At 47.5% G+C, this 246918-nt stretch overlaps 6 protein-coding genes and 1 pseudogene across 15 annotated transcripts in view; 2 read left to right on the top strand and 5 right to left on the bottom strand.

The window, feature by feature from the left end:
- Positions 1 to 11776: 11776 nt before the first annotated feature.
- On the bottom strand, positions 11777 to 27452 carry LOC144162762 (uncharacterized). The gene is made up of 4 exons (XM_077693408.1): positions 27312 to 27452; positions 21933 to 22136; positions 18986 to 19128; positions 11777 to 15210 (listed from the first exon to the last, which is right to left on the bottom strand). Exons 2-4 carry the CDS (start codon positions 22069 to 22071, stop codon positions 15046 to 15048), a joined length of 447 nt encoding a protein of 148 aa, XP_077549534.1. The 5' UTR covers positions 22072 to 22136; positions 27312 to 27452; the 3' UTR covers positions 11777 to 15045.
- A 15219-nt stretch (positions 27453 to 42671) lies between these two features.
- On the bottom strand, positions 42672 to 113226 carry LOC144162764 (uncharacterized). Of its 3 annotated transcripts, none has more exons than XM_077693412.1 (4): positions 112047 to 113226; positions 48832 to 49005; positions 46543 to 46673; positions 42672 to 43206 (listed from the first exon to the last, which is right to left on the bottom strand). In XM_077693412.1, exons 2-4 carry the CDS (start codon positions 48977 to 48979, stop codon positions 42979 to 42981), a joined length of 507 nt encoding a protein of 168 aa, XP_077549538.1. In that variant the 5' UTR covers positions 48980 to 49005; positions 112047 to 113226; the 3' UTR covers positions 42672 to 42978. The 3 variants fall into 3 exon arrangements, with proteins under 3 accessions (XP_077549538.1, XP_077549540.1, XP_077549539.1); XM_077693414.1 differs by lacking the exon at positions 112047 to 113226 and adding an exon at positions 69095 to 69292; XM_077693413.1 differs by lacking the exon at positions 112047 to 113226 and adding an exon at positions 56441 to 56725.
- On the top strand, positions 60403 to 212504 carry LOC144162765 (uncharacterized). Of its 4 annotated transcripts, XM_077693417.1 has the most exons (6): positions 60403 to 61222; positions 190610 to 190739; positions 192553 to 192646; positions 204020 to 204121; positions 207131 to 207270; positions 209533 to 212504. In XM_077693417.1, the coding sequence occupies exons 3-6, from the start codon at positions 192634 to 192636 to the stop codon at positions 209695 to 209697; spliced, it is 420 nt and encodes a 139-aa protein (XP_077549543.1). In that variant the 5' UTR covers positions 60403 to 61222; positions 190610 to 190739; positions 192553 to 192633; the 3' UTR covers positions 209698 to 212504. The 4 variants fall into 4 exon arrangements, 3 of the variants coding, with proteins under 3 accessions (XP_077549543.1, XP_077549541.1, XP_077549542.1); XM_077693416.1 differs by lacking the exon at positions 60403 to 61222 and having other exon boundaries at positions 189816 to 190739; XR_013320762.1 differs by lacking the exons at positions 60403 to 61222; positions 192553 to 192646 and having other exon boundaries at positions 189801 to 190739.
- Positions 71086 to 87580, bottom strand: LOC144162766 (uncharacterized). The gene is made up of 4 exons (XM_077693418.1): positions 87523 to 87580; positions 83848 to 84009; positions 77928 to 78058; positions 71086 to 72171 (listed from the first exon to the last, which is right to left on the bottom strand). Exons 1-4 carry the CDS (start codon positions 87563 to 87565, stop codon positions 72133 to 72135), a joined length of 375 nt encoding a protein of 124 aa, XP_077549544.1. The 5' UTR covers positions 87566 to 87580; the 3' UTR covers positions 71086 to 72132.
- Positions 128549 to 154641, bottom strand: LOC144162763 (uncharacterized). Of its 2 annotated transcripts, none has more exons than XM_077693409.1 (4): positions 154518 to 154641; positions 138820 to 138993; positions 134227 to 134354; positions 128549 to 129001 (listed from the first exon to the last, which is right to left on the bottom strand). In XM_077693409.1, exons 1-4 carry the CDS (start codon positions 154558 to 154560, stop codon positions 128819 to 128821), a joined length of 528 nt encoding a protein of 175 aa, XP_077549535.1. In that variant the 5' UTR covers positions 154561 to 154641; the 3' UTR covers positions 128549 to 128818. The 2 variants fall into 2 exon arrangements, with proteins under 2 accessions (XP_077549535.1, XP_077549536.1); XM_077693410.1 differs by lacking the exon at positions 154518 to 154641 and adding an exon at positions 145252 to 145379.
- LOC144161991 (uncharacterized) lies at positions 168728 to 170122 on the top strand (annotated as a pseudogene).
- A 24568-nt stretch (positions 212505 to 237072) lies between the features above and the next one.
- Positions 237073 to 246918, bottom strand: part of LOC144162767 (uncharacterized) — a 17695-nt gene continuing 7849 nt past the window's right edge. For 2 of the 4 annotated variants that reach the window (XM_077693419.1, XM_077693420.1), the window contains exons 2-4: positions 244271 to 244432; positions 241373 to 241503; positions 237073 to 238970 (exon numbers count right to left, since the gene is read on the bottom strand). In XM_077693419.1, coding sequence (XP_077549545.1) covers positions 238794 to 238970; positions 241373 to 241503; positions 244271 to 244403 — 441 coding nt within the window. In that variant the 5' untranslated portion in view covers positions 244404 to 244432 and the 3' untranslated portion in view covers positions 237073 to 238793. The remainder of the gene's footprint in view (positions 238971 to 241372; positions 241504 to 244270; positions 244433 to 246918) is intronic. The other 2 variants (XM_077693421.1, XM_077693422.1) reach the window with 1 other exon arrangement.

A 246918-nucleotide genomic window follows, 5' to 3' on the forward strand; every position in this document is an offset into this window, starting at 1 on the left:
AGCATGGTGCCGATTAGCGCGTGCTCCTTCCCGTGTAGAGTGATAGACGATATGCTAACGCACTTGTTATGTTTCTTGATAAAAAAGGCCTCGAGCAGCTCCCTGACAATCTGATCATTATGCCTGTACAGCATCATAGTCTCGTCAAACAAAGGGTGATACCCACACTTTTTACAATGCGCAGGAAGATTGGCGCTTGTTGAATTTGTTATCGTGCACGACGCATGCTCCCTCAGACGGACGTGTAGACAGCGTCCACTCTGGCCTACATACACAGACGTGCATGATAAAGGAATTCTGTAAACGACGCCAATCGCACAACGAACAAAAGGCTGCGCATGGGTGACGACACACGTGTTCTGCCCTTTTATCGGGCGATTCTCTTTATTAACCATGCGGCAGAGATTGCCCACTTTTGCTTTTGCAGAGAACAACACCCCTACGCCGTATTGGCACCCCACGTTTTTCGAACCGTGCGCCATTTTTGGACGTACGGCTCGATTTTATGGTATATATGTTTTATAATTTTATGCATAAAAATCATGTATAATACACACATGATTTCAAGTATGCATGCATGCATGCATGCATGCATGTATGTATGTATGTATGTATGCATGTATGTATGTATGTATGTATGTATGTATGTATGTATGTATGTATGTATGTATGTATGTATGTATGTATGTATGTATGTATGTATGTATGTATGTATGTATGTATGTATGTATGTATGTATGTATGTATGTATGTATGTATGTATGTATGTATGTATGTATGTATGTATGTATGTATGTATGTATGTATGTATGTATGTATGTATGTATGTATGTATGTATGTATGTATGTATGTATGTATGTATGTATGTATGTATGTATGTATGTATGTATGTATGTATGTATGTATGTATGTATGTATGTATGTATGTATGTATGTATGTATGTATGTATGTATGTATGTATGTATGTATGTATGTATGTATGTATGTATGTATGTATGTATGTATGTATGTATGTATGTATGTATGTATGTATGTATGTATGTATGTATGTATGTATGTATGTATGTATGTATTTCCTTCGATTCAGCCACACGGCCAAAACTCAACAAAATTCCTGAACGACAATTTTCTATAAGCAATACTTTTCCAAACCGCCAAATCTGCAAACACACTTCATACTTGTCAAAATGTTGAGAAAAAGAAAACATTAGGCATATGTGAGTCAAAACATCAACACTAGACTTGTATTTGCAACGTTTTTTTAATTAAACATACACGGCTGCTTGACTTTCAAATGCAATTGTATGCGTTGGAAGCAATGTTTTGACCCTAAAACACCAAAAACGCTAGCGCGCGTGCCTAGGCCGCGTGGCGGCATACCGAGAAGTCAAACAGAAACGAAAGGGTCCAGGAGATGCCGTGCGAGTTGTGGAACGCGGAAAAATTGGATTGACTTCAGGCAACCTTCACCTTGTTTATCGTGGGATGAGGGAAGGGAAAGGGAAGAGCATGAGATGCGGGAGGTGGAGAGAAAAAAGGCAGTCACGTGACAGGGTTGGGAAAGGACAATCATTTTTCGACGAAATTTGCACTGAAGCGAGCGGATACCCAGTTAAATTATTAACGCGAAAGGGTTTTATTCCGGGATACGCATGTATTTGAGTGACGTCATATCCGTCACGGAAATGACGCTAGTACAACGAAGCAAGCGGCCTCTAAAGGGTCGCTTGCTTTCGTACTTAAGAGTACGTTATACCAGAGTCCTTCAATGCTTCTCTGGTCATGAAACTCCCGGCCAAGTTTCGCTCGGGGACAAAGGCGACCGCGAGGGGCGCCAACGCAGATCGGAGGACATCGGGCGGCCGCCTCTGCTCTGTAGCAAGACCGGCAGTCAGGAACACAGTAGCAGCATGCCCATTCGCACCAAATTTTTTCGCCACTCACAAAATGATAGTCCATTTGAGCGGCCCACGACACGTAGAGCGAGAACGCACTACTGATAAGGCGGCCAGCGTTTGTTTTATCTTACACCGTGGTCCGTTCCCTGCCAAATGCGCTCTGACCACGCCCCCGGCTGCCCTCCGATCAACCCCAGCGCCGCAGCGCGGCCTCCCTAGGCAGCGTACGAAGCTCTCCCATAGCGTGACGGCGAAGTTTCATGACCAGAAAGGCATTGAAGGACTCTTGTTATACTTAGGGTTGTTCGTTTTCGGGTTTTATATTTTAACACCATAACACCACAGTGTTTTATGCCGGGAAACACCAAGATTTTATTGACGTCATATCCGTCGCGGAAATGACGCCAGCCGAAGCGACCCGCCAGCAGGACGCCGCTCGCCAAGCACGCCCACAAGATATCCACCGACCCGCAAATCATGCTCAGCTGCAGATTTCGCTGCACATTTCCCTTTCGTGTTTTACCGATTGCTATGGTAGAGGAGTCAACCACAATTTTTTTATCGGGTTGACGAAGACTAACAAATTATTTTATTTATCATTCCTTTTTCGAGAAAGTTGAGAGAAGCGCGAAAGCTAAAGTGCGTCCAACCTATCGACCTTCAACCTTCAAAGTCCCAAATCTAGGACGAAGAACGAAACAAATGGACGAATGTTCGCACACTAAGTAAAAGCGTCTGCGAACGGCCTTAGTGTACCGATACGCGGTGTATGAGAAGACAGAGGCATAATATTGTACTCCTTCGTGATGGATGCGCACTTTCGTATCTAGGACCTTTCCTTTTGCACGATTTTTAAGTAACTGTTTTTGACACAATAGAAGCTTGGTTTTACGCACGCGCCGTGCGTCGGAGATCTTATCAGAGTTTTTCGGTCGACCAACCGGTCTATGGGGAAATGCATTCGTTTTTTGACAGGATGCCATCGCTTCCACTAAGGAAGCTTTCGGTCTAAAAAAACATTCACGTTGCCTTAAATTTTAGATTTGGTACCATTTAAGTACGTTTAAATAAAAGCCATTGTTTATGCCAACCTTTATTTTTCCTTAACAAACCCATTAGATTGTGCATGTTGCCATTTTGAACATGTTTTTCATACAACACAGCACGCAAATGGTCAACAAAATCGATAGCTGGGCTAGTTGGAATCCGTCCATCCTAAACAGCGCTTAACAACACAACGACGAGGAAGAGGGGACTTGTGTCGTCTTGTTTCCCCTTTTCCTCGTCGTTGTGTTGTTAAGCGCTGTTTAGGATGGACGAAAATGGTCTCCAATATCGCTCACTAGAACGTACGAAAATTCCAAGTGGCTGAAACGCCGGCTCCGCCACATGGTTTGCAGTTAGACCTACGATATCTGTCTCAGTGAAAATTGCGTGGTAGAATGGAGGTCGACACTAAACAAGAGTACCAGCATGCCGGCGCTTTTGATGGCTCTGGAGAATTTTCAACGGCCAACAAATGTTAGCACAAAATCGCCGAAGGTACAGCTAAGCTTAACGCAGTGGTGTACAAAGTTCCCGAGGAATACAAATACTAAGGCAGCTCGCTGACTTCACGGGTGCACTAAAAAATGAAGCGGGCCACTGCTGCAGGGATATGCACTGCCCAACGCAATGGGAGCCCTTCGCATATTTAATCCTGCCTAAATATCGAACTAATTACGGTAAGCAAACGGCCCATTTCTTTGCATACACAATTTCTGATGCACTTCCCAAGAAAATTACCGAACTGACAACGCTGCATTCTTTCAAAAGTTCTTTGAAATGCCATCTCCTCAAGCAGAATTCATAACTTTTTGTAATGTCTATGTATTGACAAGGATACGATTAGCAATCAGTATTAAAAAAGTTACTCAAATTATGCACTCCGCTCTCTGCTCATTTTTCTTCGAAATTAGTATTATGACAATGACTTATTACAGCGTTTACATTCTTTCTTTGTTTTACATATGTAGTAATTGATTCTCTTGTTTCATTGTTTCAATTTTTCTAGATATTTGTTCTTCAATGTTTTTATTATATTTATATTTATGTTCACTGGCATTTTATGAAGCATAACGTCTACAATCTTGCTAACGATAGCGTACTGTCTAGATATTTATGCTAGAAACAACCTATTCATCGAATCTCCTGTTTGCTGCACTTTGTAAAACCACGTATGTCAACCTTTATAGGAGGTCCCGTTGCAGTCTGTGACTTTGGGACCTCTTTCTGTATATCCTAACCATGCACTCAAGATTCTTTTTATAATAAAATCTTTTTACTTGACTTGACTTGACTTGACTTGACTTCAAAAATTCGGAAATGATTGAGTATACTACCAAGGGTGGTGGCAGAGTACTCTTTATACTTAATTTACCACAGTAGGTCGCTCTCACTAGGCACACTTTTTGGTAGGATCCATGTTTTGAAAGCATGCCCTTTCACGGTTATGAGCCGAAACAAGAGTAATGATGCCCATTTTTGATGTTATACATCAAGGCTGGCATAAACAATGTCCCTTTGGGGACAAAATGGTAGCTGAACAAGTAAAAAAAAAGACAGAGAATTAAAGGAAAAGACAATATAAAAGAAAAGTAAGAAACAAAAAAAGACACAAAAATAAGAAAAACGAAAAGAAAAAAAAATGTTTCTCATTTATTTACCTCTCAGGCCTTGGGAACAAGTACTGAAAATTGCATGTTCTGAACAGCAGCTTGAATCTCCCGCCAAAAGTATAAACATGACTCACGCGATGGTTTAGGTGTTGGAGGGCATTTCGGCGCCATTGTCTCGCTCTCTTGCGGTGCAGGGGTGGTTAACCTGTGTCTGACCAAGAGCTGTTGCCTTGGCAACTGCCCTTCGGTTTCCACCATGGCCTTCGCCAAAACGCAAGCGATGAGCGCCAGGAGGACAGGCAGCCTTAGCTTGAGAGACATAATGCTGGAAAATAGCATGAAGTTTGTATATGGCAACAGCGTGCCAAATGTGTGCAGAGGGAATGCTACGGGCTCTTTTCATGACAAAATGAAAAATCTTCCACCCACGCCTGTTCTTGCTTTCATGGATAGCTATACTTGTCATTGCTGTTTACTGGTGTGTACTGAAACGGCCACGATTTATACTTTTTGGTGCAGATAGTAGCTGCTGCGTTTTTGGGTTTTGTTGAACGTTTTTTTTTTTTTGTTTTACACGAAAAAGTGACCTTCTACGAAGCTGCCTTCCGCGAGGTTGTGACTGAAATTCCGTGCGCCTCACTGGTCGCATCGTCAAGGAATCGTAAGCACTCCCCCGAGAGCTAGTGTAAAGGGACCCTGCAACACTTTTTTCAACTTTTTTAAAATGAAAAATGCTTGCAGAACGTGGTCACCCAACACACCCAGCACTTATATTAGTGGTCGTAAAGTACCTCAGCCAAAAATTACTGCTCTATGCACATCAGATAACTTGTAAACTCGCTCAAAAGGTTTCTCTCTTGCGCAGTCTTGGCGTTCTTCGACCGCTCGAATTACGTCATTGAGGCCATGCAGCGGCTGTTCGTCGGTTTTCTTTCAGTTGCAGCAATGAGCGCTTTTCGATAGCAACTTTAGAAATAAAACCACAAAAACGAAGCAGGAACGGAAGGCGTATCTGCTGCGACGAGGAAATCCCGCAGTGCCGCTCCGTGCTGGCGATAACTATAGCTTTCGCAGTGCTTCAAGACGCGAAGGAAAGAGTGAAATCGTTTATATAAAGTATTGCAGGGTCCCTAAAACACTCTGTAGCCCTCAGTATGATGTCGATATCTTACAAAACGTAGCACGCAATTTAGCAGCTAAGGCGACTCCACCATTACACTTAATTCCATTTACTTGTTGTAATTATTAGGCCCACAGTGAAGTTCTAAACGTTACAGAATTCCCAGCTGCTGTCAATATATGACCATCTACGGTAGGAGTGTGGATACAGAAAATGGCTGTAACACTTGTTTCGCCAAATTATTATAAAAACAATTACCCGAAGATTGGCCGTTAACACGAATCTACCCTCGCACCAAGTTTAATTTAGTTTTCTGAATTACGTAGTTCACGGTGAAGTTATAAATATTCCGGAATTCTTCTCTGCTGTCAATCTACATGGCCGTCGACAGATGGAATACGGTTACATAAAACGGTTGTAACTCGTGTTTAACCAAGACTATCCCGAAAAAAAAATGATAACAATTAGCCGGTAACACGTATCCAACTTGACGCCGAGTTTCATCTGCTTTTCCTAAATCCATAGTTCACATTGAATTTGTTTATATTGCGGTAATTCGGGACTGCTATGCTGTATGGTGCTTTACATGGTGCTCTACAGGAGAGATACAGACGGCCCCTTGTTTGTCCGAATGAATAACGCTCTCTTGCGTACAAGTTTCGCTGAACCAATAAACTTGAAAGTAAGCTCCATCGCAAATTACAAACAACGTATTTTTCCCTGCACTTCCTGGACTGCGGCCAGCTCCTGCTGTCATGCTTCCCCACGTAGTGGAAGGGAAGTGATTTTTTTGAAATTTTATTTAAACTGGTTTCACATTTTTTTATATTAGTTCTCTCTAAGTACTACATTGTTCTTCATTAGTTTTCTACTGTTCTCTATTAGTTCACCATAGTTCTATATTAGTTCTCTCCGCACGGTAAGAAACCTCAGGGGTTGTAAACTAACGCGTAGCGCTGTCCACAGTGGTGCTCCTAGCAGAGCAGTAATACTCCTGCTTTGATTTCAGTTGGCACACTGCGAGCTGATTACTATTTTAGTTCCTACCTTCAATTCTGAATAAAAATGAGGATCGCGAACGGCAGCATGATAAAATACGTGATGAAGCTGTCACTCGAACGACAACCCTCCCTACATGGTGATCTAGGCAAAGCTTTTGCCAACAATATAGCCGAAAAAATAATTCTTTAGCCATGAATCGTTCACTCTTGATGCCCCTTTTTCCTTTAACAATGATAAATCTGTCTCAATGTTCCTCCTTGTAACTCTCCCTCTCCTCCGATACCTTATAAATAAATGCATACGCCATACTCGCGTCTAACGGGATACCAAGAGCCTTCGAACGAGGAAGTAAACCAAAACGGAGATCCTGAGCTCACTTACCCCAGTTGGTCTGTTGGTCGCGCAACTGTCGAACTTCCCAGCACCCCCGGGGCTTGGCCGAGCGCGTCTTAACAACTTATCAACTCCGTGCGATTTCCGAAATCTATGCACTTTGCTCGGCTCCGCCAACGCTTGGGAACTTTCTATCTGCTTTGTATGTTCGGACTTTTGTATCCACGGGACAGGCGCGAGTTCGCGACATCGGCTGGTACCTCGCGACGTTGTTTGGTGAAAGTGCGGCGTATGGTTTTGTCTGTGCGGCGGAAGTTTTGGTTGAAAATGCCCAGGTACAGCCGAATATGCACTCCTGAACTCACTGAAATTTCATCAAGATTCAAATGTGCATGCGAGTCTGTTTTCACTGAGAGGCTTTTGAAGCGGCTTGTTGTAATTTCAACTTCTCTGATAGAAAACGTAAATTGTGTGGTTGTAATTTTAAACTAATGCATCATTCCGAGAGGACTTACAATTAGCTCAAATGAATTCGAACAGATGTTTCATCACGCGTAAGTTTGAACTACAGAAAATGCACTGCGCGTGTTCTTGCATAGGAAAATTTAGGGGCCATACCGCAAAACCGAAAAAGATAATTCCCGGGACATCTCCACTAACGTGAAACCTGGGGAGAGGCGACGCATGCAGTGTATAAGTGTATTCTTGGCGCCTTGGCATTTTCGCCGATGGATATGAAACCGTTGAGGGGGTAGAGGTATACAGCTTTGTTGTAAAAGTCTCCTGTCTTTGAAGCACGAAGTGTCCGAGTGCGAGGCGTTGGAAACGAGTGTTCGGTGTTTTTTAGCATGCGCTACGAAGCGTTTCAGCGAGAGGCGTAAACCAGTGTCCCGGTGCGTTTTGTTCGCGTTACGTTCTACCGGGAGCAGTAAACGGCTGTCCCGGTGTTTTACTACCGTGACTACATGAGGCGACGGCTAGGACGACGACGTAAGACGCCAGCAGCCCGATCTCCTAAGGAACTTCACCCCTAAAATATGATCGGCTCTGACTAGCTGTGGTGAGTCCGTGCAGAACAAAAGTCTGAGAGAGCAAAACGCGGTGCAGAAGTTTTGGCGCGCTCGGCGTGCAAGGTGCGTATGTTTTAGTGCGAATCTCTTTGGCGGACGTCGGTGTGGTGAGCCGCGTTGTCGGCGTAACCGAGTAAACGATGGCAAGACCGACGAGTGAAAGAAAATGCGAACGATGAAGCAAAACAAAGGAAGAGAGTGTCGCGAAATTGTGAGAAAAGGGCGCGAAATTGTGAGAAAAGGGCGGTTCTTCGTGGCAGCGCGAGCGAGCACTTTCCGAAAGTGCGCGGTGGCGAAGGAAGGGGGGGGGGGGGGCGCAGTATGCTGTGCCCGCACGAGACACTCGTCTGCGCGACGAGACACTCGTCTGCGCGACGCTGGCGAAAACGTGAGGAAGTCAACCAAGAACAGAGGAAGTTAACTGCATGGGCGTGACGATGGTGTGCGTTCCCTGCCTAAGACGCGGGTCGCGGACCCTTCCTGAGACGCACTTCTCGCCGCTGACGCAGAGGCTCAAGATCGCTCCCGTTGAGAGAGCCCACGAGTGAATGCTGCCTGAGCGCACTGCTGCTGCGCCCAAATATCGCATTAGGGAGTATCGTAATCGCCAGCCAATTTTTTCGGGGGAGAACAGTTGGTAAAGGAAGTGGACGAGGCGGGTGGAACGCATAGGTGACGCGTCTCAATACGTTGGTTTAAACCTTGCCACGTGCGTTTTTTCCCCTCACTTACCGACGAAGCGGCGGCCACTTCTGAAAGATACCAACGTGAACTGAGTTAAGACGTCAAGCCATTTCGCCTTTGGTTGAACACTCCAGTGCCGCAATAGGTCAACTCTCCGTGGAATGGTGCTCCGATTGCGAAGAAAACTTCACCAACAGGAAAAGCCCGGACATGTCTCTCTTCCAGACATCTGGTATAGCGGTAGTCGTGTATTTTCCTATTATTCTCCTACGGGGTTGCCCGTCTCGTAGCACTTATTAGATGCAAAGCATCTCTTGCTCTCGTCTCTGTCGTCCGTCGTCCATCCGTCGTCTGTCCGCACCTCTCCCCCTCTCCCCACCAGCTGTGCGATTGCGCGCGCTTCTCCTCCTCTCCCTCTTTCCACGCCATCTGTGCGATAGCGCGCGCGCTGCTCCTCCCCTCCCCCTCTCCACTCCAGCTGTGCGATAGCGCGCGCGCTACTCATCACCGAAGCTGCGCAATAAGCACGCATGCGCGTCTCCTTTCTCATCTCCTCTTCTCCACTCCATCTGCTCTATATAATAAACCCGGTCCGTGCGCCGCTCCCTCAGTTGCTGCTTCGGTGTAGTCACGCTGCGCCGTCCGGATTTCTGTCATTTTCCGTTATTTAGATACCCAATCTCGTGAACGTTTCGGAACCTCCGAGATGCTTTGCATCAACTCAGGGATCCCTCGCGGGAAGGTGGTGTCATTTTTTTCTATGTCCCGATTATAGCCCCGAGTGTGCCGGTACTCATGACTGTGCATTCGTGGACACGTATTTGCAGTTCATACAAATAAGTATCAGCACTCGTGAGTAAAGATCTAAGTTGTCTTGAAAATTTGTGTGGCGTGAAAAAACAGGTCTTTTCACGTTTTTTATAGAAACATATACAGGATCGAAAAGAGACTATTCCGCGCCGCTCAATAAAATCTCGACATACTTCGTAAGGCAAACGCCTTGGATATCTCATCAAACGCAAAAAGTGACCGCAGTTGCTGGCGACTACACGATTACGGTCGCTGTAGAAATAAAATAAGTAAACAAAATATAAATGGAAGCTTATTTGGGTTCGGATGGGACTGGAAGCAGAGTCTCCAGAGGCGCAGCCAAGTGTGGTACCGTGCACCGTGTCATGGCACTGCATGCCGTTCCAGGTACCGTGCCAGGATGGAGCAAGGATTATCCGGATACGTGCCACATGACAGGTGAACGTGACTGCACCGCAACCACAATGCAGTTGTGTAGAAATCTTCGATAATCGCTGAATTTCTCCTTCGAATCACTTGAGAGATTTAGGTGTCCGGTAAATTTTTCCGGTAATACTGAAAATAATATAGTTGCTACACGCTGCATCACAAAAGTCACAGCAGAGCTTCCACTCCCAAAATCGGCGCACAATTTCACGTCAAGGCATTGATTTCAGAAGGCGCTTAATTTCCTCCCTGCAGATTATTTCCATCAAGATAAATTGCCCGGGAGAAGCTTTGTTTGTTTTTCGATTTATTCCGGTTGAAAAAAAAAAAACGAGAAAACACGTGTTCTTCTTTAGAGTTTTTGATTTCTTTAACCACTTACATCTGCTCTAACTCTTCTGATGACGAACACCAGAGTGAGCCTGTACAAATGGGTAAATGTTCATGACGGCGTACCTGCTTTGACCTACTTCCAACATTAAAGTTGCCGACGACAGCTATACACCTGTGTATCCTTCTTGTCTCAGCCGTGCAAAATTGCCGATGCATGTTGGTGTCGATGTTTGTTAACTACGAGCATTTTAGGGGTCCGGCTTGTCGCAGCTCGTCAAAGGTCACGGTATTTAGCCAGCGCAGTCACGCGGAGTCACGTACTTAAACAGAGGCTTCGAAAAGTTCACCGCTTCTCATCTCAAGATCGAACCTGGGTCCTGTTGTGCCGGAGCGTCCAGCCCAAATCCGTTGCAACGGGCGACGCGCCGACAGCGAAGCCAATGCGCGCCACGACCAAACCGCCCGCGGCAGGCATGCCCAAACTTGCAGGCGCCGCAGAGTTGCTTCTCCTTTTCTCTTCTGTACGGCTGGGCCGAATCATGCCTCGGATGAACGGCCCGTGGCTGACACGCAGCTACATGCCTGGATGTAGCGGCTTTGGATGACGTAATCGCTTCATCTCCATTCGTCGGATTCAAACTTCGGCCAGCGAGAGTCCTGATTGGAGTGATTCAAACCGCTTGTGGCTGCATCGGACTCCCGGTGGTATAAGACCAGCCCGGAACCACAGCGAGTGAAGCACTTTTCAGAGGCACCGAGTGGAGACGTGCTGTCGCCTTTGTGTGAGCCATGTAGGGCTTTGGTTACCCTTGACATACTCTACATAAGTGTTGCTTCAATTTTTCGTCACCTCGAGAAGTTCATCGCTCTGCTCTGCGCCGCGGCGATTGCGGACGGAGCGTAGCAATTTCGCTACACCGGTGACTGCACTCGGATGGCCAGTCGCAACAGTCCCTCCCGTTACGAAGCCGATGTCAATCCCATTACGTCACAGACTCATGTTACTTTCATGCAAAGTCTTGGGGGTGATCTTTTGGGTGAGCCGTTGTTGCGGAGGCGGCCATTGCTAGCCACAAATAAGTACACAATAATATAAAAACAATCAAGAACTAACGCGTTCATTACCCCAATTATTGAAAACTCCATCTAGTGTCTATAGTCATTTTCAAGGGCTGCGGTGCCCTCTCTTGACCGCTTTCGGTATCAACGCCAGGCTGATACTAAAACTAGACAATAGAGGGCGCCACAGCCCCTCTAGCAAATAACTGCTCCGCAATTTACAGCTTTCACGTTGAGTTGGATTGCTTTTATTTTTTACTTATCCAGGGGTGATATGAATTGCGTAGATTAGGAACCTGCCACTGGTGTTTATACTACACACCCATCCGCACACTCAACTGCTATGGTATCTAGTTCCAGCATCAGCTATTGTATATGCTGCGCTGCACGTCGGCCACATTGCGTGAGTTTTGGGACTCGAATGAAATGAAACATTCAGGGTCAACACACCTCTCAGTGAGTAAGTTTTGGGTTTCGCCCGGTATGAAAATAACCCGTATGAAAGCGTTGGTCAGTGACCTATGCGGATATGTGCTGTGTGTCAACATTAGACCTAGCGTCATTAAGGGTGTTCGCCCGTGTTACACATAACGTCAAGCAGCCCTAACGTTGAAACTAACGGCGAGCGAGGCAACGTCATACTCATTGTAAAACAAGCTGCGGGCAATTGGCTACATTGTGATACCTTGAAACGCAACGTTAGGCGTGATGGAAGAAACATTCCGACTGAAAGCATAGGAAAAAAAATTACACCATCTTCCCGTAGGGGAACCCCGAGTAGTATGCGAAGCAGCCATAGGGTCGACTGAAGTCCCCATTAGTTTTCAGTTCGTCGTTTACGTTGACGTTAAGCTTCGCGTGCCTTCGTTGTATCAGTAGCTGCTTGACGTAGTTTTAAAGAGTGAATGACACGAGGCGCGTTCGTAGCACATGCCCCCGTCTCGGTTTGCAGCGCAGTGGGAAGAGCTCCACGTACCTCCCGTTGCGGCCAGAAAGTCGTGGAATCGAAACAGGGCGCCGCCTAACTACTTCTTTTTATAGTGGACTGCGCTGACGTCAGCCCAAATGCTGACCGGGATGAGTTCACTCTTTAAATCTTCCAGCGCCCTCTATGAGGAGGCCAAACACGCCAGTAGGGCGTAATGCTTCACGATGGGTCGGTCGGTGGCGCCGGTGCGTCAGAGTGCCGAACGTTTGCCGTGCCCGTGAGTCTGCCGGCCCTACAGCTCCACCATCTCCCAGGGAGTGTATCGCTCCGCTGGTGATCTCCACTCAGGGGCAGGAATGGCCTTAAAGGTTCCCTGAAGGCAAAACACTACATTTTGTTCAATTCGAGAGAACTTGCCCTTGGTAACCACTTAGCTCCATTCAAGCTACGAGATAAGTTTTTTTAACTGAAAAGAAACCTCGCAAGAAATATAGAAAACTTTGAAATTAAGCGCTGCAGTGACGTTATATGAGCAGCAGTGACGTAATATGGGGCACCGCTGCAAGCATAGCAATCAGTGTTCGAACTGCTCGTTAGAATCCTGGTGATAAGATCGATGCGCAAACGATGCAAAACGATACGATGCAATCGCCAAGTCATGTTTCTCGGCGGTGACTTAGATTGGGGGCCGCCAATCGCACAAACAAGACTATGTGACGTCATAGAGGAATCTCCGGAAAGTGGGTGGGGAGTTGCTACTGCTTTATATATCGTATCTATGATTTGTTTGATATTTGTGACAAAACTCGTATAATTGTTATGAGTACACACCAGTCTTTGTAAGGAACACAACTTGTATTTTGTCTTCATGGCCTCTCAATTTTTTAGCTTATACCTCTATTTAATGGGACATTGTAACTTTACCCCACACATTTAGACCGAAAATTGTCGATTATTTCCCTTGATATTATTACAAATGAGTTTCTGTTTTTAAATCTTAAAGTGAGCTGTGAGTCCGCTGACAATGCATAAGAATGTAATACAGTGCCATGGGGAAAATTGGATGTCTCTGTACGCAGACAGTTTTAAAAACTGACATTTAAGAAAAAAACAACTCAGATGAGCGGCCGCTGTAGGCCGCATAAAATGAAATCCCACGCGGGTAATAGTTTAGGCGTTTCTTGAAGGATTACAAACATACCTTTGAAACCACAGCTAGTTCTGCCTGGCTACAATTAATTGTACACATAAATGTGGGTCAGATTAAGCCCTTGTAAGCCTGTCATGAGCAAAAGTTCTGTTTCATGGAGTTTTGAAAAGATTATGCACAAAGTATTATTAGAGATAGGCTACTAGATAATGGCATTCATCCTGTCACTTGCCTTGAAGCGCACGCCAGGGCGCCATTTCTGGCGAGACTGAGCGACTAAAAGCTAGAGAAGCAGCCATTGAACTCTCGCTTAGCCACGCGGTGCTGCAGCTGCGATGCCTCTTCGGAGCGGATCACGTGGCGTGACGTCACACGGGGCGTCACACCGGTGGCTCAAGGTCACAGCGACGCGATGAATGCCATTGCCAGACATTATGCAGGGGAGCTCTCGCCCTAAAAATATTCCAATTAAATCAGTAATAGTTGTAGATGAAAAAGAGGAGACGAAGAAGGAAGAATGCTAAAACAGTGGCGTGCTCGAACAGTCTGCTGCTCTTAGCTGATGACCGCAACTAAGGGCCTGGCAGTAAGCACTCGTCAGGATTTAAATGCCCAAAACAACGAATTTTTTGGGAAACCACACAACGATAAACACTGACGTGGGAAATTCCCTTTGAACATACCAGAGAAACACGCCCAGCTTTAGTGCAACTTCATCCACCTTTTTTTTTTTTTTGCCAAGCCTGGCACTCGTTTTCTAAGCGAACGTTTAGAGACAATATATCTGCTTTGAGCATCTCTTAACGTGCTTCATTAAAAACGCTGAGCATCCAGGCACACCATCGCTATACGCTTCACACTGAAATGTCCACCCAAGATTTCGCTATCGCAAACAATGAATCATCTTCATTGCTTCCCACACACATGCCAGTTTATATAAAAAAAAAACCTATACTTACTTCTGGGTCGAAACGTTGGCCAGTCGGTATACATTAATAATGATAGAACAACGCGAACTTGACGGGAGTAATGAAAGACAACAACACAGGGGCTTGTGACCCGGCTAGTATGGGAAATCACCAATGCGGAATGAAAGCTTGCAAAATGAACCTATTTTTAGAAGCGCTTCTGCTGTTGCCTCCTATTCATTTGGTCACGTTTTCGTTGTTCTATCATTATGAATCTATATCTACTTTATTTTATTACTCAGTCACAGTCAGTGAGCCAAGTGTTTGCTAACTATTCAATTCTCCTTGAGCTCTTCTTTGACCAAGGAACCAAGGAATGCTTGGTTCATCGCGGGATGTCTTTTCCCGGCGGCTACAGGTGCACCCCGCTACGGTACAAAGCAAGAGCTAGAAAAGGCAATTTGACCCGTGTTTTTAGCAGTGGGGGCAGGGAAGGGGTTGTGGAGGGCCACAAGTTCCTGGAACATCTCGACTTATGCCCTGAAAAATGTTCATTGGTGCTGTCCGTGTTCATGCGTCGTGAGTGCTTCCTCTTCCGTTGATTACGCATGGTGAATCTATCGGCAGGGTCTCACACGTGCTACCCTTGTTCCACGCTTGAGTCCTCACGGAATAGGTATGTCTGTCAGAGGCAGGTCGTCAAGGGGAACCTCTGGTGGTGGCTGCTGCGCCCGTGGGTGAGGTGGAGGTGGTGCCTGCGCGTCCTCTTGACCCGGGACAGCACTTTGAAGGCTTGAGTACACAACGTCCTGGTGTGGTTCCTGCGATTTCTTGAAGAGACATAATTTTTCCGTACTTGAAAGAAAAGAAGCATGTTCTGAAATGACATAATAGGTGTTGACTAGAGATATCACGCAAATGTAAGTTATTCGACTTTTCGTTTTCAGGTAAAGAACAAACGGCCCAGTAAGACAAGAAAAAACAGTGGTAAGTGTTAACAATACGAGTTATTTTCTCCTTTTTTGCGTGTGCTCATTCTTTCAGTACAGCTTTTGTCAGCTGAGAATCCTTACTATTGTATCTGTTTTAAAATACTCAATTTCAGTTTAACCTGTCAAATCTTCCAACGAGCCAGAAAATTGATTGCAGGGAATAGAAAAGACATTTAGCGAACGTTGTACGGGCGGCCGGATTGCAGATTGCTGACTGTGTACGAATATTTTTTAAACTGCTGAGCTGTTGTACACGAGGCGTAAGTTCACCGCTGCAGCAAAAAATACCAAGAAAATGCGGAGCACTCGTGAACGCGTCAACGTGGCGACCGCCGAGCGTCCGCGGCACGCGCAGTGGCTTTAGCAAAAAAAAGAGGCAAAAACCACAAAGAACTGGAAAATGACGAGCGCTCGTGAGCGCGGGCCTCGTGGCGACCCCTGAGTCCCCGGCTCTTGCAGCAGCTCTAGCAAAAAAGAAGAAAAACTCCAGCGCTGTTGTATCGCGCTACCGCGCATTTAATGCTTGGCATAAGGAACACGATACTGATGCATATGACGATGACTACTACCACAGTGCAAAGCGACGACGGAACATGTAAATATACAATTCCAAACTTCAAGAAATCGGGCAGCTTCGCTATCGTTCAAGCCTAGGGGGACGTAGTGCGAGCCTCGCCAGTTGAGCTGGTGGAAGCCTACAATGCTGATGATGACTTTAGAGCCACCATTCACCGCGAAGGTGACGACGACCTCTTCAATGCATGTGACGATGGTTACTAGCACCGCAACTATGCAAATACACAACGGTACTGAAACTTAACTGTGTGTCTGGCAATGCTCGCCTTCAACAGCTTCGTTATTCAAGACAGGACGCCGGATACCCAAAAAGCTTGCTGAAACCTGTCTGCGAAACGCTCCTGCAAAGGATAAAGGGTAAAGAGAAGAGACGGCCACCTCAACCCACTGAAGAGGACAGAAGACGGTTGGCAGTGCTGCCATACGTACAGGGGTTTTCTCATGCCATGAAAAACGTGGGAAAGAAACATGGCATCAAGGTCGTATCCTCCGCCCCCAACAAGGCCTACGGCATGTGCCGTCAGGTTAACAGGTGCGCACCGTTGCCACTTTGTGACAAAAAAACACCAGACAAGGTACGCAGATTGCAGCAAAAATGTGGTCTACAAAATTCCCCTGAAGTGCCGGTCCGTCTACATCGGACAAACCGGCCGATGCCTGAACGACAGGGCCCGAGAGCATGCTGCTTCGCTCCAAGCAACTCCTTCCGGCCACCTTGCCACCCACGTTCGAGACTGCCCCTGCGAAGCCTACGTGAACAAAATCGCAGTTATCGGACGGAAGAGAAGTAGAATCGGACGAGAGATAGTTGAAGCATTGGCGATAGACGAAGCTGGAGATGGCTGCGTCAGTGTGCCGTCTGCGGCACTGTCACGTACCGAAAAAGAGTTTCTGCGCAGTGATCTTCGCTAATCATTTAACTGACTGACGTGAACAAGCTTTTTATATTTTTCGTGTTTTTTCGTATGTATATATCTGTGTTTTCTTCAGTAAAATTTCAGTTGACAGTCAGCAGTGTGTCGTGTTACTCCCTCTTCCTTTTGTGTTCGTTTTATTCAAGCTGATTCCCACCGAAGATGTACCAACTAGCACAGACCAGAGCCATTGTGCGCGAGTGCACGCTTTCCCTGAATTTTGTCAGATGCCACCCTGAGCATTTCACGACAAATCTGCCGGAAACAAGTTCTTAGTTGCCCGGCTTTCTAAAGAGAAGCCTCACAACTATGAGAAGTGAAGGAGCTACTCCAGTAGGACAAGTCTAAATAGATAACACCCATTTCAAATACAGTGGTGATGAGATGTCTTACATAGCAGCGTCGACTATTTTGTCTCCTTTTTTTTTCGGCCTTTGCAAAGACATGTACAGAAGGCGTTTGTGACGTCACTTATGATGACGTTCAAACGTTTGGAGCTTCAGCCAACGACAAATCGTGCGAGGATCGAGGGCTTATTTTCTGGCTGGGAAGCCTTCCCGGCAATGCAAAGGCTCAGTGGCGATACGGCGTCGTGGTGCCTAGGACAAGGGTAGCGTGTACCGTTCGCGGCACGGAGTTTGTTTCCCTGGCGGATGCGAAGAACAAAAATGACTCCGGAAGTCGAGTGTGCTTACGTGCGTTGGAGGAGAAAGCCTAGCGATTATCAAAAGTTGCTTTTGATAAAACCGGCCATAACACGGTTTTGTAAAGGTGAACGCTTTGTTTGAAGTGTTTACAAAATTCATTGGGGTATAAATAGTCTTAGAGAGGAGAAAAAGGTGCAGCAAAGTGCACACAAGACACTTATTACACGAAGTTGTCCCTAGAAGCAAGTGAGTGGATATAAGTTTGAACGGTAAGAGGAAGGTACGAGTCAGAGTGAGTTCGCATAAAACAACAGATCACAAATTGATTCAAAGTACAAAGAACACACTAGATATGATACGAATACATTACAGATTGAGGACGAAAAGGGAATGCACAACAAACACAATAAAAAGCAATGGTAACTAGTAGTGGTTGTAGACTCTAAGGAGGGCATTAAGGCAGAAGACAGAGTTCCATTTCAAAACTAGTAAGATCCTACAACGGGACAAGACTCTAGAAACAGTTTAAGGGCAAGAAACAAACACTGTTGCTGACTCGGTGGTGACCATAGTCCGAGGACTTTGGCAAGGTCAAACGGCGTATCGTCTAAAGACATGAGGACACTTAAGGACATGATGATATACATATAAGGCTGCAACGTCAATAAAGAACGTGTCTGAGTGGTGCCGCGGTGGTCGGTGAGCACCCCAAGTGTTCTCAATCGATTCGCAGTCTTCGAATGCAGTGTACATCATATGTCCTAACAAGCCGTATATAGGAGTTTATAATGAGGGATATGAAGGATTATTTATTTCAAATTAAGTCGAAAATAAAAAGAAAGCTTGCACTAACGCGTAAGACTTGAAGGTAGGGAAGCTGTACGCAACCTGCACGACCATCACGACGGTTCAAGTCTACGATTTCAGCCGATTTGCTTCTTCTTTGCTGTCTCAACGACCTTTACTGCATCATTGTTGCTAAAAGTGTAAGCTTCCTTCATTTTTTTACTGAAGTGATAATCATTGGACATCGCCTTGGAGAGACGTAAGCTATGACGAATCTTTCTCGTTCCGAGCAAGTGTTGCCATGATTACGGCGAACAGTGGAGTCTTTCTCGTTCCGAGCAAATTTTGCCATGATTACGGCGAACAGTGGAGTGTTTCTCGTTCCGAGCAAATTTTGCCATGATTACACCGAACAGTGGAGTCTTTCTCGTTCCGAGAAAGTGTTGCCACGATTACGGCGTGCGCTGGAGTTTTCTTTTTTTGCCACTTTTCGCCAATCTCTCTAAGTGGTTATGCTTGGCTTCACAAACGTGCTCTGGGGACGCTGGGTGGTCATCGCGAGGCACGCACACTTGAGCGCTCGGCATTTTCTTGTTTTATTTTTAAACTGCGGTCAGGAAAAACTACTTTGCTAAACAGCTTCGCTTCAAAAAAAAAAAAAAATGCAGTAAGCGTACTTGGCATACCTACCTTTTTGCGCGTGCATGTATCACGCTTGCACAGCCGGCAGCAACCGATGGCCACAGCTATCGCTACGACCGCAAGGATGGCCGCGATGTCGATGAGCACGTGACTGATGATGCGGCGGGCATCGTAATACGTCGCTTTGCTGCCTGAACAGAGCCAACGGAAACGTACGGTGGTCAAATGACACGTTTCGGTAGTATACGGATACGAGAAGAAATAATCAGCGGCACACAAGAATGGTAAGAAGCAAAGAAATTAGTGGTGCCCTCATAGAGAGACTGGTTTTATTATTATCAGATGCGCATGCGCATATACACACGCGACAAGGCACGCGGCCCCACAGACACAGTTGTACACCCAAACACACACAGGCAAAGACGTTTCTTAACCCTTTTCGGTCCGCTGTCGTAGTAAAAGGTAGTAAAATGTTGCCTTTTTACTTCTCGTCACGAAACAGCGCAACGGGTTCCCTGTAACTGCTTTGCGTTGAAAACTGAACCTCGCTTTCGTCTTGGCATTTAATTATTGACGATTGAGCTAAAAAAGGCACGAGTAAAAGCTTTCTGTGCATTTTGTTTTTCCTTTCTTTTTTTTTCTTGGGAGGGGGGGGTGCAGCGAGAAGAGAACGCCTGTAACGCGAAAATTCGAACGTTGGTTATCAGTATTACTTGCAATTAAAAGTTCGCTCGGTGTCCTGCCCTGCAGCGGTGAAAAAGCAGTACTTCAACGAGTACACACCAATATTTTCAGAACTGAATAACCCTCCTTTTGGCCCGAGGTTGTCCAGGAATTGTGGCTCGCCTTTTTCATAAGTATATTGAAAGCGAGGTTTGTGGGAAAATAAAAAAAAAATCCAGAAAGTCACGGCACACACTCTCCACTACGGCACACACTCTCCACATATGTGGGCAACAACGTGCATTATATTGCGTGATTTTTTCTTCTTCTTTAAACTTAGGTCCACCTTAAGAGATTGAGACGTGACAATATTAGGCACTTGGTTATGCGGAGTCAGACACATTTCTGGACGAGGTGATTCCTGACGGGATTTTAAAATGGGATATATGAAAATTACACACGAAATGCCACAGAACAGGGGCAAACTCACGACTGCATAATTTTACCGAGAAATCCCCCCGAAATACTCTTGCGCATCCAGAGATACGTATTTTAAATAATACGTAAAGTTAGAAACACAGTATAAGCAACGACTGTCCAAAAAGAGTATTTATTTTCGAAAAGGTACCGAAAGAATTCGATCACTCAGGCCTTCCGGTGTAAAATACGTCCCCGGTAATGTATGGGCGATCGCGCATGGGTCGTTTGCAGTGTAATTGTTTTTGTTTGTTTCTTATTGCTCAGAAGGCGAGTAAGGAACTATGACGCTTTCTTACGCTTTCTAGACTATTGACTGAAAGCCTCCAGTGCCAATCAGTGTCAGTGCTTCAGCGCTGGGCATACGTGTCTGCTCCAACTTTTCTTCATTCTTTCCTTTCTCTTTTTTGCCTATGTTCCCTTTCCCACGTGCAGGATAGCAAACTAGGCTCTAGCCAGGCTAACGTTCCTGCCTTTCTTCTACATCCTCCTTCCTTCTTTCTTTCGATAAGGACACACTGCAATTTCACACGGGTGTGGCAAATGCACGGGTATGCACAGGTCTTGTCGGTTCTTACCTGTTTCGCGTATTAAACTTTTATCATTTAAATGACCACCACGCCACCTTCAAAAAGCACCCTTTGTCGTTCCCGAAACGGCAGACGACTGCACACATCAATAAGAAAAGTGCAATGTGTCGAAGCAATGTTTGTGACACGTTCCACACGTATAACACGTTTCACCACAACGAAGATGTTTGGTGGAATTAAACCAGCGCATTAACCCGCAACGGCCGCTGATTATTGCGTCTCTAGTGGGAATGCGCAAGCACAAGTAACTATGTCATTGCTTACTGCCAAACAAGTACACATATCGGTTGTTTTATCGTGTGCAGCACCAGTCTTGCGCCGCGCGCAACGTGAACGTGCGGACGACGCGAGCGTGCCATCCACACTAGGAGCGGTTCGTCCCGCCGCCGCCAGGGGCCGACTGTGTTCGATCGAGGCGTAAGCCCCGGAAATGGCGCGAGCAGCGCCAGTGCACTCGCGAGTGGTGAGCAGGGCTCACTGCGCGTGGGGGGCTTGCACTTTTTCGGACTCACACCCACCAGTCTAAAACGATGGCAAGACTCACTCACCACTTACTAATGAGTGCTGAGGGGGAAGGAGGAGGAGCAATCAACGTGTCTCTAAGCAGTCAGCCCTGGGGAAGAGTCCTCATTCCAGGACCCCTTGAGTCCGTCCGGCTTCTTGGGCTCTCTACACCAGTCAGAGCTGGTCGTCAGGGTCCTCGCTGGACAGTGCTTTCTAGTGCTCAGGGGAGGGGAAGGGCAGGGGGGGAAGGTTGGGGTTCTTATCACAGCCTGCTGAGGGGGGACGTGTGATTGTACTCATGGGTGGGCCTGCCGACCTATGCTTTGATGTTCAAGGTTAAATTTCGGGGTTTGTTTCCCAAGTGCGTAAAAGGTCCGGCTGTTCCGGCCCGAATATTTTACCAACTCGAAAAACCGCAACGGCCGGAAAGTTCTTAAAAGGTCCGGACCGGAACGGGCTAAAACCCTTTTTCGAATTGTTTAACGGGCTCCTAACCCCCCTTCCCCTTTATGGCGCGCCTTTGTATTTGCAAGAGGGGCCCACACATAACTAATTGGTTGATTGTAGGGTTTAACACGCCGACGCAACGTAGGCGACGAGGCGCGTCGTAGTGGATGGCTCCGGATTAATTTTGACAACCTGGGGATCTTTAACGTGCGCCAAAACCTCGTAGACACGGGGTTTTTGCCTTTCACCGCGCACATAGCTGTTGCGCGCCAAACTGAATACTGTCGCAGTAACGAAGTTGCAGGTGAACTAACCGGGAAAATCATGGGGCTCCGTTTCCGCAACGTCGTGGTCCTCCAGTTTCTCGGCCCGCTCCGTGCTTGTAACAGCCGACGCCGCAGCCTTCACGAGCAGAGCAAGCGTGAGGCCGGCTGTGGACCATTTCAACGCCATTTCCTCGATGCACAGACACTGCCCTCACATGTGGCACAAGGGCTTCGGGTTGGAGGCAAGACCACCTGGGTGGGAAGGTAGTCTTAGCACTGGATCGGTCGCTGCGCTTAACCGAGTGTATGTACAATAGTTCAGAAAAATGGCAGCATCTGCACTCCTTGGATGATAGCGAGGGTGCGGAGTACGGGGACCCGAAATGACGTCCAAGTTGCGACCCGACCTTTATTCGATTTGAGCCGTGGGTTGCACCTTGATTATTCCCTAAATGAAACGGCAACTCACGGCTCAAATCGAAATTCACTTGATTTTCACTTGATGGGGGTGTGCGCACGGATGGACGCGGACGGACATTGGGAGGTCCTAGGGTACTCCGCACCGTTACAGGTGAGGGAGTAAGCTGTTTGACTCTCAGGTACTAACTCACGGTCGTAGCCAAATGGGTAAGACGACTGACACTAACTCTGACTGGTCTACCAGATACAGGCCCGAATCCTGCCGGTGCCTGTGGTTGTAAATGCTTTTCGTGGTTGTAAATGCTATGCGCACGGACGCGAACGGACATTGTGCGGTCGTAAGGTACTCCGCACCTAAAATGCACACTTATGCTGTAGTCACGTAACTGTGGCTATGCGACGGCCAGAGCATTGCGGGTCGGATTATGCTTCACGAGGGGTGCGTCGGTGGCGTTCCATGGGGGAATGAACCAAAGATGTTTTGAAACAAGCACATAGGCGTATTTTGCGTGCCACCTCCACACAGCCTCTGGAGAAAGTATACAGCACTCAGCCAGGCTAACGCTTGTCACACTACATACGCAGCTTTCTTACCGATCGTCAAATACAGATTCGTCTGGGTGCTCCCACAACTACCCCTGAAACTCACACGCTCACGCGAGGCACGCCACAAGAGGCTATACTCTCGCCCACTCTTTTTAATGTCGCACTTGAGAATATCCCACCGCAACCAGACGAAATCCCTGGGCTCAAGCATGTTATCTGCGCGGATGACGTGGCGCTGTGGAGCACACAAGGAAACCCAGGCGAACATCAAGAAATCATCCAACAAGGTATCAACGTTGTCACAGAATACCTTGACTCTCTTGGTCGGAGATTCTCACCAGAGAAGAGTAAATATATAGTAATTTTGGACGACCAAACAAAAACAGCAGAAGAAACACGACGCCTCATCCAACACGTGATCAATGATCAACCAATACCGCGAAAGCCGCACTTACGCATTCTGGGATTCTACTGGCAACAGAACGGTAGAGCAGACGTATGGGTGCAGCGAACACTACAGCAGATAAATCATATCGCAAACATGTTGAAAAGAATTTCTCACAAGATCGATGGCGTGAAGGAAGCAGAACTCAAGCGCATCAAGAAGCCCTTGTTTATACCAGGATCAGGTACGGGCTTCCATACATGCGTGTCACGGAACATCAATTCCGCCAAATCAACAATCTCTTGAGACGCATAACCAGCATCACACTGGGAGTCCCCAGCTATGCTGCAAGTACTTTTGTTAAAGGCGCCGCCATATTCAACACATTAACTGACCGACTCATCGTGCACCAAGAAGCACAGTCTCATCGTCTTACATCTAAACAAGGTCGTGCCTTGCTAGAGCTTATGGGATACAACACTGCCAACCTACCCGTCATACCACTCACCGCAACACCATGGGAAGCCATCCCATTCATCAAGGGAAAATCCATACCTAAGCATATGAACCCCGAAGAGGACGCCGCACGACGAGCAGCACGCACACGCATGCAGCAACTCACCGATTCACCTTCTTACCATGGTGACGCCAGCTTTACCGCTGGCAAAGTAGTCACTGCAAGCATAGATTCTTGTGGCAACGCAGTCGTTAATCATCACCACGACGTCCCTTCTGTGGCGACAGCGGAAATGCTGGCCATAACGCAAGCCATTACTCAACATGACCACCAATCAGAGAGCATTCTCATTCGCTCTGACTCACAAGCAACCCTGTGGGCTTTCCTTCGCAATGAACTCCCTCCAAATATACGAGCTGTGCTAGCTGAGTATGGACAGCGCCATCCTGAGTCCTGACATCTCAATCACTTTAGAATGGGCCCCAGGACATGCTTCTTCCTTAGGCAATGCTCGCGTCCACGATAAAGCCTCAACGGCCTGGTGTTCCGACACTTCCCAGGCCTGGCCTGAGACCAACTTCCCGGCAGAGGACAGGAAAGAGCGCCATCAGGAACGAAGAGCGTGTATGAAGACACTCCGAATAGGCCGCAGAGAACTCCCCAGACCACCTGATTCTCTTCCGAGGAAGTACATGACACTCCTAAGGCAAGCACAAACACACTCCCTACCAAACGATTGCACTCTGCATGAAATACAGAACAATCCAAGCAGACCGCATTGCCAAGTGTTCGGCTTTATACCTACACTCACCCACACTTACTGGACCTGGAAACACATTTAAAAGGTCAACTTACGGTGTTTGATGGCAACGTATGATTGCCATAGGGCCTATTAAATACCAACCGAATACCCCATGTACCCCTTAAAATGTTGTACACACAGCTCTGTTAAATTCCACTCCACCGCTATACAAATATGCATTTCGAAAAAAAAAAAAAACATTTCGAGAGCGGAGCGTGCTGGGTATGGCAATGGGTCCTGGACTCCTTGTATAGTGTCGCGCTCCCTGCTTAGGAGGTTTCTCTGGCTGGCGCGAAAAAAAACCCAGTCCCCGGTGAAGAAAGAATTCACCGAAAATTAAGAAGGTCGTAGAGCCTCCTTATTTTAATACAGGATGGCTTTTGTTGTCTCTGGATAAGCTTCTACTTCGCAAGGCATTTCTGTTTAGAGGTGAAGCCAATGCAAAGCAAATCATTGTAGTTTTGGTTTTTGTAAGCTAGTTTTTCTACATTGCCTCTTGCGCAGCGGAGCATCGCCCTTTGTGATGGGAGTGACTAGAGAAAACGAATCTAACTCTTGTGTTACCGAACGTTTCCGGTAAGAAATTATGCCGGAATTAGGCGCTAAGACGACTCCAACATTACGCACAAGAAAGAAGCTGAAACTAAACAGAATCCTCTTAAACACAACCCACAGATGCGTTGTTTCAGCTTCACATTACTTAGAACTGGGTGGACGTTTTTTGTGGAAGCAATACTAAGACAGATATAGAAATATGAAGGAGGTAGCGCCTTTCATAAATCATATTTTAGGTGAGAAGCACCTTACGACCTCGGAATGTCCGTCCGCTGGCGTCCGTGCGCAGATCAGTATAAACCGAATATGTGTATCTCAAACCGCCTAAAAGGTTGCAAAACACGGCAAAAAAGCAAAAAACATAACTATCAAAGCTAATTCGGTAAAAAAAAGTTAGAGAGAGAGGGGGGGGAGAGAGGGACAGGTTGAGCAGTTTCGCATGGCTACTGGAGAGCCGGGCTGCGCATGCGCGAGGAGCATAGGATTGGATTCAATTGGATTGGATTAAATTGGATTTGGAGCGGATTGGATTCAAATGAATTTGATTGGATTTGGATTGAATTGGATTGAAATGGATTTGACTGTAATAAATCGAATTGGATTGAATTGGATTGGATTGCAATTGTTTATACGGTACACACGCGTTGTCACTTATTTGCATGCGCGAGTGGGAAATGTCACGGGTTATTTACGGTAAGAACGATCCTCAGTACTTCGCCCACTCGCGATGATTCACTTCGTGGAGATGCGTGAATTCTTTTTTTTTTTTTTTTTTTTTCATGCGGCGAAAGTTTGGCAGATCAGTCGTTAGAGACGGACGCATGGGTTTCCTTGAGTCCACATTTAGAAATGCTTGCGCATTTAAAAGTACTAACTTTCTATTTAATGCGCACGCTGAACACAGCGTGATTCGTGAACGCGTAACATGCTTTGTAGGCTTGGTGTTCGCTGCCGTAGCCTATGATCCGCCGTTTAGCTCGGAACACAGCAGGCGCATCAGTTTTCGCCTTCGCGTTCTAGGATGCAGGAATTCGACGCAAATCTGTCTTGGCTTGTGATATATATTTTTGTTCATTACATTGTTGAAATATTTCTTTCCTAATATACCCAAAATGGTCAAGTCCTCTGCTCAAAGTTTTTAAACAGTTTAGAATTCGTACGTGTCCAGTTCAACATATTGCAATTCCACAAGTTATCTGACAGTTTATTCAATTTGTAGACCAACACGGTGAAATCGAATTTAAATATTATTTGTATTAGCGTCATTAGATATCGTGGTAGTCATGCGTGTAAGCGGTATGACTCATGCTGTTTGTTATCCCTTATTTGTGCTCAGTGGCTAAGGCGTTGCGCTGCTGAGCACGAAGTCACGGGTTTGATTTCCGGCCGCGGCGGCCGCTTTTCTGATAGAGACGAAAGGCAAAAACGCCCGTGCGTACGAGATTTCGGCGCACGTTAAAGATCCCCAGGTGGTCAAAATTATTCCGGAGCCCTCCACTACGGCGCGCCTCATCGCCTGGGTTGCGTCCGCGCGTTAAACCCCACAACAATCAAATATCCCTTAGTTGCTACTTATTTACTGGCACTAACATGACTGGTTCGGTCACACTCAACGAACAATTTCTACGTCACGGAACCTATTCCGCCTACAGGTACTAATCTGCCGCGATTGGTCAGTAGCTAAGGCGCTGTGCTTCTGAGCCAAAAGAGACGAGGTAGATTCAGGGCGTAGGCGGCCTCTTTCTTGATGAAGGCGAAAATGGGAAACGCCACTGTGTCGAGATTTCGGCGTACACTGAAGATCTCCAGGTGGTCAAAATTATTCCGTTTCTCTCCACTCCGGCGGGCCTCACAACCCAGGTATAGTTTCTGCGTGTAACCCGGGCGACGAACTTGAGCACTAGGCTCTAGACTGAGAGCCTCCAGTGTCAATCACTGTCAGTGCCTCTGTGCTGGGCATACGTGTCTGGTCCAACTTTTCCTCTTTTTTTCCTCTCTCTTTTTTGCCCATTTCCCCTTTCCCACGTGCAGGATAGCCAACTAGGCTCTAGCCAGGTTAACTTTCCTGCCTTTCTTCTACATTATTCCTTCCTTCCTCCCCCCACCGAAAAAAAGAGAAAAAGACAGGCATTATAGCCATCAGCTTCCGTATTTACTTTTTCCTGGCTTCCACACATCGCTTAGTCACAAAACAGGGCCTACACCAGCGTAACCAGCGTAAAAAAGTCAGTTCGCACAAAGATTTCGACAACTGAGACTCACGTTTTCCTGGTCGCTTTCCTTTCAGCTCGCATGTGATCCGCGATCTGCTCGCCACAAGAATGCTATCGCCGACCCGGCTACGTAGGCAGTGCGGAGAATGCCTTGCTATCAGTAGGAACCGCTGCCCCGAGGTCGCTGTACAGTTCCAATTGTATTGGAGTGTGCCAACGCACTTTCGGTGGCATTGCATGGGTCAACAGACCCGCATTTTTTTTTAGCGCTGGGCCTCCACGAGGTATTCCAATGGTGCATGAAAAAGTACAGTTAAAATTGAGTAGAGTGCGCTGACCTCTACATGTAAAAACAAAAATATTACGAAACACCTCCTCCCCTCCCCGCCCCCTTTCCGGGTATCCATGAAGGTTTTACAGCGGGGCTGGTTTCCGTAGATTTAACATGTGCGTAGAGAAATTCCCAAGGCCCCATGGGTCTCTGCGTGGCAACGCGTTCCAGCGAACAATGGGATCGTGAGTGTGAGTTCTTTTGTTTGTTTGCTTGTTTGTGTGCTTGCTTTCCTACTTTCGCTTGCCTCGGCACTTGTTTCCAACGCGGAAGGTTTTTCAAAGATTTCCCGCTGAAGAGACTGGCATCGGGCATGTGTACACGCTCGAACCACGCTCTATACCTCATTCAGAGAATTTGCGTGCCTAGTTTTCTTTCCTTCCGCTCTCACGTGGTGGCGCTGATGTCACTGGGTGGCGGGCACGTCGAAACTTCACGCCTAGTTTTCTTTCCTTCTGCCCTTCCATGGTGGCCCTAGCCCTAGTGTCACTGGGTGGCGGGCACGTCGAAATGTCACGCGTGGCTAGTTCGTTCCGGTTACTCATGGCGGCGTCGTCCACGCAAATGCATACAAAACCAGCGTGACAACACAAAAAATTAAAGCCCCTTCTTTTCAAGTGTTCAGAACGTCAGGTGTTCAAAACGTCAAGTGGTCTCCCGTGTGACCTGAGTCAAATTCAAAGTACAAAAACATCCCCCTCGCGAGGGGCACGATCAAACGCAGAGCCTTTCCGCGGGGGGCGCGCCTGCAAGTCGTATGGATTACGTATTGGTTGTTGTTGTTGTAATTGTTGTCTTCCAGCGTAGACATTGTCGATGAAGTCGATGGTGAAACGTGAAACGTGCCGTGAACCCCCTGCCGCGGCTATTACGCAACGTGGAGAGGCTACGACGCAACGTGGCGCGGCTATGACGCAACACAATCCAACACAATCCACTTTAATCCAACCCAATCCAAATCCAAGCCAATCCAATCCAATCCAATCCAATCCAATGCCCTTCGCGAGAGAGTGTTATAGCGCCGAAATCGCGCCACCACATGAACGCGAACCGAACGCGGCGAGAAAGGGTGTTGCGAGCGGAGAGAAGGCGAGGAGGACGCGGGGGAGAGGGCGCACCTGTGGCCGACGGTTGAATTAGTCAAGGATATAAGGCGCGTGCGTAACCTCCCATTCTGTGTCGGCTCCGTGGAGCAGTCGGTACAGTGCCGTGTACCTTGCGTTCCGCCCGCAGAGTCGTGGGATCGAAACCTGGCGCCGGAAGGTATTATTTCTTTATATAGTGTAGGGTGCGTACTACGCAGTGATGCGGACTACGGACGCCAACGCGGGTGACATCGTGAGTTACTAAAATGCTCTGCATTTAAAATCCAAACTGCCCGACCGTGTAGGAATGACGCAATCGGATAGAACATTTGCTTCATAACGCGAGTGACTCAGGTTAGACTCATACCACGGGGACCGTTTTTTTTTCTTTGAGAAACCCGTTGCGTAAACTGGCTTCTCTGCAGTGTGTTTTGAGCGACGAACGGCGCCATCAGTGAAGAATGGGAAGCTTTGCTTTAATACATGTGTGATTTCGTGTCGAAGTATTCACGTACAGCCAGCATAGTGCGGCTTCACATTACGTTTGCTCAAAGCACCATTTGTGTTTGCTACACGGCAACAAGCGACCCACACGGAGAGCTGTACTGCATGCAGTCTATGCACAGTTGAGCATGTACAATGGCTCCACGCACACGGCCGCTAAAAGTGGACGTGCGATTGCTATCAAATACGATAGTCTTTCTTGGGCTTGTAAAGCAGAAATTTTGGTTTGTCTGTATGTCTGTTTGTCTGTCTGTCTGTGACTCGATTCAGTCACCCGGTCAAAGTGAAACTGAACCTGCGCAATAGTCTTATATACCCACAGCCTAATATAAACGCCTACGTCCGGTGTCAATGTTCATACTTGTCAACATTGTTGAACAAGATGAAGCCATTACGCAAATGTAAGGCAGAAAATCAATACGTAAGTGATACTTGCATCGTTCCTTTATTCAAAATTCATGGATGCTTGGTTTTTGCGCTATCAAATGAAATACTGCATCAACTGAGATAACCGTCGCCTGCTGTTGCCCGCGCCAGTATATCTCCTGGTGGAATTTTAAGAAATCGAACGCCCACAACAGCTAAAGGTTCCACTAGATAGGTTTCACGCTCTGCTTGGAATGCATGTGGAGCAGGGCAGCATGCTTCTACAAACATTGTAGTAGGGTGCCTCGATTCACGCGCGTCTCTGCCGTACGGCAGCGCAGGCATCGAGGCACCCGGCCTGGCGCAGTAGAACGCGGTAAAATTTAAATTGACTTGAGCCAACGTCTACCCTGTTATCTTGGGAGGAACGGGACGGGTGAGGAACAGTATGAGAGGTGAGCAGGAAACAGAAGGGAGGCGTCTACATTGCATGGGTTGTAGTCGAATATCGCCTTTCGGCGACATTCGCAACGAAAGGAGCAGATACGCGGCCATTTTTTTACGACACCCTCTTGGCATGCTGTATGTTGCGGGAGCCCGTTGGAACTTATAGAGAAGAAATGACAAAACCAGGTCCAGATGCTTCGCATACATTTCGTTATCGTCCATGCACGCACGTCGTTTCGCCGACGAGCGCGTTTTCAGCAAACTGAGGCGAGCTGCTGACGCGAAAACAAAAGCTTGGGGCGTGCACGACGGTCAGCACTGATGCGACGTCGTCGCGATCAACCGCCCCTTTTGTTCAGAAGGCCTCAGCACTTTTTACCCTCACCTTTTGATACCTATAGCGGTGCATAAATAGTCGTCGAGAGACGCGATACGGTGGCAGTAGTATAAACTTTTGGGAGATTGCATTTTATTCGAAAGCATCAGATTATTATGTTGGTCGAAAGCGAGGCGTTCACGGCACAGAAAATAGCCGACCATTGCTACAGGAAATAACCGACAGACACTACGCAAATAGCCGACTTTTTTCAGAATAACGATCAGTTTGATGATAGCTCAGAATCGCGGCACACTTGTCGGTTGAGAGTTTTAAACAGTGTAACGAATGGAGTGCTAAAGTAAATACGCTAAATTTAGCGCAGGGCGGGATTCTAAACAGGGTCCTCCAGAATTCGAGACGAGTGTGGAACACCTGGACAACGACATCTCGATGATTGCAGGTAACTAAAGGTGGGCGTATTGAATATTCTGAGGCCTTCCACATATAAAAGTGTGCTAGAGTCATGTACTCAGTTCTATATACAGGAGAAACTTTGCGCATGATAATTACACAAGTAGCAATTGAGTGAGTACTAAAGAACCTTAGCGCTAACATGCGGTTGGCCAATACTTTCAGTCATGGTTGTAGTAAGAAAAAGAGGGAGAACATTTTGCAAAAACAAAATGATGATGATGATGATGATGATGATGATGGCAGGATACTTGCTTACCAGTGAACACGCACATCTGTAGCACCACGCCATCACGGTGTGTAGAATGACGGCTTTGTCATTCACGTGACACTCGTTCTACAAGTATAATCGCTGAGGTGCATCTGGCAATTGGCTCTGAACAGTCTACAAAAGCGGCTGCCACACATGGGGGCGCACACTAGATTAGGGTCGAATTGTAGAGCGGATAACACCGGAGTACCCGCTTCACAATTCGACCCTAATGCTTCGACATTCACTGCTTCACAAAGAGTGCTTATGTGTCCTACAATTCCTAATCCCGAGTCGCCGTGCATTGCTTCGGTTTCAGGCTATGCGTTAAGCTTCACGCACACGTCGAACGTTTGTCCATGCCCTTCAGAGATGGCGCCCCACGCGACACCATAATGGCTGCGTCCATGAACTGCAGTATTCATTATTCGGCGGAATAAAGTAATACTTCAATTCACTTTACATTAACGGACGTTGGAACTGCTTGAAATGCTAAAACAAAATAGAAATGTATACCGGCTATACATTATATAGTTTATATTTGCGCCATTGACAGCGCTGGCTTATTGGCCGAGCTAGGCCACTGCCTAATTTTACTGTTATGAAAGCGTATTTTTGTTTTGGCGCACCGAGAGGATACTTCCGTGAAGTGTTTCTGGCAGTCCAGTTTTTATTAGCCCGCTTCACTCTAAATACTCCTCAGGTCGCGCAAAAAAAAAAAAAAACTGTACCAAGACCTTGCATCAACAAGCATGCAACATCAACATCAACAAGCATGCATCAACAAGCATGCAAGCATTACATCAACAAGCATGCAACAATTTTAGCCGGCTTCCTGCTACCCAAGCGTGGGCTAGCAGTTTTATTAATGCAGTGTTTTGTTGTCGGTGATTGTATTGTCAAAGTAAGGCAATAAAGAAAAAAAAAACAAAAGGCTTTTTGGTCGCGTGGTTTGGACCACCAGACATGTTGTTTTGCAATTCGCAAGTTAGATTTCGCGATAGCGCATGTTTCTCTCTTTTTTTAGGTTGATTTATTTGTTTTTGGGCAATGTTTTCTGTAGTGCATGCACCATTTTTACGCTTTAACGCCCATATATCCACCAGCGAGTTCGCAGAACGCGTGCTGACTGACACTGATGCGCTGGCGAGTTCTCGTTGGCATGGTGTTGCCATAAGCACCGACTACTTGAGGGGCACAGTCCTGAATTCGCCGAATCTTGGCCTCGTGCGAACACACCTCCTACGACACAGGCACGAGATAGACAAGCTCTAAAGATAGGGGAAAAGCGCATCACATTTCAGCGCCTGCGGTGACGCGGAGGGCGTTGAGCCACTCCGTATGCCTCGGCTAGTGATTTTTATGATCCCAAGCCGTGCTGGTAGGCTTATATTACGCATTTTACAGCCGACAACATGGCAGAAGCGCGGTATGCCGATTACTGAGGTATCGAGAATGACCATCCCACAATGACGTGCGATGCCAAGGATGTTGTTGTTTCACAGAACCAAAAACGAAACTGGTTTGGATTTTTATTTGGACATCGTCCAATCACGTAGCACCTTGTATTGACGCCACTGCTGTTAGTTGGTGCGGCCGCAACAAACCACGCATGGTTGTTTTTCTTATTTCAGGATTTATAAAATAAATACCGCCTTATTTCCGGTATAAACGATGAAATATGTGTTTATTTGAGCCAATCTAGGCAGTGCAAGCAAAAACAGGAACTTGAGAAATTCTCTTGATGGGCCATGAAGACAAAAAGTTTTGTATTCCAAGTATTTGTTGTTTTATAATGCCACCAGCGCTTTTCCGGTGGGAAACGATGCTTTATTTGCTTTATTCAGTGAGACATTCATGAATTTAAATTAAAGTTTTGATTCTTCGGCCAAATGGTGTGTTTTGTGACGTCTGCGATGACGTAACAAGGACAGGTCTTCAAACGAACGCTAGTGCTCAGTTCAGTCTGCAGCGTACGGCGGAGCCTTGTTTACTGTAGCTTTCCTAGATGGCGCCACGGTAGAACGCCAGACTGCGGTCCACATTTGCTTTGTTTTTGACCGTATTTGTACATGGCTTGGTTTTGTTACGGTAGGGGTAACAAAACATGGGGTATGCTTGACAAACAGGGTCACGTAAGACAATGTTTCTTACGCCAGTCGGCCTGTGTCGTTTGAGACAATCGCAAAGCGCCAGACTGCTATGCAGCTATAACAAGCATAGTGCTCGCACCCCCCAACAGCAGTACGCTCTGGCACTTCTATGCTTACGTGTACTTTCGTAACTTTCATTGTTTCTCACCCCCCCATTCTTAGTGCTATAAAAAGAATATGCATTAAATTTAGCGAAAATAGCTCGTTCTGCCAGCTTATAGGACCTGCCTAACTGGCGTTTGCCTTTGCCGGCCTCAGCCAATTGCATGGCTGTGCGCATTACGTCATATGTTTTAGTGCGGGAAATGAGCTAGGTAGTCGCATGGCCATTCACTTCTTTCATAATTATGTAGCCTATTTGAGCGAAGCTTACGTTAAAAGTAGAGTCAGTATGATACTAACGAGGCAATGTTTCGAATGAACCAAACTCTCGTTTTGCCTGCATGGCCCCTTTAAGGCCCAGCATGACGGCTTCGCAACGTTAGGCCTAGATAGGTGCCTAACAAGGCCGGCTTATCAAGTCTTGCAGTTATGGTAACGGAGAGGAAAAAGAAAGACCCAAAGGGGAAAAAAGGGTGATTATGATGAGACAGCACGTTTGACAATTGGGCTTAGTACAGCATGTTGTTGGGCTAGTTGGTGCAGCATCATGAACGTAGAAAAAACTGCGCGTAAAAGACAGGACCGTGACAAGTAGTCTGCGCTTGTCCTGTCTACTTGTCACGGTCCTGTCTTTTACGCGCAGTTTTTTCTACTTTCATGACAATTGGGCGCTTATGCTTTCGTATTCCCCGCCTGACAATGAGTGTTTTGTTGTATTCCTATTTCTTTTTATCAAGAAGATTCAATTTAATAAACTTCTTTTGCCGAAATGACCACACAATTCCCTGCTTTCTGGCGCTGATTGATCAGAGTTTTTCGATATATAGCAGTTGCAAAACTTCTATTCAGAATCCGGGCGGCGCAGCCCCCCTTCTCCATTGAAACTAATTTTAGGGACCGTAGGGGCAAGCGTACTGGCGCACCCCTAGGGGACAAAAACTAAACTTCGCCAAAATATTATTAAATTTTTTTGCAAAATAAAGCTTGCTTTTCAAATTAGAAAATATTAATTAGTTGAAATTCACATGCGTTCTTGCGGCTTTTCGTTTTATGACCTACGGCAGCAGCCGCAAGCACTTCAGTACTACAACTTTCTGTCGACAGACGACAGGCTAGCCAACTTGCCTGTGCTTGCCTCGGCGCAGGGGGGCAACCGAAGACCGGCTTTTGATACATGGGGCCTATGGTGAGTTTCGCAACTGGTATATACCCAGTAGCTCTGCTGCATGATCTAATGCCCTTAAAATTGCGACTCACGTTTGCTTCTTTCTCCCATTCGGTCAAGCTCCTAGACAGCCACTTTTTAAGTGGCTACAAAACGGGTTTGTTTCGTATCTTCAGTGTGAGCAATCCCGAACAGCGTATAGTACGGCGGTGAATTTGACAGAAAGAATCTGGGGATCACAAGGCCCCGAAAGTGTGGTCATGAAAAAAATGTTTTGGCAACTTGCAGTAACCTGTTATCCCTGGTAAGGTTGAACAGCGCCTGTTGCGACGGATTCAGTCGCAGAACGCGAAGACGAAAGAAACCCCGCAGAAGCGGGAGAATGGACGAAGCAAAGCGCGCGCCGCCGCCGCCGCCGGGGGCTGTCAACTGGGACCACCGGCGGGGTCCGCGCGCGCGCCACATATGGTTCTTGTTTCACCAGGGAACGTGGCCCTCTCTCCCTCGAAAGAAGGGACCGCGGCGGCGGGGAGCGGGGGGCCAGTGGGTTCGTGAAAAGCATGTAAGACGGAACGGTGTAACCTTCTGTACTTCTGTATAAAGAAATCCTGTTGTTTTCCTTTGCACTCGAACGAGTAGTGGTGTTTATTTAACGACAGCGACCGAAAGGATCTACAGATATTCGCTACTACAAAATTTTGGTGCCGAAACCCGGGATCTTGAAAGATGACCGAACTGTGAGTGCATCGGCGAGCAACAGGGATCGACTGCTCCGTTGAACGTGGACGACGATCGACATGGAGCTGCAGAAGAAGAAACGAAAGACTCTGCGGGCTCAAGTAAGTCGACTCATTGGCGAGGCAGAAAAGCTGCTACCGCTGCCTATGCCAAGTGTCGAAGAATTTGAAGTCCTGATCGAACGTCTGCTGCTTGTGGAGGCTCAGCTGAAAGATGTCAACGCGGCAATTGAGCCTTTACTGACCGAGGAAGACGCAGAAGACGAGTTTACTCATGCCATCGAGTACAGTGACAAGATCGTAACCTGCCTGGCGAGACTGAAAGGCAGGGTCAAACGAAGTTGCAACAATAACTCAGGTGGTGGCAACTCCGAACAAGACAGCAACGCAACAAGAACAAGGACAGCAACGGCGGCAAAAGTCAAACTCCCAAAATTGGAGCTTCTCAAATTCAACGGAAACCGAAGGAATTGGCAGCCTTTTTGGGAACAATTCGAGACCTCCATTCATAAAAATGTGGACTTGGTGCCATCAGAAAAGTTCAATTATCTGAGGGCTGCACTGATCGGAGACGGAGCAGCGGCAATTGCGGGTCTGCAGCCAACATCGGAGTGCTACGATGACGCCATCGACATCCTGCAGCAGAGGTTTGGAAACCAGGCGGCGCTCATCCAAGACCACATCGACAGCCTGATGAACCTAACACCGGTCTCGTCACCACGGAACGTCCGAGCACTGCGCCGCATGTACGACAACGTCCAAGCTCACCTCCGAGGCCTGAAGGCGTTGGGTGTGGGAGAGGAGTCGTACTGCGCCATGCTGTATCTCGGCCTACTTCGCGCACTTCCATCCGACCTGAGCCTGGATTACAACAGAAAGGTGACATCGAGGAATGCGGAAGAGGCCAGCTCTGCGGGAACATCGAGCAGCGATACCAGCTCCGAGACTTCAAAAAAACCGGTGCACCTCGGCATGCTGAGCGACCTTTTGAACTTTCTCCGCATCGAGGTAGAGACCCTGGAAAAGTCCATCATCGAGCGACCTGACGGAACTGGTAAGCCTCCATCTCGCTTCCCTACGCATGAACGTGACAAGAAGCCACAGCAGTTTGTGAAGTCACGACAACCATCAGCTGCCGCGCTGCACGGCACAGTTAAAGGGATGGAATGCTTTCTGTGCAACTCAAAAAGGCATGCCACAAAAGACTGCACCGAAGAAATCCCTCTGACAGAGAAGAAACGCATGTTGCAGCAAGGCAGGAGGTGTTTTAGGTGCACAATGCCGCATCATACAGCGAGAATGTGCACGTGCGTACTGAGTTGCGGCAAGTGTCACGGCCGGCACGCTACCAGCATGTGTGACCCGGATTACACTCCGCCTAAACGGATCTCTGACCGATCGGACGACGCGAAAAAAGAGAAGAATCCGAACGAGCCCGTCAGTCTCCAGACTACAGAAAAGGGCAGCGTGAGACCAGCCGTTCTATTGCAAACCGTAACAGCATGGGTTGAGAGTGGCAGGCAGATGAAGTTGGCCAGGCTAATGTTTGACAGCGGCAGCCAACGCACCTTCATAACGGAAAAGCTGTCACGGGAACTCAACTGCAAACTCCTCGGAACGGAGATTCTGGCGGTTGGCGTGTTCGGAGGTGAAAGCAAAGAACGCACCTTTCGGAGGGTTCTGGTAACCTTGAGAAGCCGACTGAACGACAAAAAAATTGAGATCGACGCGCTAGAAACGCCCAAGATCTGTGAGCACGACCTTCTCAGCCCTGATGAAAGCATTCTGATCAAGTTAGATGAGATTGGCCTCTCAGTTGGGGACGATTTGAGTGGACAGAGCGATCGAGACGTTGACTTGCTGCTGGGATCCGACCATTACTGGACTGCGATGACCGGACGGATCCACCGACTGACGGAAAGTTTGACTGCGGTGGAATCCGTATTCGGATGGGCAGTCCAGGGAAGAACGGGGTCACGCACAAGCAGAATGAATTGTTCCCAAGCGATCGTGCTGAAGGCAACGGCGCCAGATCTCGAGTCTTCCTCGCTTCTAAGGAGCTTTTGGGAACTCGAAAGTGTGGTAGTCACCGACGCCTTGGATGACGACCCTCCGGGGGAACATGTTAGGCGAAACTTTGAAGCCAGCATCACTCCGTCGAATGGCAGATACGAAGTTGCCCTCCCTTGGAAGGCTGACGTGAGGCTCGCCGACAACAAGCAGGTGGCGTTAAACAGAATGGAGAACGTGAGGAAGAAACTGCCAAAAAACAAAGGTCTCCTCGAAGAGTACGATCAGGCAATTCGGTTCTATCAGAACAGTGGAATAGCAGAAAGGGTTGATGACGAAGGTAGCGATGATGGAGCAGCGAAGGTGCTGTATTACATGCCCCACCAGGCTGTAGTACGAGAAAACAGCAGCAGCACAAAGCTCAGGATTGTATTTGACGCTTCATCCCACTGTGCAAACTCAAAATCTCTGAACGACAGCTTGGAAAGCGGCCCGAACCTTAATCCGGATCTGGTCGCCTTGCTCCTGAACTTCCGGACACATCCCATAGCTTTGGTCGCGGATGTGGAAAAGGCCTTCTTGCAAATCGGAGTGAAGGAAGAAGATCGTGACGCGCTCCGATTCCTCTGGTACAAAGACCCTCCGCGACCAAATGAACCAATTCCGGAAATCGAGACTTGGCGAATGACGAGGGTGACTTTTGGAACGACTGCAAGTCCGTTCTTGCTGGCCGCTACCCTTCAGCACCATTTCCAAGCTATGGAGAGCGCCTACCCAGGCACTGCACGGACGCTAAGGAAATCGGTGTACGTTGACGATTTGTTGACTGGGGCGGCCAGCGAGGCAGAGGCGAAGCGACTGTATGCCGAAGCGAACGAAATATTCATGCTGGCAGGCATGAGACTCCACAAGTGGGGCTCAAATAGTGCAGCTCTAACAGGAATGTTTGAAGAGAACGGCGGCGTTGAAAGAAACTTGGGCCAAGTAGCGAACGTGCTGAAAGTGCTGGGAATGACTTGGAAACCCAAGCAGGACTGCCTGACCTTTTCTCCGGACCAAGTGGTCGAGTTCGCACAGCGCGGAGGAGAGACAAAACGTTTCGTTCTCCAGACGACAGCGAGATTATACGACCCTCTCGGACTCCTGTCACCATTTGTCGTGAGGGCCAAAATCCTCTTTCAGGAGATCTGGAAACGCAACCTTCGATGGGATGACGTGCTGCCAGAGCAGCTACTGAAGGAATGGATCGCTTGGTGCGATGAGCTTGCGAACCTGAAGGAAATCAGCGTGCCGAGGTATTACGCCACGGAGCTTTTGGGAAACGTGACCCATCGAGCGCTGCACATTTACGCAGATGCCAGCACGGTGGCCTACGGAGCTGTAGTCTACCTCTTAACTATCGACGACACTGGAGCCACAACGACGACACTGCTTCTGGCAAAAGGCCGAGTGGCGCCACTGAAAGAGGTCACCTTGCCCAGGCTTGAGCTGATGGCCGGCTTGATAGCCGCGAGGCTGTATAAGTACGTCAAAACGTGCCTCGACATCGAAGTGAACGAGGTTCACTTTTGGACCGATTCATCGATTACCTTGCATTGGATAACGGGAGACCCGAGCCGATGGAAATTGTTCGTCCGAAACCGCGTGCGAGAAATCCAAAGCCACTCTCTGGGCGCGACATGGCATCACTGCCCTGGGAAGGACAACCCGGCCGACTTGATGACACGAGGTTTGAGGGCATCGAAACTGGTGTCATCGGATCTTTGGTGGAGAGGGCCGGAATGGTTGTCATTGCCGGCGACGGATTGGCCGAAAGAAAAACGCACTGAGCTCCCACAAGACCACCTTGAGGAGCGGCAACAACGGGCTGATGTGTTAGAGATTGCCACGGAGCCATCTGCTGAACTGCTCGACATTTCCAGATTCAGCTCGGCGTCCAAGGTCAACCGAACGACCGCTTGGATTTTCCGCTTCCTCCACAACCTGAAGTCCACGGAAAAAAGATCGGGACCCTTGACCGCGACGGAGATCCAAGCAGCGCGAACACACTGGCTGAGAAAGGCGCAGCAGTCGGCGTTCTCGGCTGACCTCAAATGTGTGACCGAAGGAACCAAGTCTCCACGTGATTCTCCCCTCCGAGACTTCATCACCTTCATCGACGACGAAGGAGTGCTTCGGATCAAGAGCCGCTTTCACTCGGCAAACATGACTTACGACGAGCGAAGCCCCGTCGTCTTGCCCAAACAGCACAGATATTCAACGCTGCTGGCGATCGACGCCCACCGACAGGTTCTGCACGCAGGAGTGAGAGACACCGTCGTCCAGCTTCGTGAGAAATACTGGATTCTGCGAGGCAGAGAACTCGTGAAGAAGGTGGTGCGTGCATGTGTGACGTGTCAGCGTTTCAGTGCTACACCGGGGTGCGCGCCAACGGGACCTCTGCCGAATGATCGGACAACCAGAGCAGATCCGTTCGAAGTGATCGGCACTGACTTTGCGGGCCCACTTTATGTGAGAGACAATGGTGTCACGCGTAAGGCCTATATAGTGCTATTCACCTGTGCGGTTACGCGAGCTGTGCATTTAGAACTGGTACATGACATGACAACTTCTAGTTTTTTGTTAGCTTTCCGCAGATTTGTGTCCCGGAGAGGGCTGTGTCGCGTCGTGTACTCTGACAATGCTTTGACATTCAAGCGCGCCACCAAAGAACTGCTCGAACTGTGGAACGTGTTGCGACATCCAGACGTGATCGACCACTTTTCTAGCGCAGGGATAGAGTGGAAATTCATTGTCGAGCGGGCACCATGGTGGGGAGGCTTTTACGAAAGGCTGGTGCGTTCAGTGAAAGGGGCACTGAAGAAAGTGATCGGGAGGAAAGTTTTGGGCTGGCACGAAGTGGCCACCATTTTGACAGAAGTGGAGGCGGTGATAAATTCCCGTCCCCTCACGTATGTATACAGTGACGTGGGAGAGGGCACCCCCCTCACACCGGCCAGCTTTCTCACTGGGAGGCGGCTAACTACACTGCCGACGGAAGTCGCGCAGCAGCCTGCTTCGACGCCCGAGGCACTCCGCGTGCTCTGGAGGCGCCGAAAACGCCTGTTGAACCAATTCTGGGTGGCATGGGGAGCCGAGTACATGCGAGAGCTAAAATCCGCCTATGCTACCGACAGGAAGGAGTCGCCACCTCCCAGAGTGGGCCAGCTGGTGCTCATTAAGGAACCGGCACCGCGCTTGCTATGGAAGCTTGGAAGGATTGAAAAGGTTTTTGAGGGACGGGATGGTAAAGTGCGCTCGTGCACAGTAAGAGTGCCACGCGGCGTCATGTTAACGCGCCCAATACAGCTCATTTACCCGCTAGAGATGGAATGTGCTTGAGCCCATTCGGTGGGGAGTGTGTTGCGACGGATTCAGTCGCAGAACGCGAAGACGAAAGAAACCCCGCAGGAGCGGGAGAATGGACGAAGCAAAGCGCGCGCCGCCGCCGCCACCGGGGGCTGTCAACTGGGACCACCGGCGGGGTCCGCGCGCGCGCCACATATGGTTCTTGTTTCACCAGGGAACGTGGCCCTCTCTCCCTCGAAAGAAGGGACCGCGGCGGCGGGGAGCGGGGGGCCAGTGGGTTCGTGAAAAGCATGTAAGACGGAACGGTGTAACCTTCTGTACTTCTGTATAAAGAAATCCTGTTGTTTTCCTTTGCACTCGAACGAGTAGTGGTGTTTATTTAACGACAGCGACCGAAAGGATCTACAGATATTCGCTACTACAGCGCCTGTAGGGACGGGGTCCATGTATAAAACCGTTGTTTTTGGGCATATACAATCTACCCAAGACAAAAGTTCGAAAAAGTATTCAACATTCCAACCCGCCGCGGTGGCTCAGTGGCTAAGGCGTTGCGCTGCTGAGCACGAAGTCGCGGGTTCGATTCCCGGCCGCGGCGGCCACTTTTCTGATGGAGGCGAAAAGCAAAAACTCCCGTGTGTACGAGATTTCGGCGCACGTTAAAGATCCCCAGGTGGTCAAAATGAATCCGGAGCCCTCCACTATGGCGCGCCTCATCGCCTGCGTTGCGTCGGCGCGTTAAACCCTACAATCAATCAATCAATCAATCAATCAAAAAGTATTGAACCAGTATATCCGCTGTAATGGAACGCAGTTACCTCATTGGCCTACTTGGTACAGCCTTTAACTGTGCGCATGACAGCATTGAATAACATGGTTTCTAACAGATGATTTACATATATGATAAACGCAGCACATTCGGTGGTTCAACAGTTAAGAAAAAATAGATGTGGTCTGAATATATTGGTCACAAAAATTTCGATGAGCACAGTTTTAGACAAGTTTCCAAGTGGCCGTCAGGTTTGTGCGGCCTTGCGTAGCAACAAGTGCCAAAGGCACCTTGAAGCATTCCTAACAGGCTGAACAAAGTTTACCATCTTTATGTTTAACAGCGGGAAGTTTCTTGTAGGATGTGTCTCGTAGTACGAGTAGCACTTTAGCCCAGCAACCCGTATTGCGTATCTGTGGGTACGAAGCCGATTTTCACGCAGTGAAAGTTTTTATCATTTATTTATTTATTTATTTATTTACTGCATAAACGTTAACAAAAAAAACAATAATGTCAGATCGTGGCAACACCTGCTGTGTGGGAGTTTTCGTAGTTGGGTGGTGGTAATGGTGGCAAAATCCATTTATTTGGGGTCTGACATTATGCCGTGCATTGGCACATTTTGGTGTCGGAGGGTATGGGGAAAGATAAGCTTGGAAGGATAAGGAAAAAGAGACAGGAACGAAAGGAACTCGTGCGAATCATAAGAAGTCAGAAATGCCAGACGATTTCACGAACATTTTCACGGCGGATAGCTATTATGGGGGCTTGCCCTTCGCAGTACCCACTCTGCGAAACTGGATGGAGGAGAAATGCTGGTCTCGTCGAAAGCCTTTTTTTTTTTTTTTGGTACTCAGCAAGCCTAGGGAAGTCCTATTCTTTTCACGTCGATGTGTACTGTGTCATCATGAATACCGCAACGTGCACAATCCCGGTCGTCGAGCGCACCGAGTCATGTCGTTTGGAAATGTGGCGTTCTTTCGGCTCATTTCCTGCCCGGTGCACTACTGTGCGACTTCAGAGACCACTGGTGAGGAATCTAGTGCCTCAATTGCAGTGCGGGCCCTTGTCACCAGGTCTAGCCGGTAAAAGGGTTCTAGCTAGTCGGCCGGGCTGTCCACTACTCGTAACTGGGGTAGAAATAAAGGTTGCCGTGCGAGGTTTGGCGGCATTGCCGTACAATGTGGAGCACGGTATGGGAGCAGAATGGGCAGGTTTCCGTGTATTAGATAGGGTACATGGCGTGTTTATAAAGGGCCGTTGGGGGTAAGAATTTGTCTGCAGCTTGTGGGGAATGGTTGCTTCAGCTCTTGTAAGAGAGGTATGTGGTAGGAAAAAAAAACCAGGCAGCCATGTATAATATGTTATTATTTATTCCTTCGTGCACGAGACGGGGTGAAGAAAGAGACAGAGAGGAAACCTTTATTGAAAGTATTTATAACGTGTAGGAGCACAAGCAAGAAGCCACGTATAGTATAAAATTATTTATTCCATGGTGTAAGTCTGACGTCGTCGATGTTGTGCGTGCAAGCCGATGCGAAGAAAGAGAAGTATGGTCCAACTTAGTGGATGTGTCATGAGTAGAAATTGTTCAAGCACTATAAGGTGAGTACCTCCGTCCTCGTACGTTCTCGCGGCACCACTGTAAAACTTGCTGCGCTGCTAGTACCTTTGGTGCACAGGCGGCCCCTGGTTGGTCGGGTAGGGTGGTGGGTAGGGCTGAGCGTAGGGCGGAACGTAGGGTGGTGCGTAGGGTGGTGAGTAGGGTGGCGCGGAGGCCTGGGGAGGCTGTGTAGGGTGCCCCACCGGTGGCCACTGCTGCAGTCCTACCGGGAACTGTTGCTGCTCGGGTGCGGCCGTGTAGACCACCGTCTGCGTCTCCTGCGTTTCCTTTGGGGACGTGCAGCCGTGAGAAAAATTTTACGGACCATGAAAAGGGCAAGTTTAGATTATTTCTCCTCCGGTAGTATCCCACAAACTGCGGTATGCAGGTGAGATGTTCAATTACTAAAGTATTGCAAAAATACCCCGGGAGGCCGTGCGGCAGAGAAATAACCAGAAATTGCTGCGTCCGTGGTTCTCAAACCTTTTCTCTTGACGGTACATTAGAATTGGGGCCTAGCGTGCGCTTCCTGAAACGTGCTCATACAGGCGCCATGAAGACGAAAGACAACGTGGTTCAATTTGAGTGAACTAGGCTTTTGTGGCGCGCTCAGCTGTATTAGAGTTACGGGAGACCTTGCTTCAATAATAAAAAAAGAACGCCAGAGAGTTTGAAAAAAAAAAACTACACCATCCCTTCACAAAGCAAGTTGAGGGAAGGGCGACAGCTGTTTGACATTAAAACTGCGTCAAAACGTTCGCTACAAGTGCTTCAAACCATCGCTAAAAGTTCGAAGTTTGTCCAATCGATCGTCAAACCTTCAAAGCCCCAAATCGCAAACGAAGAACGAACTCATGCGACAAATTCTCGCGCACTAAGTGAACGCGTCCGCGAACAATCTAAATGTATGCCAACACGTGGTTTATGAGGTGAAGACATACTATTGTACACCTTCTTCACGATCGATGCGTGTATTGTCTCACCTAGAACCGTCACTTTTTCTCGATTTTCAGGTAACTGCTTTGACACAATTGTAGCCCCGTTTTGAAGCACGCGCCGTGTGTCCATAGATATTTTTAGAGCTTTTCGGTCCACTAGGCCTCCCACGGTCTGACGCAACTCTTCTTTGCCGCCTCTGGCTGGGGGTGCATTCACAAATGCTTACTCGTACTTAATAGGAATGGCAGCAAGGGCGGAGTGCGAAACGTGCGGCACATCGGAGACGATACGCCACGTTTTATGCGAGCGCCCACGCTACTCGGCTGAAAGAAAGTAGCTGTCGTCAGCGCTGAGGAACCTGGACTCTCGGCGGCCATTTTCGGAGGAGAAGATTCTGTGCCACTGGCCTTCTCAGTCATCCGCTCAGAAGGCGACTAAGGAACTATTACGTTTTCTACGGGCGACGAACTTGAACACTAGGCTATAGAGTGAGAGCCTCCAGTGTCAATCACTGTCAGTGCCTCAGTGCTGGGCATACTTGTCTGGTCCAACTTTTCCTCTTTTTTTCCTCTCTCTTTTTTGCCCATTTCCCCTTTCCAACGTGCAGGATAGCAAACTAGGCTCCAGCAAGGTTAACTTTCCTGCCTTTCTTCTACATTCTTCCTTCCTTCCTTTCGGTCGACCAACTGATCAATGGTGAAATGCATCAGTTCTCTTACAGGGTGCCATCGGCCCAACTAACAAAGCTTTCGCTTTAAAAATTCAAATTTTGAGCTAGAGTGACGCAATGTGGGGAGCCATGACGCAATCGAGGTCAGCACTAAAAACATTTATCAGTATTGTAACAGCTCGACAGTAGCAAAAGGGAAATTTGGGACAGTTGGTTTGTAATCATGATATAAGTCCCGCCTCTTTCTGCTCCTCGCCTCATTCCCTGCGCTGTTATATCATGCTCGTCAGTATTCAAATGATACAATTAAACGGAAGTAAACGAAACTCGCTCCAACTGCCCAATCTTATTCCTTGGTGGTGGGTTTGATACGCATGAACAAGATTGCCAGAAAGTCACCGGGGAGTCGTCATTGCTTAATGTCTTTTCTTCTATGTCCTAAATGCTTGTTTTGTGAACCAAACCATTATTTCGTCTTCATCGCTTCATTTAGGGGCTCGGAAACAGTTGTTTCTCTTATTTCATGAATGTTGGGATGAATGTGCGCTTTCTCTGACGGTTTCGACGGAAGCCGTGTCAATCGCCGCGTTTAATTACGCTTTCAGGGGCTCCTCCCCTTTCAGAAAACGAAAATATGGGGCCCATTGCTACCTCACGATTACGCCTTAAGAGTTATAAATGTTTACAGGACCCCTTTAGGTGTCTCTCACGTTCGGAAACACTTTTAAATAAAAGCCAGAAAATTCAGTGTAAGCAGCGGAGCAGTGTGTGGGTTACTGGTTAACCGCAAACTCTCGCTCAGAGCGCGTCGTCGCGGCGCTGGTGAAGCGGTCGGTGTGATTGTAGCAAGGCCGGCGTCTTGCGGTTTCGGCCTAGCGGTATTCGGGGTACCGACGGGGATCGCCCTTGCACTTGTTACCGCGGCCCGATCGTCGTCGCTTGTCTACCAGTATCCGAAACCGTTGAGACGAGGGGGATTAGTACCTATGTAGGCTAGGCAGGGTCTCTTGAGTACTCGGGGGACCTGGTGGGTGTTAGCCGGGGGCTGGTTGTGAAAGGGGTCCGGAGATTAGGTGTCGTCACTCCGTCGCAGGTTCTCCCTGTTCTTCGATGTCGGAGCTCAGATGGTTGGAACCTATAGTGGGGTCCGCTGAATTCCAATTGGAACCGTCTGACGCCCATCCTGAGTTTTCAAGCCTATTTTAGGAGTCAGACATCTAAGGATTAGAACAAAAACCTCGCTGTCCCCAGTCCCACCCACTTTCCCATAACCCATTCCTTATTACCACTATCCGCATCCCTCATCCCAACCTCTCCTGCTACCGTCCCAGGGGAGATCAGGGGAGTCTCCCCGGGCCCGCTCTCCTGGCTGTGGTGTCGCTGTGTAGCATTTTTCCCTTTTATTTTCCACTTCGGTGGGTATTTCCTTCTCTTCAAAACTCTAGTTGACCTCGGTCCAGTTTGTTTATTTTTAATTTGCGTCACCCGTGATACGTATGAGGTACGGGTTGGGCTTTTATTTTATATTATAGCCCTTTAGCTTTATGTCTCCTTCCTACGCCTTCCCGCAAATTTCCCGCTATTTTCTCCTTATGAGTGGGCTTCACTGTGTAACACAGAATGTGACAAGGCCAGCTTACAAAGACAACGCTTACACCGACCTCCTTTTAGTCAGCCTCGCTTCTGAATACCAGTCTATTGTTGGGAGGACCTTTTTTTTCGAGGGCAATATGCGCCATCCTGTATCAAATGTAAAGCCTGGAGACGAACAGGTGGCGTAAGTGAAGCAGTCTGAAGGGCTAACGGGTAGACAAAGTGAGGAGGAGGGGAGGAGCTTTTTGTGACGTACGCACGCAAAAAAAAAAAAAAAGAAGAAGAAGACCGGGGGTTTTGGGCATAACGGATCCTCTCTCTTGGACGTTTGACGTAGGAACCGCGCTACTATTGGCTTGTAGAGAGACCTTTGCTGTCACTAGCCGATGTCACAGTGCACCATTAAGAATGCGTCACCCACCTCTTTCTGTGCGCACTCTTTGCAGCAATAGACGCAGCAACTGATGATGAATGTGAGGGCTCCGATCACGCCGGCGACAATGGCAACAATGACACCCTTGGCGAGTCCTTTGATAATGATGGCGCCTGCGCCTGGATACAGCCAAAACAATACATTTGCGACAGTTTTTATCTAGGTTTCCATCCATGCTGCTTGTAGACGCTAAATTCGGGTGAAATATAAACCGGCTGCAAATGGGTGGAGGAATGGCGTGACGTAAGTCAGCGCATGCGCGTGGCCATGAGAGTATCAGCCTATACTTGACGCGCGCTTACAGCACGCATCCCGATACCTTCATGTGCTCCTTGCGGTCATAAACATCCTGGGAAGCGCCAGGTACTATTTTTCCTAGTGCTTTTAGTTTAGTGTTCATACGCCTAAGACACGACTATCTTCTCAAGCGCGTTCAACTGATATATGCAAGAGTAATATTACAAGTAAGCCGAAGTCCAGGCCTGCTGTTCTCTTGCTGAGATATCTGAAGCGCAAATATGCACTAAATGTATGGCTTCGAGGAAATTTTGATTTAGAAAAGAAAATAGCATTTGCTGGAATCGTGGGTTTTTTGTGTTTAAACTTTGTTGAGATGGAGAATTTAGCCGGAACTGTCGCTTGCTCGTGGCGGTAGTAAAATGCATTTATGGTGGAGTCAAACGCCATACTGCCGAAGTTTGGTGCTTAGGAAAGTGTAAACGTGAAGCAAACGCGAAGAAAGTTGCACTTAGTCCCTAACAAACATGGAATGCCCTCGACAGTTGAGATTTTTGTTACTGTTGACACAAGATCACCGGGATCTTGTTCGTAGCTTCGACGTACAGCGTTTATTGCACGCTATACACCACTGTTCACTGGATGCATTGCCTTCATTTCAAATATCGAAATCATAAGTTCTGCGGATCAGATGCTAACTTCAGTTATTGCTTCCGCGTATCAAAGGTTGGAAACCTTGGGAAAATCTGAAGTTATTGACGCGGCAAATGGATTTTTTCTACGTTTGCTAAGACCTTATGCCCTTCCTGCTACACGTCCAGCCAGAAGGATTTATTAGGCAATAATATCGCGTATTTTTGGTGGGTCAGATTCTATTGCCTAATGAATTTTTTGTAGCGTGAGCTACACTGGCCGAGGTTGGGCAGTTTCTCGTGGCTCCTGGGTAGCCGTGCTGCGCTATCGCGAGGAGCAGTGACATCACACGGTGCACAGAACGTTGCTCGCTGCCCGGCGTGTTTCACACACCCCACGCGCCCAGCGTCTTCGCCGGCCTCCGTTCCGCACGTGGCGGCCCAATCCACTTGATAATCATGGGAGGGGTGGCCGGGTCTGGAACCGATTGCTCGTGCGTCGCAGCAACACCGGCGTGTGCCTTGCAACCATCTTAGCTCTGGGCCGATTTGTGACGCTGCGCCGGAGCCGCTTGATAAATATACACGGGTCACATAATGCGTGCAGCGTGTGTGTGTGTCACTGAAGCAGCAGTAAGCATGATAATCAAGCTAATCCTAGACAACCAAGAAAGCTAATATTAACCAGCTGAACCTCAGCTCACGCTACATATATTTCAACCTAGCCGAGCTAAGCCATTGCTATTTTATGTTGTTGTTGTTTGTGGTATGTGTTCGTGTTCACGGCGTAGGGGCCGACAGCACGGGCTACAAAAGCTGTTTTAGTTAATCAGGAAATCACATGACAGCACGAAATTCTTTGAGAGACCCTGCGGTGTGTGACTGTGATGCACGTGGTCATTATTCTTCACTTTCTTTCACCCCCATCATCACCATCACCCGGCTTGTGTACACTGCAGGACGAGGGCCTCTCACAAAGACCTCCAGCCACGGTTAAAGAGTAGTAGCTATGTCCACCCTTTCCCTTAAATTTTGTTAGCTCAACCTTCCACCGAGTCCTCGGTCGACCCCTAAATTAGGGACAACAGGGGGACCATCCGTTTAACGGAGTGGCTGCCAATACACCGTAAACACCTTCTTTATACTTCAACTTTTGCCCATCTGGGGTTGCAATGAGAGTGCGGTGGTTTAGCAGTAGGCTTTGCCCATTTTTCATGGCCTCCGCACTGTTTCAAGCTGAAGGCCAAGCACACTATAAGACCCTTGGAATTCTTTCAGCTAAATGGTTCATTATCTCCTTCAACGGGATCACATCGAGGAATATACACTTGCCCCGTGCGCTTAAAGCTGTGTTGGACAAGTTGTGGCGACAGGATGTTCGTAGAGTGGTGCATCGGGCAGGACTTACCTGCCTTCACTGTATCGAAGTAATCTGATGCTCGGACGTCAGTGGCGTTGAAGTCTAATCTTTCAGGCTTTTCTGTGACTTTGGCCGACGCTACGGCTATAAGAAAAACGGCAGTTGCCAGGAAAGCTGCTAACCGGTAGGACGTCATGGCCTGCTTCTCGGCGGGTCAGGCAGCTGCGCAAAGAAAAGCTTGCTGTTATACAGGGAAGGAGTTGAGTACCGAGATGGCGGCTCTCTCACACTGTCAGGAACGAACTAAGCTTTGTTTACAGATGCCCAAAGTGGTAAAAAAAAACTCCAGATTTGAATTTCAGTCTTAGCGCGGACCAGGATGCGCGAAACACAAACACTGGCCGCGTCGGCCCTTGTTCGGGTGCACACTGCGTCGAAAAAAATTGTCACTACTCGTGCGGTCGTGACTTCAATTTACTGTGCTGCAAATGGAGGCTGGTTTTTAACGTGTAAGTAAGCGCGAAATAAACAAGGACGAACGAAATGATCGGGACACGGCGCGATGAATGGCCAACTCGCCCAAGAAGCAGCTCTGGTTTTTACAACAGTGCTAAATCTATCTACGCAGCGCGTGCAGACGCACGCAGACAGACAGACAGACAGACAGACAGACAGACAGACAGACAGACAGACAGACAGACAGACAGACAGACAGACAGACAGACAGACAGACAGACAGACAGACGTACACCACGGACGACGGACGGATGGACGGACATGTACTTTTGAAGCTTGGTTGAAACTGGCAGTGGTATTTGACGACTACCCGTCACGGCGGCTCAATGGCTAAGGCACTGAGCCGCTGAGCCCAAGTACGGCGGTTCCTTTCGTTGCTTTTAAAGGAAGGCTTTAGTGTCCTCACTGATGCGGTTGAGCGCCAATGCGCCCCGCAGGAAAGCCAACTTTCTCTGACGATGATGATGAATGATCGTGGGGGAACGAAAAAAAAAAACACTTCCCGTGGCTGGAATCGAACCTGGTACGCCGGCGTTATGAAGCCGGCGTCTATCCGATTCCTCCGTTTCGAGTTTTTTTAGATGCGACGGTGAGAGCATCTCTTGTCGGCGGCCCTGCCCTTCCTGCGTGCGTCCGTCGTCGTCGTCGGCGTCCGCACTCTCCTCCGCTCACCCCCTCTCCTCTCCGATAGCGAACACACTCTCGCGAGGGGCATTGGATTGGATTCGATTGGATTGGATTAAAGTGTATTGTGTTGCGTCAAAGCCGTGGCAGACGCACTGGCGCCGGCGCGTGCCCAGGTGAGAGCGAACACTCTCTCTCAACATCTGCGGGTGTGAGCCCAGCGTGCTCTCACTTCGCCGTTGGGCAGCGCTGCACGCGGTGCTGCGCAGAGAGGGGAATAGTGCCTAGGACAGTTACCACCTGTAACAGGGGGAAAAATGTATTTCGGGCGTAGTAAGCTTTAGTGCCTGCCCTAAGCAGTGCTAGTATTAAACCAAGAGTGTAAAACATGGTTATATTAGTCCTTTTTGGTAAGATGACATGTCATCACCCCGCTTCAAAGGGGAAACCAATAGCAATCAATCAATCAAAAAAAGCATGTGCAGTACTCTCTCTCTCTGCGGTCTCCTCTCCTTCGGGCGCGCTGCGCATATAACCGGTGTGCCGCTCTCCGGCGGCCTTTCGGTCGACGGTTGCTCTCCGCTTGCGCTTGAACCCCCTCAGCGTCGCATCACACCAGGGTTCCCGCGAGGGGAGGTGGGCGTAATTTTTTTTTTTGATGCTGGTATTCGACGCAATACAGAAACACAACAGAAAATTATTTACCTGAACAACTCAAGCAACAAGCCACCAACCCATGAGGTCCAATGTTGTCCCTCTAAAATTTCCCAAGTCTAGACACTCTTAGGCAAAAAGGACTAAAATAGGGACTAAAATACAGCCGTTAGTCTTCGCGGGCGACCGTTCATCTTCAAGGGGAGTATCTGCGGCAGAGTACGTGCCGTGTGCATGAATTCGGACTAACTGTTCGTCCCCGCCGATCTATAAGGAGTAACGGGAAGACGAAACGCATGCAGTTATAGTCTCTTTGCTGCGTCGTTAATCCCCTAATGGCGTCGTCGTTGCCCTTTCGCGCATATGTCTGCGAACAGTTTTATATTTCCAAAACACAAGGCATTGCAGTCACTGGGTGCTTTAGATGGTGCCACGCAAGAAAATATTGATGTTAGTTATAAGAAAATCGCCTAGGGTTAGTAGAGCGGCGGGTAATGGCAAGGAGCGGCGAAGCGCGATTGTCATACGCTTCTCGGCGAGGTTATGTTGATACGCTGTGTTGCATACGATTCGGGCGAGATAATAACGGCCAATGAAAGCTTTCAAGCGCCTTAACAGTAACTCAAAAATTAGTGACAATAGCAAAAGTGGATTCCTGAGCGTAATGAATATGTATATGTTTAACAGACTAGAAAAAAACGCATGTTGCTGATGACAACTGCAAAACAAAAATGTTCGTTACAGGTAAGCGTCTCGAAGTTATCTTTTACACTCGGTACATAATTGCCTTGGGCACCAAAGCTATGACAATGCTGCAACTGCTGTAAAACCCGCTTGCATTTCACAGTCGCAATCGTCTAGCGACGCGAATTTGAAGAATTCAGGCTAAGCAACACCAAATTCGCTTTCGCCGATGCAGGAAAATATGGCATGTTTCCTTATTCTGACACTCACACAGACGACCCCTTTCACATACGTTACATAGAGCACTTAACATATGTATCGAACACTAAGAAAGCACTTAGCTTGCGCTAATTTGTGCGGAAACAAGAGTCGTCCGATCGCCCAGCTACCTATCTCAACTAGGCGACAACGAGTTGATTGTTATTTACGAAAAAACTATGGTTGTGAGGCTCTACTTCGAATCGAACTGAGAAATAGTCCCTAAACCTAGCAAAGCGCTAAGCGCAAGGCGCAAAACGCGGTCACGTTCGCTTGCACAGATAGAAATTCGGGCACCAGTTGCAATGGATCTGTTGCGTTATGCACAGAACTACACGCTGTACCCTTGAATATTATCTGCCGCAGGTACAACCCGGCGGCGTGGTACAGCAGATAGCGCGTCGGGTTCCTTGTTTATAATTCCGGGCGTCAGGGGTTCGATCCCTGCCGGTGCTGGCGTTTTTTTCTTTATTCTGTACTCTGAGCAGTTCGTCCTATTGGAGTATCGGAACGGACCATCCGGGTGGGGGACTAACCGTTCATCCCCTCGCAGTTAGTCCCCAAAGGGACTAATGATTGTGGCAGAGGCCGTTAGTCCCCGAAAGGACGAACTTTTAGTCCTTTTTGCCTAAGAGTGTAGTCAAGGGCTACATTTTTGACAGCCACTCAGGAGCGCATGCCTTGCGCTTCTGCCCTTCTACACGTGCTGTGATATGGAATCACGAAAACATTGCCGCGCAGGGCGGGCGTCCACATCACCGTGAAGCCAGACCATGCACGAGCGCCATGTGCTATGCAAGGCCAACAACAAGGGTGCCCCCTCCGCGTTTTGTACAACTAGAAAGCGTATGCCCTTAGGGGATCAGGGGAAGTCTTTATGAAAGGTCCTCTGGAGAACGTTCCACAGTACTACCGCAGCCAAACAATGCAGAAAAACATGTTTTCTGGTTGTTTGCAAAATGAACACGGAGTTCCCCATGGCACAAAAATTCCTCTATCCTGCACCCAGGTTCCAACAGACAAAGTGCCTGTGTGGAATTTGAAGAAAAACGTCTTCGCTCCCGGGTGAACCCCCAATCTTTTGACGCGCTTTAGCCCATTTTGGCCTGTCCCAGCACTGTAATGAGATCTATAAATAGGGAGGAGAAAAACAACATAGCAAATGTCCTTCCTTATACAGTTTTTTGCGGGTCACAGAGGACATGTACCCGCTAGAAAATCGTGCGAATAGGAAACGGGCCGTCATGACTATTTCCTTAAAATACCCATGAACGCTTGCATGCACCATGTCGATGCAACATATTTCGGTATAGCACGCGCCAGCCGTGCTTGCATGGCACTCCGCAAAAAGGGATCGTGAACGTATCGCCAAAACAACAACCGGTTTACCAGCTGTCGCACATACAGGTGTGCCAGCCCCAAGCCACCATCTCGGACTCTCCGAAACAGATTTGTTCCACTGCACCTCTCCCAAGTTGATCCCCAAACCAGCACCGCAAATACCCGGTGATTTTTCTGGACATTGATCTGCGAGCAATGCAGTACCTGCATAATATACCACACCTTCGCCGCAAATAATAAGTTACATGCCGTAGCCCTTGCAAATATTAACAATTTTGCCCCTTCCATTTCTCGCCCTTCTCCCTGAACGCTTGTGTCTGGCTACGCCAGTATGGTCCACTGTCCCTGTAATATTCCAGTTCAACGCCCAAGCTCCCCTCATGAAAATTGATATTGAGTTTTAATAGACCCCCTATTGTGTTTCTATAGTGTCAATAAAAACTCAAAACTCATCGCTTAAACACTGTGCTCGTTAGAAAGTCAACAGACGTTTTATTGCTCAAACTCAACCAACATTTTATGGGCTTCAAGAGACTGAGTTTTAGTACACTACATATTGCGGTTCTATAGAGTGAACCAAAACTACCATCTCAAAAATTGCGGCCAATATAAAATCGATGAACGTTTTATTGCAAAAATGCAACAAGCATTTTTTTGCCTTCAGTATATTGAGTTTTAGCAGATTCTGTATTGCCTTCCAATAGGGTCGACCGAAATCCTAATTTGTGAACTGTTATCATTATACGGGAAATAAACTTGTTATTACGAACCGGCAGCAAGCATCTTATTGCCTTCATTATTCCGAGTTTGAATAGATTCTGTATTGCCATTCTATAGCCCACCCACGGAGGTCCGGTAGTTTATCGGTGCATATATGTGGGATGCTAAGCACCGCCGCATGCTAAGCCTGCACCGCCGCATGATCTGAGATGGCGCTATGGTCGTCCCGTCACTTCATCTTGGGGACGCTAGGGAGCGGTGGTGCCTGGGGTGATGGACATGACCACCGGATAGTGAGAGCCTCTGAAGAGCCCTGCGGTTAAAACTTGCCAGAAAACCCGACTCACGGCAAACAGGATATTACGACTATACTCAATAGCAATTTTAAAGAAAGCTAATTGAGACAAAAATAATAAAAGCTCAACAGAAACTCTATTCAAACTTAGGTCATACCCAGGGGATGTTATGACTGGACACAAAAAGAATTTTACAGAAATAATATTGAGACAAATTTAATAAACCCCCCCCCCCCAGAAACTTTACGCAAACCTAAATTACAAGCAACAGGATGTTACGACCATACTCAATAACAATTTTAGGAAAGCTACTTGAGGTAAATTTAATAAAAACTCATCAAAAATTCTATTCAAACTTTATTCACAAGCAACAGGATTTTACGACTAAACTCAATAAAAATTTTATAGAAAATTGCGATAAGTGTAATAAAAACTCATCAGAAACTTTATTCAAACTTGACCCACACGCAACAGGCTGTTCCGAATATGCTCTCTAAGAATTTTATAGAAAGTTTATTGAAAATGTTTTATAAAAAGCTCTCAAGAATCTCACAAGAAACTACATTCAGAGACGGTAAGATCCATTGACTTGGCGCAATAATTAAAACGCGGTGGCCAATTAGTAATGGAAACTAAATACAAATATTCTATATAATGTTAACAAAGTGGTTATAGGATTCTTTTGAGCAATCTCTATAACAAGTTTATTATATCGCGGTAAACAGCGGGCTAGTACTTCACTGTACCGTAAATTAGGGCTAGTATTTCACTGGGGCGGTGACGCAGCTAACATTAGCAAAGGACGGCGGTGATGATGACCGTTCCCCTGCCGAAATCCTGCAGGCACTTTGCCCAAGTCACCATGCCAAACGTTTTACACTGCACGTGAAAACTACCAACTGAACACTTTTTGTTTCTCCTGACCCACCCCCACAGGACGCGACCTGGCCTGAAAACTACCGCAAAGCAAAGATCCTTAGTCGTCAGCGCCTCCAGGAATCCTCCCCTGTGGGTTTCCTCACACCTCTAAAACGTCTCACCAGAAAAGGAGAAGTTATTGCAAACAAGATATACACAAATACACAAACTGTGCATATACCCCCGACATTCTCTTTAAATGGACCTATCCTCGTACAGCATACACTCCAAAGTGCATATTTTGTGGGGCATCAGTCGTTTCCAATCTTTACCACCTTATCTGGATGTGCTCTGCCTTTTCACAAGGACGATCGGAACTTTTAACACTACACTCCATCCCGTGTGACGAACAGGACCATATTAGCCAAATGCGTGCTAATCCCTCTTTATTAGAGGCAATTGTAGAGTTCTCTCTCCAGAATGGTCTCTAGATTCGTGATTGACTCAGCCCTGTATGGGTCAGTGATTCTGTGACAAGTGCGAACTGACTTTCTAATGGGACAAAAAGTGCAAATGTGTTATCGATTACTTTTATTTTCATATTTTTTCCCTTTCCCACTCTCCCCCATCCCCTTCAGGGTCTTATGACCACCTCCAATAAACAGCCAATCAATCAATCAGTTCATACGAAAAGCAGCAACGTCTTCTGCATAAGCCAAAAGTTTGACTTCTGAATCATGCACTTTGCTTAGGTCGGGTGGAAAACACGGAATTCTGAAGGTGTACTGCATCGTTTGCGTCTCAACGTGGCTTACACCCGAAGCTTCAAGTTCAGAATAGGGTGGAAGGATTCACCACTGTGCCCCACGTGCGCTGTGCGCGATACTACCGAGCACTTGTTGTGTATATTCCCGCGATTTTCCGCTGCGCGAGTTACAGCAGCGAGCTGCCTGTCTCGTGTTCGACGCGGAGCAAGCCTTCAGTTGTGTCACTTTCTTGGACCCTGGGACAACAACAATGACTCATGTTTAGGGACAAAGATTCTTCTGCGTTTTTTGCGAGATTCAGGACTAGACAAAACTTTGTAATTCCTCCATTGTGCGCATGGCTACGTCTGTACGCGTTTGCGTCGTTGTGTACGCTTTGACTCCTTTTTCTTGTTAGGCGCTCTGCGCTTCCTGGGCTCCATTCGCTCAATTTTTTCTTTTCTTTTGCTTAACTTTATTTCGAGTTTTTTCCTTGCACTACATTGCGTGCTGTTTTTATTTAACTTTTGTTTTCTCTCTATTGCTGCTTTCCCGATATCTCACATTCAGTTCACTGCATTGTAATCATCCCCACCTGGCGTAGCAAGCACTGCCGCCAGCAGAGCTGACCTCTCCAGCCCACATTAAAGAGTTCTCTCTCTCTCTCTCTCTCTCTCTCTCTCTCTCTCTCTGAATCATGCAGTCGGAAACCTTCAGTGGCCCTATTTCGGATTATACTCATCAACAGGGCTTTGATGTACAGTAATCCCTCGTGAACTCAAAGCCGTCAAATCCGGGAAAAAATTCGATATAAGCGGTATTTCGAGTTAATGCAAAACGCCGAAAATGTTTGCCCAGGTCACTGTGAAAGAAAAGCCAGTGCTGCCAGGAAAAGCTTCACTGCGCGAGAGAGCTACCGTAGTAGAGGCACAAGAATTCGCAGGGAAAAAAAATTATTACCGAGGATCAAGAAACTGCGTGATGCTCGCCTGTTTCACGTTCGCGTTCGGTCCGAGAAAGGCGTTCTCCAGTGGCTCAACACATCGCATGAACCGTTGGTCACCACCGCTGCATTCGAGCCTGTTGCGGAGCAAGCGCAGCACGTTACGTGTTTCTGTCGTCGTATGCACTTATCGAGGCTCTTCCTCGTCTGCATTGTCATCTGTGTCGTTCACGGCCATCTCAACGATATCGGCGTCCGACAGCATTCCGGTTACGGGCCCGTCCGCCTCTTAGAGCGCATACTCCTCAAAAACGATCTCGCTGTCTTGAGTATCGCTCACGCAGCCAGTTGCCTTGCCCACTTCATTGCACAGCTTATCACAGCCGCTGAATTCTGCGCCAATGTCTTCTTCGATCGATTCCAGGGCGCGTGAAGTGGACTTTGCCTCTGCCCTCCCGGTCAAGATTTCGAGATATCCGCTGTCCCCCCCGAAAAACGTTTCGAGATAAGAGGGTGCAAAGACATAGCACCTATGGGAGGTTAATGCACGGCGAAAAAAAGTTTCGACTTAATCGAGCTTTCGAGATATGCGAGTTCGAGTTAACGAGGGTTTACTGTATATGCGAAACAATAGGGGCTGAGGGGGCCGCCCTGGCGCACCGAACGCTGCGCTTCAATTGGGGCTCCCAACGTTTAGATGCAAAGCATCTCTTGCTCTCGGCTCCGTCGTCCGTCGTCCGTCCATCCACCGGCCCAGGAAGACACCGGCAACAATGCCGCTCCAGGAGCCCTTTGAGGGGAAGCGTGCTCGTCTCGTGCCGGCCCAGGAAGACACCGGCAACATTGACGCTCCAGCATCTCTGGTCGGGGCTATGTGCCTCCCTTGTTGTGGCGCTGTCCACACCCCCACTGCGCATGCACGGCTCATCTCGGGCCGGCCCAGGAAAACACCGGTAACACTGTCGCTCCATGAGCCGTTAAAGAGTAAGACACCACCGGGCGTTCAGCAAGCCGAGCATGCGCAGTGGGGGTGTGGACGGCGCAACAACGACAAGAGAGGGACATAGCCCCGTCGCATCTAATAAAATTACACCATCTTCCCGTAGAGGAACCCTGAGTAGTATGCGAAACAGCCATGGGCTCAACGAAATTTCCCATTTCGTAGTTCCCGTAAGTGAAAAGTGTGGTAGTTACCATGGAAACCAAACTGTAAATATAACGGTAGCTACGTACCTCAACCTAACGGAAACGACGAACTGAAATCTAATGGGCGCTTGAATCGACCCCATGGCTGCTTTGCATACTACTCAGGGTTCCCCTGCGGGAAGATGGTGTAATTTTTTCTTCAGAATCAGCCGCGTAGTGCAATTGCGGTACGCCAGGGCGACGCATTCTTTAATAACGAATCCCACGCTCATACGACCCAAAATACAAAACAATATCTCGTGAGACACACAATTAAACGCTTTTCCCAAGCCGATCTGCTGGACTCTGCCGGCCACCCCCGCATGCAGGGCGTCGCAGCACTCGAGGACGCACCTTGCTTTATCGATATTTCTAAAAATATTGCGAACCTTAAATCCGCATGTGGCCCTAATGTATGTTGGACGAGAGTTCGAAGCATTTGTTCCAGAACTTTCATAAATATTTTGTAGTCGACGTATGTTAATGATATTGGCCGTTACGACGTTTCTCCGCTTAATCTGCCTTGGGAATGAGGGCTGTGTGGGGCATGGAATATGATGGGAGCAGTGATTTAGTACCATACGCTGCATTAAACATCTTTGTTAGCACGGGTACTCATGTGTAGAGATTTCGGAACGCGCCAAAGACCGCCAGGTAATCAAAATTAATTCCGGAGCCCTTCACTACGGCGTGCTCTATAGCCGGGGTGTATGTATTCAATCGGGGTTGGACGGGGGTGTATTCAACCCCAAAGTTTGAACTTGAACATCACGACTGATAGTCAACAAAGGCTTTTCTCAGGGGCGCGCTATCTGAGCTGCGACTGAAGTCCCGCGGTTGTGACCGGGGAACCGCATCCTCGTACAGGTGGGCGTTCATGCACTGTTGTGGCTTTCTCTCAGCGAAAGGACCAACTGGTTCTGATAAATAGCGATTATAAGTTATCAAACGTACTACACTCACTAGTTTAAACCGGTAGAAATGGGAATCACTAAGCTCACTTGCCGAATTGTTTCGGTGTCTGCGCTTGTGTCGCGCGGTGCTGTAGCCACGAGCTAGCACACCAGGATGGTTAGGTTCCGCTGTCTCACCCTTAGAATGACGCTCCTCGCCGTTTTCTTTCTGCCGACGCACGTCCGGGCTACAGCGGCGGCGTCCGCCGCTCTAGCCCGGCTGTGGCAGACGCTGCAGCATTCGCGACGCCGCCCCTACGAATTCTACGTAACGGCGGGCAGAACCTCAGGTTTCACTCTTTGTAGAGCCACTTGTGTGAATTCAAGTGACGTCGCATGGTCGATTGTTGCGGGTATCTTTTAAAGATTGGCTCTACAACCCCCTTCACAGCGTGGATTGGAGCCATTTTTTTCATTCGCTGTTTCTGGTATACCCCCATCTGAGTGCATACGACATATCTCATTTACCCTTCTCGCTATTCCCCTATTGCTAAGCTGATACACCGAAGTAGGTCCCTTATAGACCCAGTACGAAGGCAAGGTGTAGGACAAGATACGTAACTGCAGCTCAACGGAGGCGCCGCAAGACCTCCGGTTATCGCAACGCGTCCTTCGCGGCGAAGAGCCGCTATCTCCTTATCACATACCGCCAGCTGCAAGCCCACTCAAGCCCTTTTAAGTAACTGCTAAAGACAGATCTATCGTGAAGCTTTACTTCCGTTCTAAGAATCCTCCACAGTTTTTTTCTCCCCATCGACGCTTTTACGTTTACCTCGGTCGCAACCTTCCCTGACCGCAGCCAAGTATGCGCAAAGACATTCCCTTCCCCTCAGTTTGCTCGAATTCCTGGTAGTGAGGAGCGTGTGGTGCGGCATTTTCTCGCTTCAAGTGGAGAGTGGGATTACTCCACTCAAGGCGGATAGGGCGTTTGGCAGTGCTAAATTATACCTACCTACAACCCCCTGGTAAGAGGGCTTGCGATTGGTCAACCTGGAAGGAACGCGGCTGTTGGACTTCGTCTTGCTACATCTAGTCGGACAGACAAGGCTACGACAATCTACTCACTTGAACAAGCAAGCTGGTTTCCACGCTGAAAACAGGAAGCTTAGCGGACATGTTCGCTGTTTTCTACGCACCCTTGAGTTGCCAGTGTATGATCTAGAGTATGAAAAAAAAAAATTGGCTTCGTTTCACGCTGTTAAAGTGGTTGGAAAGCATAGCTGGAAACGCCACCCACAACAATTTCCCATGCGACACCACTTGAATTCACACAGGTGGCTCTACAAAGCGTGAAACCAGAGATTCTGCCTGCCCTCACCTTGAATTCACGGGAACGGCGTGCCGAAAGCAAAAGCGTCGGCCTCGGCCTGGCTAGAGCGGCCGATGCCGCCGCTGTAGCCAGGATGCGCGTCCTCAGGAAGAAAACGGCGAGGAGCGTCATTCCAAGGGTGAGACAGCGGAACCTAGCCATCCCGATGCCCCAGCTCGGGGCTATACCACCGCGCGACACAAGCTCGGACATCGAAACAATTCGGCATGTGAGCTTAGTGATTCCCATTTCTAGCGATTTAAACTAGTTAGTTTAGTAAGCATGAGAATTGCAAGAAAGCTGAAAAAACTCTTATAATCGGCATTTATCAAAACCAGTTGCCCCTTCCGCTTCCAGTAATACCTGTTAAAACACAACCGAATTGATATTCACGAGTTTAGAAAACGGAGTCCCATTCATGGCAAGCAGTGTACATAAGTCAGTGTTTGTCTAGCGGCCAGATGTCTGTATGTGGTGCCTACATTTTGGGTTCGTGACCTGCAAGGCAATACGTAACGTATGTTTGCCGTATGACCACTTAATTCCGTCAGGTAGGGGTTACCCAGGAGGTGCGGTCGAACAATTTAATGAAGCCATGCGAAGGAAGTGCGCAATGAAAGCCAAGCTGCGCCAAAACAGGCTCAAAACAACCATCGCTAAAGCAACCGACAAAGCCGGGTCGCGCCGATGTGGGCACGCCACGCAAGGAATGCTGGGTAAATTCGCCGCGCCATTCCCGCTTTGCTCCGTGAGTGATAACCACCCTCACACTCCGAAGCCACGTTGGAAGTTTCTTGTCCCGCAAACCACCGAAAAACCGTTGGCTGGAAGAACTAGAAAGCTTACAAAAGTCTTATAAAAGGGCTATATTGGTGGGGCGACTTTTCTTTCCCTTTTGCTTTCTTAACAAACCGATGGGAGCACACTTTACCCAAGACCTGGAAATATATCTTTGCATGGTGGCCTTGTATAGCACTACCGTGGCTCCTGCGCTATGGCGCTTTTTATGTTGGTTTCCTCCACGTCTCCTCCGTGAAAAAGAGCACTCGGCGGCGGCGGCGGCGGTGGTGGCGACGCTATCACGTGCGATAACTTGCTCCTGTAATTCGCAGGCACCGGCTCTGCCCTCCAGCCACGCTGGAAAAAGGAACTTCAAATCGCCAGCCCTACCATGACAACGACGTTTTTCGTGGCATGCGCTGCGTGACCGCCGATGGTGATTAAGGGACTCAGCAAAGACACCTTTTGCTACCGAAGCCTTCATCGCTGGGGGCGTTTCCTCGCCTGGCATTTCGGCAGCGGCGGCGGCGGCGACACCACCACGTGCGATAACTTGCTCCTGTAATTCGCAGGTTGGTCAAACGCTTTTTTACCTCCTGATGAAAAATTGTCTTTACGCTGTCGCTGCTGCCAAGCGCGTGTGATTTGGATTTGGATCGAGTGTAAGCGTGTGTGTTGCCTTTGCTTCTGCCTAGTTTTAAGATGCCACGTTGTAACACGAATCGTGCCGTGCTTCAGGATGATGGAAATGTCATTGCCTGTAGTGAGTGTGAAGCGTATTATCATGGTGTTGTGTGCTCGGGCATGACTGAAGCAGCTTTTGCCGGGAAGCGAGACAAAGCTAAGAAAACACGGAACTGTGATGCATACAAGTCTAGAAGCGCCAAAATGGGGGCTTGGCGGGGGAGCTAAAAGGGGTTGAGGATTTGAAGACCATGGTCTTTGAAATTAACCGGAAGCTTCCCTGTGTTCTGCCACTAAATGGAAAGGTAGACTGCATAGAGACGTCTATCCAAGGGTTACGCTTTCAAGGTGCGGATTGACGCACAAGATAAAGAAATTGAGGCTGTCAAAGGGCACGTCGACAAACTTGAGAAGGAAGGTAATGCTAACAACCGACGTTGTTTCTCTATACCGGCTGAGCGCACGACCGGGAAAGGCAAGAGGACGGATCATAAGGTTCGCATGGCAGGAACCGAGAGATACCTGGTTGGAGAAAAGGAAGGTTTTGAGGGAACGTCGCGAAGGAATCAGCATTACTCAGAATATGACCAACCGTGCGAGAATTCTGAACCATGCTAAATTCTGAACCATGAGAATTCTGAACCATGCTAAATTCTGAAATTCTGGGAATTCTGAACCATGCTTCTGAACCATGCTAAAGCCTGGGCCGAGGACGAAGGCTATTCCTTTGCGTGGCACTTCAACGGAAGGGTCCTAGTCCGAAAAAGGCCTGGTTATCCCTCCATTATCATAACGTCCGAGGACGACCTGCATGCTCTGAGTACTTGAACAGCGGTTTCTGTGTTCTTTCGTACTCAAACCGAATGGTTCACTTGGGCCAAGTGTCCTTAAACGAGTTAGTTCATAATTTTGGTACAAAAAAAAAAACAGCTACCGTCGCTCTTTTTATTTAACTGCACAGTCTATAAGCAACAAGGTGGACGAACTAGAATGTTTATTTTATAACTTGGAAACTTTTTTTTGATAATGTAATGTGTACAGAAACATGGAAATGTGACGAAAATATCAATTTTGAGTCTATCAACATGAAAACATTTTCTGCGTATAGCTCTACCGGTCGGGGTGGAGGAGTCTCTATCGCGATAGCACATACTTTACACGCAGTGGAAATATCAAAAGCTTGTTGTGTAACAGTAGTTTACGAGATGGTTTGTGTTCAGTTGGACGGCGTCGTAATTGCGGTAATTTATCGTCCCCCTGGCGGTTCAGTGCCACACTTTCTCAGTTTCCTAGATTAACTTTTTTGCTATGTTAATGATAATAACTTTCATGTGGTCCTTTCTGGTGATTTCAACATTAATATGAACGAAAGGAATGCAAAAACGGTGGACTTGGAAAATGTATTGTCTTGCAATGGTTGTAACAACTTTATTACCTCCCTAAGTAGAGTAACCCTGTCTTCGGAAACAATTTTAGACCTGTTAATAATAAACTTTGATGCATTGGTCATTACAACCTGTGTTTTGGCCCACCCATTAAGTTATCGTATGGAAATCTGTTGCAATATTAGGAAAGCATTTCCTCGTGTGTTGGGTGAAGATGATTACCCAAGTTTTCAACCGGTGACGCAGTGATTGTTAGATGCTTTCTGTTTCGAGTTAAGCATACTTCGTTTGCTAGTGTTTTCGAGGCTGCAGATGTTAACACAGCGTATAATAATTTCATTTATTTCTTTTCTCCGGGTGTACAAAAAAACATTTTGTATTAAAAAGTAGGCCCAAACCTTAGAGGTGTAGAAAACCGTGGATGACCTATTACATTCTGAAAAAATAGGTTAGGAAGACCGCCTATATAAGAATTTTATGTTATACGCGAGGACTCGGACCTTCGCGTTTTCAAAAGTTTCCGAAAGGCATTAAATAAGGAGATGAAAAAGTCAAAAGAACGTTGCTATATACGACAGTTTACGTCTTGTTCGCAACATACCGATGTTCTATGGAAAAAAACTTTACTCCCTCTTGGGGCGGGATAGGATGCAAGAACAGCCAAAGGGAATTTTGCATGAAGAACAGACGCATACGGGTGAATCTATGGTGAATATACTGAATAATTACTTTGTATACAGGGATGTTAACACAGTGTCAACCACCTACAAAAGAACATTAGGCCCAGAGAACTGCTGTATACACAGGGATTTTAACACAGTGTCAACCGCCTACAAAATAACATTAGGCCCAGAGGGCTGCTCTACATTGTTCCTACAACCAAGGGACGAAATTAATGTGGGTTTTACATTCTTGAACCTGAAAAATTCTGTAGCATCGATGCGGACGGAGCACAAATAAAGCTTGTTAAATGTGTTATTGATATAATAAGTCCCCCATTACCACATATTTTTAATATCAGCATTTCTAGGGGTGTTTTATCCTCTAATATGCAAATCTCACGTGTTACTGCCTTGTACAAAAAAGGAGATAGGCATAATGTTTCAAATTACCGTCCTATATCCATCCTTCCTGTATTCTCCAAAGGGTTAGAAAAGATAATCTTAAAACGAATAACCTATTTCTGCAAGAAGAATAATATCATAGCTCCCTCACGTTTTTTAAAAGAATAGGTGGACGGAAATGGCGTTGTTGGACCAAAAAGAATATATACTCCGGAAGATTGTACAGAAGAAGGTAACAATGGGCATTTATGTCGATTTTACTCTGATTTTTTATTACAATATTAATTCAATACTCTAAAAAAACTTCGTCACTATGGTAATCGTGGGCTACTTATGGAATTGTTGCAAAGCTATTTCTCTCACAGATACCAGTTCCTTTCAATGAATAATTTTAATTCAGGCAGAAAAAAAAAACAAATTCCAGGGGTCCCGCAGGGAGGTATACTAGGACCACTGCTGTTTATTCTCTATATTAATGACATTGTACATATCTCAACTGAGGAAAAATTTAGTATCTGTGCATATGACACCACAATATTTGTTTCAGCATTTTCTAGTGATGAAATTGTGTCTATAGCTAATAACATTTTGTCAAAACTGGACATTTGGACAACAGAAAATATTAAAAATCAATCCGACAAAAACCAAAGCAATTTTCTATCATTCTAAAGGAAAAGAGGTGTTCCTTAAGACTGACATCTTATTCAGGTCATCAAAAATAGAAGTGGTAAATTCGGTTAAAATACTCGGCGTTTATTTCATGGCAACCATGCACTGCGATGACCAAGTAAATTATCTATTGAAAAGGTTGAGCTGGATTACTGGCATTTTTAACCACACCAGACACCTTGTGCCTGTGACCGTTAAACGTTTGATTTATAATGGTTTATAATGCCTTATTTGCTTCCTACTTAAATTACTGCAATTTAATTTGGGGCACTGGTACCGAAACAAATCTAACAAAACTACTAAATACCCAGAAAAGAGTCCTCAGAATAATTGGAAACAAGCCATATACAGAGCCTACCGCGCAACTATTTAGGAAGTGAAAAATTATGACAGTACATGACATCTATCAATATTGGTTAGCCAGATAGTTATCTACTAGCATTAAAAAGAATAATCCATTATTAACTGAAATAGCTGATTTGCATAATATTGAACTTTCTTACAAAACTAGAAAAGCAGAGAAATTGAAGGTTCCAAAATCTCGAACAAACTATAGAATGCAAATGCTTGAAAATAACCTGCCACGTTGGCTGAATCGGTTTGGTAGCCAGGGAATAGGGCTTACATTGCTGCTAAGCACTGCTTATTTAACTGATTTATACACAGCCTAACACGAAGGTGCCTTTATTACTTCTTGCTGTCATTGCATCTTTATAAAACTGTCTTGTCGTTTATTATTTTCGCGGAACCCCAATATAGTTTTTGCATCGTTTCCTAAGTACTTGTATTTCTTTTTCTATTCCACCCTTCTATAACCTGAACAAGATGTGCCTGTATTTTTTGCAAATTTCTGGAGAAGCATATTATGATTTGTTTGATTTATGTCAATTTCTGAGACTAAAGCATGTAAACTAGTTTAGTGCTTGTATTTGTAAAATTTTCTTAGTTGCAGTTGTAGCTGTGTAAGTGTTCTTTTCATCATTGTTCTCGCGCACTCTTGAATAATTCCTGAAATTGTTCATGCCGGCTATGTGTGCTTGTGATCGGCGCCCGTCATTGCCGCGGGTGGCCAAGGGACCCTCAAGCTGTCGCGGAACGGCTTTTACCCTGGTCACCGCGCACGTTTGTGAAGACAAATAAATAAATAAAGAAAAAGAGAAAGAAAGAAAAGAAAGAAAGAACCTAAAGGTGGCCCTGAAACACCCTCCGCCGACGCATGAATATAAACGAAACAAAGCAATGTATTAGGACACAAGCCCTTGCTAAAGCGATGAATATTAGCTGACAAATTGTACGTAGAAAAATGGCTGCGGCTTATCTCAGCTAACCTTAGATATGCAAAGCGAAGGCTTGGCCTAGTCTGGTTGAGTCTTGGTTTCGCTTGGTTAACCTTTGATTTAGCGGTATTGCCGACCACGCTTCGAAGCCGTTCGGTTCCGTGCAACGCTGACAGGAGGAGGCCGGGCGAACGCGGCGAACGCGGCGAACGCGCCGTTCATTCATGGCGAACGCGCCGTTCTTCTTCGCCGGGCGCGAGACGAGTCACGTGACCCGCCGCGGTGGCTCAGTGGCTAAGGCGTTGCGCTGCTGAGCACGAGGTCGCGGGTTCGATTCCCGGCCGCGGCGGCCGCTTTTCTGATGGAGGCGAAAAGCAAAAACGCCCGTGTGTACGAGATTTCAGCGCACGATAAAGATCCCCAGGTGGTCAAAATTAATCAGGAGCCCTCCACTACGGCGCGCCTCATCGCCTGCGTTGCGTCGGCGCGTTAAACCCCACAATCAATCAATCGAGACGAGTCACGTTGCCCGAAACGACCCAGCACCGCATGCGTGGGAAGCGGAAGGGTGTTCGGCTGCTGGCGCAACGGCAGCGCTACCGCCGCTCTCGTGCTGCGCAGAACGACTGAAAACGTGGCTTTGTGCGCAGCGTCGACCATGGTCCCGGCGAATCACGCGATGCGCTTCGAGGGGTGTGCCGCCGGGGGTGTGTCTGCGGTCGAAAGGTCACCTTGCGCATCCTCCACGAAATCGCTGGACGAAAGTAGCAAAGCTTTGCTTTAAAACCACGCATTTTCGCCGCAGCGCGTTTCCTCCTCTTTTCGCCATTCCACTCGCTGTTGACGGCTCGCGAGCGTTGCCTTCCATGATGCTTCGCTCCTCAGAGGTGACGTCTCCAACCATTTCCGGTAAATTTGCGCTCTGCTGACTGCAGGCTCCGGTGGTTCCTATCGGCGGCACGTCAAAAAGACAGGTTGAAGCGGTGCAGAGCTCTGGATCTTAAATGTACCGGTTAGGATTGATTTACCAAGATCATGCGTGGGATCGTACTTGTCTTGTTCTCTTTCGCGCAGCATGCCACTGTGTATCGACAAAGCGCCGTGTACATGTCACCCAGACGGAACGGGGCCTGGTTTTGCTGTGTTGCGGTAATTCCTGCCGGAGGCATGTCAAAAAGACATTTTAAGCAGCAGACACCCTGTGCACGAAACGCGCCGGTTCGGACTTATTTATAAGTCGCTATGAACAACCTTCCTGGGAAGGCACAGAGCAAACCAGCGGCGCATTCAAGCTGTGTGCACGCGTGTTAATAGAAGCGTGTTCACGAGAAGGGTGGTAATAGAGCAGAAACGGTAACTATAGATGAACACGATATCGTGCAAGCGTGCCACACAGGTGCCGCTACAACCCGCCGACGCTGACCAGCCAACGGTTTGCTCGCTGGAAGTTGGGAAAAAGCACCGTACTATAGCAGGATGTCTGCTTCGTGACGCACATGGAAGAATCGATGGCGAAGATGCGTTTAAATGACGGTGTCCAAAAACACGCACGAAAGGGTGGGAAACGGACGACAAGCTTTATAACGAAAGTGTGCGCTTTCCGCTGCTCGTAAAAAAGCTATACATGGCACAGGTGAAGTTGCACACCCACCCTAATTACTGCACTTCTTAATTTAGTATGCTCAAAACGCATTTAAGGGCCCATTTAAAGCTCGGTCCTGGCTCACAAGCCCGCAACCCGACGTTCCTCGCGCGCCCTTCGTTCACTAACCCAAATGTGGTTTGCGCTCTAAGTGGTCACGCTCGTTCGCTTTGGCGTCGCCATAGGCTGCCTGTCGCTGGTTTTTCCGTGCACCAGTATGGGCATTTCGTCGCCATTATTCCTATTCCTTCCTCCTTTGCGTTTGTGCATCGACTGCACATTGCAATTCACAACACGTACAAGCGGTGACGGTAGCAATGGAGACTGCAGAGCGAAAAAATTGCCATCCTTTCCAAAAGAAAGTTGAGAGAATCGCGAAAATTAAGAGTGCGCCCAACCTTCACTGAAACTGAATCCAGTCGATCGTCAAACCTTTAAAGACCTAAATCGCAAACCAAGCAAACACAAAGCAAACACATCTACGAACGACTTGACTGTACACCGATAAGTGGTTCATAATATAAAGGTATATACTATTGTACTCCTTCTCCATGATCTATGCGTGTATTGTCGATCTAGAACAGTTTCTTTTTCACGATTTTCAAGTAACAGTTTTGACACAATGGAAGCCCGGCTTCACTCACGCAACGTGTCTCCAGAGATCTTATAAGGGCTTTTCGGTCGACCAACCGGTTCATGAGGAAATGAATCAGTTCTTTGGCAAAAGCTCTGTCAGTCCAAGTAACGAAGTAATTTTAATGAAGTAATGTTACGGGACCGGTAGAAGGGACGTGCGATGGCCTCGTTGGTAGGAGCCGGTGGCGAGCCGCGCTTCGACTTCACAGCTCCCTAGCAACGTCAGCATCAGTGCGAAGGCTGCGCCGCCGCAGCCACGCACTACGTAGTCCTCTGTTTTTTCGCTCTGCTGAAGGATGGATGGAGAAAATTTTGGCCGACATACTGCATCTACTGCTCTCGCAAAAATATAGCTTTCCGGTTTTGGAAAGCATTGAAGTCTGTTGTTTTGCGATGATGTTATAGTAACTGCACAGACAGAGCGTGCTGGAGCTTTTAAATATCTATGAAAGGGCTTGCTGCTTCGCAACCTGTTAAGCAAATTTTCTGCGGTGACAGTATGAGAACACATTGTAGGCAGAGTCTCAAAATACCCTGCAATTGGCGGTAAACTTTACGAGTGTTATGAAAATGCATTAAGAAAATTAAAACTATCTAGGGAGACTGTTACAGCAATCTGTTATGATTCTGTTCTAATTTGTAATAGGTGAGTGGTATGCCTTTCAAAATGAAATCTTCTCCAACTATGCATTACAAAAGAGTTTATCAATCATAGGGAGGGGATATCCGTTAGAAATCCACCACTGCCGGGTTCACGTTAATTGAAAGCGAAGAGTCTCATATACGTTTGCCGCACGCAATGGTAGAAAAACGGATACGCTGAAAAGGTTACACTCCGACCATTGAACACATTTCACGTGTAAAGTTTAGTATACCGAAGAAAAGGTGTTCCATAAAGCATAACACGTAGTTCTCGAACTAGACGTACGCGTCAAGGAGCTTACAGCAAGTGAACCGTTGCCCATTCCAACGGTGCATCGCTGCTTTCTTCTGAAAAAAAGCTTCTGATATAAAAATCCTCACCGTCTCACCGAAGCTACCTACTGACGGCTCGGCGAGGCACAACATTTAAAAAGTCCCCACTCACCTGGCAGCGTTCCCTTTAGGAATGAAGGTCTTCGATCAATGGGCCCCCTCATATGGAAATCGAGAGGAGTCTATCGGGTTGCCAGGAGACAGATAAGCTTCTCAAACAGACTGGCTTTATCTGCTCTGATATAGTATATTGTATGACGCAACTGATTTTGCGTCATCGACCGCAAAGATAGCCGGCCTTTCCGCGTAGCAGCCCACCACTTCATCCATCAGCTCGCGTCTCATACGTAATGGGGATAAGACATCCCTCTGGAAATCTTGACATCGCGAGTTTCACTCGCAACTCAGAGGCGGTATTTAAAATCAGAGGAAAATCCTGTCGATTAAGACGTATCAGGGTTTGTGTACAAGATAAAGAACTCTAGTTGAGAACTCTGCAACGGTGACGCATAGTGTAGTTGTAGCCTTTGGGTCGGTGTACGCCGTTATGTACGTGGTTTTGAAACAGCCATGATGCTTCACTCACACAGAAAAGCTTGCGGAATGATCGGACGGGGTTTCTACTACGTCAACCAAAGAGTGCATATTAATTATTTGGCTCAGACCCGTATGCACAGGGTCTGAATTTAAGCACTAGTATGCTTCGTGTGGATGTAGGGTCCGCTGGGGTATACCAGTTCGTAATCGAAAACATTTGAAGGGGATCCCTAAGGCTATTCTGATCAGATGAGATAGCGAAAGTTTGTTTTTTTCTCGTGGGAATTTTCTGCTGAAATTGACCTAACCTACAACCTCAACTTGGTGCTAATGCAGCTACTTTTTCGCTAGAATTATCCAGTCGACATTTAATATTCGATAGATTTATCCAGCCGACATTTCAGAAAAAGCGCCAAAAACAATGACTAAGCAGCGAAATGAATTCGTTACATCAAGGTTAGCCATTACAACGCCTTCGTTACATAGAGCTTGCAAACACATGATTTTCAATGGGGCTGGCAATGGGGAATTGAAATACTTCGTTGAACCCAGGAAATCATGACACCCAGTTTTGACTTTTAATGCATGGGGAACATACCCCAAGCGTATTTCTGCACAGCTAATATTAGAGACAAAAGCTTGCTTCGCGCACAGTTTGTAGTTTGGCACGTTGGTTCACCAGGTACCAGAATTATGTAGACTACAATTTTTATATCTGCACAAATAACTGTTGCGGAATATTTTTACAGAGTTATATTCAAGACGATTTTTTGCTCTATGCGAACAATCACTTTTCTGGAATGGTTTGACAAAGTCTCAGTACGCCCTTCTTTACGCTATCGACCCGCAGTGTACGTTTCGTATACCTCACGGTTTATCGAGGCAAACAGAGTGTGCTATACATCGCCTGCGCCTCAAAGTAGCCTATACAAAAACCTTTCTTAACAAAATCGGTTTGATGGCATCACCTCTGTGTACGCTTTGCGGTGTACGAGAAGACACGGAACACCTGTTCTGCGTTTGTCCACGTTTTAACTCGGCGCGAACGACAGCGCGAAGTTTATGACGGGCGAGAACTGTCAGCGTGGAGGACTTTTTCGGCCCCTGGAACAGCGAAGACAGGGCGGTGCGGGGTTTTAAAGCTCTTGCGCGTTTCCTCAGAGACTCGGGACTCGACTCCAGCCTGTGACTCTCTGTGACTTTTTTTTTTATATGTGTGTTCATGTGTCTGTCTGGTGGAGTTTCTTTCGTTTTTTTTCTTTTTCCTATTTGTATTAGTCATGTAAGCATATCACCCTTATCACATGTTTCGCCAACCATTTGAAGTAGCAAGCCCAGAATTATGCAGGGCTGATCTCATCGGTCTCATTAAAGAATTTTCTCTCTCTCTCTCGCAAGGGTGGGCCTCCCGTGCAAAAATGCCCCAACTCCACCACCACCAAAAGGACGGTTTGATTTATTGATTAACTGGATAAACGTTCATTAGGTGAAGCAAATGAGCAACACCGTGTACCAATGAGAAAAGCAACCACATGAATAAGAAAAGCCCACAGTAAAACAACAATATGTATATACAAGAAGTCAATTGAACCTGATGGTACAGACGCCCGCCCCCCTACCGCCGCGGGGGGTCTTCCTAGAAGGGAAAAGCCAAACCGTCGGTAGCCTACCAGGCTCCGGTCGGCAGGTCTCGCTGGCGAGAAGGCACAGAATTGGTAATTGTTCTGCTCATGTCTTGTTCACTGGTCTCGTTCACTGCTCCTAACTTGTTAATTGATTGATTGATTGATTGATTGATTGATTGATTGATTGATTGATTGATTGATTGATTGATTGATTGATTGATTGATTGATTGATTGATTGATAGGCTTAATTAACGCGCCGACACTACGCAGGCAAAGAGGCGCGCCGTAGTGGAAGACTCCGGAATAATTCCGGAATCTTTAACGTGCGCCGAAATCTCGAACGCACGGGACTTTCGCTTTTCGGCTTTACCAGAAAAGCGGCCGCCGCGGCCGGGAAATGACCGCGTGTCCTCGAGCTCAGCAGCACAACGCCTTAGCCACTGAGCCATCGCGGCAGGGTCATAACTGTGGTTGGGATTAGCGTTATACGTGGAGTTTGTCACAGAATGTACAGGTCGCTGCGTAGAGGATGGGTTACATCATGTACTTGTGGGAAAGTGCCGGGAGAGTAGGAATGCGTCTGTAGCTCGCAGAAAATTTTCTTCAGCTGTTGTAAGATAGGGATGTGGTTGGAAAGAAACGCGCAGCCATGCATCCACTAGAATTTCTTATTCCGCAGTGACAGTCCAACGTCGTCGATAGGGTGTGAACAGACGGAAATAAAGAAAAATACGTTGAGTCTTCGAGGAAGTGCCATGGGTGAGCAATTTCCGGGGCACCTTGCAATCAGCGCCTCCGTACTGGTGTGTACGGAGGCACTCCTCTCAATTCAATGCTTGATACGCGGCTACTGTCTTCGATGTAGAGATGGTCCTTGGTTGGTCAGGTGAGGTGGTGCGAAGGGTGGCGAGTTGGGTGGCACGTCGGCCTGGGAGGCTGTCCCGGGTGCACCGCCGGCGGCCGCTGCTGCACTCCTGCCGGGAACTGCTATGATGACCCAACCGTGTAGATCACCGTTTGCGGCGCCTGCGTACCGTTTGGACGTAGATTAGGATAGGTGCTCTGTAATGCATACGTTTCCCCAAAAGCGCTGTTGAAGGGGACATAAAGATAAGCTTGAAAGAACTTCACTTTGAACGAACTAGTTCTAGATAACTAGCCTTCGGAAAAGACGCTGTTCAAATAAAAAAAACTGAAGAAATATTTAAAGGCTTCCACATTTCGAGCTACAATATGGCCAACAGTGACGTAGAAAAGGCCAGCCCTAAGACATACTTATCAGTATGCGTACCTGCCAGCATTGGATTGATAAAACTGACATAGAAAGCCCACTGTAATCACAAGTCACGTTTCTTGAATTCTAAGGTTTCACGAAATCTCGTCTGGTCGGGTAAAAGGTTCATACTTATGTGGTCACCGACCAAATGTATATAAAAGCGCAAAAAAGAGACGTTTCGGCATCCGTACGGACGCCTTGTTCACTGAGGCTTAGAGGACACGTCATGTTTCTTGACATGTCCTCCGTCAATCAGACAAACGACATTGATTGATTGATTGATTGATTGATTGATTGATTGATTGATTGATTGATTGATTGATTGATTGATTGATTGATTGATTGATTGATTGATTGATTGATTGATTGATTGATTGATTGATTGATTGATTGATTGATTGGAGGGCGTTTAACGGGCCGACGCTTCACAGGCGATGAGGCTTGCCGTAGGGAAGGGCTCCGGATTAATTTCGACCACCTGGGGATCTTGAACGTGCGCCGAAATGTCGAACACACGGGAATTTTTGCTTTTCGCCTCCATTAGAAAAGCGGCCGCCGCGGCCGAGAATGGAACCCACGCCTTCGTGCTCAGTAGCACAACGCCTTCCACTGAGCCACCGCGGCGGGTAGACAAACGACACTGAGTGAAGTCATAAAGACTCCGCCAGAAGGCCTCAGGGGAGTGGCCGCTGCTCCATGGGTTTTTGTTCTTATCCGCATTGCTTGTTTCAAATTTGGAATAAAAGTGGCCTTCCCTGATTGTTTGCTTTAATTGAGTTGAAAGGGCTTGCCGAGGTCTTTTTGTATTTTGGGGTCAAAATATACTTTTTCGTGCCTTTTTGTAGCTCAAGCTACACTATAGCGCTACACTATAGTTTTCCCTATAGCGCTAGAGGTCAGGCCACACCCCCTTCCTATAGCGGCCGGGATATCGTGCTTCCTATTCGCCAATAAAGTTTGTTCAGTCAGACTATAGCGGCCGGCACGGAGAAGCGGTCTGATGGCGGGGAGAGAGAGGCAAGGAAGGAAAAGATACTTTGGTGGGGCCCACGCGCGGGGCGCGGCGGAGGAAGGCGAGGACACCGCTATTGCAGCAATAAGCGCGCGCCCCGACGGAACGTCATGAGACCACGTGTGGCGCAGGACCTTGGGCGATAGAGGAAGACGAACATCCATCTGTGATCCCTCGTACAGCGTCGAGGCTTAAACCACGCCTTGAGGCGACACAGAGGAAAAACGCTTCTGTTGCGTAGAGCTTCGCTACCTCGAAGTTTTACGTATTAGTGTGAGCTTCCTTCATTCTTTTTTTGCTTACGGAATAATTACGCACAGGTCTTTTTATTAAACGAATAGTGCTAGTTTAATGCATGTGTCTATGTTCTGCTTCAAATATGCCTGATGTTTCCTCTTTGGTGAGCAATGTTGAGAAATATGAAGTATTTTACCAGATTTTAAAGTATGAATTTTGTTGCCTATATTAACGTCTCGTTCAAGTATTGTATTATTTTTGGCTGGGTGGCTAAACCGGTTTACCGACTACAACAAACGGACCAAAATTTTCGCATTTAGGCGCCCCCCCCCCCCCCCCGAAGAAAAGAAAAAACTATCGCAGTTAAAGCAAACATGCCTGGGTCGAGATTTGGGTGCCTGCACTGTACAAACAATCCATAATTTTACGGACAAATTACGGCCCAGATGGCCGTGATAAAACAGAGCCTTGTTCCGTTTGATGCAGAACAAAGAAATCACCCGTAATTTAACGGAAGTGTGCTCCGTCCCTCAGTATGCGGATGCTCTCTCCGTTAAGGCTGAACCGCATGGAGCGTTTTTTCACGCGATTCGCGCGCGTCGGCGTTGCGCGTGCGTTTTTTCGACGCCCGCGTCCACGATTCCGCGTCCGCGGCAGCATCTGCCTTGGGTAGATTTTGACGCGCGTCGCGCGCGGCAGTGGGAGGAGCCTGGCGACTAGCGCCAATGGGGAGGCGCGCGCCACATGGCGGTGGTGTCGAAGCGCTCGAGACAGCCGGCTGGCTCCGCCGGGGATGTTTAGGCTTACCACCCCAGCGGATATTGAATGGGCGCTTTCACCAGCGGAGCGGATGATCTTTTGTAGTACCATTTTCACCCATATTATAAGCTCCTTTACCGCACAAGCAACTTCGTGCGTGCCTTGAGCGACATCTTAGAGAGCGCTTAGAAGCGGTCGCTCGAGCTCCCAACACCACTTCGCGGCCGAAGGCGACGCCATGTTGCCGCCGCCCTGCCGCGCCGCGCGCAGCGTGCGGGTGGCTCCGCGGCAGCGTCAGCGCGCCTGTGGCGTGCGCGGCGAGTTTTTGCGAGCAGAAAACGCTCCATGCGGTTTACGCTGTACACGTCAAACGAAATCTTTTTCTGCTTTGCAAAATACGGGCGTTTCCTCTGTATGATGCAGGACAGAAACATATAAGTTTAACAATACCTGCAAGAAATATATTGTCGTGCCGATCGTCGGGAATCGATCGAGAAGCGAAAACTGCGCCCCGACAACATTCGTGGCGTTAATCAATGCGGCTCTGTTTGGTTAGTGTCTAAAGTGTAGTAAACTTAGTGAGGACCATGAGGCCCATACCGCCCAACACGAGCGCTGTATCTTGTCTTTACGACGCTCCGGCGGCGTCGCTGCCCGGGACCTGCAAACTGCACATGCGTGTATGACCGGCACTCTTGTAGAAAATATTGGTCATTTGCGTGGAGAAGCAGAGTTGCGGAACGTAATTTAGTTCTTAAGGAATCAATATCGGCTGAAGTATTTAGCCTAAAGCTTAAAACCAAAGCACACTACTCATGCAGTGCGAAATCTCAGTCGCAGCCAGTCACACACATTTTTGCGAGCGCTTTCTCGAAACAGCGGAGTTGATGGCGAACAACTATTGTGGGGGCTTCGCGGAACCTTTCAAGCTCTATTTAAGAAATCGCACTTCATCAGCCAGGAAACCTGTAAGCCAGCTAGTAAACACCGAATATATGGCACACGCAGTGTGGGCGTCCATGTAGTATACAGGTTGTTCGGCCCAAGTGCAGCGTTCGTGCGGTGGTGCAGTGGTAAAAAAAAAAAAAAATGTGCGGTGGTGCAGTGGTCTCGAGCGTCGCGCCCATTCGATCAACGTCGCTGGTTCGATTCCTCGTCGGAGTTTTTTTTTTCTTTTGTGAAGGTCCTATCAATTACGGAAAGACGTGCTTTTTTGAAACGGAGTGTTTGTTTTGCTACGGCCTTTCCGTACTACGGAATGTCCGTTCTTAAAATTCTTTCGGTTGTCTAAATTACGGAAATGTGTCCGGCAACGTTTTACCAGCAGCTTTCTCCGTAAAACGGGCCATTTTTGTAGAGCGTGATAATGATAGCAGGGTTGTTTAAATTAATCCGGAGTGCGCCTCATAGTCCAGGTGCAGTTTCGGCACTTAAAATATCAAAATTAAATTTTTGTAGCGTGAGCTACACTCGCCGAGGTTGAGCAGTTTCGCGTGGCTCCTGAAGAGCCATGCTGCGCATGCGCGAGGCGCAGTGACGTCTTACGGCGCACAGCTGGAGTGCCAGAACCGCCGCCGCCGCCGCGACTGGATTGGATTTGATAGGATTGGATAGGATTGGATTGGAGTGAATGGGATTGGTTAGGATAAGATTGGATTGGATTAAATTTGATTGAATTGGATTGGATTGAATTGGAAATTGTTTTAGCAGCAGTAAGCGTGATAATCAGCTAATCCTAGACAACCAGGAAACCTAAGAATAACCAGCTGAACCTCAGCTCACGCTACCTATGATAATCAGCTAATCCTAGACAACCAGGAAACCTAAGAATAACTAGCTGAACCTCAGCTCACGCTGCCTATACCCTGCCTACCCTATATCCTATATTTTTTTACTGCCTATTGAAGTCTTCCAAAGGCATAACCCTCAGCGTATATTTGGCCTGGCTTTCTAGCTCGTGATCGACCGCGTGCCTGCCTGACTACAATGTGGAAGCCCCGGGTCGTACTTTTCAGAATTTCGCACTAGTGTTTATGCAGTGGCTGGCCGGGGAAACGCGATCTGAGCATCGCAGCGTATTAGCAGCGGTCACAGTATACGGGACTGCTCAATGTCCGGTGGATTAAGGTGCGCTCCGCCTGATTTTCTGTGCTTCCATGCGTCCCCGAAAGCTTCAGGTAGTTGGTATCGCAGGAATCTCGATGCGTTCTAGTTTTCGAATGGGTTCATCGAAGTGCAAGAGCATTTTCTGAATTCAATGGGTAAGTACCTTAGAACCTCGCTTTGTCCGAGGCTTGGGTGTCCGGGGCTTGCGCATGAGTGAGGAGCATTCGATTAGATTTGGATTGGATTGGATTGAAAAAGATTGGATTGGATTGGATTAAATTGAATTGTATCGAACTGGATTGGATTGGAATTGTATATACTGGACACACGCGTTGTCATTCATTTACATGCGCGAGTGGTCAATGCCAAGGGTTATTTACGGTAAGAACGATCCCCAATGCTTCGCCCACTCGTCATCATTCATTAGGTAGAGATGCGTAAATTTCTTTCACTCTTCTGTGTTTTCCAAGCGCAGGGTCTCGAGGAGGCACGCCGGTCGCCGTAATGATGGTCAAGAGTGACTGCTCCCTTTAACGCAGGTTTCACTTGTGAAACCGGTGGAAGGCCTCGTTTTTTGTTCTGGTTCGTTCTGGTCGGTAGCGTTACGCTAGCTGGGAGGTCATTCGAGGGGTCACAAAGTATGAATGGGGGCGCCAGGCACTAAGCCTAGCTTGGTTGTACTGCTCGAAGTTACGGTGCATGCACGCGATTCGTCTCACGTCGGGACGCGTCACCGCAGTGGCGGATATACGTTCATGAGAAGACGATCAGGCTTTGTAATGGGCGATGCGAGTTCTTGCTCCACGAAAATGAGCTAAAAATAACAGGTGATCATCCAGGTGACAATGGGGTCACGTGACGTTTGTACTTCATCCTATAGGATTGGCTCTTGTTGGAAATCAGCGGAATAGGGTACGTTAATTGGCCGGGCCACCTTACTTCCGAACGGGACGTCTCTTTGGGAGGCGGAGTCTTCGAAATCAAACTGACATGTTTGTTGGTTTGGGGGTGGACCGAATGAGAGCGGATAAGGGCAGACGCCTCGACACCCTCGCCAGTCACAAATGTTCCGATAAGTGCATTTGTGTGTTTTCATTTCAATGTAAACCGTGCAATATTTCTAATCGTATGCCTTGAAATGTAGGCAGTTGTGTGCGCCTCATCACGAACAGTAGACCAGCACCTTGTGGTCTCCCTCAGCCGTTTGCTCTTTCCGACATTCCGTTCCACGGGATTAGCTCATCAAAACAGGTAGAGGCGTTCCGTATATACAGAGTCCACAAAAATCTCCTGTGCTCTTTACGTAGGTACCGCGCGCCTATAAGCTGCTATAATGATACTTGCTGTGACTAGCCCGAATCACGCTGCACGATAAAAAAATGATTCACGAACCTGTTGTGTTTCTTGTACACACCCCTCGCAGCACCGAAGGCAGCAATAGATCACGCAGAGGATGACTACAATTGGGGAGATGGTACTGGCGGCGATGATCCCCGTGGCGAAGCCCGTGGCAGTCTTTGCGCCTGAGAAGAGCAAAATAGGCACATTTTCTTCTGTAGGGACCCAGCACTGCCAAAGGCTTCAAAAAGTATGAAAGCCGAGGCGTATGGACAATCCAGGTATGGCAACAGCAATGGCTGGGGTTTTAGAGAACGATGGCATCGCGAAAGGGATCCACCATACCCAGCTTTCTCGCTCAAAATTTCAACCTCTCGGGAACCTAGAAAAACCACTTTAGGAAAATGATATTCGGCATAAAGCTAGAAGTCAACGTGAATAATAAAACGCTGAAAGAACATTTTAGGTTTCTGAATATTTTTTTGTGTAATTCGCTGTCAAATCTAACTCCCCATGCTATGGGATAGTTCCCATGGCTCAGGAACCCAGTCGCGCAACGTGCGCGACTTGAAACTGTGCACTAAGCAAGTATTCACCCCAAATACTAGCTGTGCAAAAGAACTTTTCATTTCCCTAAAAAATTGCAGAGTAATCACTGTTGAAAGGACTATTATGAGCGGAAAAGCGGCACATGACATTCTCATTTTGCAGCGTGAGCTATGCACTGGCCGAGGTTGAGCAGTTTCGCGTCGCGATTGGAGAGCCGTGCTGCGGATGCGCGAGGAGCAGTGCCATCTCACGGCGCACACCTGGCGCACCGGAGCCGCCGCCACCACCGCGAATGAATTGGATTGGATTGGAAATCGTTTTAGCAGCAGTAAGCATGAAAATCAGCTAATCCTAGAAAACCAGGAAACCTAAGAATAACCAGCTGAACCTCATCTCACGCTACTGTTTATCCTGTCATAGCCGAGCTAAGCAACTGCAAATTTTTTAAAATGTTTTCCATAGCTTTAAAATGTCTCGGGACAGCTTATTGACGGCGAACGTACACAAATGAGCTTGCGACAGTTTATCGTCCTGGTAGGCGTCACTGGCGAGAGGCTTCTGAGCACTTTCCGCGATTCAGCCTTTTCCCTATTCCCGAGTGTTTTTGAGGCGAAGCATCTCAAGGCCGAGGCTTGTCCGGCGTCCGTGCTCACGGCACAGCACCGTGTAAATGGAAACATCTGTGAGCAAAAGGTTCACAAAAGGTTTGCAAGGACAAAATAAAAGGTTCACAAATGGTTAGAGAGAGAGAGAGAGAGAGGGAGAAAGAGAGAGGGAGACGCACAGCACCGTGTAAATCGAAACATCTGTGAACGAAAGGTTCACAAAAGGTTAACAAGAACAAAATAAAAGGTTCACAAAATGTTAGAGAGAGAGAGGCACAGCACCGTGTAAATGCAAACATCTGTGAACAAAAGGTTCACAAAAAGTTTACAAGAACAAAATAAAAGGTTCACAAAAGGTCAGAGAGAGAGAAAGAGAGCGAGATAGAGGGAGATAGAGAGACGCACAGCACCATCTAAATCGAAACATCTGTGAACAAAAGGTTCACAAAAGGTTAACAAGAACAAAAAAAAAGGTTCACAAAAGGTTAGAGAGAGAGAGAGATTCACAAAAGATTAGAGACAGAGAGTGAAAGAGAAAGAGGTTGATCAGTTTCGCGTTGCTCCTGGAGAGCCACGCTATCATGACGAGCAATCATGACGAGTGGGCGAAGCACTGGGGATCGTTCTTACCGTAAATCGCCCGTGACATTGCCCACTAGCGCAGTAAATGAGTGGCAACGCGTGTGAACAGTATATACGATTCCATTCCAGTCCAATGCAATCCAATGCAATTCAATTTAATCCAATTCAATCCATTGCATGAAAATTAAATTCAATTCAATCCAGTCTAATCCGCTCCAATCCATTCCTAATCCGACTCCAATACAGTTCTATCTAATCCAATCCAGTCCAATCCAATGCTCCTCGGGCATGCGCAGCACCCTCTCTCTTTTTAACATTCTGTGAATCTATCTATCTCTCTCTCCAACATTTTGTGAACCTTTTATTTTGTTCTTGTTAACCTTTTGTGAACCTTTTGTTCACAGATGTTTCGATTTACAATGTGCTGTGCGTCTCTCTCTCTCTCTCTCTCTCTCTCTCTCTCTCTCTCTCTCTCTCTCTCTCTCTCTCTCTCTCTCTAACCTTTTGTGAACCTTTTATTTTGTTCTTGTTAACCTTTTGTGAACCTTTTATTTTGTTCTTGGTAACCTTTTGTGAACCTTTTGTTCACAGATTTTTCGATTTAGACGGTGCTGTGCTGTGAGCACGGGCGCCGGACGCCGGACAAGCCTCAGCCTTAAGGTGCTTCGCCCCTAAAAGACACTCGCTTACTAACACGCGAAGATAAAGTCGTTATAATGTCGTTATAAAAACGGCGTCCACACTCGACGTCCTTTTCTCTGAGCCAGACAAGTTGTCAAGATTGTGCGCGCGCACCGACCCACTCTCCAAAAAGAACAAACAGCGCAAAATCCTGCATCGAATAAGTATGTTAGATGTGTTGAAGGTGTTGTTTATCGCCTTCCTCTGAAATGTGGAAAGTCTTACGTGTACCAAAAAGGATGCTGTCTTAATGTTCAGTTGCGTAAAAAGTACTAAAACGCAAATAATGTACGCCGTGCAAGTGAGGGAAACTTGGCTGCCCACGGCAAAGATTGTGAAGATTGTGTTTGTGGTCCATTATTGGGAAACTGTGAAGTGGTTTTCAATTCGAGGGACCAGCGCACCAGGGCAATACTGGAAGCAGTGAATATTCAGATGGTGCAATGACAAGTGTATCAGTGTGCCATCACTGCACCTTTCAGCGAAAGAAATTGAATTTCTTGAGGTTGCTGGCGCACGCGTTGTTGACGGGCGTGTCTAAGTGTGCCACATTTTATCTCGTGTGACTATCACGTGATTTGTTTGTTCATTTCTTTTCTATTTTTCAGTTTTATCTGTTCTTAGTTTGTTTATGAGCGAGCGAGTGTATTTTTTAGGTGCGGAGTACCTTAGGACCGCAAAATGTCCGTCCGCGTCCGTGCGCATAGCATTTACAATCGCAAAAAATCGCACAGGCCCCCGGCAGGATTCGAGCCGGTGTCTGGTAGACCAGACAGAGGTAGTGTCAGCCCGTTGGTTCACGACCGTTTTTTTTCTCTTTATTACCGTTCGTCTCAAAAGAAAAACCACACAGGTTACAGGTTACAGTGATTTCATAACATTCGCCAAATTTGCGATAATACAAGTTTAAATTCTCTTCAGCTGAACAAGGTCATCTAGCATTGGTAACCATTCACGTGGTCACTGAGCGCTCAGTATACCTCACGTATGTCGACCATACTCTCAATAAAATACTCTTTGGCGGGCCGCACATTAGGATCGACATACCTGTCAGCCATCCTTGTGCACCACAAGCTGTGCATGCTGATCAACATAAACATGTCGAATGGCACACCTCCTGTATCCCGTACAGACAGGAAACGGATCCCGAAAGGGTTTATGGACAGGTCCTTTTTAACAGTACGCTGCAGGATGTCCCAGTGAAATTTCAGGCCTGAGCAGTCCAGAAAAATGTGGTCAATAGTTTCCGGCTTTAAGCATATACGGTAGTTAATGTTCCAAAGTATGTATAATCCTTTCTCCTGGAGCCATTGCTTTACAGGAAGCGTTCCACTGTGGACCAGAAAAAATAAACTTTTAACGGACGCGCGCAGGGGGCATTGTCTTTACCCTCTACGACCGTGAGTTAGTACCCGAGAGTAAACGGCCTACTCTCTCGCCTGTAATGGTGCGGAGTACCTTAGGACCTCCCAATGTCTGTCCACGTCCATCAGTGCGCATACCACCATCAAGCGAAAATCAAGCGAAATTCGATTTCAGCCGTGAGTTGCAGTTTCATGTAGGGAATAATCAAGGTGCAACTCACGGTTTAAATCGAATGACGGTCGGGCCGCAAATCGGATGTCACTCGGGGCGCAACTTGGATGTCATTTCGAGTCCCCGTCATCATCCACCCTCGCCATCATGCACGGAGTGGAGATGCTGGCATTTTTTTTAATAAACTTCAGTTGTAGTAGCGTTGTTGTGTGTTGTCTTTTCTAGTCCCTGTGTGTTTTTGCGCTGAAGTGTACACCCAAGAGCAGACGTTTACGGACCACGAAAGCAGAAATTTTGAGTTATTTCTCGGCCGCACGTCAGCCCGGAGTACTATGGGCGGTAGCGTTCATTAGTTCAGTACTTATACGACATCTCGCATGCATTGGATAGTTTGTCGGGCTGCTATAGGAAGGGAAATAATCTAAAATTTCCATTTTCCTGGTCCGCAAACTTTTGATTGCGGCTGTGCATAATGGAATACCAACTAGGTCAGGCAGTTACGTTACTAAAACATATTTCAGTGCGTGCATTACCTTCGTGTGAACTGCCAAAGTAACAGATTGCCTGCATCAGGTGTGAACTCAATCGCTACCGGACTTGAAGGGTTGCAAGAAACGCCAGGGTTACTGACAAGGGGAAAAAGTTTTTTTTAAACGCTGGCTTCGTAGTGTCCTTATTTCTTCCTGGTACTTCGAGCCAAGATTGCCTAGCAGGTATTAAAATTGCGTGTTTATAATCCGGCAGATTGTTTTACCCTTTTGAAACACCAGCAGTCACACCACGGACAATCATACTGATGTATACACTAATGGCTGTGTACTAATGTGTACACATGAGTGCAGACCAATACAGACGTGTGCACCAGCGTCGTCAGCGATACGGATGTGAATCCCTTCGTTTCACCCTAACATCACCGCCTCACTGAGCCACAAGACCTCCAGGAAGGCTGCTGAGCCGACTACACTGTTCGCTGCTTTTATTTTTACTATGAAGCAGACAGCCGATAAACGGGTTGTTTGCATAGGTTATCGGCAAGCGCTCTATTGCTCAGTATTGTTCCAAAAAGAACATTTGGCGTGACAAGTAAACTTCTTACACCCAGCTACAAGCTATACAGTTGCGGCGCAGCGTGGAACTGGAGCTGCTGCCTGTCCATTGCTACAATGCTGACTGTAATGCTGCTGTGGGCCTTGGGGACTCATCATTTCCGCTCACTAGAAAGGAGGTTTGGGCTACTTTGGCATCCTCAACAGTCTGAAAAGCCAGGTGTCTGAGTGGTCTGAAGACAGCAGTACGCAATCTGCATTTAATGGCATCACATTGCCCTTCAGGACGCCATCCGGGCTAAGTTTGTAACGAAGCCATCCTGCAGCTACGGCGATTGATCGTAACCTCCTGAAGGTATTTCTTCTTTAAACTTTGGTTGGCCCTTCTTGTAGTTACCTTATAGGCGATACACCCGGGGAATTCTTACGTGGAATGTGCCGATTCTCAAAGTTCAGGGTTCTTCGACTCACATCCATTGCATCTTTGTGTAGCCCGCTCGAGGTGAGACGTTACCTAGGGGCTGTTTTTGGTCGTGCCCAGGAGGTTACAATATATGTTTTTTTTTGTTTACCTGTGAGCTTATCGCTGGGAGACGTTCCTTGAGGAATATTAATTAATTAATGCGAGACTGTGCGCGTGCAGGTGAAGCACGTGACCATCATTCCACATCTTTTTTTATATTGTATTAATTTCTGGTCATCTGGGGTAGCATTCACAGTGTGGTGGCGTAGCAGTGGCTAGCTTTTAAATGACAATTTTCATGTCCTATGCACTTTTTCACAATAAATTCGAAACACACGATAAAGGCCATGGCATATCCCTCGAAGTTGAAATGGGGACATTTTTGAATGTGATCCCAAAGAAGGATACCTGCGCGACGCATAAAGGCACGTTTGTGCTGCGGCGTTTCAAGCCCTAAAGGGCAAGATGCAGCGAAAGAACAGCCCGAGAGTGGTGCCTCGGGCAAGACTTACCTTCTTTCAGCGTATCGAATACACCTGATGCTCGGACGTCACTGGCGTTGAACTCTAATCTTTGTGGTATTTCTGTGCTGTTGCCAGAAGCTGTGGCTATAAGAACAATCATGAGGCCCAGGGAAGCTGCTAACCGGTAGTACGCCATGGCGGGATAAGTAGCTGGAAAAAAGAAAGCCTGCCGTTGAACTTGGAAGTATCATGGAGGGATCCTCAAAGGAAGCCTCTCCTTCGCTACCAGAAACGAACTCTGATTTCTTTGCGCACGCCCGAAGTGGGGAATAAACTCCGTCCTCTCCTTTCGACGCTTGATAAACATCGTTTTTAAATGCGCACGAGACTTGAATTTCAGCCGCGTGGCTGAGCACGACATGCGAAACTTAAACAACTGCCGTGTCTTTCCTTGCCCTGCTGCAAACAACATCAAAATAAAAATGATACTTGCAGGGGCATAGATTCAATTTGCAGTGCGGCAAATACAGGCCCTTTTTCAAGCCGATGCTAAATCCATCCATGCAAGGCGCGCACGCACGCACGCACGCGGAAGGACCGATGCGCACGTTTGAATCTTGGTGTTACACTGCCAGGGACTCTTCAATACCGATAATTAATGAAGGCGCTTTTCTCAGACGTGCGGTAATTGCGTGGGCATGGCGTCTGCCAGCAATCTGCGGTTTCGACCGGGGAACCGCAGTCTAGTAGGAAGGCGTTCATGTGGTGTTTTGGTTTTCTCTCGTCTGTTTTTCCCCCGGTTTTCCGCCAAAACTTGTTACCGTCACGTCTGCATTACCGCCTAATTTAATTAAGACTTGATGATTGGGTGCGGGTACCGGTATTGTGATAGGTTGGTTTGCCCCAACCGCGCGCAGATGGTTCCGCGACAGCAATGGCGGACTCGCCTGGAACCTAAACATCGTAGAACGATTGCATTGTCGGGTTTAGTTGTTCCAATAGCTACCACTGGGATTTGTGACTGTAGATATGCGCCTCCTAAATTGGTCCTGCAGGTCTCTCAGGAATTGGAGGGCTAATGCACTGAGAGGGGTATTCGGAAGTATGGTGTTGCAGGCTGCTACATTCTAGGTACGCCCCGTTCCTCCACTATGACGTCCGGCGCGTAGATTGAACAACACTGGAACAATTTCTGTTCTATAATTCTGCAACGTCCATTTTGCCGTAGTCGATATAAATATATATATATATATATATATCTATATAGTTAGGAAATGAGGGGCTCGTAAGGAAATACAGAAAGAAATGCGGGCAGTCTAAAACGCCAAAGAAGGCATAGGGGAATGGTTTGATTATATATATATATATATATATATATTTACCGTTAGTGAAATTATTTTTTTTTCATAAAAATTGAAGCGAGAAAGAAAGAAAAACACGCGCCCAGAGTGGGGACCGAACCCACGCCTTTCGATTAGATCTCGAATGCCTTACCAATTCGGCTATCTGGGCGACTGTGTTCTGCTTCACTTTCTGGGGTATTTATATTTACTACAACTGTATCTGACGCTTGAGAGTGGTAGCCAGCGCCACTCAGACTACATGGGGAGAAGGGGACCTTTTTTTCAACCCCCGGGGCGTGACGCGAACGTCTACAGCCTGTCATAAGCGGGTAACTGGCGGGAAACCCTCTTATGCTACCTTGGCATCAAGGCTGCCACAACCGAGGCCCTCGCTAAGCTTTCGCAGGATAATATTTAGGAAATGAGGGGCTCGTTAGGAAATACAGATACAGAAAGAAATGCGGGCAGTCTACAACGCCAAAGAAGGCATAGGGGAATGGTTGGACTATATATATATATATATTGGTAATACCAGAGTCCTTCAATGCTAAAACCGAGGAGTTTGATGTTTTGAGGGGAGAAGAAGAAACAGGGACAGGGGGTGGAGAGCAGCCAGCCCCGCTCGCCGTGGACCTTGCCGGACCTCTTGTATGCGATCATGAGCCTTGGAAGTTGTAATACGTAATGTAAATAAAGTGTACATATTGTACATTTTGAATTTTCTTGGAGTAGACCGTCGTCGGCTATGTTCCGTCGGCCAACGAGCCAGCTATCGTCGTTTCATCGTGTCACCTTTTCGATCATCGGCGTTGGTCACCGATCCACCTTTGAAAGTTAACTTCAGCCTTCTAAATTCGTTCATTCATTCATTCATTCATTCATTCATTCATTCATTCATTCATTCATTCATTCATTCTCGTTTTCTGGCGAATTGATGGCTGCCCAGGTTGTTCAAGACCTTGATTGATTGATTATAGGGTATAACGCGCCGACGCAACACAGGCGATGAGGCGCGCCGTATATAGTGGAGGGCTCCGCGTTAATTTTGACCACCTGGGGATCTTTAACGTGCGCCGAAATCTCGTACACACGGGCGTTTTTGCTTTTCGCCCCCATCAGAAAAGCGACCGCCGCGGCCGGGAATCGATTGTTCAAGACCTCGAGGTAGAGCTCGTCATTGAGGCCTTAAATGCTACCACTTGGCGCTTCGATGGTTCCCTCCCCAACGAGGAGAGCGTTGAGATATTACGGCTGCATCAGACTAGCGTATAAATCCCATCCTTGCAGAATATGCAAGCCAGTGCTGGGCGAGCCATTAATGCCTTGGATTATCGTAACAAATGGAGATTATTCAGTCAGCTCTTCGAGAATGAATTTGTTCGAAAAGTTACCCATTAAGCGTGATCCCTTCAAGTATGTATTCTTTGGCGAGCTCGCAGAAATAGCCGCCTAAAAGTCAACCTAAGCTAGGTGTGCTATTACTTCCTGTGGTCGCATCAGAAAAATGCAAAAAAATTGAGCACATGCTGAGTTCTTATTTACTTGTCTAGAAAACACTAGGAAGGAGTGCGCATCCTATGCTGAATGAAATAGTTTTCTTGTTTTGCATGAATTTTGTTTTAATAACGTTACAATTGCACAGTGCTTGCTCGAGCTTTTTAAGGGCTCTAAAACCGCTTGCTGCTACACAAACTATCAGACGAACGTGCTCCGAGTACCTATTGCATACACGCCACGAAAGTTGCAATCGGTTACAAAACGCCCTATATCTAGGGACAAGCTATTGCAAATATTCCGGCAATCTACAACGAAAACTACGGCTGGCAGCGACAACTATTATTGCAATATATTTCAAGTCTATTCTAAATTGAGATAAAAATGCAGCACAGTTCCCTGGAGCGCCCCTCCAACCGCGCAATACAATTTTTTTAACAACGATAGCCGAGCGCGGGGAGGTTATAAATTCAGAGTTCAGCAAATTCACGCACATGGCAATTGAAGTCTAAGAAGCTCGCATACCTTATACGCCCCCAGCGGTGGACAAAAGGATACATCACAAAGCTCCTGACTTCTCATTGAACACGTTCTATGCCTAAAGTTTCGGATTAGAGACCGACGGATACATCACAAAGCTGCTCTCTTCTAATTAAACACGTGCTATGTCTAAAGTTTAGGATTAGAGAAAAAAGGTTTGCCTATAGATAAGACACCCCTACCTCACCTAGATAAAAATTCTTCAACTTTGTTACATTCGTAGGCCTGTTCCCGTGGCGTATTGCTTTATTTCGATTAAAAATAAGACTTCCAATATTTAAATCGTGACTGCCTCACCAAAGCTACCTATAGTGAGGCGACAACGATAAAAAGAATGTCCACTCACCTGCCTGCGTTCCCTCTGAGAAAAGAGCTCCTTGGTGGGCCATCGCATATATCTACCAAGATGCGTCTATCAGGTTGCCAGGAGACAGATAAGCGTCCAAGGAAGAGTGGCCTCTTACGTGCCGATATATGTTCAATTGAGCAACTGATTTCACGTCCACTGCAAAGATAGCCGGCCTTACCGCGTACCAGCCGATCACTTGTATCAACTCGTGACTCACGCGTATAGAGAATGAGCCGTCTTGCTGGGAATCTTGAGATCCCGATTTTGACTCAACCTCGGAGGTGTTATTTAAAATCAGGGAAGAAATCATGACGACTAAGACGTATGGGATTTCGTGTACAGGTTAAAGAGCTCTTTTTTTTTTGTCTTCTTGAAACGCCGCAATGGTGCCCTATTGGGCAGATATACCCTTTGCGTCGTTCAACCTAGATAATGCACGAGGTTTCGAATAGCCCTGACGCTCCACTCGCATAAAGAAACTCGGACGTCGTTACTACGATAAACAGACACGAAGACATAGGATCCGAATTGAGGCACTGCATTGTGTTGCTGTGAGTGAAACACTTTATTACTCGCCGCGGTGGCTCAGTGGCTAAGGCGTTGCGCTGCTGATCACGAGGTCGCGGGTTCGATTCCCGGCCGCGGCGGCCGCTTTTCTGATGGAGGCAAAAAGCAAAAACGCCCATGTGTACGAGATTTCGGCACAAGTTAAAGATCCCCAGGTGTCAAAATTAATCCGGAGCCCTCCACTACGGCGCGCCTCATCGCCTCCGTTGCGTCCGCGCGTTAAACCCTACAATCAATCAATCAACACTTTATTAAGACGAGAGGCTGAGACCTTGGGGGGGGGGGGGGGGGGGGGGATGAGGGCAAAAGGGTAAGGTCACAGCTCACACAATAAACACAGTTTCACCACTCTTTGGGTCCTATTCACAAAATGCACGTAGTTAGGGGAGGCAGTGGCACCCAAATGCACAGTTCACATTGTAAACAATGCGGTTAACACTGTTGAACGTGCACGATATAGACAGTCCACGCTGTAGAGAACGGGGAAGTCGGTCAAACCACTACACCGAATTTGTAAAGATCGTTCTCAAGGGCGTAATGGGTAATTGTTTTAAGCGTTGTGGGATCGTAATGGACACGACTATTATGCTTCTGTTCAGTCGTGGGTGCGGGACCTATATTTGAAAGGTGAGGGCTGTTACGGCCGAATAAAGGACAAAGTCAGATTAACTGGTAAAGATTTCGTATGTCACCACGACAACAGCGACGGCACCGTCGCACGTCGGATGCTGCTGGGGCAGTCCATTTAAGAATAATTTGAGGAGTGCAAGCTGCTCACGAGTGCAAGCTGCTTGGCGGGCTAGTTGGTGTAGCATCATAAAGCGTTAACAGCGCACAAAGACGACGACACACAAGGAGGAGATGACAGGACAAGCTCTGAACTACAAATGATCTTTTTATTTCGCCATGAAAGACATATACCCCAAGACACATCCAATAAAAAGCCCCAATAAATAGGACATAAACACTTATCTCGTGCCCCGCCTTCTACGCTCGTTGCTCCAGATACTGTTTTTCTTTTTCTGAGAGGGCAATAGATGGCCTGCTGACGCAGTTCTCATCAAGATGGTCAATCTCGAGTGCCTCGATAACCTCTCGCTTTTGCATACACTTTATTCACGAATACTTCCTCCAGATGCGAGGAGGGTTTGAGAGGGGTAAAGACACCAACCGGAGCTTCTAGTTGTAAGCGCTTGCTGCTCTGCTTTTTAGGTGGCAAAGCTGGATTTGCCAGGCTGCTTGAGGCGGCAAATTGATTATTGATTATAGAGGGATTATTGCCTCTCCCTGGCATCGTCGCGTGCCATAGCGTTGCCTTTTGCGCCTGTATTATGTCTAGGAGTCCAAGCAATGCGAATTTTGAAGCCTTCCATTTGTCGGTCTCTTACCATGGTAATCACTTCGGTTGCCGTAGTGTTTGGTGAAAGCGGATGATTCAACTCTCCGGCAGCAACGTTGGAATCCGTAATAACGCGGCATTTTCTTGTAGGGAGATGGACAAAACGATCATAAATTTTCCACGCGGTTCCCAGAATTCCTAGAAGTTATACCCTGTCGTACGAGGCCGTACGTGTTAAAAATGTGCCTGGATTTATTCCCTTCCGCAGGTTCGTGGATGTACAGGAAAAGGTCGTCGTCATCTCATTCAGAGCCGCGTCGGTATAGATGTCAGCTTCGCGGCCTGCCTTCTTATCTGCGAGAGTGCGAAAGTATTCTTCGCGTACGTTTCTTCTATCGCGGGGTATCAGGCACCGATGTAGAATTCCGAGGAAGGGGCGCTCCCACGGAGGGATTGCTAGCGGGGAATCGGGGCTGTGGGAGTCGCTGTTTAGGTGGTTACAATTCTGAAGTCTTTGTCGTTGTGGCGAAGGGTCCATGGGATATTAAAAGCGTAGTTTCATTTCTTCGATGAGATTAGTGAGATGCGGAAGGGGAACTCCTTCGGGGAGAACATCTAACCGGGGGAAGGTAGGCAAACCGGTTACCTTACCCAGAAGGTGCCGATTCATCGGGTGAAGATCACTTACATGGGACGGTCGTAACTCAAAAACCGGGAACTTGTAGGTGAAGCCCCAGTGTTCCACGGCAGGGACGAGCAGGGAACATGCTGCTTGGTGCGCACCGTAATAGTTATTCGATATCCGTGCAACCAGGTGTAAGGTGGAGCGCCAGGTCTTCCTAACTGAGGCTATCCAGCTGTTTTGGGCTATTACAACTACTGACAGGAACGCCCAGCAGTCGAATTGTGCCATTGTGGGATTCGACTGACGCATCCCCCATTTGGGGGAAGACAATTTGTTCCTTATTTTTTTTCACGTGTACCATCGACACTGAGAAGTCCTGTCTTTATTGGCGATAGCTGCAGCTGGAAGTTGGACAGCGTATGGTCGAAGCTCAGGACTGCTGTTTGCAACTCCGTTTCCATTGTTTCTTTTCGAGTTCTAATCTAGTCTCTGAGGAGGCGTAAGATTCTGGAAGATTTCTGAGTTCTGAGATAGTGACATTGTCCTGGCCTGGGCGCTGAGAGAATTCACCCTCGCCAAGGCTGCGTGGTACTCGCTTGTACAGGATAGCTGATCTATTACCGCCTGACGTGGAGAAAGTATAGGTAGTATGCATGGAAAAGTTCAGCTGTCATTTTTTTTTGCTTGGCAACTCTGGCAATGGCGACGGACATGGCCTGAGCGCCACGGACATTGCGCGGCTTGTGCCACTGCGCACGCACGCCGAAGAAAAAATAACACCGGCGTGCTCCGTCCGCTCCGTTTGAATCCCATTCTCAACGGTGGTGTCAACATAGATGTTGTTAATGGCACTCACATTGAAGTCGAGGCATTACTTTGCATTCGGTGAGGTAGAGTTTGGAATGTCAAACCCATATCATGGGCGTAGCACGGACAAGTACCGCCATCCTGTGGAGCCCGACGTAACCACTGGCGGCGCTCTCACATGGTTGCCTGCATGCGTGCCTCGCTTGTGAATAAAAGCTATATATTAGGGCCTCTATGCATTGAGTCCTGTGAGGATCGGACGATGTCGCTGGTTGAGGAAAAAGAACATCGCCTGCCTGCAGCGCCGACTGAGCTCCCAAAATTTGCTTGCACAGGGCCACTGCTTGGGTAGCGGTAGGTGTCTTCCATTTGCCTTGCCAGCTGCGAAAAGGTGTCATATTTGCACTCCGCTCATTTTTTCATTCAAACACGAAGAAAAGTCACTTAAACTGTCCGTTGCAAGGTTAGCCGTATAATTGAATTATTGAATATAAGGTTTAATATGCCGACACTACACAGGCGATTGCGCCGCGCCGTAGCGGAGGGCTCCGGATTAATTGGACCCCCCGGGGATCTTTAACCTGCGCCGAAATGTCTAACACACGTTCATGTGCCTCAGTTGTTATTCTGTTAAAGCGGCTGCGCAGCCTACGCGGTTCTCCCGTCTCTCTGTACTCGCGCAATGCGTCGATGCGCTGACGCCATAGGTTGGCGAGGTGATCTGGCGCCGGGGTGTTCTTATTAACATTAAAGGGTCGGGTGGCCAGCGATTTGGCTTTCTTAATAGTTGGTACGATTTTATCCAGGGGGGTAGCTTCTCAGTACCAAGGAGTCCAAGTCGGAAATGGTTTGTTCATACTCAGCAAGTACACAGCATTCATCCCCTCCCACCAGGAGTCAGGGCGGGACAAAGCTGTCTTACTGGTTCAATGTAACATACCTCGATAACCTATCCTGCGAACTTGCGTAATCAACCCGAAAGGATTCGATAAGCAAATATGCACTGTGTGGGCAGGCAGCATTCTAAGATAACGGAATTTAGGGTCGTGTGTTCGCAGAGCGGGATGCTTTGAAACTGCGGGCTGCCTTCTTTGTGCTAGGGGTGTACTGAGATGGATAGTTTACTACTGAGCTAGACGAGATTATGTGGTTTGGAGGACAGGCACTATTTCCAGTGCCTGGCGTGATTACCTTGTCAAACCCATTCCAAAGGCTGGGAAACCACCGAATCAGCTTCCATACTTCAGGCCCACTTCCCTTACGAGCAACCTTCGCAAAGTGGTTGGATGCATGATTCTTGAGAAGCTCGTTTGGCAGCTTGAAAAAAAAATGCTGCCTTCCTCTAGCACCAAATAGGTTGAATAAAGAGAGCGCCAAAAACACTACACAAAAACGAGGAACCATGAGACAGACGCGCTATGCAGCAACTAGTGCAACAGCATATTTTACTGATGCAACAGATAGGTTGGTGTCATGGGGTAAGCATGCAGGATATTCTCCTCGTGCTGCATCACCTGATCGTCAGTGACCCCTCAGCAGAGCAAACACGTACTGTGGCGGCGGTGGATGTCCGCAAAGCCTCCACTCTATTCTACACAGAACTGTAATGGAAAACGCAGAAGATGGTGGAGTACGTGGTCACATGCTTGCCTTCATTGAAAATTTTCTGTACAATCGAACACAAAGAGTAAAAAGTGGGAGATTACATCGGATCATCCTGCCCAAACAGGATTGGAGAACCCCAGGATGCAGTCCTCTCGCCCACTCTCTTCAATCTTCAAATGGCGCGCATTCCGCCTTTCCTTGAGGATATTACGTCGTTAAATTTTGCCATCTACACTGCTGACATCCCTAGTTGCGCTACAAATATATCACCGGGTGGGCATACAGCTTGGCCTAGACGTCAGGCAGCACTTCACCGTTGATTTTGACAGCAAGCGGAGCTTCTCGTCGCATATCTGGTTCATCACTCGTAGGACTCTTCGATCTCTTGGTGTTCTGTGCCGGATATCGAAGAACCCAATTCTTTTCTTAAGTTCTACACTACTATTTGTCGCCCGCAGCGTGAGTATGCTTCTGCTGTTCGGAATTTCACGAGTAAAACAAACTGTGCGCTCATTCACAGGGTCCAAAATAAGTTTATATCTATGTTTAACCATCGCTTCACCGGTAATAACAACTCTCGATCATCGGCATTGACGCTACCACGATTAATCTCCAAGCGCAATAAGGCGGATCTCCTTTACCTATTCAAACTTACTCACGGCTCAGTGTCCTGTGTAGTCCTGTTAGAACATGTTACACTCTATGTGCCACAGAAATTGGTCAGGAAAACGATGCTTTTCATAATCCGAACTGTCTGCTTGGCTTGTGCCCTCTGTTCTGAATGCAATGTTTGTACAACCGGTACTCTGAATACTTAGATATATTTAATAATTCCCCGACTCTCTTTCGCAAGCATGTCCTTGAGCTTGTCATGTAATAACGTTGCGCTTTTTCATTCTTGTCCTCATGATGTAAGACTAACTTTTGGGCTGCTATTTCGGCGTGAAGCGCTAGCAACACAAACCTTTGTCCATCTTTCGTATTGCTTTTTTTATTTTCTCATACCTTTCAATGTATACATTCCCTTTATGCTGTCCATCTCGAGTGGAAGCCATCTAAGGTCACTCCGTTTTTGTACGGCTTACATTATTCTATCTGCATATTTCTCTCGCCAGCAGGTGCGCATGCGTAACAACCGTTCGCGTGAATTTCCCTATTGCTATATAGGCAGTACAATTTGTATAAATGTGTGTGTTTTTCAAAACGTGTAAATTTTTTTTTTCAGCGTCACCAATGATATTTTCTCTTGCGTGTGTGTGAGATGTGCACACCTTGCGTCACCTGTTTCCTTTTGTTGTGTTTTTTCTCTCGAGCACCAGCAGTCACTCGCTCTCTTCCTGACATAATACGCTTCGACTGATTCTTTCGCCTCCCTGTTCTCGCTTTTGTTCGGTAGTTTTATCTCACTGAGCCGTGGCTCACAACCGCAGGAACGAGAGTGGGCAGGCAGATGTACTCCCTTATCTTTTCCAGCGACAGTCCATGTTCCCTGGCTCTCTTCCTGACGCAACGGCCCGTTTGGCCAACGTAAAACCTTCCGCAAGATTGCGGGATTTCGTACACATCACCGACAGCGCAATCCACATAGCGATTTGAGTGTTTTTTTCCCATATGCCTTCTTCCTGCGTTCTTTCGGCGACCTTTTCCATGTTGTGGGACGCTCTGTGCATGTACGCCATGACACCTGTTTTTTGCGGACGGGAGATACGTTTCAGCTTCTTCTCTCCTTGTATGTGTACGATACTTCTTTCTCGCCCTCTCTTTCCGCAAATGCGTAGCGGAATAAAGTAGTTGAAAGTTAACGCTTCTTTCATCTACTAACGTTCATCGTCCATGTTTTTTGTTGCGCTTCAAATCATGACAACAATCCACGAAATAGCCCACCAAGAAGTTCTTCTCAAGTATGCCAAGCATTGGAAAATTTTAGTGTCAGAGAGTGGGGAGAAAATGGGCTGGGAAGGCAAAAAGAAAGGGCAAAGGAAAGAAACGACATGGTGGGAGTTATAAGAAGTAAGGGCAAGACGACTTCATGAAAATTTTCACGGCGGATAGTTCACAACTAGTGGTGCTTGCTCTTTGCAGCACCCTCTCCACAAAACTGAATGCAGGTGCAATGCTGGCCTCATCCAAAGCCGGTTTTCTGAATTCAGCAAACCTAGGACAGTCCTATTCTAGTAAAGGTGATGTGTACTGTGTCATTACGAACACTGCAACCTGCACAATCTCGGTCGTCGAGCGTACCGAATCGTGTCAATTGGAAACGTGGCGTTCTTGCGGCTTTAAGTCGTATCCAGTGCACTAGTTGCCACTTCAGAGACCACTGGCGAGGAACCCAGTGCCCCAGTGGCAGTGCGGGTCCTTATGACCAGATGTAGCCAGTGAGAGGGTTGTAGCTGGTCTGCCGGGCTGTCCACTGCTCGTCACTGGGGTACAGATTAGGGTTGCCGTGTGCGGTTTGGGAAAATTGTCATGCCATGTTCAGCAGGGTGTGGGAGAAGAATATGCAGGTTTCTGTGTATAGGGTAGATGGCGTGTTAGTAAAGCTTCGTAGCGGCAGGAATTTGTAGCATGAGGAAAATGGTTGCTTCAGCTCTTGTAAGAGAGGGATGTGGTAGGGACAAAATGGAGGCAGCCATGTATAATATAGAATTGTTTATTCCGTCATGCAGAGGATGGGTGACCAAAGAGAGAGATAGGAAACGTTTATTGAAAGCATTTATGGCATGTAGGAGCACAAGCACGAAGCTGCGTATAGTATGGAATTATTTATTCCATGGTGTAAGTCTGGCGTCGTCCATGTTGTGCGTAGAAACCGATGCAAAGAGAAGTATGGTCCAACTTAGTGGATGTGTGATGGTTAGAAAAATGTCCAAGCACTACAAGATGAGTTCCTCCGTCGTCGTGTGTTGTCGCGGCACCACTGTAAAACGCGCTACGCTGCTAGTACCTTTGGTGCACAGGTGGTCCCTGGTTGGCCGGGTAGGGTGGTGGGTAGGGCGGAGCGTAGGGTGACGCGTAGGGTGGTGAGTAAGGTGGCGCATAGGCGTGGGGAGGCTGCGTGGGGTACCCCGCGGGTGGCCCCTGCTGCTGTTCTGCCGGGGACTGCTGCTGCTCTGGAGCACTCGTGTACACCACCGTGGGCGTCTCCTGTGTTCAGTTTGAAAGTACACCCACGTGCAAAAGTGTACGGACCAGGATAGTGCAATTTTAGGTTATTTTTTCTCCGGTAGTGTCTCACAAACTGTGGTCTGCATGTGAAAAGTATGATAGTTAAAGTATTGCAAAAATACCCCACATAATACCCGCACCTGCCTTGCGGCAGAGAAGTAACCCTAAATTGCTGCTTTCGTGGTTCGAAAACTTTTTCTCTTGGCGGTACATTGGAATTGGGTCTTTTGCCTCGCGTGCGCTTCGTAAAAACACTCTTACAGCGGCCACAAACAACTTTGATCAATTTGAAAAAACTAGCCTTTTGTTACCCACTCAGACTTATTACAGCTACGAAAGACCTTGCTTTAAGGAAGAAAAAAACGACAGAAAGTGTGAAAAAATCTTTGCCATTATTCATATAAGAAGTCGAGAAAAGCGCGACAACTATCGGATATCAGAACTGCGTCAAAAGTGCGTCAAAACCTTCGCTAAAAGTTCGTGCAACACTCGCTGAAAGTGTGTCCACTCGATGCCAAACTATCAAAGGCCCAAACCGCAAACGAGCAACAAGCCCACGAAACGAATCTTCGTGCACGAAGTAAACGCATCTACGAACGATCTAAATGTATACCGATAAGTGGTTTATGAAACAATGGTATACCATTTCACTCCTTCTTCATGATCGATGCGTGTATTGTCTTATCTAGAACCGTTATCTTTTCGAGATTTTAAAGTAACCGTTTTTACACATTGGTAGTCCAATTTCACGGACGCGCCGTGTGTCCAGATATCTTTTTACAGCTTTTAGGTCTACCAACTGGTCTATGGGGAAATGCATTAGTTTTTGGCAGAAGGCCCTCGGTCCCACTCAGAAATCTTTCTTTTAAAAATTCAAATTTCGCGCTACTGTGACGTAGTGTGGGTATTAGTGACGCAATATCGGCCAGCACTAAAAACGTAGTTATCAGTATGCCAACTGCACGCAGGCATTCAAGTTATCCGCTAAAACAGAACTAATCCGCCCCACTGCAACCGCCCAGTCATGATTCTTTGGTGGTGGCTTTGGTCCGCAGCCGCCAATCGCACAAACAAGATTGCGTGACATCATGGACACTTCGCCAGAAAGTCACTGAGGAGTCATCACTGCTCCAGCTTTTCCCTTCAATATCCAGGTAGTCTTTTTTAAGTTCGTCGTAATATTCGTTTCATTGTCATCAAGACAAACTTTGTATAGTGAACCAAACTTGTCCTTGTCCTGATGGCCCTTTTTAGGGCCTCGAACACTCTTGCGTCTGAAATTTCTGAAGTTTGCAATGAATTCGTACGTTCTCTCTCGGTTCCAACAGAGGCCGTGTCAATCTTCGCGTTTAATTACGCCTAAATGTTTCAGGGCACCGCACCTTTCACAAAACGAAAATAGAGGCTCAGCGCTACCTAAGAAACCTGCTTTAAAGGAACAGAGAATCGATATTTGTGGATGTCATGCCATCTAGCTCATATTAAAGCTTGCATTTTATATACTTGGGTAATCGCGAGGAATTTAAAAATATACAGGCGGAAATATAGTTAATTTCAGACTGAAACTGCTGGAGTCTAAAAGGTGGCGACACGTAGTGGGTAAACGTGACACTACGTTACGTGTCCCGTAGCCTCCGCCATTTGCTGCCGGCGGCGTGCCGTTGCTCCGGCCAGTAACTACTTCTACCTTTTACCTGCATTGGTGTGCGGTAACGTTTAAATGTAGAGCATTTCTTTAACTCATGATGTCACCCATTCTTGGCGTCCGTAGTTGTCCGCATCGCTCACCTCGACATGTCCTGCTCAGACGTTTCGCTATCGGCGCGATCAACATTCGATAGCGCGCCCAGGCACGTTTCAAGGACACTCTCTCCCCTCTCTCGGACTCAACGTGCGCCGAGGCTGCCAATTTTACTGCTGACGAGCGCTCTCTCGTCAGTAGTTGCCACAAGTGCAACAACATTAACGTAACGCAAACTAATTAACGTCGTGCGCCCCCGGAAATGCTCTGAATTTGATTGTGCCCCTCGCGAGGGGGATGTTTCACTGCGTCGCCATGCGAACAGTTTGCCAAGCTTTAGTTTGAGTTCCGTCTTTTCATAAAACAGTTCACTGGCAAAATTTGCAAGGTAAACGCGTCGAGGGGTGTGTGGCTTAGATCTTTGTTTATGGTGCCTACTTGCGTTCCCGCTGGAGGAACCCCAACAAAAGCGGTGCCTCCCCTCCCACCCCACCTTTTTTATGCTCTGTCGCCACTGACCATCCTGTTATCTAGTACATTCGGGAGCCAAGTGCGCTGCAGGCTGATTGCAACTAGCGTGATGCCCTTCAACGATCATCCCTCTCAGTGGCGACGCAGAGTGAAAAGGCGCTTCTAAATAAACGACCGGCGTCGCTTCTTGATCAAGCATTTCCCATAAGTGTAGGCCACACTCTCAGACGCTCTCGAAGAAGTGCGCATGCGCGCAGCTTACTGAGTTTGCAGCCAGAGGGTGCAGCAAGCGTCGTATTTGCTGTGCGCGCCGTTCGCATTTTTTAATCCCCCCTGCACATTCCCTTACAAATTGTATTCGGCTGACAGGAGCTACGGATGTTTGTTGGCAAGAGGGTGTTCGCCAGACGGTTAATCGCGTAGAATTAAAAAAAATAATAATGTGCCCTCATGCGACACGTTCCAACGATATTGCCACGTCGTAGACACGCTGGTAGATATTTTTTTTATATTGGTGTCCCCTCGATTGCGTCACAGCTTAGGTTGTGTACAGCGAAATTTCAGTTTCTCAGCATTTCTTCGGTTTTTTAGCAGAGGAGCTGTTGTAACTGGTCGTATTTTATTAAACGTCGCACACAATTTGCGTAGGCCGAGTTTTCGTCCTCTGCACCCGCCCGCGCCAGGGAAAACGACCTTAGGCTACACGTGCCGCGGTGCGGCGGAAAACGGCGAAACAGCCTCTTCGCAATTACCATAAAACCCGCGTATAATACTAGGTTTTTTTCCAAATTTCACTATGTAAAATTTGTGCCTCGTATTATATGTGGATCCCAAAGTTTTCAGCCGAAAATTTTCACTTTCGGTTTTGGTTTCAGCGGAGGGTGGGCCATCTTGCGGTGGCGTTAGCTGGCTGCTGCTTCTCTCAGCCGGCGCCATTTTTATTGTTTTGACCACGCGAAGGATCGGCACGTTCACCTCAAGTCTATCGCGATGTCGGGTGCACGAAGGCAGTATTAGGCGGCAATTAAAAGAAAAGTTATTTTATGTGCCGAGACCGTCAGGAATTCCGCCGCAGGACGGCAGTTCGGCGTCACCGAAGGCAGCATTCGCGGGTGGAGAAAGCAACTGGTGCTTGACTGGATAAAGTCTGTGTGGTGTCGGCGGCCTGGAGCACTGTTGGGGTTCCCGTCAGTGCTCGTGTTGGACGCCTTTCGCTTCCACCTGGCCGATTCCGTGAAGAAGTTGTTGCGCGAACCCCGCACCGAAATCATTGTCATTGCAAGAGGAATGACATCCCATCTGCAACCACTAGACGTTTCCATCAACAAGCCTTTCAAAGACTGCATCAGGTCCTGCTACCAAGAGTAGATGAGGTCAGGAGCCCCGTAAGTGACAGCTACCGGATGGCTGACGCGGGCTTCTCCAGCGGTGCTTTGTGGCTGGATCGCGGATGCGTGGGCCAGCATCCCAGAGCAGCTCGTCAGTCGCTCTTTTAAGAAATGCGGCATCTCGAACGCCCTTGATGGCACTGAGGACCACTTTCTGTGGGAAGACATTTCCAACAAGGCAACTTCAGGAGACAGCGGCAGCGAACCTGACGATGACTGAACGGGCTTCGAGAGACAGTGCCAGCGAAATCTGACAATGACTGAAGGGTAACTGCAGTGCAAATAAATGTTTTCTGTGCTCTTTACCTCGTATTATATGCGGATGAAAACTTTTTTTTTCTGATTTTGCTGTCCCCGAATTACACCTCGTATTATACGCGGGTTCGTATTATACGCGCGTTTTTACGGTACGCTCTCTCCGGGTGATTGGAACGGCCGGAGCAACGGCGCGCCGCCGGTAGCCGATTGCGGAGGCCACGCGTGCCCAAACGACTCCGTCGGTTTCGACGAGTCATTCAAAAACGGCACGAAGGAATAGGGCAGGTTGCATGTTATTGTTCTGTTGCCGAGAACAAGTTTTTAAATACCACCTCTTTTCATCTCGCGTGCAGTTAAAAGTGTGTTGTCGCACGGGTGGCTGCCATGGTTGCCAGCATTCTTTTTGGCGAAACTAACACACACACACACACACACACACACACACACACATATATATATATATATTTATACAGTTTGGAAATGAGGGGCTCGTTAGGAAATACTGAAAGAAATGCCGGCAGTCTACAACGCCAAAGAAGGCATACGGGAATGGTTAGCCTATATTTAGCGTTAGTGACGTTACATTTTTTATTATTATTATTAATTACGTGAGAAAGAAAGAAAAACACGCGCCCAAAGTGGGGGGTTTATATATATATATATATATATATATATATATATATATATATATATATATATATATATATATATATATATATATATATATATATATATATATATATATATATATATATATATATATATATATGTATAGGTATAGCAGGAAAATATTTCTTGGACACCGGCAAGTCGTAGCAAAAAAATAAATAAAGACACACGTCGAAAAAAGAAAAGGTTTAACGTTTCGGCCGAGGGACCGGCCTTCGTCAGAACAACAGCAGTGGCTGTAGTCACACAGTATATAAAGGTGATCGTTGCAAGGTCACGTGATGGGATGACAAAGTAAGCAATTCAAATGCAATATACCGAGGCCGCATGCGACAATCTTTTCGGATGAATACAACATAATAAATCCGGCACGTGCAGTATAAGAAATCAGCACTGTCAAGCACACACGCGCACAAAACGTAAGGGGAGAGAGAAGAGGATACGGTCACTGATGCAAGCAACTAAGTTTTCCTGCGCTTTCATTTAAACCACGTGCTATTGTATCGAATTTATATATAAGAAAGGATTCGCGGACTTCCCTGTCATGATGCGTACGGAAGCCAGATTCAAGTATCGTTGCTTTGATATGGTAAAATGAGTGGCCCGCGACATTGGCATGCTTTGATATCGGAAGGTGAGGTAGTGTAGCGATATGAGCCTTGTGGTTGTTGAACCGCTGCCGGAAGGGGGTTTTGGTCTCGCCAACATACTGCATTTTACAGATATCGCATTCAAGTAGATAAACCACGTTGCTCGTGTCGCAAGTATAGTTCCCATTTATCTTTAAACTGAAGTTAGATGCTGTGCTGCTTGCGCTTAAGGATGTAGTCATATGATTGCACACCTTGCAACGCGGTTTGTTGCAAGGGCGGCAGCCAGTAGGCACTTTACGTTTGTTATTGGATGATGTAAGCAGGTCACGTAAATTTTGCGATCTTCTGTACGTTACGCACGGTGGTTCTCGGAATATCGATTTCAATCGCTCGCTCTGTAACATTATGTTATGGTGCTTTTTTAGAACGGCATTTACATTTTGTGCAGGCGCGAAAAATGTGAGAATCAAGTTTGTATTGGAATAAACCGGCTGTCTTGTTTTGCGGCATAAAAGTGCTTTCCGGTCATGGCTATCAGCGCGCTTAATGGCGTCGTCGATAATCTCGGGTGGGTACTTCTGCTTAATTAATGCACTACGGAGTTGGGCACAGTTTGAATTAAAATCAGCCTGTGCGGAACATATTATTTTAAATCGAAGCGCCTGACTATAGGGTATGCTGGTTTTGCAGTGCTTTACATGGTAGCTATTGAAATGTAGGTACTGTTGTTTATCAGTAGGCTTCCTATAAACTTTTGTAGTCAGTTGACCCTCACACAAAGTCAAAGTTACATCCAGAAAGTTCATCGTTTGGTCCGAGTAGGTATGGCTGAAAGAAATGGATGGATGAGCGTTATTAAACTCGTCAATAAAAGATAACAGCTGAGCTTCCCCGTGCTGCCAAATCATGAAGATGTCGTCAATGAACCGCCTGTAGTAGAAAGGTTTGAGCGAACGGCTGGCCAAAAATTCGTTTTCGAGTACACCCATGAAAATATTCGCATAATTAGGGCCGATGGGTGTGTCCATAGAGGTCCCGTTAATTTGAAGGTAATGGATGCCATTTGATTCAAAGTTGTTAAATTCTAGTATCAATTTTAAAAGGGTGACCAAAGTGGAACTGCCAATTACTTTTTCGCAGATCGACTCATTATATGCATGGAATGTTGCCCGTATACCGTCTTCATGCGGGATATTGGTGTAAAGGGATGCTACATCTAAAGTAACCAGTAGTGAATCAGGGGGAACAGAAAGACCGACAATATCTGATAAAAAGTGGTTAGTATCTTTGACATAAGATGGATAAGAAGGAGGAATCTGGCTAATCACTGTATCTACAAATTGGGAGATTAGTTCTGTAACCGTGCCGATGCCGGAAACGATCGGCCGACCGGGGTTTCCTGCCTTATGGATTTTTGGTAGAAGGTCACCCGCGACAGGGCTCAGTGGGATGAGTGATTGCAGGGCGGAAGGCGGAATTTCATGCTTTTCAACAATCCATTATTACGAGGAAAATAACAGACCTGGTTGAAAAGCATGAAATTCCGCCTTCCGCCCTGCAATCACTCATCCCACTGAGCCCTGTCGCGGGTGACCTTCTACCAAAAATCCATAAGACAGGAAACCCCGGTCGGCCGATCGTTTCCGGCATCGGCAGGGTTACAGAACTAATCTCCCAATTTGTAGATACAGTGATTAGCCAGATTCCTCCTTCTTATCCATCTTATGTCAAAGATACTAACCACTTTTTATCAGATATTGTCGGTCTTTCTGTTCCCCCTGATTCACTACTGGTTACTTTAGATGTAGCATCCCTTTACACCAATATCCCGCATGAAGACGGTATACGGGCAACACTCCATGCATATAATGAGTCGATCTGCGAAAAAGTAATTGGCAGTTCCACTTTGGTCACCCTTTTAAAATTGATACTAGAATTTAACAACTTTGAATCCAATGGCATCCATTACCTTCAAATTAACGGGACCTCTATGGGCACACCCATCGGCCCTAATTATGCGAATATTTTCATGGGTGTACTCGAAAACGAATTTTTGGCCAGCAGTTCGCTGAAACCTTTCTACTACAGGCGGTTCATTGACGACATCTTCATGATTTGGTAGCACGGGGAAGCTCAGCTGTTATCTTTTATTGACGAGTTTAATAACGCTCATCCATCCATTTCTTTCAGCCATACCTACTCGGACCAAATGATGAACTTTCTGGATGTAACTTTGACTTTGTGTGAGGGTCAACTGACTACAAAAGTTTATAGGAAGCCTACTGATAAACAACAGTACCTACATTTCAATAGCTACCATGTAAAGCACTGCAAAACCAGCATACCCTATAGTCAGGCGCTTCGATTTAAAATAATATGTTCCGCACAGGCTGATTTTAATTCAATCTGTGCCCAACTCCGTAGTGCATTAATTAAGCAGAAGTAGCCACCCGAGATTATCGACGACGCCATTAAGCGCGCTGATAGCCATGACCGGAAAGCACTTTTATGCCGCAAAACAAGACAGCCGGTTTATTCCAATACAAACTTGATTCTCACATTTTCCGCGCCTTCACAAAATGTAAATGCCGTTCTAAAAAAGCACCATAACATAATGTTACACCGTGCGTAACGTACAGAAGATCGCAAAATTTACGTGACCTGCTTACATCATCCAATAACAAACGTAAAGTGCCTACTGGCTGCCGCCCTTGCAACAAACCGCGTTGCAAGGTGTGCAATCATATGACTACATCCTTAAGCGCAAGCAGCACAGCATCTAACTTCAGTTTAAAGATAAATGGGAACTATACTTGCGACACGAGCAACGTGGTTTATCTACTTGAATGCGATATCTGTAAAATGCAGTATGTTGGCGAGACCAAAACCCCCTTCCGGCAGCGGTTCAACAACCACAAGGCTCATATCGCTACACTACCTCACCTTCCGATATCAAAGCATGCCAATGTCGCGGGCCACTCATTTGACCATATCAAAGCAACGATACTTGAATCTGGCTTCCGTACGCATCATGACAGGGAAGTCCGCGAATCCTTTCTTATATATAAATTCGATACAATATCACGTGGTTTAAATGAAAGCGCAGGAAAACTTAGTTGCTTGCATCATAGACCGTATCCTCTTCTCTCTCCCCTTACGTTTTGTGCGCGTGTGTGCTTGACAGTGCTGATTTCTTATACTGCATGTGCCGGATTTATTATGTTGTATTCATCCGAAAAGATTGTCGCATGCGGCATCAGTATATTGCATTTGAATTGCTTACTTTGTCATCCCATCACGTGACCTTGCAACGATCACATTTATATACTGTGTGACTACAGCCACTGCTGTTATTCTGACGAAGGCCGGTCCCTCGGCCGAAACGTTAAACCTTTTCTTTTTTCGACCTGTGTCTTTATTTATTTTTTTGCTATATATATATATATATATATATATATATATATATATATATATATATATATATATATATATATATATATATATATATATATAAAGTGATGGCAGCGATGGCGTTGAGGTAGAACACCCGCCTCGCGTGCAGAAGGACCGTGGTTCGAATCCCGGTGCCAGACAATTCCCACCGGATTAAAAAAAAAATCCGCGTATTGATGGAATTGCACAAAAGGGGCTTGGGGTGCGGCCTGACCCCGGCGACCATTGCCGGTAATGCACTCCCTTACCAGAGCAGGATTGGCCACCCTGGTGTAGTAACGGCCACAACCTCTCATGAATACGCCAATTAACCCTCGGCCCTCAGTCCCCAGCGCCTGCGAAACAACTGACCACGGCGGCGGTCAGACCTGTGACGCAGCAGAGGGTGCTAAGAATCCCTGGATCCGGACAGGCCGCCAATGGAATCTGAACCTGGCAACGTTTAACGCCCGAACCTTATCTAGCGAAGCAAGTCTCGAGGTGTTGTTCGAGGAATTAGAGGGCATTAAATGGGATGTAATAGGGCTTAGCGAGGTTAGGAGGGCAGGCGAAGCCTTTACGGTGCTGAAGAATGGACACGTCCTATGTTACCGTGGTCTAGAAGACAGAAGAGAACTGGGAGTGGGATTTCTAGTCAATAAAAGCATAGCTGGCAACATAGACGAATACTATAGCAATAACGAAAGGGCAGCAGGTCTTGTAATTAGGCTCAATAAGAGGTACAAGCTCAAGGTGGTGCAGGGCTACGCGCCCACATCCAGCCACGACGACCAAGTAGTGGAACGCTTCTATGAAGATGTGGAATCGGCAATGGCTAAAGTAAAAACGCAGTATACCGTAGTTAGGGGGGACTTCAATGCTAAAGTAGGCAAGAATCAGGCTGGAGACAAGGCAGTTGGGAACTATGGTTTGGGCTGTAGAAATAGCAGGGGGGACCTACTAGTTGAGCTTGCAGAACGGAATAACCTCCTCATAATGAATACCTTCTTCTGTAAACGGGAGAGTCGGAAGTGGACCTGGAGGAGCCCGAATGGGGAGTACAAAAATGAAATAGACTTCATATTATGCGATAACCCTGGCGTCGTGCAGGATGTGGAAGTGCTCGGAAGGGTAAGGTGTAGTGACCACCGTATAGTAAGATCTCGAATTAGGCTAGATTTGAGGAGGGACCGCAACAAGCTAGTAAAAGAAGCCGATAAATGAGCTAACAGTAAGGCGTAAAGTAGAAGAATTCAGGATCGCGCTGCAGATCCGATATACCGCCCTTAACGAGGAAGCCGAGCTTACGACACAGGAAGCCAGCGACAACCTTACACGCATTCTCACGGAGTGTGCAGTAGAAGTCGGGGGCACTATGGCTAGACAGGATACTGGTAAACTTTCTCAGGAGACGAAAGATCTAATCAGGAAACGGCAAACCATGAGAATCTCTACCGCAGCTGACAGAACAGAACTAGCCGTGCTCTCGAAGTAAATCAATAAGCGTAAGACAGCTGACATACGGAAGTATAATATGGAGAGGATCGAATACGCTGTAAAGAACGGAGGTAGCCTGAAAGCAGTGAAGAGACGTCTTGGCGTGGGGAAAAATCAGATGTATGCACTTAAGGATAAGCAAGGCAATGTCATCAGAAATAGGGATAAAATAGTCACAGTGGTCGAGGAGTTCTATAGGGATCTGTACAGTAGCCGGGACATACAGGATAATGCCGAACGAGACAGTAGCTCAGAGGAGATAGACATCCCACCAGTAACGACCGAAGAAGTAAGGAAGGCTTTGAAAGAAATGAAAGGGGCAAAGCACCTGGTGAGGATCAGATAACAGCAGACCTCTTGAAGGATGGGGGAGAAATTGTACTTGAAAAACTGGCAAACCTGTATACGCAAAGCCTAATGACCGCAATGGTACCGGAATCTTGGAAGAACGCGAACATCATCCTAATCCATAAGAAAGGCGACATGAAGGACTTGAAAAATTACAGGCCGATCAGCTTACTGTCAGTCGTCTACAAGGTATTTACCAAGGTAATCGCTAACCGAATCTCTGCAACCTTAGATTTCAGTTAACCTAAAGAACAAGCAGGGTTCCGTAAAGGTTATTCAACAATGGACCATATTCACACGATCAATCAGGTGATAGAGAAGTGCGCTGAGTATACTGAACCCCTATATATAGCCTTCATAGATTATTAGAAAGCATTTGACTCGGTCGAAACCCTAGCAGTCATTCAGGCATTACGGAAACAGGGGGTAGATGAACATTATGTAAGAATACTAGAGGATATCTATAATGGGTCTACAGCTACCATCATCCTCCATAGGGAGAGCAGTAAAATACCTATAAGGAAGGGTGTCAGACAAGGAGACACAATCTCTCCAATGCTATTCACAGCATGCTTACAAGAAGTATTCAGAACGTTGGATTGGGAACAGGTGGGAGTAAGGGTTAATGGAGAATACCTCAGTAACCTCAGATTTGCTGATGACGTTGCCTTGCTAAGTAACTCGGGGGACGAATTGCAAAGCATGCTTTTCGCACTGGGCGAACAGAGCAGAACCGTGGGCCTGAAAATTAATATGCAGAGAACTAAAGTAATGATCAATAACCTCGGGACAGCACAGCAGTTTGAGATAGATGGCGAGGCAGTGGAAGTGGTAAGCGAATATATATACTTAGGCCAAGCTGTGACCCCAGATCCCAACCATGAGGCAGAGATAATTAGAAGGATCAGAATGGGGTGGGGTGCATATGGCAGACATTCTCAGATAATGAATAGCAGCCTACCATTGTCGCTGAAGAAGAAAGTGTATGACAGCTGCATCTTACCGGTACTCACCTACGGGGCAGAAACTTGGAGGCTCACTACGAGGGTTCAACTTAAATTGAGAACGACTCAGCGGGCAATGGAGCGGAAAATGATAGGTGTAACATTAAGGGACAAGAAGAGAGCGGAGTGGGTGAGGGAGCAAACTGGTGTTAAAGACATATTAGTAGAAATTAAGAAGAAGAAATGGACGTGGGCAGGGCATGTAATGCGAAGGCAAGATAACCGCTGGTCATTAAGGGTAACAGAGTGGATCCCTAGAGAAGGCAAGCGCTGCAGGGGGCGGCAGAAAGTTAGATGGGCAGATGAGATCAAGAAGTTTGTGGGGATAAATTGGTCACAGTTGGCACAGGACCGAGGTAATTGGAGAATAATGGGAGAGGCCTTTGCCCTGCAGTGGGCGTAGTAGGCTGGTGATGATGATATATATATATATATATATATATATATATATATATATATATATATATATAATATGGTTGGTAGATCTATAAATATTATTATTTCAAAAGTTCTAGAGTGCTATCAGCAAAACCGTTTCAGGTTGAGGCATTTTAAGTGATGCCTTTTCATTTGGGATAAAAAAAGTTTACTCGACAAAAACCGGTTGTCTGTCTGTCCCTTCAAGGTACCGTTGAAATGGTTGCAGGACCATTTTTGGAGTATATCACGTTCGCAAACACTTCTAATAATAAGCCGAAAAATTCAGTGCCATTTCACTGTGAAGATGGATGAGTAGCCGAGCTGGGTGGGCGTTATTGGTTAACGGCACACTCTAGGTCAGATCGTGGTCGCGTTCAGTGGTATTGTTGTCACGCAAGCGCCTTGCGTTTTAAGCCTCGTGGTGTTCGGGGTACCGACGGGGATCGCCCTTAAGCGCGTTCTACATCATGCCAATTTCGCCTGCGAATTCGCAGATGCGGCTCCACTTGCGCTGCAAAAAGATCGATTCTCGTTGCTGTGACAAATTACCAAATGTATGAAACAGTCCAACTTAATTCTGCTGTGAACGCCGCTTCTCGCCATTGAAAACGAAAAAAATGGATCATTTTGCCGCACGAGCGGCGCCGCATCTGCGAATTCGCATCTGCGAAATTGTTTTAGCAGCAGTAAGCATGATAATCAGCTAATGCTAGACAACCAGGAAACCTAAGAATAACCAGCTGAACCTACCAGCTCACACTACCTATATCCTGCCTACCCTATATCCCATATTTTTTTACTGCCTTTTGAAGTCTTCCAAAGGCATAACCCCTTAGCGTGTATTTTGCCTGGCTTTCTAGCTCGTGATCGACCGCGTGCCTGCCTGACTACAATGTGGAAGCCCCGGGTCGTACTTTTCAGAATTTCGCACTAGTGTTTATGCAGTGGCTGGCCGGGGAAACGCGATCTGAGCATCGCAGCGTATTAGCAGCGGTCACAGTATACGGGATTGCTCAATGTCCGGTGGATTAAGGTACGCTCGCCTGATTTTCTGTGCGTCCATGCGTCCCCGAAAGCTTCAGGTAGTTGGTGTTGCAGGAATCTCGATGCGTTCTAGTTTTCGAATGGGTTCACCAAAGTGCAAGAGCATTTTCTGAATTCAATGGGTAAAGAAGGGGGAACGCAGGCGCTTCAGTCGAGACCTTCTTTAGGACCACGCCCTTCAAATCAGCCACTACCTAGACTGCGTGTTCCAATTCACCGTTTAGACGGCTTCGTTGGCATCTTCGCGGATAGTTTGCCATGTTAAGCCCCGTTCCAGTTCGAACGAAGCCGGCAGCGAAGACTGCTCCGAGAAGACAGTATCAAAGTTAGCAATGATGCAGGCTATCTTCCTGTCTCCTCTTTTAAGTGGCGCCAGCGCCACCTTTTTGCGTTATAATGTTGTAGAGAACTGACTTCTTCTCTTACTGAAATATTTAGCATAATTTGGTACTGGTGATGATGCTTTTGTTTATTTTTAAATAACGTAATAATTACGCAATGCTTTTAATAATAACGGTAATACTGTTTGCGAAACCTGCGGCTTGCGTTTCTCAACATGTCTGCTACGATGTTATCGTCTGCGTTGGTGTACCGTTCGTGACCGCAGCGACGTTTCAATTCTTCTTCCGGCAGGCGCCTCGTAGGTGTTGTGAAATCCCCCCCCCCCCCCCGTACCATTGCTGTACTGGATGGGAGCAGTGTGTCTTGATTTTACCTAACCGGCCAAACCGCTTCCGCTCACGGACTAGCCAGCGTCACTATCAATAATTAACAGTGACTCTGGCTAGTCAGTGAGTGGAAGCCGTTTGGCCGGTTAGGTAAAATCAAGACACACTGCTCTCGCGGCGGCCATTATCCGGTAGGGAGGGGGGGGGGGGGAGATTTCACAACACCTACGAGGCGCCAGCCCTTCTTCCGTTACACGTCTAATAAGACTACTTCGGAAGCAGCTTACACAGCTGTCCGTGAATGGAACGCAGTCCTAGTGTAGCTCCCCCCCACGCAGTCTTCAACTGACGAATGGTGCTCGTCACTCAGTTGCCTTGGAGATATACATATGGCAGCGGTAGGCGCGACTGGAGAGGGTAGCTGCTGGTGCGGCTACTATAGAAATACCCCACGATGGCTTGCTCTCAGAAAAAAATTGTGATCGTGCAAAATTTTGCTGAGCTTGCGCGTTTAGAAACTCCTTCAGTCTCAGTTCGAAAACGATGTGCCTCATTGTGGTCGTTTTGTGCAGATGTTGATATAGGGCAGCGGTGCTTTTTGGTTCATAGAAATAAACTACGTCTACCCACCGAATCACCGCAAAGCTCTCGCTCAAGTAAATGTTTTCACAGTTCGCGGGAAATGCATATAGCGTTTCTTTGAAAACGTCTTGGACGAGATAATACAAGCCGTTAAATTCAAGTGCCTGAACTATTTAATGAAGAGCGCTAGGAGCTGAGTTCTCGCTGTCGTTTAGCCATTGCGGCTTCTACTTTAACAGCGTAGCTGTTTAGCAAATCGTAATTTCTCGCGTCCACAGTTAAAAATACCAAGAAAAGGCCGCACGTAGTAGTTAGGGCGATTGGCCAAAAAGAACTCCACCGTTCGCCGTAATAGTGGCAACACTTGCTCCGGAACGAGAAATAGGCGTCATAGCGTACGCTCCTCCAACGTGATCTCCACTGATTAACACTTTTAAAAAATGAAGTAACCTCACAATAATAGCAACAATGATGAAGTGAAGGTCGTTGCCGCAGCGAGGAAACAAATCGGCTGCAATCGTGTTCTGAACGTCGTGATAGTCGTGGATGTTGCGACAGCTTCGCTTCTTTCACGTCTTACGGGTTAGTGTGAGCTTCCTTCATTTTTGTTCCTTTGCTTTCATGCCGGTTGGGCTTATACAGCGTACAAGAGGCGCGAGGGACAGCCGTGAGAGCCTTTTAGGGGCGAATTACCTTAGGACCTCACTTCGCCCGGGCCATGGGTTTCCGGGGCTTGCGCATGCGTGAGGAGCCTTGGATTGGATTTGGAGTGAATTGAAGTGAAAAAGATTGGATTGGATTAAATTGAATTTTATCGAATTGGATTGGATTGGAATTGTATATACTGTACACACGCGTTGTCACTCATTTACATACGCGAGTGGGCAATGCAATGGGTGATTTACGGTAAGAACGATTTCCCGTGCTTCGCCCAGTCGTCATGAGTCACTCCGTAGAGATGCGTGCATTTTTTTCACTCGTCTGTGTTTTCCAAGCGCAGGGGCCCGAGGAGACGCGCCGGTCACCGCAATGATGGTCAAGGGTGACTGTTCCCTTCAACGCAGGTTTCACTCGTGAAACCGGCGGAAGGCCTCGTTTTTGTTCTGGTTCCTTCTGGTCACTAGGTGTTACGCTAGCTGTGAGGTCATTCGAGGGGTCACAAAGTATGAATAGGGGCGCCAGACTCTAATCCTAGCTTGGTTGTACTGCTCGAAGTTACGGTGCATGCATGCGATTTGTCTCGCGTCGGGACGGGTCACCGCAGTGGCGGAGTTCATGAGAAGGCGATCAGGCTTTGTAATGGGCGATGCGAGTTCTTGCTACACGAAAATGAGCTAACAGTAAAAGGTGATTATCCCGCGCTTCTTTTGCGGATGGACGTGCCGTTCCAGTTGGATTGTTGAACGTTGCGAGTTCCTCCATTGAGAGAGAGAGAGAGAGAGAGAGAGAGAGAGAGAGAGAGAGAGAGAGAGAGAGAGAGAGAGAATAAACGTAAATGAAGTCAAGAAAAGCCTTTACAAAGGCGTCCTCATTCAAGGAGCATTGAGCTCGAGCCGCGTAGACAGCCCTTGAGATCAAGCGCATCTTATCTTCGAGGCCGGAGCTGGTTAAGGCTCTCACCCAAATCTATGTGAGAAGGCGGAGGTTGGCGGCGCGCAGTTATTTTTTATTGTCCTTTCTTCCTTGGCGTGTCTTTTAGAACTCAGTATTAAAGAGAAAGTTTATGGGTAGCCCCCAGAGAGGTGACAGTGGGGTCACAAGACTTTTGAACTCAATCCTAGGATTGGTTCTTGTGGGCAATCCAAGGCATATGGCCTGTTAATTGGTAGGCCCTCCTTAATCTATAATGGAACGTCCCTTCGGGAGGCGCAGTCTTCGTAATCAAACTGACATGTTTGTTGGTTTGGGGGTGGACCTAAGGAGAGCGGATGAAGCCAGACGCCTAGACACGCTCGGCAGTCACATAAGTTCCGATAAGTGCATTCGTGTATTTTCCTTTCAATGAAAACCGTGAAGTACTTCGAATCGTATGCCTTGAAAAGTAAGCAGTTGTCAGCGCCAGTACTTCATAATCACGCGCAGGAGCCTAGGGCCTTGTGGACTCCCTCAGCTGTTTGCTCTTTGCGGTATTCGGTTCCACGGGAGTGGCTCGTCAAAACAGGGAGAGGCGTTCCGTAGAGTCCACAAAAAACCCCTGTGCTCTTTATGTAGGTACCGCGCGCCTATAAGCTGCTATAATGATATTTGCTGCGACTAGCCCGCATCACGCTGCACGATAAAAAATGCTTCACGAACCTGTTTTTCTTCTTCTGAACACGCCCCGCAGCACCAGAGGCAGCAGCCGATCATGCAGATGATGGCTAGTATTGGGGGGACGGTGCTGGCGGCGATGATCCCCGCGGTGAAGCTCTTGGCATGTCCTATAACAGTCTGTGTGCCTGGGAACAGCAAAATAGGCACATTTTCTTTTGTAGGGACCCAGCCCTGCCAAAGGCTATAAAAAGGATGAAAGCCGAGGCGTATGGATCATCCAGGTGTGGCGACCGCAATGGCTGAGGTTTTAGGGAACGATGGCATCGCGAAAGGAATCCACATTCGTATTTTGTAGCGTGAGCTACACTGGCCGTGGTTGAGCAGTTTTGCGTGGCTCCTGGAGAGCCGTGCTGCGCATGCGCGAGGAGCAGTGCCTTCTCAGGGCGCACGCCTGGCGCACCGGAGCCGCCACCGCCGCGACTGGATTGGGTTGAATTGTATTGGATTAGATTATATTAGATTAGATTGAATTGTATTGGATTGGATTGAAAATCGTTTTAGCAGCAGTAAGCATGATAATCAGTTAATCCTAGACAACGAGGAAACCTAAGAATAACCAGCTGAACCTTAGCTCACACTACGTTTATCCTGGCATAGCCGAGCTAAGTCACTGCTAATTTTTTAAAATGTTTTCCATAGCTTTAAAATGTCTCGGGACAGGTTATTGAGGGCGCACGTACACAAATGAGCTTGCGACAGTTTATCGTCCTGGTGGGCGTCACTGGCGAGAGGCTTCTGAGCACTGTTCCGCGATTCAGCTTTTTCCCTATTCCCGAGTGTTTTAGGGGCGAAGCATCTTAAGGCCGAGGCTTGTCCGGCGTCCGGCGTCCGTGCTCATGGCACAGCATGGTGTAAATGGAAACATCTGTGAGCAAAAGGTTCACAAAAGGTTAATAAGGACCAAATAAAAGGTTCACAAAAGGGTAGAGAGAGAGAGAGAGAGAGAGAGAGAGAGAGAGAGAGAGAGAGAGAGAGAGAGAGAGAGAGAGAGAGAGAGAGAGAGAGAGAGAGATGGAGATAGAGAGACGCACAGCACCATCTAAATAGAAACATCTGTGAACAAAAGGTTCACAAAAGTTTAACAAGAACAAATTCAAATGTTCACAAAAAATTAGAGAGATTCACAAAAGATTAGAGACAGAGACAGAGAGAGAGAGAGAGAGAGAGAGAGAGAGAGAGAGAGAGAGAGAGAGAGAGAGAGAGGTTGATCAGTTTCGCGTGGCTCCTAGGGAGCCACGCGATCATGACGAGCAATCATGACGAGTGGGCGAAGCAGTGGGGATCGTTCTTACTGTAAATCACCCGTGACATTGCCCACTCGTGCATGTAAATGACTGGCAAAGCGTGTGAACAGGATATACAATTCCAATCCAATCCAATCCAATGCAATTCAATTTAATCCAGTCCATTTATTCCCAGCTCAATTCAATCCAATCCAGTCCAATCCAACTCCAATACAATTCTACCCAATCCAATCCAGACCAATCCAATGCTCCTCGCACATGCGCAGCACCCTCCCTCTCTCTCTCTCTCTCTCTCTCTCTCTCTCTCTTACTCTCTCTCTCTCTAACATTTTGGGAACCTTTTATTTTGTTCTTGTTAACCTTTTGTGAATCTTTTGTTCACAGATGTTTCGATTTAGACGGTGCTGTGCTGTGAGCACGGGCGCCGGACGCCGGACAAGCCTCAGCCTTAAGGTGCTTCGCCTCTAAAAGACACTCGCTTACTAACACGCGAAGATAAAGTCGTTATAATGTCGTTATAACAACGGCGTCCACACTCGACGTCCTTTTCTCTGCGCCAGACAAGTTGTCAAGATTGTGCGCGCGCACCGGCCCACTCTCCAAAAAGAACAAGCAGCACAAAATCCTGCATCGAATAAGTATGTTACATGTGTTGAAGGTGTTGTTTATCGCCTTCCTCTGAAATGTGGAAAGTCTTACGTGGACCAAAAAGGATGCTGTCTTAATTTTCAATTGCCTAAAAACGCAAATAATGTACGCCGTGCAAATGAGGGACACTTGGGTGCCGACGGCAAAGATTGTGAAGATGGTGTTTGTGGTCCATTATTGGGAAACTGTGAAGTGCTTTTCAAGTCGAGGGACCAGTGCACCAGGGCAATACTGGAAGCAGTGAATATTCAGACGGTGCAATGACAAGTGTATCAGTGTGCCATCACTGCACCTGTCAGCGAAATAAATTGAATTTCTTGAGGTTGCTGGCGCACGCGTTGTTGACGGGCGTGTCTGAGTGTGCCACATTTTATCTCGTGTGACTATCACGTGATTTGTTTGTTCATTTCTTTTATATTTTTCAGTTTTATCGGTTCTTAGTTTGTTTATGAGCGAGTGTCTTTTTTAGGTGCGGAGTACCTTAGGACCGCAAAAATGTGCGTCCGCGTCCGTGCGCATAGCATTTACAATCGCAAAAAATCACACAGGCCCCCGGCAGGATTCGAGCCGGTGTCTGGTAGACCAGACAGAGGTAGTGTCAGCCCGTTGGTTCACGACCGTTTTTTTTTCTCTTATTGCCGTTCGTCTCAAAAGAAAAACCACACAGGTTACAGGTTGCAGTGATTTCATAACATTCGCCACATTTGCGATAATACATGTTTAAATTCTCATCAGCTGAACAAGGTCATCTAGCATTGGTAACCATTCAGGTGGTCACTGAGCGCTCTGTATACCTCACGTATGTCGACCATACTCTCAATAAAATACTCTTTGGCGGGCCGCACATTAGGATCGGCCTACCTGTCAGCCATCCTCCTTGTGCACCAGAAGCTGTGCATGCTGATCAACATAAACATGTCGAATGGCACGCCTCCTGTATCCCCTACAGACGAGAAACGGATCCCGAAAGGGTTTATGGACAGGTCCTTTTTAACAGTACGCTGCAGGATGTCCCAGTGAAATCTCGGGCCTGAGCAGTCCAGAAAAATGTGGTCAATAGTTTCCGGCTTTAAGCATATGCGGTAGTTAATGTTCCAAGGTATGTATAATCCTTTCTCCTGGAGCCATGGCTATACAGGAAGCGTGCCACTGTGGACCTGAAAAAATAAACTCTTAACGGACGCGTGCAGGGTCATTCCCTTTACCCTCTACGACCGTGAGTTAGTACCCGAGAGTCAAACGGCTTACTCCCTCACCTGTAACGGTGCGGAGTACCTTAGGACCTCCCAATGCCTCTCCACGTCCATCAGTGCGCATACCACCATCAAGCGAAAATCAATCGAAATTCGATTTCAGCCGTGAGTTGCAGTTTCATGTAGGGAATAATCAAGGTGCAACTCACGGTTTAAATCGAATGACGGTCGGGCCGCAAATCGGATGTCACTAGGGGCGCAACTTGGATGTCATTTCTAGTCCCCGTCATCATCCACCCTCGCCATCATGCACGGAGTGGAGATGCTGACATTTTTAAAATAAACTTCAGTTGTAGTAGCGTTGTTGTGTGTTGTCTTTTCTAGTCCCTGTGTGTTGTCTTTTCTAATCCCTGTGTGTTTTTGCGCTGAAGTGTACACCCAAGAGCAGACGTTTACGGACCACGAAAGCAGAAATTTTGAGTTATTTCTCGGCCGCACGTCAGCCCGGAGTACTATGGGCGGTAGTGTTCATTAGTTCAGTACTTATACGACATCTCGCATGCATTCGATAGTTTGTCGGGCTGCTATAGGAAGGGAAATAATCTAAAATTGCCATTTTCCTGGTCCGCAAACTTTTGATTGCGGCTGTGCCTAATGGAATACCAACTAGGTCAGGCAGTTACGTTACTAAAACATATTTCAGTGCGTGCGTTACCTTCGTGTGAACTGCCAAAGTAACAGATTGCCTGCATCAGGTGTGAACTCAATCGCTACCGGACTTGAAGGGTTGCAAGAAACGCCAGGGTTACTGACAAGGGGAAAAAGGTTTTTTAAACGCTGGCTTCGTAGTGTCCTTATTTCTTCCTGGTACTTCGAGGCAGGATTGCCTAGCAGGCATTAAAATTGCGTGTTTATACTCCGGCAGATTGTTTTACCATGTTTGGAACACCAGAAATCACATCACGGACAACCTTACGGATGTATACACTAATGGCTGTGTACTAATGTGTACACATGAGTGCAGACCAATACAGACGGGTGCACCAGCGTCGTCAGCGATACGGATGCGAATCCCTTCGTTTCACCCTAACATCACCGCCTCACTGAGCCACAAGACCTCCAGGAAGGCTGCTGAGCTGACTACACTGTTCGCTGAACCTAAGCTAGGTGTGCTATTACTTCCTGTGGTCGCATCAGAAAAATGTAAAAAAATTGAGCACATGCTGAGTTCTTATTTACTTGTCTAGAAAACACTAGGAAGGAGTGCGCATCCTATGCTGAATGAAATAGTTTTCTTGTTTTGCGTGAATTTTGTTTTAATAACGTTACAATTGCACAGTGCTTGCTCGAGCTTTTTAAGGGCTCTAAAACCGCTTGCTGCTACACAAACTATCAGACGAACGTCCTCCGAGTACCTACTGCATTCACGCCGCGAAAGTTGCAATCGCTTATAAAACGCCCTATATCTAGGGACAAGCTATTACGAATATTCCGGCAATGTGCACCGAAAACTACGGCGGGTAGTGACGACTATTACTGCAATATATTTCAAGTCTATTCTAAATTGAGATAAAAATGCAGCACAGTTCCCTCGAGCGCCCCTCCAACCGCGCAATACAATTTTTTTTAACAACGATAGCCGAGCGCGGGGAGGTTATAAATTCAGAGTTCAGCAAATTCACGCACATGGCAATTGAAGTCTAAGAAGCTCGCATACCTTATACGCCCCCAGCGGTGGACAAAAGGATACATCACAAAGCTCCTGTCTTCTCATTGAACACGTTCAATGCCTAAAGTTTCGGATTAGAGACCGACGGATACATCACAAAGCTGCTCTCTTCTCATTAAACACGTGCTATGTCTAAAGTTTAGGATTAGAGAAAAAAGGTTTGCCTATAGATAAGACACCCCTACCTCACCCAGATAAAAATTCTTCAACTTTGTTACATTCGTAGACCTGTTCCCGTGGCGTATTGCTTTATTTCGATTAAAAATAAGACTTCCAATATTTAAATCGTGACTGCCTCACCAAAGCTACCTATAGTGAGGCGACAACGATAAAAAGAATGTCCACTCACCTGCCTGCGTTCCCTCTGAAAATAGAGCTCCTCGGTGGGCCATCGCATATATCTACCAAGATGCGTCTATCAGGTTGCCAGGAGACAGATAAGCGTCCAAGGAAGAGTGGCCTCTTACGTGTCAATATATGTTCAATTGAGCAACTGATTTCACGTCCACTGCAAAGATAGCCGGCCTTACCACGTACCAGCCGATCACTTGTATCAACTCGTGACTCACGCGTATAGAGAATGAGCCGTCTTGCTGGGAATCTTGAGATCCCGATTTTGACTCAACCTCGGAGGTGTTATTTAAAATCAGGGAAGAAATCATGACGACTAAGACGTATGGGATTTCGTGTACAGGTTAAAGAGCTCTTTTTTTGTCTTCTTGAAACGCCGCAATGGCGCCCTATTGGGCAGATATATCCTTTGCGTCGTTCAACCTAGATAATGCACGAGGTTTCGAATAGCCCTGACGCTCCACTCGCATAAAGAAACTCGGACGTCGTTACTACGATAAACAGACACGAAGACATAGGATCCGAATTGAGGCACTGCATTGTGTTGCTGTGAGTGAAACATTTTATTACTCGCCGCGGTGGCTCAGTGACTAAGGCGTTGCGCTGCTGAGCACGAGGTCGCGGGTTCGATTCCCGGCCGCGGCGGCCGCTTTTCTGATGGAGGCGAAAAGCAAAAACGCCCGTGTGTACGAGATTTCGGCGCAAGTTAACGATCCCCAGGTGGTCAAAATTAATCCGGAGCCCTCCACTACGGCGCGCCTCATCGCCTGCGTTGCGTCGGCGCGTTAAACCTTACAATCAATCAATCAACACTTTATTAAGACGAGAGGCTGAGACCTTGGGGGGGGATGAGGGCAAAAGGGTAGGTCACAGCTCACACAATAAACACAGTTTCACCACTCTTTGGGTCCTATTCACAAAATGCACGCAGTTAGGGGAGGCAGTGGCACCCAAATGCACAGTTCACATTGTAAACAATGCGGTTAACACTGTTGAACGTGCACGATATAGACAGTCCACGCTGTAGGGAACGGGGAAGTCGGTCAAACCACTACACCGAATTTGTAAAGATCGTTCTCGAGGGCGTAATGGGTAATTGTTTTAAGCGTTGTGGGATCGTAATGGACACGACTATTATGCTTCTGTTCAGTCGTGGGTGTGGGACCTATAGTTAAAAGGTGAGGGCTGGCCGAATAAAGGACGAAGTCAGATTAACTGGTAAAGATTTCGTATGTCACCACGACAACTGCGACGGCACCGTCGCACGTCGGATGCTGCTGGGGCAGTCCATTTAATAATAATTTGCGGAGTGCAAGCTGCTCACGAGTGCAAGCTGCTTGGCGGGCTAGTTGGTGTAGCATCGTAAAGCGTTAACAGCGCACAAAGACGACGACACACAAGGAAGAGATGGCAGGACAAGCTCTGAACTACAAATGCTTTTTTTATTTCGCCATGAAAGACATATACCCCAAGACACATCCAATAACAAGCCCCAATAAATATCACATAAACACTTATCTCGTGCCCCGCCTTCTACGCTCGTTGCTCCAGATACTGTTTTTCTTTTTCTGAGAGTGCAACAGATATGGCCTGCTGACGCAGTTCTCATCAAGACGGTCAATCTCGAGTGCCTCGATAACCTCTCGCTTTTGCATACACTTTATTCGCGAATACTTCCTCCAGATGCGAGAAGGGTTTGAGAGGGGTAAAGACACCAACCGGAGCTTGTAGTTGTAAGCGCTTGCTGCTCTGCTTTTTAGGTGGCAAAGCTGGATTTGCCAGTCTGCTTGAGGCGGCAAATTGATTATTGATTATAGAGGGATTATTGCCTCTCCCTGGCATCGTCGTGTGCCATAGGGTTGCCTTCTGCGCCTGTATTATGTCTAGGAGTCCAAGCAATGCGAATTTTGAAGCCTTCCATTTGTCCGTCTCTTACCATGGTAATCACATCGGTTGCCGTAGTGTTTGGTGAAAGCGGATGATTCAACTCTCCGACAGCAACGTTGGAATCCGTAATAACGCGAAATTTCCTCCTGGGGATATGTACAAAATGATCTTAAATTTTCCGCGCGTTTCCCAGAATTCCTAGAAGTCATACCCTGTCGTACGAGGCCGTACGTGCTAAAAATGTGCCTGGATTTATTCACTTCCGCAGGTTCGTGGATGTACAGGAAAAGGTCGGCGTCATCTCATTCAGAGCCGCGTCGGTATAGATGTCAACTTCGCGGCCTGCATTCTTATCTGCGAGAGTGAGAAAGTATTGTTCGCGTACCTTTCTTCTATCGCGGGGTATCAGGAACCGATGTAGAACTCCGAGGAAGGGGCACTCCCACGGAGGGATTGCTAGCGGTGAATCGGGGCTGTGGGAGTCGCTATTTAGGTGGTTACAATTCTGAAGTCTTTGTCGTTGTGGCGAAGGGTCCATGGGATATTAAAAGCGTAGTTTCATTTCTTCGATGAGATTAGTGAGATGCGGAAGGGGAACTCCTTCGGGGAGAACATCTAACCGGGTGAAGGTAGGCAAACCGGTTACCTTACCCAGAAGGTGCCGATTCATCGGGTGAAGATCACTTACATGGGACGGTCGTAACTCAAAAACCGGGAACCTGTAGGTGAAGCCCCAGTGTTCCACGGCAGGGACGAGCAGGGAACATGCTGCTTGGTGCGCACCGTAATAGTTATTCGATATCCGTGCAACCAGGTGTAAGGTGGAGCGCCAGGTTTTCCTAAGTGAGGCTATCCAGCTGTTTTGGGCTATTACAACTACTGACAGGAACGCCCAGCAGTCGAATTGTGCCATTGTTGGATTCGACTGACGCATCCCCCATTCGGGGGGAGACAATTTGTTCCTTATTTTTGCCACGTGTACCATCGACGCTGAGCAGTTCTGTCTTTATTGGCGATAGCGGCAGCTGGAAGTGGGACAGCGTATGGTCGAAGCTCAGGACTGCTGTTTGCAACTCTGTTTCTATTGTTTCTTTTCTAGTTCTAATCTCGTCTCTGAGGAGGCGTAAGATTCTGGAAGATTTCTGAGTTCTGAGATGGTGACATTGTCCTGGCCTGGGCGCTGAGAGAATTCCCCCTCGCCAAGGCTGCGTGGTACTGGCTTGTACAGGATAGCTGATCTATTTCCGCCTGACTTGGAGAAAGTATAGGTAGTATGCATTGAAAATTTCAGCTGTCATTTTTTTTTTGCTTGGCAACTCTGACAATGGCGACGGACATGGCCTGAGCGCCACGGACATTGCGCGGCTTGTGCCACTGCGCACGCACACCGAAGAAAAAAATAACACCGGCGTGCTCCGTCCGCTCCGTTTCAATCCCATTCTCAACGGTGGTGTCAACATAGATGTTGTTAATGGCACTCACATTGAAGTCGAGGCATTACTTTGCATTCGGTGAGGTAGAGTTTGGAATGTCAAACCCATATCATGGGCGTAGCACGGACAAGTACCGCCATCCTGTGGAGCCCGACGTAACCACTGGCGGCGCTCTCACATGGTTGCCTGCATGCGTGCCTCGCTTGTGAATAAAAGCTATATATTAGGGCCTCTGTGCATTGAGTCCTGAGAGGATCGGACGATGTCGCTGGTTGAGGAAAAAGAACATCGCCTGCCTGCAGCGCCGACTGAGCTCCCAAAATTTGCTTGCACAGGGCCACTGCTTGGGTAGCGGTAGGTGTCTTCCATTTGCCTTGCCAGCTGCGAAAAAGGTGTCATATTTGCACTCCGCTCATGTTTTCATTCAAACACGAAGAAAAGTCACTTAAACTGTCCGCTGCAAGGTTAGCCGTATAATTGATTAATTGAATATAAGGTTTAATATGCCGACACTACACAGGCGATTGCGGCGCGCCGTAGCGGAGGGCTCCGGATTAATTGGACTCCCCGGGGATCTTTAACTTGCGCCGAAATGTCGAACACACGTTCTCGTGCCTCAGTGGTTATTTTGTTAAAGCGGTTGCGCAGCCTACGCGGTTCTCCAGTCTCTCTGTACTCGCGCAATGCGTCGATGCGCTGACGCCATAGGTTGGCGATGTGAACATCTGGCGCCAGGGTGTTCTTATTAACATTAAAGCGTCGGGTAGCCAGCCATTTGGCTTTCGTAATAGTTCGTACGATTTTATTCAGGGGGGTAGCTTCTGAGTAACACGGAATCCAAGCCGGAAGTGGTTTGTTCATACTCAGCAAGTACAGATCAATCATCCCCTCCCACCAGGAGTCAGGGCGGGACAAAGCTGTCCCATTCAAAAATGCCTTATGGGCGTCTATAGAAAATTGTATGGTGAGCTATGGCCGCCTATGGGTCCCTATGGTCACCCATAAAAGTGCATAAATTAGGCTATAGCCAGCTATTGAAGTTTTTATGCATCCTGCACTAAAGAATGTAAACCATACAATTCTCTTTAGACGACTATAGAACATCCTAGTGTGTTTAGTCTATAGAGTCACAGCTATTCAGGCTACTGTAGCCAGCTAAAGAAAAATCTATGGCTTTAGTTCTATAGGCTAGCCGCGACAAAGCTCTTTTGGCTGGCTATAGACCATTGTTTAGCTTTAAGTCTACAGATTTGAAACCATTCAGCTGTCTTTTACCAGCTATTGAAAAGAGTTCGTGCTAAAGCTAAAGAGAGAAAGCCATAAAAGCTCATTTGGCAGGCTATAGGCCGTTGTTTAGCTCTAAATCTACAGACTCAAAACCATTGAGCTGTCTTTTGCCAGCTATTGAAAAGGATTCGTCCTAAAGCTAAAGAGAGAAAGCCATAAAAGCTCATTTGGCTGGATATAGGCCGTTGTCTAGCTCTAAGTCTAAATAATTGGAACCATTCAGCTGTCCTCTGCCAGCTATTAGAGAGAATCTGCCCTAAAGCTAAAGAGAGGCACCCATAAAAGTTTCTGCGGCTGGCTACAGCGCAATATATAACTGTAAACCTTTAGACGAGTGACAATTAAGCAACATTTAGCTGGAATTAGGAAAGCGTTTGGTGCAGAATTTAGAGGCTTGCATCCATAAAAGCTTCCTTAGCTAACTATACATAGTGACATAAGCCTCTAAGTCTCCAGCCGCTAATAAAAAAGTGTTAGCTTATAAAGGTATAATTCGAGCGCACCATTAAATTCTATTCCGCTGGTTCCAATATGACTTATAGTGCGTAATTTATACACTCATGATTTACCTAGCTACATCTACAACACAGATTGAATAACGATGATGAGGTTCATTGGCCAGTTATATGAAAGTTTTTGTTCAATAACGTTAGGTACCTAATATACCAACAACACGGGAAAAGTACAATTAAAGGCAGCTACAGACAGATTAACGCTCAAATTCAGGTTGCAACTTTGGATACTGTGCGTCGGCAAAGCTTGCGAATGAACGTCGACGGAAAGACGTATAAGTTCGGAGAATTCTTCCTCTGCGGCCCTTCGCTGCCGCGGTCAAGTGGAAAAGCGGGCTTCTCTGAAAACGGCCCTCTCAGCGTCGAAGCAAATTGGAAAGAACTTTAGCGGCCCCCGGTACGTGCGGGCGCAGTCAGAAATGTGGTGGTATCTGCGAACAATCGCATTCCTTCTCCCGCGGAGCTCACTTTAAAAATAGTCATTGAGAAAGGGGGAGAGCTACCCAAGCTGGACCGAAGGAGGCAGGGACAGGAAGTTCTGGGAAGCGTTGAAAAGGTAGAGGGGACCACGACCAGCCGGGGAGGTTCGGCGTGAGTGCCGCGCGCGTCGACGCTGCAGCCCGGTCATGCGAAGGGAAGTTTTCGTGGAAAAGAGGGTCAGGCGTTCTGTGCTGTGTTAGTATTCGTGCGCGCAGCAATAATAGTGGCAGAAAATTTTCCCTGAGTACTGATAACAGATATAGTTTTTTCGGATGAAGAAAACAAAACGTTAAGCGATGTTGTATTTGCCAAATAAAATAATTACCAGAAAACAAGTTTGAAAAAGGTCGAAAGATGGGCATCTCCGCACTATTTGCTAGCGCGATGGACCTGCTTATACCAGGATGTACTCAGTCAGCCACATCTCGTCTCCTTGCTCATGTGCGCGGGCATGGCACGTGTTGCCTAATGTTGGAAATTTACGACTCGACTGCAATGTGTTCGTGTTGATGGTGTGACGCCAAGCAAATGTGCCGCTTTTCGCTGTCGGAAATTTCGGTGTTTACGGTGACAGTGTTACGATTAATTCAACATCAACTCGAAGTCATGCGAAAATGGATACCTGCGATACCGCGACAGGAATTTCATCGTACGCAAAACACCAGGGTGAGTGATCTTACGAACTGAAGAGGCTGTATTGTGCGAGAAATGCAGGACTTTTTTTGGTGTTCAAGAATACGTTTCCAAGCAACCCTGCACCACATGGGCATTGCAATGTACTCAGAAGTGAAGATTTCGCCGCGGTGATGAGACAAATATAATTATTTTTTCGCGAACTGAGAAAACGTACAAGGAACTAATTGAACGGACTTGGAAAACGTTTTTTAATATTGCATTATGTGCGACCATCTTCATTGTTTAATTAAGAGTGCATTTCCATTTTAGCCACCATACTTGCAACTTCGTGCATTGAGTACTGAGTGAAATGAACGACTTCTGAGTGTTCTATTTTCTGTGGACTACCCAGCACCTGTAGGTATATGTGTCTCGGTGGGCGTTCGTGGAAAATGTGTCGCGTAGTGTGGCTGTCGAGCGAATGACGTGAGCGTGAGCCAGAGTGTTGGAATGCGTGTGCTGTGTGTTTCGATCGGCGTACGTGAACAACAGTTTACTGGCGGCGAAGTAGCGCAGATAGTAGCTCTTTATGTAATGAATGGGATGAATAAACCCCTTGGTTTTGCTTTTCCTGTTTTTTTCCTGTTTGCCTTTGTTTAAGCCTTTTGTGAATGAAAACTGGCGACGTGTTTGCAGTCGCAACCTTGCACTCCCCCTATATCGCTGAAGTGTTCATGGAGCATATATTACAGAATGCAGATAGCCACACAACCTAAGTGCCACAGGAGAAGTTCTAGAGATCCGCAAGGCTATATGCCGGCATGGCAGCGTGTTAATAATTTCCCAGAGGCTGCTGCTGTCGCTGTGTTTCAAGTAGTGGCGATTCTCTTCTGGCTGCAGCCCATGCAAAAATATCGTATGGTCGGCTATTGAAAATCCTTCTTATGGTTGTCTTTAGCTATTTGGCCCAATTATCTTTAGACATTTCTATGGCTGTCTTTAGCCATTTCTATGGATATTCCTATGGGTGTCTTTAGCTTCTTCTATAGCCATCGCGATATCGAAAGAAGACCTAAAGAAAGCCATAGAACCGGCTATAGAAGAAGCTAAAGACACCCATAGAAATGTTGATACGAATAGCTAAAGACAACCATAGAACCGGCTATAGAAGAAGTTAAAAACACCCATAGGAATGTCGATACGAATATCTAAAGACAGCCATAGAACCGGCTATAGAAGAACCTAAAGACACCCATAGGAATGTCGATAGGAATATCTAAAGACACCCATAGAAACGTCTAAAGAATATTGGGCCAAATAGCTAAAGCCGACCATAAAAAGAATTTTCTATAGCCGACCATACAATATTTTTGTATGGGGTCTTACTGGTTCAATGTAACATACCTCGATAACCTATCCTGCGAACTTGCGTAATCAATCCGAAAGGATTCAATAAGCAAATATGCACTGTGTGGGCAGGCAGCATTCTAAGATAACGGAATTTAGGGTCGTGTGTTCGCAGAGCGGGATGCTTTGAAACTGCGGGCTGCCTTCTTTGTGCTAGGGGTGTATTGAGATGGATAGTTTACTACTGAGCTAGACGAGATTATGTGGTTTGGAGGACAGGCACTATTTCCAGTGCCTGGCGTGATTACCTTGTCAAACCCATTCCAAAGGCCGGGAAACCACCGAATCAGCTTCCATACTTCAGGCCCACTTCCCTTACGGGCAACCTTCGCAAAGTGGTTGGATGCATGATTCTTGAGCAGCTCGTTTGGCAGCTTAAAAAAAAATGCTGCCTCCCTCTAGCCCCAAATAGGTTGAATAAAGAGAGCGCCAAAAACCCTACACAAAAACGAAGAACCATGAGACAGACGCGCTATGCAGCAACTAGTGCAACAGCATATTTTACTGATGCAACAGATAGGTTGGTGTCATGGGGTAAGCATGCAGGATATTCTCCTCGTACTGCATCACCTGATCATAAGTGACCCCTCAGCAGAGCAAACACGTACTGTGGCGGCGGTGGATGTCCGCAAAGCCTCCACTCTATTCCACACAGAACTGTAATGGAAAACGCAGAAGATGGTGGAGTACGTGGTCACATGCTTGCCTTCATTGAAAATTTTCTGTACAATCGAACACAAAGAGTAAAAAGTGGGAGATTACATCGGATCATCCTGCCCAAACAGGATTGGAGAACCCCAGGATGCAGTCCTCTCGCCCACTCTCTTCAATCTTCAAATGGCGCGCATTCCGCCTTTCCTTGAGGATATTACGTCGTTAAATTTTGCCATCTACACTGCGGACACCCCTAGTTGCGCTACAAATATATCACCGGGTGGGCATACAGCTTGGCCTATAGACGTCAGGCAGCACTTCACCGTTGATTTTGACAGCAAGCGGAGCTTCTCGTCGCATATCTGGTTGATCACTCGTAGGACTCTTCGATCTCTTGGTGTTCTGTGCCGGATATCGAAGAACCCAATTCTTTTCTTAAGCTCTACACTACTATTTGTCGCCCGCAGCGTGAGTATGCTTCTGCTGTTCGGAATTTCACGAGCAAAACAAACTGTGCGCTCATTCACAGGGTCCAAAATAAGTTTATATCTATGTTTAACCATCGCTTCACCGGTAATAACAACTCTCGATCATCGGCATTGACGCTACCACGATTAATCTCCAGGCGCAATAAGGCGGATCTCCTTTACCTATTCAAACTTACTCACGGCTCAGTGTCCTGTGTAGTCCTGCTAGAACATGTTACACTCTATGTGCCACAGAAATTGTTCAGGAAAACGATGTTTTTCATAATCCGAACTGTCTGCTTGCCTTGTGCCCTCTGTTCTGAATGCAATGTTTGTACAACCGGTACTCTGAATACTTAGACATATTTAATAATTCCCCGACTCTCTTGCGCAAGCATGTCCTTGAGCTTGTCATGTAATAACGTTGCGCTTTTTCATTCTTGTCCTCATGATGTAAGACTAACTTTTGGGCTGTTATTTTGGCGTGAAGCGCTAGCAACACAAACCTTTGTCCATCTTTCTTATTGCTTTTTTTGTTTTCTCATACCTTTCAATGTATACATTCCCTTTATGCTGTCCATCTCCAGTGGAAGCCATCTAAGGTTACTCCATTTTTGTACGGCTTTACGGCTTGCATTGTTCCATCTGCATATTTCTCTTGCCAGTAGGTGTTCATGCGTAACAACCGTTCACGTGAATTTCCCTATTGCTATATAGGCAGTACAATTTGTATAAATGTGTGTGTTTTTCAAAGCGTGTAATTTTTGTTCAGCGTCACCAATGATATTTTCTCTTGCGTGTGTGTGAGATGTGCCCACCTTGCGTCACCTGTTTCCTTTTGTTGTGTTTTTTTCTCTCGAGCACCAGCAGTCACTCGCTCTCTTCTTGACATAATACGCTTCGACTGATTCTTTCGCCTCCCTGTTCTCGCTTTTGTTTGGTAGTTTTATCTCACTGAGCCGTGGCTCACAACCGCAGGAACGAGAGTGGGTAGGCAGATGTACTCCCTTATCTTTTCCAGCGACAGTCCATGTTCCCCGGCTCTCTTCCTGACGCAACGGCCCGTTTGGCCAACGTAAAACCTTCCGCAAGATTGCAGGATTTCGTACACATCACCGACAGCGCAATCCACATAGCGATTTGAGTGTTTTTTTCCCACATGCCTCACCCGGCACTCTCTCACACCGAAGAACGCCTATGTCGCTTAGTGCAAACGTACACCCTTCCTTGCCTGTCCCGCCTGCACCGCTTGTACCCCGGTCTGTACCCTTCACCCCACTGCCCCGCTTGTGGGGTGGTCCAAACCATGGATCACCTCCTCTGGCAATGCCCCCACAACCCATTCCCCCCATATCGAGACGGTGAGCACTGGGCGAGGGCGTTGGGCAGCTCGGATTCGGCGGTGCAAGATGCCATCGTCGCCCGGGCTGCCAAAGTCACCGGGGACCTTCCTCCCTCGGTCACCACCCCTCCCCAGAATTAGCCCTTGCGGCAATAAAAGTTTTCTCTCTCTCTCTCTCTCCCACATGCCTTCTTCCTGCGTTCTTTCGGCGACCTTTTCCATGTTGTGGCACGCTCTGTGCATGTACGCCATGACATCTGTTTTTTGCGGACGGGAGATACGTTTCAGCTTCTTCTCTCCTTGTATGTGTACGATACTTCTTTCTCGCCCTCTCTTTCCGCAAATGCGTAGCGGAATAAAGTAGTTGAAAGTTAACGCTTCTTTCATCTACTAACGTACATCGTCCATGTTTTTTGTTGCGCTTCAAATCATGACAACAATCCACCAAATAGCCCACCAAGAAGTTCTTCTCAACTATGCCAAGCATTGAAAAATTTTAGTGTCAGAGAGTGGGGAGAAAATGGGCTGGGAAGGCAAAAAGAAAGGGCAAAGGAAAGAAACGACATGGTGGGAGTTATAAGAAGTAAGGGCAAGACGACTTCATGAAAATTTTCACGGCGGATAGTTCACAACTAGTGGTGCTTGCTCTTTGCAGCACCCTCTCCACAAAACTGAATGCAGGTGCAATGCTGGCCTCATCCAAAGCCGGTTTTCTCCATTCAGCAAACCTAGGACAGTCCTATTCTAGTAAAGTTGATGTATACTGTGTCATTACGAACACTGCAACGTGCACAATCTCGGTCGTCGAGCGTACCGAATCGTGTCAATTGGAAACGTGGCGTTCTTGCGGCTTCAAGTCGTATCCTGTGCACTAGTGGCCACTTCAGAGACCACTGGTGAGGAACCCAGTGCCCCAGTGGCAGTGCGGGTCCTTATGACCAGATGTAGCCAGTGAGAGGGTTGTAGCTGGTCGGCCGGGCTGTCCACTGCTCGTCACTGGGGTACAGATTAGGGTTGCCGTGTGCGGTTTGGCAAAAATTGTCATGCCATGTTCAGGAGGGTGTGGGAGAAGAATATGCAGGTTTCTGTGTATAGGGTAGATGGCGTGTTAGTAAAGCTTCGTAGCGGCAGGAATTTGTAGCATGAGGAAAATGGTTGCTTCAGCTCTTGTAAGAGAAGGATGTGGTAGGGACAAAATGGAGGCAGCCATGTATAATATAGAATTGTTTATTCCGTCATGCAGAGGATGGGTGACCAAAGAGAGAGATAGGAAACGTTTATTGAAAGCATTTATGGCATGTAGGAGCACAAGCATGATGCCGCGTATAGTATGGAATTATTTATTACATGGTAAAAGTCTGACGTCGTCCATGTTGTGCGTGCAAACGGATGCAAAGAGAAGTATGGTCCAACTTAGTGGATGTAGAAAATTGTCCAAGCACTGCAAGATGAGTTCCTCCGTCGTCGTGTGTTGTCGCGGCACCACTGTAAAACGTGCTACGCTGCTAGTACCTTTGGTGCACAGGTGGTCCCTGGTTGGCCGAGTAGGGTGGTGGGTAAAGCGGAGCATAGGGTAGCGGTATGGGGGTTGAGTAGGTTGGCGCGGAGGCCTGGGGTTGACACTGCTGCTGTTCTGCAGGAAACTGCTGCTGCCCTGGAGCACCCGTGTTCACCACCGTGGGCGTCTCCTGCGTTCCGTTTGAAAGTACAGCCATGTGCAAAAGTGTACGGACCAGGAAAGTGCAATTTTAGGTTATTTTTGGTACGGTAGTGTCCCAGAAACTGGAGTCTGCATGTGAAATGTATAATTGTTAAAGTATTTCAAAAATACCCCACATAATACCCCCACCTGCCTTGCGGCAGAGAAGTAATCCAAAATTGTTGCTTTCGTGGCTCGTAAACTTTTTCTCTTGGCGGTACATTGGAATCGGGGCTCTAGCCTTGCGTGCGCTCCGTCAAAAGCAGTCTTACAGCGGCCACAGACAATGTTTTTTAAATTTGAAGAAACTAGCCTTTTGTTGCCCCCTCAGCCTTATTACAGCTACGAAAGACCTTGCTTTAAGGAAGAAAAAAAACGACAGAAAGTTTGAAACAACTTTGCCATTCTTCATAAAAAAAGTTAAGAGAAGCGCGACAACTATTGGACATCAAAACTACGTCAAAAGCGCGTCAAAACCTTCGCTACCAGTGCGCCAAACCATCGCTAGAAGTTCGTTGAACACTCGCTGAAAGTGCGTCCACTCGATGGCAAACTATCAAAGGCCCGAAGCGCAAACGAGCAACGAACCCACGCGACGAATCTTCGTGCACGAAGTAAACGCATCTACTAATGATCTAAATGTATACCGATAAGTGGTTTATGAGACAATGGTATACCATTTGACTCCTTCTTCACGTTCGATGCGTGCATTGCCTTATCTAGAACCGTTACCTTTTTGAGATTTTAAAGTAACCGTTTTGACACATTGGTAGTCCGGTTTCGCGGACGCGCCGTGTGTTCAGATATCTTTTTAGAGCTTTTAGGTCTACCAACTGGTGTACGTGGAAATTCATTAGTTTTTGGCAGAAGGCCATCGGTCTCACTCAGAAATCTTTCTCTTTAAAAACTCAAATTTCGCGCTACTGTGATGTAGTGTGGGTATTAGTGACGCAATATCGGCCAGCACTAAAAACGTAGTTATCAGTATGCCAACTGCACGCAGGCATTCAGGTTACCCGCTCAAACAGAGCTAATACGCCCCACTGCAACCGCCTAGTCATGATTCTTTGCAGGTGGGCTTGGTCCGCAGTCACCAATCGCACAAACGAGATCGCGTGACATCATAGACACTTCGCCAGGAAGTCACTGAGGAGTCATCACTGCTTCACCTGTTTTCTTGAATGTCCAGATTTGTTTAAGTTCACGGAAATATTCCTTTTAGTGTCATTGAGACAAACTTTGTTTAGTAAACAAAACTTTTTTTTGTCTTTATGGCCGTTTTTAGGGTGTCGTAAATTTCTGAAGTTTGCAATGAATTCGTATGTTCTCCCTCGGTTCCAACAGAGGCCGTGTCAATCGTAGTGTTTAATTACGCTTAAACGCTTCACAGAACCGTACCTTTCACAAAACTAAAATATGAGGCTGATCGCTACCTCAGCAACCTGCTTTGAAGGGACAGAGAATCGATTTTTGTGGAGGTGATGCCATCTAGCTCATATTAAAGCAAACGTTTTATATACTGGGGTAATCGCGAGGAATTGAAAAAATGTACAGGCGGAAATACAGTTAGTTTTCAACTAAAACTGCTGCAATCAGAAAGGTGGCAACACGTAGTGGGTAAACGTGACCCTACGTTACGTGTCCAAACAACTCCGTCGGTTTCAACGCGTCATTCAAAAATGGTACGAAGAAATAGGGAAGGTTACATGTTATTAGAGAGTTATAGCAGATCGGAGAACCAGTACCGGTACGGTACCCGGTAGGCGACCGCCGTTACTGCGCATGCGCAGAGGCCGAAAAACTGGTTGTGCGCATCGGCAGGTGTACCGGGTACCGTACCGGAACCGGTTCTCCGGTCTGCTTTAACTGTCTATTGTTCTATTAGCCGAGAACAAGTTTTTCAATACTACCTCTTTTCATCTCGCGTGCAGCTAAAATTGTGTTTGTCGCACGGGTGGCTGTCATGGCTGCTAGAATTCCTTTTGGCGGGGCACATGCGGCTGGTAGGTCTAAAAATTCCGATTTCAAAGGTTCTAGGGTGCTATCAGCAAAACCGTTTTGGGTTCAGGTGCATTAACTGATGCCCTTTCATTTGGGATAACAAAATTGACTCGACAAAAAAAAACAGCCCGGTTTGTATTTCGCGCGTTCGTTTTTCGCACTGCCTTGATAGTAGTTCGCGTCGCATCTGACAGATGGCGCCACCAGTCCACGGCGCGCGCGCCGCTCGTGGGATCTTGTTCTCGGCGGTTGCACTCGGTCTCTGCAAGAGGTAGCGTCAACATCCCCCTCGCGAGGGGCACGATCAAATGCAGAGCATTTCCGGGGGCGCACGACGTTAAGTACTTTGCGTTACGTTAATGTTGTTGCACTTGTGGCAACTGCTGACGAGAGAACGCTCGTCAGCAGTAATTTGAATGAGTCAAGGATATAAGGCGCGTCCGTAGCCTCCTATTCTGTGTCGGCTTTGGGGCGGAGTGGGTAGAGCGCCATGTACATAGCGTTCCGCCCGCAGGGTCGAGGGATCGAAACCTGGCGCCGGATAGTATTTTCTTTTATATAGTGTAGGGGGAGGGGTGCGGACAATGACGGTGCGGACTACGACGGGACAACGCGGGTGACATCGTGAGTTACTGAAATGCTCTGCATTTAATACCGGTTGTCTGTCCCTTTAAGGGGCCTTTAAAATGGTATCAGGACTCCTTTGGGTGTCTTCTAATAATGAGCCAAAAAATTCAGTAGCATTCCACTGCGGAGGTGGATGAGCAGCCAGGCTCAGTCGGAGTTATTGGTTAACCGCGAACTCTCGGTCAGATCGCGCTTGTGTTCAGTGGTATTGTTGCCACCCAAGCGCCTTGCATTTAAAGCCTCGCGGCATTTGGGGTACTGACGGGGATTGCCCTTAAGCCCGTTCTACTTAATGCGAATTTCGCTTCCGAATTCGCAGATGCGGCGCCGCTCGTGCGGCAAAAAGATCTATTCTCGTTGCTGCGACAAATTACCAAATGTTTGAAACAGTCAAACTTAATTTCCTATGAACGCCGCTTCTCGGGGGGGGGGGGGGGTTAAGAGAATTTATTATAACCCACATATCAGGGCCCAGCGACTAGTGATAACAGCGCTGCCCTAAGAACAGATAATTATCCAATCAGTTTGCATGTAACATGGTCATACTACCCACTGCACAAAATTTTTTGGCGTGGTCAACAAGCCACTACATATCAAGTCACACAAACGTCACCAGTGCTCAGAAAAACAGTTCATAAACTAACTCAGCTCAGTACGGCACTAGAGAAACGCTCAGGACGTTACTCCTGACCACTAGAAAGCGCGTAGACCAACGCAAGAGGAAGGCTTCTTCCCCTAGAGCTGCCAACTCATGCTCCAAATGACTCATCAGAATCGACCGGACACGCCACAGCAGTGGGAACATTGCCCGCTGCGGCCGGGCTCGAAGACATGCAGCACCACGATTTCTCCACAGAACAAAAGCACCAGCGCACATCAGAAAGTTGACCAACACATCATTTGAACGAGTGTTCATTCGAAGTGTGAGTCCGAACATCCTGCTTAATACAGTCCAGAACGTTGCCGCTACACGACAGTGAAACAAGGCATGTTCTGATGTTTCAGTGTGGCCGCAGTGCGGACACCGTGCGGAACGCACAACGCCGAATCTCGCCAGACGGTCACACGTCGGGAGAACTTCCCAGCCACGTAACCATCCGAAATCCCGAACATCAGCCGGAAGTGCCGCCGAAGTCAGCTGATGCCACCGGACACCGCGTGACCTTCCTATCTGTTGGTTGTCTAATTGGGTTATTGCCAATTTTTCGCACACTTCACTTGCCGTACTTTCCCCAAAACTTAGGCTTGGCAGGGAAGACTGGAGATTTCGCAATGTTTTTGGCAAGTTGTTGCAGCAATGAAAATAGAAAAATATATCGTTTTGCCGAAGAACGGCGCCGCATCTCCGAATTCGATGGCGAAATCCGCGCTAGTGTCACTACACAAGGTTACAGAGCATCGGCAGTGTTTTCTCTTATTGTTCTGTGCTGCCGTCATGATTATTGATCAGTTTGCATCACGGCACATTAATTTACACTGCCACAGCTCATGGGCGCCGCCATTTCGTTGTTTATGCGTTTTCTGTCGGTCAACTGTGGAAGCCTCACGCGATCGTCCTTTCTCTATGGCTGCGCGCGACTGGCGTCGTTCCGAACGCGAAGTAACAGATAAAACGCATCGCAGCATTTCAACGCGAATACATCCTTATTTGATGCAAGGCACTCGACATTACACGACGCAAACACTTCAGAGAACTCTACGGACAACATATTCCATTATACATCCTTCATACTTTTTAGGAGACGATGCCATGTTTTCTGGTTAGCGCACGTTTAAGCTTCTTTCAGTAGCTCACTTCTTACAGCTCATCTCATACCACCCCTAGTTTTACCCCTGGTTCTATACACCAGCTACCTTATTTATCTTTTATCCGCTCTTGGTCTTCATCATGGCCCTTTACACTAGCCGTGCTCATTGTCTTTAATTGATTTTATTCGTGTTCCCTCTAACCAATTTTAGTTGTTACCTATTCATCCAAACACTTTCTTGGCGCTCTTTGCCCGAGCTGGCCTTGCGCCATTAACCTTCAAACATCATCATCATCATCATTTCGACGCAAAGACGCCGTGTTGCTGTGTCTTCGGCAATGTTGTTTACAAGTGACATCGTCAAAGTTAGCGCCGACGCCGCAGAAGCGCCAATCTGGCAACATTGATAAGCACCAAAATGGCCGCCGCTAGTAACTTGCGTGCCTCAGTGACGGGGCTCTGTATTTTATCTAGTGACAATAATTCGCTCCATGAAGAGCAGGCTTCACGCGGGGCGTCCGCTTCCCCTTCTTCATTGGCGGTCTCCTTCTGCCGTCTTCTGCCGTCTTCTGCCGTCTTCGCGCCCATTGCGGGCTGTTTTCTCTTAATGAGTAGAATCCACTGTGAAACAGGTAATCTGGGGAACCCAGCTTACAGACAAAGCTTACATCGACCTCCTTATAGTCAGCGCCACTTTTAAACGCAAATGCATCGTTGTGAAGACATTTTTCTGAGGGCCATATACGCCTTCCAATATTAGAATATGAACGAACTTCTATAAAAACCTTTGCTGCCACTAGCAAGCGTCACAGTGCACGATTAAAAATGGTTCACCCACCTTTTTTTGTGCGCGCGCCTTGCAGCAACGAACGCAGCAGGCGACGGTGATGGAGAATGCGCCGATTACGGCGGCGATAATGCCGCGAACGATAGGCTTGAGGCGGCGCACGATCACGACGCGTCCGCCTGGATACAGCCAAAACAACAGAATTGCTATAGTTTTTTTATCCATGCTGCTTGTAGGCGCTAAATGTGAAGAAAAAAATAAATCGGCCGCAAATTGATGGAGGACTGGCGTGACGTAAGTAAGCGCATGCCATGAGATTATCAGCCTACGTGACGCGCGCTTACAGCTAGCAGACACCCACGGTATGTTCATGTGCCACTTGCGGTCATAAACGCCCTAGGAAACGCCAGGTACTTTTTTTGCCAGTGCTTTTTGTTTCGTGTTTATGCGCACATAGCCTAAGACATGAATATCTTTTCAAGCGCGTGCAACTGGCATATGTACATGTAACAGTGCAAGTAAGCCCAAGTAAATGCCTGTTGTTCTATTGTTGAGGTACCGGCGGCGCAGGTATGCATAAGACGTAGTGCTTCGAGCGATGTTGTTTGGCTTAGAAAAAAAAAACTGCATTTACCGGAATCATGGGCTTAAACTTAAACTTCGCTGAGATGGAGAATGTAGACGCGAAGCGTCACTTGCTGCTGGCCGTAGTAAAATGTGTTTATGGTGGATTCAAACGCCTTGTCGTGTACTGGCAAATTTTGGTGCTTAGGAAAACGCAAACGTGAAACAAACGCGAATAATTTTGCATACAGCAACCAATAAGTATGGCATACACTCGACAACTAACTTTTTTGTTAGTCTTGACACTGCATCAGTGGGATCTTATCCCTAGCTCCAGGATACATCATTTATTGTACACAGTATACCAGTGCTAAGTAGATGCATTACCTTTATTTGAAATGTCGAAATCATACATTGTGGTCCCCAGATGCGAGCTTGAGCAATTGCTACCGGACATAAAAATGAGGAAATATCGTGGGGTTAAAACACCATGTCGTGTACTTGCAGATTTGGTACTTAGAAAATGGCAAACCTGAAGCGAACCCGAACAAATATGCACGTAGTACCTAAAGAACATGGCATGCCCTCGACAACTAACATTTTTCTTACTCTTTACATAGCATCAGTGGGACCTTATTCCCAGCTCCAGGATTGAGCGTTTAGTGTACGCTATATACCACGGCTCAGTAGATACATTACCTTTATTTGGAATGCCCAAATCATACCTGTGTGCACCAGGTGCGAACTTCAGTAATTGCTACCACACACCGAAGTTTCGAAACCTTGGAAAAACCCGAAGTTTTTGACGCGGCAAATTGATTTTTTCAGCGTTGACGGAGCTTTCCTGGTATACATCAACTCAGAATTATTCATTAGCAACAACATTGGGAATTTTTTCTGCGTCCGATTCTCCTGCTATGTATTGAACGCATCAATCCCGTGGCGGGGAATCATACTCATGCAGACAATAATGGCGGCGTGATGGCGACCTCGTCAGTTACAGTAATAAGACCCCCTCATCGCTCACTATGGTCAGTGCCCCAATTAGCCACGACACACCGACGACTGACTGAGGTGGCTGGAGTGCTTGCTGCTTTTCAATTTATCCAAGAGCAGCCATCCAATCAGTCTGTTGTCTTCACAGGTTCGTGGTGCCGCAAATAGATTTTCGGCACCTACAAGCAATGCGAAGGTGACAGAGCGTTAGAAAGCAGAAAATTCCTGCCCAATTCATATTCGCCGGCCAAATTGCAGCTGAAAAAGTGACGTCATCGGCTCACAGCCTATTTTGAAGTGCTGACAATTCGCTGACACACACACACACACACACACACACACACACACACACACACACACACACACACGCACGCACGCACGCACACGCACACGCACACGCACACGCACACACACACAGAGAGAGAGAGAGAGAAAACGGAAGCGGCGATCCTTAGTACACACATACACACTTAGTACACACATACACACCTTATCGATCCAATTTCCCCTTTAGGTAAACGGGAGGAAGCCATCTTGCATCAACGGCGGTTGAATGTGAAATGTGACCTTCGCAAGATATTTATTTTCTAAGGTTCGGTAGACTCTTCCACCAATTTCCGTATATGTGATGCGCGCGAAGATATTTAAAGGGACACTGAAGTGAATTTGTCAAGCTCCCGTTTTCGCTTGCACTGCGTAGACTGGCTCAAATTAGCACACTTTTCATCGTTTATCCGGTTGACAAATCGGTAATTATTTTACAAAGCGCGAAAGAAGGAAAACTACCATGCGCGGTTTGCGGCGGCCGCACCAACTAAAGCTGTGACGTTGGGAGGAGCGGGCACCGTGATTGGACGATGGCCAAGGTGAGCAACCAAACAAGTTTCGGTTTCGGTTTCGGTTCTGTAAAACACAACCGGTGGCGTTGTTGGATGGGCATTCTCAATAACTCAGTAATCATCGTACCGCGCTTCTTCCATGTTGTCAGCTGTAAAAATGCATAAAGATAAGCCTCCCAGGACGGCTTGGAATCGTAGCATTCACTAGCTGAGGCCTACGCAGTGCATGGACGCCCTACGCGTACCCGCAGACGCCCAAATGTCATGCGCTTTTCGCCCATATTTGGAGCTTGCCTCACTCATGCCTGTATCGTAAAAAGCGTGTTCGCACCAGGCCAAGGGTCTGTTCATTCGGGCCTGTGCCCACTGTCTGCAAGCAGTCGGTGCTTATGGCAACAGCACGCCAACGAGAACTCGCTAGCGCGCCCGTGCCAGCCTGCGCGCGCTCTGTGAACTAGTTCGTGGAGCAATGAACGTTGCGGTCCAAAAAAACGGTAAACTCAATATAGAAAACATCGGCGGAAAACCAAAAAGTTAACTTATAAAAAAAAAAAAGCACGTACCCGCGGGGATTCAAACTCGCGACTTGCAAAACGTTTGCGATGACATACCCAGCGCTCCAGACAACTCGGCCACGGGGCGGGCTCTGATGTCCTTGGTAATATATAAGGTATATATATTGTATAACCAGTTTACACTTTTATTTAGTTTTGGCATTTCAAGCAGCTTAGGTGACTATTTGTTGTTTTGCGCTCGTGAAGTTAGCATCCCCCAAGTTTCCACAATATATCACGTCTAGCAATTGCATTTCTTAGACGGAAAAGGGTTCGCAGATGCGTAGTCGTGCTGCTGACCGCTGTGGTTGTTCGCCCAGCGCAAAAAAGTGCTTCCCGCACCCTAGCTTTACGCTGTACGGTAACAATATCAGTTGATTTTATTTCCTTAGTGCCTATATTGACTTCGCTGACTCTTTTCCTGCCTTCAAGAGGCCTTATATTTTCCTACTGGCGTACCAGTCAGCAAAGCGTCGCATGTGCGCTTGTGCAGCGCTTGTGTGAAGCGACCTTGACTTGGAGCTAGATGCAGTGTACAAACTAACCAAGTAAAGAAAGGCAGATTCTTCCATTCACAAACGTGTCCTGGCTTCGTTTCAACTGAGCGAACGAATTGCGACGACCCGTCGGCGGCCGGCGGACGAAACGCTGAGCCGACTGACTCTGTCTGAAGGCCGGGGAGACGCGTGCAGTTACGCAGCCAATTGCGAGCTCGGCTCCTCCCGACGTCACACGAAAACGCCGCAGAAAATGGGCGAGCGTAAAGAGAGGAGGACAGCATTTTCGAAATAATTTTTCTACTAAATAAAATCGCGTAAACGCGCCCAGAGTGGTCGAAACATGGCCTGGGGACTCCGGACTACAATTTGCGCAAGTAATCCCGCAATGTTTACATATCACTTCAGTGTCCCTTTAAAATGCCATGTTACTATGTCCTAAAACAGATGCTCGTTGCATCTACATACCTAGATCGCATGATGCGGGAAATTAGCTGTTTTCTTTTGTTGTGTTTGTTTTTGGTCTGTGTTCGTGTCCCACGGGTATGAGCAGTCACCACGGGAAGGTTTTTTTGGTTGTCCAGGGGAGCGCATGACTGGACGAAGTTCTTAAAGAAACGCTGGTGTGTGGGACTATTGTGCTTGTGGGCATTATTCCACACGTTAATTCATCATCATCATCGTCATCATCATCATCATGTTTGTGTCCATTATAGGACAAGGCATCTCCCAAAGTTATCCAACCACGTCTCTGGAGTGCTAGCTGATACACCCTTTCCCCAAATTTTGTAGCTCATCCCTTCATCGAGTCCTCGGCCGACCCGTAGATTTGGGACAACAGGGGGACCATCAGTTTAACGCAGTGGCTGCCTATAGACCGTAAACACCTCCTTTGTATTTTTGTTTTAATTTCCGCCCGTCTGCGGTTGCAATCATGGGGTTGGCTCAGCAGTGGCTTTCCATTTTAAGTGCCCATTATCATGTCTCTGCGCTGTTTCTGGCTGAAGGCCAAACGCACTAGAAGAGCCTTGGAATTTTTTCAAACTAACGGTTCATTATCTTGTTCAACGGGATCACATCGAAGACATATGGCGGCGACGCACGAATATACATTTGCAGCGTGGCGTTTAAAGCTGGGACGGACAAACTGTGGCGGTAGGACAGCCGGAGAGTGGTGCATCGGGATGGACGCACCTGTCTCCCGCCTATCGTAGACATATGATGCTCGGACGTCACTGGCGTTGAAGTCTAATCTTTCAGGCTTCTCTGTGACTCCGGCCGACGCTGCGGCTATCAGAAAAACAGCGATTGCCAGGAGAGCTGCTAACCGGTAGGACGTCATGACCAGCTTCCCGGCGGGCCAGGCAGCTGCGAGAAGGAAAGCTTGATGTTATACAGGGAAGGAGTTGGGTCCTGAAAAGGTGGCTCTCGCACACTGCCAGAAATAAACTCAGATTTGTCTACAGATACCAGAAGTGGCAAAAAACACCATTCCAAGTTTAGTCATGGTGCGGAGCACGGCGGGCGAAACAGAAACAATGGCTGCCTCGTTCCTTGTTGTGCTGCAAACTGGGTCGAAAAAGGTAGTGACTACTCGTGCGGTCATGAGTTCAATTTACAATGCTGCAAACGCAGGATGAATTTCAAACCAGTGCTAAATCTATCCACCCAGCGCACGTGCTTAATCGAGTCACAGACAGACAGACAGACAGACAGACAGACAGACAGACAGACAGACAGACAGACGTAGAAGGGCGGACGGACGAACGTATGCTTTTGAAGCTTGATTGTAACTGCCAGTAGCATTTAAAGGGACGGACAACCGATTTTTGTCACGTATATATTCTCTATCCCAAATGAAAAAGCATCCCCTAAAGCACCTTAACGAGAAACGGTTTTAATGATAACGCCATGGAACTTTCTAAATAGAAATTTTTAGATCTAGGATCCGTATGCCCAAAAATAATGCTGAAATCCATGATGTGCAGTACCGCGGCAACATACTTTGGCCTGTATGCGAGATGAAAAGCGATATTTAAAAACTTGTCCCCAGCTAAAAAAGTGTGAACCCCCCCTCCCCACTCCTCTCTCCCCCTCTCCTGAGCATTGGGAGCGCGCGCTGCGCCGCAGCCAGCTCGAAGAACAAGAAGCCCTGATTCTCCGTGCGAAGACTGCAGCCACAGCCAGCGGCCTACCGGAATAGGCTGGCCACCCAGTGCTCCACTTTTTAACCCAACTCGCCTCCCCTTTTTTCTTAATAAACGTTTTCAACAACAACAACAACAACAACCGCATGCTTTCTTATTCCTTTATGGGTTTTTTTTTTTTTCACTAGTATATTTTTCACGAAGGCGCCATCTGTTGGGATGGACGATAGGTAGAATCTTTCTTCACGTTGTGGAAATCGGCAGTTCGGTTCTCCCCGGGCACGTTCTTTTTTTTAAGCTGCCGTTAGAAGAAGAAGAAGGAGAAGGAGACAAAGAGGAGCTGAAAAGAAGGAGGAAAAGAAGGAGAAAGGAGCTGAAGAAGAAGGAGGAGAGGAAGACAAAGCTGCGAAGAGGAGGGCGTATAAGTTGCTCTCAGCCGGTGCACCAACGTCAACAACCGTTACCTCACCAACGCTGACGGAGACTACCGATTCTACCACAGAGACGACAACATCGACAAGAACATGAAGGACGAGTTTCGGCGCCTCTAAACCCCGCCTACTCGCTGCCACACCACAGTACTTGCGTGCCTTTGCCACCGGTGTGGAACCTGACGGGAAATTCCCTCTGGTGCTACTAAACACCAGATCAGTCAACATAACGGCAACACAATGGAACCACACGGAACCCCCATGATGCTTCGCATCCTCATCAAGGTTACCCACGGGAAGATGGTGTTATTTATTTATTTATTTATTTATTTATTTATTTATTTATTTATTTATTTATTTATTTATTTATTTATTTATTTATTTATTAAAATTATGTACAGGCGTTACCGAGAGGAGTGGTTAACAATTCATGCAACATTAGTTACAGCCGTTTTGAATGATGTAGGATCCGGAATGCTGGCGATGGAGGCGGGGAGGTATTCCCGTCGTCGTGAGATCTTGCGCATGAACGAGTAAAGGTAGGGGTTTGTGCGACAGTTGGGAACCCCTACCTTGTACCAGTAATCGTTAAGTGCAGAGTTGTAGCATGGAGCAGAAATCAGAGCCTGTTTAGAGCGGGGTTAGCAAACTAAATCTTAAGAAAAAGGCACAAGCGCGCAATTTTCCCTCTAGCAGCAATGCCACTCAGTTCCCGATAAGATTTAATTGACGTGATTGTAGCGGTTGGCAAGTAGTTTCTGACAATGAATCGAGCAGCCTGGTTCTAAATGACGTCCAAAGATGAAGACAACACCATCAAATGAGGGTCAGAAATTGATGATGCATATTCTAATGTTGATCTAACAATGGTTTTATATAGTAAGAGCTTTAATAGTTATTTCGCTGTAAATCACGCAATCATCAGCAAAAAGTCTAACTGTGAAAGAAATGCTGCTAGGAAAGTCATTAATATAAATTAGGAAAAGTAAGGGACCTAACACAGAAACTTGCGGTAATCCAGATGCTGCGTGTTGCAACGGTGAGTTGCAATTGTTAGCATTTACATATTATGTTCGTTTGACAAAAAAAAAAACACTCTATCCACGGGATTAAGCAACTCTCTGTGTTAAGAGCACTTAGTTTTTAGCAATAGAAGTTAATCTGAAACTGAGTCGAACGCTTTTTGAAATTCTTGAAATATGCAATCGACAACACCACCGACGTCTTTTATGGAAAATAAATCATTAGTAAAGACTAAAATTTACGCTTCACATAAAAAATACTTTCTAAAACCATGCTGGCGGTCAACCACGACACGCCTTTTTAAATGCGGAGCATTTCTTAGGCTCGCCTGGTCCTGCGTCGTTGATGGCGACGCCGTCCACACGCTCACTGCGCATGCGCAACTCTCCTCCTTACACCCACAGCTCCGCGACACTACACTATAAAAAAAAAGAAATAGTTAGCGGCGCCCGGTTTCGATCCCACGACTCTCTGGCCGCAACGGGAGGTGCGCGGTGCTCTTCCCACTACGCTTCGAATTTTTTTTTTATTTCCAGACAAACACTGCTGTTACAAACATAATACACAACAACAAAACAAACCCATTACACTAAGACATAAAATCACTGTTCCACTCTAGGGTAGAGTGCTGACTACTAAAATATTTTCATTTTTGTTAACTCCTCCATTTGTGACAACCAGTCTGGAACACATTGGCGTGCCTTTTGAATTTCAAGAAAAGAGAATATGGCCTCTCGGAAGAACTCATTTACTGGCCGCGCATCAATGTCCGAGTGGCGGACTGCCATTCGGCATCTCCATATACTGTGCAGACCTAGTAACATTACTAGATCTAGAGGGACGCCATCATCATCAGGTTCAACGGACAAATACCGAATACTATGGGCATCGATTGGCAGATCTTTTTTCAGCGTACGTTGCAGCACATCCCAGAAGAAGACCCCGTCCCAACAGTCAATGAAAACATGTTCAATGGTTTCCGGTTTGTTGCATAACCAACACTGTTCACCCCACGGCATAAACAGGCCTTTTTCTTTCATCCACGTTTTCACAAGGAGTGTCCCGGTGTGTAGTTGAAAGAAAAATGTTTTACATCCCGGTGCAACTGGCATTCTTTTAACCGGGACAGGAGCAAGTGCTACGAACGCGCCTTATGTCCTTGACTCATTCAAACTACGTCAAGAAGCTACTGATACAACGAAGGCACGCGAAGCTGAACGTCAACGGAAACGACGAACTGAAAACTTCAGAGGGGGATGCTGAATTTCCCGTGGGAAAGCTGTGGCGGGAAGCGCCACGCCCTTTGCAGCTCAACCAGCCCCGTCCGCAGCGCCTCTGATGCTGATTGTGGCAGGACGCCCCTAGGGATTGGCCAACCAAAGAATCCATCACGAGATAGGTTCGCGTTCAACCACCGTCGTCATCTTCCCGCAGGGGAACCGCCAAAGAAGAAGAACGAGAAGACAAAGCTGCGAAGAGGAGGGCGTGGACATTGCTCTCAGCCGGTGCACCAATGTCAACAACCTTTACCTCACCAAAGCTGACGGAGACTACCGATTCTACCACAGAGACAACATCGACAAGAACATGATGGACGAGTTTCGGCGCCTCTAGAACCCCCGCCTACTCGCTGCCACACCACAGTACTTGCGTGCCTTTGCCGCCGGTGTGGACCCGGACGCGGAATTCCCTCTGGCGCTAGTAAAAACCAGATCACTCAACATAACGGCAACACAATGGAACCACACGGAACCCCCACAATGCTTCGCATCCTCATCAGGGTTCCCCACGGGAAGATGGTGTAATTTTTTTTCTAAGGACCACCTGACAGTGATGCTCTCGTAAGCTCCTACTTCTGTTATCAAACCCCTCCCAAATATTTCTTGTTGTACCTGTACGGTTTATGTATCGACGCTGTCGCTGCTACCTCGGCGGCACTCTTCCGTGGCCCTAGTTCAAGTATCAGCACGAAGAATGCACTTATTCTCAATCCGCTTCCACTGCCGTAAGACAGGAGCGCGTGAACCGCACTGCCTGTCCTGAAAATAAAAGTTGTGATTACTGCACTCACGAGGGATTAGGGCATTTTCATGTACAGTATTCTATCTGCGCACTTCTCCCCGAAGAGAAAGCCTGTCACTACTCCGCTCGCAAGGATCTAATGTGTTTGTCTGTGCTCTACTAAAACTGCGCATACGGACGAGCGCAAGCCAATTTGTGTGTTCTTGCCTCGCGTGTACTTCCCGGATTGCACCGTTTTAACAGCTCAGAGCTGTTTAGGCTTTTCCTCGTCGAGCGTTACCAGAAGACGCAGCCGAGCCTAGCGCACGGGTCCGTGCGCCACGAAAGGCCCGCGCGGCGCACTCCAAGCGTGCGCGTGGGCCTGCGACACGTGAGGAGCTCGCAAAAACTACCAAGACAAAATGCCGAGCACAGGTGAGCATGTGATTCATGTGGAGCGCCAGGCATCACTCAGCTCGACCTTCGAGAACAATCTGCCTAGCGTTGTTCGTGGCGTTATCACTCGCGTGCTGCGCTTCTCGACAGTTCACCCGCGTTTCCCGCCTGAAGTTGGGAGAATAATGATTCTGATTCTGATTGTGGGGTTTAACGCGCCGACGCAACGCAGGCGATGAGGCGCGCCGTAGTGGAGGGCTCCGGATTAATTTTTTGACCACCTGGGGATCTTTAACGTGCGCCGAGATCTCGTACACACGGGCGTTTTTGCTTTTCGCCTCCATCAGAAAAGCGGCCGCCGCGGCCGGGAATCGACCCCGCGAAAGTTGGGAGAATAGACGCCGAGTTCGCGCTACAGACGCCGAGTTCGCGAGGCCGGCTGCGTTGGGTCCAGCGCGTGCTAACGCGGTCCACTGTGCAAGATGTGTGAAAGCCTACGGACAAAACAATCCCGTCCTGCCAGTCGTAGAGAACTTTCATCGGCAAGTTCAGAAATCCATGAAAGGGGCAACAGCCGGGACTCCGACGAAGGGAGAGGGGCCGCGAGCTCTGGTGTTTCTCCAGCGTTGCGCCACTAGTGCAAGCTGCGCCAATTTTTTTTCAGTCATAACAAAGCAACTCGCCCAAGCTCTCGGCCTTACAGAGTTTATGTCATGTCAACTTGCCCCCTATATATATATATATATATCTCTTTCTATTTTATCTATATATATATATATATATATACATATATATATATATATATATATATATATATATATATATATATATATATATATATATATATATATATATATATATATATATATATATATATATATATATATATATATATATATATATATATATATATATATATATATATATACATAGAAATAATACTTTGGAGAAGGTAGCGGCTTCAGACCTCTGCCGACGTTTTGACAAGAAGACGTCTTTTTCAAGGCCTTGAAACAGACAAGTCGTCCATCTTCAAAGCCCCCTCGTTGCCTATATATATATATATATATATATATATATATATACATATCAAGGTTGCAGTCGTCATTGCCAGTGCTATTCGGCTCTTTTTTTTTTTCGAAATATTTAATAGGGCCGAATGACGTGTGCTTGTCACGTTTTCTTTGATTCATTGATAAATAAGCGAAAATATAAGTCGAGAAAAAATCCGCCGTTTTCCGGGAGCGGGACTCGAACCCACATTATCAATGCATCAAAGAAAACGTGACAAGCACACGTCATTCGGCCCTATTAAATATTTCGAAAAAAAAAAAAAAAGAGCCGAATAGCACTGGCAATGACGACTGCAACCTTGATATGTATCTTTACCGAGTCCCTCGTCCCTTATCTCTCTGTTCTGCTACATATATATATATATATATATATATATATATATATATATATATATATATATATATATATATATATATATATATATATATATATATATATATATATATATATATATATATATATATATATATATATATATTGCAATGGTCTTTATTGGGACGACATATTGGGGTACGACGATGAGCTGGGCCAAATCAAGCTGTCCGCTGTCTCACCCTTCCAATGACGCTCCTCGCCGTTTTCTTCCGGCCGACGCACATCCTGGCAACAGCGGTGGCGTCCACCGCTCTAGCCCGTCCGTGGCCGACGCTGCGGCGTTCGCGACTCCGCCCCTGGGAATTCTAGGTAACGGCAGGCACAATGTCTGGTTTCAGTCTATGTAGAGCAACTAGTGTGAATTCAGGTGACGTCGCATGGGCGATTGTTGTGGGTGTCTTTTGAAGCTTTGCTTTACAACCACCTTCACAGCGTGGATTGGAGCCATGTTTTTCTTCGCTGTTTCTGGTATACCCCCATCTAAGTGCGTACGACAAATCTCATTTACCCTTCTCGTTATTCGCCTATTGCTAAGCTGATACACCGAAGTAGGTCCCTTATAGACCCAGTACGAAGGCAAGGTGTAGGACAAGATACGTAACTGCCAGGGCTAGATTAAGGGGGGGGGGGGGGGCTACGGGGGCTGCAGCCCCGGGCCCCCCGCTGTCAGGGGCCCCGCTCGATCATATGAAAAAAAAATATCTTGAGTGTGCTCGCTGCCGGCATTGAAAGTTGAAGGTAGGAGCTTCAACCTCGCCTTCACACCGAAGCTGACTAACTCGTGACAGGTGGGGAGGAGTGGAGGGCCCCTCACGTTATGGTTGTCAACCTTCGAGTCCATTTCAATTTAATTTAGTTCATCATCACATCACATCACTTTAATACCTTAAAGACCCCCTGTAGGGGGTATTACATAAGGGGTGGGTAACAGATAAATGTTTACAGGTCGTCAACCTATTCCTACTCCTCTTCCTTATTTTCCCGAGGTTTTGTGAAGACGTCTTGGACCAAAAGTCGTGGGTACACCGCTTGACCGGGCATTAGAAGCCACATAAAAAAGGCCCCGAGCTCGGCCGCGGTCTTTTTCGGCATAGGTCGTTTCGGTAGTCTTTTCGGTACACGGCATCTAAGTACGCGGACGTTTCGGCGCGCGCACGTTTCGGTATAAGAAAGGGTCAGGCATGCGAATGACGAAATAACGTGTGAAGAACATTGTAAATTGTTTGAGCCTTAGGGACGTTATATGTAATTACTGGCAACGGAAGCACTGCCCTTCGGGCTCATAGACAGTTTCTGCCAAACTTTCAACGTATAGCGCTTGACAAGGAAGTTCATTGCGATGACGACCCGTTCAGTAAAGCAAGTGGACTAGTTGAATCCCATAAGCGTGATTGATATCGACTCGATATTTCTCGCTGACTGGTCAGTCTATGTATGGTTATTTAAATGTTCAAAGGTTGTGAGGCCACTCGCGCGGTCATTCGGCTTCAGCCCGCGCCTCTGTACTGTAGCCTCCGCCGGCTGTCTGAGCAATAAGCGTTGCGGAAGCTACATGTCCGCGCGACTCCATTCGTAGCGTAATTCTGTAGGCGCCACTCCGTGTGGACGCAGAGGCCGCCGGGCCAGCCCGACCCATGCGGCTCCCTTCAACAAGCCTAGGCGGTGTGAAGAGCTCAGGCGTGGACGCCAAATAAAGCAACAACAACGTCTGTTTCCTTTCGGGATGACGAAAGCTGTGTCCACTTAAAAACGCATCATGCGTGCGGCCCCTTCGATGTCATCTTGAAAACGGAGTTCCGCCGCGACTCGGGGACGGTAAGCTGTTTGTCCCCGTGGGAGCTTTTCGCTTTGGAATGAGCCGCCGGACGGCCCGTACCAAAGGGCGGCCCGCAGATCTGCCCCGCTTGGGCGCGGCGGCAGGCGGAGAAGAACTCCCGAATGAGCGCGGGAAAACAGTGGACGCGGCAGGCGTGTTGAAGACTCGAAAGCGAGAGGACCTCTCATACTCGCCTCCGTCGTAGATCCCGAATCTAGACGAGAAGCTTCAGCGTGTTTCCACTGCCAGTTAAGGCCGATCCACACGGTGGACCAAAACGATTATTTAGACCGCGGTCCGCGCATCACGTGATAGGACGTCACCAGTTCACGCGGACCGCCGTTGGTCCGCGCAGGACCACGGCCCTCGCGGGCCAAATATTCGCCGAGGCTTTTCAGTCCGCTGTCTCGCCGGCGGACAGCGACATCAGTCAGCGTGGTCTCGCAGCTCCCGTGCCGCGTGGGCGGAGCCGGGTCCAGTTGGGCCAATAGGCCTCGTGCGCTGGTATGGTGGCGCCACTGAATTCGAACCAGCGGCGCCCCCTGTCGACACGCGCCGCATCTTTTGCGCGTACCGCGCTTCGCCTGCCCGCGTATCCCGTGCGCAGGGCCAGCGTGACTACGCGAAGCGAGCCGTGCGTGAACTGTTCTGCGGCTTAGAATAAATAGGGGGCCCTGAGAAATACTTCAAAAATAAAGGCTACTTGACCTGCGGAAAAAAAAAAAGACTAGACGGCAGCAACCATGTCTTCGGCCTCAACGCAGAAATTCAGACCGAAATAGGGCCCTCTATATAGCCCCGGAACATGGTGTGATTCAAATGAATAGTTTAAAATGCAAGTGCGGCTGGGAGTAAGGAAAAAATATGGAATGTAAATTTTAATCCATCAGCATTTTTTGCTAATACCCGGCCAATCTGTGTAATGCCTGGCATTTGCACAATAACGCACAATGGGAGATCGAAGTTAACGCGTCGTAATAGTGTAACTGTAGACCATTTGTCGAGTGAAGTTAAAAATACAGGAAAAAGAATAAAAATGAACTTGCTATATCGAGAAGTCTACCTAATCACAACATTCACACGATTAATAAAACAAAATTATAAAGAACCCGGAAATGCAACCCGAAGAACACAAAAAATTATTAATACGCACCAAATCCCAAACGCCTTGCATTCGCACAAAAGGGCACAATTACTAAAACATTTGTTGTATAATAATGTAAATGTATGTTATTTGTATAAGAAAAACTAAAAATACCAATAGTGCTAGAAATGAACCAATGAAACAAAAAGAAAACCGATTCGCCGCACTAACCTGTTTATTGATTCCAAGATAACACAAACCAGAAAAGCAAACAAAAAGACGAAGAAGTCAGAAAAGCACCAATATGGCTGCAATTAAAAGCCTCAAGAGGAACAGAAGCGGCATAGGAATCCATACACACGTACAATTTTCTAAATTTCTCGAATTTTGTTGATAGTTCACGTACATAATCCCTTGCTTCGTTTCTGTGCTCGTCGGCAAACCCAAAACGCTTTTTTTTTCTCTCTTTTTTTTTTTGTTTCGAGGAAGCTGCTGGAAGGCTGTATGCCGCGGCTGGGGCTAACACACGGCGACGGCGATTTTACATTAGTAGCCACGACAGCCGGGAAGAAATTGTCCAAGAAGTTGCCGCGTGCGTGGGATAAGGCATCTGCGCGTCCAACGCAGGGCACACAGCAGCAAATAAAACGCTTATTAATATGTTAGCATGACGAGCGCTATTGAAACTGTCCAACATCGAAATTAGTGTACACGTCACCCGAAAAAGGTGCCCGCACAAATTCATGATGTAGAATGTGGTTTTGCTGACGTTCCTGCGTACGAGGGCAGCCACAAAAATGTAGAGCCAACATATGCTCCGACAGACGCTGTTGACGGAGAAATGCTGGAACCAAGCGTTGAGGTGATCAGATGGCTCCTCGCGAGCTCAGCCTGCGCTTTCCTTAATAACATTCGCATAAAAACCAACATAATTTATTCTTTGGCGATGTTCCATACTTGTTTTTGTAACTGTTGAGCCATCGGCAAACATAAAAGTAGGCAGAATTGCTGATTTTTCGCCCGTAAAGGCGCCGTTCTGTGATACCTCCGCCGCTGGGGGCGGCTGACCGCGCCGGCCCCGTACGCGCAAAATATGCCGCCGCGGCTGCCAGGAGGCGCTGCCCGTGCCGCTCAAGTAGCAGCGCACTAGCCCTATATGCGGGCAGCGCGGCTTTTTCGAAGCGCTCGAAGGGAGCCTGTCAATCACCCGGGTGGGATAGGCGGCGGGCTAGGATTACAATCGCGACGCATACTTCATTCGCGCTTTTACTAGCAAGTCCTATGACTCCTACTAGTGCGATACTAGCTATCATTATCACTTTGTTTCACGCATGTGGACCTCAATTTACGGGAAGAGTTCGCTTCCAGCGAGCGGTGACGAGCCGTATGCAGCCCGGATCGCCCCGCCGTCGCCGCTCGTCGTGTCGCCTTCGTGCGAACGACGGCGGCGGCTGCGTGAGCGCGCCCGCTCGGCTTGCATGCGGGTGGTTGTTGGGGATGAAACGTTTCGTGCAGGCTTGTGCGTTACAACATGTTGTCGCCGCCAAACGGCGCCTGTGTTCAACCTTCTAGCTTGCGAGTTCAGACGGTCGGCCATTGGCGGTCCGCTCAGCCGGTCCGCCTTGTGGATGCGCTCTGCTTCGGATCGGACCGCGGCGGACCGTGACGTCTCATCACGTGACCGATTGGACCGCGGACTCGGTCCGTCGTGTGAATCGGCCTTTACGAGCGAACAACGACTCGGCCGATCAAAAACGAACTACTGACTGCTGGAACTCAGCGCGGGGGTGAGCAGAGACATTCTATTCCTAATAAACTGTTCATCATCATCATGATCATCACCACCACCACCAGCCTGTCTACGCCCACTGCAGGGAAAAGGCCTCTCCGATTATTCTCCAATTACCCCGGTCCTGTGCCAACTGTGACCAATTTATCCCCGCAAATTTCTTGATCTCATCTGCCCATCTAACTTTCTGCCGCCCCCCTGTAACGCTTGCCTTCTCTAGGGATCCATTGTGTTGCCCTTAATGACCAACGGTTATCTTGCCTTCGCATTACATGCCCTTCCCACGTCCATTTCTTCTTCTTAAATTCTACTCGAATAGGTCGCTGGTTCGATTCCCGGCCGCGGCGGCCGCTTTTCTGATGGAGGCGAAAAGCAAAAACGCCCGTGTGTTCGAGATGTCGGCGCACGTTAACGATCCCCAGGTGGTCAAAATTAATCCGGAGCCCTCCACTACGGCGCGCCTCATCGCATGCGTTGCGTCGGCGCGTTAAACCCTGCAATCAATCAATCAAATCAATTTCTACTAGTATGTCCTTAACACGCGTTTGTTCCCTGACCCACTCCGCTCTCTTCTTGTCCCTTAATGTTACACCTATCATTCTGCGCTCCATTGCCCGCTTCGAAAATTTTCGCATATTAAAGCGGAATCATTATCATCATCATCATTAGGGCCCAAAGGACACAGTAGCCCCGGGCCCCAAAGTTTCCTAATCCGGCACTGGTAACTGCAGCTCAAGGGAGACATCGCAAAACCTCCTGTTATCGCAACACGTCCTTCGCAGCAAATATCCGCTATCTCCTTATCACATGCCGCCAGCCGGAAGCCCCCACACGCCCTTTTATGTACCTGCAGATCTATCGCGAGAATTTACTTCCGTTCTAAGAATCCTCTACAGTTTCTTCTACCCATCGACACTTTTAAGATTACCTCGGTCGCAACCTTCCCCGACCGCGCCCAAGTAGGGGCAAAGAAATTTACTTACCCTCAGTCTGCTCGAATTCTTGGTGGCGAGGAGCGTGTGATGCGGCATTTTCTCGCTTCAAGTGGAGAGTTGGGATTACTCCACTCTAGAGGGATAGGGCGTTTGGCAGTGCTATACTTTACCTGCCTTCAATTCCCTGGTAAGAGGAATTGAAGGCAGGTAAAGTATTTTTTTCTTCTTGTTTTTTTTTCAATGTGAAAACACATAAACCGGATAAACCTTTTAGACCTATTGTGTCTGAACGTGGCACCTGGCGACGACAGCTGTCTCAGTTTCTGCAGAGTAAGCTGAGTCTTCTTAAATTTGAGGACCCAAACTTAGTAAAAAAGCTCTAACGAGATGCTTGAGTTTGTACAATCTGGCAACAGTGATAACCTTCTGGCTTTCTCTGTAGATATAAAAGGTATTTATTATTCTTTGCCGCATGACATTTTACTAAAATCTGTAGAAGATTGCATTGACATGTTTGACTTCGTGGCCTTTCAAAATTCTGTGGGTATTGTTGTTGATAGTTAGCGCCATGTGTGTCTACTTGTCTGTGTCTCTCGTCTTCTGCGCTGCTTACTTGTAAGTTATGAACCAACAAGCCCAAATTTCTACGGTACTGGTAAGATGGTTTGTGATTGCTCAACCGGAATGGAACGAGGCTGTTTGACTTCGTTCTGCTATATCTAGTCGTACGGACCAGCTACGATAATCTAGTCACTTGCACAAGCAAGCTCGTTTCCACGCTAAAATCAAAAAAAGTTTTACGGACATTTTCGCTGTTTTATACGCACCCTTGAGTTCCCGGGGTATGATCTAGAGTGTGAAAAAAATGGGCTCCAATCCACGCTGTGAAGGTTGCTGGAAAGCAAAGCTGGAAACGACACCCACAACAATTACCCATGCGATGTCCCTTGAATTTACACAAGTGGCTCTACAAAGATTGAAACCAAGAATTCTGCCTGCCATTACCTAGAAATCGCAGGGGCGGCGCCGCGAACGCAGAAGCGTCGGTCACGGCCTGGCTAGAGCGGCGGACGCCGCCGCTGTAGCCAGAACGTGCGTCGGCAGAAAGAAAACGAGGAGGAGCGTCATTCGAAGAGCGAGACAGCGGAACCTAACCATCCTGATGGGATAGCTAGGCGCTACACCACCGCGCGACACAAGCTCGGACACCTAAACAATTCAGATTTGAGCTTAGTGATTCCCATTTCTACTGATTTAAACTAGTTCCCATTCGTCGCAAGCAATGCGCAAAAGGTAGTGTTTGTCTAGCGGCCAGATGTCTTTATGGGGTATTTAAATTTTGTTTTCCGACCCTGCAAACCAATCATTAACGTATCTTCGCCGTACGACTACTTAATTCCGTCGTGTCCGGATTACCCAGGAGGTGCTGCCGAACAATTTATACAAGCCGCCTGAAGCAAGCGCGCAATGAACGCCAAGCAGGGACAAAACACTCCCAAAACAACCGTCGCTAAAGCAGACGAGAAAGGCTGGTCGCTCCGATACGCCCGCCGGCGTGAGCGCGCGGGGAATACTGGGTAGATTCGCCGCGCCATCGACACCTTGCTCCGTGAGTGATGACCGCCCTCACCCTCCGCAGCCGCGTTGGTAGTTTCTTGTCCCGCACGCCACGAAAGAACCGTTGGCTGGTAGAGGTAGAGAGCTTCGCTTTAAAACGGCTGTATTGGTGGGGCGACCTTTTTTTTTCCCTTCTGCGTTCTTAGCAAACCGATGAGTGCACCCCTTGCCCGAGACCTGGTGATATGTCTTGGCATGGTGGCCTTAAATAGCACTACCGTGGCTCCTGCGCTACCGCGCTTCTATTGTTGGTTTCCTCCGCTAAAAGGAGCACTCGTGAACCAAAATGGGGTCTGACACGTTCCGCCGACGCATGAATGTAAACAAAACAAAGCAATGTATCAGTACACCCCCCCCCCTTTTTTTAAAGCTATGACTACTAGCTGGCAAATTGCACATAAATATTTTCCCGAAATTAAGAGAATTTTCTAATTCGTAGCATTCTTATGCCGCCTGATTTGAGCGTGCGGTTTTTCCAGCCAAATTTTTGGTTCTTTCTAAATCCTGTCCGACAAATTACCTCCAATTTCGCCATTATCATGATTACAGGTGAAACTTTCGCGAAATGTACATCATTGTGCAAATACGATGCGGTATACGCTTTGACATTCTCCGAAATTTTTTATATTTTTTGTTATTTTTTAGTTTTTGAAAATTTCGCCCGCCAATTTTAGGTTATTCTAACGATTACATTTGGAACTTTCTCGAAATCTGCATCTTTGCGGAAATGCAGTGCGTTACACGCTCCTGGCTGTGGGGTACTCGGCAAAGAATGGTACTATTAAAAACACGCATCTTCGCCATTTTTTCTCAGAGGTGTCGCTTCTCAGAGGTGTCGCTTCCAATCACTTCCGGTAAATTTGGGCTCCGCTGACTGCAGGTTCCGGTGTTTCCTATCGGCGGCACGTCGAAAAGACCGGTTAAAGCGGTGCAGAGCTCTTGATCCCAGATGTACCGGCTAGGGTTGATTTATCAACATCACGGGTAGGATCGTACTTGTGTTGTTCTCTTTCGCGCTGCACGAACGAAGATTTTAGCTCGTCGCGAATGAATGTGTTCGAAAAGTGACCCGTTGATCGTGATCGCTTCAAGTATGTATTCTTTGGGGAACTCAGAAAAATAGCCGCATAAAAGTCAACCTAAGCTACGTATCGAACTACTTCCCGTGGTTGCATCAGAAAAATGTAAAAAATGGAGCATATGCTTAGTTCTTATGTACTTGTCTAGAAAACCCTAGGAAGGACTGCAGACTGACTTTTATGTGTTCATTTTGTGATTAGGACGCCAAGACTGCAACTGTGTTCATTGTGCGAGTTGTCACCTTCCCCTTTTCCCCTCATCCTTGCTCCCCCCAGGGCCCCATGGCCTCTCGTCTAATAAAGTTTTTCACTCACTCACTCCTGTGCGGAATGAAATAGTTTTCTTGTTTTGCATGAATGTTCTTACCAATAACGTTACAATTGCGCAGTGCTTGCTCGGGCTTTTTAAGGGCTCTAAAACCGCTTGCTGCTGCACAAACTGTCAGACGAACGTCTTCCGAGTACCTACTGCATACACGCCGCGAAAGTTGCAATCGGTTATAAAACGCCATATATCTAGCGACAAGCTATTACGAATATTCCGGCAATGTGCACCAAAACTACGGCGGGTAGTGACGACTGTTACTGCAATATATTTCAAGTCTATTCTAAATTGAAATAAAAATGCAGCCCAGTCCCCAGGAGGGCTCCTCCAATCGCGCAATACAATTTTTTTAACGACGATAGCGGAGCGCGGGGAGGTTGTAAATTCAGAGTTCAGCAAAATCACGCACATTGCAATTGAAGCATAGCAAGCTCGTATACCTTATACGCGCGCAGCGGTAGACCGACGGATACATCACAAAGCTGCTCGCTTCTCATTAAACACGCTCTACACCTAAAGTTTCGGATTAGAGACCGACAGATACATCACAAAGCTGCTGTCTTCTCATTAAACACGTGCTATGTCTAAAGTTTCAGATTAGAGAAAAAAGGTTTGCCTATAGATAAGACACCCTACCTCACCCAGATGTAAATTCTTCAACTTTGTTACATCAGTAGACCTGTTACCGTGGCGTATTGCTTTATTTCGATTAAAAATAAGACTTCCAATATTTAAATCGTGACTGCCCCACCAAACCTACCTATAGTGAGGCGACAACGATAAGAAAAATGTCCACTCACCTGTCTGCGTTCCCTCCGAGAATATGACTCCTAGGTGGGCCATCGCATATATGAACCAAGATGCGTCTATCAGGTTGCCAAGAGACAGATAAGCCTCCCGAGAAGACTGGCCTCTTACGTGCCGATATATGTTCTATTGAGCAACTGATTTCTCATCGACTGCAAAGATAGCCGGCCTTGCCGCGTACCAGCCGATCGCTTGTGTCAACTCGCGACTCACGCGCATAGAGAATGAGCTGTCTTGCAGGGAATCTTGAGGTTCCGATTTTGACTCGTAACCTCGGAGGCGTTATTTAAAATCAGGGAAGAAATCATGACGACGAAGACGTACGGGGTTTCGTGTACAGGTTAAAGAACTCTTTTTTTTGTCTTCTCGGAAAGCCGAACGATATACCCTTTGCGACGTTCAACCTAGGATAGGCACGAGGTTTTGATACAGCCCTGACGCTCCACTCACATAAAAACACTTGAGGAAGAGTCGGACGCCGTTACTACGATAAACAGACACGAAGACATAGGCTGTGAATTGAGGCACTGCATTGTGGTGCGGTGAGTGAGTGGAACACTTTATTGAAACGAGAGGCTGAGACCCTGAGGGGGGAGTGAGAGTGATGGCAAAAGGGTAAGGTGAATGAACACAATGACCACAATTCGACCATTCTTTTGGTCCTATTCACAAAATGCACACAGTCAGGTGAGTCAGTGGTACCAAAATGCACACCTCACATTTTAGACAATGTGGCTCACACTGTAGAACGTGCACGATATAGACCACGCTGTAGACAGAACTGGGAACTCGGTCAAAACACTACACCAATTTGTAAAGATCGTTTTCAACGGTGTACTGGGTAATTGCTTTAAGTGTTGTGGGATCGTCATGGACACAACTAATATGCTTCTTTCTGTATAGTCTCGGGTGCGGTACCTAAAGTTAAAAGCTGAGGGCTGTTACGGCCGAATAAAGGCCGAAGTCAGGTAAACTGATAAAAATTTCATATGTCATCACGACAACAGTGACGGCATCATCGCACGTCGGATGCTGCGGGGGCGATCCACTAATGAATAATGTGTGGGGTGCAAGCTGCGTTCGCATACTCTTTATTGGCGAATGCTTCCTCCATTTGCGAGAAGGGCTTGAGAGGGGCACGGATGCCAACCGGAGTTTCATCTTGTAAGCGCTTGCTGCTCTCCTTTTTGAGGTGGCGGAGCTGGAGTTGCCAGTGTGCTTGAAGAGACGGGACAGGCGTTGCGGCCACCGCGGAAGGGATCGCTGCCTCTCCCGGGCGTCGCCGTGTGTCATTCATGCGTTGTGCTCCTGCAGTATGTCTCGGACTCCTAGCAATGCTAATCTTGAAGCCTTCCATTTGTCGGTCTCTTATCATGGTAATGATATTGGTTACCGAAGTGTTTTGTATGAATAGATGATTAAACTCCTAGAAAACAACATAGGAATCAGTAATAACGCGACATTTTCTTGTGGGCAGGTGGACGAAGTGATCATAAATTAGCCGCACGGCGCCCAGAATTCTAAGACGTTACACCTCCTTTACGAGGTAGCATATGTAAGAAATGTGCCTGGATCTATTCAATTCCTGCAGGTCTGTGGATGTCCAGGCAAAGGACGTCGTCATCCCATTCAGAGCCGCGTCGGTATAGACGTCAGCTTCGCCGCCTGCCTTGTCATTTGCGAGAGTGCGAACGTATTGTTCGCCTGGTTTTGTTTCACCGTGGGGGATAGGGCACCGACGTAGCATTCCGATGAACGCGCGCTCCCACGGAGGGATTGCTAGCGGTGAATCGGGGATGTGGGAGTCGCTATTAGGCGGTTACACATCTGAAGTCCTTTTTCTTGTGGCTAATGGTGCATGTGATATCGAAAGCGTAGTTTCATTTCTTCGATGAGGTTAGTGGGAGGCGGATGGGGAACTGCTTCGTGGATATAGCATCTACCCGGGGGAAGGTTGGGAGGTCGCTCAACGCAGGCAGAACGCGCCGATTCATCCGGTGAAGATCGTTTACACGGGACGATCGTAACTCAAAAACCGGAAAGCTGTAGGTGTAGTGCCAGTGTTCCACGGCACGGGCAATGTTGGGACTGGGCACCCCAGCGCAGTCACAGGTGTAGCGTCGCTGCCTTGCTCCGTCCGCTATCGAAGCGGCGCATAGCGATGAAGTTCTCGAGCCGACGAAAAGATGAAGCAGCATTTATATACAGTATGTACAAGGGTAACAACAGCGTTACATGGCTTGCAGAAAGGCGACAGCACCTCTCCACTCGGTTCCTCCGAAAAGTGCCGCCGAAGAATCCCGCCGATGAATTCCGACGATAAGTGCCTCCGGGCGGGTTTTTATACCCCCGGAAGTCCGATGGGACCCCCAGAAGTTTGAATCGCTCCTACCAGGACTCTCGCTGGCCGAAGTTTGAAATCCGACGAATGGAGGCGAGGGGGTTGCGTCAGCAGAGCCGCCCCGACGGGGAAAAGGAAGGCGCCGCCGTCGCGCCGCCTCAGCGAACCCGACTCCAAGCAAGTAGCAGCCTGTCGGTTGCCGGTCGTTCACCCAATGCATGATTCGACTGAGCCGCCGCGACGCAGAAGGACGAGGCGACTCTGCGGCGGTGCATGATCTAGCCTGTCGGCCGCGGGCGGTTTGGCCTGGTTTGGACGAGGCGTGAACCGGCCCCGCTGTCGGCGCGTCGCCCCGTGAGACGAATTTGGGCCGGGCGCTCTGGCACAACAGCAAGCAGGGGGCAGGCTGCTTGGTGCGCACCGTAATAGTTATTCGATATCCGCGCAACCAGGCGTAAGGTGGAGCGCCAGGTCTCCCTAAGTGAGGCAACCCACTGTTTTGGGCTATTACAACTGCTGACAGGAACGCCCAGCAGCCGAATGGTGCCACTGTGGGATTCGAGTAACGTGTGTCCCACTTGAAGGTGGATAATTCGTTCCTTATTTTTGCCGCGTGTACCATCGACGCTGAGCAGTTCTGTCTTTATTGGCGATAGCTGTAGCTGGAAGTGGGACAGCGTATGGTCGAAGCTCAGGACTGCTGTTTGCAACTCTGTTTCCATTGTTTCATTCGAGTTCTAATCTCGTCTCCTAGGAGGCGTCTGATTCTGGGAGGTGTCTGAGTTGTAAGATGGTGACAGTGTCCAGGCCTGGGCGCTGCGAGAATTTGGCCTCGCCAAGGCTGCGTGGAAGTCGCTCATACAGTATAGCTGATCTATTTCCGCCTGGCTTGGAGAAAGTATAGGTAGTATGCATTGAAAAGTTCAGCTGTCATTTTTTTTTGCTTGGCAACTCTGGTAATGGCGACGGACATGGCCTGAGCGCCACGGACATTGCGCGTCTTGTGGCACTGCGCACGCACGCCGAAGAAAAAATAACACCGGCGTGCGCCGTCCGCTCCGTTTCAATCCCATTCTCAACGGTGGTGTCAACATAGATGTTGTTAATGGCACTCACATTGAAGTCGAGGCATTACTTTGCATTCGGTGAGGTAGAGTTTGGAATGTCAAACCCATATCATGGGCGTAGCACGGACAAGTACCGCCATCCTGTGGAGCCCGACGTAACCACTGACGGCGCTCTCACATGGTTGCCTGCATGCGTGCCTCGCTTGTGAATAAAAGCTATATATTAGGACCTCTGCTGCATTGAGTCCTGAGAGGATCGGATGAGGTCGCTGCTTGAGGAAAAAGCGCGTCGCCGGCATACAGGGCCAGCTGAGCCCCCGATATTTGCTTGCGCAGGGCCACTGCTTGGGCAGCGCTAGGTGTCTTCCATTTGCCTTGCCAGCACCGAAAAAGGTGCCATATTTGCGCCCCAGTGGTGTTTGCATTACGAAGAAAACACCACCTATCCACTGCAAGGCTAGCCGCTTAATTGATTGATTGATTATGAGGTTTAATGCGCCGACGCTACGCATTCGATTGAAGCATGCCGTAGTGGAAAGGTCCGGATTAATTTCGGTCACCCGGGGATCCCTACGTGCGCCGAAATCTCGAATACCTGGGCTCGTGTCTCAGTGGCTATTCCGTTGAAGCGGCTGCGCAGCTTACGCGGTTTTCCACTCTCTCTGTACTCGCGCAATGCATCGAGGCGCTGACGCCATAGGTCTGCGAGGTGAACATCTGGCCACGGGGTGTTCTTAGTAACATTTAAGCGTCGGGTGGCCAGCCGTTTGGCTTTCTTAATAGTTCTTACGATTTTATCCAGGTGGGTAGCCTCAAAGCACCAAAGATTCAAAGCCGGAAATGGTTGTCCATACCCAGCGAGCACAGAGCAATAATCCCCTGCAACGTGGAGTCATGGGGGGACAAAGCTCTGTTACTGGTTCAATGTAACACATCTGTTACCTCAATCACCTATCCTGCGATCTTGTGTAATTAACCCGAAAAGATTTGATAAGAAATATCCTCTGTGCGACCAAGCAGTCTTGTTCTAATGTAACGGAATTTAGAGTCGTGTGTTCCCAGAGCAGGTTGTTTTGACACTGTGGGCTGCCTTCTTTGATCTAGCGGTGTACTGAGACGGCTAGTTTACTGATGAGCTAGACGAGATTATATGGCTTCTATTACTGGCACTATTCCCAGTGCCTGGCGTGATTCTCTTGTCAAACCCACTCTAAAGCCGTGGTAACCACCGAATCAGCTTCCACACTTCAGACCCACTGCCCTCACAAGCAACCGTTTTGCAAACTGGTTGAATGCATGATTATTGCGCGGCTCGATTGACAGCTTTAAAAAATGCTGCCTTCCACTAGCACCAAATCGGTTGCATACAAAGAGCGCTAAAAACACTACACAAAAGCGCAGTACCCCGAGACAGATGCGCTATGCACCATCTAGCCCAACAAGATATTTTACTGACGCAACAACTCGGTTTGCGCCATGGGCTAAGCACGCAGGATATTCTCTCATGCTGTATCACTAGGTCGTCAGTGACCACTCACCAGTACAATGACGGACTGTGGTGGCGGTGGGTGTCCGCAAAGCCTCGACTCCGTCCCACACAGAACTGTAATAGATGCTGGAGTACGTGGTCACATGCTCGTCTTCGTTAAACATTTTCGGTACAGTCGAACGCCCAGAGTAAAAGTGGGAGATTACATCGGACCATCCTGCCCAAACAGGATTGGAGTACCCAAGGGCGCAGTCTTCTCGCCGACCCTCCTCAACCTTGAAATGGCGCGCATTCCGCCTTGAGGATATTCCGTCGTTACATTTTTCCATCTACGCTGTTGGCATCCACATTTGCGCTACAATTATTTCACCGGGTGAACAGAAGTACAGATTACAGCTTGGCCTAGACATTATTAATAGTTATCTCGATAGAATGGGAATGAGTGCGTCTGCTGAAAATACTGAATTTGTGGTAGTTCTCTATGGCTTATTTGCGAAAATATGGGAAGTCCGCAACTATTTCCAGCCCTCCTTGGTTGGTCACCAGATACTATAGTCCTTTTTCTACCTGAACTGACTGAACTGGTGCAAGCAGTGCAGCATATGTTGATTTTTAACAAATTATATCACCGATATCACCCTGAGCTGGTCTGCACGACAATGCACTAAACTGCACCAGTTCAGGTAAAAAATACCCCTGATGAGGAAATATTCCATCAGGGTTCTTGGGACATATATTATTCAACACGGAAAAAACATGTCATGAAATGCTACCACGCACTACAAGTCCTTGCTCCATCTCATCCGTCAAGTTACCAGTATCCACTGGGGTACGAAAGAAAAGGAGACGGGGAAGCTCGTGCGAACTCTGCTTGATTCCCTTTTTTCTAAGCTTAAAAATACCATGTTCGTACCCGCGGGAAACAATTGCAACTCGGGAAGGTTAACCATGAGGCCATACGAATTGTTATCGGGTTGCCAAGATGCACCCCCTAAGTGAGCTTTATCCGCACGGTGGTATACATTTGCTGTCAGCATAACCCGAGAAAGGTCTCTCAGCCGAAAAGAAACGTCTTAGTAGCAGAAAAACCTGGACTTTTCATCTTACATGAGCTTTGATGATTACCTAATATGTCTGTCGGTCTTATCTCCTAACCCCTTGTATGCGCTACTGGGACTGTCCTGGTGGATGGGACGTTTGCTGCCCGAAACATGAAACCACAGCCTCGAAATTCAGAAAGGCCGCGACGCTTTGCCAAGCCGCACAATTGCAGCGTCATGAACAAGTCATCAATGATACTGGTGTTGAGAAGGAACTTGCCCCAGTGCACGTTGGTGCGGTGGCCTCGGTTAACACCATTCATTGCGTGGTAAATGCGGCTCTCCTAGTCGATCTCACATTCGTCGACACAACGCAGTGTGAACTGATTGCTGCCTTTTATGCCGCACAGTGGGTGAGAAGAACTTTTCACCGACTCGGCTCGCGCATGCAACATCTGCAGGGGTGTGAGTGAAGGCACGGCCTCATACCGGGGTGTCCTCGGTGACTTGGTCGCAACTTTAAAAGATTTACACTCTCAACTTAACATACCCACGACAATGTCTTGCGAACCAGCATGTGTGGGCATTGAGGGCAATGTGTGGGCTAACAGCAAGGATGGAGCCGCGGCTAGAAAACCAACCACGCCGAACGCATGGAACATTCCTAAGGGCTGTAATGCGAGCCCGCCCGACGTTACTACCAGGATGGAAAGTGTTCGGCAAAGAAGGCGCCAGATTCTCTTTTGCCTTCGTGATGAAAAGGATGCCCGCACAGAGCAACATGAGCGCCGTCTCCCTCCTGGAAAGTTTACCTCTTGGCACACAGACATTTGCTCGCCGCATTGCAATCAATACTGCCGCCGTCCAGGGGCTGCGCAACAAATTCTATGGAGATGACACGGCCGAAGGGCTCGGTCTGTAGTGTCGTGTGCCTGCTGTTGCATATTCTGCGCCTACGTCACCATTGCGTTGCGCACACGGTTAAGTGTGCATCCTTCTTTCGGTACGTCGCGGCGGCAGCTATCGTCGCTCATCTCCATCGTCCCCCTTCCTCTCTTACCTTCGAACTAGATATAAGCGAGCCTGGCTTTGACAATAAATCGACGTTCTGCTGTCTTGCTGACCGGCGTAAGCTCTGTTCTTCGGCGCGCCTTTGGGCGGCCAGTGGGATGCTATAGTGGCGACGAGGATTGGCGACGCGATAGTCGCGAAAAAGGAACCAGAAGACCGCAGCACGCCGTTGGACGACATGGCCCATCTCAAGCTACCAGACTTCGACGGAAGCAAAGATAAGTGGAAACCGTACCTTATCAAGGTTCAAGCTTACTCCGAAGCGAACGCCGTTGAGAATTCAGCAAAATAGAGAGCATTACTTATGGCGGCATTGAGCCCGCACACGGTACAGGCTTTGGCAGGGAAAGTAGAATGGCGCACGCCAATTTTCTTTAGTTATGAAGAAGCAGTGGCCACGCTAAACTGGTATTATGACCCAAAGAGGAACGGCATTTCCGAAGCTACAAATTTTTTAACCGCTGCCAAGTTTAAGGGGAGGCGATGCATGCTTTTTTAGTGGACATTCGGCGGATAGCTGATAACTGCAACTTCGGATGCGCTCTGGACCGGATCCTACGGGACCGCATTGTTTGCGGCGTATGTTTCAGTGCGTTGCAGAAACAGCTATTGTCAAAAAGGACTTAACGCTGGAAGAAGCAAAGGTTGTAGCAATGGCAGCCGAGGCCGCAGAAACAGATGTCAAAAAGATGTACGGGGAGGACCCACCACTACTAAAAGTAGATGCGTCTGGAAAAATGTACCTACAAGGGGAACGGAAGACTTCGCAAGTCGAAAGCTGTGGCAGATGCGGTAGTGTAAAGCACGATGATGACGGTTGTGGTTGGGCCAGGTCGCGGTGCTATCAGTGTAAACGTAAAGGGCACCTTGCACGAAAGTGCCTACGCCGTGCGCCTCATGCAAACGACTCGAGAGCGGTGCGATCGAACACTTTGACGTCACAAAAGGCTCGTCTAACGAGGAAATGGAAACAGCCCATATATCGACACTAGCGTCTATAAGGAAGAACGTTCTGGAACCCCTAGTTCGCCGAGTATTCACGTGGGGTGGCATTGAATTTCCAAAGGACGTAGACACCGGGTCACCAAATTGCGTCATTTCTCGTGAACTTTGCGAGAGGCACCGCAGGCAGTGGCCAAGTCTAAGACCCTCCAATATCAAGCTTTCTGCTACGTAGACCGCCTACCTGTCCCCTGACCTGGGAGAACTTCAGTTGCGCGTCCGCTACGAAGGGGTGTCCGTGGACTGTTTGCTGACTGCGTTGGACACTGCGGGGCCAAGCCTGTGGGGTCGTGATTTGCTCGAAGTTTACTCGACAACGCAGGAGCTCCAATATTGCAGGTAGCAGCACGGGACGTCCCTCGGGAAGACCACGAAAGCAGCTACTGCATCAACAGCATCTTGAGGACATACCAGGACGTTTTTTCTGCCGACCTGGTCTTTCATCGAGGAACCACCGCCAGTCTGTACCTAAACGAGGGCGTCAATCCAAAATTCTGTAAGGCACGGTCCCTTCCCTACGCTTTGCGCGATAAAGTAACGCAAGTGCTGGACAGGTTGGTTTCAATAGGAGCGTTGTTGCCAGTAAAGCATTCCGATTGGGCAACGTCAATTGTGGTGGTGTTCTACCTTTACGCCATCGCAGTGGCGTTCTACCTCTACCTCTACCTCTACCTCTACCTCTACCTCTACCTCTACCTCTACAGGTGGTGTTCTACCTCTACCTCTACGGTGGTGTGCGGGTGTTCTACCTCTACGCCATCGCATGCAGCGATGGCGTAGAGGTAGAACACCCGCCTCGCGTGCAGAAGGACCGTGGTTCGAATCCCGGTGCCGGACAATTCCCACCGGATTAAAAAAAAAATATCCGCGTATTGATGGAATTGCACAAAGGGGCTTGGGGTGCGGCCTGACCCCGGCGACCATTGCCGGTAATGCACTCCCTCACCAGAGCAGGATTGGCCACCCTGGTGCAGTATCGGCCACAACCTCCCATGAATACGCCAACTAACCCTCGGCCCTCAGTCCCCAGCGGCTGCGAAGCAACTGACCACGGCGGCGGTCAGACCTGTGACGCAGCAGAGGGTGCTAAGAATCACTGGATCCGGACAGGCCGCCAATGGAATCTGAACCTGGCAACGTTTAACGTGCGAACCTTATCTAGCGAAGCAAGTCTCGAGGTGTTGTTCGAGGAATTAGAGGGCATTAAATGGGATGTAATAGGGCTTAGCGAGGTTAGGAGGGCAGGCGAAGCCTTTACGGTGCTGAAAAATGGACACTTCCTATGTTACCGTGGCCTAGAGGACAGAAGAGAACTGGGAGTGGGATTTCTAGTCAATAAAAGCATAGCTGGCAACATAGACGAATACTACAGCATTAACAAAAGGGTAGCAGCTCTTGTAATTAGGCTCTTGTAATTGTAAGTTGGCCTTGCGCCATAAACATCAAACCATCATCATCATCTTGTAATTAGGCTCAAAAAGAGGTACAAGCTCAAGGTGGTGCAGGGCTATGCGCCCACATCCAGCCACGACGACCAAGTAGTGGAACGCTTCTATGAAGATGTGGAATCGGCAATGGCTAAAGTAAAAACGCAGTATACTGTAGTTATGGGGGACTTCAATGCTAAAGTAGGCAAGAATCAGGCTGGAGACAAGGCAGTTGGGAACTATGGTCTGGGCTGTAGAAATAGCAGGGGGGACCTACTAGTTGAGTTTGCAGAACGGAATAACCTACGCATAATGAATACCTTCTTCTGTAAACGGGAGAGTCGGAAGTGGACCTGGAGGAGCCCGAATGGGGAGCACAAAAATGAAATAGACCTCATATTATGCGATAACCCTGGCGTCGTGCAGGATGTGGAAGTGCTCGGAAGAGTAAGGTGTACTGACCACCGTATGGTAAGATCTCGAATTAGGATAGAGTTGAGGAGGGACCGCAACAAGCTAGTACGAAAGAAGCCGATAAATGAGCAAACAGTAAGACGTAAAGTAGAAGAATTCAGGATCGCGCTGCAGAACCGATATTCCGCCCTTAACGAGGAAGCCGAGCTTACGACACAGGAAGCCAGCGACAACCTTACACGTATTCTCACGGAGTGTGCAGTAAAAGTCAGGGGTACTATGGCTAGACAGGATACTGGTAAACTTTCACAGGAGACGAAAGATCTAATCAGGAAACGGCAAACCATGAGACTCTCTACCGCAGCTGACAGAATAGAACTAGCAGAGCTCTCGAAGTTAATCAATAAGCGCAAGACAGCTGACATACGGAAGTATAATATGGAGAGGATCGAATACGCTGTAAAGAACGGAGGTAGCCTGAAAGCAGTAAAGAGACGTCTTGGCGTGGGAAAAAATCAGATGTATGCACTTAAGGATAAGCAAGGCAATGTCATTACAAATAGGGATAAAATAGTCACAGTGGCCGAGGAGTTCTATAGGGATCTGTACAGTAGCCGGGACATGCAGGATAATGCCGAACGAGACAGTAGCTCAGAGGAGATAGACATCCCACCAGTATAACGACCGAAGAAGTAAGGAAGGCTTTGAAAGAAATGAAAGGGGGCAAAGCACCTGGTGAGGATCAGATAACAGTAGACCTCTTGAAGGATGGCGGAGAAATTGTACTTGAAAAACTGGCAAACCTGTATACGCAATGCCTAATGACCGCAATGGTACCGGAATCTTGGAAGAACGCGAACATCATCCTAATCCATAAGAAAGGCGACATGAAGGACTTGAAAAACTACAGGCCGATCAGCTTACTGTCAGTCGTCTACAAGGTATTTACCAAGGTAATCGCTAACCGAATCTCAGCAACCTTAGATTTCAGTCAACCTAGAGAACAAGCAGGGTTCCGTAAAGGTTATTCAACAATGGACCATATTCACACGATCAATCAGGTGATAGAGAAGTGCGCTGAGTATACTCAACCCCTATATATAGCCTTCATAGACTATGAGAAAGCATTTGACTCGGTCGAATCCCTAGCAGTCATTCAGGCATTACGGAACCAGGGGGTAGATGAGCATTATGTAAGAATACTAGAGGATATCTATAATGGGTCTACAGCTACCATCATCCTCCATAAGGAGAGCAGTAAAATACCTATAAGGAAGGGTGTCAGACAAGGAGACACAATCTCTCCAATGTTATTCACAGCATGCTTACAAGAAGTATTCAGAACGTTGGATTGGGAACAGGTGGAAGTAAGGGTTAATGGAGAATACCTCAGTAACCTCAGATTTGCTGATGACGTTGCCTTGCTAAGTAACTCGGGGGACGAATTGCAAAGCATGCTTTCCGCACTGGGCGAACAGAGTAGAACCGTGGGCCTGAAAATTAATATGCAGAAAACTAAAGTAATGATCAATAACCTCGGGACAGCACAGCAGTTTGAGATAGATGGCGAGGCAGTGGAAGTGGTAAGCGAATATATATACTTAGGCCAAGTTGTGACCCCAGATCCCAACCATGAGGCAGAGATAATTAGAAGGATCAGAATGGGGTGGGGTGCATATGGCAGACATTATCAGATAATGAATAGCAGCCTACCATTGTCGTTGAAGAAGAAAGTGTATGACAGCTGCATCTTACCGGTACTCACCTACGGGGCAGAAACTTGGAGGCTCACTAAGAGGGTTCAACTTAAATTGAGAACGACTCAGCGGGCAATGGAGCGGAAAATGATAGGTGTAACATTAAGGGACAAGAAGAGAGCGGAGTGGGTCAGGGAGCAAACTGGTGTTAAAGACATATTAGTAGAAATTAAGAAGAAGAAATGGACTTGGGCAGGGCATGTAATGCGAAGGCAAGATAACCGCTGGTCATTAAGGGTAACAGAGTGGATCCCTAGAGAAGGCAAGCGCTGCAGGGGGCGGCAGAAAGTTAGATGGGCAGATGAGATCAAGAAGTTTGCGGGGATAAATTGGTCACAGTTGGCACAGGACCGAGGTAATTGGAGAATAATGGGAGAGGCCTTTGCCCTGCAGTGGGCGTAGACAGGCTGGTGATGATGATAATGTAAGACGGCACTGTCGGCACTTTCGGGGATTTTGAAGCCACCCTGAGCCTAGCTTGTGCCACTGAGCAATACGTGTTGCCCGTTATTGAGGACATGTTTGCTCGCTTAAGCGATGGTGACTGTGTCAGCACTCTTGACCTACCCGACGCGTACAACCGAGTACCACTCGACGAAGCTGCAAGAAAATTCTGCGTCATTAGCATGCACAAGGCCTTTTTTGCTTTAATAGGCTGCCGTTTGGAATAGCATCCGCCCCAGAAATCTTTCAAAGAAATATGAATGAAGTGCTGGCAGGCCTGCCGGGCGTGCAAGCTTATCTAGACGACGTGCTTGTGTCGGAGATAAGGAATGATAATGGCAGAGTCCTTCAATGCCTTTCTGGTCATAAAACTTCACCATCACGCTATGGGAGAGCTTCGTACGCTGCCGCGCCGCGGCGCTGGTGTTGATCGGAGGGCAGCCTGGGTCGTGGTCAGAGCGCGTTTGGCAGGGAACGGACCACGGAGTAAGATAAAACAGACGCTCGCCGCCTTATCAGCAGTGCGCTTTCGCTTTCCGTGTCGTGTGCCGCTCTAATGGACTTATCATTTTGTGAGTGGCGAAAAAATTCGGTGCGAACGAGCATGCTGCTACTGCGTTCCTGCCTGCCGGTCTGGCTACAGAGCAGCGGCGGCCGCCCGATGCCCTCCGATCTGCGGTGGCGCCACTCGCTGTAGCCTTTGTCCCCGTACGAAACGTGGCCGGGAGTTTAATGACCAGAGAAGCATGAAGGGCTCTGATAATACCGAGCTAATAAGAAACGTCCTGCAGCGCTTCCGCGTCTGGGGAATAAAGCTCAGATTTGATTGTGCGAATTGTGCAGACCGTCTGTGACGTATCTTGGACACTGGGTTGGCCGAGATGGTCTTCACCCGACAGTAAAGAACGTCGGCGCTATTGTTGAGGCACCAAGTCCACGCAATATTAGCGAACTGCGCTCGTTTCTTGGAATGCTGACGTTTTACGCGAAGTTTCTGCCTAGCATGTGAACTCCGCGTTTCCCTTTATATCAGCTGCTGGAAAAGAATGCGCGCTGGAACTGGAAGGAGCAGCAGGAAGCTGCTTTTACAGCTGCGAAGAAAAGGCTTAAAGATGCCCCAAGTTCTCGCGCCTTTCGATCTACACAAAGAGTTGAAGTTGGAATGTGACCCATCTCCCCACGGTGTCGGAGCAGCTCTGTTCCACACAGTAGGCAATGTTTATAAACCCATTGGACTCCGTTCCAGAACATTGACACAAGCTGAGCGGAACTATAAACTAGCACGAGTGGCAGTGGCGCTCATTTTGGACGTAGCAAAATTTCGTGACTGCCTTCTAGGGCGAGAGTTCACGCTGGTGACCGACCACCAGCCGCTTCAGGTCCGGCTGAGACCGGACCGCGAGACACCAACAATGGCCGCCGCCCGAATGCAACGGTGGGCACTGTGCCTCGGGGCCTAGCAATACGAGCTTTAGTGCATTCCAGGGAGGAAGATGTTCAACTCCGACGCGCTGAGTCGTCTACCCCGCGAGTTCCGGAATGTGTAACAGATGATCCGGCCGAATACGTTCTGTGCCTAGACAGACTGGACGAAGGGGGAGTGACCCACACGTGAGCTGAAGGTTTTGAGTGCCACCGACCCTGTCCTTTCCGAGGTTAAACGTTATACACTGACCGGGTGGCTTAAAACAAAAAAAATTGGGCCCATCTCCCCGCGAGGGGGACTCAAGTAAATGCGTCGTATAGGGGGTGGGTGTATTGTGTTAACGTTTAGTGTTTGGGGAGTTGGTGGCAGTGAATGCGTTGTATCAGCAGCTTCTTGACGTAGTTTGAATGAGTCAAGGATATAAGGCGCGTTCGTAGCCTCCCATTCTGTGTCGGCTTCGTGGCGCAGTGGGTAGAGCACCATGTACATTGCATTCCGCCCGCAGGGTCGTGTGATCGAAACCAGGCGCCGGATAGTATTTTTTTTATATAGTGTAGGGGGAGGGATGCGGACTACGACTACGGACGTCAACGCGGTTGACATCGTGAGTTACTGAAATGCTCTGCATTTAAAATAGCAGATCTCCACTGCGTGGATGATGGCGAGGGTGTGAGGTACGGGGACTCGAAATGACATCCAAGTTGCGCCCCGACCGTCATTCGATTTGAGCCGTGAGTTGCACCTTGATTATTCCCTAAATTTAACTTCAACTCAAGGCTCAAATAAAAGTTCGCTCGCATATAGCTTGATGGTGGTGTGCGCACGGATGGACGCGGACGGACATTGGGAGGTCCTATAAGGTATTCCGCACCGTTATAGACGAGGGAGTAATCCGTTCGATACTCGGGTGCTAACTCACCGTCGTAGCTCAATGGGTAAGACTACTGACACTAACTCTGTCTGCTCTACCACACACAGGCTGGAATCCTGCCGGTGCCTGTGATATTTTGCGATTGTTAATGCTATGCGCACGGACGCGGACGGACATTGTGTGGTTCTAGGTACTCCGCACGTAAAAAAAAATATAAATGAGGTGCTTCGAAAAATGAAAGGAGGGAAGTTGGAGGACAACCTAGTGCGACTCTTGTTCAACTACCGGAGAAGTCCACAAAAATGGGAAGTCGCCAGCCGAGATGCTTCTCGGTTACCAAATCGCGGCTGGACTCGTGTTTTCCTTCTACTCTTGCAGAGAAGTCGCAGGGTCAAGACGACTGGACCTTACTAACTGAGACCAGTGTTTACGTGCGGAACTATGGTAGCGGTGACAAGTGGATACCGGGACGGGTCAAGACTGCATCTGGGTACAGAATGGCTACCGCGGAAAGTTCGGGAGAACTGGCCCAGCAACACGCCGATCAAGTGCGCTTGCAACGCGACGGTCCAGTGGAGCAGCAGAAGCAGCCTGAAGGGGTGATCGAACAACGACTTGTATCCAGCCCGCCAACGCTAGCAGACGAGGGTGATCCGGCAACCAACACGCCTCGGTGCGAAAACTCTCCGGAACGGGTCCCCGGCGTCGCCTCTACATCTCAACCTACGACCAGATCAGCCCCCGCGGACCACACTACAAGAAGCCCCCAAGAAGTCCTGAGGAGTTCTACGAGAACACGCCGACCGGTGCAGCGTTTCCAATTTCAAGGACAAAGAATTGTTGCATATTCTGCGCCGACGACACCATTGCGTAGCGCGCGCGGTTAAGCGCGCATCTTTCGTTAAGTCGCGGCCACGGAGCAATAATAAGATAGGAGGGGAAACGAAGCTTTCTAGCGCGACCAATGTCGCAAGTGCTCGTCAGATCGCATCTGCCGCGTGTGAAGAAACAGCGAGGCCACCGCGATCGGCTTTGCACTGCGCAGTCACTGAATGAATTGCGGCCGCTATCTCACTTCATCCATCAGGTGCCGCTGCCCTCTCCTTCGCAGTCGTAGCTACGAAGCTTAGCAGTCCGCCTTGGTTTTCATTGTGACATTTTTCTGGTCGCTCGCCCGCGCTTGCGGCATGGGCAGTTTCGCCTCCCGCTCCGTGGTCGCGGCAGCACATATCGCCGCTCCTCTCCGTCGTCCCCCTTATGCTCTTACGTTTGAACTAGATATAAGCGAGCCTGGCTTTGACCATAAATCGGCGCTCTGCTCTCTTGCTGACCGGCGTGAGCTCTGTTCTTCGGTGCGCCTTTGGGCGGCCAGTGGATCGCACGTTCTACAGGCTCCCCGAACACACATCCGTCCGGCGACGTACAGTGCTCACGGATTGAAACGCGAAACTGCGAGCGCGTGGCCTGCGGTACATGTAGCGCTGCCCATGGATGCCCGTGGAAGCTAGGGGTTGCATTGTGGTATACCGCGAAGATGAGAGCGTGTTGACCGTAGGCTTACTGCTTCCGGTTGCCAATGAGCGGGACTGTGGTTCTTCCCTGCAGCGACAGCGGGGCGCTGCGAGCCTGGAGCACTGGAACGCGTTTGTGCGCCAACTGCAGTAGTCCGGCTGTGCGCGCAGCTGATTTCGCGCGACATCGTGTGCGCGCGCTCTTGTTACGCGTGCCCTTCCAAGTCGGCACAGTAATGTTCATGTAATGCACAGTCACGCTCATCTGAGTAAAAGAAACTTAATCAGTGTCAGTGCTTCAGTGCTGGGCATACGTGTCGGGTCCAACGTTTCTTCTTTTTTTTTCTTTCTCTTTTTTGCCCATTTTACCTTTCCCACGTGCAGAATAGCTAACTAGGCTCTAGCCGGATTAACTTCCCTGCCTTCCTTCTACATTCTTCCTTCCTTCTGTACGAAGGAACAGAAAACTTTACTCCATGGTGTAAACTAAAAAAAAGGAAAGACGCCTTTGCAGGCACATTCGCATGTGGTTCGGTGCATCAGTACTACGTAGGCTACTACGTGCAGAAATTCAGGGAATTCTCTACTAATGAGTAGAATTCTGATGACGCTTGTCTTAAGTGTTTTCATCAGAGCCAATTTTTTTTTGTTTTTTCTAAATCCTGTCCGACCAATCATCTCCGTATACGCTATTATAAAGATTACAGGGGGAACTTTCCCCAAAATATGCATTTTTGAGGAAATGCACGACGTCGTACGGGTTGCCATTTTCCGTAATTTTTTTAGATATTTTTAGTTTTTACTTTTTCGAAACTTCGTTCGACCAATGGTCCCCATTTGCGGTATTATAACGATTATTTTGAATATTTTACGAAATCTGCTTTATTGCTGAAATTAAGGGCGTTATATACGGTTCACCATTCTCGCTAATTTTTTTAAACTTGCCTGATTTTCGTAGTTTTCAAAGTTTCGTTTCAACAATTATATGCATTTTTATTATTATAACGGCTACAGGTGAACTTCCGCGAAATCTGCATTGTTGCGGAAATGCAAAGCGTTATACGGTTTGACATTTTTCGTATTTTTTATATTTTCTTATTTTGTAATTTCTCATACTTTTTTTCCACCAATTATCTCCAGTTATGCTTTATAACGATTACACTTTGAACTATCGCACAATCTGCAATATTGTGGCAATTCAGGGCGTTACACGCTTTACCTTTATTATACTTTGCTTATCTTTGTGTTATTATTTCGTTTTTCATTATTTCGTCCGACCAGTCATCTCCATTTCCGCAAGTACAACGATTACAGGTGGAACTTCCGCGATAGCTTTATTTTTGGGGAAACACAGGGGGTTACATGGTCCTGACTGTGGGGGCACTCGGCAGCAAGGAATGCTACGCATCTAAAACTCTGGTATTCTTGAGAACGCTGCAATGGTGGGGCATCATGAGTGCGAATGTACCCTTTGCGACGCCTAACCGCGAATGTTCACGAGGTTTTTAAAAACCCCTGGTGCTCCACTCACATCAGCAAGCTTGCGGGAGAGTCGGACGCTGTTACTACTAAAAACAAAGACTAATTATTTGGCGCGAACACAAATACATAGGCTCCGAATTGAGGCAGTATACATCGTCGGTGTTGCACTCGGGTGCCCTATCCGTATATGCCTTTATAACAGTGAAGTTTCAGGTGATCCGTAGGCATACCCTTATGAAAAGAGTGCTCGTAAGCCTTTCGTTTAGCAAAGTTCGTGGATGGAGTTCTCTGTTGATGTGGAATTCACCCAAAACCTCGTAAGTCGGAGTAAGTTCAGCTTCTCGGTGCCGAATCACTATCTATGCTGCTGAGGCGATGCATTCACAGAAGCGTAAGGCCCACCGACATTGCGGGTGAAGTTTCACATCCACGCATTTTTCCTTTTCTTTTTTAAAAGCGATAGTCTTTCTTGGGCTACTTGAACCCAGAAATTTTGGCCTGTCGGTCTGTATGTCTGTGACTAGATTCAGCCACTCGGCCAAAGTAAATCAGATATTGCGCAATAGTCTTATATACTCACAGCCAAATGTAAACGTATAAGCCCGGTTTATATGTTCAAACTTGTCAACTTTGTTGAACAAGACATTACGCATAAATAATACAGGAAATTAGTACACAAGGGATATTTACAGTGATTCTTTATTAAAAACACATGGATGCTTGGTTTTTTCTTAGCAAATAATATTCTACATCTACTGCAGAAAACCGCCGCCTGCTGTTGCCCGCGCCACCTCCTGGTGGCATATGAGAAATCACGCGGCAACAGAAACGAAAGGTTCCGCTAGCTAGGCTCCACGTGCTGCTTGGAACGCACGTGGAGCATGGCTATGGTCCCTAGGGACCCTAGCATGGCCATGCGGTTCTAGAAACCATGAAGTTGGGCGCCTCGATTCACACGCGTCTCTGGCGTACTGCAGCACTGGCATCGAGGAACCCATCCTGTAGCAGTGGTTGGCGCTAAATTCAAATCGCCTTGAGCAAACCTCTAGTGTGTTTACCTCGGGACGAGCGCGACGGTACAGGAACAGCACGAAAGGTGAGTGGCAAAGCAAAGGGGGGGCATTTCTTGCAAATGTCTGCAATGATTATAGACTTTTGACGACATTTTGCAACCAAAGGAGCAGATACGCGGTCAATTTTTAAGGCGAAGCTCCTCTTGCTCGGGCCCTGTCCCGGCCGTACACGGCACATTAATGATTATTGTGGCAGGATCCCCTAGGGATTGGCCAACCAAAGTTAGGCCGAAGAGGTCAAAACGCTCAACGCGTTCGTTGCTACCCAACAAGAAGGAGAGGAAGAAGAAGAGGTTGTCGTTTGTCGCCTGCGAGCTCAAGATTCTGGCTCGGGCCCTGTCCCGTCCCTCGTGGCTGCCGCACACGGCGGATTGATGATGATTGTGGCAGGATCCCCCTAGGCATTGGCCAACCAAAGATTGGCCGAAGAGGTCAAAACGTTCAACGCGTTCGTTGCTACCCAACAAGGTGGAGAGGAAGAAGAGGTTGTCGTTCGTCGCCTGCGAGCTGAAGACATGTAGCGGGGGTACGCGACACAAGACGCTCGGCAGAAGGCGACGGCCAAGGTGGCTAAAATGTCACACACCGAATTCGCCAGCTTACCCATGGAGATTCTCATCGTCCGAAACAAGCCATACATAAGCACCACAAACATCGACGGCGTCGACGGGCTTGTCAACGGAGCGGTGGAAGGCTTGACGTGTCGAGTCTTTATATGATGTGCGGGCGAATGTTTCACGGTTTTACCGATAAGCATTTTAGCTTGCCCCCTGTCATCATCATTCAGTTCGTGGAGATGGCGGGATTTTTTTTTGTTATGCACACGCCATAAACCTGCTGCAGCCATTGGGAATTGAGTGCGAGTCAAGTGTTTAGGAGCATTTTATTTTTTCTGGTTCACATTTCGGAACAGCGGGCTCTGAATGGCTTCTGCTCCGTGTTTCCGGCATGCGGCCAGGGTGTCGGAACGGCATGAAAAGCGGAACCGAAAAATGAAAATAAAAACCATGTTTAGGGCTGGAGCGAAATGGAAAAGGGAACGTTATTTGTTATTTCGTTTGTGAGTGAAACCGAAAAACTTTAGTTTCAGTTTTTGTTTTGAGTGTTATGTTAAAATACTTGAGGGTTCGTTTCAATTTCAATGCCGGAAGGTGGGGAATAGCCGCCGGTTCACTGGAATAAAATCTGCTTTCGTCTCGTTGGTGCCCTCTACCTTCGGGCAGGCTTATTTATTTATTTATTTGGTCGTTATAGCAGCTGGCTTACTCTATAAAATTTTTGTTGAGTATTTTATACATGAATAAAAGCGATCGTTCTAAAACATGACACAACAATCAACAAGAAAATACAACGTAGGGCGTACACAGCACCACACACAATATGTAGCGAAAACAGCAGCTTACAGTCGCACACTCAATGGAAACAGCGACAAGTTATGTTGTGCTTGTATGTTTGTGGTGCCAGAGTGCAGCGGGAAACATCTCATAAGGGGCAGAAAGGACACTGTCGGGCAGGGCATTCCTAACTTTCATAGTTTTGAGAAAAACACGCTTTAAGGCGAATATGTGAGTTAAAATTCACCATTTTTTTCTGTTACAAGTGTGGAGGCTTGAAGGTACTGATGTTGATCGTTTTCTACCGCCTCACATAAAACCTTTTTTTAAGAATAAATACAAAGGAAAGGTGCGCCGGAGTTTTAGAGTATTGCATAAGACAGACCGGTTGAAACTTCTCACGCTAATTTCACCTATACGAATCAGTAACGAAACGCACAGCCGGATCTTGAATTGCCTCAAGTTTATTCATAAGAGTTTTGGTGCTCCTAATCTGATACCAAGGCGGCATACTCAAGAACTGAGCGTACACGCGCAGCCCGTTGGCTTTCTCAAGGCTTGAAGTGTTCGCACCTAGTAATTGTATACCGCCCCCGTCGAGACGCCCGAATACAAATAGCGCTGGATGATTTTTCATCTATGAAAGTGTATCAATCAAACCTGGGTGCTAGATTAAGGACTGGCGGCATGTAGTTTATGGGGACCGGGGTGGAAACATGGAGCGCATTGCAGGGGCGCCATCAAGAGGTATACGACCAGGAGTGAGGGCTTAGGTGTTCTGCGATATTTTTTTGTGCAGCTGAGCACGGTACGAAAGGACATTTTTACAAAATATTAATAAGGATCCGAAATGTTTTATTTAAAATTTGTTGATAAATATCAATGTTTCCTTAAATTGTGTATAGTATTTTTCATATTTGTGTTATTAATAACAAACTGATCTAATTAAAGCGTTTCAAACTCAAAGAATGCGTTTCTCGATAACGTGTTCACGATGTACACCAGAAATGGCGTCAAACGAGGCAGCGATATGCTACCAGGAGACAACAGTGATGGCAGGAACGAGCTCTTGAATGCACAACAAAATGTGGGCACAGTATGCAGATTTGAAGTATGCATTCAATATTCTGAGCAATCCGTTCAACAGTAAGGCAGCGAGAAACGATAACGTGCGTACGTGGTCGTTTACTTCCGTGTGTTTGTACATAATTTATCAGCCTCGCCTTATTCTTGTCATGCGAGGTTACAACAGCTTACCAGCAAGCTCCATTTCTTCTTTAATGTTTTAGATGCGGAGCGTCTTGTGCTCCGGGGTATGTCCCGCGGCGTCGGCGGTGGTCCGGCGTCCGCACACCACCGTTTCTTGGCCAATCCCCCACGTCTTATACTCGGGGGTATGTCCCAGGGCGTCAGCGGTGGTGCGGCGTCCGCACACCAACGTTTGTTGGCCAATCCCCCACGTGGGTACGCGCCATAGAAAAGGAACAACAACAACAACAACAACAACAACAACTCCGGTTGTGCTTGCGCTTGACTTCGTGATTCTTCAGATGAAGTAGGATGGAAGCAACAGTTCCGTCAGTGAGTGTGCTGACGCAATTAAGTGAGAGCATCAGCGCAAACACTAACAGCAATTACACCCAGCTACAATCCACGCAACGTGTATCGATCTCGTCTTTACTAACTGCAACGGCGACGACCCATCTCCCCGAAGAGAACCATGAGTAGGATTTATGAGCATTACGGGGTGCACTACATTTCCGCCAAATTTGGCTAACAAACATAACGGAAACGCAAACGGAACACCCATGACGCTCCGCATCCTACTCATGGTTCCCTTCGGGGAGATGGGTGTAATTTTTTTTTTGCTACGCAGTGTCAAGAGTTACCTCTGAGGGAACCCGAAATTAAAAACTGAGGTTTTTTTCATGCGGTACTTTTAGCAGTGTCTACAGTTAAGGTCGACGGAACCCAAAATCACAAATAAAAGCCACATTCGACGTAACGTCAACCAAATGATTTGAGTTACTTTCGGCCAAACATTTCACAGTGAAAAGTAGAGTGCGAAATACCAATGAAAATGAGCACGTCGGCCGTAGGGAACACTACGTAGGCGATCCGGAATATCACAGAGGAGCAGAGGGGCAGAGGAAGCCGCACCTGGCAGTCGGCGCCCGATAAAAAGGGAGGGCGGAAGTGTCGTACCATTTCCTCTTAGACAGCAATGGTCGTACAGCTTCCTCTCAAACAGGAACGAAAGCTCTTTCCTCGTTCCGTCCAAAGTTTGAAACGAGTGCCCGTTGCAAGTTCATTGCGAAAGAAACGCGTTCCAGTTGCATTTCCAGCATTGCAACTTGTCGCTACATTAACGTTACATTTTTCTTAATTGAAATATAGTGTCCGATAATCCTGAAACGAAATAAAATGAGAAAAGTTAACTCACATTGAGCTACGTATATTATACGAATACAAATACCACCGGAAGCAGATTATCTGGCGATAAAAAAAACGAAATTAATGCTCTTACACGAATTTTTCGAGGAAGCACCCGACTATCTCCACACATGTCTAACTGCAACTTCCTGTGCTGCAGGCCAGCATGCCGGCATGGGGGAAGGAAACAACAGGAGTGGTCGCGGGTTCGATTCCCGGCCGCGGCGGCCGCTTTTCTGATGGAGGCGAGAAGCAAAAACGCCCGTGTGTACGAGATTTCGGCGCACGATAAAGATCCCCAGGTGGTCAAAATTAATCTGGAGCCCTCCACTACGGCGCGCCTCATCGCCTGCGTTGCGTCGGCGCGTTAAACCCTACAATCAATCAATCAAACTACAGGAGTGGCCGTCATGGGACAACCTCGAAGCCTACCCAGCTCCCTGTTCTGTGGCCTAATCATAAAAACATCAAGAAAAAAATACTCCAGAAAACTAAAAAAACTCAAGGAAAAAAAGCACTAAAGTTAAGTGACAGGGAAGCGGTAGTAGTTTTTTGCGCCTCACGCGGTCGCGCGCTGCACGGTTTGCAAATCCGAGACGCGCAGATGAGCATGCCGACAAAGTGGTCGTACGCACCTGTCCAATACTTTCGCACCGCGCTTTGGCCATGAAGTGTTGCGTGCCGGCGCGTTCTAAAGTCAACAGTGACAGAGGAGGACGTCCGGGCCTTCCACGTTGATTTGATTTGATTTCATAAAACACACCATACTTGTATCGATTGCTCAATATGCACTGCACGCAATACCGACCTTTTCGAACTGTTTCTGCCCAGGTCATCTTCTAGGTAGCTAACCTTCAATTGCCAAGACCGCAGGCAGTCCTGAACTCACCGCAGTCTGTCCCAGCCGGCATTCTTTTTTCACATTATGTCCTGTGGCGCTATTTAAAGGGGCACCAATGCACGTGTCTCACATTGGCGTTTGCACCCGGAGTTGCGACAAGGCCGTGCGCACCAGGTGCAGCCTGCCGACGGGTGCGGCCCTCTGCGGGGTTATTCTTCTGCCTTTGACCTTCGAGGAAGCGCGTTCCGTAGAAGGGCGGCAAAATTTGGCAGCCTATAGGAAGAGAAACACGGCAACGGTCTGTGGCTTTTTGTACTAGCTTCAGTTCCCTAAAGCCTTGCCGTCAAAAGAAACCCAATCCTATAGATATATGGCACGTTTACAGAAGGAACGCCGTTGTTCCCGCGCTGTTCCTTCGTAAGCCTAACGAGTTACCGTTACTCTCCCACAAACCCCTAATGGAACGGTAGCGTTCCTCCGTTCTTCCCAAAAGGAACGCGTTCCAGGAACACCGTTCCGTGCAACAGTGAGGGGCGGCAGTGCCCCCGACTTATCATCATCACCCGTCACAACGTGTTAGCGCCAGGCGGGGCCGGTAACCTTAATTGTAGCAGCTTCGTCAAAAAATGCGCATCAGGCTTGCCGACAACTAGAGAAACAAATCAAAAGATCACCACATGATTCCACACTTTAATATAAAGTTTATTTCGTGCTTTACCATGTACCACGTGTCCACCGATGTATTTTCCTAAGAGCGTATACGCAAACATATATTTTGGTACTAATACACGTATTTTACTAGTGAACTCTATGAACGCAAAAACTAAAGCTTGCGATGTCCTTACATCCGGGACAAAAAACGAGTGCGAACCATTTCCTCCAAGACAACATTTCAGCTTTTTTTCTTCACTGGCTATCATTTTACTGACATCTGTATATAAAGTGACTGTATGCGCCACAAATAAAAATGGAGTAATAACCATTCAGTCTACCCATAATAGTTGCCGCTTTAATAAGATATACTTTTCATTAGTCAGCAAGCTATAAAAATTAAAGTTCTTGAGAGTTCTTGTTTCCCGCGAAGAATAACAGAGTACAGAGGCATTCCATTCTCTAACCCTAATTTGGCCCATGGCCAAAGTAAACATAGTTCTCCGCACGAGCTGCAGACGCTATGAACTGGAACTCCGCCGCCATGGACAAGAGGTCCTACTTTGTAATTCCCGAAATCTCCTTTCCTTTCGTGTGTTGGATATTGATTGATTTGATTGATTCTAGGGTTTAACACGCCGACGCAACTCAGGCGATGAGGCGCGCCGTAAGGGAGGGCTCCCGATTAATTTTGACGACCCAGGGATATATAACGTGCGCCGAAATCTCGTACACACGGGCGTTTTTGCTTTCCGCGTCCATCACAAAAGCGGCCGCCGCGGCCGGGAATCGAACCCGCGACTTCGTGCTCTGCAGCGCAACGCCTTAGCCACTGAGCCACCGCGGTGGGTGTGTGTTGGATATCAAAATAAGTGTAGTTTTATTCGTATAAAATATTTTAAGAGAGAACTCCAACGATCCAGGTGTAATTCTGACTCGCATCTCCTCATTATGCGGGTGCAGGTAACACGCTCCAAACTGCTCGACCAAAGGGGAATTTTTTCTCATTATTGCATGAAATACTAGTCCTAAAATATCACCCTATCAACGATGACAGGACGAAGCGACGTAAGCGTTTCAACTATTATTTACCAATTCCGTACCGGTTCGGCCGCACATCAGCAACGTTCCTGTTGTTTGCCAATTTGACGTCACGTATCGTACAACGGACCCTTGCAATGATGTGGCATAGATTTCATTGAGCCTGGCCGTAATTAGTACCGACAGCTGTAAACGTTTTTCAGTTCTTACCTTACATCCAACGTCGGTTTAATTTCCATTTCGGACTTAAATTTTTGCTTTTGCATACGTCGGACGTAACTTCGATTTCATGTACAGGCTGTTACGCCGGAGGTAACTCAAAACACTGGCATGAATTTATGTCGCACATAATTTTAATTTAAAATTTTGGGTTCCGTAGGACACAACTCAACACATTGGATTAAAGTTTTGTTAGCATAGATTTTATTTTAAATTTTTTGGTCCGTTGGATGTAACTTTCAATAATATATACTAAAGTTCCGTGGTACATAAATTTGTTTCAATTTTAGCTTCCTGGTGTATGGTACGATGCAGGGATGCGCTGTAGTGAACAATCAATCCAGTAATCGCCGATTCGCTTTCCCAAAACATCGAAATGGCCGTTTTCAGATGTATATTAATATAATGATAATAATAATAATAATAATAATAATAATAATAATATTCAATCAATCAATCAACATTTATTTTCGGTGCCCAGGAACAACCCTAGGGTCTTGGTACTGGTACACCATATACAAACATTCATAAAAACAAACTAAAATCAACACAACACAACACAGAAAACCATATGTATGACAGAAACAATAAAGTAAAAATAGTTACAGAGATCCCAGAAAGCAAAACAGGAAAAAAAAGGAAGCCTAGTGTTAGAAGCCATGACACCCGGCCAGGAAAACGTTGAAGGCACGTGAAAAATTGAAAATACACAAGCAAATACCCAATGAACATGACGGAGATAGATTATACACATAAAACGAAGGTTTTGTAACAAAATATTAGCAAGTTTCAAAATAGAAAAACGAAGTTCAGCGTTACAAGCACTGACACTCAAACCTACAGAAATTCAAGCAACACAAAACCAGCAAAAGTGAAAAACAAACAAGCAAGAAGATGATTTGCATAAAATAAATACTGCACATAAATTTGGAATGACATAAACGCACTTAAGCTACAACAGTTTTCAATTCATGAGAGAACAAAGAAAAAGAGCTCTGGAATATATCAAGACGATCGGAATATTCATTATATGGCCATTGTATTCTGCAGATGGATGAGCGTCTCTACTTAAAGGGACACTGCAGTGAATTTGTCAAGCTCCCGTTTTTGCTTGCACTGCGTAGACTGGCTCAAATTAGCACACTTTTCATCGTTTATCCGGTTGAAAAATCGGTAATTGTTTCACGCAGCGCGAAAGAAAAACTACTATGCGCGGTTTGCGGCGGCCGCACCAACTAAGCTGTGACGTTGGGAGGAGGGGGCACTGTGAGTGGACGATGCCCAAGTTTAGCAATCAAACTTTCGGTTTCGGTTCTGTAAAACACAACCGATGGCGTTGTTGGATGGGCATTCTCAATATCTCAGTAATCATCGTACCACGCTTCTGCCATGTTGTCGGCTGTAAAATGCGTAAGATAAGCCTCCCAGAACGGCTTGGAATCGTAGCATTCACTTGCCGAGGCCTACGCAGTGCATGAACGCCCTCCGCGTCCCCGCAGACGCTTAAATGCCATGCGCTTTTCCCCCATATTTGGAGCTTGCCTCACTCATGCCTGTATCGTAAAAAGCGCGTTCTCACCAGGCCAAGGGTCTGTTGATTTTGGCCTGTGCCCACTGCCCGCAAGAAGTCGGTGCTTATGGCAACAGCCCACCAACCAGAACTCGCTAGCGCGCCAGTGCCAGCCTGCGCGCGTTCTGTGAACTAGTTCGTGGAGCAATGAACGTTGCGGTCCAAAAAAAAGGTAAACTCAGTATAGAAAACATCGGCGGAAAACCAAAAAGTTAACTTATAAAAAAAAAGCACGTACCCGCGGGGATTCAAACTCGCGACTTGCAAAACGTTTGCGATGACATACCCAGCGCTCCAGACAACTCGGCCACGGGGCGGGCTCTGCTGACCTTGGTAATATAAGGTATATATATTGCCGCGAACCATACATTGGGTTTGTTTGTTTGTGTTTTGCTTTTACCGCCCGGCTGCGCCGGTCTGTGTTATCTGTGCGCCAAGGGAAGCGCGTGTTCCATTCTTTCTTTATGTGCCGCAGGTGTTATCTGTTGTGATAGGGAGAGCATTCCGATCTAACGTGAACAGCCCAGAATAATCTTCTTGGATCTACTATGTTCTCGATGCGAATCGACGTTTTGAGAACCACGCGCGCCAAAAGATAAAAAGCCTGCAGTGCAGACGCCGGGGCATTCGATTCGACGACACTCGCCTGTGCAAGTCACTTCGTTGACCGCTGCTTCGCCGCCTCTGTATTCATTTGAGTTGTTAGGGGAGCACAAGTTCGCTCCAATAAACTTGTTTCTCCTTCAACTCAACTGCATCGTCCTTGGCTTCGTGACATCTGGTGGAGGTGCGGGGTACGCACCCTTCATGCCCACTACAACCTCGAAAAGCCGCCAAGCCAGTCCAACAAGAGCCAGCCCCCGCCTGCAAGATTTACCACCCGAGTTCGGTTTGATGCCAGAAGGGCCCAAGAGAAGGAACGCTGCAACCAACACCATGGTACAAGAAACAACGTCGCCAATCATGCTGCAGCAGCCCCGGGAACCACCATCGTTCCGGGGAGCCCCCACTGAAGACCCAGAGGAATGGTTGGAGAAGCTGGAGCGCGTGCGGATCTTCAACAGGTGGGACGATGAAGAAACCTTCCGGCATGTTTTCTTTTACTTGGAGGATGCAGCTCGAACTTGGTTTGAAAACCACGAGAGTGCCTTGACCGACTGGACGCAATTCAAAAGCGAGTTTCTTAAGACCTTCACGACCGTGGTGAGAAAAGAACGAGCTGCGATTTTACTGGAAACTCGAACGCAACACCCGAACGAAGGAGTCGTAATCTTCGTCGAGGAAATGAAGCGACTTTTTCGCCGTGCGGACCCAGGAATGACGGAGGAAAAGAAACTACGGTTTCTGATGCGAGGTGTGAAGCAAGAGCTCTTCGCGTGCCTAGTTCGCAACCCCCCCAAGACCGTGTCCGAATTCGCGTCTGAGACCGCCGCGATGGAGAAGACGCTCGAAATCCGAACGAGGCAGTACGACCGCCCAATCAATGCGCTGGTTTCGGAGACGATTGGTGCCAGCGTTATTAACTCCGACTCACTTCGCGACACTATCCGCGCAGTGGTAAGGGAGGAGCTGCGGAAACTTTTCCCGATGACGACACCACAACCTCAAGTCACTTCACTGACCGACGTGATCCGGGAAGAAGTACAGCAGGCTTTGGGAACTTCTGTACCGTCCGAAGCACCCCGCGAGCCCGAGGCTATGACCTACTCTGCGGCTGTTCGTCGACCCCGCCCTGCCCCAACACGCCGTCAAGAGGCCCCGCCGTACCGTCGCCCACTGTCACCCGCCCGACCCCCGGTAGCCCGAAACCAGACGCCGAGGAAGACGGACGTATGGCGAACTCCCGATAATCGTCCTCTGTGCTACCACTGCGGAGAGGCCGACCACATCTACCGTCGCTGCCCATACAAGAGACTCGGACTGCGTGGTTTCTCCGTCGACGCTCCTCGCCCTCTCCCTGGCCAACGACCACGTGAGATCGACGAGTATCTATCTGAAACCAGCCGTGGCCCATCCCGTTTCAACCGCTCGCCATCGCCCTACCCGTACCAATCGCCGAACCGCCGTAGCAATGCTGACTTCGCACGTGGAAGGTCTCCCAGCCCACGAGGGGGAAACTAAAGGCGGCAACTTCTGGAGGTGAAGTTGCTCTACGGCGAAAAACTGGAAACCCTCCAACGACGCAAGGACGCGCTGAAGACAGTGATTCACGACATGCCCTCATCCCGACGACCCGACCTAACCCTGACGAGACTCCCGAACACGACGACAGCTACACGGCGCGACGCGTACCCGACCTGACCGAGACGTCCGTTGAGAAGACGACGACAACGACGATGCACAGTGCCCCACCATCAACACATACAAGCAGAGATACGACGCCCCGACGAACCCGGAACTCGAGGACGACTGCATCTGACGTCAAGGTGTCCATCGACGGCTTTGACGTAGTCGCCCTCGTAGACACGGGAGCTGACTATTCGGTATTGAGCGGACCATTTGCGTCTAAACTGAAGAAAGTTATGACCAGATGGGACGGTCCGCACATACGCACAGCAGGAGGCCACCTCGTGACGCCAAGTGGAACGTGCACATCGCGCGTCACCATAGACGGCACAACGTACCCTGCGGCGTTCGTCGTTCTGCCTAACTGCTCCCGCGACGTGATTCTCGGAATGGACTTTTTGACGGACAACGGCGCAATAATTCATCTGCAGACCAAGTCGATAACATTTTCCTCCGATCACTCCACGACGCCGCAGCCGAACCCCGATCACCGTGCTGCTGTCAGGATCGCCGACGATCACATCTCCCTGCCACCCCGCGCAAGCTTGATGATCGCCGTCTACTGTGAGGATGCTGCTTCTGACATCGACGCTATCGTAGAGAGTGATCGAAGGTTGCTTCTCGACCGCGGTGTCTCCGTCGCAAGAGGCATTGCGCACTTTAAGCAACGCCAATCTCACGTTTTGGTCACTAATTTCACCGAAGAGTACCAGCATTTAAACAAGGGAGCTGCAATTGCGTTCCTCGAAGAAACGCAAGAAGCAAGTGATGTGATCGCAGTCGCCGACTTTGAACGCACACCCGTAGAAACCTTCAAGCTCCCGCAGCCATTCGACGTGAATCCGGCGCTACCGCAAGAACAACGGAAAAAATTATTGGCTTTGCTGCGTCGCTATAGCGAATGTTTTTCGTCGAGCGCAAAACTACGTCAGACCCCTCTAGCGAAGCACCGAATAATAACCGGAGATGGAGCCCGACCTACCCGACAGTCATCGTACCGCATCTCTTCACACGAACGGGAAGCCATCCGGACTCAAGTCGACGACATGCTGAGCGATGACATTATACAGCCATCGAAAAGCCCCTGGGCTGCGCCCGTCGTACTCGTAAAGAAAAAAGACGGCACATTAAGGTTTTGCGTTGACTACCGGCGACTGAACAAAATCACGAAAAAGGACGTGTACCCCCTCCCCCGAATCGACGACGCCCTCGACCACCTCTGCCACGCGAAGTACTTCTCATCTATGGACCTGAAGACCGGCTACTGGCAAATTGAAGTGGACGAGAGAGACCGAGAGAAGACTGCATTTATAGACGGCCTATACGAGTTCAAGGTGATGCCGTTTGGGCTGTGCACAGCACCAGCGACGTTTCAAAGAGTCATGGACACTGTGCTAGCTGGCCTTAAGTGGCACACCTGCCTCGTATACCTCGACGACGTAGTGGTATTCGCCCGGACTTTCGACGAACACCTTGCAAGGTTGGAGTCCGTACTCGAGGCCATTCGTACGTCGGGGTTGACGCTGAAGCCTGAAAAGTGCCGTTTCGCATACGGGGAACTCAAGTTCTTGGGCCACGTCGTCAACGCCGCGGGAGTCCTACCTGACCCGGCAAAAACTTCAGCCATTGCGAACTTCCCAAGGCCGAAAGACAAGAAGGGCGTGCGAAGATTTCTCGGGCTGTGCGCATACTACCGGCGCTTCGTCGCAAACTTCGCACGCATTGCAGAGCAACTCACGCGCTTGACGAAAGATAGCACCCCTTTCAGCTGGGAAAACGACCAAGAAAAAGCATTCTGCGAGCTGCAAAAACGCCTGCAAAGCCCGCCCGTGCTCGCTCATTTCGACGAAAATGCCGAAACGGAAATGCACACGGACGCCAGTGATATAGGCTTGGGTGCCGTCCTTGTCCAAAAGCAAAGCGGCTGCGAAAGGGTAATCGCCTATGCTAGCCGTGGTCTGTCGAAGGAGGAGAAAAACTATTCTGCCTCTGAGAAAGAGTGCCTGGCTATTATATGGGCGATTTCAAAATTTCGCCCATACGTGTATGGAAGGCCATTCAAGGTTGTAACAGACCACCATGCGCTGTGTTGGCTCGCCAATTTGAAGGACCCCTCTGGCCGTCTTGGGCGGTGGAGCTTGCGCCTGCAGGAGTTCGACGTTACAGTCGTTTATAAATCCGGCAGGAAACACTCCGACGCCGACTGCCTGTCCCGCGCCCCCGTCGACCCACCACCACAAGACTCTGATGAAGACAGCGCGTTCTTCGGGATCGTGACGGACAGCGACCTAGCCGCCCAGCAGCGTGCCGACCCCGACTTACGCGTCATAATCGAGTACCTCGAGGGATGCAACGTTGCCGTTCCCAGGACCTTCAAACGCAGCTTACCAGCATTCAGCCTGAGAAACTCCGTCCTTGTGAAGAAGAATTTCAGCCCCGGAACAAGAGCGAATTACCTTCTCGTCATCCCCGCGGACCTTCGTGACGAAATTTTGGAAGCGTGCCACGACGACCCGCCTTCCGGACATCTGGGCACAGCCCGCACTATTGGAAAAATCAAGGCGAGGTACTACTGGCCCGGCCTTACCTCTGACGTCACCCACTACGTCCGGAGCTGCCGTGACTGCCAGCGACGAAAAACGCCGCCGACAAGACCCGCCGGACTTCTGCAACCGATCGCCGTCCCATCGAGACCATTTCAACAGATTGGAATGGACCTTTTAGGCCCGTTCCCTATGTCACGATCACAGAACAAGTGGATTGTCGTAGCGACAGACTACATGACGCGCTACGCAGAGACCGCCGCTCTTCCGAGGGGGACTGCACAAGAAGTGGCGAAGTTCTTTATAAGCCAAGTTGTGCTGCGACATGGAGCCCCGGAAGTCCTAATCACAGACCGCGGAACGGCATTTACTGCGGAGCTGATGCAAGGAGTATTACGCTACAGCAACACGGATCACCGAAGAACGACGGCGTACCACCCCCAAACGAACGGACTAACAGAACGTCTGAACAAGACAATCGCAGATATGCTGTCAATGTACGTTGACGTTGAACATAAGACTTGGGACGAAGTGCTCCCGTATGTCACGTTTGCGTACAACACGGCTATCCAGGAGACGACACAGCTGACGCCGTTCGAGCTTGTCTACGGTAGAAGGCCGACTACGATGCTCGACGCCATGCTTCCGCACGTAGAAGACGACGACCTCAACGCCGACGTCCACGGATATCTTCAACGTGCGGAGGAGGCCCGCCAGCTCGCTCGAGTTCGTATAACGGACCAGCAGTTGGTGGATGCGGGCCGCTACAACCTCCGACGCCGAGACGCCGAGACGCCGAGTACCAACCAGGGGATCGTGTGTGGGTTTGGACTCCCATCCGACGACGCGGACTCAGTGAGAAGCTCCTGCGACGGTATTTCGGACCCTACCAGATTCTACGACGTGTTGGCCAACTTACCTACGAAGTGATCCCCGATGGTGACTCCGGCACATCACGACGACGCACGCGGCCTGAAGTCGTCCACGTGGTTCGCTTAAAACCTTTCTACGGACGATGGCGAACTTTTATTTTCATTTGTTCGGACTGTCGCTTATATAAGCATCGGGTCGATGCACTCTTAGAGGGGGGGTAATGCCGCGAACCATACATTGGGTTTGTTTGTTTGTGTTTTGCTTTTACCGCCCGGCTGCGCCGGTCTGTGTTATCTGTGCGCCAAGGGAAGCGCTTGTTCCATTCTTTCTTTATGTGCCGCAGGTGTTATCTGTTGTGATAGGGAGAGCATTCCGATCTAACGTGAACAGCCCAGAATAATCTTCTTGGATCTACTATGTTCTCGATGCGAATCGACGTTTCGAGAACCACGCGCGCCAAAAGATAAAAAGCCTGCAGTGCAGACGCCGGGGCATTCGATTCGACGACACTCGCCTGTGCAAGTCACTTCGTTGACCGCTGCTTCGCCGCCTCTGTATTCTTTTGAGTTGTTAGGGGAGCACAAGTTCGCTCCAATAAACTTGTTTCTCCTTCAACTCAACTGCATCGTCCTTGGCTTCGTGACAATATTGTATAACCAGTTTACACTTTTATTTAGTTTTGGCATTTCAGGCAGCTTAGGCGACTATTTGTTGTTTTGCGCTCGTGAAGTTAGCATCCCCCAAGTTTCCACAATATATCACGTCTAGCAATTGCATTTCTTAGACGGAAAAGCGTTCGCAGATGCGTAGTCGTGCTGCTGACCGCTGTGGTTGTTCGCCCAGCGCAAAAAAAGTGCTTCCCGCACCCTAGCTTTACGCTGTACGGTAAAAAATATCAGTTGATTTTATTTCCTTAGTGCCTATATTGACTTCGCTGACTCTTCTGCCGCCTTCAAGAGGCCTTATATTTTCCTATTGGCGTACCAGTCAGCGAAGCGTCGCATGTGCGCTTGTGTGAACGACCTTGACTTGGAGCTAGATACAGTGTACAAACTAACCAAGTAAAGAAAGGCACATTCTTCCATTCACAAACGTGTCCTGGCTTCGTTTCAACTGAGCGAACGAATTGCGACGACCCGTCGGCGGCCGGCGGACGAAACGCTGGTGACGCTGGGCGGACTGACTCTGTCTGAAGGCCGGGGAGCCGTGCAGTAGCTCAGCCAATGGCGAGCTCGGCTCCTCCCGACGTCACGCGAAAACGCCACCGAAAATGGGCGAGCGTAAAGAGAGGAGGACAGCATTTTCTAATTAAATTTTTAAATAAATAACTTTGCGTAAACGCGCCCAGAGTGGTCGAAATATGTCCTGGGGACTCCGGACTACAATTTGCGCTAGTAATCCCGCGATGTTTACATATCACTTCAGTGTCCCTTTAAAGCATCTGTTCTGAAAGTTCGAAATGTTCGGAAAAGTTTGTTCGGCAACATCCCTGGAAGAGGCTTGTCCTGAAACTCAAAAACGAAAAGATAAAGTTCGAGTGACGTCCTGGTCACGAGACAAAGCGGAGAAAAACAAGAATAAAAGAAATAAAGTGGAATTCCAAAAGCAAACGTTGGGGGGATGCTGGCGAAGGAATGGAAACAAAAGGAATCAGGTGAGCAGGTACAGAGCAGAGTGAACGGTGATAGTCTTTGAATAAGGTATATGCACGAAAATGCCTAATGCTGTATTCCCGGTGAATATCGCAAGGATTCCAAGTTGCCCCTTGACGCATTCATTCCAGCAGGTTCCATGGAGTTGAATTTGTGAATTAAATAGGATTCTCCGTATTTCCTGTCCCTTGGAGACTTAAAATTTGACTGAAGTAAATACAACTTGAGGTCATCAAAATTGTGGCCTGGTTGGTTGAAAGGCTGTTCTACAGCTATGGAGGATTTGCTAAGAGTATCTGCCCGGTGACCATTAAGCCGTAGGCTCATAGGTTGACTCGTTTCGCCTATATACTGTTTGTGGCACATTGAGCATTCCAACATATATATATATATATATATATATATATATATATATAGCGAATGGGAAATGAGGAGATCGGTGAGTCAAGAGTCAAGACAGAATAAGGGTTGGCAGTCAAGAAAACCTCGGAAAGCAAAGGGGGAATGCCGTAGGTCACAGCAACAGGTGAATAATTTTTTGAGTCAGAAAGAAAGTGGTGAAAAAATGCCCGCCGGGTGGGATCCGAACCCGCGACCCACTTGTTTCTGACTAAAAAAATTATACATCTGTTTTTATCACCTATCGCATTCCCCCTTTTGCTTTGCGAGGTTTTCTTGACTGCCACCCCTTATTCTCTCTCCCTCTCTCTACATATATGTATGTATATATATATATATATATAATATATATATATATATATATATATACACACAACAGTGCACCAGACGAACTGAAAAAATAGAAAGCAACAAATTGTATAATTCCTGATGTTATGTCATAACGGTACAAAGTTCGGAGGAAAGCGAAAACTGTGACCAATCAAAAACATCGAGGTCAGGAAAATAAGACATAATGACTTTCCATCCTGTGTAGTGTTGAGTGTTGGCAGAGGCAGGCACTTAGAGGAAACGGCCTGCTCTCTCTTGTTAGCTTACGCGGAATCCGAACATTCATACTATTGAGCAGTAAAGGACAGGATAGAGTACCGTGAACGAGCTTGAAAAAAATAAGATATCAGCGACGGGACGGGACGGCTGACAGGATACCATCTGGACCGCATGATAAAGATAGTTTCAAGCACCTAATGTATTGGATGATGATCTTTTCGGATTAGGTGTGTTGAGGTACTGCTAGGGTCTGAGGCTTTCTAAGCGGATGAGAACTGCGTGGCAAAACAGTCAGCGACGGCATGTAGTTCTGTTACATTGGATTCCAGTAGTAATAAAGACTCCCGACTTTTGTTAGACCGTCTGCGTACGAACTTCCAAAACTCAGACGGCCTGTCAGAGGCGTTTTTTTCTAAGTGAGCAAAATATGAACTCCTGATCCCGTTTATATAGGCGTTTACAGGCAGTTCAAAAACATCGAAAATCTTCTCTGCGCTCAAGAAATGGAGTGCTTTGAATCTTTCTGTGCGCGCGATCTTTACGGTTTAGAGCACCTATGAGATCAGACGAGAACCAGGGGGGATATTTATGGAGTTTAGGAGTATATTGTTTAATATATTTGCGCATACTGCTCGGCGGCATTGCGCAGGGAACAGTATTTAACCCTGCGCTCTTCGCAGATCCTGTCATGCCCCAAGTTCCTTCCGCGGGACGAACTGCAACTCCAATGGTAGCAGGCACAAGCGGAACCGTTCTGCGTCACCATCACCCGTACCAAGCAGCGGGAAGCGACGGCACGTGACAATAAGACTGAGTTCCTGTATATAGCTCCCCTAGGGGAGGCGGATTGGCGCGCCCATCCACCATCTTGAGTTCCAGGTCGTGCGGGAAAGCCACCGGTCTCGCATGTAGGAGCTGCCGCCGGGCCGCCGGGCCGCCTCGCCAGCGGAAGCGGCGAGGAGGAGTGACGAGGAGTGGCGCGGACAAAAAATACGGGGTTTTGTGCGCAGCAATAAAAGCGGGCTTTCCTGTCGAACTGCAATCCGCGGCATGTGGCAATCAGACGCGCAACTCTTGCGGTAAGCGATATACAGGAACTGAAAACAGGACGAGCGCGCAGCGCCGCTTGCGCCTACATCCGCTAAAAGATGGCACCTCCCACCGGACCTGACTTCAGTTCGGCGGCAGTGCGCAGCGAACAGTATTTAACCGTGCGCTCTTCGCAGATCCTGCCATGCGCGAAGTTCCTTCGCGCAGTGAACTGCCACTCCAACTGCAGCAGGCCCAAGCGGACCCGTTCTGCGTCACCATTGTCTGTATCAAGAAGCGGAAAACACCTGCACGCGACAACAGGACGAACACGGAGCGCCACTTGCATCTACATCGGCTGTAAGAGGTCACCGTCCACGGTACGTGACTTCAGCTCGGCGGCAGTGCAGAGCGAACAGTATTTAACCGTGCGCTGTTCGCGGGTGAGAGACAATCCGCACAGTATTTGTTATAAAGTGTTATATGCACTGCTGCCCAACACAGTAATATTTATGCTCGGTTGTATTTGTTGAGAGTGGTTCTTTTGTTGGTCAGATTTGTTGTGTTCTGCTCTTGACGTTATCAGTGACATGAGTGAGAAGGAGATGAAAGACAATGAAAAATGAAAGCAATCTTAACGAGGCAATTGACGAAATAAGGGCTGACTTGCGGGAACTAAGGGCTGACTTGCGGACGCCCAAACAGAGCGTGAAATTCTGCAACGACACTTGCGATGGTGTCAATGAGATACAATACGAAATCAAACAACTTCCAAAGGAAGTCCAGCGCCTGCCCAACAGAACGATGACGTCAATGAAACAAATGCGCTCCGATCCACGCTGTGAATGTGGTTGGAAAGCAAAGCATTGAGCGATTCAGACATCGACAAGACACTAATCATGGATTTTGTTCCACCATGACATCTCACCCTATGCCGTGTGGCCTGTCTTTCACCCAACTTAACAAACACAGCAAACCAAGAATTGAGATTCTGCAGCATTTCTTTTTACTCCAGGACCAGTGCAAGTGTGCTGAGTTTAGCAGTGATGCGTCCACGACTGCAACTGCTGTGGCTTGCGCTGCGCATGGGCCAAACGTGGATGTCAGCAAAACAATGAACCTGTGTAACAGTATATTCATAGCAGAAGCATACGGTATTTTATTGTCTTAAATCACATTTTTCAGCTTCGTATTTTAAAGTCCATCGTGTACACGGACTCCCTTAGCGTCGTACGCGCGCTTTCATCTGGAAAGCGTTCTAAAAACTTTGTCATCAATCTTGTTTTTAAGACCACTATGTCCGCATATGCATCAAACCTGGAAATAGCTTCCTGCTGGGTTTGAGGCCATGCTGGGATTGCCGGGAAGGAAACCGCTGATCAAATGGCCACTGCTGCGACACTACGGAATACAGTACACTTAACAACAGTGCCCTACACTGACCTCAAGCCACACATGGCAAAAGGAGTGGAGTGGACAGACAAACAACAAATTACACATAAAATTGATGATGGTTGGATGTTTATGGCGCAAGGCCAACAGGGGCAAAGAGCGCCAAACAACGCTTATTTATGAGGGGTGAAGTCAAACTAAAATCCCTCAACAAAAAGCAGACGTAAAATCAGTAAGAGAAAATGACGATGGCAGGTGTAGAAGGCCAGGTGGTGATTGTGCGTGGTATGAATTAGGTCCAGAAAACTATGCGTGATTAGAAATGAGGCGTAAAAATTTGATTTCACTGAGAAATGTTCAAGTGCGTTGTAGAGGAATTATGGGATCATCCGCTAAAAACAATGCCGGGTGTAGTGGAATGTGTTGTCTGTATAGTTGAGAGAAGTGTTTGCGTCTTATTCTGTGGAGTGCTTTGCATGTAATTAGAATGTGAATTACAGATAGGCCCAACCCACAACTGCCACACAAGGGTATTGGAGAAACAGTGAGCAGATGGTAGTCTGTCGCGTGTGTGCGGCCTATTCGCAATCTAGCTAGGGAAACTTCGATGAATGTATCGTCAGTAGAGTATGGTCCTAGGTGTGGATGCACATAATAAAACCGCTGTTTGGACCATACGCCACCGACAAACTTGACATATGCACAGAGGTCACCTGGTTTAGGCTACGGATACGGCAAACCCATGCATCACACTTGTACCTGATCACGGAGTTATATTTCGCCTTCCCATCTTCTTGGCAGATGATGAAGACGAAATAATGAAGTTCTTTTGATGCTCGAGCCGAAAGGACGAACTAGACTCGCTCTGATGACCGACGTCCGATGCTTGAAGCAGGTGAGGGATCAGGACTGCCTTGTTTGCTGGATATTAGGTTTATTTACACTATTTACATTACTCCATGTATTTATATCAGGACAGAATGACTGTTACATTGTCACTCTGCCCGCACCATCCGGTTCGGCCAAGATCTATTCTGAACTAGATCCCTCTCGACCGACCCGGAAAAAACCCAATCCCAAAAACCACGCCTCCAAAGGGGGCGTTCAAGAAAGAGCGAAAACCTCTTTCCAAATAATTAATATAAACCATTGATTGGCCACAAGAACCAACGAATCCTACACATGTCCCCACCTGTGGTCACGCGGCTTAACACTCTCTCATGCACTTATAGTACGTTTCCCGGGTACGTTATTGCAACCAACACTCAAATACAAGACATCTCCAACCTAAAGTTACTGACCGCGCGGAGTGGTCACACCATTACGTTGAGCGGGTGGAATCTGCTCAAAAGCCAAAGCCGGACGCTTAGTGCGGTCTTCACGCGGTCAACATCTTACAGTGTCCTCGCCTTGCCGCCTCGCACTTGTCCGCGTGCGCTCGCCGGCGCAACGGGGTAGTCGGAGCAAATCCCCTCCCAGACTAAGGGACGCCGCTGCCCGCCGCCTGACCCATGGGAAGAGCCGCTCTAAGGCCAGGCGACCATTTTCGAGGCGAATGACCCATAAACGAACAGATCCTACGCCGGCTTTCCAAATCCTCAAAGTCTACGCCGCGCGCCTTTTCGACACTAATAGACGGCAGCCTTTCGCTTCCCGTCAGCTCTTCAACGAACGACCGCATACCAAAGCAACAGAGGTACTCGGGCTCAGCAGCCCCGTCTTTTGCCACACAAACGGAAGGAACACAAAGCATGCCCTCAGCGGCCCCCAACTTCGCGTCCCTGCGGTCGCATGAAAGGAACACAGCATGAAAGCCACAAGGGGAGGAGACGCTGATACGTGAGCCACCGGCGGCCTTCATTAATTAAATGAGGAGCCCGAACTTAACACCCCCGCACCAAGAATGTTGTTTGTACACCAGCTGTACATATAACATTAATTCTCACTGCAGGTTATGTCTTAAGTACAGCGTAAGAGCTAAACAAAGCACACTCAAGCAGTTACGCGAGTTGTACGCGCAACATCCCAGGTACAAGGCATAGTAATAACAATCCCCGTCGCCTAGGACATTACCACTATACTAAAGCACACACCAATGGTACACACACTAACAGCCGGTGAACTGCACCAACAAGGGATACCACACGGCACAGCTAGTGTCTTGGCCTAGCCGTGCCTTCCGCAACATCAAACAATAAACGAAAGCGCTACACCATGTACAGGGCCCGTGAGAACAAATTCGTGCCACCTTATACCATTAAAGTGTCCCTGAAGCACTTTCGATAAGCGCTTTCGCTCTTTCTTTCGCGTCTGGAACCACTGCGAAACTACAGTTATCGCCAGCACGAAGCGGCACTGCGTGGTTAGCTCGTAACAGCAGATACGTATACCATTTGCGCTTTTTTTTGTGGCTTTCTTTTAAAATATCTAAAAGCGTTCATTGCTGCAATTGAAGGAAAACCGCTCAATAGCCGCTACGTGGCATTAGTGAGGTAATTCGAGTCGTTGAAGAACGTCAAGGCCGGGAAAAAGAGAAAAATCTTTTGAGCCAATTTACAAGTTATCTGCTGGGGATACAGCAGTAATTTTTTGCTGAGGTACCGTGCGGCCTCCTAATCTAAGTACTGGGTGTATTGGTTGACAACGTTCTGCAAGCATGTTAGATTTCAAAAAAGTCGAAAATTGTGTTGCAGCGTCTCTTTAAAGGCAACCTGCCCCACCAAGGGTGTAAATGTTCAAACTTGACAACTGAATGAATACCACCATCCTCTATTAAACGTTACGCGCATGCAGGAGCATTCTCTCACTCTAAGGAAAGGAAAAGACACGCGAACAAACCCAGACGTGCGAAATGAGGCTTCTCCTGTACTAATAACGAAACGTTTAAGAAAGCTCAGCGTCTCTTCACGCACTCACGGGCTCCTGTTGTTTCAGAATGCGCAACAGCTTGCTCATCCCCGTTGCGGTTCACTTTCTTCGCACTTTCGATGTACTGAAAGTTCATTTTTCAGTACTTCAGACACTGGTTCGCCACAAGCGCCACAAGGCGGCCCCACATGTACATTCCATGACCCACCATGACCACAGGCCAAAGAACACAACTAATGGAAGACACTCGCCTTTGCAGCCAGAGGTAAACTCCCTACCGTGCTTTACCAGCAGCTCTACTTCTCAGGAAGACAGCGTAAAAACCGCCAAACTGCGCTACTCTCAAATCACACGCCTTACCACAGCCGAACACAACGAACACATGCGCAAAAAATAACTAGAGGGAGAACGACAGTACAGGTAAAACAAACGATAATCCTCATCAGAGCGATCCCTACACACCGAGAGGAAAACACGTTAACAACTAAGTGTGCGCCAGACAACGCTGACCCTTCCTGTCTAGCACTGCACACTATTCAGGGCAAACACCACTTTCCATGGCTGCACACACCGACCGTCGCACGGAAGCTGATTCCGTTTCATGCACCACCAGCTGATTCTAAATGAACCCTGGTGTGGCTCGCCGTGTCCTGTGCTCCCGGGAGAAAAGGAACATCCCACCCAGCGGTAACGCGTACGACCATGTCGCACCCGCGCCGCCACCCCTGCCGCCGCCTTCCGCGCTCTCGGGCCGCGGGCCGATGCTTCGCGCACGCAAGCTGAACAATTAGGCGCGCCGTTCCGCTGCCCTACCATGACCCCTGCGCTACATCTGCCTCCTCTGAGATGACCGTGCTTTCTACAGCTTCGCTCGATCTCTGCACCAACTCATCTACGGGGGGCTCCTCGCCGTCGGCCGCGGACTCCATGTCGGCGCATGGGGCGGTGCTAGTCTCAACACTTGGTTGTGCTGCCTCGGCAACACACAGCTGTACATTGGCCGCCTCCGCAGAAAGAATTTCAGCAGCTCAGTCATCCGTCTCGCGAGATCCCATGATATCCCCTGTAGCAGCGGGAACGCTAAGGGGTTGCTCAAAAACTGTAATGGCTTCAGCCACCTCAATTGCGTTCCCACTCTCCTTATCCTGTGGCGTTTTGAAGCGCCCATGAGGGAACAAAAACTGAAAACATTGACATCCTCTTCAAGTTTAGCAATCCTGCGGAGCTTCGCTTTCTCGTAAGCCTTCTCAGCTCTTCCTTGGGCTAATTTAGCGCTAAGCTCCTCAGCCGTTAATTCGGACGGGCTACCCGCGTCCCGGCTGCCCGCTAGCCTTGCTCTTCCTAAAGTGTGCTGAGCATTTTTCAGAGCTAACTCAGCTCTCAACTCTTCAATTTTGAACACAATTGCACTAACCTTCCGGCCGGTTTCGCGACACCCCGTTAGCATAGTGGCCATGGTGAACCCGGAGAAAAAAAATTCAGCGCCAACTTGTGCTCACTCCTCCGGGTTCGGCCGGGTCGCAGTGTCGCTGATGCAGCAGCTCGTAGACTCGATGCGCCGCTCTCGCCGCTGGGCCGGGGGCCGTGGCGAGACAATCAACCCGAATCAAACCCTACAATCAATCAACCCGAAATCTGACCGTTGTTAACTCTAGGTAACTTACTTCGTGTCCACTAAGCACACATTTAAGTCGTTCTGAAAGTTAGGATGGGCTGGCGCAGCACACTGCCATAAACACGGACATGATGAAGCAAATATCGTTCGGTTCACTAGCTTATTTTTGTTTATTTAATTCTTTGATCCTTTGGTCGCAGACATGAGTCTAAAAATAGTGTAACGCAGAATACGTTTTGAGCGATTCGTCACAGTGGCTCCGTGGCGACGGTAGGGCGAGGGACATTTCTGGCGTCATTTCTATGATCATTTTAGGGGATGTAATTTTGCGGCAGCCTGCTAGCGGAGGCTGCCGTGAAAAACTGAAGTTATACAGTTCGACCGTTTATATAAGAGTTCACAATTTTCAGTCACACCTTATATACAATTTTATACATCCGCTAATATATACAGCGTGCGTGCATTTGTGTGTGCATGAATGTGTGTGCGTGCATGTGAGCACGTATGTGTGTGTGCGTGCGTGAGTTCGTGCGTACGTATGTACGGGAGGCGCGGGCGCATCCAACCTGGCATTTTTTAAAATTCTTTTGTTTCCCCTGCGACACCCACTATTGTTTCCTACAAGCATCACCCGCCGCGGTGGCTCAGTTGCTAAGGCGTTGCGCTGCTGAGCGCGAGGTCGCGGGTTCGATTCCCGGCCGCGGCGGCCGCTTTTCTGATGGAGGCCAAAAGCAACAACGCCCGTGTGTACGAGATTTCGGCGCACGTTAAAGATCCCCAGGTGGTCAAAATTAATCCGAAGCCCTCCACTACGGCGCGCCTCATCGCCTGCGTTGCGTCGGCGCGTTAAAGCCTACAATCAATCAATAAACCTAGAAGCATCACCATTATAACGCAACGTAGGTTTCATCACAAAAGGTGCACGATAGGATTGTTTGACGCTGGTAATAAAACAGTTGCTTAAAAAAACACATTTCGTTAATTGCTGCCTGAAGGGCGCGTTAACCCTGGAATTCCTCATAACAATTGATAAGAAGTCCGGCAAGCAGAATAATGCCTCCGTGCAAACGAACATTGATAAAAGCGGCTAGTGATGCTGCGGCCGTAAGGTAATTATACCATTCGCTAAAAACCCACTGTTTCCGTCAGCAGTTTTCATGGCACAAACCGTTTCCAGAAGAGGGGATTGTAGAGCGCAGAACTTCAGTGGGACTTGCAGAAAGCTTAAAGGGACCCTGCAACACTCTTTGAGCAGTGCAAGTGAACCTGCGAGACGTTTAGATTACACTGCCAGGAACACCTGAGCCAAATATTACACGTGAACGGGAAGCGGTGAGCGCGCAAATCGCCGTGAAAGACGCGGAAAAACCAACCGCACTCTCTTCAATTCTTGTCATTACGCACCCCTGGCATGGCCTAAGCGACGTCACTGAGGCCATGGCTGCCCGATCGGCTGTCACTGGTCAACTTCGCGGCTAATTTCTCCCGTTTCCGCCGTCGTCATCTCTGTGTACGAACCTCTTCTATGCCTGAACCTGCAGGCACACTTTTGCCGTTTGTTTTGTGGTTTCAGTGCGCGCGGAGTTTGAGTGATGAGCTCAATACTTCCCTTTCAACGGGTACACTCAACTACAAACGTTTATACCTTCAAAAACGCCCTACCAGCCCGAGCGCGCGCTTGAGGCACCCATGCCTGCTTTTTTGTGGCACCAGACCGGAAATACGGCCCTCCACGTTGCGGAGAAAAGGAGAAAACTTCCCCGGCCTGTAATATATCGAAGGCCGCGAAGAGAACGCCGCGAGCCGCTCTCCTCTCCCGGAGAGAGTGCGCACCTTTCGTCGCGTTGTCCGCGGTCGAGTTGAGAGGGAACGATTATGCGCGATTTTTTATCGCGCGTAGTTTCGGTGATTCTGAACGGATTTTCATAATTCTTTCGGGAGGAGATTGCTGGGGCAGTAGAATTTACCCCGAAATACATTCCCAGCAGTCGATGGTAACTGTTGCAGGGTCCCTTTAGGAGAAATTTTGTTTTACGAGCATTCTAAACCAAACGCCAAAATTCGTACATTGGTTGCATCGTTGATGGAAAGTTCGGCCTACCGATTTTCACCTTTTGCTCCCCTCTCACCCAGAGGGAGAGAGAAAGCGTCAGAATTAGCTGACACCTTTTCACACACCTTGAAATGAACTCCGACTTTTTGCCGCCATGGCAGCTTCGCTCGTTTCGCGCGATTTGTCGGTCGTAGAAATTGACAAAAAACAAGTGCCGATAACAGCCATTCTGCAGCTCTTCGTGTTTCTGCGAGAGAAATGCAATTGCGCAGAATTTTTCATTAACAGCTCTGAGAACCACTCTTAGCGTGTTGTGTGCCGCGCACGGACCAGATTTCGGGGTCTGTAAGGCTCTGAATATGGAAAGCAGCGTTTCTACTGCAGAACCTTATGTCATTTTTCTGGTTCTGAACCACATAGTCGAAATAACATCCCCAAGACCATCATCTGCACAGATTCTTCGAAGATTGCAAGTGCACTAGCATCTAAGCAGTTTTGTAAAAACCGGCATTATTTCAGGTACTTTATAAAGCCATTATGTAAGCGTATGCGTTAAATCTTGAAGTGACCATGTGCTGGGTGACTGGTCACTCGGGGATCGCCGGAAACGCAACAGCCGATCAAATGGCCACTGCTGCTGCAGCACTTACAGTGAACGCAGAGACAATACATCACACTGACCTTAAGTCACACATCAGACAACACCTTCTCAAAACATGGTGGGCACACTAGAATGAACAGACCGACAACAAACTACACGTAATAAAGCCACTCTTGGGAGCATGCTCCACTTACACACACAACAGACACACTCAAGTTAGCTTAGCTAGGTTACGGATAGGCCGCACCCATGTAACGCACTCCTAACTGTTCACGTGATCTCCAAGACCCCTGTTGGGAGACGGCCCATCCGTGACCCACGTACTTCTTCAATGCAAAGCACTCGACCCGATACGACACAAGCACTTCACCCAAGGCACCGCACTAAAGGCGCCATGATGAGGAGGATTGCTATTGGTTTCCCCTTTGAAGCGGGGTGACGACATGTCATCTTACCAAAAAGGACTAATATAACCACGTTTTACACTCTTGGTTTAATACTAGCGCTGCTTAGGGCAGGCACTAAAGCTTACTAGGCCCGAAAACTTTCTTTTCCCTGTTACAGGTGGTAACTGTCCTAGGCAATATTCCCCTCTCTGCTTTTCGTCCACCAGCATTCTAATCTTCTTTTCGTCCCCTCGACAGCCTTGAAGTTAACTTCCTCTCTGATGCCCTTAAATCCTAGGGCTTCTGGAAGCCCAATATTCCCTTCATGTAGATTTGGATGGATACCCTCACATTCTAACACTATGTGCCGCATAGTTTCTGTTTCTTTTCCGCAGACCACACATACCCCATCATTTCGTGAATACTTCCCCACAAAGCTCTTAGTTCGCAGGCAACCTGCTCTAGCCTCAAAAAAGCAAAGCACTGCCCTGGGATTTATCGTAGAAATTTTCCTTTCTGATGTTCATTTTCTCAGCCCTGTACATCTCTAACGACGTTTTAGCTTCCATTTTTCCCCTCCATTTATTCGTTTCAATCTGCCTTGCCTCTTTTTTGGTTACCTTGGCTGTTTTGGATTCTCCTCTGTTCTTTCCGTATTTCACCAATACCCGACACACCCTCTCCTTCCCCCCTTCCCCTTTATGAGCGATGGGAGATCCTTCGGCTCAGCTCCTCCGCAAACGTCCTCCCGAGCCTAGCGACCCGTTGGCGGGAGTTGCTAGCCCGGTACGGGACCTGGGAACGAGGCTCCGCTCCCGTCAGTGGGTTGCCCCCCCCCACCTTGGGGAGGGGAAAGGGAAGGGGGGGGGAGATGCTCACTTTTTGGCAAAATAAAGTGTCATCAATCAATCACCCAACTCTAAAGACAACGCATCCCACCATCCCCATCGTTTTTCCTGTCTGACGATCCCGTGTTTTCTGTAAAGGGCGTACTTAACTACTTAGCGGAAGTAATATTCTTCATATCATGTATAATCCCACACAGGTCTTCCACACCAGCCATCGTCATTGTCTTTGATTTTACTTTTGTTCTCGCGAACCGACTCTAGTGTTTACGTCTTCATCTCTCACACAGAACAACTGTTTTGGCGCTCTTTGCCGCAGTTGGCCTTGCGCCGTTAACACAGGACCACCATCATCAGAGTTTCACCTTTTACGATAAGATCATTTTATATTTGTAGGGTTTAACACGCCGAACCTGCCCCTTGGTAACGAGGCTCGCCGTCGTTGAGGGCTCAAGATTATTATTACCACCTTAAATGCAGATAAATCTTCACACACTGGCGTTTTTGCCTTTCCACCGCATCTGAAAAGTGGCCACAAGCGGCCGGCATGAATCCTGCGTCCTTGGGCCCAGCAACACAACACCTGAGGCACAGCCGACCCGGTAGGCACGATAAGGCAGTAATATGACACAAGATTAGTCGGTCTGGTTAAATTGAGGGGGTATTACCTGAAAGGTTGCATATCTTCAATTATGATACTTAACACACAATCAATACCCGGTTAATTTTATATTACGATAGTGAATAGCCATCTAAAGCATTATACGATTCTTTTCTTTTAAGGTGAAAGCCCTAAAAAGACCCTGCCTCACTTTTTTGAAAATTTCTAAAACCTAAATGCTTTCAGAACGTACTTAAAATGAGCATCCAGTACTTATAATAGGTGGTCACAAAGTACCTGAGCCAAATATTGCGGCTCTATGGCCTTCACATAATTTGGAAACCTGCTCAAATGATGATATTTCTCAATTTTCCCAGACTTCTCATTCTTTGAGCGCTCGGACTACGTCATTAGTGAAATTCAGCGGCTGTTGGCCGCCTCCTTTCTGTTTCAGCAATAAACACATTTGATAGTCACTTTAGATAAAACCCGCAAAGAAAAGCAAAAACAAGGCGGATAGTTCTGCTCCGACGAGCAAATCACGCAGTTCCGCTCCGTGCTGCTGATAACTAAAGTTTTGGCAATGCGTCCAGACGCGAAGGAAAGAGCGAAATCGTTTATCTGAAGTGTTGTTGAGTCCTTTTAAGGGCCCTGGGTTGTTATAAACTGTCGTTAATGTCAGGTACACAAAATGGCCGCCTGCGTAATCAGTGAAACAATTTCGATTTCTTCAAACCGGGTCTCCGTGTATAGTAGCCGGGTGTGTTACCACAGAGCCATCTCCGCTTTTTTAGTTGCCATATTTTTACACAGCACTTGAACCGAAGAAAAAGAACATTAATGATTAAAACTGCTAGTCGAGGCCTTGCTAGCAGAAAGCGGGTAAAATTGCTTGAGGTCCGTTAGCGTCTCTATCACGGACAGCCACTCTGGAGGATCAGGTTGAGCCCTCCGCACTTAATTCATCATTCGCATAGAATCAGCAAAATATTCTTTCGAGCGCTTAGCAACAACGTCACAGTGACGTATCGCCGTACGTAACTTCTAATTGACGTGCAGGGCCAGGACCATCATGAGGTCGTATGTTGCCGCGTTGTCACTCTGAATGGGTAGGAACATGATCTCATGTTACACAAAGCCATCTCCGCACGTTGGCAGCTGAGGATAAAAAGTTTTAATAACAGTGCGTACCACGGGGCACGTGAACGCGACTGCACTTAAGTAGAATAGGGTCACCTCAGCTGTGAGGAACAGTAATTTTTGGAAAATAGTGACGTGTGTTTCCAATTCTCTAATTGAATCAATTCCCGCCGAACGAAGAAAAAGCGACGGGGAGACCAAACAACAAACACGATGTAGCGGCAAAGGAGCCCGTCGAAGCGAGCGCCGAAAGAAAAAAAGCGAAAGCGAAGAAAAAAATCCCGCCATCTCCACGAAGTGAATAATAATGAGTGGGGCGAAGCTGAAATGCTTATCTGTAAAACCGTGAAACATTCGCCCGCACTTTCCACCGCTCCGTTGACAAGCCCGTCGACGACGTCGATGTTTGTGATTATGTCGGGCTTGTTTGGGACGATGAGAATGTCCATGGGTTAGCTGGCGAATTTGGTGTGTGACATTTTAGCCACCTTGGCAGTCACCTTCTGCAGAGCGTCTTGTGTCGCGTACCCCCGGTGCCTGTCTTCAGCTTGCAGGCGACGAACGACAACTTCTTCCTCTCCTCCTTGTTGGGTAGCAACGAACGCGTTGAACGTTTTGACCTCCTCGGCCAATCTTTGATTGGCCAATCCCTAGGGGATCCTGCCACAATCATCATCATTATTCCGTGTATGGCAGCAACGAGGGACGGTACAGGGCCCGAGCAAGAGTCTTGAGCTCGCAGGTTACGGACGACAACCTCGTCCTCTTCCTCTCCTCCTTGCTGGCTAGCAACAAACGCGTTGAACGTTTTGACCTCTTCGGCCAATCTTTGGTTGGCCGATCCCTAGGAGGATCCTGTCACAATCATCATTAATGTGCCGTGTACGGCCGGTACAGGGCCCGAGCAAGAGGAGCTTCGCCCCGAAAAATTCCCTTCGGCCAATCTTTGGTTGGACAATCCCTAGGGGGATCCTGCCACAATCATCCTTAATGTGCCGTGTACGGCCGGGACAGGGCCCGAACAAGAGGAGCTTCGCCCCTAAAAATTCCCTTCGGCCAATCTTTGGTTGGACAATCCCTAGGGGGATCCTGCCACAATCATCCTTAATGTGCCGTGTACGGCCGGGACAGGGCCCGAGCAAGAGGAGCTTCGCCCCTAAAAATTCCCTTCGACCAATCTTTGGTTGGACAATCCCTAGGGGGATCCTGCCACAATCATCCTTAATGTGCCGTGTACGGCCGGGACAGAGCCCGAGCAGGAGGAGCTTCGCCCCTAAAACGAGAATACAATGTAGCAGTAAAATGTTTTTGATAATCGTGAACTGGCTTCGCCTGAAATGCACGTAAGAATATTTACGTGCCTCGAGGATTTTTCGCCCCACCATGCGGTTTAATATTATGCGAGATGCTTAGGTCAGGAATCCGCCATCCCCATCACACGGTGGAACCCGCTTTGTGCCGTACCCGCTTGTGCCCGCTATGTGTAAAAATTGCGAGCTAGAGAAGTGCAGGTTCTCTTTACTTGTCCTCCCACCTTTATTACGTGTTTACGGTATACGAGTGGCGTGATAAATTGAACACAGGTAGACTTATCCGGAACTATCCCACCCGCAGCGGGAAATGCAATATAAATGGCATATCTGTGTTTGTTCGATGTCAAGTTTGTTTAACTGAGTTTTCGCAGAACGTTTTTCGTTAGACTTTTTGTAGGCATGTTTGGTAGTATCCACTTAATTGGCATGACAATTCTTTGTCCAACAAAGCAGTCGCAGCTAAATAAGCAGCTAATTTGAAACCTCCATCTCGGGGAAGTAGCAGGCCCAAGATCAATTTCTCAGGCCGACCACTTCTCCTTTTCAATAAAGATTTACACTCTCTCCATCTCACGCTACATGAGCGAGTATAGTGCACCGCACTTGTATTGGGCTAAGAAGTTTGGCGTTAAACAAAACCAGCTACAAACGCCAACGCCATTTTTTTATCAAATAAATCTGAGAATCATAGGCATTTTCTATCTGAATGTCGTCGTTTCGCCTCAGAATATCAACAAAAAGTTGTTTGACCTATTGTGTGCGTGTCTTCGATGTTTACTGTGTGTACCATCCATATTGTCCGTGCCGTTTTAATTTGGGTTACTAAACAATTATTTGTTTCTGCAGGCCCAGGAGCCAGTATTTACCACGTGGAAATGACTCCTCATCGCTTGGCCCTAGGGCTAGTTTTGTTTGCTTCAAGGCAGTTACTTGTCCACGGCTACGATGGTTTGTATGACATTCTGGTTTGTTTTCACATTCTGGCGCGGCCGTGGCTCTCCACCGAGGTTCATAACGTTGTAAATAAATCCGTTTGACAGACTCATTGATTACCATTACCCGAATATAATACTTGCATCATCCGACACCCCAGCTGTGGCAATGGCAATGGCACTCCCTAAATTTTAGGGAGTGCGGGGATTAGTTCTCCCCTCTCCCCTTGTCTAATTTCGTACCGCTGTTTTCGCGCTCGTTTACAGAAATTCGAAAAAAGCGAGAACACTCCGATAGTACGCGTTGGTAGTCTTATCAGAGCATCCTACCACTGTAGGGAATATCAGCTTTCCTTAAAAGAACACCTGACTTAGGAAGCATCAAAAGTTGTGTTTCCAGGAATATCAACCTGCTTTTGTTCAGGGAGCGTCGAAAACACTAACTTTACCCCCTAATGGGAAGTTCATACGCGGCGCGAACTACAGTGCTCTCGGTCACGGCGCATATCTGCTGCGTGTAAGGAAGGTATCGCATGGTCAGCGAACGCATGACGTCCCTGCCGTTTTATCGCAGCCCGCCGCCGCCTCTAGAGACCATGTTGTTGCAAATCTTGTTTGAAGCTTCCTCGCAGACGTCACGTGGTTCGAATGAGCCTCGAACAAGGGAAGGACGTCTGGCGAAAGGGTGAGGGGGAGAATGTTCCTTGGCGGCGACACATGGCTAAAGTGTGACGGGGAGGCTGTAAGAGAGATGACGCCATCGCAGCGCGTTCTGACCTCCTCTCAAACGCTCCGACGAGCGTCTCATGTAGGCTCCGCATAGGGTCCTCCCACTCACTTTCACCCCACTTTCCTCGGCCGTTTTCTTTCTGCCTTCGCTCACTCGGTTGCAACGCCCTCGCCGTCGCCATCGCCGCTGCCAGACCACAGTAGCGGCCGCCAAAGCGCTGGGCACTAAAACGCGATATATGAGCAATATAAACGCAATATAAACGCAATATATGATATAAAACCAAGCCAAAATGCCAAGGAAGTATCCAGCAGCCGATGCTGTGAATGTGCATTCCATGGCCGTAATCGCAAGCCAACGCTTTTTTTTTCTTAAATTCCCGTCTAAAGCACTTTCTACATGGTGCATTTTTCGCTCGCAATGCCTGGAAATGTCGTCTACATGGCCTGCGAACATGACGATCTTCGCATTTCAGAGGCACATTGTTTGCAGACTGAATTAAGCCTGCCGCGACCAAAGCTTGCGATTAAAAAAAAAGGTTTTATTTTACTTTCTGGGTAAGTTGTTTCAGACTGTTTTGCGATAAATATGAGTTTATCGGCGGTTTCATACAACAATCGTCAATTATTTATCAGTATACGCACACCCAGCAGAGGAGATAAACACAGCAAGCAACCCTGGGTTCGCTTGTTGTGCGCGCCTAGCGCACCTCTGTTTACCTCGGTCGGTTCTTGGGTTCTTCTGTACTTGTTCCCTGCCGCGCGCGCACCTATTAAGCATTCGATGAAAACGATGGGTTGTGAACGCTCGTGCGTTTGTTTCGGTGCACCCGCGCTTACGCCGCGCGTATACAAGCAACGCCATCTGGTTGCCAAGCGTGCAGATGGTGATGCCGTGACGTTCACCTAGCTGAGTTCCTATTCTCCGCAGGTCCGGTCCCTCTACGCCGCACGAGCGGCGTTCGCGGGGGATGCTCGACCGTTCCAAACATTTGGAACTTTGCCGTAGCAACGAAAAAAGGTCGTTTTGCCGCAAAAGCGGCACCGCATATGCGAAATCGGAGGGAAAATCGCACCATGTAGAACGGGCTTAACCGACCAATAGCTTCGCTCAGGAACTTCGTGGTGGTCTTCACCGCATTACATGTGTGTGCAAATGTAAGCCCGTTTGGGTGTATTCAGCCACGCCGACATAAAACCCGGACAAGCAGCCTTCGTCAGCCGCTGCAGCTAAACGAGCAGGCAGAGCGGAGGCCCAGCAACGCCGACGCCAGAACGGCTAGTGAGTGCTGAACAATGAGCGAGGCAAACGGTGCATGTGCTTCGCCAGCCACTGCAAATACAAGTTTTTTGTAACCATGCAAATATGGCCGTTTGAAATTTTTTGCCACAACATATACTGCACAGTCAAAACCGCTAAACAGCTGCGCCCGAATGTCGCATTACGGAGTATCGTAATCGCCAGACTTTTTTTTTTCGCATTAGAATTAACCCGTGTTTTCGTTCGGGAACAGTAGTATGTGTGACGCCATGTACTTCTGAGAGACTGGCCGAGAAGTAGAATGCAAAGCAAAATCAAGTTGTATAACACCAAATACCCAGTTCACCTCCTTTCCTCTTCTATACTATTTCGATACAAAACTTCCTACGCGCATAAGCTATCCCTTTCGTTGTGATGATTATTAGCTTTTATAAGAAGGCCCGCTGTCGGTGCATAGTAGCTTAGTTCTCCACGGCTTTTTACAAAACATGCTTTTTGTAGCGTAAGCTACACTGGCTGAGGTAGAGGAGTTTCGCGTGGAACTTGAGGAGCCGTGCCGCGCAAGCGCGAGGAGCATTAGATTCGATTGGATCAGACTGGAAATCCAATCTAATTGGAGCACGGGCGTGTAAAGAATTGGGTCTGCACATTCGCCGGTCTGCACATTCCAGAGGAGTGGCGTCATAGCCGCGGCAGATGCACTGGCGCCGGTGCGTGCCCAGCTGTGTGCTTCCGTTGCGCAGTAGCCAAGTCTGACGGTGCGCCGGAGCCGCTTGATAGCCGTTTCGCGTGGCTCCTGGAGAGCCGTGCGGCGCATGCACGAGGAACAGTGACTGGACTGGACTGGATTGGATTGCATTGGGAATCGTTTTAGCAGCAGTAAGCATGATAATCAAGCTAATCCTAGACAACCAGGAAACCTAAGAATAACCAGCTGAACCGTAGCTCACGCTACGTATATCCCGGCATAGCCGAGCTAAGCCACTGCTAATTTTTTTAATACCGTCGAAAACATGCCTTCTTTTGATTTCGCAGACACGAGACCTCTGACCCCCCAAGAAGAGAGAGGACTCGCCGTCGGAGTAATTGTAGCTATCGTCATCTCTATATTAGCAGGGGTGATTGGCATCGTCGCGTGCTGCGTCTGCATCTGGCGCGGATGTTGCCGGAGAAATGTAAGCGTGAAACAGTCACCCCACTCTATTTATTTATTTATTTATTTATTTATTTATTTATTTATTTATTTATTTATTTATTTTTATTTATTTATTTATTTATTTATTTATTTATTTATTTATTTATTTATTTATTTATTTATTTATTTATTTATTTTTTATTCCTTCATTCATTCATTCAAAATACCCCTACAGGCCCTCACCCGTGAGGGTCATTGTGTAATGCGATTAACGGTCCAATCGAAGCAAATTCTATTTCTATGCGTACGCTTGGACAACCCGACAACATCCCTATCTTCATTATCATCATTGCCGTCGCCATCATCGTCCCCACCTTCTTTAATCAGCCATTTTTGCACAGTGTTGGTAGTAGTAGGAGGGAACCTTTGTTGGAAAATGAGGACCGCTGATCACGATGGAACAAAGGGGACGATGGAACAAATGGTTATAGAGGGAGGGTAAGGGAAATAAACAAATTCTTGCACTTTCTAAGGGGTCACTGGATTGAACGTATGGGTCAGTTTTGATAATTTGCAGGTAATGGGACAGTTCATGATTGTTCGGACAGGTTCGTTAGCATGAAAACATACTTCTGTTGCTCGTAAGATTTAATCTCATCGCTATGGTAAGACACCTGTAAGATTTTAAGGAAACCAGTATATGCAGACACAACTTCACTGTAAGCCTAGAAGAAATCCGAATAACAGGAATGTAAAGGCTCTAGATAAAACAGTGGGTAGAAAAAAAAAAAAAGCAAACGACTCGTGTAATGCCGACTCAACCTTAAGACCCTAAAATATCTCAAAACAAATAGTACCAACAGTACTGACCTATCTTTGACGGTGAACAAGGCGCACTTGTTTTGCCATTTAGACATGTTTGGAAATCTTTACATTGCATATTACGGGAGCCGATGATTTTAGAAAATTCAATCAATTCGGATACACACGTAGTATGAAGATTTGCCGTGCTTGAATATAAGCTTACCTCTGAATGATGTTTTAACAGGGAGAGAGAGAGAGAGAGAGAGAGAGAGGGAGAGAGAGAGAAGTCTTTATCGCACACGATTCAAGTCCTAACCATGCAAGTTCCGTGCATTAGATGTCCCGTTGGGCTATAGCTGAGGCATGAGACTGCTGCACTCGCCTGCGGGGATGAAGGCGGCTGCATGTCCAACACACAAGTTATGGGAAGTCATGTGCTCCAAGAGTTGGAGCCATAAGATGCCGTGGACGTTTCTCCTAATATCTCCTAAGAACGGGGGTCGTTGAAGGGAAGAAGGTGAGGGGGATCCCACTTCTCACAGCTACTTCGTCTTTTGTTCGAATGCAAGCTTTGCCGTGGTTGTTTATAAAGTAATCCGGCAACGTATCGTTTCTCGCTTTTGCTACTTTTCTTTTTTTATCGTGACACAAAAGAGAACGTCGCACAGTGTGAGGAAAGTGCGCTCACGGCGACATTCAAGAAAGAAAGCTGCTGCCGCCTACTGGAACGACTAGAAAATGGCATCCGATCGCCCAATGCGGCGACCGACCACCGGAAAGTTGTGTGGCTGAATCCGCCAGGAGCGCCAGGCTTTCACCACTGGACGCTTACAGCACAAATAATTTAGCTCTACCTATACGCCATTGCAAATCATTCAAGCGAAGTGGAAAATGCAACGAAATCTTGCCGCCAATTTTTTTCGCGCATAATGTTCAAGAGCTTAAGTTCGTGCCGTTTAAAACGCAAGGTCTCAGCAGAAGTTGCCACTCACATGAATAGTCACACATGTTTATTCACCTTTCCTCACGTTTAAAGAAAAAATAAAACCCTCAGATTTTGCACCAACCCCATTTTACTATCCAAAACTAGTGATATCACATATCGTTTAGGAACGTGTACGGGGCGGCAATGCCTGTTTGTGGGGTTTGTGGCGTTTACTCTGTGACGTTTGCGACCGACGATGAAGCTTGTGGCGTTTCCTGCGTTACTAGTAACTTTAATTGGCTGCCTGCTTCTATTGACGGCATTGCAGTCTACACCTACAGAGGCCAAGTTGCTTCTCTACTTTACTGTGTGTTTAACCAAAACACGAAAAAACCGTGGCATAATGAACGCAAAGTAGGAGATATAAATGATATTCTGTGGATAATTTCGTGATTGTGCTCGTTAATTTGCTTCGATAGTCATACTTCAAAATACCAGTTAAAGTTGCCTTTAGCGCGCGCTGTACAGCACCTGACGGCTTTCTCTGAAACTAATGTTTTAAACCCCACGCAGGAGATCCACAACACCGTGATGATCGCGAACAGTCCCGGTGCAGCCCCGCCTCACCAACAGTTCCCGCCTCAGCACCCTCAGTGGCCTCCAGGGACACAACTTCCAGAATCCTCACAGCCGCCACCTTATTACAGCGAACCGCTGCCCGTGCCAAGGAAGGCGTAATGAACCAAAATGAACCAAGCAACTAACGCCAAAATCAGTTTTAAATACTCACGATACTCTTGCAAATCTCACTGCGTTCTTTAAGGGCATTCCTTGTTGGCGAGGCGGTAATTCTTAAATTGTTCTTGCACTTCCCTCGCCAATTCGGGGTTAGAGATCTTTCCTTATTTTTCTCTGCTTTTCTACCACCCAGCTCAATCAGTGTCTGCGCTGCGGCACCCTGAAAGTACACTAAACAAAACAACGCGAAAGCCCTAACGGCGTGGGATTACAAGCTTGCTTTCTTGCGTTTCCTTTTGGTGACAAAAACGCAGCCATTGGGAGAGCGGCTCGCAGAGTCCTTTCCCCAACTGTAACTCCAGACTTTCTACCTACCGAAGATACTACCACGAGCTCTCAGCAGATCTAAGTGCTTGTGTAAGAACTCAAGCCATGCTTGCAAGAAGCACAAAAAAAAAACTCTAAACAATTCTTGTCTTTTTTAACACTCACTTACAAATGTCTTCCCTTAACGCTTTCCCATTAAGCAAGGCAAATACTAATAACACTTGCCTAAATTAACGTCACGCAATCATTCATTCGTTTATTCATTGATGTATTCATTAATTTATTGATTTGGCATGGCCTGGGGGCGCCTTGGTTATGGTCAAGTGACTTCACGTTGAAGGAGTGCCGAGTCGTCTGCCGACTAAAATGCTTGGGAAGTTTACCCGGCTTGCACGGGAAATCTCCCCTATGTGAAGGGGCGGCTACAAAAACACAGTAACTTTTTACCGCAGCGATGGCTCAGAGGTACAGCACTCGCGTCGTATGCGGTAGGTACCGGGTTTGAATCCGCGTACAGCCGGGCACCCACCGGTTTCTTTACTGGGCACAGGAGCCCCTGGTCGAGTGCGAACCTTTGAAAAAGGAATTCACGTCTCGAAAGCTGCCTTTACCCTTGCGAGAGCCCCTGACCCAAGCTTGTCGAGCTGGCGGGGCCATCTGCCATCATTCCGCGTTGCCGCATTGCCTGGTTTGAAAGGGTCTGGCGGAATGTCCTGCCACAGGCGGTTGCGAGTTGAGCGTTCACCGTGGCTGTGGAAGGCACCATGGGCATTCGTGTGCCTTGGGGGCGCCGGGCACCTACCAGTGAAATAGGTAAAAGCGACTCTTCGGCCTGGCGCTCGGCCCTTGTGTGGGGCTGAACGCTGGGGAAATTCACCCGGCTTGCACGGGAAATCGCCCCTATGGAAAGCGGCTGCTGCAAAAACGGAGGAACTTAAAGGACGGCGATAATCGAGTGGTAAAGCAATCGTATTGTAAGCGCGAGGTACCAGGTTAGAATCCTGGGCCGCCGGATGCCGACCGGTTTCTTTAAAGGGTACAAGAGTCCCCGCAGCCTCTGGACGCCTTGGACGGGGGAATAACCGCTTGAAGCTTGACCAGAAGCAGCCATGGCAGGCCACGTGGGAGGTCCCTCGAAACCCTTCGGGCGGGGTCAGGGACCGCTGGGCATCCACCAGTCAAAAGGGACAAGAGCCCCCTGTACTGCCTTGGCAGGGGATGAAGGGCTTGGACACGCTCTACCACTGCGGCATACGTGGGACGCTGCTGCTCCCCTGCTTCGAACGCTGGTCACCCACCTGAATAAAAAATGGGAACAGCGAGTGGCGTAACTAGATAGGACGGCGCCCATGACAAATATGTTTTCGCGCCCCACATGATGATAATGATTGCGAATATTATTATTATTACTACTATAATGATAATAATAATAATAATAATAATGTAATAATAATAATAATAACAACAATAATAATAATCTGTTTATTGCCATTCACATCAGAAAATACATAGTGTTCGGGCCCGTCAAAGCCAAAGGGAGGCTTGAGGGACTGGGCCCGGCAATCGGCGAGTCAAACAATGGCCGAAGAAAAAACAACAGAGACACAGACTAAGGAACACCAACGAACACTGTGAATGCTGCTTTTTAGCACTCTTAAAAAAACTTTAACGAAGGGATTGTAACAGTTTCTGCAGTTGTCGTTTTGAGGTCGCAGTAAAAACATCTTCAGATAATTGATTAAAACAAACAGGCACATATACATTTCTTGTTGCTTTACCGTATCTGGTAGAGCACCGGGGTTCTGAAGAACGAAACTCGTTTCTTAACACTCTTGAAACATTGGGGTGAATCTTGAAATCACAGCTCCAGAAATGCTTGAGAATGACAGTCTCAAAAAACAAAGAATGAAACGACGGCAGTTTAACAGCTTTGAACAAATGATCAGAAACAGATACGGAAGAATTGTAAACGATACTTTTTAACATGTTCTTCAGTAGGCTATCAATTCGATCCTTCCAGTTGGAAGAACAATGTGCATAAACTGTGATACCATATCTGAGGACACTGTACACCAGGGCATGCATAACCATTTTTTTCACCGGTAGTGGCACCAAAGATTTCATGTTAAACAGTGCGCACACAGCCCCGCGCAGTCTACCGCAAACAAAAGCTAAGTGGCTGTTCCACGATAAGTCACTGTCAAAATAGACACCCAAGTATTTTATCGAATTTACGTAATCCAACGGAACTGGAAGCAGTTCTGCTCATGCAAAAAAATTGGCACATTTAGGTTTACCCTTTTCAACGGGTTAAGGAAGCATAACAGTTCAGTGTTTTTCATGTTAACTAACAAACCATTTTCCGCGAACCACTTCATTGACCTGCAAACATTGCTTTGCAATAAACATGCTGCTGTCGTGAATGACAAATGTGAACTCAGTAAAACCGTGTCGTCTGCATATTGGAAAATGGAACATTTTGAGGTAACTGCAGGAAGTTCGTTCATATAAATATTAAATAATACCGGAGACACTGTCGAACCTTGCGGAACACCAGCTTTTATAGGAAGTTTGCCGCTGAATATACCTGGACCATCGACAGAGAACTCCTTGAAAACGCTCACATAAAAAAATTATGGAGTATAGCGTGGAATGGTCCACGAAAACCCACAAGATACAACTTTTGGAGCAGAATATTATGGTCTAGCGTGTCAAACGCCTTTGAAAGGTCAAAAAACAGTGCACAGCTAACTAGGTTTTTTTCAAATGCGAATTGATTTCATCAGCAAACTCTTCCAGTAATGCCACCGTCCCTCTGCCAGCCATAAACCCGAACTGTCTATCAGAAATCACCTTAAATTTAAGCAAAAATGACATCATGCACTGGAGTAGAAACTTCTCCAAAATTTGTGAAAGAATGGGTAGTATAGATATAGGTCGATAGTTTTCGAACATGTCTTTCTTTCCATTTTTATAGGAGGCTTTACTACCGCCGTCTTTAGTATTATGGCTGTTTCGAGGAAGCCATTCAACAAATAAAGTAAGATACCGGAAAGGGCCTGGAAGTTACGTTGAAGTAACGCTATTGATAGTCCATCTATACCCTGGGGCTTGTTTTTCCGGAAGCTAAAAATGAGCCCCGTAAGGTCATCCAAAGATACAGATGGAAGAAAAGCCGACGCAGGCGTTGCATTGGTTAGTGTACAATTAACAAGATTTCTATTAGAAGTGGTTTTGATGCACGCGTAAAATACTCATTGAATAAGTTTGCTGTTTTGTACCGGATCATCAGAAAAATTCTGGGAGAGGGAAGAGCGTTCATTATTTTTACATCGAAGGGTGTTAATGAGGGACCAGGTTTTCCTCGGGTTTTTTGCCGATTGCTTGAATTGTTGTTCGAAGTATCTTCTTTTGGCTGCACGAATAAGAGCTGCAGTTCGATTTCTAGCTGATCTGTACTCAAGTCTAAGGGAAACATTTTTTGGAGCATGCTTTGAACGATGCCATAACCAGTCCCTGTGCGAAATAGCCTGCATAACTTCAGAAGTGAGCTAATTATGCTCTTTTCTTCGCTTCGAGACGACGAGGCGCTGACATTGCGTACGGAAGATGTCTAATTGTTTGACTAAATCCTCGTAAACTACTTGCGGCGGATTAGAGTTGATTAGAAGCGACCAATTATGATCTCTGATCATCTTGTCTAATTTTATTTCGTCAGTTACCTTAACCACAAGTTTCATGTGATCAGCCTGGACACCAGAATTGGAAAGGAGCGAAACAGAACTGCCAGTGATTCGACAGGCAGTGAAATAGTGGTCCGCTATCTGTTGTGAAATTATGCAAGAAACTACCTTGTGTTTGGGAGCCCGAACATTTATGTGATCCAGGCAAGAGCTGACTAATTTACCGTTAAGGTAGCTTTCACGCGTAGGGGTGTTTATGGTGCAATCTATGCCATAACAACAAAGGGCAGATAAATAGTCGGACGCCATTTTGTTTGCAGTAGATAAAGTACCAATGTTTAAGTCACCTGCCAAGATAAATTGTTCTTTCGAGCTATGACGCCGTAAAACATCTAATTCAATCACGAAACGACTTTCGCTGTTGCACGGAGGGCGGTACACACACAGCAGGGTTAAGGAACTATGCGTGCAGCTTAGATTTAGTGATAGGCTTTCTGCGTGGGAAAAAGTGTTTTCCAAACGCGTCACTTCATATTTATCTAACACAAAAACTGCAATTCCGCCTCCACTCCGCCTAGGACGCGTAATGGAATAGCAGTGGTAACCTCGTAGTGCAAGAGAAGACAGCCAATGTTGAGGCACATTTATCTCGGTTAAAATAAATGCATCAACAAACTTTCTCGCCGATTCAGCGAGCAACTTAAACTCGTCCCAGTATTTCCGGAGGCTTCGAATATACAGGTTTACAATTGTGAAGCTGTTATTGTGACTTGGTCCACAATTAACCTTGAAACTTTCAAAGTTACGGAATAAGGTTTCTGAAGGCGTTTTCATTCTTGGATTTTTAGACATTAGCCTCGCTTTCCGATACAGAAGGAGGGCTTGCGTCTCTAGTTATCCTGCAGATGTCTGCCTCGCTGATCACTCGGATAAGTGGAGCGTCTTCGAACTTCTTAACGAAGATTCTTCCGCCTCTCACCCAAGCAAACTTGTAGCCATTTGCCTTAGCAGTTACCCTAGCCAGCCAAAATAGCCGTCGATTTGCTCGCGTCAAGTTTTCATTGAAGAATAACTTTAGAATGACGTCAGAGTCGTGCAGCTCGCTACACGAGCTGCACGCTTTCCGCGCAAACCAAACCATGTTTCCTTGAGAGCCACTGAAGCAAAGCGAACCAGAATCGTAGGAATCGTACCCTGTTTTGCCGGAAGGCGATGTATTGCTACTATGTCGTCCGTTGAAAAGTTCGGCAGCTCAAGCGTCTCGGCAAGCTTCGCTATCCATTCTGACAAGTTTTCCTTAACACCCATCGTCAAACCATGAATTTCCATATTGGCCTTCCTACTGTACTGCTCAGCTTCGTTCTGCTCACGCAAAATCTGTTACAGTTGATGCGCTTGCGTCTGAACCATCTCTTTCAGAGACTGCAGTTCAGCTTCCCGCGAGGCCGCCTTTACTTGAGTTGACTTGAGTTCCTCGAGTACAGTGTCGTACCGTTTTGACAGGAAAGATACAGGCTCCTCCATCTCGCGAACTGTTGTTGCCAATTTCGAGAGTTCTGTCTTTAGCAAAAGTAGCGCATCAAGCTTAGTGTGTGAGAGAGAGAGAGAAACTCTTTATTAAAGAGGAAAGTGCAGAGAGGTTTGCCGACATCAGATCGCCGGCATGCTACTCTGCGGGGAAAGGAGGAGAGGGAAAAAGGTAGTAGGTGTAGTGAAGAAAAGGAGAGTAGTAGTAGTGAAAAAAAAAATATGATCCTCCTTCAGGGTATTGAGTTCAAAGGCTCTTGAGATGGAGGAACGACTACAATTTCGTGGACACACCAATGTCCTGGAGGAATTCGAATAGCGCGGACAAGATTTTGCGCTGAGCGGAGGGAGAGGGCCATGGTCCAAGTGCCAATCTTAATTTCAATGGTCCAGGGTGGAGGCAATCAATTTTATGTTGTAAACGGCACCTTGAGTCGGCATAGGCAGAGCATTCCAGTAATATGTGTTCAACAGTTTCAAGTGAACCACAATTGTCGCAATATGGGCCTGATGTCTGGCCGATCCGATGTAGATAGGAATTTGTTAGGGCTGCATTAAGACGAAGTCTATGCAGCAACGTCTCCAAGTGGCGGGGTAGACGCTCTGGCAGCCGCATTCTGACATATGGGTCTATGGAATATAAAAAGCCGTAATGATGCTGCTGCAAGGACCATAAACGGTTCCTTTCCGACAGAGCTAGTGCCTTCGTCATTGTGGCGGCATCATGCTTCGTGAAGAAAATCTTCTTTCTTTTTCTCATTTGTAGGCCCCTGCGGGCAGCCTCATCCGCTTTCTCATTTCCCATGATGCCGCTGTGGCCTGGGAGCCATTGGAAGGTAACGCGATGTCCAGCGACGTATGCCAGATGGTGCAAATACTTTACGTCGCGCTGGACATGTTCGTGAAAGCTGAAACACCTAGCGCGTTATAAGCTTTGAAGTGCTGCTCTCGAATCAGAGAAAACGGTCCAACATGTCGGCGGCTGGCGTAGAATATATCGAAGTGCTTATTTAATCCCGTAGAGCTCCGCCGACGCAGGCGAAGTCGGTCGCTCAAGCCGATATGAAAATGCTTTTTCTCTTGATGGAATGAAAATTCCCGAGGAACTGCACTCAGGTGTTGCCGATCCATCGGTATAAATGTGAGTAGTTGCCGAGTAAAATCTGTTACTGTGTGCAAGCGTCATCTGTAGCAGGCCAATTTGAGGTATATGTTTTTTTTAATCAATTCCGGGTATGAATGATTTTATCCGTAGAGGCGTCAGATTCCAGGGCGGGAAGTTCCGTGGCATGGTCGGCGGTGCTTGAGTTGGAATTGGGGCATTAATACTTTTTATTGTTTGTCCAAAGCTAGAATTCGGATTTTGAACCGCAATACGGGACAGGAAATGGGTTCGTGCATGTAGCGTATGCCTCAAATGAACGCGGAGCGTTTCTTGGAGCCGTAGCACGTCCAAGGGGAGGCAACCTGCTTCAGCAGTTGTCCCAGAACATGACGAGCCTTTCGGAAGTCCGAGGCATTTTCTGAGGCAGTTATTTCTCGCCGCCTCCAGCTGTCTTTTGCTTGTAGGTGTCAGTTGCTGCAGGACAGGAAGGCTACAGCGCAACAGGCCATCCACATACGCCTTGAACAGCAAAACCATGGAGCGGCAATCGCTACCCCAGTGGCTGCCAGCAAGATACCCAATAATTTGCGATGCTGTTGATATTCGCTTCCGTAGCCTCTGCACTTCAGGGGCCCAGGAGAGGTTTCTGTCTAAGAGAATACCAAGATATCTTTGGGTCCGTCTGTAATGCAGAGGCCGGCCACCCAGGATTAAGGGATATCTATGCATGCATTTGCGAGTGAATGCCATGGCGACGCTTTTTTCTGGGGAAAGATGGAGTCCTTTAGGCACCAGGTACGCAGATATCTTTGCAAGCGCCTTCTGAAGTTTGTTCGTTACCCTCCGGGATTTTGATGCACTCCAAATACAGATGTCGTCCGCATAGAGAGTGATCTTGACGCCACGGGGGAGAACACGCTTCAGGTGGATGAGCGTGATATTAAAAAGTAAAGGGCTTAATACAGCTCCTTGAGGTACTCCTCTTTTTATTTCATGATATGATGTTGGGCCTTCTGCCGTGCACATGAAGAGTTTTCGTCCTTCAAGGTAATTTGAAATCCATACGTATAATCTTCCGCCTAGTCCAAGTGCACTAAGGGATGATAGTATGGCATCGTGATAAACGGAGTCGAATGCTGATTTAACGTCTAGAAACACTGCGACGGGTACATATCCAGAATGTAGTTCTTCTTCAACAGACGATACAAGGGCAATGATGTTGTCAACTCGTCTTTGGTTCGTCTTCCCCCTTTGTAGTGTTCGAGCTCGTCTCGGAAAGCACAGAGGCGGTCCTTGGCGTTGTCCATTGACTGTGAGCCGGGTTGCGGGGGCTCTCGGTGGGTAAGATCTCGAGCAGCCTCGTTGGCCCCTTCATTGCCTTCTAGTGCCGCGTGTGCGGGCGTCCATATCAACGTGGTTGTGGCATTTTGGTTTGTATCGCGGCGGGAAAGAACCCTTAGCTCCATGCCGGAAATTCTTCCTCGTGCGAAATTGCGGATAGCTGGCTGGGAGTCGCTAACGATTATCCGTGCTTGGGTCGTTGCTAGGGCTAGTGCAATGGCCAGTTCTTCGCCCTCCTCCGGGTGTTTGGTTCGGATGGAGCAGGCGGTTAGAACTTTGTCCGAGTGGTCAGTGACGACCGAAGCCATAGCTCCACGTTGTTCGTAAGTGGCTAAGTGGCCGCGTCTGTATTAACGACGTGCGGATCCTCTCGAAGTTGTTTCTTGAGCGCCTCGGCTCGCAGCTGTCTCCTCTTCTCGTTGTATAGCGGGTGCATATTCTTGGGAAGGAGTTGAACGCGGATGCCTTTCCGTAGTTCGGCGGGGATGGAGAGCTTGTCGCCGAAGGTTCTCTCGTATGGAATGCGCAGGCTATCCCGTAGGTGTCTGCCGATGGCCGTCTTGGTGAGGCGTTCGAGGTGCGAAATGCGTTGCGCCTCGATGAGTTCTTCGAGCGTGTTGTGTACACCCAACGCGTCGAATTTCTCGTTTGGGGTGCATATTGGTATCCCGAGGGCTTGCTTGTGTGCTCTCTTGCTTATGTTGATGGCTTGCTGCGTTATAGCCTGCCTGTTTTGCAGCGGCTGTCGACCACAAGCAAAAAGCAGCTTGATGGGACAAGACATAATTGTATGCGCACCTGCCTTGGCCTTCCTCGGGGCTCTTCCTGCGCTGGTACCGTTGCGGAGGCTGGCTGCCTGCCCTTAGATGTTCTTCGGCAACAAGAGACATTCGAAATATACCTGCGGCTTCGATTGCACACTTCAACCAATCATTTGACCCGTGTTGTACAACGCAACGAAAGCTCCAGCTTTGCACAGATGATAAACTCTATTAACATATCTGTGCCATCCCAAGCGCGACCAACCATGCCGTCCAATTTCGCCCCCTGGACTCTGTCACCGGCGTGCATAAAACTCAACATACCTGGTGTCACCTCAAAGCAAACACTCCCTCAATTCTGCCTCCTTCAACTCGTGCTCGCCCACATCAGTGGCTGTTATCCGCATACGGCCCACATTTTTACGGACGGTTCATCTACACATCACAGTAGCGCATCGGGCGTCTACGTTTCGTCTACCGGCCAAGCGCTGTCCTACCGCCTTGAACGTGCAACGTCATCCACGTCGGCCGAGCTTCATGCAATTAAGCAAGCCCTCCGCTACATTCTTCGACAGCCATCAGCAGAATGGGCTATATTCACGGATTCTAAGACAGCGCTGCAAACCCTACGGCATGACAGTTGCTTCAGCCTCCACGACCACGTATCCCGCGACATCATCTACCTGCACCATCTAGCCTACGTCGCTGGCATCGTGTGACCTTGCAATGGATACCCGCACATTGTGGCGTTCTCGGCAACGAGAAAGCAGATGAGGCGGCTCGCAGAGGGCTACAACTGCGCAATGTAAGGAAAATGTTCTTTACAAAGCACGAGGCTGCAGCCCTGGCGAAGCAGCTTGCCTTAGAGGAACGAAACCGTCTCTGGTCTTTTCCCGAAACTCACCACCCTTTTCTGTATGACATAGACTCTGACCTGAGAATGAGGCTCCCAGAGCGAATCCCACGTCGACTCGAGACGCTCTACCATCGGCTGCGCCTCAACGCAGCACTTACGAACTCCTACCGACATCGCCTCGGTCAAACCACAAACCCATACTGTGATAACTGTGGTTTGCCAGAAACTACTGAACACGTTTTATTAGAGTATCCGGCGTACAAACAGGAAAGGAACGACCTCGCCAAGAAGATCGAGTGCCTCAACAATGGACTTTTATCATTGAAAGCTCTTCTTGGACCATGGTCATCTCCATCATCCTGCAGCGAAAAGTGTTAGATGCACTGTTTGATTATTTACACGACATCGGCGTCGCAGAGACACTGTAGAACTCCACATCGTCATCCTGTGAGACCACCTGGACTTTTACGTGACCCACGGAACACTCCATGTAGCCTTCTTTTTTACCTCTTCTTTTTTCCCCTCTCTTTCGCCCTACTTTCTTTAGGGCCTTTACCTCCTCCACCCCACCCCCGCAGAGTAGCATGTAGGCGAATACATGCCTGCAGACCTCTCTGCTTTCTTCTAATAAAGAGCTTCTCTCTCTCTCTCTCTCTCTCTCTCTCTCTCTCTCTCTCTCTCTCTCTCTCTCTCTCTCTCTCTCTCTCTCTCTCTCTCTTGATGAGGCTGCTGATTTTCTTCTTCTCTGCCTGTTTGAGGGGTAGGAACGAGGCTACATATGTAACCCTGCTAATAACGAAGGCGTAGACGAGCCTTAGCAGCGTCTTTTCTTTCATGCCCCTGTTCTTGCTGGCAATCCGCGTAATTAGTGGCGTGATTTAGTGGCTGTCTTTTCTAGGTATTGCACGGTCTTGCCATTGTGCCCGTTGGCTTGCAGGTGCAGGCCGAGAACTCGTATTTCGGACACCTCAGGGATCGGAGTTTCACCCACTTTTAGCGTTATGCTGTGCGCCTGGGGCCCGCACTTGGGTTTTCTGCCCCTGCGTGTGGGCTGGTATGTGAGTTGCTCCGATTTTTCGGGTGAGCACGAGAGGCCTAGGGTTTTTGCGTGTGCCTCGACAGCGTCGATGGCCTCATGGAGGCGGTCTTGTATATCGCCGTCTCGGCCGCCCGCAGTCCACAGCGTGACGTCGTCTGCGTAGATGCTGTGGTTTACTTCGTCAATACACTGCAGCCTGTTGGCAAGTTCAATCATAGTGGCATTGAACAGAAAGGGAGAGAGTGCTGAGCCCTGAGGCGTCCCTGTGCTCCCCGTGGGGGTCTCCGGCGAATCGTGTGGCCCCACCTTATGTTGCGCCGTCCTGGACATGAGAAATTCTCTGATGTAGTCATATGTTTTTTTGCCTATCGCTAGGCTCTGGAGGCTTCGGAGTATGGACTCGTGCTTGAGTCTGTCAAAAGCTTTGGCAAGGTCTCGCGTGACTATTATGCGGCCGTCCGTGGGTGCCGTGTCTTCGGTATTAACTATTTGGTGTTCGAAGAACCAACACCTATGAACGCGGCACCCCCCCCCCCCACCCCCCGAGGAAACAACAACAAATTAGGCGACGACTCCGACCCTCCGCGCAAACGAACAAAAGAGTAGTGCGAACCGGCAGCAATAGAGGAAAAAGTCGAGAGAACACTCAAGGATTTCGGCACAGCCATCAGGGCCGAGTTGAGGGCGGCCATATCGGAATGTATAGCGGCGATGCAAGCAATAGTAAACAGCGCCCAAGCAGGTCTGAGCGACAGGTTTAGCCAGATAGAAACATCAGTAAGACAGTTGAGCAGCACAATAAGCCAAATGGATGCAACTCTGATGGATAAGAAATCTAAGCATAGCAAACCCTACGACAGACCCACCTCAAAAGATACGCTCAGGACCGCCGACTACAGCTGCCATGGCGACGCAGACAACTAAATATCCGCAATACCGCATATGGCAGTGGACCTGCAGAGGCTTCAGAAAGAAGCGAAGCAACGTACAATTATACTTAGGCACACACCAGACGCCTCCCAACATAATAGCCGGATGTACGTGGAAAAGCTCAATTTACTGTCGAAATTAACCCCAAGATCCTTAACTTCCCCAACACGTGGTAGTGCTTGAACGTTAATGTTATAGGAGAACAATATGCTGTCAGTGTTTCTAGTGTAGGTCATTGCCTTAGTTTTTATGTATTAATAATGAGTTTGTAGCTTGAGCACCAATCTGAAAAAGACTTGATCGCTCACTGGAGAGCCTAACAGCTTGCGGTGTTTGAAACAGCCTTAAATATTTTGACATCATCGGCATATAAGAGAAAGTGACAATCATGACTTACTGAGGAAACATCATTTATAAAAATTGAAAAAAGAAGCGACCCCAGAACAGATCCCTGAGCGACACCACTTGTTGCCTCGTAGGAGAGGGAAGACTGCCGTTTGCATGCACGAAGCATGACCTATCCGATAAATATTTACATAAAAGGGGTGTGATGGATGATTCTAAATCGCGTTGACACAGCTTTCTAAATAATATATCATGGCAGACGACATCAAAAGCCTTGCTCAAATCGAAGTAGACGACATCGAGTTGTCCTCTTCCCTGCACAGCTTCCGAAGCATGCAGCATAAAATTTACAAGATTAGTGGAGGTCGATCTTCCAGCGAGAAAGCCGTGTTGCTGAGGTAATCATATAGTTTTTACACTGAAAGTGAGTAGTGTATGTAGTACAGTCTCAAAGAGTTTTGAAGCAGCGCGGAGAATAGAAATCGGGCGGTAGTTTGTGGGGTCTAACTTTGACCCCGACTTAAATATAGGAACAACCCGCACAATCTTCCAACGAGTGAGGAACTTACCGTTATTGAGTGACGTTCGAAATATACGCACCAAGACCGGAACAAGATCCCCAAACGGCTTCAGTACTGCCGAAGGAATGCCATCAGGGTCGCACGAAAATGACGGCTTAACTCGCTCTACAGCTCTTGATACAAGACTTTCCGACATAAACCATTCTGAGCTTTTATCATACCCCGGAAACACTTGACGGGGGCGGGCTGCACTTTTCTTGCCGAATACTGAACTGAATTGTTGAGCAAAGGCATTAGGAACGTCAGGAATGCTGTCACCCCTCTTGTCAATGAGGTTGATATCTCCTAGGTTCTTTTTGGAAGTTTGTGCACGGACATGACCCCAGAAAGCTTTAGCATTGCGTGGCGCATGAGCTTCAAGCGCGGCAATATAACTGGACCTATCGCGCTTAAGCAGATTTTTACAATGCGACCTGAGTTGACAAAACTCGCTTTGTGACCTCTCTTGGCCAGTTTTTTTGCTTGTTTGTGAGCTCGATTCTTTCTACCAAGGGCCTTTCTTAGTTGAGATGGAAACCAGTACACATAATTGCTACTTTTTTTAGTTTTTTAGGTACAAATATACTTAATCCCTCGTGAAGAACTTTGGTGAAAAAATCAGTGATTTCGTCAGTGTCATTGAGGGTGTGCAATGGTGACCAATGCGTCTCAGCAAAGAAGTGAAACAAGGCAATATAGTCCCCACGAGCGAAGTTGTAACCACAGACACCTGGTGTGTTTACGGGAGGACTGTGGTGGGCAAGAGAAACGTTAGAAATTGAGATGAGTAAGGGGGGGGGGGGTGAAACCTGTCAGATTTTACGAGGTCAATATAACTACGCGACACCTCAACGTTTTCCATGTTAGTAAAAAACAAGTCCAAAACGTTTCCACGCAGATTCCTAATGAAGTTGCATTGCTGTAGCGAAGTGAAAGAAATAAAATCTAGCAAAATTTCACACTTCTGTGATACCGGATGGGACACCCGATCAACCAACTGAGTTTCCCATGCAATGCCGGGTGCGTTAAACTCACCAGTTATCAGAACCTCGTGGTCACTGTGAGAGGTTACAATATTTTCTATTAAATTTAGGGTATGTTTGAAGTCAGTGGCGTTTGTCTCGGGTGGTATGTAGTAAGTGCATAGTAAGAGGCGTTTACCCCGAGAGCAAAGCACCTCTAACCAGATAGACTCAGTTTCCAATTTAAGGTCCACGCGCCGTTTACATTTAATCGAATCGTGTAGGGAAACCGATACGCCACCTCCCCGTTGTTTGCCGCACGAAGGGTCCCCGTCATGCCGAAAGACTTGGTAGTTTGGGGAAAAGAAGGAATTAGAGCTAATGTCCGGGCACAGCCAGGTTTCTGTAAGGATTATTACTGGAAAGCAAGAAGAAACTACATCCGAAAAAAATTCGACAGATTTAGTACGTAGCCCACGGACATTTCGGTAGAAAAAAGGTCAAGTAAAACTCCCACCTCCCCTCGCGGGAACCCCTGTGTAGATGCGACGCATAGGGGGTTTCGTTGTTGTTTCCGTTAGGTTGATTCTCCCATCGCGTAAAACGTGCCGTGAACCCCCTGCCGCGGCTATGACGCAACGTGGCGCGGCTATGACGCAACACAATCCAACACAATCCACTTTAATCCAATCCAAATCCAAGCCAATCCAATCCAATCAAATCCAAGCCAATCCAATCGAATCCGATCCAATGCCCCTCGCGAGAGAGTGTTCGCTATCGGAGAGAAGAGGGGGTGAGCGGCGGAGAGCGCAGCTGGCGCGGCGAGGAGAATGGGGGAGGGGCGGACAACGCCGACGACGACGACGGAGGGACAAGGCGAGTGAATCAGATGCTCTGCATCTAAAATCAAAACTGCAGTTACTCGCCATCGAAACGGTGTTCCTCGACATAGATCATTTGTTCACACAACTCACCGCGGAAGGTTTAAACAGGCAATGCCGCGGCCAAAGCGCCGGGTGACGGGTCTTTCAGTTTCTCGAAGCACACATCGTCCACGGCGACGTAGAAGGAAGCGTACGAGTCATGCCTCGTTTTTAGTCGCTTGCACATGATCGGCACAGCACCCACAGAGCACAGGTGCGTGGCTACTTGCGCCGGTGTTGTAGAAGGACGCAGCTTAGTGAGAAATATAGCTTTAGGGGGCCTGGGACGGCCGACCGCTGCAAGTACAGTCCCATCAGAAACGCCAACCGCCAACGAACGCGGGTTGTGCCTTGCGGGGTGTTGTTGCTGCTGCGTCGGTGGTGATAGGCTCTGGAGAGGCCGAGAAGCCGAGTTCACCGGCGTCGGGCTTGGAGGGGCAGAGGCTGGCAGCACGGGATCCTGCGAAGAGCCGGGCGTCCGCGTGGTAGGGGGTTTTCTTTCCGCTACCGTCCTGGTTGGCAGCGGCGGGAAATCAGCCAGCCGCGGCGTACCACTCAGCCGAGCCAAATCACTGCGCAGAGAATGCACCTCTTGGCGCAGCGATTTCACGGCATCGGCGTGAGCCTCGGCCTTTGTTGCGCCCTCCCGGCGGAGCTGCTCGTTGTCCTCCCCCAGCTTAGCAATAATAATACTACTAATAATAAGAATAATAACATTAATAATAATGATAATATTGATAATAATAATTTAATTGCGAAAACGGCCATTTGGATGTCTTGGGCAAGCGAATGAGGATTACTTAATTGATTGTTCACTACAGCGCATCCCTGCATCGTGCCATACACCAGATGTCCGCAAGGTAAGAAAAACCGCAATGTGTAGAGTTACGTACGACGGAAGCTAAAATTGAAAACTACCACGACGGAACTTTAGTATATTTTATTTAAAGTTACATCGAACGGACCGAAAAATTTAAAATAAAATCTAATTTGAGAAAACTTTAACCCAATGTGTTGAGTGGTGTCCCACGGAACCCAAAACTTAAAATTGATCATATAGCGGAAGTATGATCTGGAAGAAACCATAGGCTCATCGCGACTATCCCGCATTCGAGTTTTCCCTAAACTATGCAGAGCGATTGCAAAAAGAACCATCGTATTGCACATCACCCTCTGTGGTGACACGAGATACCGTATACCATGTGGAGTCAATTAAAATCCTTCGTAAGAGTTCTTTGTAGGACATTCCAAAAGAATACGGCATCCTTAGAATTTATGAAGCAGTGCTGGCTTGTGTTCAGTACATCGCACAGGCGCAAGTTTAGAGAAGACAAAAAAAAAAATTTCCGGCTGTGCAGCCACGTCGTAACAGGCAAAGTTTGGCTGGGCAGTTTCATGAAGAACGTTTTTGTTGATGAAGAAAGCGGCATTTTACGGACACGTAAGATGACATCTTGTCCATAGATGTTACAATAAACAGTTCCATACAGTGGTGCTGGGAAAAGCGCGTAAATTTGGTCCTTCTAGAGTTCAACACGAGATGAAGTGAACATCTAATATGGGGGAAAACGAACCAAAAATAATTCACGGAAGCTTGCGCTCACGCGGAAGACTTTAATGCCCAAGCTGTTGTAAGTGACTATTGACGGACACAAAGTTCAGTTTTAGTATCCTTGTGGTGTTGTGCTTGACGTCAGCGGCATGCCACTTCAATGACCTTTTGGTGAGCTAGGCCAGAGTGAGCTCGCCGCTTTGGTCGACGTTTTCGTGCGCCACTCTGCAAACGCGGTTTATCGTCTCTAGTGGATGCCTTGCACGCCGAGCCTCTTGAAGCGCGTCCTCTTCCTTGGCCGTGCGAACTATCCGCAGCCGGGCCATGTGGAGTCAGAAATCGTTTACAGCAGCCTCTACGTTCAAGTCTTGGTTCTTCTGTGGTACATAGCGCATCCGCGAAACGACACGAGGATGAACGAACTAGGGGCGGACGCTATAATGTGTCTTTCTCGTTCCGAGAAAGTGTTACCACGATACGGCGTATGCTCGAGCCTTTTGTAGACAAAGTAGGTCAATCGTTGGGTATGCTTGGCCAACGCCGCCTGTATAAACATTGCCTAACGCGTGAGCGAAAAATGGCCAAACAGCCACTCTCCTGTTGCTCTCTCCTACCCTTCCCCGCTCCGTAGCCTTCCAGCGTGCTTTCGTGTCCGCCAGCCGGCCCCGCTTCTCGGAAACTATGTAAAATAGTGGAAAGTTAGTTTAGCGTTCCCGAGGCGGCGCTCCTACGCCTTCTTGTTTTTCACCATGCCTGTCTGTCTTGGTCTGTCACTGATAAAACTTCCTTTGTCACGAAGCAAAATCCCTTGCGCTGCCGCAGGCTGATGCCGGCTTTGCGCGCTTATCTACTCGGATCACAGGCCTTGAAATTTTCCGAGTGGGGCATCCCACCTCTATCCCCTCCGCATTTAGGTATTGTTTTGACCCCGCTGTTCGCACTCCTCATCGGTACGCACTTCTAAAATTGAGGACTGTACTGTAGAAGCGCCCGCACAGCGTGGCGGGATCCCAGCTGCTTATTTTTTTGTTTCCTATAATTTTCTGAAGTTTACAAGCACGTGATATTATTGGAAAGTAATCGTAGAAGTGAGCGCCTGAACAAAAAACGTGCACGCAATTTTTTCTTCTCTAAATACTCCAGAAAGAAAATTATCTGTAAAATAATGGCAGCCCCATACGAAAATATCGTTTTTCTGTTGGCTATATGTCTACCCGACAATCAGTATGTTCTTACACTATTTCAGTCCGCCTCCGTCTTTATCTTTGGAAAAATGCAGCAAGTATGAAGCGAGCGACACGTCGAACGAGATCCCCAGTGCGCCACAGAACTAGCGCCCCGTCGCGGCTAAGATGTAAGCGAAACGGCCCTGGAAGCCCAACAGGCAAGCTGAAAGACACACGTCGTAGAAGTGGGTGCAGCGTTCGCGACTCGCGAGCAGTGACGTAAGGCGAGATGTCCGCCGGCACGCGCCACATAGCGGATCAGTGCCTGAACTAAGCGTCCCTACCCTTCCCATTGAAAAGCACGCGACGCGTCAGGCAATGTTAATACAGGCGGCGTTGGCTTGGCTTGACGAACTTGCGCTCGAGACACGTGGCAGACGCGTAAATTTTTTTTTACCAACAATGGTCAATATTCTTAATATGCTTAGCTTGACGAACGAACTCTCGATCACGAGCGCTTGGCTAAAACTGCGAACACCATATATAAGCGATTTGCTCAACAGCCTCGCTGTTAACAACCTTATTTAAATGTACACTTCATACAAGACCCCCAAAACCAAGTTACGGTTGAAAATTATGATGAGACCCCAAGATTACGCAAAACCTAGGCGAGGTCAACTTGCAAAAAAGAGCGAATAACAAAGTGGGTGGAGCCCCGGAAGAAAGAAGATCCGTGCGACTATTTGCTGTAGAAAGAGGTGGGTTAAGCCTAGTAAAAAGCTTGTCCCGCCTTATTGGCTCCGTGGGAGGCGACCACGCAAATGTTGCGAAAATCCGAGCGAACCGCTGTATGGGACTCCGAGCGCAATAAAGGATTTGCATAACATAGGCCAATTTTGATTACAAGTGCATGTTACATGCCTGGACCCTTCCAAAAATTGACAAGTTAGGCGGGACGAAAGCCTGCGAAACACTACGAAGGGACTCAGTGCGCCCGGCCAATAGTGGGTGCTTTGTCGGTAGGAGTCCAGCGGAACGCCGACATATTTAGGCGGTGCACAGGGTCATTGGATGCCGCTATACTCGGTCGGTGTTAGTGCCCATGAACCGAACCTAAGTCCAGAGGTCTTCAGAAGGCTGACTTTAGCATGAGAAACTAACCCGAATTCGTTTGTCATAGAAATAACTTGATCAATACTTGGTTTGTAACCACAGAAATAGGCCAAGTGGTCAGAATGCGCCAGTAGGTCGAGTCAGGTTCCGAGCATATTAAAACCCTGAATGCTACGGCATTGGAGCCCATTGCTACATAAAGGCTCTAAGTAGACTGCAAAAAGTAAATGCGATGTCAGAAAAACCTTGCTCTTCTGACAAATGTATAGGCATGGGCTTCGAAAGGTGACCATGAACAATTAGGACAATAAGGCGGGTAGAGCGGCTAATATAACAGAGACGTACGCCCTTGAAAACGACGGAACCAACGTTGGCGCACTCTAACAAAGAAAACAAAAACGAGTGGGAAACACTATCAAACGCTATCAAACTGAACGGCTGTTTGAGCAATGTGTAAATTGGTCTGTATTGGTCGGTCGCGCAGTTCACACGTTTGATACTGGTCAATAACTATAGGCATGGCAAACTGCAGATAATTAGATAATATCGTCGCGAGAATTTTGTAATCAACATTTGTCACAGCGATTGGTCTGGAGCTATTCATACATCGCAATTTTTCACGGTGTTTACTTTTGGGAATTAGTACTGTTTGGCTTTTCGTGAGTGACGGCGGAAGAAAATTTGCATCCAGACAGCACTAAAAACTCCAAAAAGAACTGGACATAACACAGACTAAAAAAGCCTTATAAAACTCTACTTGCAGACAATCGGGTCCAGGGTCTTTAGCCGGAAGCTGTTCGATTCCGGCCTCTATCTATTCTAGGGTAGTAGGGGCACTTATAATGGAACTGTCGTTATCTGCGAATGGCTCTACTAAGGAGAGATATTGCACCAAAAGGTCACTATCAATGGGATAAGAGGCACCGCTGAAAAGTTCCTTGCAATAATTTTCAAATTCAGGTATAATCTCTTCCGGACTAGTTAAAAGAACACCATTTGAATTTATATCCTGGATAAACATTTTGGCAGCATGATGCCGCTCGTCAAGTAAAGTCTGGTGTTTGGGATTCTCGCATTGCATAGCACGATTATTCCGGGACCGAACACGTGCTCCATGATATCTGTGGGCATCAAACTCCCTAAGCTGACATTTCACGGTATCAATTTCTTCCACATAAGTGCCCGGCATTTCGCTCGCAATTTCATGGAAATATACAGGCTTTTCAGCAATGATTTTTCCTGTTAATGCTTGTAGAAAGCAATAATAGATCCACGCTCAATCGCTATGTCCCGAACTTCATGCTTGAACTGCTCCCGTGCTGCATGTAAAGGCAATTGCATTTGGAAAGGCATGCCTGCAATGTTACCCCCACAAGCTAAAAAAAAGCCCTCATGCCGTAAAAGACGAAGTAAGTTTCCACAGAGACCATTGGTGTCTGCAAGTACTGCGACCACCTCCGCCCAGGCTCACAACGGCAAGACAGTGATCCGAGAAAGAAAGACGTCACATGCAGGAAGGTCGGAAAGGAGCGCAGATGAAATGTAAATTCTGTCAAGCCGAGCATGTGAGAGCTTTTGAAAATGTGAGTATAAACAAGCCGCTCTTCCGGTAACCTGTTTTTAGATGACAGAAGTTGGGCGCGATCATATGGTTCACAGATGGAATTGAAGTCACCCATGAGTGCAACAGCCAGGGTACACATCAAAAATAAATTCAAATTTTGTACAACAGCCAGGTCACACATCAAAAATAAATTCAAATTTCTAAAAATAACTAGCTCGTTGACCGCATACACATTGATTAATCACCCCGGTACGCCGTACAGCAAGAATTCGCCACATATGAACCGCCCCTCTACATCTACCTGATATAAAAGGAAAGGGTGCAGCAATCCCTTTTTTAGAAACAAGATACAACCCGCCGACAGGCCAACTGAATGCGTGACAATTATCTCATAATGAGAAAGAAAAGTTCGTAAAGCTCTTTCGATCACGTTATCACTTCCGAATTTTCTTTCTTGTACTGCAATGAAGTGCGAGCCAATTCGGGAAAGCAATCCACGGAGTTGTATCTGTTTCTTCCCGGAACACAAACCGTTTACATTTAGTTTTGAGAAGCCTAACCTGTTGTGGATCACCATGAAGCGGATGGGAGTTTCAGATGTCCATTTTTTTTCTATCAGGACTGAAAGGAGGCGAATCACTCGAACTGACCCCGGACCGTGTCGAGCGCGGTCGGGAACGACTTCCCTTTTTCTTGGTCGCCTTCTGTAGTGGGTGCTGATCGTGAGGCCTTGAAAGCCCACATTCTGTGTCGTGTCCGATTGGAAACGAAGCCGGGCGCTTTGTTTCTGGGCTAGGGAGGCAAAGTTCCGAGCTTTTAGACCTAGAAGGTGCCACGGTTTGTCCAGCGGCTTCCCCGTTCGCCGGCACTTCGACCTCAGTAACAGTACTGCCGCCGACTCTTCCCGCTCGTGCGAGCATGGGCACTCTGAAGTAGGTGCACGTTGGGCTGCCCTGACACAGGCTCGAAGGATGAAATGGAAGCCTCGAACAGGGTTGGCAGATCCTCGAAGAACAAAGGAGCCAGAAAATTGCCCAATGTAGCCAGAAAAGGAGCCAACTGGCCGAGATCCCTTTATTTCGGTGCCAGAAAAGTAGCCAAGTCTAATTTAAGCTTGTTTGCGCATCGCCACAGACAAAAAAACAAGCAAACACATCAGCTGGACTTTGTTCACCTTACAAAAACACTAAAAAACATAAATCCACTTTTCTCACACCACATTACACTAGAGAGTCGACTAGACCAGAAAACTCAGGTGTTCATACTCGCCTTGACTTTCTCCAGCATTTCCCGCGGCACCGAAAAAGTAGAGATTGTGACTCCTTTCAGCCGCAATCCAAACTTGATTCTGAGGATTGCGAGGAGTAGGTCGTGGGACATTCTATTCCGCAAGTCACTTTTTGTGAGAGCGATGGCTGAAACTACCCTTTCTGCTTCTGCAACAAGGAGCTTCATTGCCAGAATAATAGCCAATAACTAGCCAAGTAACCAGCGCTTTTTTTGTCACCGCGGCCTGCTAAGAGTAGCCAGTTTGGCGTAAACTAGCCACATCTGGCAACCTTGGCCTCGAATGCCCCTTGAGGCCTTTCAGAGGCAGCAGTTACGTCCGGTGCAGCATTGCTCGAGGAGCCATTAACTGGAGACGCCGAAGGTGAGCCGCTGGCGCGTACTACTAAAGAATCAGTCGGAAGTTCACCGGTTGCATTAAGAATCGCCGTGGCATCCATTAAATGCTCCTTCAAAATTTCGTTCGGAGGACGCTGGCCTTGCCGGAGTTTGTCCGCATATGTCACAACATATTCGTCAGTCGAATGTCCGAACCAGTGGCGGTCCCCAGCCCTGGGCGTGCGAAACAGGCGGCGAATGTGACCAATCCGGTTGCAGCCCAAACCACAATGACGGCCTTCCGGGCACATTCCTGTGCAAAGTGTCGGGGCTGACCGTTGCGCTCCGTCGTTACCCCGGACGCTGCCATTGCTAGGCCGTAAAGTGCACAATAATATAAAATACGGAAGACATCACGATTTAACGCATAAATTACCCCGAGGAATGGACACAAGCTAAAGGGCACGGACTTTGGTGTTTCTCGCGATTTACTCCGAAGCTGTTCGCGATAAAAGGCGTAAACTATGACAGTTTTCAGATACCATAAAAAAAGATAAGGACCGCGTCAGCCTTGCTTTTAACAAGCTAAGAATTAACAAGGAAGTGTACATATGGGACACTCAAGCAAACTGCGAGAAGCATGTTTCCTCTGTTGGCTCTCCAGTCTGACCCGACGCGCACATTTCATCTGGTCCTAAACTACAAAACGCATTAACAACTGGTAAATCTGGTACTGAGAACGCTTGTTGCTTTTTATACACTAACATTAGAAGTGTTATTTTAAAAAAATGTCGCACTCTCTTCAATGTCCGACTCAACAACCGCAATAATATTGACATTAAGTGAAACTTGGTTGAACGAAACTATTCCTAATGAAAACATTTGTTTTTGAATCTGGTTTTAACATCTTTCGTTGCGATAGGCAACACCGTCGGGGTGGGGGTGTTCTCCTTGCAATTAACAAACAATATCTTGTAATACCAGCAGCTATTAACACTTTCCTTGAATGTGTAGTAACACTCTGTCCAATCCAAATCACGTAACGTAATAGTTGGTGTATTTTATCGCCAACCGGACTTAACTCATGGGTTCACAGAAGAATTTCACCGCATTTAAACCGAACTTGCACAGAAATTTCCACATACTACTGTGATCATTTTTGGGGACTTTAATTTTCCAGACAAACATGGGCAACATTATCAACCGGCATTCCACAATCTGAGTCCCATGTATTTCTTCATTGTTACCATGATTTCAGCCTAACCCAATTAGTATCATGCCCAACCAGAAGGTCTACACACTGTTCAAATATTCTTGGCTTGGTGCTAACTGACAATCCAGATATATGCTCCGAAATAACTCATATCGATGGTTTATCCGATCATGACGTTCTAACCGGTCGCTTCATTACGTCCCCCATCAAAAGGCAAATTAGCAACAAACAGATTAGGTGCTACAAAAGAGCTAACTTCTATCACCCTAACCATGAACTATGGCTTTTAGGAGTAGAATTTCTGAGTGGCAACTTGTTGCGCACCGTGGAAGAAAACTGGTTATTACTTAAAAACGCACTTATTAATCTCATAGATAAATACATGCGTGTTATCTCCATAACAACCGATAGCACTGCTCCCTGGTACTCACAGAAACTTCGTCACCTAAATAACAAGAAAAAAAAGATTGTTCAGGCAAGCTGACAAGAATAAATGATCTTAATCCTGGCAACGGTACAAAACATGCGACAACGAACACCAAAGAATCATCAAAGCCACCCGCACAAAATTCTATAAACATGACCCATCATCGATGTTAACAACAAACTCTCGACGCTTTAGGCGTGTCATTAATCCCAAGCATATGCAATAACTGAAACACATTGTTCCGAACTACTCAACGAAACATTTTCATCGGTATTCACGTGTGAATGTTTAGAACCATTGACCACTATCACCACTAACACCGTTTCTTAATGTCAGAAATATTAAAAACTGATTCTGGAATTTATTCTCTCCTTACTAATCTCAAGATCTCATCTTCAGCGGACAATACAGGCCTAACTAAGACAATTCTAAAAAATCTGGCACCAAGCATTTTTCACACCTTTGCACCTTTGCCGAAGCGACCCACCAGCAGGCCGTCACTCGCCAAGCACACCCACAAGACAGCCGCCGACCCGCAAATCATGCTCAGCTGCAGATTTCGCTGCACATTTCACTATCGTGTTTTACCGACTCCTATTACAGAAAAATCAGCCACAGTTTTATTACCTGTAGGCGGCTGCATCATAAAATTTCTCAGTCACAATACCGCTAACATAGATGTTCACTGAGGTTGGTAACTTCAACATTCAGCGCACAGAATCCCTAAGGCAGAGCGGGGCAGGTAAATTCAAAGAAGAAACGATGCAGCTGATGGTGGCCTGAAGCTTGAAAGGCATATGTGATATTCAAAACTCCGAGGCTTGCTAACTATCTGTGAGACTCACCTGCCAAGAAAAGCGGCTAGTCGGTATTAGGCGCGTACTTTCTTCATGGCTTCGGGTACGGCGGGTACCCACCAGAATGTAAAATTGTACCTACCGCAGCGCACTTAGACGCCAGTAAACTGGACGAGAAAGCTTGGAGTCAAGTTGGACGCATATACAGTACGTGTGGCTAGGGAGGCAAACATTATTCCTGTGGGAACTTGCCTCTGCTTACGTGCTTTGAAGGTGACAGCCTGGCGATACTTATAAACAACTTATTTGCTGAAGCACTGCATTTGTACCGCTTTTGTTTCTTTGTCTTTTGGCACCGATAACTTCAACCCTCTTCCGCTGTGCTACACCATGTATCGATCTTTTTAATCGCTTTCGTTTCTTCGTGCTTTCATATGAATTACTTCAACAAGCGGACTGCCGCACGCCACAGCTGTCCTAGAATCAGAGTTCTGCTCCGTTAATGTGCACCTGTTCTGCTCACGTGCCGTCAAGTTCTGGTGTGTCGCACCACGCATCATTTTACAACTTTCACATTGCAAACTCATAGTATTGTGAATATTGTGAACCCGGTACATTGCCCCTTACAGCTACCGATTCCTTGCAAATCACCTAACTGCGTCTGTGCTACGAAAAAGGGAACAGCAATGACTTTTCTTCTGCGCTGCCAACGTGCGGAGATAGCCCACTTTAACCGACTATTTTATCGCTACAGACCTCGAGAGGTGCCCATTAACGATTAGTCTAGTTGGGCAGTCGTCATAACAAAGACTTACGCGGTTCAAAACAACTGAACCAATGTTCACGTGCTCCAGGAGTGAAAACAGAAACCAGTTGCGCACGGCATCGAAAGCCTTAGGAAGGTGAATCTGAAGTAGTGCAAACTGATCGTATATGCCAGAAAAAAAACTCCAAGGCTTCACGAAAATTGCGCACGTTGGTCTGTACTGAGCGTTAATGCAAGCAATATGTTTGATGATGGCCTATCAGCATACAAGGACTGAGGCTTGGGCATGTTGGTTCATGACTTGAAGGAGGGGAACAGCGCTAATTTGACAAACACGAGAAGAATGAGACGACACACACAGCGCTGTGAGTGTCGTCTCCTTCTTCTCGTGTCTGTCAAATTTGCGCTGAAGTCTTATCAGCATAGCCATTGCAAATTGAAGTCGGTTCGACAGTACCTTCGCGACAATCTTGTAGTACACATTAGAGAGTGTGCTTGGCCTGTAACCATCAACTCAAAACAGTTACTCCTTTTCGCTATATTTGGGAATTAAGAGATTGTGACTTTGGGCCAATGACGGGGGAAGAGAATACAGTAAAATATCGTTGATAGGATTCGGCGTAATGCATTTCTCGGCCTAATACGTTTTTTTTTTTTTCACTTCTGACCGTCGTTGCTTAGAAATTATGCATTCTCGTGCTTTTATAACGATCAACATTTTGCCGAAAACTGCACAATACAACCTGGAAAGTGGTTTCAGAAATACTCAAACCACGTTATAACGAAGTTGAAGGGGAGGCCTCATTATTTCGTGGTGTCCATTATTTTCTTATATCAATTATAACAGTTTACGGCGATATAGTCTCAGTTTGGTACACAACTATCAGTATGAAAAGAAGGAAACCGCGTCGCGGTCCACTGTACCGCTATACGCGACCATGCAAGCGATGGAAATTGAATAGAACACAAATATTTTGCACCTCAATGCACACATTGGCTATTTTATTGTCCGCTAGGCATATCTGGGAAACAGTCAGAGATGTTCCTTTGTTTCGGACACGTCGAACGCGTGTGCATGGTGGACCTCGGTGTCTTCGTCGTCGCTTCGGTCGGTTTGTCCGGCGACAGTGCCGCTTCGGCATCCCCCTCGCTCCATCCGTCTAACTGAGCGAAGAGACTGGCTCGCTTGACCTCGCGTGCCGTGGCTCCGCATGGCCGGGAAGTCGACGCGGGAGCTTTATGACAGCCGCTCCGAACTGGTTTAGAACTCCGCGGAGCACTTCACGCACCGTAGTCTGGTTATTTGGTAGGGGAGACTAATATAGTTCTACATTCCAAGTTAGACCACTTTCAAATTTAGACCAATTTTCGCTAGAACAGAAACATTTAAAAACTCTCCTTTAGTGTTTTCGATCGCAGAATGGAACTAATTGCCTGCTCACATTTGCGTCAACCCAGAGCTGTCCGATTCATTATCCTTCTAACACGCTCTCAAGACATTTCTTGAAGTTCTTTGATGTCATTTGAATTTTTTTCGTTCTTTTTCTGTGTATATACTTTTTTCCTCCAGTTGAGTGTACTGGTTGCGGTTTTTTTGTATTTTTCTAAGTGTTATTTGCGTCAACCCTTTTTCCATTCAACCTAATGTACTGCTGTTTGGCGTTGTTTCAGGATTGAACTTTCGGTTTCCCGATGCTATATTCATGTGCAGGATATCCTTGCCTTCAATGTTACGTTCTACTGGAAATATGCACTGTACCTTCGTTCATAACCCCACACACTATCCCTCTCTATGTGATGCCCATTCGAGCCTTTAGAGTATGTAAATAAATAATTGAAATATAATAAATAATTATATCCATTGACAGCTCAATTTTACTTCGCTACAACGAGGTTTCAAATGCATGGTTCTCTAGAATATTTCAATGAGAATTTGATTTTCTTCATTATATACATTATTTCTTCACATCCCGTTACTTTATAACAAACTTTGAGTGTATTAAATTTATTATTTGCTATACTAGCTCAAACTGCATTTCCAAGGGGATGCAGAGTCGCTAAGGCCGCGGCAGCGGCGGTTTGGGGGTGAAAACATCGCTGCTAGGCGTGGCCGCTCCGTCCAATGATGATGATACGTCAGTCGATGCACCGCGCCATCTGGCGGAACGTATCATAATCAAGGAAACTGCGTAATGCTCTCGGCAGGCAGCAGCGGCTTCCCTTCCCGACTTATCTCCCTGCTCCATGGTTCCCACAGTTTTTTTTGTTGTTGTTTTTGTTCTCTTTCTGCCTTGTTGCTGCGTTCTGCGGTGCTACTGTGGTTCTCAGGCTATTTTTTGCTCTGCACTGGCTGTCTTTTTGCTGTGAGTGATAGTGTTTCCAGGATTGTGACAACGTCGAGGTAATGACGGATATGACGTCAGGGAAAGCTTACTGTATAGCGGCATAAAACACTTCCGTGTTAAAATACAAAACCCGAAAATGAACAACCCTAAGTATAACGTGCTCTTTAGTACCAAAGGTTGCTTTCCCGCAAACAGACCCTATGTGCAGGGGTGCACCCTTTACAGGCGGCTTGCTCCGTTGTACTGGCGTCATTTCCGTGACGGATGTGACTTCAGCGAAATCTTTGCGTATACGGGAATAAAACACTCTCGTGTTAAAAAAACTATACCAAAAATTTGTAGATAAATTCTCTTCATCTCCACTTACCGGAACTTTAGATTCCATTGTGGGTGGGGAGCTATAGCCATGCCCAACGTTACTGTGTCATCGCAAATCAAGCAACGTCCCAGGCTTATTTTATCAGCTCATTAAATATTCTTTATTATTCAGTGTAGAAAGATTAGGACATTTTTATTTGAAAAACCTTTGAAGTGGTACAGACACCAAATTTAGGGGGTAATAATACTTCGCAGTTCGCTTCCTTTACTGAACGGGATACCTTGCCTGAAATTGGAGTGGCCTGCGACGGGTGGGATTAACCTTAATGCGATCTCACTTATCCCGATCTCACAGCACGCGGAGTGGAGGGCTACAAATGGACAACAGCTTGATATCACTACAGGGTAGGGTAACGTAGGTGACGTAACCGCGTCCCTCCGACGAGCGGCAGAAACTGGTGACGTCACTTCACACGCGAGCGGCGACGCAGCAGGCGCTTTTAGGAACTGATGTACATAGCCAGCGCTACAGGCGTAACCGCTGCTGAGAAACGCACTCTTGTCAAAAACAAAGTTCTACATGCGGGAAAATTGCCGATAATATAGCCTAGAATCGCAATAGATGTAGACATCAGGACTTTTTATTGAAAGCGGTGATTAAATTTCCGGCTTTATCGTGGTCCTAAACACATTCGGGCACCTCAGCCGCTCACCTACGGCGGCGGGTGATCAAAACAACGCCTCCGCCACCCTCCACGCTGTTGTGACGTCCGCACAAAACGGTGAGACCATAGCGTGGTTCTGTCGTACGCGCCCTCTGGGCTTGCAGTAACGGAAACCAAAAACTGGTGAACAGTAGGCCTGTCTAAATAGTTAACTACCACGCGCTTAAGTATTTAAATTACTGTTTCGTAGTTGACAGGTCATTAGGCATCGATAAAAGCAATAAAGAATGAGCAAAAAAGTTTAGTTCCAGTACTCGTGTAAAACACACACTCTCTCTCCGTCTGCAATGTCATTCACAACGTAACAGAAGAGATTTGAGAAACGGAAGGAACAAGGTTCTCCAGAGTCTCACACCCTCAACCGCTGCTAATATGATGGGCCTTTCCCACTTTTAGTAAGCTTAACTATGAGCCGTGTAAATATGAGCCATAACTTTGAGCCTTTCCACGCAGAAGACTACATTTGGTCTGAATGCCTTGGTGGTCTTCCGTCGCACACTCACGACGATTCTCTTACAGCACACTCGAACATAATGGAGAAAAAAAACGCTTCGAGTCATACAGGTATTTGGTGTTAAGGTGAAGCTTTCTCCGCATCTTTTTACAAGGAAACAAAACAGCGATAATAACGGAGCGAAGAAAGAAGCTATGGACCCACGGCTAGGTATGTCTGGCTGTTTTCTTCGTCAGTTCCTGAGCGCTGTTATGTTTTCTTGATATGACCCAATGAGCCCAATGCTTCACTCACTTCTCATCACTTTGAAAGCGCTGCTACTGCTGCCGTGGATTTTTTTTGTTGTTTTTGTTTACTCCCTGTGGGCCGCCACGAAGTCACAGAGAGAACGGGAGGGTTGAACTGACAGCCGGGAAGTAATCACCAACTACCAAGACAGTCTTCATTGAAGAGCTCACATGGAACTTGCACAGAGTATTTCAATTCAAATCAAAATCAAATAAAATAATCAAGTAATAAAAATTCAAATCAAATTTCAAATCAAATAAAAAAATAAAAAAAGTAAAAAATTACCTCCTTAAAAACAGCGCATGGTCCCTCACAAGGCGTTGCACTGCGCTTCAGACGAGTTTCACGAGTGTTTAAAACTGTCTCGCTAGTTCGTTCTTTGCTTTCGTGGGCTCATTTCGGTACTAGTAGTCGCGTTTCAGCGGCACCGGCTGCGGCTCGCTGGAGTCGGGAGGCGGCTGTGAGAAGTCTTGAGGGGGTAGATGCGCCGCTGGTTGCTCCTGAGAGTGCTGAGGTGGGATCTGTAGGCGAGGTTGATCTTCAGCGGGACTGCCCGCGTACACCACGGCGTGGTGCTCCTCCTGCGTGTGGAAATAAAATGTCGGTGTCAGACGAGGCTAATACCATAATTTGAAGAAAATGCGATACGCGTTAGTTTCCTTTAAGGGGGCTCAAAGGATTGGTCTTAGAAACGTTTTTTTTTCTGCTTTCCAACCAATTTTGACAAAACTTCATGGTCTTGTTCAGTTTTTAAGCTGATTTCAAATATCTAATTAGATTTGGTGTGAGGTAACTAGTTTCCAAGTTAAATATTTTCCTTATTTGTTCTTGAGAACAATAGGAAAAAAAACTATCCAACAAAAGATTACCAGCAAGACATGAATAGATACCAGAAGTTGTGGTGAATGAGATATGGAAAGCAGTTTTGTTTTGCTATCACATACACGTTTACATCAATTCTAACTTCTAGTATGAACTACTCCAGCTAACCAATTAAAAATATGCTAATTAAATAACTACTGAAACAAAAAATGCGAAATCTGCTTTCCATATCGCATGGTTTAAATATTCAGCTTCACAGTGCAAAAGAAATGATCTTCCCAGCTGCACTACAAGCTGGGATGTACCTCTAGAGAATTTTGTATTACTGCAATACCACTCCTGGCGCAAAAGGGGTCAAAGATGGAAAAATAATATAGTTTTTTTTTTGCAGAAATTGGGCCTAATGGCTTTTATAAGTACCTGGTACTGCTCCACGTACGGAATTTTGGGAGGAAAAACTGTGCAAATCAAGAGAAATGTGATATCTAAACAATGCTTTTCTGGGCACTTTTTTGGTCCCAAAGACCCATGTGCCCCTTAAGTGAAACTTTTAAAAAATTGTGGTTACCAAAGCCAATAGGTAAGCGGTAGAAGCGCAAGGAGTCACGGTTACTTCATCTGTTCCCGCCATTTCCGGTTCGAGAGCTCTCCTGGCCTCCCGTCCGTCGGCGGTTTTCACGTGCACATGGGCGTGTTGTTTGTTTCCACACATACGCACACACACACACACAAACGTTCTTGCACCGCGCCTTCAACGAATAACAAGGAATGATGCTACCAGGGGCTTCTCTGAAAGATAAGCACTCTATGACGAATAAACGACACGCACGCACGCACAAGAAAGCCGCCGGCGGACTGTAGGCCAGGAGAGTTCCAGAACCGAAGGTGGCGGGTGCACACAATATACCCGTGAGCCATTCCGCTTCTACCGCTTACCTGTTACCTGACGCAATCATAAAAACACCACCAGACCACCCTTTAAACATCCGATATGACGTTTATCATGCCAGGTCTTTTTTGCATTTTACATAAATGCGTACTAAAGTGTAGAACCTAGTTGTTGGCCTCTATCGGGAGCATATGGTGCCGGGAACAGAAATAGCTCACTCGCGCCGGCAGAAGCTGCTCATGAATACTTCAGGAAATTCCAAAAGAGTGAAAACACTTTTGAGTCTCATACACATTCCTGCAACGATTTGTGATGTCAGAAGTTTTTATTGCTACAGCGGTAATTGCGAAGTGCATCTAAGATTTTTTTTAAAGAAGTCCTGATGCTGGTACATGTTATTGTAAAATGAACGGACACGAGAATTTCTGCCGAGCACTTATTTTAACAGGCTACAACTTGAGCTCTTAAACGTTAAGCTGGTTCTTCTTCTCCACTTTTCTTTACCACGAAGGAGGAAGTACCTTTTTTCCTTTGCGGTTTACGGCGTCCTCGACTAGGCACGAAAATTCGTGCTTTCAACATGATCGTTTTTCGCTACACCCCTCTGCTCATTGAGTGTGACCCCATGAGGCCCAGCCGCCTTGCACTAATTTTACACGGGAGCACTCTCAGCAAATCCCTATAGCTCGTTTTCAGCTGATCGGGCGAAGTTGTTTGAGACGATACTCTTCCGATGCTCTAGTAATCATCTCATTATCTTAAGTTGAGCCATACTATGGTGTCTTTAACCAAAGGCTCTTCCCCAAAGCGTGATTCCCCGATCACCAAAAGATGCCCTCCCGTCTTCTACCAATACATATTTGAAAACGGCTTTAAGACTTTCAAGACTCTGTTGAGATTATTGGCATTATAGTTTCTCGTTTTCTTGGAACTACACCCGGTGGGGTTTGTAGGAGATTATATCTTAATTTTAAGGGGGTAATGCGACTACGTAGTAAATTTAGGTATAATCATTTCTCTCTCTGTCGGACTACCAGATGACCCTTCTATGTAACTTTAAACGCAATAACGTTATCTTTTTACGCCGATGTGGTATAAAAATACGGTAATGTTATTCGTTCAATTAGGGCGATGGCGATGGCGGTTATGGTGATGAGCACGATGGTCGTGTTATAATATATGTCCGTGCGTACGTAAGTAAAATTATTTTTCAGCCGGTCATATGTCCTTTCATTATCATTATGAAAAAGTTTGTTAATGTTTCCCGCTTACTTTTCTCCTAGCGCATGCGCGGACGAGGCAGATGCAGCACACGATGACGCCAATCCCCACTATTAATACGAAGATAATGATAGCTGCTAGGATGCCTTTGCCGAGTCCCTCTCCGATCTCTAGATCTGCGTCTGGAAAATAATCAAAAAAGGCGCCAGGTTTAACACTTGTTAACCTAGTTATGACTACTGAAAGGTGCGGCGCATGCACAGATGGCTCCGCCGGGGCACCATCTATGGTGAGACAAAGAAACCAAGCGCAGGCGAAGCGGCCGTTCTACCCTAGCCTGGTCACGGGGTACCGTAGAGGCGGAACTCCAAGGGAGGGCAGCTGCGACGCCTCTCCGCTGCGGATCCCGTGGCGTTAAGTCAGGCCCACAACACTTAATAAAATACCCTGTTGGGCGAGTTGGTTCATAGCTTCGAAAAAAATAAAACAAACCGCTATTGACGAGGACAGCGCTCGTCCTGTCTACTATATTTTTCTGTCGTCGTTCATTGCACTGTTTTTGTTTTTGTTTTTTGAAGCCACACTTGTGCTTCGGTGGTTCGAGGTCATCGCGACACCATGAATGAACCTGCTAGGCGTGACGTAGTAGGGCTTTCGCCATAAAAACTATTGTGTGTCGACAGGGGGCCTTAAAGATAGCGGCCATAAAAATTGTAACAGAACAGAGAACTTTAATGCGGTGGAAGATGTGTGTAGTAGTTTTGTTATAAAGAGAGATGAGGTGAACTGCTTTATTCAATGTCATAGGAACCGTTGTTGGTTTAAGTTCAGCTTCTTGGCCCGCCCTGCACAAGTATTCGCATTTGTATTTACCTGTTCCTGAAAACTCCAACGAGTCACAAGAGCGGTGCGGTTAGCTTGTCGTTGATCGTGGTTTGTTGTGGTGCCCAGGGACACAAAGTTGAAGTAGTAGGGATGGGGAAGCAGTAAGGAGGTCTTTCTGTGGCTTGCGTTTTCTGCGTCAATCGTTTTCGCGCGTTTTGAACGCATTGAATCACTACCAACATGCCCAATGAAGCTTTTCGGGGGGCTTTGCCTTTGCAAGCGATGGGACGGGCTGCCTTTGAGGGGCACGCTCTCATATGAGTCGCCGCTGAAGTCGCATGCGGTGGGCACGCTGGGCCCACGTTGAAACAGATTGCGGCTGGAATTTGGTGGGCGCTGCCAAATCGCGAAGCCATCGGACGGTGTGTCCTTGGCATTGGACAACGTATACAATTCGTTAACAGCGCGCACAAACGACTACCTTCGCGCATGAAGGTAAAAAGTGTGAATCCGCACGCCAACCGAGCTGGCTGGGTTATCACATGCGCGCACCGTGTGTTTAGCTATATAATACAATGATATATCATAAGCCAACGCGATTGACAGAACAAGTACTTGGTATGTACACACACAGCAGAGTTTTACGACGCATCAATAAGGGTTGCATTCAATGTTCTTGAGACACGTTTAATAGAAACTCAACAGGAAACTCAAAAGAAAACATAAATAAAACCCAATAGGGTCTGTTGAGGGTAGCGATAAACATTCTGCAAAAAAAAAGAAAAAAAAGAAAAAACTTGATTCAAAGTTTGAGTACCAACCATAGAGGTTGTACAGAAAATGTACTCAATAGGGTCTATGGACTTGTCGCAATAGACTTCCATTTGGAACTCGATAGCCAATTTGTAAAAAAAAGAAACAAACACTCAACAGAAATTGTAAGCAGAAGCTTTGTATAATGTTTATAGGAACATTGGCGGGTGAGTAATGCCTACAACGAGCTGATTAAACTTCGGTAAAAAATTTTACGAGGGCTCCCAGTCGTGCATCTCGTAATCACAGCTACTAGCACACTTTTTGGCGTGGAAACTGCTAATTGACAGTGCCAAACGCCGTTTGTGCGACTGGTACGCCGCAATGTTTCTGATGTCCCTGCTCTGCCGAAATAAGCGAAGCAGTGAAATAATTTCCGTCGTGCCGGCGACGATCCTTGAGCCAAAGAACGTTGATATTCCTTAAAGCGGGACTTTTGATGATTCGCCCGTCAAATGTTTCTTAAGTTAAAGGCAGATGTCCCCTACATCACTACCATGTGCGTAACCGGCCTATAACCGTGCAGGCGTCGAAGTGTTTGCGCTCTAAGTGCAGCAACACCGTCTAACGACGACGAAGGTTGAACACAAAGCTTTCTTGTCTGCGATTCCTTCATTGTCCCCTGAGTATGGACTTGACTCGGACATGGTACGGACGTTGACTCGTTGGGTTTGGACGCTGACCCACACACAATGCGGACTCGTGATTGCAGCGGCTTTGACTTTGGCCCATCGATATGTGATTTCGCTCTAAGAAAGCTTATCGTTCAACCGTCGTCGATTCTAGACGGAAGGGCGCATAATTTTCTGCCTTATTTTGCATGCCCATGCACACCTCTCCAAATCCAAGCTGCTTCGACTTTGTCGGAATGGCGCAATCAAGTAGATGTCGACTTCCTAACGCGAGGTACCTTGGGTCCGATGCCGACTAGGGAAATAGTTTTTTCTTTCACTTCAGCCACGATCATCAATATCGTCAGAGAAAGTTGGCTTTGCTGCAGTGCGCTGTCGACGCGACATGCGCCATCAGTAAGCCATAGAAGGCTTCGCTTTAAAACACGGATTCGGTACCACACAATGGTGACATAACTATAAAGCGCGTTCGCTTATATTTTTCCTGTTTTGTATTCGAATGAGAAATGTCTTTCTTGGGAAGTCCCGGCTTGGGGATCGGATGAAATAAGCCATATTATTTTTGTTAATGGTAATCAATGAATGTATCGATGATAGGGACTTACAGAGGTATACAGACATTGATACACCTTACTCATCTCTGCAAAGAGTTAGGCGGGTCACAAATGTCGAAACAAACCTTTGTAACTATACGATGATTGAACGTCACCGTCGACATGTAGCTTCTCTGGATGGCGTGTGTTTTTAGCAAATGCTGAAGCAAGCAGAACGAGCCCATAAGTCAAGGCCACTTGTAAATGATTAGGCGTCATTTCCACGGGGAAAATACTGGCTCTCCGACCTGCGAGGACGAACAGCTTGGTATTAGTAACTGTAAATGAGACATGTAGGTGGTACAGATAGTGAACACAGTAAATCGCGAGGCAAGAGCTAGTAAAACAAATTTTTGCTGTTGGTATGAGGCGATGCAGCGAAGTGGATACGCTTCGCCGTATCGTCTATAGATAGTTATTGCACATAAAACGCATTGACATTTTGGCAAGAAATGTCCCCTGGCTTCTGTAGCCTCCCAGGTTAATGCCAAATTTTCAAACCTAACACAAGCGTGAGGACACTAAATTTGTCCTTGGAGCGCGAGATGTAGAGGTAAATATGGCAGCTGCTTTACCTGCGACCGCTTTTTGTTGCGCGAACAGTTTCCACGGTAAGACAGCAAATATTGCAACGCCAGCCCTCATAAAAGTTTGGCTTTCGTTCCTGTTCGGGTTTGAGGCTTTGGGATAATCTGCTGGTGTTTGGTACCTCGTGTTATCAGTGAATCTTGCTGCGTGGATATAGGGAGGCAAATGAGTAAAGAGAAGACAGTCCTGCAAAGCTTTTTGCCATTGGCATAATTAGGGTGCCCACAGGCGATTGTCTGCGTCATAATTACACCGAGTGAGGGGGGGGGGGCAGATTCATGACCTAAACATCTTGCAGATTCTTGATAAAGTGATTTTATTTATTTTATTTTTCATTTATTTGATACGTACAGCGCCATAAGGCATTACAGGGGGGGGAATGCCACATGATTACAAGACAGAACACAAGCTCAATTTGCAGTAAGTACAGTACAGTCTAAGCAACCAGTAGCAAGTACATACTCAATACAGCCGGGAATGCAGGTTTACAAAAATGTATGAAAAATTCTAGCGCGCAACATAAAATAAGACGAAAACAAATCCTTCATTAAGTATTTATACAGGGCTCTAATAAAGCACCCGTCATCAATTGAACCATCAAACTGACTCTAACAAAGGAAAAAAATGAATGACTACCAACAGCGGCAACAATCGCTGAAGGCAACCGATTCTCCTGGCAAACTGTTTCAGGGAAAAAAGAAATACTGAATTCTGCCGTCTTACATCGGTACTCCCGCACTTTGTAAATGTGATCGACTCGTCCAGATACGTAATGCGGTGGAAAAATGTAACTGTCACGAGGAATACAAGTTCGAGATAAGTATACATCATGCAAGAGCTTCAGACGCCGCGTAGCCCGGCGTGTGACCAACTGTTCCCACCTTAAAAGTTTTCTTGCAGCTTGCAGCACATCATGCTGAAGTTGTGGCTCTTAACAGTGTTTCCCAGGACATAACCGGCGCCTATTTTTTGCACTTTTTCTAATTTATCTTTTATCAAATGCTCTGGGCGGGTCTCATACGCTACTCGTGTAATCAAGTATCGACCGTACGCATGATTTGTGCAGTAATTCCCGCGTGGACTGGGGAAACTCACACGTGTTTCGCCGCAGCAACCACAGGGATCTACACGCCTTAGCTATCGTATAATCAACATGACCGTTCCAACAGAAAGTTTGTGTGGAAACACGCCCAAATACCTATATTCGAAGAATATTTTTTAAATCTCCTTCTTTACATTACACGAAGGCGAAGCTTCAGCCCTCTTACTAGAAAACGTTATACACATTGTTTTGTCCAAATGAGGTTGCATGTGCCATTTCTCACACCAGGTATTTATTCAGTCCAAGTCGTCTTGAACTGCGCCCGATCATTATTTTTGCATGTTGAATCTCCCGATGGGTATGCGCCACTCAATCAGCATCATCATGTAGATTGACCGTGCGAGTAAAGTTATCGTCCCCGCTAAGGGCAGCCATGGCCCAGGTCTGCCTTGCGTCGTTCTTCCGCTATATCGCAGTTTGTTACTTGAAAAAAGATGCAATCATCTACAAACATTCTCATCGGTGATTGTACGTCCACGGCGATGTCATTAATATACATTAAAAACAATAATGGGCCAAGTACTGATCCCTGAGGGACCCCGGACGTCACATTGGATGTGCATGACTGTTCACCGTTCACGACGACGTACGGTTGCCTTGCATTTAAGTATTCTACTATCCAGGTAATATCTTGCGGGTAAATTTTGTATTGGGTCATTTTCTGCAACAATAAATTATGTGGGACCAAAATCCTGCACTTCGAGTTGTTGATCAATTCGCTCTCGCGCTACAAACGGACTAGTCTCCTGGTTAGCTCAGTTGGTCGAGCGACTGCTCCGGTTAAGCGATGGTCTCGGGTTCGAATCCTGGACCAGGACGAATTTTAAAGCAAAGCTTTTTACCTCTACCCCCCAAGGGTTCTTTCGCGACCGTTGGTGTCACCAGAAAACTCCAGCGAACAAATAAAAGAATTTACTGGCACCACCGGGAATCGAACCTGGAACTAATAGACTAACAAAGCAAGAGCCCGTTGTCTTACCGATTTAGCTACGAGCCCACGCGAAGACTGGGAAGACAGGTGGTGTACTCACCAAGCACATCTAC

The sequence above is a fragment of the Haemaphysalis longicornis genome, unplaced genomic scaffold (genome assembly GCF_048455015.1).
Source record: "Haemaphysalis longicornis isolate Haplotype H1 unplaced genomic scaffold, Haemaphysalis longicornis Haplotype H1 scaffold_12, whole genome shotgun sequence".
In the NCBI taxonomy this organism is placed as follows: domain Eukaryota; kingdom Metazoa; phylum Arthropoda; class Arachnida; order Ixodida; family Ixodidae; genus Haemaphysalis; species Haemaphysalis longicornis.

Bases quoted from the DNA above. Each gene is read 5' to 3' on its own strand.
- LOC144162765 (XM_077693415.1), top strand. From the start codon at position 190,479: ATGGCACCTCCCACCGGACCTGACTTCAGTTCGGCGGCAGTGCGCAGC. The intron at 190,740-209,532 runs GTACGTGACTTC...AACCCCACGCAG, and splicing joins GTAAGAGGTCACCGTCCACG to GAGATCCACAACACCGTGAT.
- LOC144162763 (XM_077693409.1), bottom strand. From the start codon at position 154,560: ATGGCCCACCTAGGAGTCATATTCTCGGAGGGAACGCAGACAG. The intron at 138,994-154,517 runs GTGAGTGGACAT...TCCTTCTCGCAG, and splicing joins CTCGGAGGGAACGCAGACAG to CTGCCTGGCCCGCCGGGAAG. The intron at 129,002-134,226 runs GTGGGTGAACCA...AACGGAACGCAG, and splicing joins AGGCGCGCGCACAAAAAAAG to GAGACGCCCACGGTGGTGAA.
- LOC144162766 (XM_077693418.1), bottom strand. From the start codon at position 87,565: ATGGCCCACCAAGGAGCTCTTTTCTCAGAGGGAACGCAGGCAG. The intron at 84,010-87,522 runs GTGAGTGGACAT...TCTTTTTTCCAG, and splicing joins CTCAGAGGGAACGCAGGCAG to CTACTTATCCCGCCATGGCG. The intron at 72,172-77,927 runs GTTCGTGAATCA...AACGGTACGCAG, and splicing joins GTGTACAAGAAACACAACAG to GCGCCGCAAACGGTGATCTA.
- LOC144162762 (XM_077693408.1), bottom strand. From the start codon at position 22,071: ATGGCGTTGAAATGGTCCACAGCCGGCCTCACGCTTGCTCTGCTCGTG. The intron at 19,129-21,932 runs GTTAGTTCACCT...GGCTCTGTTCAG, and splicing joins GGAGCCCCATGATTTTCCCG to GCAGCAAAGCGACGTATTAC. The intron at 15,211-18,985 runs GTAGGTATGCCA...TGTCTCTTCAAG, and splicing joins ATACATGCACGCGCAAAAAG to AAATCGCAGGAACCACACCA.
- LOC144162764 (XM_077693412.1), bottom strand. From the start codon at position 48,979: ATGACGTCCTACCGGTTAGCAGCTTTCCTGGCAACTGCCGTTTTTCTT. The intron at 46,674-48,831 runs GTAAGTCCTGCC...GGCTGTATCCAG, and splicing joins CTTCGATACAGTGAAGGCAG to GCGCAGGCGCCATCATTATC. The intron at 43,207-46,542 runs GTGGGTGACGCA...ACGTCCCCAAAG, and splicing joins AAGAGTGCGCACAGAAAGAG to GAAACGCAGGAGACGCAGAC.